This window comes from Salvelinus alpinus, chromosome 33 (genome assembly GCF_045679555.1).
Source record: "Salvelinus alpinus chromosome 33, SLU_Salpinus.1, whole genome shotgun sequence".
NCBI lineage: Eukaryota > Metazoa > Chordata > Actinopteri > Salmoniformes > Salmonidae > Salvelinus > Salvelinus alpinus.
Window position 1 is genome coordinate 29424963 of NC_092118.1, and position 288358 is coordinate 29713320.

At 42.1% G+C, this 288358-nt stretch overlaps 16 protein-coding genes, 1 long non-coding RNA gene and 1 pseudogene across 23 annotated transcripts in view; 3 read left to right on the forward strand and 15 right to left on the reverse strand.

The window, feature by feature from the left end:
- Positions 1-7209: 7209 nt before the first annotated feature.
- On the reverse strand, positions 7210-16640 carry mthfs (5,10-methenyltetrahydrofolate synthetase (5-formyltetrahydrofolate cyclo-ligase)). The gene is made up of 3 exons (XM_071380998.1): positions 16261-16640; positions 14687-14957; positions 7210-8963 (listed from the first exon to the last, which is right to left on the reverse strand). Exons 1-3 carry the CDS (start codon positions 16369-16371, stop codon positions 8737-8739), a joined length of 609 nt encoding a protein of 202 aa, XP_071237099.1. The 5' UTR covers positions 16372-16640; the 3' UTR covers positions 7210-8736.
- zfand6 (zinc finger, AN1-type domain 6) lies at positions 16586-37602 on the forward strand. 6 transcript variants are annotated; one of them, XM_071380993.1, is made up of 6 exons: positions 16586-16863; positions 28755-28912; positions 29790-29913; positions 31206-31309; positions 36403-36534; positions 36696-37602. In XM_071380993.1, exons 2-6 carry the CDS (start codon positions 28762-28764, stop codon positions 36842-36844), a joined length of 660 nt encoding a protein of 219 aa, XP_071237094.1. In that variant the 5' UTR covers positions 16586-16863; positions 28755-28761; the 3' UTR covers positions 36845-37602. The 6 variants fall into 6 exon arrangements, with proteins under 6 accessions (XP_071237094.1, XP_071237096.1, XP_071237093.1 ...); XM_071380995.1 differs by having other exon boundaries at positions 29790-29904; XM_071380992.1 differs by lacking the exon at positions 16586-16863 and adding an exon at positions 17598-17724 and having other exon boundaries at positions 29790-29904.
- A 464-nt stretch (positions 37603-38066) lies between these two features.
- On the forward strand, positions 38067-86594 carry fah (fumarylacetoacetate hydrolase (fumarylacetoacetase)). Its single transcript, XM_071380989.1, has 14 exons — positions 38067-38255; positions 38500-38610; positions 39599-39720; positions 40323-40372; positions 40874-40964; positions 44158-44255; positions 44409-44461; positions 44682-44781; positions 51585-51715; positions 76316-76391; positions 76886-76932; positions 82652-82753; positions 84546-84663; positions 85781-86594. The coding sequence occupies exons 1-14, from the start codon at positions 38091-38093 to the stop codon at positions 85849-85851; spliced, it is 1335 nt and encodes a 444-aa protein (XP_071237090.1). The 5' UTR covers positions 38067-38090; the 3' UTR covers positions 85852-86594.
- Positions 86595-89076: 2482 nt separating this feature from the next.
- LOC139562876 (uncharacterized) lies at positions 89077-92004 on the forward strand. The gene is made up of 2 exons (XR_011672457.1): positions 89077-89187; positions 91787-92004. It is a non-coding gene; the product is annotated as an uncharacterized lncRNA (long non-coding RNA).
- A 1503-nt stretch (positions 92005-93507) lies between these two features.
- Positions 93508-95680, reverse strand: LOC139562872 (major histocompatibility complex class I-related gene protein-like). The gene is made up of 2 exons (XM_071380990.1): positions 95493-95680; positions 93508-94662 (listed from the first exon to the last, which is right to left on the reverse strand). Exons 1-2 carry the CDS (start codon positions 95665-95667, stop codon positions 93641-93643), a joined length of 1197 nt encoding a protein of 398 aa, XP_071237091.1. The 5' UTR covers positions 95668-95680; the 3' UTR covers positions 93508-93640.
- Positions 95681-108616: 12936 nt separating this feature from the next.
- On the reverse strand, positions 108617-131240 carry LOC139563029 (major histocompatibility complex class I-related gene protein-like). 2 transcript variants are annotated; one of them, XR_011672476.1, is made up of 3 exons: positions 130667-131240; positions 127871-129301; positions 108617-108734 (listed from the first exon to the last, which is right to left on the reverse strand). XR_011672476.1 is itself a non-coding variant. In XM_071381272.1 (2 exons), exons 1-2 carry the CDS (start codon positions 130722-130724, stop codon positions 128280-128282), a joined length of 1080 nt encoding a protein of 359 aa, XP_071237373.1. In that variant the 5' UTR covers positions 130725-131240; the 3' UTR covers positions 127543-128279. The 2 variants fall into 2 exon arrangements, 1 of the variants encoding a protein (XP_071237373.1); XM_071381272.1 differs by lacking the exon at positions 108617-108734 and having other exon boundaries at positions 127543-129301.
- Positions 108741-110384, reverse strand: LOC139563030 (major histocompatibility complex class I-related gene protein-like). The gene is made up of 2 exons (XM_071381273.1): positions 110243-110384; positions 108741-110143 (listed from the first exon to the last, which is right to left on the reverse strand). The coding sequence occupies exons 1-2, from the start codon at positions 110295-110297 to the stop codon at positions 109158-109160; spliced, it is 1041 nt and encodes a 346-aa protein (XP_071237374.1). The 5' UTR covers positions 110298-110384; the 3' UTR covers positions 108741-109157.
- Positions 131241-150030: 18790 nt separating the features above from the next.
- LOC139562988 (major histocompatibility complex class I-related gene protein-like) lies at positions 150031-151743 on the reverse strand. The gene is made up of 2 exons (XM_071381211.1): positions 151600-151743; positions 150031-151498 (listed from the first exon to the last, which is right to left on the reverse strand). The coding sequence occupies exons 1-2, from the start codon at positions 151655-151657 to the stop codon at positions 150477-150479; spliced, it is 1080 nt and encodes a 359-aa protein (XP_071237312.1). The 5' UTR covers positions 151658-151743; the 3' UTR covers positions 150031-150476.
- Positions 151744-156507: 4764 nt separating this feature from the next.
- Positions 156508-158004, reverse strand: LOC139563180 (major histocompatibility complex class I-related gene protein-like). The gene is made up of 3 exons (XM_071381518.1): positions 157999-158004; positions 157452-157568; positions 156508-157387 (listed from the first exon to the last, which is right to left on the reverse strand). Exons 1-3 carry the CDS (start codon positions 158002-158004, stop codon positions 156797-156799), a joined length of 714 nt encoding a protein of 237 aa, XP_071237619.1. The 3' UTR covers positions 156508-156796.
- Positions 158005-166909: 8905 nt separating this feature from the next.
- On the reverse strand, positions 166910-170206 carry LOC139562989 (major histocompatibility complex class I-related gene protein-like). The gene is made up of 2 exons (XM_071381212.1): positions 169911-170206; positions 166910-169053 (listed from the first exon to the last, which is right to left on the reverse strand). The coding sequence occupies exons 1-2, from the start codon at positions 169966-169968 to the stop codon at positions 168032-168034; spliced, it is 1080 nt and encodes a 359-aa protein (XP_071237313.1). The 5' UTR covers positions 169969-170206; the 3' UTR covers positions 166910-168031.
- Positions 170207-194532: 24326 nt separating this feature from the next.
- On the reverse strand, positions 194533-196257 carry LOC139563131 (major histocompatibility complex class I-related gene protein-like). Its single transcript, XM_071381437.1, has 2 exons — positions 196102-196257; positions 194533-196000 (listed from the first exon to the last, which is right to left on the reverse strand). The coding sequence occupies exons 1-2, from the start codon at positions 196157-196159 to the stop codon at positions 194979-194981; spliced, it is 1080 nt and encodes a 359-aa protein (XP_071237538.1). The 5' UTR covers positions 196160-196257; the 3' UTR covers positions 194533-194978.
- Positions 196258-198347: 2090 nt separating this feature from the next.
- On the reverse strand, positions 198348-200147 carry LOC139563132 (major histocompatibility complex class I-related gene protein-like). The gene has a single exon (XM_071381438.1). It carries the CDS (start codon positions 199774-199776, stop codon positions 199192-199194), a length of 585 nt encoding a protein of 194 aa, XP_071237539.1. The 5' UTR covers positions 199777-200147; the 3' UTR covers positions 198348-199191.
- A 9568-nt stretch (positions 200148-209715) lies between these two features.
- On the reverse strand, positions 209716-212262 carry LOC139562877 (major histocompatibility complex class I-related gene protein-like). Its single transcript, XM_071380999.1, has 2 exons — positions 211925-212262; positions 209716-211828 (listed from the first exon to the last, which is right to left on the reverse strand). Exons 1-2 carry the CDS (start codon positions 211980-211982, stop codon positions 210807-210809), a joined length of 1080 nt encoding a protein of 359 aa, XP_071237100.1. The 5' UTR covers positions 211983-212262; the 3' UTR covers positions 209716-210806.
- Positions 212263-216344: 4082 nt separating this feature from the next.
- On the reverse strand, positions 216345-219053 carry LOC139563103 (major histocompatibility complex class I-related gene protein-like). Its single transcript, XM_071381385.1, has 2 exons — positions 217914-219053; positions 216345-217812 (listed from the first exon to the last, which is right to left on the reverse strand). The coding sequence occupies exons 1-2, from the start codon at positions 217969-217971 to the stop codon at positions 216791-216793; spliced, it is 1080 nt and encodes a 359-aa protein (XP_071237486.1). The 5' UTR covers positions 217972-219053; the 3' UTR covers positions 216345-216790.
- A 31846-nt stretch (positions 219054-250899) lies between these two features.
- Positions 250900-255903, reverse strand: LOC139563156 (major histocompatibility complex class I-related gene protein-like). The gene is made up of 2 exons (XM_071381477.1): positions 255758-255903; positions 250900-252550 (listed from the first exon to the last, which is right to left on the reverse strand). The coding sequence occupies exons 1-2, from the start codon at positions 255813-255815 to the stop codon at positions 251601-251603; spliced, it is 1008 nt and encodes a 335-aa protein (XP_071237578.1). The 5' UTR covers positions 255816-255903; the 3' UTR covers positions 250900-251600.
- Positions 255904-274014: 18111 nt separating this feature from the next.
- Positions 274015-275797, reverse strand: LOC139563200 (major histocompatibility complex class I-related gene protein-like; annotated as a pseudogene).
- Positions 275798-277830: 2033 nt separating this feature from the next.
- LOC139563204 (major histocompatibility complex class I-related gene protein-like) lies at positions 277831-279668 on the reverse strand. Its single transcript, XM_071381548.1, has one exon. The coding sequence runs from the start codon at positions 279257-279259 to the stop codon at positions 278675-278677; it is 585 nt and encodes a 194-aa protein (XP_071237649.1). The 5' UTR covers positions 279260-279668; the 3' UTR covers positions 277831-278674.
- Positions 279669-287554: 7886 nt separating this feature from the next.
- The window catches only part of LOC139563196 (major histocompatibility complex class I-related gene protein-like), a 2549-nt gene continuing 1745 nt past the window's right edge, over positions 287555-288358 (reverse strand). The window contains exon 2 of the mRNA XM_071381540.1: positions 287555-288358. This exon is cut by the window's right edge and continues 651 nt beyond it. Within this exon, the coding sequence (XP_071237641.1) occupies positions 287988-288358 (371 nt within the window). The 3' untranslated portion in view covers positions 287555-287987.

The window sequence follows — 288358 nt, forward strand, 5'->3', positions numbered from 1 at the left end:
GTTAAATGGGAGATAACTGTTAAATGGGAGATAGCTGCCCATGCTGTCACAGAAGACCTCATTTGCAAGGATAGAACATGTGCTATCTTTCCATATCTATGCTGAAGCCTGTGTTTAATGCTGCGTTCGTAACCATGTGGGAGGTGGGAATTTACCATTTGTGAAATCGTAAATACTAGTTGGATGCATTCACGTGCTTTGATATATTTGATTTGATTTGATATATTAGGATCCCCATTAGCCTACGCCAATGGTGACATCTAGCCTTACTGGGGTCCGACATATACCAAAAAAGACATTACAGACAAAATACTGTACAATTTACATACATTTTAAAACATTAACATTTAGTGTGTGTGTGTGTTTGCATCTATCAGTTCCACATACATGTCAGTACATACACACAACCAGTAGGTCACATGTCAGTACATACACACAACCAGTAGGTCACATGTCAGTACATACACACAACCAGTAGGTCACATGTCAGTACATACACATAACCAGTAGGTCACATGTCAGTACATACACACAACCAGTAGGTCACATGTCAGTACATACACACAACCAGTATGTCACATGTCAGTACTTACACACAACAAGTAGGTCACATGTCAGTACATACACACAACCAGTAGGTCACATGTCAGTACATACACACAACCAGTAGGTCACATGGGGGAGAGGCGTTGTGCTGTGAGGTGTTGCTTTCTTAGTTTTTTAAAACCAGGTTTGCTGTTCACTTGTACTATATAAGATGGGAGTTCCATGCACTCATGGCTCTGTATAATACTGTATGTTTACTTAAATTTGACTGGACCTGGGTGCTGTGAAAATACCCCTGGTGGCATGTCTGGTGGGGTAAATGTGTGTGTCCATGCTGTGTGTAAGTTGACTATGCAAACAATTTGGAATTTCCAACACATGGTTTCTTATAAAAACTAGAAGTGACGCCTCAACTCTTAGCCAAGAGAGACTGTCAAGCACAGTATGAAGAGCAAGACGAAGAGATGAAGAGCAAGACGTTCCGCTCTGTTCTGGGCCAGCTGCAGCTTAACTAGGTCTTTCTTTGCAGCACTTGACCATATGACTGGACAATAACCAAGATAAGATAAAACTAGAGCCTGCAGGAGTTGCTTTGTGGAGTGTGGTGTCAAAAAAGCAGAGCGTCTCTTTATTACGGACAGACCTCTCCCCATCTTTACAACCATTGAATCTATATGTTTTGACCATGACAGTTTACAATCTAAGGTGACACCAAGTAGTCTCCTCAACTTGTTCAACAGCCACACCATTCATTACCAGATTCAGCTGAGATCTAGAACTTAGGGAATGATTTGTACTAAATACAACGCTCTTAGTTTTGGAGATGTTCAAGACTACCTGGCCACCCATTCCAAAACAGTCTTTGTTAAGGGTTTCAGTGACTTCATTAGCTGTGGTAGCTGATGCATATGGTTGAATCATCAGCATACATGGACAAACATGCTTTGTTTAATGCCAGTGGCAGGTCATTGGTAAAAATAGAGAAGAGTAGAGGGCCTAGAGATCTGCCCTGCGGTACACCACACTTTACATGTTTGACATTCGAGAAGCTTCCATTAAAGAAAACCCTCTGAGTTAAATTAGATAGATAGCTCTGAATCCACAATATGGCAGAAGTTGAAAAGCCATAACACATACGTTTTCTCAACAACAGGTTATGGTCAATAATATCAAAGGCTGCACTGAAATATAACAGTACAGCTCCCATAATCTTCTTATAATCAATTTCTTTCAACCAATCATCATTTGTGTCAGTGCAGTACACGTTGAGTGCCCTTCTCTATAAGCATGCTGAAAGTCTGATGTTAATTTGTTTACAGAGAAATAGCATTGTATTTGGTCAAACACCATTTTTTCCAAAAGTTTGCTAAGATCTGGCAGCAAGCTGATAGGTCTGCTGTTAGAACCTGTAAAGGCCGATTTGCCACTCTTGGGTAGCGGAATGACTTTGGCGTCCCTCCAGGCCTGAGGACAAAGACTTTCCTCTAGGCTCAGATTAAAAATATGACAGATAGGAGTGGCTATAGAGTCAGCTACCATTCTCAGTAGCTTTCCATCTACATAAGTTGTCAAGGCCAGGAGGTTTGTCATTATTATTTGTGTATTTATTTAAGCTTTATTTAACTAGGCAAGTCAGTTAGAAACAAATTCTTATTTACAATGACAGCCTAGGAACAGTGGGTGGTTAACTGCCTTGTTCAGGGGCAGAACGACAGATTTTTACCTTGTCAGCTCGGGAATTTGATCTAGCAACCTTTTGGTTACTGGGCCAACACTCTAACCACTAGGCTACCTGCCGCCCCAGGTAATTTTACCACCTCTCCCACACTAACTTTACAAAATTCCAACTTGCAATGCTTTTCTTTCATTATTAGTTTTTTTTAATACATGATTACGATGGCTAACTGTTCGTTGTTGGCATTTCCTGCCTAAGTTTGCCCACTTTATCAATTAAGTAATCATTAAAATAATTGGCAACTTAAAATGGTTTTGTGATGAAGCCATCTGATTCGATGAAAGATGGAGTTGAATTTGTTTTTCTGCCCATAATTTTTTCCATCATTCTTTATATCAATGATCTTGGCATCATAGTACAGTTTCTTCTTCTTTTTGTTGAGTTTAATCACATCATTTCTCAATTTGAAAAGTCAGCCAGTCAGATGTGCAGCCAGACTTATTAGCCACTCCTTTTGCCCCATCTCTTTCAGCCATACAGGTTTTTAATTCCTTATGGAGCCTTAACAGTTCTAACAGTCCGTTTCTTAATAGGTTTATCAGTAAACTCATCAAGTGCAGCGTCTGGATGCTCCTCATTAATCACATCAGACCAACAAATATTTTTGAACATCATCCACATAAGAGTCACAGATAAATATTTTGTATGATCTCTTATACACTATTTTAGGCCCAGCTTTTGAAACTTAGGCTTACCTGGTTATAGCCACTATATTGTGATCACTGCATCCAATGGGTACGGATACAAAAATGTGATCAATACTTGTGGATTATCTTTTCTTGTAGTGTTTGTAAACACCCTGGTAGGTTGATTAATAACCTGAACCAGATTACAGGCACTGGTTACAGTGAGAAGCTTCCTCTTGAGCGGACAGCTTGATGAAAACCAGTCAATATTCAGGTCCCCGAGAAAGTAGACCTCTCTGTTTACATAAAATACACTATCAAGCATTTCACACATATTATTTAGATACTGACTGTCAGCACTTGGTGGCCTATAGCAACAATCCAAAAGAAAAGGCTTTAGATGTGCCAGGTGAACCTGCAACCACAACACTTCAATAACACTTGACATAAGATCTTCTCTAAGCATTACAGGGATATGGCTCTGAATATATACAGTCACACCTCCCCCATAAGCATTCCTGTCTCTTCTATAGATGTTATATCCTTGTATTGCTACTGCTGTATCATCAAATGAACTATCTAAGTGAGTCCCAGAAATGGCTAATATATGAATGTTATCTAATGTTAGTGTCACGTTTCTGACCTTATTTCCTTTATTTTCCTTTGTTTTGTCTTTAGTTAGTATAGTCAGAGTTGGGGTGGGCAGTCTATGTTCTGTGTTTCTATGTTTAGGTTTGTCATTTGGCCTGATATGGTTCTCAATCAGAGGCAGGTGTTTTTCATTGTCTCTGATTGGGAACCATATTTAGGTAGCCTGTTTTCACTGTTTGTTTGGGGGTGTTTGTTTCCTGTGTCAGTGTTTGTGCCACACGGGACTGTTTTCGGGTTAGGATTACTTTGTTATTTTGTATGTGTGTCATGTTCAGTTGATTATATTAAAACATGGACACTTACTACGCTGCGTCTTGGTCCGATCCCTGCTACACCTCCTCTTCAGACGAAGAGGAGGAAATCTGCCGTTACAGTTAGCAAGTTATTGATTTCATTAACCTTATTTCTAAGGCTACATATATTAATATGGGCTATTTTCATCCCTTTCCTGGGTAAATTCCCACTTCCCACTTGGTTACAAACGCAGCATAAGGCTCCAGCATAGATGCCATAAAGTAATTGCCTGGGGAATCACCCCAAAACAGAATCAAACATTAAAAATACTTTAGTAGGCCAATCTCTGTAAACTGAGAATCTAGTTCATGCATGTTTCTATTTCTAATCAAGCCTCATTTAGTTGATTATTCAACTGCAAGTAACTGTTGAAAACATCTCTGGTTTAATATCTACCATATCTTTTATTCAATCAATTTACCTAAGCAAATTGAGTTAGTGAACCATGATGAGTAACCTTGCCCGAGACCTGAAGACTTGTGTTGGCTCTCTGAGATAATCTCATCAGAACCAGTGTCATTCTGAAGATGGTTCATTAAAGAAATGAGACCTACAGGTGTGTGTGTGTGTGTGTTCACCTGGGGTGTGAAATCTAAACTCATGCTCATTTTCGGTGCAGTCCCCAGAGCATAAACACTCTTCCCGTTCTCATGAAATATTGAAGAGTCCTCATTCTTGTGGTTCATTGGGGAAGAGATCCACACACACACATGCACAGGGGAGAGAGAAAACACACACACACACACACACACATGGACAGGAGAGAGCGAAAACATACACACACACATGGACAGGAGAGAGAAAACACACAGACACACAGGCGATTTACAAACAGGTTAAACACAAGGAGACGGCCAAATGACTGTGGAAGAGAGCAGTGACGGAGCGGAAGTGTGTAAGGTTGCGTCCCAAATAGAACCCTATTCTCTATATAGTACGCTACTTTTAACCAGAGCCCTATGAGTCCCGGTCCAAAATAGTGCACTATAACGGGAATAGGGTGCTATTTGGAGCACAGCTAACACTTTATTTATGGATCTGCTTTTATTTAACATCTTTCCAGTTTGTTAGAACATGTATAAGGCCTGTTGTTCATGATTTATATATGATGACATTCAGACTTAAATGGTTTATACTGTTCATAAATATAACAGTATTTATGGGTAGGCTTACTTGTATTTATGAATAAAAATAGATCTATATGTCATTTGTTGTAATGATTTCCTGAGTTTTCTAGACTGTTGAGACGCACCCCAGGGGCCATATGAGACGCACCCCAGGGGCCGTACAGCACAGTATCAAGCGTCTCAACGTAGGAGTGCTGATCTAGGATCAAGTCCCCCCTGTCCATGTCTTTTTCTCATTGTGATCTAAAAGGCTAAACTGATCCTAAATCAGCACTCCTGCTCTGAGATGCTTGATGCTAGGCCCCTGATCATGCAGAAGGGCTGTGATATCAGAGCTACCTGCGTCATCGTAGCCAGAACGGTCACCTGGTGGCTGTGTCACCTGACACTGACATACCTATATGTGGTAGGCCGTAATTGTAAATAAGTATTTGTTCTTAATCGACTTGCCTAGTTAAATAAAAATGTATTTAAAAATGTGCCCGTCCCATCTAGCCGTGTTACCTCTCTGTAATGAGCAGTCATGCTGAGCACGAACACACACACGTCTCATTTCTTTAATAAACCATCGTCACACTGGTTCTGATGAAGCAGGCAGCTGTAGCTCTCTGGGAGATTGATCAAGCAGAGAAAGAGAGAGAAGGCAGTGGTAGGTGAAAAGGTCTGTGTGTGTGTGTAGCTGCTGTCCTACATATCTGCTCCTGATCCATGTCATTATAAAGCTGGCTGATACTGAGCGAAATGTACTGTGTGTGTTCTGTTCTGTGCAGCTGGAGAAAGACTTCCTTCCCGCTATGGTAATAAACCAACTGCTGAGCAGACAGACAAACAGACAGACAAACAGACAGCCACAGCCTTTGAAAGATGGGACTGTTTGGTAATCGGGGCTTTACAAACTGAAACCAATGTTAAACACACAGAGGAACCGAATAACGTTTATGTAAAACCACTTTAGTGATTTCAGCAGATGAACAAACTAAACCACCATGGATATTTAATGAGTGGGCAGGTCGTGGTGGAAGCACAGCCACAGTCTAAAATAATTAGATTGAGACAAGGTCTTTTGTCATCTCTCTTTTGCCCCCCTCACTCCTTTCAAATGTTTTAATGGTTCGCATTGAACAGAGGACCGTAGAGAGAAGCCAGGAAAGACTGGAGGAGATCGAGTCGGAGGATTGGATATGAACCCATGTCGACTCTGGTATACGTGTACCAGGGTCAGTGACACTATAATCACTGGATTGCACAGGTCACGTAATGTTTCAGGCAGGTGCCATTTTCTGTCTTGTTTAGATCGTGGATGGATAACTGTGGTTCTGAAGGTCTTGTTTAGATCATGGATGGATGACTGTGGTTCTGAAGGTCTTGTTTAGATCATGGATGGATGACTATGGTTCTGAAGGTCTTGTCTATATCATGGATGGATGACTGTGGTTCTGAAGGTCTTGTCTATATCATGGATGGATGACTGTGTTTCTGAAGGCCTTGTTTAGATCGTGGATGGATGACTGTGGTTCTGAAGGTCCTGTCTATATCATGGATGGATGACTGTGGTTCTGAAGGCCTTGTTTAGATCGTGGATGGATGACTGTGGTTCTGAAGGTCCTGTCTATATCATGGATGGATGACTGTGGTTCTGAAGGTCTTGTTTAGATCATGGACTATGGTTCTGAAGGTCTTGTTTAGATCATGGATGGATGACTATGGTTCTGAAGGTCTACTGTAGGTGTGTACAGCCTTTTCTTACAGCCCAGGAACAAAAGATCTAAAGATTCCTGATCTAAATAATCATGGTCTTCAGTAATAAAAGAAACGGAGGACCAGCAATGTATGTTCAAGTGTGGTGACACAAAAAGAGAGAAGATCTTAGTGTTTAACTCTTGGATCTATGGTGAGCCATAGAGCTTTCTGAGATTCATGCTGCGGCACTTAGACATGTCATGTCATTCAGTCTCAGTTTGAAACAGGCGTGACTTTGATAAGCAAAACATAAAAAGACTTTACCAGAAAAGTATGGATTAATTCCCAAGGGCATCACAGCAATTAGGCAAACAAGCGAGGCAGTCACTAGGCAGTTCATTAACATTCTGCCAGTCAGTCATTCTCAGCATGCTCTCAGTCTCCAGTAACAATACTGTTATTCCTTTGTTAAGACAATGGAGGGTTTTGGATCCCACTTCTGACACCAAACTATGCTAGCTAGCTTTGGTGAGCAATCAACAAGCGTGTGTTCATTCAGCCGTCTTTATTCCTAACCCAACTTCCTGTGTCCCCTGATGGCAGCATAATCATCTCATTATAGAAGACCAGGAAGTTAACAGTTTTTAAAAAATCTAATAACTGAAATCACAGGGATCTTGAAATGGAAACAAGGTAGAGTCATCTGGTAGAAGTGTCATCTGTAGAGAACAGTTTATTCCTCACCAATTCAGGTACATTCTAAGACAACTCCTTTGACCATTATGATTACTAGGGGTCTTTAGCAAGCACTTAAGAGGTCCCAAGTCCAAACTGAACCCCGGCGCCTTACTTAGGCCCTTGTTGATGCCCCCACTAGAAGATTTAAATGGATTGGATCAGTATTTAAACAAAGACCTTGGAGTAGGGGCTAATGATCCGTTTGGAATGGGGCCAGCAGGCTCAGCTCCACCACCGTCTTGGTGACTAGTTCACAGCTTCATGTCTTATGAGAATATCATCATACCAAACAATATCATCACAGCTAGCACAGAACAAGCCCTAAAGGTTCTCTTTTGGTTGTTTGAAATAACTTTCCCACAGTGTTTTGGGAACCAATATCTGTTAGCTGGGATCACATAATATGATATAATGTGCTGTATAATACAATTTCATCCACAGGTTGGTGGCACCTTCATTGGGGTGGACGGGCTTGTGGTAATGGCTGGAGCGGAGTCAGTGGAATGGTATGTAAACACATGGTTTGATGCCATTCCATTTGCTCCATTCCAGCCATTATTATGAGCCGTCCTCCCCTCAGCCTCCACTGATTTCATCATCATACCATTGTAGTCCAGTTGACTATTCCCATCACAGTTAAAGGAGAATTTTACTATTTCTAAATTAGATCTCTGTTTCTGGTGTAAATGGCATGTTCTAGAAGGGTCCAGACCGTGTTGTGTGAGATTTGTCTTGTTTTTCATACGTTTCTCCCAGCCATGATACACTTCCTCATTGCTTGTTGTGCAGTATCAGGGCACATAAAAGACATGAACAAAAGCTCCAAAAACACCCAAATATGTCCTTTTAGAAATGGACTGTCACTATAGTGATGTAGGTCTTAAGATGTTGTACATGTTAAATTGTGTCATTCCGAAATGTATCCACAACATTCTAATCCATTTTGGTCAACTTGCACTGTTTCCCCCCTGCAGCTGTGCAGGTTGAGCGCGCCCCTTTAGTACACGGACACAGCCCGCGCAGCACAGCTGCTAGAAGAAACGCCTCCAGACGCACAAAATGGAAGATAACGTTAGATAACAATTTAGTGTGTACAACATCTAAAGACCTACATCACTATAGTGACAGTCCGTTTCTAAAACAACATATTTGAGTGGGTTTTGTTCATGTCTTTTGCGTTGCCCGATTACTGCACAACGAGCAAGGAAGTGTATCACGGCTGGGGTAAGTTTCTCAAAAACAAGCCAAATCACAAAAAAATTGTCTGAACCCTTCTAGGACATTTCATTTACATCACAAATAGAGATCTACTTCAGAAATATGAAAATGTGCCTTTTAACTAGTCCAGGACATCATACAGGACCTCGTCTATCAGCACGTCGTTGTCGCCCACAGGTATGTCCTGACACAGCTGCTCCCTGAAGGCCAGAGCGATGGTGTACGGCTTCCCCTTGGGGTGCTTCATACAGCGGTCCAGGTATGTGTCGTAGAAGCCCTTCCCTCGGCCCAGCCGGTTCCCCTTCCTGTCAAATCCCAGGCCTGGCATCAAGATCAGGTCAAGACCTCCTGCATGGGAGGAAGACATGGAAATACATGAATGAGGAGGAGGCTTACTACAATACCTTATCAACTATTTATTTATCTTTCAGAGAGCTGATGCCAATGACCAGATGCCACCTCCCTTATGTGAGCACAATGTATACTTGTTATCTGGGTCAGAGGGTTTACAGCAGTGGTGATATAGGTCTATAGTTAGCCATCTCTATGCATGTTTAAAACAGGATGTCTGATCTTCAACCTGAATGACAATACATCTTGTTAAACAGTTGCCTTACCCCTGTATGGTGGTCAAAGTACAACACTATGAAAGGATTGGTTGGTTCAAGAACATGAAAGGAGTTTCTCAAAGCTATAAAACAACGCTGTTCATCCTTTTTAAAACAGATATACACTCCACCCTACAAAATAAATGTGGCTAAAAATGCTATTGCTGCAGTGAACTGCAGCCCTGCTTCAATAAATGCCAGAACTAAAACATGCATTGCCAGTTGTAGTCTCCAGCATGATCAATTCTTTATAAGTCCATCAGACCCAACAAGCTACAGATTCTCTGAGAGTCAAAAGATGGATGGTGTTCGCTGCAAGACTTCACAAGCCCTTGGATGAATATTTCACAACATCCTGGTGTAACCATAGCATCAAGTGCTCGCTGACAAGCCAAAGAAATAACAGATGAGATGATTCACAGAATGTTTCTTAGAACATCTGATATCAGTATGTATCAATCGTCTCAGGGTAGGAGTGCTGATCTAGAATCAGTTTTGCCTTTAAGATTAAAATGATCAAGATTACATGGAAAGGGTGGACCTGATCCTAGAACAGCACTTTTTGAATGAGGCACCAGGCTTCTGGTGATGATGTGAACCTCTCACTCCATTCTCCTCGGTGTAGCCTGAGACTCTAATATCAAAAGCTCTTCCTGTTGTCACGCAACCATGACATTCATGAATCATTTATGCAGATTAAGCAGGGACATTATGCATACCCGTTCCTCACAACAGCAGCAGGTTGGGGATGCCATACTGCTTCGGTCTCTTCTCCGGCCCTCCAGACTGCATGGTAACATCCATCTATTATTGCTGCATGTAGCCTACTGTTGTTCACATGACTCATCTGGCATCACATCATCTACTTTAAATGGCAGTAAGGATATAATGCTAACAATCGAACCCTGATAGTTATTGACACGCACGCTCACAAACACAATGTGTAAATAACACAGAGCCCAATCAAAGGTCTCTGTTTTTATCTACTCGTCTTTCGATTCCTAGCCAATAACAAAGATCTCAGATGAATGTTAAATCATTCACTTTCTGAAGGACATCTACTCCTGCTGTGCCAAAATGCCATTGCCCTCTCTCTCTCTCTCTCTCTCTGCTGTGTTCTCTCTCTCTCTCTCTCTCTCAGCTGTGTTCCCTCTCTTAGCTGCGTTCTCTCGCTCTCTCTGCCGCGTTCTCTCGCTCTCTCTCTCTGCCGCGTTCTCTCGCTCTCTCTCTCTGCCGTGTTCTCTCTCGCTCTCTGCCGTGTTCTCTCTCTCTCTCTGCCGTGTTCTCTCTCTCTCTCTCTGCCGTGTTCTCTCTCTCTCTCTGCCGTGTTCTCTCTCTCTCTCTGCCGTGTTCTCTCTCTCTCTGCCGTGTTCTCTCTCAGCTGTGTTCTCTCTCTCTGCCGCGTTCTCTCGCTCTCAGCTGTGTTCTCTCTCTCTGCCGCGTTCTCTCGCTCTCTCTCTCTGCCGTGTTCTCTCGCTCTCTCTCTCTGCCGTGTTCTCTCGCTCTCTCTCTCTGCCGTGTTCTCTCTCTCTCTCTGCCGTGTTCTCTCTCTCTCTCTGCCGTGTTCTCTCTCTCTCTCTGCCGTGTTCTCTCTCTCTCTCTGCCGTGTTCTCTCTCTCTCTCCACATGTAAGTAAGTATCTGAACAAGAGGAAAATGCTTTGAAGACAAGTTTCAGATGCTCAGCAGGATGGCAATCCTGGCAGGTAGCAATTTGTGTTGTGTTGTCCACACACACACACACACACACACACCACACCTCCAGACCTTTGCTTTCTATGCACCCCAGGACAAAGAGACATTCGTTATGAGGATGGATCTGCTGTTATGAAAAGAGGGGGAAATAATATGGTCTAAACCCTTCTGTCAGCTACTGGGAATATTCAAGGTACTTGGAATAAGGTGCTCTTCTTGTTGCTTTGTGAAAACCATGACGATAATCAAAGCAAATCTGGTGGCACGGCAAGACAGATTTTTTTTTTCATCTCTTCTCATGTATTTAAATTTGCTTTGCATTATGGTCTATCTGTAGTTTCCTTGACAACAGCCATGATAGGTTCATGAGAGGTATTCAAGGCTGCAGGACTGAGTCAGAGTCGAGAGAAATTCATCAAACCAGCTGTTCACGGTCAGAGGGAGCCCTAAACTGAAGACGTGATTGGTTGGTATAGAGACTATAGAAAGGCTACACCCCATGGAACTTTTTTCACATTTTCTTGTGTTTTTAAGTGGGATTGAAATAGATTTAACAGGTTTTTTTTTAAGTCAAGTTGAATAGAAAATATTTTTGTTTTTTACAAATGAATAAAAATGAAACAACTAAAATAATCATTGCAAAAGTATTCACCCTCTTTGTTTAGGCAAACCTAAATTAGTTACTTGGCTTCACAAATCAAATAAGGACTCCCTCTGTGTGAAATAACAGGGGTTGACATGATTTTTAATGACTACCCTTTCCTCTGTCCCCCATACATACAACATATGGAAGATCCCTCAGTCAAGTATTACATTTCTAGCACAGATTCAACTACAAAGACCAGGGAGCTTTATCGAAAGCCTCATAAAGGAGGGCAGTGATTGGTAGATGGGTAACAATAACAAATTAGACATTGAATATATCTTTAAGCTTGGTCAAGGTAATAATGATGCTGTGGATGATGTATTAAACCACCCAGACACATCAATGATGCAGTCATCCTTCTGAACTGAGCTGCAGGACAGGAAGGAAACTGCTTAAGGATGTCACCATGACGCCATTGGTGATTTTAAAACAGCTAGAGTTCAATGGCTGTGATGGGAGAAAACTGAGGATGGATCAACAACATTGTAGTGACTCCACAATAATGACCTAAATGACAGAGTGAAAAGAAGAATACAAATATACAGAATACATGCATATGTATGCAACAAGGCACTAAAGTAATACTGCAAAAAAAACAAGGAAAATAAATGCAAAGCCTTATAACAAATCCAACACAACACATCACTGAGTAACTGCCTCCTTATTTTCAAGCATGGTGGTAGCTGCATCATGGTATGGGTATGCTTGACATCGGCAAAGACTGGGGAGTTTTTCAGGATGAAAAGAAACGGGATGGAGCTATGCGCAGGTAAAATCCTAGAGGAAAACCTGCTTCAGTCTGCTTTACACCAGACACTGGGAGAGGAATTCACCTTTCAACAGGACAATAACCTACAACACAAAGCCAAATCTACTGGAGTTGCTTACCAAGAACACAGTGAATGTTCCTGTGGCCAAGTTACAGTTTTGACTTAAACTCTGCATGAAAATATATGGCAAGACGTGAAACATTTCTGTCTAGCCATGATCTCCAACACCTTGACAGATCTTGAAGAATTTTCAAAAGAATAATGGTCTAATATTGCACAATACAGGTGTGCAAAGCTCTTAGAGACTTACCCAAGAACACTGACTGCTGAAATCTCTGCCAAATGTGTTTCTGACATGTATTGACACAGAGGGGTGAATACTTATCTAATCAAGGTATATTAGGGTTTTATTTTCATTCATCTTTTTTTTTTTATTGACTTTTTTCTTCCACTTTGACATGAGTATTTTGTGAAGATCGTTGACAAAAAAGAAAAATTAAATCAATTTTTATCCCACTTTGGAACGCAACAAAATGTGAAAAAAGTTAAAGGGAGTGTAGACTTTCTATAGTCACCAACGCCAAAAGAAGTGAACCTGGTTACAAGTGAACCTGGTTACAAGTGAACCTGGTTACAAGTGAACCTGGTTACTTGAGCTGGCGAGTAGAGTGCATGAGGTGAGTTAGGGCGATATTTAGAATTGACACAGGTTATTGCCAGACAGGAGTGAATTCATACATATGCTATTAGCGCGCATACATATGCATATGCGGTCTCGCTCTGAAACCTTGAAGTAGTTGTTTCCCTTGCTCTGCTTTTGTGGAGCGATGGGTAACGATGGGGTGGCTGTTGTCGATGTGTGCAGAGAGTCCCTGGTTCGAGCCCAGGTAGGGGCGAGGAGAGGGACGGAAGCTATACTGTTACACAATGAAGGAGCGTGGTTATGACCAGTTTGGTTCCAGAAGTCATGATGACATTTGCACAGCTCAAATAGACTCAGAGACAACAAACACATTTCCTCCCCAGGCGTCGGTATTTCATATCCTATCTAATGATTAAAACTGTGACGGTCTGGATTAAAATAGTTGAGGTTGACAGTGCAAAAAATAAGTATTCACCATCCAAGAGATTACAATGCTAATAACCATTATCAATATGATCTTTCTTATTATACAGCAGCAGCAGAGTTGATTACAATTATGCAATTATGAATTATGCAACTTCACCAATGATTCACAGTGCTTATTTGGTGCTCAGGGTAGATGTTACCAGATCTAGGATCAGTTTATCCTCCCCCTACCCAATGATTAACCTTTAGGGGGTAAATGACCTTGGATCAGTGTTGGGGCAATTCCATCCATCCCCTTCCATAGTATTTCGATTAAGTGTCACATGACAGGTGTGTGGGCAGACGTAAGATTGTTATTGCAGGAGACGACCATTTTGATCAGTCTTGATGATGGTGCTATACCACCATCTTGTGGAGGAAACCAAAACAGGAACTTTGATCTGACACTAACATGGTGACATGGTTGGAGACTGTGAATGCATCCCAAATGGCACCCTTTCCCCTAAATAGTGCACTACTTCTGAACAGGACCCATAGGGGAACAAAGATTAACTGTGTATAAGGGAAGAAAGACGAACATTGCAAGGCCGTGCCAGGATTTAGGTAATTCAAACAAATAGGTAATAAGTGTGTTATGATACACACAGATGGTAATATACAACAGGCAAACTAAAGTACAATGTGTCAACACACACTGTGAGGATCGTACGGTCGGTCGGTCGGTCGGTCGGTCGTCCGTCTGTCTCTGTAAATGTTTTCAACCTTATCAGGTCCACACTGTCCTGACCACTGTCCTGACAAGTCACTGGAATGTCCTGACAAGGTAGGAAAACAGTCAGGACTTTTTTCATGTCCTGAATTTGTTAACATTTTATTTTACGCTTAAGGGTTAGGTTTAGGAGTTAGGTTTAGGTTAGGCATTTGGGTTTGAGTTAGGTTAAAGGTTATGGGTTAGGGAAAAGAGGATTTTGATTGGGAATACATTTTTACTCCCCAAAAAGTAAAAAATGAATCACGAAAACTAAGCTCTGTGCATGTGTGTGGCCCTATGTGCGTACTGAAAGAAGGTACCATCACGCTTACCTGACTCGGTAGGATATAAAGGATATTTGGTTGTTGTGTAAAACCAATATAGAGATCACAGAAAAATAGAATAGGTTCTCACACAAAGTGGACGGACTCCAATATCTTCTTCTTTGTGATTTTTTCAGTGTTTTTTTCTTTATTTTTTCTTGCAGCAGCAGGGCAAAAAGCTTGTGTGTGTGTGTGTAGACTAACACTAACCTGTCTCCAAGGCCTCCTCTCTGGTGTTGTCGTCGGCGGCAGGCTGTCTGATGTTCCAAGAAGTCAGAGGCAGTGACATCATATCCTCCATGCTGGTGAGCTTCACCATGTCCATGTGGTTACTGGTGCCCTGGGTCAAGTACTTGGGCATAAAGCAGGTCTTACCGTGCTTAAACAAGCCCTGAATTATCTCCTCTGTTCTCACCTCGTCGTGCATGCTGAGGAACACAGCGATGCGCTCACAGCTAGCATACTTGGGGTGCTTGAAGAGCTGGTTGAGAGGAGAGTATAAACGGGTTAGTGTAGGCATAGTTTTTCTATTTCCCTGTCATTTACGGAGCAAATTACATCAAATAATGCATGTAAATTAACCATTCAAAATGTCCTGTTAGGTTTTATGAAAGTAATTAGGTATGAGGTGTTAGACTGGTAATTATATGATTACAGCATTAAGGTACTGCCAGTTTAACACTCTAGGAGGTAACCAACTGGAGACATCTGACAAACAAATTGTTTGAGTTATTTGATTATTTTAAAAAGCAATATCGTCTATCTGTTAGTAAAAGACAAGTTACATATAATTGAAAGCATTCATGGCTAGGTGTCTTCTGCTTGCAGGTATTGACAATACTAAACACAAAAGTAGCTATAGAGAACAATAGTAATGGCATGTTTTTGGAGGCACCAACTCTACCCTGGTTCACACTAAATCAGGCTTTGGCTCCACAGGCTGTCTAGCCACACACCGGGTTACCAGGTGCTGATGGGGGGGATCCACCATAAGGGGGCACCATTGGTCGTTTTAGGACATTTTTAACCACAGGCACCAGGGAACCGTTGTACAAAGCCTGTGGGGAAATTAATGGCATTTTTGGGATAAACGCCAAAAATTAGGTATGTGGTATACACAGGCTTAGGAGATCTTAAATGTTTGTTCTTTGAGATCATCTCCATCAGCTAACATTACTTTGTGATTTTCAAAACAATTATCTGAAAAAGCACATAAAAGGCTTCATAATTCATAAAGGTCATGTTAACTGACTGATATTATCTCATAGAGCAAAACATACCAGATATCCTAATGCAACATTCAAATTAACTGGGAACTCGGAAATCTTAGACTTCTGAGTGAGAAAAAAAAACTAACTCTGACTGGATTGTTTTTTGAAAGGTCAACTGGGAATTCCAAGTCCAAAACTCTGGCATCTTTCTGAGCTCCGAATTTCCGAAATGAAGATCACTGACGTCGTGATTTGCCCTCTTTTTCCCAAGTTCCCATTTGTCTTGAAAGCACCATAAACCTGTGTTAATCTCAGATCTTATTTTCGACATTTATCCCAGAACCCCATTTTTTCACGCATTCAATTTCCCATTGAAATGGCTGAACGAAACAGATTTCCGGTTTTTAGGACTACAAACTGGTGAACTCTATTGGCCACGCGACGATGACGACAGGACACATGCATACACAAAATGAGCTTGTAGCGTTGTAAAAAAATAAAAATGCACTAGCACATTGTAAATGTGATACCCAGTTTTTTGTTACATGATTGTTTATATCTCACTGCAGTTACCTTTTGCGAAATGACTCGAGACTGGCGAAGTTTCTCTTGATCGTCCAACGCAGCTACTCGTTTCTTTATTTCTCTCCTCATAGCTTGTTTGGCTGCACGCAAGGCGGCCATGCTGGCTAATGTAAAACTCGTGTCCAAAGATAAAAATGTTGCAATGTGTGTGAGTTCAGGGAAGACAGCAAGTTAGGCTGGCCTTGAAATGAGCAAATTCTACATTTGGATTGGACTCAGCTAGCCACGTAATTGATTTGCCAATCAATCATTAAACAGACTGCAATAACATAATTATCATCTATATGGCTATCACACTACCCCACTGGCATTATTTGACAGCCCAGTGACGTGTGTCGGATTGTCTGTGACGTCACCACCAATTTTACAGTCGGAGTTGAAGTGAAAAAAGTAACAAATAGACAGTGTCTGGTTGGGGGTAGGGAAGAGGAGAGAAAAGACCGACCCAACAACACCGCGTAGAGTTAGCAAACCTACAATCGTGGTTGTTAGATATCGTTCGTTTTTCTTACCTAGCTAGTCTTTTCCGAAGTCCAAGAAAGTTATCGTGGGCTAGCTACTTAAGAGTAGAAACGTAACGTTAAACAGAAGGTAAGGCAACGTCAGTTTAAACAAGCTAGCTACTGATAGGTCTGGGTAGCCAGTAGATATCGCACTAACTTTTAATGATGCTTTGGATCTTTATTTAACTACAGCATCTAATGTTCTGGTACAGCTAAGTTATCTAACTAACGTTAGTGTGACTATATATACGATATACTATCCTGCCAGTGCTACTACGTTAGCTAGCTAGTTAACGTCGTTAGCTACTGTAACTGTATCATACAGTGTATGACCTAGGTCCTTGAAAACTAGGTTAGTGTCCACTTATCCAAGGACGGCTAGCCTGCACAAAACTTTAACACTTGATGTTAGCTAACGTTAGCTAGCTACCTTAAAAAAAACAATGTTACATGCCCTGTTTTTAAATTAGGATTTTAACTATAATAAGTCAGTGGAGACGAGATGTATAGGCAGTTAACTACATAATTATGTTGACGTCGGCAACTTCTTAGACGTACAGTAGATAACGTTTGCTTAACGTTACACTGATAAATGGCAGCTAATTAAGAGGTCGCTAACATTACATTTACGTTATGGCTGGTTACAATACTTTGTCAGTGACAATTTGTTATTATACTTGTTTTCTGTCACTATTGTATGGGGGGGGGTGTATACTTCACATACCCTGTCCAACCAGCTGTGTTTTTAAAAGGCTGTAAATGATTGACGTTTAATTTGTGCAAGACGATAAAATATATGGGCGTGGTTTACTAAACAAACAGCCAATGACCATGGATTATGTGTAGTCAGTTGAGTACGTTACGTTGTGGGATCATTCTGCGTATGATATCGGATGTACTATGCTGGTGTAGAGACGGAGAAAGAGAGGAGTAGGAGAGAGGGAAATTGGTACGTTTCTTGAGGTTGGTCCAATACAAAGTTACATGATTGTGATGGACACCCATTTCAGGTTTATTCTCAACCAACGTTATTTGTCTCTGCCTAAGTTGCCTGTTACAATGATGCACTTATCTGAACAATACTGGGCACTGTTGAGACAGGCAGTAAAACGATAATACAGGCTAGGCTGGGGATTTACAACAACCTTTTTCACACAGTTCCATGTGATTTGAACCGCAATTTACTACACTCACTGCAAGTTACTGTAAGAGCTCCTCACTAGGTTCATTGTTGCAAGTTTTCATTGTCTGATTATATGTTTGGATAATGTTGTGTAGTTGATGGCAGCATTTATTTTCCCAGTTTGATATTGTAGCTAATGTGCTTGGTTAGGACAATCAAATAGCTTTTATGATGGTAGAGTACAATGCCCTTCGCTTTGTTGCATCTCAGAACTTATATTGGACTATTTTGAGTCCCGATGGAGGAACCATACTTCCTCTGTTGCTGCTAGGTCCATCTACTACTAGAGACCTAGTGTTGCTGTATCTGTAGCAAGACAGCTGTTCAGTTAAATGATAGCTCACTAGCTAAATAAACAAAGCCAATGTCAAATCGTAATGTAGGCTAACACCTGTGATGTCATGTGGATGTAGGCTAGCCTATGGCAATGGGTTCCTGTGACTTGGATAGTGTTGGCCTATTCAAACAACACTAGTAGGCTATTACCCCAGGCTATAAGAACAGTTATTTAGTTATATTGGTTCCCACAAACCACATTATGCCATTTGAGATAAATGGAATCAGTTGACAATGACAAGTCCCTGACCGATACCCTCAGATGACATCCTTGGTAGTAGAGGAGAGTTCTTTCCACAGCCAAGGTGAAGGTATCGGCCTATCTGTGTGAGAGTCAGCATGTAGCCTATAGTCATGTGTGACTGTGTGTCAGTCTTTGTTGAACTGATTCACTGTGGTTGCACAACTAGGCCAATGACATAACACTGTCCTTAGCCTCTGCTGTGATGTGTGCAACAAGGCTTCAGCTGGAGTTCATAATAGAGGTCTACTGATTATGATTTTTCAACTCCGATACCGATTATTGGAGTACCAAAAACGCTGATACCGATTAATCGGCCGATTTATTTATTTGTAATAATGACAATTACAACAATACTGAATGAACACTTATTTTAACTTAATATAATACATCAAAATCAATTTAGCCTCAAATAAATATTGAAACATGTTCAATTTGGTTTAAATAATGCAAAAACAAAGTGTTGGAGAAGAAAGTAAAAGTGCAATATGTGCCATGTAAGAAAGCTAACGTTTATGTTCTTTGCTCAGAACATATGAAAGCTGGTGGGTCCTTTTAACATGAGTCTTCAATATTCCCAGGTAAGAAGTTTTAGGTTGTAGTTATTATAGGAATTATAGGACTATTTCTCTCTATACCATTTGTATTTCATTTACCTTTGACTATTGGATGTTATTATAGGCACTTTAGTATTGCCAGTGTAACAGTATAGCTTCCATTCCTCTCCTCGCTCCTACCTGGGCTCGAACCAGGAACACAACGACAACAGCTACCCTCGAAGCAGCGTTACCCATGCAGAGCAAGGGGAATAACTACTCCAAGTCTCAGCGGGGTGCGCGCTAATAGCGTTTCAAACGTCACTCGCTCTAACTAGCTAGCCATTTCACATCGGTTTCACCAGCCTAATCTCGGGAGTTGATAGGCTTGAAGCACAGCGAAGAGCTTCTGGCAAAACGCAGGAAAGTGCTGTTTGAATGAATGCTCACGAGCCTGCTGCTGCCTACCACCGCTCAGCCAGACTGCTCTATCAAATCATAAACTTAGTTATAACATAATAAAACACAGAAATACGAGCCTTAGGTCATTAATATGGTCGAATCCGGAAACTATCATCTCGAAAACAAGACGTTTATTCTTTCAGTGAAATACGGAACCGTTCCGTATTTTATCTAACGGGTGGCATCCATAAGTCTAAATATTCCTGTTACATTGCACAACCTTCAATGTTATGTCATAATTACGTAAAATTCTGGCAAATTAGGCGGCCCAAACTGTTGCATATACACTGACTGCGTGCAATGAACGCAAGAGAAGTGACACAATTTCACCTGGGTAATATTGCCTGCTAACCTGGATTTCTTTTAGCTAAATATGCAGGTTTAAAAAAATATATACTTCTGTGTATTGATTTTAAGAAAGGCATTGATGTTTATGGTTAGGTACACATTGGAGCAACGATACGCACCGCATCGATTATATGCAACACAGGACTCGCTAGATAAACTAGTAATATCATCAACCATGTGTAGTTAACTAGTGATTATGATTGATTGATTGTTTTTTATAAGATAAGTTTAATGCTAGCTAGCAACTTACCTTGGCTTCTACTGCATTCGCGTAACTGGCAGGCTCCTCGTGGAGTGCAATGTAATCAGGTGGTTAGAGCGTTGGACTAGATTGAATCCCCGAGCTGACATGGTAAAAATCTGTCGTTCTGCCCCTGAACGAGGCAGTTAACCCACCGTTCCTAGGCCATCATTGAAAATAAGAATGTGTTCTTAACTGACTTGCCTAGTTAAATAAAGGTGTTAAAAAAAACAAATAAACGGCCAAATCGGTGTCCAAAAATTACCGATTTCCGATTGTTATGAAAACTTGAAATCGGCCCTAATTAATCGGCCATTCCGATTAATCGGTCGACCTCTAGTTCATAAGTTTGTTTTCTAGATTTCAGCTAAACTGAATGTGTAGGTCTACACATGTTTTAGCATTTAGATGGGCCTTATGTCTCTTACCTGTTAGCTAAGATGTATAATTAGGGAAGATGTTCAGGCTAGTCTACATATTGGGTTCCTCACCATGTTCGTTAAAGACAAGTTACTGTATTTCGTAACAATGGCATGCCAGACAGTTTCAGCTCCAGGTAGGCCTAATGCTTGTTGTGTTCTCTGAATCATTCACCTCTCACCAGGGGTGAGTCCTATATGGCACCCTATTCTCTATATAGTGCACTACTTTTGACCAGGGCCCGTAGGCTATGTAGGGAAAACTATGGTGCCATTGTTTTGGACTGGAGCATCCCTCATTGGTCTGCTGTAAAGACAGTTCACATCGTTTCTATGTTCAACCTGAGAAAGTAGCTTGCTGTGTGTGAAGTCACCACTTCTTATCGCTTCCACGTAGCCTACTCGAGCTTGATCTGATTTCGGTCTATATGCATTGATGACGTGTGTGTGTGTGTGTGTGTGTGTGTGTGTGAGAGTTTCTCTCTCACGTGTGTGTGTTTGTGTGGGATTGTTATTATTGTAGATTTTAAATGGCAGATTACATAACATAATCTAGACTAGAGGAGGCCATCATGAAATCTTACTGTAATTAATCTGGAGATTGGCATCAAGGGGGCAGGGGTAGAGAAATGGGGCAATGATTGGTGTAAGGAAGGGGAGCGAGGAGGGACTTTAATTACAGTAATATTGAGAAGGACAGAATAGAATGGTGCTGATCTGCGGAACCTGAGATCGAAGCCTGTATTTATCAAGTGTCTCAAAGTAGGAGTGTTGATCTAGGATCAGTTTAGCATTTCAGATCATAATGAATCAAATTATTCTGGACAGGCAGGATCTGATCCTAGATCAGACACTTCATAAATATGGGCCCTGGATAAGTTGTATTAGTCGTGTATATACAGGATACACATGGTATACACCGTCCAACGGAATGCTTACTTAGGACCTCTGCATGTCTCTTCCATCAGTAGGCTATTTCAGATCAAAGGAGAAAAATAACACAGGCACGGCACAAATCCTGAACGTGGCACAGGACCTGAGCAAAAGGAGAGCCTATAGGCGGTCTATGGTTTCAGGCTGTAACAATAGAAAGAGCGTGAATCTCAGCTCACTGTTAGCATGATCTTCATTGAGTTAACCTGCTGTTGTATCGCTCGCTTTCTTTTCACCATGGTAATCTTGGTATTTCAGCCCCTCTGTGAGTGGTTGCTATCCACCCTGATTAAAGACAGTCCCTGAGATTACCACTGGATTATGCTCTCTCTCGCTCTCTCTCTCGGTCTCTCTCTCTGTCAAATCACTCTGTTTATGTAAAAGATAGAATTAGGATGGTGAAGTCAAATGATGTCTTCTCCGTACTACGACACTTTGGCGTCACACGTCCACGCTCTCTTAAACTTGTTATGCTTTCTGTATATTTTCCTATGCATTCTCAGGGTAGTGAAGCAGCCCTCCCTATCCTGTCTCCCATGGAGGAAATGGCAGTGTACTAAACCATACACCAGATGTCCAACCCAGCAGATGCACCATTACATCACTACTACCCAGATCAGTGTTACCATATCCAGGCTTAGTTTAGACTACGTCCCAAATGGCACCCTATTCCCTATATTTGGGCTCCCGAGTGGTGCAGCGGTCTAAGGCACTGCATCTCGGTGCTAGAGGCGTCACTACCGACACTGATTTGATTCCAGGCTGTATCACAACCGGCAGTGATTGGAAGTCCCATAGGGCGGCACACAACTGGTCCAGCGTTGCCCGGGTTTGGTCGGTGTAGGATATCATTGTAAATAAGAATTTGTTTTTAACTGACTTGCCTAGTTAAATACATAAAAATATAGTGCACTACTTTTGAGCAGGGCCTAATATAATGTCATTTGGGATGCATCCTTATGTAGCTTATGCCACATTAGCAGAGTTTTCATTTCTGTGGCTTCTTTGATGTTTTGACATAGTAGCCTAAGTGTTACAAAGAGTGTAGGCTATCAACTTGGCTATGGAGCAGTAGCCTGTATCGAATTAGGCCTAATGCTGTTCCCCGTACAGAAAATGAGGCCGCATAGAATGTATTAGTCCCAATTATGTAGCCCAGTGCAGGGATCATCAACTAGATTCAGCAGCAGGCAGATGGTCAGGGGCCAGAACATAATTACTGTAAACGTGCAAATTGACTGCAAGAAGCCCAAACCAATATCATTTGACTAAAATAGTCATTTCAAACCTTGATTACATTTGTGTATGATTACATATCTCTTTATTATGTGTGGAAATTCTTTGGAAAAGATCTCAAATTAATTTAGAGCTGATTTGCTGGTGTTTTAGTCTTTTATGTCCCTTTTCTTGCTCAGAAAACCTGGTGGGTGGGGGTGCAAATAAATTGAACTGCGGGCTGCCAGTTGGGGAACCCTGGCCTAGTGTATAACAAAAAAGGTGAGCTGTAAATCAACAGTTGTTAGCCTACGCCGAGGCTGTATTTGACCTGTAGTTAGTCTCTATGCTCTCTAGTCTCTGTCTCTAGGCTGTATTTGACCTGTAGTTAGTCTCTATGCTCTCTAGTCTCTCTGTCTCTAGGCTGTATTTGACCTGTAGTTAGTCTCTATGCTCTGTCTCGAGGCTGTATTTGACCTGTAGTTAGTCTCTCTGCTCTCTAGTCTTTATTTTATTATTTATTTTACCGTTATTTTACCAGGTAAGTTGACTGAGAACATGTTCTCATTTGCAGCAACGACCTGGGGAATAGTTACAGGGGAGAGGAGGGGGATGAATGAGCCAATTGTAAACTGGGGATTATTAGGTGACCGTGATGGTTGAGGGCCAGATTGGGAATTTAGCCAGGACACCGGGGTTAACACCCCTACTCTTACGATAAGTGCCATGGGATCTTTAATGACCTCAGAGAGTCAGGACACCCGTTTAACGTCCCATCCGAAAGACGGCACCCTACACAGAGCAGTGTCCCCAATCACTGCCCTGGGGCATTGGGATCTTTGTTTAGACCAGAGGAAAGAGTGCCTCCTACTGGCCCTCCAACACCACTTCCAGCAGCACCTGGTCTCCCATCCAGGGACTGACCAGGACCAACCCTGCTTAGCTTCAGAAGCAAGCCAGCAGTGGTATGGAGGGTGGTATAGGGTAGTCTCTCTGTCTCTAGGCTGTATTTGACCTGTAGTTAGTCTCTCTGCTCTCTAGGCTGTATTTGACCTGTAGTTAGTCTCTATGCTCTCTAGTCTCTGTCTTTAGGCTGTATTTGACCTGTAGTTAGTCTCTATGCTCTCTAGTCTCTCTGTCTCTAGGCTGTATTTGACCTGTAGTTAGTCTCTATGCTCTCTAGTCTCTCTGTCTCTAGGCTGTATTTGACCTGTAGTTAGTCTCTCTGCTCTCTAGTCTCTGTCTCTAGGCTGTATTTGACCTGTAGTTAGTCTCTGCTCTCTAGTCTCTCTGTCTCTAGGCTGTATTTGACCTGTAGTTAGTCTCTATGCTCTCTAGTCTCTGTCTCTAGGCTGTATTTGACCTGTAGTTAGTCTCTATGCTCTCTAGTCTCTGTCTCTAGGCTGTATTTGACCTGTAGTTAGTCTCTCTGTTCTCTAGTCTCTCTGCTCTCTAGGCTGTATTTGACCTGTAGTTAGTCTCTATGCTCTCTAGTCTCTCTGTCTCTAGGCTGTATTTGACCTGTAGTTAGTCTCTCTGCTCTCTAGTCTCTCTGTCTCTAGGCTGTATTTGACCTGTAGTTAGTCTCTATGCTCTCTAGGCTGTATTTGACCTGTAGTTAGTCTCTATGCTCTCTAGTCTCTGTCTCTAGGCTGTATTTGACCTGTAGTTAGTGTCTCTGCTCTCTAGTCTCTCTGTCTCTAGGCTGTATTTGACCTGTAGTTAGTCTCTATGCTCTCTAGTCTCTCTGTCTCTCGGCTGTATTTGACCTGTAGTTAGTGTCTCTGCTCTCTAGTCTCTCTGTCTCTAGGCTGTATTTGACCTGTAGTTAGTCTCTATGCTCTCTAGTCTCTGTCTCTAGGCTGTATTTGACCTGTAGTTAGTGTCTCTGCTCTCTAGTCTCTCTGTCTCTAGGCTGTATTTGACCTGTAGTTAGTCTCTATGCTCTCTAGTCTCTCTGTCTCTCGGCTGTATTTGACCTGTAGTTAGTGTCTCTGCTCTCTAGTCTCTCTGTCTCTAGGCTGTATTTGACCTGTAGTTAGTCTCTCTGCTCTCTAGGCTGTATTTGACCTGTAGTTAGTCTCTATGCTCTCTAGTCTCTCTGTCTCTAGGCTGTATTTGACCTGTAGTTAGTCTCTCTGCTCTCTAGTCTCTCTGTCTCTAGGCTGTATTTGACCTGTAGTTAGTCTCTCTGCTCTCTAGTCTCTCTGTCTCTAGGCTGTATTTGACCTGTAGTTAGTCTCTCTGCTCTCTGTCTCTAGGCTGTATTTGACCTGTAGTTAGTCTCTATGCTCTCTAGTCTCTCTGTCTCTAGGCTGTATTTGACCTGTAGTTAGTCTCTATGCTCTCTAGTCTCTCTGTCTCTAGGCTGTATTTGACCTGTAGTTAGTCTCTATGCTCTCTAGTCTCTCTGTCTCTAGGCTGTATTTGACCTGTAGTTAGTCTCTCTGTTCTCTAGTCTCTCTGTCTCTAGGCTGTATTTGACCTGTAGTTAGTCTCTATGCTCTCTAGTCTCTCTGTCTCTAGGCTGTATTTGACCTGTAGTTAGTCTCTCTGTTCTCTAGTCTCTCTGTCTCTAGGCTGTATTTGACCTGTAGTTAGTCTCTATGCTCTCTAGTCTCTCTGTCTCTAGGCTGTATTTGACCTGTAGTTAGTCTCTCTGCTCTCTGTCTCTAGGCTGTATTTGACCTGTAGTTAGTCTCTATGCTCTCTAGTCTCTCTGTCTCTAGGCTGTATTTGACCTGTAGTTAGTCTCTATGCTCTCTAGTCTCTCTGTCTCTAGGCTGTATTTGACCTGTAGTTAGTCTCTATGCTCTCTAGTCTCTCTGTCTCTAGGCTGTATTTGACCTGTAGTTAGTCTCTCTGTTCTCTAGTCTCTCTGTCTCTAGGCTGTATTTGACCTGTAGTTAGTCTCTATGCTCTCTAGTCTCTCTGTCTCTAGGCTGTATTTGACCTGTAGTTAGTCTCTCTGTTCTCTAGTCTCTCTGTCTCTAGGCTGTATTTGACCTGTAGTTAGTCTCTCTGTTCTCTAGTCTCTCTGTCTCTAGGCTGTATTTGACCTGTAGTTAGTCTCTCTGCTCTCTAGTCTCTCTGTCTCTAGGCTGTATTTGACCTGTAGTTAGTCTCTGCTCTCTAGTCTCTCTGTCTCTAGGCTGTATTTGACCTGTAGTTAGTCTCTCTGCTCTCTAGTCTCTGTCTCTAGGCTGTATTTGACCTGTAGTTAGTCTCTATGCTCTCTAGTCTCTCTGTCTCTTGGCTGTATTTGACCTGTAGTTAGTCTCTATGCTCTCTAGTCTCTCTGTCTCTAGGCTGTATTTGACCTGTAGTTAGTCTCTCTGTTCTCTAGTCTCTCTGTCTCTAGGCTGTATTTGACCTGTAGTTAGTCTCTATGCTCTCTAGTCTCTGTCTCTAGGCTGTATTTGACCTGTAGTTAGTCTCTATGCTCTCTAGTCTCTCTGTCTCTAGGCTGTATTTGACCTGTAGTTAGTCTCTGCTCTCTAGTCTCTGTCTCTAGGCTGTATTTGACCTGTAGTTAGTCTCTATGCTCTCTAGTCTCTCTGTCTCTAGGCTGTATTTGACCTGTAGTTAGTGTCTCTGCTCTCTAGTCTTAGTCTCTAGGTCACCCATATCCAGTTGTACTGGTGACATAAGCAGCCTCATTCCCTACCCCTCTTCTTACCCTCAGTCTGTGTCAGCCTGTCACTAGTTATACAGGAGAGAGTGTGAGGCTTAGGTTTCTCGTCTGATTTTTAATACAGCACATTTTAACTCTGCGCTTAGGCTATATGTTGTTTTGACTTACAAGGGCAGGCTGGCCCAGAGAAACAGAAGTGAGAGTTACACCATACACACTCAGCAGTCGGTCGGTCAGAGATTGGGCGTGACCAAAGACACAGATTAGTAGTAGCTACTTTTATCTTCCACTTTCAGCAATTAACCTACATACAGTGGGGAGAACAAGTATTTGATACACTGCCGATTTTGCAGGTTTTACTACTTACAAAGCATGTAGAGGTCTGTAATTTTTATCATAGGTACACTTCAACTGTGAGAGACGGAATCTAAAACAAAAATCCAGAAAATCACATTGTATGATTTTTAAGTAATTAATTTGCATTTTATTGCATGACATAAGTATTTGATCACCTACCAACCAGTAAGAATTCCGGCTCTCACAGACCTGTTAGTTTTTCTTTAAGAAGCCCTCCTGTTCTCCACTCATTACCTGTATTAACTGCACCTGTTTGAACTCGTTACCTGTATAAAAGACACCTGTCCACACACTCAATCAAACAGACTCCAACCTCTCCACAATGGCCAAGACCAGAGAGCTGTGTAAGGACATCAGGGATAAAATTGTAGACCTGCACAAGGCTGGGATGGGCTACAGGACAATAGGCAAGCAGCTTGGTGAGAAGGCAACAACTGTTGGCGCAATTATTAGAAAATGGAAGAAGTTCAAGATGACGGTCAATCACCCTCGGTCTGGGGCTCCATGCAAGATCTCACCTCGTGGGGCATCAATGATCATGAGGAAGGTGAGGGATTAGCCCAGAACTACACGGCAGGACCTGGTCAATGACCTGAAGAGAGCTGGGACCACAGTCTCAAAGTAAACCATTAGTAACACACTACGCCGTCATGGATTAAAATCCTGCAGTGCACGCAAGGTCCCCCTGCTCAAGCCAGCGCATGTCCAGGCCCGTCTGAAAATTGCCAATGACCATCTGGATGATCCAGAGGAGGAATGGGAGAAGGTCATGTGGTCTGATGAGACAAAAATAGAGCTTTTTGGTCTAAACTCCACTCGCCGTGTTTGGAGGAAGAAGAAGGATGAGTACAACCCCAAGAACACCATCCCAACCGTGAAGCCTGGACGTGGAAACATCATTCTTTGGGGATGCTTTTCTGCAAAGGGGACAGGACGACTGCACCGTATTGAGGGGAGGATGGATGGGGCCATGTATCGCGAGATCTTGGCCAACAACCTCCTTCCCTCAGTAAAAGCATTGAAGATGGGTCGTGGCTGGGTCTTCCAGCATGACAACAACCCGAAACACACAGCCAGGGCAACTAAGGAGTGGCTCCGTAAGAAGCATCTCAAGGTCCTGGAGTGGCCTAGCCAGTCTCCAGACCTGAACCCAATAGAAAATCTTTGGAGGGAGCTGAAAGTCCGTATTGCCCAGCGACAGCCCCGAAACCTGAAGGATCTGGAGAAGATCTGTATGGAGGAGTGGGCCAAAATCCCTGCTGCAGTGTGTGCAAACCTGGTCAAGAACTACAGGAAACGTATGATCTCTGTAATTGCAAACAAAGGCTTCTGTACCAAATATTAAGTTCTGCTTTTCGGATGTATCAAATACTTATGTCATGCAATAAAATGCAAATTAATTACTTAAAAATCATACAATGTGATTTTCTGGATTTTTGTTTAAGATTCCGCCTCTCACAGTTGAAGTGTACCTATGATAAAAATTACAGACCTCTACATGCTTTGTAAGTAGGAAAACCTGCAAAATCGGCAGTGTATCAAATACTTGTTCTCCCCACTGTAGCTCTCATATGTGTTAATATCAGATAGCCTAAGTACCAGGGATTATACATTTTCAGTGCTTAGGTCATTGTGTTGCCATAGAATGCTCAGGCATCGTGATGCAACAAACAACTTCTAGAACTTGTGAGTCCAAGTCTAGGGAATTGTGACCAACTTGTTTTGGTTTACACCACTTTCAACAGCCGGCTGTCTTCTAATCTCTAGCCAATCTTCCTTCCTTCCGGTCCTGTGTGTCTCAGTTGGTAAGAGTATGGCACTAGCAACACCACAGGTGTGTGTTCAATTACCACAAGGATCACAAACTTATTCTAAAAGTCACCTTGGATAAAAGTGTGTGCTAAGTGGTATAGCCTTTTGCAATAGCACACTGGGCATCTCTGCTCTCTTTTCAAGAAACTAGCCTTTGGCTTTCACCAATACCTAAGCATGTTTTAGACCTAGGCAGCAGCCAATACTGAAATGGCGTGATAGCCTTATTGACCTTTGAACTCTCCCCTCTTGACCTCCACAGGAGGGACATGGCCCAGGAGACCAACCAGAACCAAGGGCCGCTGCTCTGCACTACTGGCTGCGGTTTCTACAGCAACCCGCGAAACAATGGCATGTGTTCGATGTGCTACAAGGACTTCCTCCAGAGACAAAACAACAATGGACGAGTCAGTCCACCAGGTGAGTAGGAAAGAAATTCCACAGAGCTTTTTAGTATCTTATTGATGATCATTTAGTTAATCAATCAAAAAATACCTGTTAGACCAAAATATTGACACTGACCCTTTTGACTGAGTGAGCACAATTGCTGGTGTTTGGGACTTACTATTTCACAATGAAGTCAGTTTACAAAAAACGACTGAAGTTTGTTTGAAAGACTAATGATAGCGACAGTAACACCAGACAGTGACTAACTTTAGATAGTGTCTCGTTTGAGTGAGTGACATTTGCCACAGATTATCCATTATATTGAGCAGATAGATACCCAATTAAAAGAAATGTCTTAAAAATGGAAGGCAGTCGGGAGGAGGCAAGATCAAGTTGGCCCATTCTAGCCAATGAGAGGGCAGATGCCTGTATGAACAACAGGCACAACTCCAATATAATGTATTTTTTTCTCTAAGTTTCTGGGATGTCAGTACACTCGTAACAACCTAAGCATTATAAAATCTATATTCAATCAAATAAGCCATTACATTTTATGTTAATCAAATTCTACAAGGGGCGAAAGAAACGCACACCTATTTAGGAGAGGTGCTGGCTAGCGGAGTAGAACACTTGAAACATTTTAAAGGAGAGCCCACACTCTAGGAGGATCCAATAATTTAATAACCTAATATCCAACGTTTCGACAGACAAGCTGTCTTCATCAGGGTGAGATTCTATCAAATTCTACACTCATTGACCTACATACAAAAACTCCTTGCTTGGTGAGTGAAAATTAAAATAAAAACCACCTGCTGGAGAAGACAGATTTTGGGCCCAGTTGTCCCTCTCGCTTTGCCTCTTCCTCTCTGTTTTGGGACTGCTCTGATTGAAACGTGTGTTGTCATTGCAGTGTCGTCCTCGGCGGCGGTTAGCAGCCTGGGGGAGTCCCTCCTAGCCCAGTGCTCAGAGAGCAGTACTGTAGATGTGCCGTCAGCCACGACCCACACAGACACCAGGATGAACAGGTACAGTAGGTATAGAGCTGCTCTTCTCTGAAACACGCTATAAGCATGATCACACCACCATGTCTACAGTGTAGCTGCCAAGCCAGCCATGCAACATACAGTATAGGATACACAGGCCATGTGGAAATGAATGTAATAACGTACCCTATGTGAAACGTAGGTACACTAGATATACATAGCCCTTTCTATAAAGACATAATTATTACTGTACGTACGCAATGCCAAAAAAAGCACATCATGGCAATCCTGCATACTTGCACACCAGTTTATAATTGTGGGGCTGCACATGTCTGAGTATTTTTGCTACACAACTAAGTAGAATCATTTTGTGTCGCTATTTGTAGTTCTTGCATTGCTTACTACGTACGGTCAAGGCTAGTATTACGGTGGATTCCCAGGGTTTAATATTATTTTAAACCTGGATCATTTATTTCCTGTTACAAAATTCAAAGATGTTGTGTCATTTTAAATTAGTGTGTCAATCATTAAGTGGTTTCTCTGCGGAAGGGAAGGTTATTTTTGCACCATGGTCTTCCTGTACCCCATTGAAGTACAGTACAAGGAAGTCTATCCTCTATAGTTCTGTCTGAATAGTGTGATGTTATCTCCCTGGACACTTCTGTCTCTTCTATGAGACAGATTCCACTTGCCATGTCCGTTTCCCCCCCAGTGTGTACGTTAAAGACACGAGACCTTCTGTGGTTATCTAATGAGCTCTGTCTTTGTCTATCTGTACCATACCTAGCCCTGCCGAAATCTACAGGGACACTGTTTTCTCAAACTCACAGAAAATGATTTGAAATAAAAAAAAATCACTGTATAGAATTGAGTTCTGCTCATTTCTCTGCGGTCGTTTCGGTTTTATCAATTTAATACACTTTTTATTGCTTCAACATTGAAAGCTTGTAGCTCTATCTATAACCACAGAGAGACCCTATTATGAAGCCACAGTGGACAGCTGCCACTAACTAAGTCTTTCTGGATAAGAGTGTCTGCTAAATGACTCAAATGTGAATGCCAATCATTCTGACTGTCTGACAGTGAGGTGGGCTTTAGTGGTGAAATGCTTTGTAATATGATTGGCATAGTTGATGACAATGAGCCGCATGTCATTGGATGTTACAGTCAGTTTTCTTCCTTCAGTGCATTTTCAGAAAAATCCTGAATAGGATTAAATTGAAGTCTTCAAGTGTATCATTTTCATAATACTGTATATAGCTAGTCTAGTCTTCTAATCTAGACTACCAACTGATGGATCATGCTTTAGGCTAATTGAACACTTACATTTCCCCCCCCCCCAGGGTTGTATCTAGCCAGTCACTTTTAACGACGGCACCAGCTACTCATTCAGAAGAGGAGAGTACAGCCACGTCTGAAGAAGACCAGAAAACAGAAGAGATACAGGGTGTGTATTACCAGTGCATTTCACACAAACCTTTTCTCATAGGGATGAGTCAATCCTCATTTGAGATCTGCGCGTGTAACTCACATTTCTGTGCTAGATGTCATTGAATTGAATGCACAATTTACATAAAAGACTTGAGTTATGCAGGCGACTCAAGTTAGGATTCAGACAATAGTGCTGTTGCTTTGCTACCCTCTCATGTTCCTGTGAATAGCCTGAGGTCACACACACACACACACACACACACACACCAAATGCGGGCTCACTACCATGGGAACCCTTCACCTCATACCCTCTTGCAGTCAATCTCAGTCCGTGGGGTGGTTTTACACACACACACACATTGTTGTCCCATCTCTATTTGCTTAGAGATCGGTAGTAGAGAAAGCCCAAAGTTCAGCCTAGGGATTTCAGGAAGGATTTCAGACACAATCCTCTCCTGCTGGATTAGTTACACTGGTTCTCTAGTGTTTCTGTCTACCGTCTTCTAGAACAGTTATACTGGTTCTCTACTGTTTCTGTCTACCCTCTTCTAGAACAGTTACTGGTTCTCTAGTGTTTCTGTCTACCCTCTTCTAGAACAGTTACACTGGTTCTCTAGTGTTTCTCTCTACCGTCTTCTAGAACAGTTATACTGGTTCTCTAGTGTTTCTGTCTACCGTCTTCTAGAACAGTTACTGGTTCTCTAGTGTTTCTGTCTACCGTCTTCTAGAACAGTTACTGGTTCTCTAGTGTTTCTGTCTACCGTCTTCTAGAACAGTTACACTGGTTCTCTAGTGTTTCTGTCTACCGTCTTCTAGAACAGTTACACTGGCTCTGTAGTGTTTCTGTCTACCCTCTTCTAGAACAGTTCAAATCTAATTTTATTTGTCACATACACATGGTTCGCAGATGTTAATGCGAGTGTAGCGAAATGCTTGTGCTTCTAGTTCCGACAATGCAGTAATAACCAACGAGTAATCTAACAATTTCACAACAACTACCTTATACACACAAGTGTAAAGGAATGAATATGTACATAAAAAAAATATATGAATGAGTGATGGCCGAACGGCATAGGCAAGATGCAGTAGATGGTTTAGAGTACAGTATATACATATGAGATGAGTAATGTAGGGTATGTAAACATTTTATAAAGTGGCATTATTTAAAGTGGCAAGTGATACATTTATTACATACATTACCATTTCAGTTTGTCCGTGATGTGTACGCCAAGGAACTTAACTTTCTACCCTCACCACTACTGTCCCGTCGATGTGGATAGGGGGGTGCTCCCTCTGCTGTTTCCTGAAGTCCACGATCATCTCCTTTGTTTTGTTAACGTTGAGTGTGAGGTTATTTTCCTGACACCACACTTCGAGGGCCCTCACCTCCTCCCTGTAGGCCGTCTCGTCGTTGTTGGTAATCATGCCTACCACTGTAGTGTCATCTGCAAACTTGATGATTTGAGTTGGAGTCGTGCATGGCCACGCAGTCGTGGGTGAACAGGGAGTACAGAAGAGGGCTGAGAACACACCCTTGTGGGGCCCCAGTGTTGAGGATCAGCGGGGTGGAGATGTTGTTACCTACCCTCACCAGCTGGGGGCGGCCCGTCAGGAAGTCCAGGACCCAGTTGCACAGGGTGGGGGTCGAGACCCAGGGTCTCAAGCTTGATGACGAGTTTGGAGGGTACTATGGTGTTAAATGCTGAGCTGTAGTCGATGAACAGCATTCTCACATAGGTATTCCTCTTGTCCAGATGGGTTAGGGCAGTGTGATTGCGATTGCGTCGTCTGTGGACCTGTTGGGGCGGTAAGCAAATTGGAGTGGGTCTAGGGTGTCAGGTAGGGTGGAGGTGATATGATCCTTGACTAGTCTCTCAAAGCACTTCATGATGACGGAAGTTAGTGCTACGGGGCGGTAGTCATTTAGCTCAGTTACCTTAGTTTTCTTGGGAACAGGAACAATGATGGCCCTCTTGAAGCATGTGGGAACAGCAGACTGGGATAAGGATTGATTGAATATGTCCGTAAACACACCAGCCAGCTGGTCTGCGCATGCTCTGAGGACGCGGCTGGGTATGCCGTCTGGGCCTGCAGCCTTGCGAGGGTTGACACGTTTAAATGTTTTACTCACGTCGGCTGCAGTGAAGGAGAGCCTTCAGGTTTTGGTAGCGGGCCGTGGCACTGTAGTGTCCTCAAAGTGAGCAAAGAAGTTGTTTAGTCTGTCTGGGAGCAAGACATCCTTGTCCGTGACGGGGCTGGTTTTCCTTTTATGGTCCGTGATTGACTGTAGACCCTGACACATACCTCTCGTGTCTGAGCAGTTGAATTGTGACTCTACTTTGTCTCTATACTGACGCTTAGCTTGTTTGATTGCCTTGCGGAGGGAATAACTACACTGTTTGTATTCGGTCATGTTTCTGGTCGCCTTGCCCTGATTATAAGCAGTGGTTCGCGCTTTCAGTTTTTGCGCGAATGCTGCCATCAATCCACGGTTTCTGGTTTGGCAATGTTTTAATAGACGCTGTGGGTACGACATCACCGATGCACTTGCTAATAAACCTGCTCACCGACTCAGCGTATACATCAATGGTCGCCGCAATGCGGAACATATCCCAGTCCACGTGATCAAAGCAATCATGAAGCATGGATTCCGATTGGTCGGACCAGCGTTGAACAGACCTGAGTGCGGGAGCTTCCTGTTACACTGGTTCTCTAGTGTTTCTGTCTACCCTTTTCTAGTACAGTTATACTGGTTCTCTAGTGTTTCTGTCTACCCTCTTCTAGAACAGTTACACTGGTTCTCTTTTCAAGTATTCGTTTCGGTATTTCACTATGGGATACCAGCGTTTGTGATATATAGCACAGGGCAGTCTGTCGTCAGGATAAGCTTGTCTGGCAATACGGGAGTCAGTATATCCCATAGTGAAATACTGAAACTAATACTTGAAAGAGAACTATAGGTTACGACTGTAACCCCGGTACTCTGATAGTATGAGTGAGGTATTTCACCAGAACACCCTCCTTGCATGAGCGGGGAAGATGTGGCTTATTCTTGAATGACTCAGAGACGTTGCGTTGGGCTCTTTATAGGGTAGGAGGGACATCCTTTCCCGACGTCAAGCCAATCATGGCTGGCGTAGTGTAGTAAGGCTTCTGACGAATACACTGGGGGCGTATCCCATAGTGAAATACCTCATTCATACTATCAGAGAACCGGGGTTACAGTCGTAACCTATAGCTCTCTCGTGTTTCTGTCTTCTAGAACAGTTACAGTACATACACCCAATTCAACATGTGTTAAAGAGGAACAGTGTTAGAAGGGTAGAAAATACCCCAAAGTGTTAAGCTTTTAGTCTTGAATTACAAACCAGTCGCTAAAGTTTGTGTGTGTATGTCTGTGTGTATGTCTCTGTGTGTGTGTGCCTACGTGTGTGTCTCTGTGCCTACGTGTGTGTGTATGTCTGTGTGTGTGTCTGTGTGCAGAGCGATCACCATGTAGAGCAGCTGTAGAAAGTGAACAGCAGGAGCCCAGCACAGCAGGTAGCTCAGGGACTCGCCCTGATAGACAGGACAGTCAGCCAGTGAGAAGCCAGGATAGCCAGGACAGGAAGTCAGTCAGAAGGCCTGCCCCAGAGGACAGCTCTCGCAAGAGGAAGCTAGAGGAGCCAGATGGAGAGAAGAGTGAGTGAGGACAATTGCGACAAATGGCACCCTTTTCCCTATGTGTAGTGCACTATTTTTGACCATGTCCTATGGGGATCTGGTCTAAAGTAGTGCACTACTGTGTATATAGGGAATAGGGTGCCTTTTGGGACGCACACAGACAGAACAGACGGCTGTCAATGGTTGTTATAATGGCTTATAAGCTTTTAGAGAGTGGATTGAGTGAGTTCTAGTGAGCGGTGAGTCTGAGAACAGCTGCTAGCTGCTTCCCCTGTACCAAGGGTGGCCAAAACCTGGGTTATATGCATAAGTGCACACCGTAGCAAAATGTTTTGCAAAGGAAAACAAAAACAAGCGTTTCTTATTGGACAAGTTCAGGTACTCCCCGTTTCGGTACATTTCCTTCCGTTTGGTTTCTTCTTAATCCCAATGGCTACCTTTCCTTATCTCCTTTCCTCCACGACCACTGATCTTCCATGTCACGATGGGTGAAAGGGTATTGTAGAAACCCCATCCAGTACTATTCAAAGGTAATGAAGAAAGGATGCTCTTTGAGAGGACTGGGACACAGTCCCAATCTTCAGGCCCCTTCTAAAAATCATCCCTTCATATCCATATGGTCAAGACTGTACAATATGGGTTTTGTATAAACTTAAAAAGGACACGTGTATATAAAAATGTTTACTTTGTTAATAGGAGGAAAAAATATCAAGAAACGAACAATAAAGGAACTGGTTAGTACTTTAACACTTCATTCTTACAGTTGAATGCTTACTGCGTGAATACGTTTACCCAAAGGCAAGTACTGGCACCATGCAATAACCCAGTCACTTCTGTTGTGTTGTGACTTCTCTTCACCATTACAGGGAAAGGGCGCTGGCTTTGTGCCAGATAAGCTAAGCTTTTCTACCCATTATGTTCAAAAGTGAATCTAAACAAAGAAGAGCAAATGCGTTGTAAAAATGTCTGCATCATTTTTCGACTTGTTTATTTCCTACTGAAAATATGTTGTGGCAACAAGCATAGTAGGCTTCCGCTTCGATCACACTGACAGCGTCCTTGCACAAAATAGTATGCAACATCTGGATATGTATGCTCCGAATGTTCAACATTCACCTTCTGCTACCATTTCTGCCATGTCGTCTACGCAGACTGTTTGACACATCGATAAATCCAAGGTATGCACCACACCGAACGCACTGCAACTGCCTCTGCAACGCAATGCTGCAAGGCAAACGCAGCGTTTTCATTGGAAATGAATGTAATTCTGGTGTACCAAAATGCAATGACGCTGTCGGTGTGATGGAAGCGTTAGTCTGTAGCACAGTGAAATGTAGTGCCATCACCTGAAAAGCATGGGTATTGGGTATTCCTTTAAAGCTGCAGTAGTATTGCTGAGCTGAGAAGGCGAGACTGTAAAGTTGTTGTTCTGTGTGATCCATCCAGTGTCTGTATCGGTATCCGAGGACACGGACCAGGCCTCGGTAGACGGACAGGACAAACCCTCGGACTCAGATGAACCCAAAGCCACCAAGAAGAATCGCTGCTTCTCCTGCCGCAAGAAAGTCGGCCTCACGGGTAAGGTTCTGACACATTCTCCTGTTGGCTTAGTGCAGTGACTTAATAGTTCCCATTTTCTCTGTCTGTCTGTATGTACTTGCTATCCTGGAGATACATTTGGCGGTCAGCCATTTTCTTTCTTTTTTTTTACCTTCCAACTCTTCCGTCTGTGTACCCAGGCTTCGACTGCCGATGCGGCAACGTGTTCTGCAGCATGCACCGGTACTCAGATGTTCACAACTGCACTTTCAACTACAAGGCCGACGCAGCGGAGAAGATCAGGAAAGCGAACCCTGTCTGCGTCGGGGAGAAGATACAGAAGATCTGAAAACGGGTTTGCCGCGAATTGATGTCCACCCGGAAGGAAGCCTGCGGTTTTAGATGAACCATCGACCACCTTTTCATTTCTCCGTTTCCTCTTTTGATTTGAAGTTGTTTGTGAGCAACGCTCCATTCCCATCAGACCCTTTAAAATCATGCATGCCAGTTGCAACAAAAAAAATATTTGTAAATGTATTTTTACTTAACCTGTTTCCTTTTGTAGTTTTAATTATTTTATCCCTTAAATGTTGTGGTTTATGAAAAATCTGAAGATTTAAACAGTTACAATATTTAGAGTGATTAATTGGGCTTTAATTACTTTGTTGGGTACTACTGGAAAGGCTGTGCTTTTCTGGTGTTAAAAAAAAAAATACAAAAAACAAGCATGTTAAAAAGCATCAAGGATCTTTCCATTCCTCCTTTTGGACTGTATGTAGCCTGACAAAGATGACGGAACAGATTGTGTTTTACATTATCAGCGAGAGAGCAGAAACAAGGATTGCGCCGTTGCTCCCAGACCTTTTTGTATAATTGAGTCATTTTAAAGACTGTGTGTGATCTGTGTAAAAGAGTATGTTTTATGTTTATCATATGATTATGAATAGCCTGTTTGCATGTTTCCGGTTGTGCGTTTGAGGAGGATTATAAAGTTAATTTATGGGTGCACAGTATGACCTGAATCTATTGTTCTGTATTTATGTTAGTTTATTCACTGTCTTAACTTTGATCTGAATAAAGCTCTAACACATTTTTGAAAATTTGAAACGTTATGCATTTGGTACAATTTTCTCAGAAACCAAATTAAGGTCCAAAAAGTGGTTTTGGATGTTAATGAGTACTGTTATATAATGCCTTTACACAGGCAGCCCAATTCTGATATTTTTTTTATTACTCATTTGCATTTTGACCAGTCAGATCAGCTCTGAAAAATACGACAAAAGATTTTATGATTGATCAAAATACCAATTAGTGGGAAAAAGATCAGAATTGTGTTGCCTGTGTAAACGCAGCTTATTAACAGTCTACTTCATTGATATCACAAAATAACGTCACTCGCAACTTTTAACTTTTTTAATAGGGTAATATTTATCACATCCCAACCAATAAAGGGTAATCAGTTCTAGACCGCATCATTTTTGCTGAGTCATTTTCAAACCGTTTTGGGTTATTATTAACAGTTCTTGAAAAAGGGTGGATATAAGAGAGCGTTTTCTATTGGTCGTTGGTTCATTCTGTGGGAGGCGGTCTGTCCTATGGCTGCGGTCAACATCTGGAAGAAGTTACTCACGCTGTTGCTTACCTTGGAGAGTATACCGGAGTACAACTGCAATTTCAAAATGTCTTTTGTAAAAATTGACGAAAAGTCCGACTTCTCCTATCACAATTTACCTTATGGCGTGTTCTCGACACCGGATAATGTGAGTATGACGATAAATGTGTTGTACTTTTAGTTGGATCGGTTTTCCTACACCGTCTCCTGTGCCATAAAACTAGGGCATGTAAATTGATTTTCTTGGGATACAATGTTACAAACCACTGTGGAAACGTGAAGTTCTCTTGGATGAAACATTGTAGTTTACAAAGTAACGTTAGCTTCTCCAATATCGTTCCATTTTGGTATTTCATTTTACTGTTTTCACAAATGTCTCGTGTCACTCTCAGTCCAGGCACCGGATTGGGGTTGCTATTGGAGATCAGATTCTGGATTTGAGCGTTATAAAGTCACTCTTCAGAGGTCCTGTGCTCTCCAATCACCAGGATGTGTTTGACCAGGTAAGGCCATCAAAATGTGTAATGCTCCTCAATGTCTCGTATTGATGGTTGATATTTCTTATCGGCACTGATGGCAATATTATGCATTCACCTGGTAATGTAACATGGCACGTTTACTATGTATCTCCACTAGTTTACTTATAGCTACGTGTCTACCTTATGTAGCCAATAGTGCAGTATGCTAGGAGGGTAGGTCTATTCAATGGCCACGATGCCCTGCTTTTCTTCCTTGAGAAAATCCATACCCATGTCATAATCGAGTCAACAACTAGGATGTATGCTTCATATATTGTGGACTATACAGTGCATTAAATCTACAAGCAAGTAGTGTGAATTGGTTTGGAGTGTAACCTCTCGCCCTCTGCCTGTGAATGGGTCCCTAATACCACTATTGTCTGGAGGCCTTGTGTGCTGCTGCCTCCTCCCCTTCAGCTGGGTGCTGCTCTGACATAACACCATCGGTTAAAGCACAATGGTGAATTCCTACTGGGAATTGGCTTTTGCCTGTCCAGTTCTGTCACATTAGTGCTGATAGAGGAATGAGACAAGGAGAGAAAGGCTCATCATGCTGTTGAAATCACACGAGGCATCAACAGGAAATGAAAGAAGAAGAAGAATATTTTCTGTCATGATTTCACTCCTTGAATTCAATCTTAAATGCACAGGTTCCCCCAAGGATATTTTCACTCCTGGAACCCGGTTCCCCCCATTTCCACCCCTGGGGTTCGTCAATGAAGGGACCTGCTTGCATGAGTGAGAGCCGCCCCCAAACCAACGTCAAAACAAATTGGACTTGCATTCAACTTGCAAACCTGCCTGTTTCCTCTGGAAGCTTCTTCCTTTTAGGTTGTTTTTCCTTGCCACTGTGCTGTTACTTGCTCCTTGGGGGTCCAGGCTGGGTACTTGTTATGAGGGCTATATACAGTATCAAATAATACTTTAGATTTTTATGCGTTTCCTCCATCATATGTTCCAACCTCTCGACTAGCCGACCCTGAATGCGTTCATGGGTCTGGGGTACGAGGCATGGAGGGAGGCCAGGAGGAGTCTACAGCAGCTGCTGTCTGCCAACGAGACCACGCTCAGAGACGACGTCAGCCTCAGGAGCAGGTCAGCCTCCAGCACTTCTGGAGCACTTTTTTTACATTTATTTATTGGATTTTGCCGTATGTAAGAAGCACTTCTATATTCTATAGCACTTCTATATTCAATAACCCTTCTATAATTTATAGTACTTCTATATTCAATAACACTTTATATTCAATAACCCTTCTATAATTTATAGCACTTCTATATTCTATAACACTTCTATATTCAATAACATTTCTATAATTTATAGCACTTCTATATTCTATAACATTTCTATAATTTATAGCACTTCTATATTCAATAACACTTCTATAATTTATAGCACTTCTATATTCAATAACACTTCTATAATTTATATCACTTCTATATTCAATAACACTTCTATAATTTATAGCACTTCTATATTCAATAACACTTCTATAGCACTTCTATAACACTTCAACAGTTCGGCAAATTAGGATCATGTCAAATATATTGAATTAATGTATTAATTGTTTAGGATATGGTTTTTTGGCCGCAATCAAAATCATATTATTTTCTTGTATTCCCTTATCCTTTTATTTTCTATCATGGTTTGTAGCATGTTTACGTTTCTATAATGTCTGTGTGTTTATATGTCTCAGAGCGTTTTTCCATCAGAGTTCAGCCATGATGCATCTGCCTGCTGAGATAGGTGAGTTGTTCAACAGTAGGACAGGAGGGCAAGGAGAGGAAGCCACTTTAGACTATTGACATGCACCCCATATTTCACTCCTCCTGTCTCTTCACCGAACTTGATGTATCCTACAATTGTCCCTAAGCATAGATCTAGGATCAGATTACGGCTCTGCCATTGCTAACTTTAACTGTCAGGGGTATTAAAAAAAATCTGACCCTGTATCAGATGAGAGGGTCATCCAATGTGTTTGAGAAGGAAGCGAGGAGAGGGGACACGAGTCAAGACAATGCAATTGAGGTGTTTGTATGATGCTTGAACAAGAGGGGGCGCTGTTAACCAATATAAATGTACTAGTGATTGAGAGATTTGTTTGCCATCTAAATGTTGATATAAAAAAGGTTCTGAAGGCTGATCATTGGTTCACTGTACATATTTAACAGTGTCACTTAATTGCCCTCTTTCTCTCTCTCCATCACACACACAAACATGCATCTATATATAACCACACACACACAGGTGACTACACTGACTTCTACTCATCCAGGGACCATGCCACCAATGTTGGCATTATGTTCCGAGGGAAGGAGAATGCTCTGATGCCCAACTGGTATGATATAACAACCAACACTTCAACTGTGTCCCAAATGGCATCCTATTCCCTTTATAGTGCACAACATTTTCATTTTTTAACCTTTATTTAACTAGGCAAGTCAGTTAAGAACAAATTCTTATTTACAATGACGTCCAACCCCGGCCAAACCCTAATGACGCTGTGACAATTGTGCGCCGCCCTATGGGACTCCCAATCACGGCCGGTTGTGATATAGCCTGGAATCAAACCAGGGTCTGTAGTGATGCCTCTAGCACTGAGATGCAGTGCCTTAAACTGCTGCGCCACTCGGCCCAAATAGCTCTTGTCAAAAGTAGTAAACTACAAAGGGAATAGGGTTCCATTTGGGAAGCAGGCGTTTGTTCCACAACTACACTGAGTGGACAAAACATTAAGAACATCTGCTCTTTCCATGACATAGACTATCCAGGTGAAAGATATGATCCCTTATTGATGTCACTTGTTAAATCCACTTCAATCAGTGTAGATGAAGGGGAGGAGACCGGTTAAATAATAATTTAATCATTGAGACAATTGCAACATGGATAGTGTATGTGTGCCGTTCAGAGGGTGAATGGGCAAGACAAAAGATTGAAGTGCATTTGAACGGGTTATGGTTGTAGGTGCCAGGCGTACTGGTTTTTGTCGTGAACTGCAAGGCTGCTGGGTTTTTCACACTCAACAGTTTCCTGTGTGTGTCAAGACCACACAAAGGACATCCAGCCAACTTGACTAAACTGTGGGAAGCATTGGAGCCAACATTGGACAGCATCCCTGTGGAACACTTTTGACATCTTGTTGTCCATGGTCTGACAAATTGAGGGGGGTTGCAACTCAATAGTAGAAAGGTGTTCTTAATGTTTTGGTCACTCAGTGTATATCTTTGTTTTTCATTCCCCACTTACTAACTTACTAACTAACCATATTATTAGATAGACAGAGTAACTCACTAATTAACCATATTATTAGATGTAGACAGATTAACTAACTAACCATATTATTAGATGTAGACAGAGTAACTCACTAATTAACCATATTATTAGATGTAGACAGAGGAACTAACTAACCATATTATTAGATGTAGACAGATTAATCATATTGGTCAGATTCTCTGAAAACCATCCTCTCGGAGTCAAAATCCTCAGATAACAATGTAGCTTTTCTTGTTTGAGTTGTTTTTATCTCCTGGTTGTTATTTGGAGAGAGACACGGCGAGATAAAGAATGATAAATAAAAAGAGAGATATAAGAGGGAGAGGGAAAAATAAGAAAAGAGAAAGGATGAAATAAGAATAAAAAGTGAGAGAACAAGATGGAGAGGGAGAAAGAGAGAGAAACATGCTAAGGCCTGGTGCTGTACTGTGAGCTATGATGTGTGAGGGACACAATTAGTTCTCTCTAATTGACTGGAGCGCTCGGGCAGTTTCAGTGCTTTCACAAACTGCATCTTCCTTCCAGTCAGTCACTAGTCTGCAGTCCAACACTCCACCATCCAGTCAGTCACTAGTCTGCAGTCCAACACTCCACCATCCTTCCAGTCAGTCAGTCAGTAGTCTGCAGTCCAACACTGCACCATCCTTCCAGTCAGTCAGTCAGTCACTAGTCTGCAGTCCAACACTCCACCATCCTTCCAGTCAGTCACTAGTCTGCAGTCCAACACTCCACCATCCAGTCAGTCACTAGTCTGCAGTCCAACACTCCACCATCCTTCCAGTCAGTCAGTCAGTCAGTCAGTGAGTCTGCAGTCCAACACTGCACCATCCTTCCAGTCAGTCAGTCAGTCAGTCAGTAGTCTGCAGTCCAACACTGCACCATCCTTCCAGTCAGTCAGTCAGTGAGTCTGCAGTCCAACACTGCACCATCCTGTCAGTCAGTCAGTCAGTCAGTAGTCTGCAGTCCAACACTGCACCATCCTTCCAGTCAGTCAGTCAGTGAGTCTGCAGTCCAACACTGCACCATCCTTCCAGTCAGTCAGTCAGTCACTAGTCTGCAGTCCAACACTCCACCATCCTTCCAGTCAGTCACTAGTCTGCAGTCCAACACTCCACCATCCAGTCAGTCACTAGTCTGCAGTCCAACACTCCACCATCCTTCCAGTCAGTCAGTCAGTCAGTCAGTCAGTGTCTGCAGTCCAACACTGCACCATCCTTCCAGTCAGTCAGTCAGTCAGTCAGTAGTCTGCAGTCCAACACTGCACCATCCTTCCAGTCAGTCAGTCAGTGAGTCTGCAGTCCAACACTGCACCATCCTGTCAGTCAGTCAGTCAGTCAGTAGTCTGCAGTCCAACACTGCACCATCCTTCCAGTCAGTCAGTCAGTGAGTCTGCAGTCCAACACTGCACCATCCTGTCAGTCAGTCAGTAGTCTGCAGTCCAACACTGCACCATCCTTCCAGTCAGTCAGTCAGTGAGTCTGCAGTCCAACACTGCACCATCCTTCCAGTCAGTCAGTCAGTAAGTCTGCAGTCCAACACTGCACCATCCTTCCAGTCAGTCAGTCAGTGAGTCTGCAGTCCAACACTCCACCATCCTTCCAGTCAGTCAGTCAGTCAGTAAGTCTGCAGTCCAACACTGCACCATCCTTCAGACACCACAGCTGCTGTTCATATGGCTGTTGTCTTTGTCACGGTTGGGAACCTCTATGTAGAACCTCTCTTCTTTCTTTCTCTCTTTCCATTTTTCTTCATTTCTTACTCTCTCTTTCTCTCTGGATCTGTATTTCTGTATTTGTACAATGCTATAAACAAAAACGGGTTGATTAACTGAACGATTCCCTGACTGATTGACTAGCTGTTTGTTTGACTGACTGGCTGACTGGCGCATTGACTGACTGTTTATTTGACTGGCTGGCTAACTGACTGGCTGGCTGACTGACTAATTGCCTGTTTATTGGACTGGCTGGCTGGCTGAATAATTGATTGGTAGCCTCACGGTTAGTGTTGGGCCAGTAACCAAAAGGTTGCTGGTTCCAATCCCAGAGCTGATAAGGTGAAAAAAATTGTCGCTGTGCCCTTGAGCAAGGCACTTAACCCCAATGTCTCTAGGGGCGCTTGACAATGGTGACCACACTCCCTGTGGCTGTCTTAGGGGGAGTTGGGATATGCAAGGAACACTTGTGTGTGACAGGACAGATATAAACCCCCCCCCCCAAATGATTATTATGTTTGTTTGACTGACTGATTGTGTCCCTCAGGTTGAGGCTGCCCGTGGGGTATCATGGCAGGGCTTCTTCCATAGTGGTGTCTGGGACCCCCATACGCAGACCCTCTGGACAGATGAGACCCGACCAATGTAATGAAACACAATGCCTAGTCTGAAAATCAAAGCAGACTCTGAATTCAAAGAGAAACACACTCACACACACACAAAACCTCTCAGACCAGTGTCACTTTGTTTTTGTGTCCCTCACTAATGGTCTTCCTCTTCCATCGTGTTCTCTCTTAGCTAAGCCTCCTGTGTTTGGCCAGTCCAAGCAGCTGGACATTGAGCTGGAGATGGTCAGTATACACTTTATATAGCTACACTTTATTACAACCAAGGAGATTGTTCATATCAATGGCATCACAAAACAATGATCTGTCTCTCACTCTCTCTCTCTCTGCCTTTTATCTAATTTCTCTGTCTCTCTCTCGCTGGTTCTCTTTCTGTCTCTCTCTCTCTCGCTGGCTCTCTTTCTCTATGTCTCTCTCTCGCTGGCTCTCTCTCGTTCTCTCTCAGGCATTCTTTGTGGGTGGAGGTAATCGTCTTGGTGAGCCCATTCCCATAGAGAGAGCCCACCAACACATCTTTGGCATGGTTCTAATGAACGACTGGAGTGGTAAGGCCTAACACACACACACACTTATACACACACTCACTTGCAGACTCATGCACACGCACACACACACACACAGTCACTAACAACTACACACACTCAAGTCACGATGACACACACTTACTCACTTATTTCCACACACACAGCCCACCTCACTGGAAGACAGAAATTAATAAGCACCATACAGTATTTCTTCATTTTCAAATGAATGTGTCTATCGACTATAGCAGCCAATAGTAGAATCATTAGCCAAAAATTATACATCACTAAATGAAATATCCTAACGTCAATAACACTAATTGAAAAGCATCCACTTTCCATAATAACACTAACTTAAGTTCATTAATTTAGTTCTGCATTATACATGTTGATGTAAACATTTCATATTCAGTCACTGGGATCAGGGTAAGTTACTCAGGAAAACATGACAGGTTATTGATTATTGGTGAGGCAGAAGGATCTCAGGAGGAGTGGTTTCGACTGTAGCCTTTAGATTTCAAGATCGTCTTCTCTCTTTCTCACGATCTGTCTCTCTCTCTCTCTCTCTCTCTTTCTCCATGTTTTTTCCTCTTTCTGTCTCTTTCTCTCTTCTTCCTTTGTTCTCTCTCTTTAGGTTGAGCTCCCACTGTTTACTGTCTATCCTCCTCCTGGGTAAATGGAGATCGAACTGTTTGCCAAATATATTTTCCAAAATTGTATGTGTTTGTGAAGCCCATAACCACTATCATTTCGTAGTTAGCTCCCTAGCTAAGGCGTCATTACGTCCAAGGTTGTTAGCTCCACCATTGTTAGTCAACTAAGCGAGAACACTTTCTTGCCCGCACATGTTCTGATCTCAACGGTAGTAGGCGCGGGCGCATTGACGAGCCAGGAAACGCACAGTGTTGCGGTAGTTCAGTTCGCGTCGCTGCATGGATGGAACAGACATGGCAGAGAGAGCTGTTCCACTGATACCATCAGTTATGTTAGACTGTTAAAGTTTAGTAGGCCTATGCTAATTATTCAGTTGTTGATCTGTCCTCTTGATATAGCTGTATGTCACCAGTATAATGTTATAGTCAGGTCACCAATGACAACAAGGCATGTTTAATGAATGGCAGCTAGGAGTCAGACCTAACTGGAGGGATGAGGTCCGGGATGACAAGGCATGTTGAATGAATGGCAGCTAGGAGTCAGACCTAACTGGAAGGATGAGGTCAGGGATGACAACAAGGCATGTTGAATGAATGGCAGCTAGGAGTCAGACCTAACTGGAAGGATGAGGTCAGGGATGACAACAAGGCATGTTGAATGAATGGCAGCTAGTAGTCAGACCTAACTGGAAGGATGAGGTCAGGGATGACAACAAGGCATGTTGAATGAATGGCAGCTAGGAGTCAGACCTAACTGGAAGGATGAGGTCAGGGATGACAACAAGGCATGTTGAATGAATGGCAGCTAGGAGTCAGACCTAACTGGAAGGATGAGGTCAGGGGTGACAACAAGGCATGTTGAATGAATGGCAGCTAGTAGTCAGACCTAACTGGAAGGATGAGGTCAGGGATGACAACAAGGCATGTTGAATGAATGGCAGCTAGGAGTCAGACCTAACTGGAAGGATGAGGTCAGGGATGACAACAAGGCATGTTGAATGAATGGCAGCTAGGAGTCAGACCTAACTGGAAGGATGAGGTCAGGGATGACAACAAGGCATGTTGAATGAATGGCAGCTAGGAGTCAGACCTAACTGGAAGGATGAGGTCAGGGATGACAACAAGGCATGTTGAATGAATGGCAGCTAGGAGTCAGACCTAACTGGAAGGATAAGGTCAGGGATGACAACAAGGCATGTTGAATGAATGGCAGCTAGTAGTCAGACCTAACTGGAAGGATGAGGTCAGGGATGACAACAAGGCATGTTGAATGAATGGCAGCTAGGAGTCAGACCTAACTGGAAGGATGAGGTCAGGGATGACAACAAGGCATGTTGAATGAATGGCAGCTAGGAGTCAGACCTAACTGGAAGGATGAGGTCAGGGATGACAACAAGGCATGTTGAATGAATGGCAGCTAGGAGTCAGACCTAACTGGAAGGATGAGGTCAGGGATGACAACAAGGCATGTTGAATGAATGGCAGCTAGGAGTCAGACCTAACTGGAAGGATGAGGTCAGGGATGACAACAAGGCATGTTGAATGAATGGCAGCTACAAAATTTCAGCGTATTGACTAGGCTTGTGTCCCAAATGGCACCCTATTCCCTATATAGTGCACTACAAAAGGAGTGCACGGTAGGGAATCAGTGGCGTGAAGTACTTATGTAAAAATACTTTATAGTACTTAAGTTGATTTTTGGGGTATCTGTACATTACTTTACTATTTATATTTTTTTAAATGTGGACTTTTACTCTACTAGCTACATTCCTAAAGAAAATAATGTACTTTTTACTCCATACATTTTCCCAGACACCCAAAAGTACTCGGTACATTTTGAATGCTTAGCAGGACAGGAAAATGGTCTAATTCACACACTTATCAAGAGAACATCCCTGGTCATCCTTACTGCCTCTGATCTGGCAGACTCAATAAACACAAATGCTTTGTTTGTAAATGATGTCTGAGTGTTGGAGTGTGTCCCTGGCTATCTGTAAATGATGTCTGAGTGTTGGAGTGTGCCCCTGGCTATCTGTAAATGATGTCTGAGTGTTGGAGTGTTCCCCTGGCTATCTGTAAATGATGTCTGAGTGTTGGAGTGTGCCCCTGGCTATCTGTAAATGATGTCTGAGTGTTGGAGTGTTCCCCTGGCTATCTGTAAATGATGTCTGAGTGTTGGAGTGTTCCCCTGGCTATCTGTAAATGATGTCTGAGTGTTGGAGTGTTCCCCTGGCTATTTGTAAATGATGTCTGAGTGTTGGAGTGTGCCCCTGGCTATCTGTAAATGATGTCTGAGTGTTGGAGTACCCCTGGCTGTCTGTAAATGATGTCTGAGTGTTGGAGTGTGCCCCTGGCTATCTGTAAATGATGTCTGAGTGTTGGAGTGTGCCCCTGGCTATCTGTAAATGATGTCTGAGTGTTGGAGTGTGCCCCTGGCTATCTGTAAATGATGTCTGAGTGTTGGAGTGTGTCCCTGGCTATCTGTAAATGATGTCTGAGTGTTGGAGTGTGCCCCTGGCTATCTGTAAATGATGTCTGAGTGTTGGAGTGTTCCCCTGGCTATCTGTAAATGATGTCTGATTGTTGGAGTGTGCCCCTGGCTATCTGTAAATGATGTCTGAGTGTTGGAGTGTTCCCCTGGCTATCTGTAAATGATGTCTGAGTGTTGGAGTGTGCCCCTGGCTATCTGTAAATGATGTCAGTGTTGGAGTGTTCCCCTGGCTATCTGTAAATGATGTCTGAGTGTTGGAGTGTGCCCCTGGCTATCTGTAAATGATGTCATTGTTGGAGTGTGCCCCTGGCTATCTGTAAATGATGTCTGAGTGTTGGAGTGTGCCCCTGGCTATCTGTAAATGATGTCAGTGTTGGAGTGTTCCCCTGGCTATCTGTAAATGATGTCTGAGTGTTGGAGTGTTCCCCTGGCTATCTGTAAATGATGTCTGAGTGTTGGAGTGTTCCCCTGGCTATCTGTAAATGATGTCAGTGTTGGAGTGTTCCCCTGGCTATCTGTAAATGATGTCTGAGTGTTGGAGTGTTCCCCTGGCTATCTGTAAATGATGTCTGAGTGTTGGAGTGTTCCCCTGGCTATCTGTAAATGATGTCTGAGTGTTGGAGTGTTCCCCTGGCTATCTGTAAATGATGTCTGAGTGTTGGAGTGTGCCCCTGGCTATCTGTAAATGATGTCTGAGTGTTGGAGTGTTCCCCTGGCTATCTGTAAATGATGTCTGAGTGTTGGAGTGTGCCCCTGGCTATCTGTAAATGATGTCTGAGTGTTGGAGTGTGCCCCTGGCTATCTGTAAATGATGTCTGAGTGTTGGAGTGTGTCCCTGGCTATCTGTAAATGATGTCTGAGTGTTGGAGTGTGCCCCTGGCTATCTGTAAATGATGTCTGAGTGTTGGAGTGTGCCCCTGGCTATCTGTAAATGATGTCTGAGTGTTGGAGTGTGCCCCTGGCTATCTGTAAATCATGTCTGAGTGTTGGAGTGTGCCCCTGGCTATCTGTAAATGATGTCTTAGTGTTGGAGTGTTCCCCTGGCTATCTGTAAATGATGTCTGAGTGTTGGAGTGTGCCCCTGGCTATCTGTAAATGATGTCTGAGTGTTGGAGTGTTCCCCTGGCTATCTGTAAATGATGTCTGAGTGTTGGAGTGTTCCCCTGGCTATCTGTAAATGATGTCTTAGTGTTGGAGTGTGCCCCTGGCTATCTGTAAATGATGTCTTAGTGTTGGAGTGTTCCCCTGGCTATCTGTAAATGATGTCTGAGTGTTGGAGTGTGCCCCTGGCTATCTGTAAATGATGTCAGTGTTGGAGTGTGCCCCTGGCTATCTGTAAATGATGTCTGAGTGTTGGAGTGTGCCCCTGGCTATCTGTAAATGATGTCTGAGTGTTGGAGTGTGCCCCTGGCTATCTGTAAATGATGTCTGAGTGTTGGAGTGTGCCCCTGGCTATCTGTAAATGATGTCTGAGTGTTGGAGTGTTCCCCTGGCTATCTGTAAATGATGTCAGTGTTGGAGTGTGCCCCTGGCTATCTGTAAATGATGTCTGAGTGTTGGAGTGTTCCCCTGGCTATCTGTAAATGATGTCTGAGTGTTGGAGTGTGCCCCTGGCTATCTGTAAATGATGTCTGAGTGTTGGAGTGTGCCCCTGGCTATCTGTAAATGATGTCAGTGTTGGAGTGTGCCCCTGGCTATCTGTAAATGATGTCTGAGTGTTGGAGTGTTCCCCTGGCTATCTGTAAATGATGTCTGAGTGTTGGAGTGTTCCCCTGGCTATCTGTAAATGATGTCTGAGTGTTGGAGTGTGCCCCTGGCTATCTGTAAATGATGTCTGAGTGTTGGAGTGTTCCCCTGGCTATCTGTAAATGATGTCTGAGTGTTGGAGTGTGCCCCTGGCTATCTGTAAATGATGTCTGAGTGTTGGAGTGTTCCCCTGGCTATCTGTAAATGATGTCTGAGTGTTGGAGTGTGCCCCTGGCTATCTGTAAATGATGTCTGAGTGTTGGAGTGTTCCCCTGGCTATCTGTAAATGATGTCTGAGTGTTGGAGTGTGCCCCTGGCTATCTGTAAATGATGTCTGAGTGTTGGAGTGTTCCCCTGGCTATCTGTAAATGATGTCTGAGTGTTGGAGTGTTCCCCTGGCTATCTGTAAATGATGTCTGAGTGTTGGAGTGTTCCCCTGGCTATCTGTAAATGATGTCTGAGTGTTGGAGTGTTCCCCTGGCTATCTGTAAATGATGTCTGAGTGTTGGAGTGTGCCCCTGGCTATCTGTAAATGATGTCAGTGTTGGAGTGTGCCCCTGGCTATCTGTAAATGATGTCTGAGTGTTGGAGTGTGCCCCTGGCTATCTGTAAATGATGTCTGAGTGTTGGAGTGTGCCCCTGGCTATCTGTAAATGATGTCTGAGTGTTGGAGTGTGCCCCTGGCTATCTGTAAATGATGTCTGAGTGTTGGAGTGTGCCCCTGGCTATCCGTCAATTTAAAAAACAAGTGTGCCGTCTGGTTTGCTTAATATAAGGAATTTGAAATAATGTTTTACTTTCTTACTTAAGTATATTTAAAACTAAATACTTTTAGACTTTTACTCAAGTATTATATTTCTTGGTGACTTTTAGTTTTACTTGAGTAATTTTCTGTTGAGGTATCTTTACTTTTACTCAAGGATGACAATTGGGTACTTTTGCCACCACTGTAGGGAATAGTCTTCACCTTATTGTTTGTTTGCCAGAGCCCATGTTGACTCCAATGCTTCCCACAGTTGTGTCAAGTTGGCTGGATGTCCTTTGGGTGGTGGACCATTCTTGATACCCACAGGAAACTGTTAAGCGTGAAAAACCCAGCAGCGTTGATGTTTTTGACAAAAACACTTAAATGTTTTGACTTGCCCATTCACCCTCTGAATGGCACACATACACAATTCATTTCTCAATTGTCTCAAGGCTTAAAACTCCTTCTTTAACCTGTATCCTCCCCTTCATCTACACTGATTTAAGTGACATCGATAAGGGATCATATTTTTCACTTGGATTCAACTGGTTAGTATATGTCATGGAAAAGGCAGGTGTTCATAATATTTTGTACACTCAGTGTATGGAGCTCTAAGGGCTTTGGTCAAATATAGTGCCATTTGGGGTGCGTCCTCCACCCCTGCAGCTGCAGCTGACCAGTCATTTACAGCAAAGATACAGTGAGGCTGAATGACTGACTGATGTCATATCTTATCTGTCAGTTGTGAGAAGTCATTTCTCAGACAGATGTAAGGGAGTCTGAGCCAGGTTCCACCTGGGTTAATATGTAGAGGGGTACTGATAGTTGAAATGGATTTTCCTGCTGACTGCAGTACATGATCATTTATCACATCCCTCAACACAATATTTCATAGAATAGTTCCTGGTTTGTCAATAGTCAAAAAGACCAGTAGTTGAGTTGAACATCCCACAACTTCACCTACACAATACCAAGGTTTTGAAGCTAACACAGGTAGTGTTAGTACAGGTACTTTAGCTATGTTGGTCAACGATCATCCAATCAACATAGGATGGACTCATCACTGGGCAGGTTACATATTATTCTAACCTACCTGTGATCTGTGTGTCCACTGAGGAATATTCAGTAAATACCAGTTCAACATCTAATGGTAAAATAAAGGGAAGCACTCTTCTTCCTGTGTGTGTTCCAGCCAGGGATATCCAGGCGTGGGAGTACGTTCCTCTGGGTCCGTTTCTGGGGAAGAACTTTGGGACAACCATCTCACCCTGGGTGGTTCCTATGGAGGCCCTGCTGCCCTTCGCTGAGCCCAACACTGTCCAGGTGAGGAACACAAACAGTATAGTAGTGTTATATAGTATAGACCTGGTGGTCCTACTGCCCTATAGTATACTACGGGTGGTCTGGATGTATTTTATATTAAATAAATGGGTGGTCTGGATGTATTTTATATTACATAAATGGGTGGTCTGGATGTATTTTATATTACATAAATGGGTGGTCTGGGTGTATTTGACATGACATTATACTACAGGTGGTCTGGGTGTATTTGACATTACATTATACTACAGGTTGTCTGGATGTATTTGACATTACATTATACTACGGGTGGTCTGGATGTATTTGACATTACATTATACTACGGGTGGTCTGGATGTATTTGACATGACATTATACTACAGGTGGTCTGGGTGTATTTGACATGACATTATACTACAGGTGGTCTGGGTGTATTTGACATGACATTATACTACAGGTTGTCTGGGTGTATTTGACATTACATTATACTACAGGTTGTCTGGATGTATTTGACATTACATTATACTACAGGTTGTCTGGATGTATTTGACATTACATTATACTACAGGTGGTCTGGATGTATTTGACATGACATTATACTACGGGTGGTCTGGATGTATTTGACATTACATTATACTACAGGTGGTCTGGATGTATTTGACATTACATTATACTACAGGTGGTCTGGATGTATTTGACATTACATTATACTACAGGTGGTCTGGATGTATTTGACATGACATTATACTACGGGTGGTCTGGATTTATTTGACATTACATTATACTACAGGTGGTCTGGATGTATTTGACATTACATTATACTACAGGTTGTCTGGATGTATTTGACATTACATTATACTACAGGTGGTCTGGGTGTATTTGACATTACATTATACTACAGGTGGTCTGGGTGTATTTGACATGACATTATACTACAGGTGGTCTGGATGTATTTGACATTACATTATACTACAGGTGGTCTGGATGTATTTGACATTACATTATACTACAGGTTGTCTGGGTGTATTTGACATTACATTATACTATGGGTGGTCTGGATGTATTTGACATTACATTATACTACGGGTGGTCTGGGTGTATTTGACATTGCATTATACTACAGGTTGTCTGGGTGTATTTGACATGACATTATACTACGGGTGGTCTGGATGTATTTGACATTACATTATACTACAGGTTGTCTGGATGTAGTTGACATTACATTATACTACAGGTTGTCTGGGTGTATTTGACATTACATTATACTACAGGTGGTCTGGATGTATTTGACATTACATTATACTACGGGTGGTCTGGGTGTATTTGACATTACATTATACTACGGGTGGTCTGGGTGTATTTGACATTACATTATACTACAGGTTGTCTGGGTGTATTTGACATGACATTATACTACGGGTGGTCTGGGTGTATTTGACATTACATTATACTACGGGTGGTCTGGGTGTATTTGACATTACATTATACTACAGGTTGTCTGGATGTATTTGACATTACATTATACTACAGGTTGTCTGGATTTATTTGACATTACATTATACTACAGGTGGTCTGGGTGTATTTGACATTACATTATACTACAGGTTTTTCTGGGTGTATTTGACATTACATTATACTACGGGTGGTCTGGATTTATTTGACATTACATTATACTACAGGTGGTCTGGGTGTATTTGACATTACATTATACTACAGGTGGTCTGGGTGTATTTGACATTACATTATACTACAGGTTGTCTGGGTGTATTTGACATTACATTATACTACAGGTTGTCTGGGTGTATTTGACATTACATTATACTACAGGTGGTCTGGATGTATTTGACATTACATTATACTACAGGTGGTCTGGGTGTATTTGACATTACATTATACTACAGGTGGTCTGGATGTATTTGACATGACATTATACTACAGGTGGTCTGGGTGTATTTGACATGACATTATACTACAGGTGGTCTGGATGTAGTTGACATTACATTATACTACAGGTTGTCTGGGTGTATTTGACATTACATTATACTACAGGTGGTCTGGATGTATTTGACATTACATTATACTACGGGTGGTCTGGGTGTATTTGACATTACATTATACTACGGGTGGTCTGGGTGTATTTGACATTACATTATACTACAGGTTGTCTGGGTGTATTTGACATGACATTATACTACGGGTGGTCTGGGTGTATTTGACATTACATTATACTACGGGTGGTCTGGGTGTATTTGACATTACATTATACTACAGGTTGTCTGGATGTATTTGACATTACATTATACTACAGGTTGTCTGGATTTATTTGACATTACATTATACTACAGGTGGTCTGGGTGTATTTGACATTACATTATACTACAGGTTTTTCTGGGTGTATTTGACATTACATTATACTACGGGTGGTCTGGATTTATTTGACATTACATTATACTACAGGTGGTCTGGGTGTATTTGACATTACATTATACTACAGGTGGTCTGGGTGTATTTGACATTACATTATACTACAGGTTGTCTGGGTGTATTTGACATTACATTATACTACAGGTTGTCTGGGTGTATTTGACATTACATTATACTACAGGTGGTCTGGATGTATTTGACATTACATTATACTACAGGTGGTCTGGGTGTATTTGACATTACATTATACTACAGGTGGTCTGGATGTATTTGACATGACATTATACTACAGGTGGTCTGGGTGTATTTGACATGACATTATACTACAGGTGGTCTGGGTGTATTTGACATGACATTATACTACAGGTTGTCTGGGTGTATTTGACATTACATTATACTACAGGTTGTCTGGATGTATTTGACATTACATTATACTACAGGTGGTCTGGATGTATTTGACATGACATTATACTACGGGTGGTCTGGATTTATTTGACATTACATTATACTACAGGTTGTCTGGATGTATTTGACATTACATTATACTACAGGTTGTCTGGATGTATTTGACATTACATTATACTACAGGTGGTCTGGATGTATTTGACATTACATTATACTACAGGTGGTCTGGATGTATTTGACATGACATTATACTACGGGTGGTCTGGATTTATTTGACATTACATTATACTACAGGTTGTCTGGATGTATTTGACATTACATTATACTACAGGTGGTCTGGATGTATTTGACATTACATTATACTACAGGTGGTCTGGATGTATTTGACATGACATTATACTACGGGTGGTCTGGATTTATTTGACATTACATTATACTACAGGTGGTCTGGATGTATTTGACATTACATTATACTACAGGTTGTCTGGATGTATTTGACATTACATTATACTAAAGGTGGTCTGGGTGTATTTGACATTACATTATACTACAGGTGGTCTGGGTGTATTTGACATGACATTATACTACAGGTGGTCTGGATGTATTTGACATTACATTATACTACAGGTGGTCTGGATGTATTTGACATTACATTATACTACAGGTTGTCTGGGTGTATTTGACATTACATTATACTATGGGTGGTCTGGATGTATTTGACATTACATTATACTACGGGTGGTCTGGGTGTATTTGACATTACATTATACTACAGGTTGTCTGGGTGTATTTGACATGACATTATACTACGGGTGGTCTGGATGTATTTGACATTACATTATACTACAGGTTGTCTGGATGTAGTTGACATTACATTATACTACAGGTTGTCTGGGTGTATTTGACATTACATTATACTACAGGTGGTCTGGATGTATTTGACATTACATTATACTACGGGTGGTCTGGATGTATTTGACATTACATTATACTACAGGTGGTCTGGATGTATTTGACATTACATTATACTACAGGTTGTCTGGGTGTATTTGACATTACATTATACTATGGGTGGTCTGGATGTATTTGACATTACATTATACTACGGGTGGTCTGGGTGTATTTGACATTACATTATACTACAGGTTGTCTGGGTGTATTTGACATGACATTATACTACGGGTGGTCTGGATGTATTTGACATTACATTATACTACAGGTTGTCTGGATGTAGTTGACATTACATTATACTACAGGTTGTCTGGGTGTATTTGACATTACATTATACTACAGGTGGTCTGGATGTATTTGACATTACATTATACTACGGGTGGTCTGGGTGTATTTGACATTACATTATACTACGGGTGGTCTGGGTGTATTTGACATTACATTATACTACAGGTTGTCTGGGTGTATTTGACATGACATTATACTACGGGTGGTCTGGGTGTATTTGACATTACATTATACTACGGGTGGTCTGGGTGTATTTGACATTACATTATACTACAGGTTGTCTGGATGTATTTGACATTACATTATACTACAGGTTGTCTGGATTTATTTGACATTACATTATACTACAGGTGGTCTGGGTGTATTTGACATTACATTATACTACAGGTTTTTCTGGGTGTATTTGACATTACATTATACTACGGGTGGTCTGGATTTATTTGACATTACATTATACTACAGGTGGTCTGGGTGTATTTGACATTACATTATACTACAGGTTGTCTGGGTGTATTTGACATTACATTATACTACAGGTTGTCTGGATGTATTTGACATTACATTATACTACAGGTGGTCTGGATGTATTTGACATGACATTATACTACGGGTGGTCTGGATTTATTTGACATTACATTATACTACAGGTTGTCTGGATGTATTTGACATTACATTATACTACAGGTGGTCTGGATGTATTTGACATGACATTATACTACGGGTGGTCTGGATTTATTTGACATTACATCCAGACAACCCGTAGTATAATGTATTTGACATTACATTATACTACAGGTGGTCTGGATGTATTTGACATTACATTATACTACAGGTGGTCTGGATGTATTTGACATGACATTATACTACGGGTGGTCTGGATTTATTTGACATGACATTATACTACAGGTTGTCTGGATGTATTTGACATTACATTATACTACAGGTGGTCTGGATGTATTTGACATTACATTATACTACAGGTGGTCTGGATGTATTTGACATGACATTATACTACGGGTGGTCTGGATTTATTTGACATTACATTATACTACAGGTGGTCTGGATGTATTTGACATTACATTATACTACAGGTTGTCTGGATGTATTTGACATTACATTATACTACAGGTGGTCTGGGTGTATTTGACATTACATTATACTACAGGTGGTCTGGGTGTATTTGACATGACATTATACTACAGGTGGTCTGGATGTATTTGACATTACATTATACTACAGGTGGTCTGGATGTATTTGACATTACATTATACTACAGGTTGTCTGGGTGTATTTGACATTACATTATACTATGGGTGGTCTGGATGTATTTGACATTACATTATACTACGGGTGGTCTGGGTGTATTTGACATTACATTATACTACAGGTTGTCTGGGTGTATTTGACATGACATTATACTACGGGTGGTCTGGATGTATTTGACATTACATTATACTACAGGTTGTCTGGATGTAGTTGACATTACATTATACTACAGGTTGTCTGGGTGTATTTGACATTACATTATACTACAGGTGGTCTGGATGTATTTGACATTACATTATACTACGGGTGGTCTGGGTGTATTTGACATTACATTATACTACGGGTGGTCTGGGTGTATTTGACATTACATTATACTACAGGTTGTCTGGGTGTATTTGACATTACATTATACTACAGGTTGTCTGGGTGTATTTGACATGACATTATACTACGGGTGGTCTGGGTGTATTTGACATTACATTATACTACGGGTGGTCTGGGTGTATTTGACATTACATTATACTACAGGTTGTCTGGATGTATTTGACATTACATTATACTACAGGTTGTCTGGATTTATTTGACATTACATTATACTACAGGTGGTCTGGGTGTATTTGACATTACATTATACTACAGGTTTTTCTGGGTGTATTTGACATTACATTATACTACGGGTGGTCTGGATTTATTTGACATTACATTATACTACAGGTGGTCTGGGTGTATTTGACATTACATTATACTACAGGTGGTCTGGGTGTATTTGACATTACATTATACTACAGGTTGTCTGGGTGTATTTGACATTACATTATACTACAGGTTGTCTGGGTGTATTTGACATTACATTATACTACAGGTGGTCTGGATGTATTTGACATTACATTATACTACAGGTGGTCTGGGTGTATTTGACATTACATTATACTACGGGTTGTCTGGGTGTATTTGACATTACATTATACTACAGGTTGTCTGGGTGTATTTGACATTACATTATACTACAGGTTGTCTGGATGTATTTGACATTACATTATACTACGGGTGGTCTGGGTGTATTTGACATTACATTATACTACAGGTTGTCTGGGTGTATTTGACATGACATTATACTACGGGTGGTCTGGATGTATTTGACATTACATTATACTACAGGTTGTCTGGATGTAGTTGACATTACATTATACTACAGGTTGTCTGGGTGTATTTGACATTACATTATACTACAGGTGGTCTGGATGTATTTGACATTACATTATACTACGGGTGGTCTGGGTGTATTTGACATTACATTATACTACGGGTGGTCTGGGTGTATTTGACATTACATTATACTACAGGTTGTCTGGGTGTATTTGACATGACATTATACTACGGGTGGTCTGGGTGTATTTGACATTACATTATACTACGGGTGGTCTGGGTGTATTTGACATTACATTATACTACAGGTTGTCTGGATGTATTTGACATTACATTATACTACAGGTTGTCTGGATTTATTTGACATTACATTATACTACAGGTGGTCTGGGTGTATTTGACATTACATTATACTACAGGTTTTTCTGGGTGTATTTGACATTACATTATACTACGGGTGGTCTGGATTTATTTGACATTACATTATACTACAGGTGGTCTGGGTGTATTTGACATTACATTATACTACAGGTTGTCTGGGTGTATTTGACATTACATTATACTACAGGTTGTCTGGATGTATTTGACATTACATTATACTACAGGTGGTCTGGATGTATTTGACATGACATTATACTACGGGTGGTCTGGATTTATTTGACATTACATTATACTACAGGTTGTCTGGATGTATTTGACATTACATTATACTACAGGTGGTCTGGATGTATTTGACATGACATTATACTACGGGTGGTCTGGATTTATTTGACATTACATTATACTACAGGTGGTCTGGATGTATTTGACATTACATTATACTACAGGTTGTCTGGATGTATTTGACATTACATTATACTACAGGTGGTCTGGATGTATTTGACATGACATTATACTACGGGTGGTCTGGATTTATTTGACATTACATTATACTACGGGTTGTCTGGATGTATTTGACATTACATTATACTACAGGTGGTCTGGATGTATTTGACATTACATTATACTACAGGTGGTCTGGATGTATTTGACATGACATTATACTACGGGTGGTCTGGATTTATTTGACATTACATTATACTACAGGTTGTCTGGATGTATTTGACATTACATTATACTACAGGTGGTCTGGATGTATTTGACATGACATTATACTACAGGTGGTCTGGATGTATTTGACATGACATTATACTACGGGTGGTCTGGATTTATTTGACATTACATTATACTACAGGTGGTCTGGATGTATTTGACATTACATTATACTACAGGTTGTCTGGATGTATTTGACATTACATTATACTACAGGTGGTCTGGGTGTATTTGACATTACATTATACTACAGGTGGTCTGGGTGTATTTGACATGACATTATACTACAGGTGGTCTGGATGTATTTGACATTACATTATACTACAGGTGGTCTGGATGTATTTGACATTACATTATACTACAGGTTGTCTGGGTGTATTTGACATTACATTATACTATGGGTGGTCTGGATGTATTTGACATTACATTATACTACGGGTGGTCTGGGTGTATTTGACATTACATTATACTACAGGTTGTCTGGGTGTATTTGACATGACATTATACTACGGGTGGTCTGGATGTATTTGACATTACATTATACTACAGGTTGTCTGGATGTAGTTGACATTACATTATACTACAGGTTGTCTGGGTGTATTTGACATTACATTATACTACAGGTGGTCTGGATGTATTTGACATTACATTATACTACGGGTGGTCTGGGTGTATTTGACATTACATTATACTACGGGTGGTCTGGGTGTATTTGACATTACATTATACTACAGGTTGTCTGGGTGTATTTGACATGACATTATACTACGGGTGGTCTGGGTGTATTTGACATTACATTATACTACGGGTGGTCTGGGTGTATTTGACATTACATTATACTACAGGTTGTCTGGATGTATTTGACATTACATTATACTACAGGTTGTCTGGATTTATTTGACATTACATTATACTACAGGTGGTCTGGGTGTATTTGACATTACATTATACTACAGGTTTTTCTGGGTGTATTTGACATTACATTATACTACGGGTGGTCTGGATTTATTTGACATTACATTATACTACAGGTGGTCTGGGTGTATTTGACATTACATTATACTACAGGTGGTCTGGGTGTATTTGACATTACATTATACTACAGGTTGTCTGGGTGTATTTGACATTACATTATACTACAGGTTGTCTGGGTGTATTTGACATTACATTATACTACAGGTGGTCTGGATGTATTTGACATTACATTATACTACAGGTGGTCTGGGTGTATTTGACATTACATTATACTACGGGTTGTCTGGGTGTATTTGACATTACATTATACTACAGGTTGTCTGGGTGTATTTGACATTACATTATACTACAGGTTGTCTGGATGTATTTGACATTACATTATACTACAGGTTGTCTGGGTGTATTTGACATGACATTATACTACAGGTGGTCTGGGTGTATTTGACATGACATTATACTACAGGTTGTCTGGGTGTATTTGACATTACATTATACTACAGGTTGTCTGGATGTATTTGACATTACATTATACTACAGGTGGTCTGGATGTATTTGACATGACATTATACTACGGGTGGTCTGGATTTATTTGACATTACATTATACTACAGGTTGTCTGGATGTATTTGACATTACATTATACTACAGGTGGTCTGGATGTATTTGACATGACATTATACTACGGGTGGTCTGGATTTATTTGACATTACATTATACTACAGGTGGTCTGGATGTATTTGACATTACATTATACTACAGGTGGTCTGGATGTATTTGACATTACATTATACTACAGGTGGTCTGGATGTATTTGACATGACATTATACTACGGGTGGTCTGGATTTATTTGACATTACATTATACTACAGGTGGTCTGGATGTATTTGACATTACATTATACTACAGGTTGTCTGGATGTATTTGACATTACATTATACTACAGGTGGTCTGGGTGTATTTGACATTACATTATACTACAGGTGGTCTGGGTGTATTTGACATGACATTATACTACAGGTGGTCTGGATGTATTTGACATTACATTATACTACAGGTGGTCTGGATGTATTTGACATTACATTATACTACAGGTTGTCTGGGTGTATTTGACATTACATTATACTATGGGTGGTCTGGATGTATTTGACATTACATTATACTACGGGTGGTCTGGGTGTATTTGACATTACATTATACTACAGGTTGTCTGGGTGTATTTGACATGACATTATACTACGGGTGGTCTGGATGTATTTGACATTACATTATACTACAGGTTGTCTGGATGTAGTTGACATTACATTATACTACAGGTTGTCTGGGTGTATTTGACATTACATTATACTACAGGTGGTCTGGATGTATTTGACATTACATTATACTACAGGTGGTCTGGATGTATTTGACATTACATTATACTACAGGTGGTCTGGATGTATTTGACATTACATTATACTACAGGTGGTCTGGATGTATTTGACATGACATTATACTACGGGTGGTCTGGATTTATTTGACATTACATTATACTACAGGTGGTCTGGATGTATTTGACATTACATTATACTACAGGTTGTCTGGATGTATTTGACATTACATTATACTACAGGTGGTCTGGGTGTATTTGACATTACATTATACTACAGGTGGTCTGGGTGTATTTGACATGACATTATACTACAGGTGGTCTGGATGTATTTGACATTACATTATACTACAGGTGGTCTGGATGTATTTGACATTACATTATACTACAGGTTGTCTGGGTGTATTTGACATTACATTATACTACGGGTGGTCTGGATGTATTTGACATTACATTATACTACGGGTGGTCTGGGTGTATTTGACATTACATTATACTACAGGTTGTCTGGGTGTATTTGACATGACATTATACTACGGGTGGTCTGGATGTATTTGACATTACATTATACTACAGGTTGTCTGGATGTAGTTGACATTACATTATACTACAGGTTGTCTGGGTGTATTTGACATTACATTATACTACAGGTGGTCTGGATGTATTTGACATTACATTATACTACGGGTGGTCTGGATTTATTTGACATTACATTATACTACAGGTGGTCTGGGTGTATTTGACATGACATTATACTACAGGTTGTCTGGGTGTATTTGACATTACATTATACTACAGGTTGTCTGGATGTATTTGACATTACATTATACTACGGGTGGTCTGGATGTATTTGACATTACATTATACTACGGGTGGTCTGGGTGTATTTGACATTACATTATACTACAGGTTGTCTGGGTGTATTTGACATGACATTATACTACGGGTGGTCTGGATGTATTTGACATTACATTATACTACAGGTTGTCTGGATGTAGTTGACATTACATTATACTACAGGTGGTCTGGATGTATTTGACATTACATTATACTACAGGTGGTCTGGATGTATTTGACATTACATTATACTACAGGTGGTCTGGATGTATTTGACATGACATTATACTACGGGTGGTCTGGATTTATTTGACATTACATTATACTACAGGTGGTCTGGATGTATTTGACATTACATTATACTACAGGTTGTCTGGATGTATTTGACATTACATTATACTACAGGTGGTCTGGGTGTATTTGACATTACATTATACTACAGGTGGTCTGGGTGTATTTGACATGACATTATACTACAGGTGGTCTGGATGTATTTGACATTACATTATACTATGGGTGGTCTGGATGTATTTGACATTACATTATACTACGGGTGGTCTGGGTGTATTTGACATTACATTATACTACAGGTTGTCTGGGTGTATTTGACATGACATTATACTACGGGTGGTCTGGATGTATTTGACATTACATTATACTACAGGTTGTCTGGATGTAGTTGACATTACATTATACTACAGGTTGTCTGGGTGTATTTGACATTACATTATACTACAGGTGGTCTGGATGTATTTGACATTACATTATACTACAGGTGGTCTGGATGTATTTGACATTACATTATACTACAGGTGGTCTGGATGTATTTGACATTACATTATACTACAGGTGGTCTGGATGTATTTGACATGACATTATACTACGGGTGGTCTGGATGTATTTGACATTACATTATACTACAGGTGGTCTGGATGTATTTGACATTACATTATACTACAGGTTGTCTGGATGTATTTGACATTACATTATACTACAGGTGGTCTGGGTGTATTTGACATTACATTATACTACAGGTGGTCTGGGTGTATTTGACATGACATTATACTACAGGTGGTCTGGATGTATTTGACATTACATTATACTACAGGTGGTCTGGATGTATTTGACATTACATTATACTACAGGTTGTCTGGGTGTATTTGACATTACATTATACTACGGGTGGTCTGGATGTATTTGACATTACATTATACTACGGGTGGTCTGGGTGTATTTGACATTACATTATACTACAGGTTGTCTGGGTGTATTTGACATGACATTATACTACGGGTGGTCTGGATGTATTTGACATTACATTATACTACAGGTTGTCTGGATGTAGTTGACATTACATTATACTACAGGTTGTCTGGGTGTATTTGACATTACATTATACTACAGGTGGTCTGGGTGTATTTGACATGACATTATACTACAGGTTGTCTGGGTGTATTTGACATTACATTATACTACAGGTTGTCTGGATGTATTTGACATTACATTATACTACGGGTGGTCTGGATGTATTTGACATTACATTATACTACGGGTGGTCTGGGTGTATTTGACATTACATTATACTACAGGTTGTCTGGGTGTATTTGACATGACATTATACTACGGGTGGTCTGGATGTATTTGACATTACATTATACTACAGGTTGTCTGGATGTAGTTGACATTACATTATACTACAGGTTGTCTGGGTGTATTTGACATTACATTATACTACAGGTGGTCTGGATGTATTTGACATTACATTATACTACAGGTGGTCTGGGTGTATTTGACATGACATTATACTACAGGTTGTCTGGGTGTATTTGACATTACATTATACTACAGGTTGTCTGGATGTATTTGACATTACATTATACTATGGGTGGTCTGGATGTATTTGACATTACATTATACTACGGGTGGTCTGGGTGTATTTGACATTACATTATACTACAGGTTGTCTGGGTGTATTTGACATTACATTATACTACAGGTTGTCTGGGTGTATTTGACATTACATTATACTACAGGTGGTCTGGGTGTATTTGACATTACATTATACTACAGGTGGTCTGGGTGTATTTGACATTACATTATACTACAGGTGGTCTGGGTGTATTTGACATTACATTATACTACAGGTTGTCTGGGTGTATTTGACATTACATTATACTACAGGTTGTCTGGGTGTATTTGACATTACATTATACTACAGGTGGTCTGGATGTATTTGACATTACATTATACTACAGGTGGTCTGGGTGTATTTGACATTACATTATACTACGGGTTGTCTGGGTGTATTTGACATTACATTATACTACAGGTTGTCTGGGTGTATTTGACATTACATTATACTACAGGTTGTCTGGATGTATTTGACATTACATTATACTACAGGTTGTCTGGGTGTATTTGACATGACATTATACTACAGGTGGTCTGGGTGTATTTGACATTACATTATACTACAGGTGGTCTGGATGTATTTGACATTACATTATACTACAGGTTGTCTGGGTGTATTTGACATTACATTATACTACGGGTTGTCTGGGTGTATTTGACATTACATTATACTACAGGTTGTCTGGGTGTATTTGACATTACATTATACTACAGGTTGTCTGGATGTATTTGACATTACATTATACTACAGGTTGTCTGGGTGTATTTGACATGACATTATACTACAGGTGGTCTGGGTGTATTTGACATGACATTATACTACAGGTTGTCTGGGTGTATTTGACATTACATTATACTACAGGTTGTCTGGATGTATTTGACATTACATTATACTACAGGTTGTCTGGGTGTATTTGACATGACATTATACTACAGGTGGTCTGGGTGTATTTGACATTACATTATACTACGGGTGGTCTGGGTGTATTTGACATTACATTATACTACAGGTTGTCTGGGTGTATTTGACATGACATTATACTACGGGTGGTCTGGGTGTATTTGACATTACATTATACTACGGGTGGTCTGGGTGTATTTGACATTACATTATACTACAGGTTGTCTGGATGTATTTGACATTACATTATACTACAGGTTGTCTGGATTTATTTGACATTACATTATACTACAGGTGGTCTGGGTGTATTTGACATTACATTATACTACAGGTTTTTCTGGGTGTATTTGACATTACATTATACTACGGGTGGTCTGGATTTATTTGACATTACATTATACTACAGGTTGTCTGGATGTAGTTGACATTACATTATACTACAGGTTGTCTGGGTGTATTTGACATTACATTATACTACAGGTGGTCTGGATGTATTTGACATTACATTATACTACAGGTGGTCTGGATGTATTTGACATTACATTATACTACAGGTGGTCTGGATGTATTTGACATTACATTATACTACAGGTGGTCTGGATGTATTTGACATGACATTATACTACGGGTGGTCTGGATTTATTTGACATTACATTATACTACAGGTGGTCTGGATGTATTTGACATTACATTATACTACAGGTTGTCTGGATGTATTTGACATTACATTATACTACAGGTGGTCTGGGTGTATTTGACATTACATTATACTACAGGTGGTCTGGGTGTATTTGACATGACATTATACTACAGGTGGTCTGGATGTATTTGACATTACATTATACTACAGGTGGTCTGGATGTATTTGACATTACATTATACTACAGGTGGTCTGGGTGTATTTGACATGACATTATACTACAGGTTGTCTGGGTGTATTTGACATTACATTATACTACAGGTTGTCTGGATGTATTTGACATTACATTATACTACGGGTGGTCTGGATGTATTTGACATTACATTATACTACGGGTGGTCTGGGTGTATTTGACATTACATTATACTACAGGTTGTCTGGGTGTATTTGACATGACATTATACTACGGGTGGTCTGGATGTATTTGACATTACATTATACTACAGGTTGTCTGGATGTAGTTGACATTACATTATACTACAGGTTGTCTGGGTGTATTTGACATTACATTATACTACAGGTGGTCTGGATGTATTTGACATTACATTATACTACAGGTGGTCTGGGTGTATTTGACATGACATTATACTACAGGTTGTCTGGGTGTATTTGACATTACATTATACTACAGGTTGTCTGGATGTATTTGACATTACATTATACTATGGGTGGTCTGGATGTATTTGACATTACATTATACTACGGGTGGTCTGGGTGTATTTGACATTACATTATACTACAGGTTGTCTGGGTGTATTTGACATTACATTATACTACAGGTTGTCTGGGTGTATTTGACATTACATTATACTACAGGTGGTCTGGGTGTATTTGACATTACATTATACTACAGGTGGTCTGGGTGTATTTGACATTACATTATACTACAGGTGGTCTGGGTGTATTTGACATTACATTATACTACAGGTTGTCTGGGTGTATTTGACATTACATTATACTACAGGTTGTCTGGGTGTATTTGACATTACATTATACTACAGGTGGTCTGGATGTATTTGACATTACATTATACTACAGGTGGTCTGGGTGTATTTGACATTACATTATACTACGGGTTGTCTGGGTGTATTTGACATTACATTATACTACAGGTTGTCTGGGTGTATTTGACATTACATTATACTACAGGTTGTCTGGATGTATTTGACATTACATTATACTACAGGTTGTCTGGGTGTATTTGACATGACATTATACTACAGGTGGTCTGGGTGTATTTGACATTACATTATACTACAGGTGGTCTGGATGTATTTGACATTACATTATACTACAGGTTGTCTGGGTGTATTTGACATTACATTATACTACGGGTTGTCTGGGTGTATTTGACATTACATTATACTACAGGTTGTCTGGGTGTATTTGACATTACATTATACTACAGGTTGTCTGGATGTATTTGACATTACATTATACTACAGGTTGTCTGGGTGTATTTGACATGACATTATACTACAGGTGGTCTGGGTGTATTTGACATGACATTATACTACAGGTTGTCTGGGTGTATTTGACATTACATTATACTACAGGTTGTCTGGATGTATTTGACATTACATTATACTACAGGTTGTCTGGGTGTATTTGACATGACATTATACTACAGGTGGTCTGGGTGTATTTGACATTACATTATACTACGGGTGGTCTGGGTGTATTTGACATTACATTATACTACAGGTTGTCTGGGTGTATTTGACATGACATTATACTACGGGTGGTCTGGGTGTATTTGACATTACATTATACTACGGGTGGTCTGGGTGTATTTGACATTACATTATACTACAGGTTGTCTGGATGTATTTGACATTACATTATACTACAGGTTGTCTGGATTTATTTGACATTACATTATACTACAGGTGGTCTGGGTGTATTTGACATTACATTATACTACAGGTTTTTCTGGGTGTATTTGACATTACATTATACTACGGGTGGTCTGGATTTATTTGACATTACATTATACTACAGGTTGTCTGGATGTAGTTGACATTACATTATACTACAGGTTGTCTGGGTGTATTTGACATTACATTATACTACAGGTGGTCTGGATGTATTTGACATTACATTATACTACAGGTGGTCTGGATGTATTTGACATTACATTATACTACAGGTGGTCTGGATGTATTTGACATTACATTATACTACAGGTGGTCTGGATGTATTTGACATGACATTATACTACGGGTGGTCTGGATTTATTTGACATTACATTATACTACAGGTGGTCTGGATGTATTTGACATTACATTATACTACAGGTTGTCTGGATGTATTTGACATTACATTATACTACAGGTGGTCTGGGTGTATTTGACATTACATTATACTACAGGTGGTCTGGGTGTATTTGACATGACATTATACTACAGGTGGTCTGGATGTATTTGACATTACATTATACTACAGGTGGTCTGGATGTATTTGACATTACATTATACTACAGGTTGTCTGGGTGTATTTGACATTACATTATACTACGGGTGGTCTGGATGTATTTGACATTACATTATACTACGGGTGGTCTGGGTGTATTTGACATTACATTATACTACAGGTTGTCTGGGTGTATTTGACATGACATTATACTACGGGTGGTCTGGATGTATTTGACATTACATTATACTACAGGTTGTCTGGATGTAGTTGACATTACATTATACTACAGGTTGTCTGGGTGTATTTGACATTACATTATACTACAGGTGGTCTGGATGTATTTGACATTACATTATACTACGGGTGGTCTGGATTTATTTGACATTACATTATACTACAGGTGGTCTGGGTGTATTTGACATGACATTATACTACAGGTTGTCTGGGTGTATTTGACATTACATTATACTACAGGTTGTCTGGATGTATTTGACATTACATTATACTACGGGTGGTCTGGATGTATTTGACATTACATTATACTACGGGTGGTCTGGGTGTATTTGACATTACATTATACTACAGGTTGTCTGGGTGTATTTGACATGACATTATACTACGGGTGGTCTGGATGTATTTGACATTACATTATACTACAGGTTGTCTGGATGTAGTTGACATTACATTATACTACAGGTGGTCTGGATGTATTTGACATTACATTATACTACAGGTGGTCTGGATGTATTTGACATTACATTATACTACAGGTGGTCTGGATGTATTTGACATGACATTATACTACGGGTGGTCTGGATTTATTTGACATTACATTATACTACAGGTGGTCTGGATGTATTTGACATTACATTATACTACAGGTTGTCTGGATGTATTTGACATTACATTATACTACAGGTGGTCTGGGTGTATTTGACATTACATTATACTACAGGTGGTCTGGGTGTATTTGACATGACATTATACTACAGGTGGTCTGGATGTATTTGACATTACATTATACTATGGGTGGTCTGGATGTATTTGACATTACATTATACTACGGGTGGTCTGGGTGTATTTGACATTACATTATACTACAGGTTGTCTGGGTGTATTTGACATGACATTATACTACGGGTGGTCTGGATGTATTTGACATTACATTATACTACAGGTTGTCTGGATGTAGTTGACATTACATTATACTACAGGTTGTCTGGGTGTATTTGACATTACATTATACTACAGGTGGTCTGGATGTATTTGACATTACATTATACTACAGGTGGTCTGGATGTATTTGACATTACATTATACTACAGGTGGTCTGGATGTATTTGACATTACATTATACTACAGGTGGTCTGGATGTATTTGACATGACATTATACTACGGGTGGTCTGGATTTATTTGACATTACATTATACTACAGGTGGTCTGGATGTATTTGACATTACATTATACTACAGGTTGTCTGGATGTATTTGACATTACATTATACTACAGGTGGTCTGGGTGTATTTGACATTACATTATACTACAGGTGGTCTGGGTGTATTTGACATGACATTATACTACAGGTGGTCTGGATGTATTTGACATTACATTATACTACAGGTGGTCTGGATGTATTTGACATTACATTATACTACAGGTTGTCTGGGTGTATTTGACATTACATTATACTACGGGTGGTCTGGATGTATTTGACATTACATTATACTACGGGTGGTCTGGGTGTATTTGACATTACATTATACTACAGGTTGTCTGGGTGTATTTGACATGACATTATACTACGGGTGGTCTGGATGTATTTGACATTACATTATACTACAGGTTGTCTGGATGTAGTTGACATTACATTATACTACAGGTTGTCTGGGTGTATTTGACATTACATTATACTACAGGTGGTCTGGATGTATTTGACATTACATTATACTACGGGTGGTCTGGATTTATTTGACATTACATTATACTACAGGTGGTCTGGGTGTATTTGACATGACATTATACTACAGGTTGTCTGGGTGTATTTGACATTACATTATACTACAGGTTGTCTGGATGTATTTGACATTACATTATACTACGGGTGGTCTGGATGTATTTGACATTACATTATACTACGGGTGGTCTGGGTGTATTTGACATTACATTATACTACAGGTTGTCTGGGTGTATTTGACATGACATTATACTACGGGTGGTCTGGATGTATTTGACATTACATTATACTACAGGTTGTCTGGATGTAGTTGACATTACATTATACTACAGGTTGTCTGGGTGTATTTGACATTACATTATACTACAGGTGGTCTGGATGTATTTGACATTACATTATACTACAGGTGGTCTGGGTGTATTTGACATGACATTATACTACAGGTTGTCTGGGTGTATTTGACATTACATTATACTACAGGTTGTCTGGATGTATTTGACATTACATTATACTATGGGTGGTCTGGATGTATTTGACATTACATTATACTACGGGTGGTCTGGGTGTATTTGACATTACATTATACTACAGGTTGTCTGGGTGTATTTGACATTACATTATACTACAGGTTGTCTGGGTGTATTTGACATTACATTATACTACAGGTGGTCTGGGTGTATTTGACATTACATTATACTACAGGTGGTCTGGGTGTATTTGACATTACATTATACTACAGGTGGTCTGGGTGTATTTGACATTACATTATACTACAGGTTGTCTGGGTGTATTTGACATTACATTATACTACAGGTTGTCTGGGTGTATTTGACATTACATTATACTACAGGTGGTCTGGATGTATTTGACATTACATTATACTACAGGTGGTCTGGGTGTATTTGACATTACATTATACTACGGGTTGTCTGGGTGTATTTGACATTACATTATACTACAGGTTGTCTGGGTGTATTTGACATTACATTATACTACAGGTTGTCTGGATGTATTTGACATTACATTATACTACAGGTTGTCTGGGTGTATTTGACATGACATTATACTACAGGTGGTCTGGGTGTATTTGACATTACATTATACTACAGGTGGTCTGGATGTATTTGACATTACATTATACTACAGGTTGTCTGGGTGTATTTGACATTACATTATACTACGGGTTGTCTGGGTGTATTTGACATTACATTATACTACAGGTTGTCTGGGTGTATTTGACATTACATTATACTACAGGTTGTCTGGATGTATTTGACATTACATTATACTACAGGTTGTCTGGGTGTATTTGACATGACATTATACTACGGGTGGTCTGGGTGTATTTGACATGACATTATACTACAGGTTGTCTGGGTGTATTTGACATTACATTATACTACAGGTTGTCTGGATGTATTTGACATTACATTATACTACAGGTTGTCTGGGTGTATTTGACATGACATTATACTACGGGTGGTCTGGGTGTATTTGACATTACATTATACTACGGGTGGTCTGGGTGTATTTGACATTACATTATACTACAGGTTGTCTGGATGTATTTGACATTACATTATACTACAGGTTGTCTGGATTTATTTGACATTACATTATACTACAGGTGGTCTGGGTGTATTTGACATTACATTATACTACAGGTTTTTCTGGGTGTATTTGACATTACATTATACTACGGGTGGTCTGGATTTATTTGACATTACATTATACTACAGGTGGTCTGGGTGTATTTGACATTACATTATACTACAGGTGGTCTGGGTGTATTTGACATTACATTATACTACAGGTTGTCTGGGTGTATTTGACATTACATTATACTACAGGTTGTCTGGGTGTATTTGACATTACATTATACTACAGGTGGTCTGGATGTATTTGACATTACATTATACTACAGGTGGTCTGGGTGTATTTGACATTACATTATACTACGGGTTGTCTGGGTGTATTTGACATTACATTATACTACAGGTTGTCTGGGTGTATTTGACATTACATTATACTACAGGTTGTCTGGATGTATTTGACATTACATTATACTACAGGTTGTCTGGGTGTATTTGACATGACATTATACTACAGGTGGTCTGGGTGTATTTGACATGACATTATACTACAGGTTGTCTGGGTGTATTTGACATTACATTATACTACAGGTTGTCTGGATGTATTTGACATTACATTATACTACAGGTGGTCTGGATGTATTTGACATGACATTATACTACGGGTGGTCTGGATTTATTTGACATTACATTATACTACAGGTTGTCTGGATGTATTTGACATTACATTATACTACAGGTGGTCTGGATGTATTTGACATGACATTATACTACGGGTGGTCTGGATTTATTTGACATTACATTATACTACAGGTGGTCTGGATGTATTTGACATTACATTATACTACAGGTGGTCTGGATGTATTTGACATTACATTATACTACAGGTGGTCTGGATGTATTTGACATGACATTATACTACGGGTGGTCTGGATTTATTTGACATTACATTATACTACGGGTGGTCTGGATGTATTTGACATTACATTATACTACAGGTTGTCTGGATGTATTTGACATTACATTATACTACAGGTGGTCTGGATGTATTTGACATGACATTATACTACGGGTGGTCTGGATTTATTTGACATTACATTATACTACAGGTGGTCTGGATGTATTTGACATTACATTATACTACAGGTTGTCTGGATGTATTTGACATTACATTATACTACAGGTGGTCTGGGTGTATTTGACATTACATTATACTACAGGTGGTCTGGGTGTATTTGACATGACATTATACTACAGGTGGTCTGGATGTATTTGACATTACATTATACTACGGGTGGTCTGGATGTATTTGACATTACATTATACTACAGGTGGTCTGGGTGTATTTGACATTACATTATACTACGGGTGGTCTGGATGTATTTGACATTACATTATACTACGGGTGGTCTGGATGTATTTGACATTACATTATACTACGGGTGGTCTGGGTGTATTTGACATTACATTATACTACAGGTTGTCTGGGTGTATTTGACATGACATTATACTACGGGTGGTCTGGATGTATTTGACATTACATTATACTACAGGTTGTCTGGATGTAGTTGACATTACATTATACTACAGGTTGTCTGGGTGTATTTGACATTACATTATACTACAGGTGGTCTGGATGTATTTGACATTACATTATACTACGGGTGGTCTGGATTTATTTGACATTACATTATACTACAGGTGGTCTGGGTGTATTTGACATGACATTATACTACAGGTTGTCTGGGTGTATTTGACATTACATTATACTACAGGTTGTCTGGATGTATTTGACATTACATTATACTACGGGTGGTCTGGATGTATTTGACATTACATTATACTACGGGTGGTCTGGGTGTATTTGACATTACATTATACTACGGGTTGTCTGGGTGTATTTGACATGACATTATACTACGGGTGGTCTGGATGTATTTGACATTACATTATACTACAGGTTGTCTGGATGTAGTTGACATTACATTATACTACAGGTTGTCTGGGTGTATTTGACATTACATTATACTACAGGTGGTCTGGATGTATTTGACATTACATTATACTACAGGTGGTCTGGGTGTATTTGACATGACATTATACTACAGGTTGTCTGGGTGTATTTGACATTACATTATACTACAGGTGGTCTGGGTGTATTTGACATTACATTATACTACAGGTGGTCTGGGTGTATTTGACATTACATTATACTACAGGTTGTCTGGGTGTATTTGACATTACATTATACTACAGGTTGTCTGGGTGTATTTGACATTACATTATACTACAGGTGGTCTGGATGTATTTGACATTACATTATACTACAGGTGGTCTGGGTGTATTTGACATTACATTATACTACGGGTTGTCTGGGTGTATTTGACATTACATTATACTACAGGTTGTCTGGGTGTATTTGACATTACATTATACTACAGGTTGTCTGGATGTATTTGACATTACATTATACTACAGGTGGTCTGGGTGTATTTGACATGACATTATACTACAGGTGGTCTGGGTGTATTTGACATTACATTATACTACAGGTGGTCTGGATGTATTTGACATTACATTATACTACAGGTTGTCTGGGTGTATTTGACATTACATTATACTACGGGTTGTCTGGGTGTATTTGACATTACATTATACTACAGGTTGTCTGGGTGTATTTGACATTACATTATACTACAGGTTGTCTGGATGTATTTGACATTACATTATACTACAGGTTGTCTGGGTGTATTTGACATGACATTATACTACAGGTGGTCTGGGTGTATTTGACATGACATTATACTACAGGTTGTCTGGGTGTATTTGACATTACATTATACTACAGGTTGTCTGGATGTATTTGACATTACATTATACTACAGGTTGTCTGGGTGTATTTGACATGACATTATACTACAGGTGGTCTGGGTGTATTTGACATTACATTATACTACAGGTGGTCTGGATGTATTTGACATTACATTATACTACAGGTGGTCTGGGTGTATTTGACATTACATTATACTACGGGTTGTCTGGGTGTATTTGACATTACATTATACTACAGGTTGTCTGGATGTATTTGACATTACATTATACTACAGGTTGTCTGGGTGTATTTGACATGACATTATACTACAGGTTGTCTGGGTGTATTTGACATTACATTATACTACAGGTTGTCTGGATGTATTTGACATTACATTATACTACATGTTGTCTGGATGTATTTGGCATTACATTATACTACGGGTGGTCTGGATGTATTTGACATTACATTATACTACGGGTGGTCTGGATGTATTTATATTACATTATGGGTGGTCTGGATGCATTTGACATTACACTACGGGTGGTCTGGATGTATTTGACATTACATAAATGGGCGGTCTGCATGTATTTGACATGACATCATACTACTGGTGGTCTGGATTTATTTGACATTACATTATACTACAGGTGGTCTGGGTGTATTTGACATTACATTATACTACGGGTGGTCTGGGTTTATTTGACATTACATTATACTACGGGTGGTCTGGGTGTATTTGACATTACATTATACTACAGGTGGTCTGGGTGTATTTGACATTACATTATACTACGGGTGGTCTGGATTTATTTGACATTACATTATACTACGGGTGGTCTGGGTGTATTTGACATTACATTATACTACAGGTGGTCTGGGTGTATTTGACATTACATTATACTACGGGTTGTCTGGGTGTATTTGACATTACATTATACTACGGGTTGTCTGGGTGTATTTGACATTACATTATACTACAGGTGGTCTGGGTGTATTTGACATTACATTATACTACAGGTGGTCTGGGTGTATTTGGCATTACATTATACTACAGGTTGTCTGGATGTATTTGGCATTACATTATACTACGGGTGGTCTGGATGTATTTGACATTACATTATACAACGGGTGGTCTGGATGTATTTGACATTACATTATACTACGGGTGGTCTGGATGTATTTGACATTACATTATACTATGGGTGGTCTGGATGTATTTTACATTACACCTCGGGTGGTCTGGATGTATTTTACATTTCATTAACACTCTTACATTTTCACCATTCAGGTAAGCCTTTAGTAATGAGAGCCAGTATCCATACCGTGTTAGAAAAGGTGCCATCTAGAATCTAAAAGGGTTATTCCGCTGTCCCCATAGGGGAACCCTTTTGATGAACCTGTTTGGTTCCAGTTAGAACCCTTTTGGGCTCCATTTTCTACATGGAACCCAAAAGGGTTCAACCTGAAACCAAAAAGGTTCTACCTGGAACCAAAAAGGGTTCTCCTATGCGGACAGCCAAAGAACCCTTTTTTCTAAGAGTGTAGAGGCTCTTCATGCTTTTCTATTTCCACTTCCTGTTTCAGGATCCAAAGCCCCTCCCTTATCTATGCCATGACGATGCCTTCACCTTCAACATTAACTTATTTGTGTCAGTGAAAGGTATGTTGGGTTTTACACAGACACACACAACACACACGTACATGCACAGATACACAGTAAAAAGGAATTGTTGGTGAATGAGAGCCTTGGTAATTAAGCATACACACACAAGGGAGGTAATGATTTACCATTAAGAGCTTTGTATTCCTAACTACCAGGACTGTTCATTCTCTGTTCTGACTTTCTCTCTCTCTCCTGACTCGCTCTCTCCACTGACTATCTCTCCACTGACTCTGTCCTGAAAATCTCTCCTGACTCTCTGGCTTGACTATCTCTCCTGACTCTCCACAGACTCTGTCTTGACTCTCTCTCCTGTCTCCACTGACTCTCTGTCTTGACTATCTCTCCTGACACTCCACTGACTCTCTCTCCTGACTCTCCACTGACTGACTCTCTCCACTGCTCTTCCTATGTATTTTCTGAGGTATTATTGAGGGGGTATATCAGGTGTTGATATCCTGTCTCAATCAACTATTGTGGGGTGTTTTTTTCAGGAGAGGCAATGAAGGAAGCAGCCACTATATGCAAGTCCAACTTCAAGGTAAGCAGTTGGTGAAGTAGACTTTGGATAGCTTACTACAGTTGTATCAATGTGCAGAGTTGTGGACTCGAGTCACATGACTTGGACTCGACTTGATAGAAAATAAAATAACTTTAGGCTTGACTTCGACTTGGAGCCTCAAGACTTGGGACCCAAGTTTGACTTGAGACTGATGACTTGAAATGATTTGTCCAGGGTTTGTCACTCATTTTGTGGCACATGACTCTCCACGTAGCCAGAGACAGTAGCCACAGCATCGCACATAGCAACAAAACAAAAGTGCAATAGATTGGCTAGTGAAATGCACACATGGCCCTCTGATTGGACTAGAAAACGGTCAATTAATACAGGTCGGATGAGGTAGCGCAGTGTTTCTCGAAGCGTAGAAGGATTTGGGGGGTTGTGAGCAATGTTCCCTCAAATCTTTTCTGGCACTGAGATCATTTAAGTTCTGCTGAGCGCAAACTTGAATGTTGTGAAAATTCTGTGCAACTTCCAGTGCGTGTTTACTGTGAACACTGAGGCTGTATCTGCTTTAAGTTAGTTTTAACACTGGCCAAGTAGGCTACACTGGCTATTTGATCATAATGGAGGACTACCAGAGTGGAGAAAATGCATCCCATAACATTTTAACATTTAAGTAGCCGTTCTATCATTCAGCCTACAGTAACAGCCAATGTGTGGGGTTCATTGTAGTCCATAAAAAAAAAAATGCAGGTCTTGACATTAACCTGTTTATCCACTTGTCCTTCAGACAAGGAGGTGACTGAAAATGTTTTTGTGTTGTTTGATGCAAGAAACCACTTTACAAAATAAAATTCATTATTATTCCCATACCATTATTACAGAGAATCAGACAAATTATGCTACCCTATGACTATTGGTTACTTAGTTTATTTATTAAGCCTGTCTCAAAATACAACACTGCCCCTTTAAGACAACATTTTTTTTAAATCTGACTTGCTTTTCAAAGATATCTAGAAATGTACATGTTTTGTGTTCTTGTAGGAAGCAATCAATCATCTATTACTGATTACAAATGATCTATAACTGGGCTAATACCTCACTAAATAGCAAAGAATATGAACACGTGACTACATGAAGCTCTTGCTTTGATCTCAAAACAAGCACATCTACTCATGACCACAGCTGTAAACACAGTCCAAAATTAATGGCATTGATGCATATATGGCAATGGTCTATTTGCATACAGGCCTACTGCAGCTCTGATTGGTTATGCGGCCGGTCTGTGTAGAGTAGGGGCTGAGTCGTTGCAATAGAATCCTACTGCGATGCGTTCTGCCTACAACAACATCTCTAGCATGGTTGGTTTTGTTTCAGTATGTTGCATTGAAAGTGGCTAATATTGAGTTGATTCGATCACAATCGCCACAGTAAAGGGAAACGGTGATAGTGTTAACTAACAGAGAAAAGTCTAGAAAGTGGAATGAAGTTTAATCTCGTGTCTGATATTTCTTCTGTGAGCTGCACTGCATTTGCGGACTACTGCACACCCCCGAAAGTTTAGAGGGAATGTTTGTTGTGAGTATGAAACTGAATTTTTCAAACATATTTTAATTGGCTACATACACATACATTTTATATTTATACCTTTGCCTATTTGATCTGGATTCAGGCATAGGCCCACGGTATTACACCAAATTATGTCTGAAAACATCTCATCTGTGCTTCAGAACCACCAAGTTGCACGTCTTGACTGTTGACCAATGAACAGTGATCTGCATTAGGGCACAAAGGCTCATATCCAGATTATTCTTCAGAAAGCGCTTGTTTCATTTGCTCCGGTTTTGCCTGGTAAAAACAGAGTAAGCCTACATTTATATTATCCATATAAAAGTGAACCACATATCTACAGTTTAGCAATCTACTACGGACACATCTTTTCCAGAACAATAACGTTAGGCTACGTGGTGATTTCATTGATCATTTTCATATTTCAGATTGTTCTAGTATGGATGGTAACTGGCTATATGTCTGAAGATAACTGTAACATCGCACTGCCTTGAATATTATGGGATGAAGAAGTAGAACTAAAAGAAGTAGAACTCAAGTAAAACTAAATTCTGGTGAATTTGTGAGGTGTGAGGAAGAAAGGGTCTTCCCAGTTGGCAACGAGCTGCAGGCAGGCGGCCCTCCAGAGTGACAGGCAAGGTGCAGGCGGCCCTCCAGAGTGACAGGCAAGGTGCAGGCGGCCCTCCAGAGTGACAGGCAAGGTGCAGGCGGCCCTCCAGAGTGACAGGCAAGGTGCAGGCGGCCCTCCAGAGTGACAGGCAAGGTGCAGGCGGCCCTCCAGAGTGACAGGCAAGGTGCAGGCGGCCCTCCAGAGTGACAGGCAAGGTGCAGGCGGCCCTCCAGAGTGACAGGCAAGGTGCAGGCGGCCCTCCAGAGTGACAGGCAAGGTGCAGGCGGCCCTCCAGAGTGACAGGCAAGGTGCAGGCGGCCCTCCAGAGTGAGAGGCAAGGTGCAGGCGGCCCTCCAGAGTGACAGGCAAGGTGCAGGCGGCCCTCCAGAGTGACAGGCAAGGTGCAGGCGGCCCTCCAGAGTGACAGGCAAGGTGCAGACAGACCATGCTTTCCTGTTCCTGCAACCTCCGCTGCATACAGGCCTATTATCCCGGTTTCTCTAGACACCAGAGGAGTGAGAAGATATCCCTTGTTGATATTGGCTGCTGACATTAATGACTTTCATCTAAAAATGCAGGTGTAAAACGCAGTTTATTTCTGTGTCTTGCACTTTGAAAAATGAATGGCTGTTTATGGCTGTAATGGCAGGCAAGGTGCAGACAGCGTATGAGCGTGCGCGGTCGGGTGGGTCGCAAGCTTTGAACCGTATTAAAATACATTTTTACATGACAAAATAATGAAAAGGGCTGTCTGGTAGCCTCAATAAATAGACAAAATATTGTAGTTGAACAAGTCATTGCGTATATATATATATATATATATATATTTATTTTTATTTACTTGACTTGAAAAAACTTGACGACATGCACTTAGAATGCAGAGACAAACTTTTCTACTTCAGACTTGGTTGGGGCAATTCCATTTCAATTCCAGTCAATTCAGTAAGTACATAAAAATTGTACTAATTTTGAATGAGGAACATTTGGAATATGGTTGACTTTCTGAATTGGAATGCAGCTCTTATGGAATGCAGGACTGGCCCAGGTGGAATGCAGCTCTTATGGAATGCAGGACTGGCCCAGGTGTTTTGACGAGCTGTAAATGACATCACTGTCACTACTGCACTCTGAACTGCCTCTGACATGACAAATATTAACAACTTAACAAAATAGTGACCTATCCCTATAGATCATTTGTAATCAGCAATAGATGATTAATTGCTTCCTTCATTGAGATACATTAGTGTTTACTGCATTAAAGGGATAGGTCACTATTTTCTTAAGTTGTTAATAGTTGTCATGTCAGAGGCAGTTAAGAGTGCAGTAGTGACAGCATCTACGATGAGCCTTACATGTCTTTGCCAGAGCCACCACAGGCTAACAGTTAGCATTGACCATTGAGTTACAATGTTTCAACGCAGCATCCTCCAATGTAAATGCCCATGAAATGAAAGACTTAGCGTAGATACTGTCACACTACTGGTCTCTAGACCACGTCTAAGGTAAGATACACATTACAAAACATAACAATTATATTACGATCATATATTACTAAATATAATGATTTATGAAAATTGGGTGAACTACCCTTTTAACCAGAAGACAATAGGAATAAATCCTGTGTGATTTAAGTCTCATTAGTCCTCTCTCTCTCTAGCCTCCTAATGACAGCTGTCATATCTGCCGTTGTAGGCAAGTACTCAGTACTCACACAGACTATGGTTGTGTCCCAAATGGCACCCAAAACCCTACATAGTGCACTACTTTTGACCATCAGTGGAGCCCTATGGGACCTGCTCAACAGTAGTGAACTATGAAGAGAATAGGGGGCCATTTGGGATGTGACCAATATATTGGTGAGGTGAGTGAGTGGTGTCTATCAGCTTCTCTGATGAGAACGGTTAGTCTCTTAGTCTATCAGCTTCTCTGATGAGAACGGTTAGTCTCTTAGTCTATCAGCTTCTCTGATGAGAACGGTTAGTCTCTTAGTCTATCAGCTTCTCTGATGAGAACGGTTAGTCTCTTAGTCTATCAGCTTCTCTGATGAGAACGGTTAGTCTCTTAGTCTATCAGCTTCTCTGATGAGAACGGTTAGTCTCTTAGTCTATCAGCTTCTCTGATGAGAACGGTTAGTCTCTTAGTCTATCAGCTTCTCTGATGAGAACGGTTAGTCTCTTAGTCTATCAGCTTCTCTGATGAGAACGGTTAGTCTCTTAGTCCAATGGCTTTGACTGATGAGAACGGTTAGTCTCTTAGTCCAATGGCTTTGACTGATGAGAACGGTTAGTCTCTTAGTCCAATGGCTTTGACTGATGAGAACGGTTAGTCTCTTAGTCCAATGGCTTTGACTGTTGAGAACGGTTAGTCTCTTAGTCCAATGGCTTTGACTGATGAGAACGGTTAGTCTCTTTGTCTATCAGCTTCTCTGATGAGAACGGTTAGTCTCTTAGTCTATCAGCTTCTCTGATGAGAACGGTTAGTCTCTTAGTCTATCAGCTTCTCTGATGAGAACGGTTAGTCTCTTAGTCTATCAGCTTCTCTGATGAGAACGGTTAGTCTCTTAGTCTATCAGCTTCTCTGATGAGAACGGTTAGTCTCTTAGTCTATCAGCTTCTCTGATGAGAACGGTTAGTCTCTTAGTCTATCAGCTTCTCTGATGAGAACGGTTAGTCTCTTAGTCTATCAGCTTCTCTGATGAGAACGGTTAGTCTCTTAGTCTATCAGCTTCTCTGATGAGAACGGTTAGTCTCTTAGTCTATCAGCTTCTCTGATGAGAACGGTTAGTCTCTTAGTCTATCAGCTTCTCTGATGAGAACGGTTAGTCTCTTAGTCCAATGGCTTTGACTGATGAGAACGGTTAGTCTCTTAGTCCAATGGCTTTGACTGATGAGAACGGTTAGTCTCTTAGTCCAATGGCTTTGACTGATGAGAACGGTTAGTCTCTTAGTCCAATGGCTTTGACTGATGAGAACAGTTAGTCTCTTAGTCCAATGGCTTTGACTGATGAGAACGGTTAGTCTCTTAGTCCAATGGCTTTGACTGATGAGAACGGTTAGTCTCTTAGTCCAATGGCTTTGACTGATGAGAACGGTTAGTGTCTTAGTCCAATGGCTTTAACTGATGAGAACGGTTAGTCTCTTAGTCCAATGGCTTTGACTGATGAGGTACAGGATGTCTTTCTGACTGACTCACTGTCTCTTTTTTACCTGTCTTTCTGTGTGTTAAAGTTATGTTGGATACACATGGTTTACACCGTCCAATGAAATGCTTCCTTGCAGGTTCCTTCTCCACAATGCAACAACAATAACCAATAGTAAAAGATAAGAATACTAACATAAAGTAAATGGCTCAGTGGAATAGAGTAAACATTTTAACATCAGTATAATACAGGAAGGCACAATTTATAGTCCAATATTGACATGTGTTCTGGGCAAGGGTGGATTGGGGAGCAAGTGTTTAAATTGTGCAGCATTGTATACACAGTGTGTGTGTTGGTGTGTGTGTCTCTTTTTCACTAATTTCTCTCTTTCCCTCTCACTTCTCTCTCTCTCTCCATCTCTCTCTCTCCCTCTCCAGTATATGTACTGGACTATGAAGCAGCAGTTAGCCCATCACACAGTCAACGGCTGTAACGTCAGACCTGGAGACCTGCTGGCCTCAGGAACCATCAGTGGACCGGTGAGTGTGTGTGTGCATGCATATACACTACCGTTCAAAAGTTTGGGGTCACTTAGAAATGTCCTTGTTCTCCATGAAAGCATACATGGAATGAGTTGGCATTCTAGTTGTCAATTTGTTGAGGTAATCTGGAGAGATTTCACCCCATGCTTCCTGAAGCACCTCCCACAAATTGGATTGGCTTGATGGGCACTTCTTACCTACCATACAGTCAAGCTGCTCCCACAACAGCTCAATAGGTTTGAGATCCGGTGACTGTGCTGGCCACTCCATTATAGACAGAATACCAGCTGACTGCTTCTTCCCTAAATAGTTCTTGCATCGTTTGGAGCTGTGTTTTGGGTCATTGTCCTGTTGTAGGAGGAAATTGGCTCCAATGAAGCGCCGTCCACAGGGTATGGCATGGAGTTGCAAAATGGAGTGATAGCCTTCCTTCTTCAAGATCCCTTTTACCCTGTACAAATCTCCCACTTTACCACCACCAAAGCACCCCCAGACCATCACATTGCCTCCACCATGCTTCACAGATGGCGTCAAGCACTCCTCCAGCATCTTTTCATTTTTTCTGCATCTCATGAATGTTCCTCTTTGTGATCTGAACACCTCAAACTTAGATTTGTCTGTCCATTGTCTGTGTTGCCCATCTTAATATTTTATTTTTATTGGCCAGTCTGAGATATGGCTTTTTCTTTGCAACTCTGCCTAGAAGGCCAGCATCCCGGAGTCGCCTCTTCACTGTTGACATTGAGACTGGTGCTTTGTGGGTACTATTTAATGAAACTGCCAGTTGAGGCCTTGTGAGGCGTCTGTTTCTCAGCTAGACACTCTAATGTACTTGTCCTCTTGCTCAGTTGTGCACTGGGGCCTCCCACTCCTCTTTCTACTCTGGTTAGAGACAGTGCGCTGTTCTGTGAAGGGAGTAGTACACAGCGTTGTACGAGATCTTCAGTTTCTTGGTAATTTCTCGCATGGAATAATCTTCATTTCTCAGAACAAGAATAGACTGACGAGTTTCAGAAGAAACGTCTTTGTTTCTGGCCATTTTGAGCCTGTAATCGAACCCATAAATGCTGATGCTGCAGATACTCAACTAGCCTAAAGAAGGCCAGTTGTCAGCTGTGCTAACAATTGCAGAACGGTTTTCTAATGATCAATTACCTTCTAAAATGATAAACTTGGATTAGCTAACACAACGTGCCATTGGAACACAGGAGTGATGGTTGCTGATAATGGGCCTCTGTACACCTATGTTGATATTCCATAAAAAATCTGCCGTTTCCAGCTACAATAGTCATTTACAACATTAACCATGTCTACCATGTATTTCTGATCAATTTGATGTTATTTTAATGGACAAAAACATTTCTAAGTGACCCCAAACTATTGAACGGTAGTGTATGTGTTATTCTGTGTGTGTCTGAGCATTTTCTATCTGAATTAGTGATTACATGTGTTCACATTTTACTGTGTATGTTCTGATGAGTTGTTGTTGTTGATTCAGTATTGACTTTGTCTCTGTCTCTCTCTCCTGACTCACTCTCTCTCTCTGTGTGTGTCTCTCTCTCTCACTGTCTCTCTCTCTCTCTCTGTCTGCCTGTCTCTCTCTCTGTCTGTCTGCCTGTCTCTGTCTGCCTGTCTGTGTGTGTGTGTGTGTGTCTCTCTCTCTGTCTGCCTGTCTCTCTCTCTCTGTCTGCCTGTCTCTGTCTGCCTGTCTCTGTCTGTGTGTGTGTGTGTGTGTGTCTCTCTCTCTGTCTGTCTGTGTGTGTGTGTGTTTCTCTCTCTCTGTGTGTAGGATCCAGACAGTTTTGGTTCTATGTTGGAGTTGTCATGGAAGGGTTCTAAGACTGTGGACCTGGGAGGAGGAGAGACAAGAACCTTCCTAAAGGATGGAGACCAGGTCACTCTTACAGGTGAGTGGAACCCTATTATACACACTGTTAGACAGAACCTCTACAGAAACCATGATACAACCTTACTGAGCTCACTACAAACACTGTTACAGACAGAACCCTACAGATACCATGATACAACCTTACTGAGCTCACTACAAACACTGCTACAGACAGAACCTCTACCGAAACCATGATACAACCTTACTGAGCTCTCTACAAACACTGTTACAGACAGAACCTCTACAGGTACCATGATACAACCTTACTGAGCTCTCTACAAACACTGTTACAGACAGAACCACTACAGAAACCATGATACAACCTTACTGAGCTCTCTACAAACACTGTTACAGACAGAACCACTACAGATACCATGATACAACCTTACTGAGCTCTCTACAAACACTGTTACAGACAGAACCTCTACAGAAGTCAAGAGACAACTCTGTTGTTGTTTAGATGTACCTTTTGGTCATTTAGCAGACAGTCAGTGCATTCAACAATTGAACTGTATTGCTCAGTTGGTAGAGCATGGCACTTCTATTGCCAGGATTCAGGGTTTGATTCCCGGGACCACCCATATATATAATTTATGCACACATGACTGTAAGTGGCTTTGCAGAAGTGTCTGCTAAATGGCATTCATTATTATTATATTAACTTACGTTCGCTAGGTTAGACAACCACATCTCACTGTCATTGTGAGTAGAACACTCCTCAATAAAGCAGCTATAAGCTACATCAGTCCTAGTCAGGAAAGAGGAAGTGTTTGGGAAGGCATGTAGAGTATGGTGTTAGTTTTTCTTTCTTCTAATATTAGTATTTTAAATAAATACTCCAACTTGATTGAGCTTAGAAGTCTTAATGGAACCAATGGAATGTTCTCAGGAGTGCAAACCCCTCCTACCAGGAACTTCAACCCTATTTGAACCTCGGTCTGTCACCTGTGTGTTAGTGACCACAGCTTCTATTAGCCACAGGGTCACACACACACACACACACACACACACACACACACACACACACACACACACACACACACACACACACACACACACACACACACACACGTACGTTCCGACATTCCTGTTGGTCTGTGTTGTCCTTTAATTTATTTTCCCCTCTCTTTCTCTAGGTTACTGTGAGGGGAGTGGGTATAGGGTGGGTTTCGGACCGTGTGCGGGGACCATTCTACCAGCCCTGTAACCTTGACAATCATCCACCCTCAATGTCTCTTCCATCCTGGGGGGAGTAATGTTGTTACTGAAGTCCTTTAAAAATGGACAATCCGGGATTTTAAATACAACAAATCAGTCGGATGATGTACGTACCAATCCAGGATTGACCCTTTAAATTTTCATTTTAATTGAGGATTATTGTTTATCATTCTAAAGTATTGTTGCCAGAAGCAGTGTTATATTCCATAATGTTGTAACTATGTGGTTTGGGACCTGACATCTAAAAACTATAGATGTTTAAACCCTCCTGTGACTTTGTGTTTTGTCTTCATCCTATTGACTTACTGAGTGACATCTTTATGGTGCAAAATATTGTAGTTAAAATCTGTGCAAAAGTACCATAAAATGCATTATAATCTGGCAGTATAATTTAATTTGACACTTTTCTTGAACAATGTGCGTTATGAAAAGGTGATTATTTAACGAGAGTTTAATTAACTGAGCGATTCATAAATATTGTGGCCTTTTTTTTTTTGCACTTTGCTGAAGTGGCATATTAAAACAGATTATTTTGCACAGATTTGAATATTGTTGCACCATGAAAATATTGCCCACTGTCTAGTACCCCTTACCTCACGAGTCAGGCCTGGCGTTCTCTTTTAGGAAATATCTGTAATGAATATTATTTTACTATGTTGTTGGCATATCTAATCAATAAAGCTGTATTCATGTGTATTTTTAAAAATAAATATTTGGCTTGATTAGAATTAATTCAGCATCTCTCTCTCACCAGACAGTTTTAGCTATCCTTTTATAGGGTCGTTCCACCAAGTGTAACTTGGTCAACAGACTATAGTAAGTGCCTATGAAGTGCTAAATTAAGTAACAGGGTTAACTATTTATTCTTAAATCAGCCTTAAATCCCCTTGTGACATGGGGAATGGAAGCTTGTTTTGTTGACATGGTGGAATGGAAGCTTGTTTTGTTGACAGGGGAAATGGAAGCTTGTTTTGTTGACAGGGGGAATGGAAGCTTGTTTTGTTGACAGGGTGGAATGGAAGCTTGTTTTGTTGACAGGGGAAATGGAAGCTTGTTTTGTTGACAGGGGGAATGGAAGCTTGTTTTGTTGACAGGGTGGAATGGAAGCTTGTTTTGTTGACAGGGGAAATGGAAGCTTGTTTTGTTGACAGGGGGAATGGAAGCTTGTTTTGTTGACAGGGGGAATGGAAGCTCGTTTTGTTGACAGGAGGAATGGAAGCTTGTTTTGTTGACAGGGAATGGAAGCTTATTTTGTTAACAGGGGGAACGGAACCTTGTTTTGTTGACAGGGGGAACGGAAGCTTATTTTGTTAACAGGGGGAACGGAAGCTTATTTTGTTGACAGGGGGAACGGAACCATGTTTTGTTGACAGGGGGAACGGAACCTTGTTTTGTTGACAGGGGGAACGGAAGCTTGTTTTGTTGACAGGGGGAACGGAACCTTGTTTTGTTGACAGGGGGAACGGAAGCTTATTTTGTTAACAGGGGGAATGGAACCTTGTTTTGTTGACAGGGGGAACGGAAGCTTATTTTGTTAACAGGGGGAACGGAACCTTGTTTTGTTGACAGGGGGAACGGAACCTTGTTTTGTTGACAGGGGTAATGGAAGCTTGTTTTGTTGACAGGGGGAACGGAAGCTTGTTTTGTTGACAGGGGGAATGGAAGCTTGTTTTGTTAACAGGGGGAACGGAACCTTGTTTTGTTGACAGGGGGAACGGAACCTTGTTTTGTTGACAGGGGTAATGGAAGCTTGTTTTGTTGACAGGGGGAACGGAACCTTGTTTTGTTGACAGGGGGAACGGAAGCTTATTTTGTTAACAGGGGGAATGGAACCTTGTTTTGTTGACACGGGGAACGGAAGCTTATTTTGTTAACAGGGGGAACGGAACCTTGTTTTGTTGACAGGGGGAACGGAACCTTGTTTTGTTGACAGGGGTAATGGAAGCTTGTTTTGTTGACAGGGGGAACGGAACCTTGTTTTGTTGACAGGGGGAACGGAAGCTTATTTTGTTAACAGGGGGAACGGAACCTTGTTTTGTTGACAGGGGGAACGGAACCTTGTTTTGTTGACAGGGGGAATGGAAGCTTGTTTTGTTCCTTTGACTAGCTAGGGCTTTACAATGGTGATAAAAATTGGGAGACATTTTGGGGTTAAATGGGTTGAAATCGTCCTAGAAGTGACACGTCAAAATGCTGAATTGTAGCACTTTAGCAAGCCTTTATATTTAATTTTTGGGGGGATTTATTGAATTTTCCATGGCTGTTTACACAACCACCTGAAGAACCCAGTTCTGTTTTTCCCCCATATCCAATCTTTTTTTCTGACTGTCCACACTCAGTTTTACATGTGACCCATATCAGATTTGTGCATTCATGATGTAGCCTCTGTAGTAGCACACAGATGCAATGCTCATTTCCTGTCACTGTAACTTCAAATTTTGACCGTGGTTGTCATAGTAATGGCAGGTCATGAACAAACACTTCAGAGCAAAATAAAAACCAGATTTGAGCGTCAGACCGAGGTCACATGTAGAGCCGAATTGTATCAGGATTGAGATCCAAATAATTGTCAGAAGATAGAGGGGAGAGGAATCAGCTAACTTCCTACATTTCAACACATTTTGCCATGGTGCAGAGACATTTTACAGTTTTATAATGCTATTCTACACATTTTGCCATGGTGCAGAGACATTTTACAGTTTTATAATGCTATTCTACACATTTTGCCATGGTGCAGAGACATTTTACAGTTTTATAATGCTATTCTACACATTTTGCCATGGTGCAGAGACATTTTACAGTTTTATAATGCTATTCTACACATTTTGCCATGGTGCAGAGACATTTTGCAGTTTTATAATGCTATTCTACACATTTTGCCATGGTGCAGAGACATTTTGCAGTTTTATAATGCTATTCTACACATTTTGCCATGGTGCAGAGACATTTTGCAGTTTTATAATGCTATTCTACACATTTTGCCATGGTGCAGAGACATTTTACAGTTTTATAATGCTATTCTACACATTTTGTCATGGTGCAGAGACATTTTACAGTTTTATAATGCTATTCTACACATTTTGCCATGGTGCAGAGACATTTTGCAGTTTTATAATGCTATTCTACACATTTTGTCATGAGGCTAAAATAAAATGTTGCAGTTTTAAAGCTAATTTCCTGCAATTCTACATTTTTTGCTCTCACACGCTATCTAGGGGCCCCCGACCTCCACGTCTATCCGTCCCTGCTTGTGTGTGTGTCAGATATGGACATTTCTGGATATTTTGTGCCGCAGTGCATTTTCAGGAAGGATGTACGACACCAGGCAAGTTTCACAATGAACAATACTTGATTTGGAAAAGGGTAGGCAGCACTAATTCTGATTCATTGACAAATGGCATTTATTCTTTATTAGTCAGTCTCCACGACAAATACAATAAAAATTGTAAAAATAAAAATAAAATTGTTTAGAAGAAGCGGTGTGCATATTATTAAATCGAAAATGACTTTTCATGGCACCGACTACAATCCAACAGATTCATTCCCCACTAAAGCTGTTATATCAAAAAACGGTTTAATTGTTTATAATGCATACAACAGTCACCTTAGTTTAATAATCATGACAGTCTTAAACTGGAGTGAAATAGAGTGTCAGATTTCTCTCCCTTCCACAGGGATAAACAAGTTCCTGAGAGAAGTTACAGTATACTTGACATTAATTTAAACAATGTTGTAGTTAACATGAATAAATGCATTAATCAATTAGGCTACATTTTATTGTCTGTAATAAAGGTATTATTGTGCAGCTAGGATGAACATACAATACAACACGGAGACACTGTAAAGTCTTTCCAATAATAAACAGACCTCATAAACATGATCACATGATTCTCCTTCTGGTTAAGATACTGGATATCAGCTGATACAGAACAGATATAGAGTACATTCTGAAATTAATGAATAGTCATGATTAGAAATTACAGATTACATAACAGAATTAACTACCATATTACCTTCAATAATGCTCAGATTACTAAACCTGCATATAAAATATATAAATGCAGATCTGGACTAATAATGGCCAGGTATTTGTTATTGTCAACAGTCTCCACAAACTGATGTCTTTACAGTCCTTTGTTGAGGGGAAGGAAAGATTGACTGACCATAACAATCATTTGTTTATTTTGTGTCTGCCCTCATAGGTGCTCTGGCAGTCATATTTTCATTGTGAATTGAGCTGAATTGACAGAATTCTGAAGAAAGGTTCATTTCCTCTGACACTTTTGCATCAACGTTGACCAGTTCAGACTGGGAGGCAGTGCATCTCCACCTCCTTTTGACACAAATGAAAATGCTCAATAGAATAACAATCAGCATCATCACCAGTAGAACTGAGAGGGTGGATAGGTGAACTCTCTCTGCCCCAGACTCCCAACTGACATCCAGCTTGTTAGTGTTGCAACCGAGGACAGATGATTTTTACTTCCTACGCGCTTCAGCGGTCCTGTTCTGTGAGCTTGTGTGGCCTACCGCTTTGCGGCTGAGCCGTTGTTGCTCCTAAACGGCTCCACTTCACAATAACAGCACTTACATTTGACCGGGGCAGCTCTAGCAGGGCAGAAATTTTACGAACTGACTTGTTGTAAAGGTGGTAACCTATGACAGTGCCACATTGAAAGTCACTGAGCTCTTCAGTAAGGCCATTCTACTGAAAATGTTTGTCTATGGAGATTGCATGGCTGTGTGCTCGATTTTATACACCTGTCAGCAAGGGGTGTGGCTGAAATAGCTGAAACCACTAATTTGAAGGTGTGTCCACATACTTTTTGTATATAGTGTACATATCGGTCAGGGAAAAGTGACTAGGCAACAGGATAGATAATAAACAGTAGCATCAGTGTATGTCATGAGTCAAAAGAGTTAGTGAATAAAGGGTCAATGCAGATAGTCCAGGTAGCTATTTGGTTAACTATTTATTAGTCTTATGGCTTGAGGGTAGAAGCTGTTCAGGCTTGGTGCATCGGTGCCGCTTGCCGTGCGCTAGCAGAGAATCGTCTGACTTGAGTGGTTGCAGACTTTGACAATTTTTAGGGCCTCTGTCTGTCTTGATTGTCTAACCACAGTCATGTTGCATGTTGCGTGCATGGCAAAAGTCTGGTCAGATGACACTGTAAATTAGATACCAAAACTTTCAGTGAATTCCTTAGACCTGAGTGTGTGTGTCCGACTGTGACGTGCATGAGCCTAATTCAGCCCCTCTCCCTGTTTTCCTACCACCTGTCCAGCCGTCTTCACACACACACACACACACACACACACATATACACACACTCCTCCCCGTCTCCTCTCAGAATGTGTGCATGAATGTGAATTTTTAACCTTCTGAACACAATTTACAATCCAAACAAACTTCTATAAGAGGCTAAGTAAGATGTGAAGCACTTTGCCAAGAAAATGACTGACTGTTGCCTTTAAATCAACGAAACAGAAAAAGGAAGGGAAAGTCTTGGGGCCACTCTGGACTTGAATAGAATTGTGGAAAAGATCAGTTTCCCAGAAATACTTCTGGCCAAATATTAACCACCATTAGGTATTGTATCCACTCTGACTCAGTCGGGACATGCTTTGGAATGGAGACTTTGACCCTTTTAGTTTAGGTTGTTTGTGCTTTTCGATGGATTTTACAGTAGCCATCTTTTGTTTTAAATGGCAGGGTGACATTAAATGATCTATGAATTATTTTACCATAAGTTAAAACAGCAGTTGATATAAAAGCTCTTTGACTGCTTAAAAGTACAAGCAAATTGTCACACCGTGATCTGTTTCACCTGTCTTTGTGCTTATCTCTTCCCCCCACCAGGTGTCTCCCATCTCCACTCATTATCCTGTGTATTTATACCTGCGTTTTCTGTGTCTGTTTTCAGTTCGTCTTGTCCCGTCAAGTCCTACCAGCATGTTCCCGTGTTTCCTGTGCTCTAGTTTTTCTTAGTCTTCCCAGTTCTGACCTTTCTGCCTGTCCTGACCCTGATCCTGCCCGCTGTCCTGTACCTGCCTGACTCTGATTTGGATTATGAACCTTTGCCTGCCTTGACCTACCTTTTGCCTGCCTCTTGAACTATAATAAACTCTGAGACTCTATCCACCTCCTGTGTCTGCATCTGGGTCTTAGCCTGCGTCCTGATACAAATACAGTATATTGTACGTCTTGCTTTAGTCCCTATAACTTTACAACCCTAGACTTTTATAATAGACTTTTCAACAACTAAGTAGTGCCTTACTCTTGTAATTTATTCAGGATGTAGAGTGGTAGAAAACAGACAGTCTAGCATAGTTAGGGTTGCAAAATTCCAGTAACTATCACTGAATTCCCAGGTTTTCCTAGCTATTCTCTCCTGATTCCTGGATTACTGGAAAACCTGGGAATTTTGGGAAAGTTATCAGGATTTTTCAACCCCATGCAGAGCCAAGACAAGATAAAATAAACAATTTCAATGTCAGGGAAACTCTTCTCTGACTGCAGCAGAATCCTTGTTTATCATTCTAAAGTATTGTTGCTAGAAGCAGTGTTATATTCCATAATGTTGTAACTATGTGTTTTGGGACCTGACATCTAAAAACTATAGATGTTTAAACCCTCCTGTGACTTTGGGTTTTCATCCTATTGACTTACTGAGTGACATCTTTATGGTGCAAAATACTGTAGGTAAAATCTGTGCAAAAGTACTGTAAAATGCATTATAATCTGGCAGTATAATTTAATTTGACACTTTTCTTGTACAATGTGCGTTATTAAAAGGTGATTATTTAACTAGAGTTTGATAAACTGAGCGATGCAGAAATAGTGGCCTTTTATTTTGCACATTGCTGATGAAGTGTCAAACTAAACCACACTGTCTGATTATAATGAAATATATAGATGTTTTTGCAAAGATCTATAGTATCTGTCCAGTCATATGGTCCATCACATTAGATGTTATATAGTATCTGTCCAGTCATATGGTCCATCACATTAGATGTTATATAGTATCTGTCCAGTCATATGGTCCATCACATTAGATGTTCTCTAGTATCTGTCCAGTCATATGGTCCATCACATTAGATGTTCTCTAGTATCTATGTGACTTTGTCAAAGCAACAAAATAACTAGGGCTTTACAATGATGGTAAGAATTGTGAAACATTTTGGGATTAAGTGGGTTGAAATCTTTGTAGAAGTGACACATGGTTGATGGAGGGACATTTCAAAATGCTGAATTTTAACACTTTTCCATGGCTATGTTTACACAACCACCTGAATAATCCAATTCAGTTTTTTTACCCATATCTAATCTTGTTTTCTGACTGTTCACACTCAGTTTTACATGTGACCCATGTCAGATTTGCACATTCATGATGTAGCCTCTGTAGTAGCACACAGATGCAATGCTCATTTCCTGTCACTGTTCCTTCATATTTTGGGGTGGTTGTCATGGTAATGGCAGGTCATGTGCAAACACTTCAGAGCAAAACAAATCTGATTTGAGTGTCCAGACTGGGGTCATAACTTTGTACATTTCAACACATTTTGTCATGGTGCATTTTGTCAATGCTACTCTACACATTTTGTGATGAGGCTAAAATAAAAAGTTGCCGTTTTAAAGCTAATTTCCTGCAATTCTACACTTTTAGCTATCATCTATCATGCTATCTAGGGGCTGCCCGCATAGGTGCTCTGGCAGTCATATTTTCATTGTGAATTGAGCTGAATTAACAAAGGTACATCAGTGTCCCAAAAATGTATTAGGTCTCAGAATCTGAAGACAGGTTAATTTCCTCTGACACGTTTGCATCAACGTTGGCAAGTTTAGACTGGAAGGCAGTGTTACTCCTCCTCCTTTTGACACAAATGAAAATACCCAATAGAATAACAATCAGCAGCATCACCAGTAGAACTGAGAGGGTGGATAGGTGAACTCTCTCTGCCCCAGACTCCCAACTGACATCCAGCTTGTTGTCCAGACTGAGGTGAGAGGCAGTACAGGTGTAGTTGTGTCTCTTCTTTAGCTCCTCAGTACTGACCTCCAGACTCTTCCTCAGCTGGTAGGTCCCATCTCCACTAGGCAGCACCTGCCCCCCTGTCAGCTCCTGTTCTGTCACTGGCTGGCCGTCTCTCAGCAGGGTCAGGTTGATGTGGCGGGGGTAGAAACCAAACGCCAGGCAGCTCACCTGGAGCCCTACAGAAACCTCTTTCTTTATCAACCTGAGTCTGGGAGGAACTTTACGCATCACAACGTTCTTCTCTCTCTTCAGGAATTTCTTCAGTGTTCTGATGCAAATGGGAATGTAAACATTCTCCCAAAGTGTCCTTTCATATGCTTGCATTATGCCATCCCATCCTAGTAGTAGTATCCCAGCATCGTATGTAAAATGTGTCATGTTGTAATATAATGCATAATCTGCAGAAATGCCATTGGTAGTGTCCTTAGACATGACCAAGGCTGGTTCGCCATTGTCCAACATCTCACATCCAGCCAATTTTTGCTGAACTTGAACACCTTCCATGAGATTAAAGTGGTGCTTTAGTTTAAATAATCTGTCTATCATGCTCTGGTACATATCTACAAATACATGAGCTCCGTCCTGAGCTTCATCATCCTCGGTTTTGTCTGTGATGTGTTGTCCCCTGTAGATAAAGTTTTCCATGTTGGAGTCATAGTAAGCCACTTGAACATCATCCAACATCACCACAACCGTAAACTCAGGGAAAGGCGTCTCTCCGCTTATATATGTTGCAAGTGCCCACAGAGAATGTGATCCTGAACCTGGGAGAGGAGTGATATTATACACAATTATGGCCATTTTACATGTTATAACATAAAATATAAATATAGATTAGCCAAATTGTTTTACCTGAGCATAACCCACTAATCAGCCTAATCTGTTATTTTCGATTTTGTCATGATGGAGGACTGATTGGGCTCATTGCTTCTAGTTGAAGAAGAAAAACGAGATGGTCATATTCCATAAAGAAAATAAAAGCCCCATTCGTGGTCTTCTTAAATTAAACTAGTTTAAGACCGTATAGAAGAGAGGAACTCAAACTTTTATTCCATAGGCTGGGATCCGCACTACACAGCTGTGGCAAGAGCGCATTTTCACTGGCTGTCCACTGGGGCATATTCATTACGTCAATTCTGTTGCAAAAAAATACTTAAATGGAACGAAACGGGAGGGACCTACCTGAATTTGTCCAATAGAAATCTCGTTTTTCTCTGTTAGCTTCCGTTTGATTCTTAAACTGTAAACGGTTTCCGTAAAGAATACACCCTTGGTCGAAAAAACAATGATTGATAGTCGGCTTAAACTTCTTAAATTAAACCATTATTGGGTAAAAATGTACATATAGATTTGTGAACAGCCATCAACAACAACCGCACCGTTCGAAATCATGAAGTTGTGCAACTGACTAGATATGCCCTTTCCCTTCACAATCCGTAAGGCGCAAATAAATTAGAGCGCAGCAGTGTGATTCACATCATCAATGCGCCATGTAGCCTAGATATCAATAATACGTGGTATCAGTATAGCCCGTAGGCTACACTCAACCCTATACACAGTTGACATTTGACATTAAAGAAAGTAAAATCCTTACCTGCGTTGGCAATGGTGTAAAACGACAGAACAAGCAAAAAGACAGACAGTTTGCCCATGATTTTGATAGTGTAGCAAGAAGTGAGTCCGACAGACTTTGCCTTCCACTTAGTCAACTGTGTAGGAAGAAGTGAGTCTGTCAGACTTTCCCCTTCACTTAGCCAACTGCGTAACATATTTTTTGTATAGAGCGTGCATGCTTTGTAGCCAAATATATTTATAACTAATCCAAGATAGGTCACTTGTGTCTTCTTCTTCTACGGTATATTGGCGATCATAATTGAATGTGCATTCAGCCACATACTATATGGGATGGAAACAGGATTCCCCCAAAGACGAACAAAAAACGAACAAAAAATAAACTAAATCAAACAACTTTTCAGTTAAAATAAATAAATAAAACAGATATGATCCCTACACAGGCTCAAGGGGAACCTGGAAGGGTTCAACAAAATCCACCTTTTTAACAAACACGGTATCTTTTGTCTGGCAGCAAACATTTACTACAGACTGTATTGTATCCACTACCATATCTTCACTAGAATCTGGCAGTGAATCTCCACATAGGAGATTTGATTGACCGCTCTAACTTTTGCCACCTCAATCTCCTTCACCCTTACATGGCACTCCAGGAACTCGGGATCATGATCCCCACCAGAATTGAAATACCGTCGTCCTTCTACACACCGTTCTTCAGTATACTCCGTCCGTCTGTACACACTTGAATCATGGCCAAATCCTTTACAATTCTTACACTGCAGTGGTGTGAGTACGTATCTTACTAAGCAAGCTTCACATGCATAGGTTTTTGCTCTTTTTCTAAAAACAACAGAACCGACAGACTTTCCTATTTTTCTCCATTCACCCAGCAGGTCAGACGCCGGGCACCAACCATATCAGGCATTCTCTTCAGGTATTTAACCTGAAAATCAATCGTCACACTCTGTCACCACCGATAAATCCACTATAATTGAGAATATCAATAAGCATTTTTCTATGGCTGGCCATGCTTTCCACCTGGCCACGCTTACCCCGGTCAACAGCACTGCACCCCCCACAGCAACTCGCCCAAGCCTCCCCATTTCTCCTTCTCCCAAATCTAGTCAGCTGATGTTCTGAAAGAGCTGCAAAATCTGGACCCCCACAAATCAGCCCGGCTAGACAATCTGGACCCTCTCTTTCTAAAATTATCTGCCGAAATTGTTGCAATCCCTATTACTAGCCTGTTCAACCTCTCTTTCGTGTCGTCTGAGATTCCCAAAGATTGGAAAGCTGCCGCGGTCATCCCCCTCTTCAAAGGGGGGGACACTCTTGACACAAACTGCTACAGACCTATATCTATCCTACCCTGCCTTTCTAAGGTCTTCGAAAGCCAAGGTAACAAACAGATCACCGACCATTTCGAATCCCACCGTACCTTCTCCACTATGCAATCTGGTTTCAGAGCTGGTCCTGGGTGCACCTCAGCCACGCTCAAGGTTCTAAACGATATCTTAACCGCCATTGATAAGAAACAATACTGTGCAGCCGTATTCATTGACCTGGCCAAGGCTTTCGACTCTGTCAATCACAACATCCTCATCGGCAGACTCAACAGCCTTGGTTTCTCAAATGATTGCCTCGCCTGGTTCACCAACTACTTCTCCGACAGAGTTCAGTGTGTCAAATCTGAGGGCCTGTTGTCCGGGCCTCTGGCAGTCTCTATGGGGGTGCCACAGGGTTCAATTCTTGGGCCGATTCTCTTCTCTGTATATATCAATGATGTCGCTCTTGCTGCTGGTGAGTCTCTGATCCACCTCTACGCAGACGACACCATTCTGTATACTTCTGGCCCTTCTTTGGACACTGTGTTAACAACCCTCCAAACGAGCTTCAATGCCATACAACTCTCCTTCCGTGGCCTCCAACTGCTCTTAAATACAAGTAAAACTAAATGCATGCTCTTCAACCGATCGCTGCCTGCACCTGCCTGCCCGTCCAGCATCACTACTCTGGACGGTTCTGACTTAGAATATGTGGACAACATGTGGACAACTACAAATACCTAATACCTGTCTGGTTAGACTGTAAACTCTCCTTCCAGACTCACATAAAACATCTGTCACGCTCGTCTTCCTCCTCATCTGAGGAGGAGAAGTTTGAAGGATCGGAGGACCAATATGCAGCGTGGTAAGTGTTCATCTTGAATTTAATAAACACAGAGAACACTTGACGAAACTATAAAAAACAATAAACGACGAACGTGAAGCTAATCAATAATAGTGCTGACACAAAAACACTAACACATAGACAATCACCCACAACCCACAATGACAAAACAGGCTACCTAAATATGGTTCCCAATCAGAGACAACGACTAACACCTGCCTCTGATTGAGAACCATATCAGGCCAAACACAGAAACAGAAAAACTAGACATACAACATAGAATGCCCACTCAGATCACACCCTGACCAAAACATACAAAGCAAACTATGGTCAGGGCGTGACAACATCTCCAATCCAAAGTTAAATCTAGAATTGGCTTCCTATTTCGCAAACAAAGCATCCTTCACTCATGCTGCCAAACATACCCTCGTAAAACTGACCATCTTACCAATCCTCGACTTTGGCGATGTCATTTACAAAATAGCCTCCAACACTCTACTCAGCAAATTGGATGCAGTCTATCACAGTGCCATCCGTTTTGTCACCAAAGCCCCATATACTACCCACGACTGTGACCAGTATGCTCTCGTTGGCTGGCCCTCGCTTCATACTCGTCGCCAAACCCACTGGCTCCAGGTCATCTACAAGACTCTGCTAGGTAAAGTATCTCCTTATCTCTGCTCGCTGGTCAACATAGTTGCACCCACCCATAGCACGCGTTCCAGCAGGTATATCTCACTTGTCACCCACAAAGCCAATTCCTCCTTTGGCCGCCTCTCCTTCCAGTTCTCTGCTGCCAATGACTGGAACGAACTACAAAAATCTCTGAAACTGGAAACACTTATCTCCCTCACTAGCTTTAAGCACCAGCTGTCAGAGCAGCTCACAGATCACTGCACCTGTACATAGCCCATCTATAAATAGCCCAAACAACTACCTTTTCCCCTACTGTATTTATTTATTTTGCTCCTTTGCACCCCAGTATTTCTACTTTGCACACTCATCTACTGTCAAATCTACCATTCCATTGCTATATTGTATTTACTTCGCCACCATGGCCTATTTATTGCCTTTACCTCCCTTATCTCTCCTCATTTGCTCACATTGTATATAGACTTACTTTTCTACTGTATTATTGACTGTATGTTTGTTTTACGCCATGTGTAACTCTGTGTTGTTGTATGTGTCAAACTGCTTTGCTTTATCTTGGCCAGGTCGCAGTTGTAAATGAGAACTTGTTCTCAACTTGCCTACCTGGTTAAATAAAGGTGGGGGGGGAAAAAAAAAAAAACTTGAGATGACTCCTTTGACAGGTGGTCTACTACTAGGTTCAAAACACAAAACTTCTGTTGTCTGGATTCTTTTGAGGCCCACTGCAATCTTCCTCTGCTTATCAGAAATACAATTAATCAAAATAAGACCACTCCTGGTCACTCTGACAGACTCCACATTTCCAAGTGCATGCTTCACCATTTTTGACACCTCTAACGGGTTTCCCACATATGCATCCTTGCTCAATAAACGCATCCCAACAAGAAGCGATTCATTATCATTTACACGTATCCTCCACTCCAGTTTTTTGTTCCAGTTTTCGATACTACTATAGTCCGTTCAGAACATTAGTCTTCACCAAATGTACTCGACGCGCTGCTTAATTCAAACTCAGCATCCACTTCCGCCATCTTTCCTCCTCTGATCATTCATCTGTGTCATTTACAGTGGGAGCAAATTAAGCATACTTGGCAGAACAAGCAAGGACGTGGGCAAAGCCAAGCACTAGCTAGCGAGATTCTATTGGCATATTGTAGCATGTGTTTGCATATTTCCGTGATGGAACACCTCCTCCGTGAAGTGTGCATGCACTCCTAAACAACACAATTTTCTGAAACTTTGGCAAAGCGTCAAGTCAATAAAACTTAGTGCACTGTCGGCCCAGTTTCACCTAGTTCCATCCTGTCTCACTACCTACGACTGTCTTCTTCTTTTTCATGTAACCCTTCACAGGTCGGAATTGCACATTTTGGTCACAAAAAAAAATATATATATATAGGGAAAAGGTGAATGGGAAAATCTTAAATTGCACCACGATCTAACCCTGCACCTTTCCCCAAAAACCTACCAGCCCATCCCACTACTTTGGCCCTAAACGATCCTACACCAGGCCATCGGCCGGATATGATGTAACCTCTCTCAACTTCCTGTAGATCTTCTGCACTGATGTCTCTCACACCCAAATACTTCTCTGCTGCTGCAACTACCACATATATCTGCTGTGACTTCCGCTCCATCATTACAGTGCAGATGATCCCTATGGCTATAAACGCAAGAAATCCAACCTTACTGAAAGTCATCCTCTCTGGATCTCTCTCTTCAGACCTACTCACAGGGAGTCACCCAGTCAACTCACTCACCCTTGGTCTATCCCCTGCTCTCTTCACTGCCTCAGCATAGGACATGTACTGCCTCACTCGAATTCAGGCAATCTCAACCTGTCTCTCTCTCTCACAGGGCACTTCAGGTCCCCAGCTGCATGGCACCCCCACAGTTGACATACAGCGCTTTCTCTTTCGCAACTGTACACTCCCTCTGACTATGGCCTCCTGGACATTTCTCACAGCGTGGCGATCTCCCTTCTACACACTGTTGCAACAAGTATGAATCCTTGACACCTAAAACATCAAAGTGGATTTTAAACATAGGTCCTCACAGAATAGCAAATATAATCTAACCTGACCGTATAAAGGTAAAAACACTGTGTCAAAGCTCAATCCCAATTCTCAAAACTTTCTCACTGAATCAACCATTCCCAGTGTGTCCTTTACCCAGCTTGACACAACGTGTGGCTCGGCCAAAAAGCAGGAATCCACTCTTTCCAAAAACATCACTCCTACCGGTCCAAAATCATCTCTGGTAGAATTCTCAGGACAAATGTTGGAAGTCTCCAATACACCTGTCGCCACAGGTAGGCCCACTTGATCCTGTGGTGGCTCAAGGAGAGCATGAAGACCAATAAGTCATATTTGTTGGTGTGTATTAGGAAGACGAAGGTATGTAATCAAGAGGCAGGAGATGAATCTCTGATCTTAACGGTACCATTCTTTCCCTTTCTTGTCATTGCACCTCCTTCCGGTCTCTGACCCACAGCTGGACTTGCTCTCACTACCATATTTGGTGCTGAGAAAACTTTCTTATTTTTCTTCTATAGTATTATGGCGGTCTGCAAACAAACGTTAGAAGTGCATCTTCTTCTTCTTTGAGGTTTTATGGCAGCCTACAACCTACTGGTCTATTGCCGACACCTACTGTACGGGGTGGGGAAACAAAAATGTTTCATTGCGGGAAAGGTAGGGAAAAACCCAGACATCATACAAAAATATAAAAAAACATCCCACTTCAGTCACAATTCAAATCACATCCCTACACAGGCTCAGAGGCCTGTGAGGATGGAGCATTCATTAACAGGACTCCTTGTCTCTGCTGTAAAGTCCCTGAGTCTTAAAAAACTTTCAGCTGCACACAACGATGCCTATTTTCTCAGATTTCCTCTCTGTTGGTGCTGTGCAGTTGATAACCAATGCAATAAACACTACCATGTCCACCTTCTTTACATGCAACATGTCAAGATCCCTCTGTTGACAAGGAATATTCTCTGGTGTCTCTACTCCTACTACCATTACTTCATCAACTCTCCTTTCTTCCACTCCACACCACCTCAGGACAGGAGACATGCTGGACAGCCCTTATTCTCACCACCTCAGGATAGGAGACATGCTGGACAGCCCTTATTCTCACCACCTCAGGACAGGAGACATGCTGGACAGCCCTTATTCTCACCACCTCAGGATAGGAGACATGCTGGACAGCCCTTATTCTCACCACCTCAGGACAGGAGACATGCTGGACAGCCCTTATTCTCACCACCTCAGGACAGGAGACATGCTGGACAGCCCTTATTCTCACCACCTCAGGACAGGAGACATGCTGGACAGCCCTCATTCTCACCACCTCAGGACAGGAGACATGCTGGACAGCCCTTATTCTTACCACCTCAGGACAGGAGACATGCTGGACAGCCCTTATCCTCACCACCTCAGGACAGGAGACATGCTGCACAGCCCTTATTCTCACCACCTCAGGACAGGAGACATGCTGCACAGCCCTTATTCTCACCACCTCAGGACAGGAGACATGCTGCACAGCCCTTATTCTCACCACCTCAGGACAGGAGACATGCTGGACAGCCCTTATTCTCACCACCTCAGGACAGGAGACATGCTGCACAGCCCTTATTATCACCACCTCAGGACAGGAGACATGCTGGACAGCCCTTATTCTCACCACCTCAGGACAGGAGACATGCTGGACAGCCCTTATTCTCACCACCTCAGGACAGGAGACATGCTGGACAGCCCTTATTCTCACCACCTCAGGACAGGAGACATGCTGGACAGCCCTCATTCTTGCCACCTCCGTCTCCTTCATCCTATCAGGACACTTCAGGCACATGTTCACCACCACAATTGCAGCATTTAGGCTCAGCTGGCATACGATACTCCTGCCGTCTACATACACTTGACACATGGTTAAATCATTTGCATTTATCACACTGCACAGGTTTAGGTATGAAGGCTCTCACACGGTATATTGTAAAACCCAAATACACCAGAGAAGGGAGAGACTCTTCTCCTTAAATACTTCCATTCATTTTTTCAACTGGTACCGGGGAACCTACAGACAAATCGTGTGAGGCCTGTGGGCGTCCTCGAGCCAAACAACAGACATGTACGTATTAGTGTGTCGTCCAAACGGTTCGGACGCTACAGACAGAAGTTGGCAGATCGGCTGTACCGACTTCAGATGAGGGGGGCAAACCTCATGGCTTTGTTTTTGCTCTGACATGCACTGTCAACTGAGGGACCTTATAGAGACAGGTGTGTGCCTTTCCAAATCATCTCTAATCAATTGAATTTACCACAGGTGGACTCCACTCAAGTTATAGAAACATCTCAAGGATGATCAATGGAAACAGGATGCACCTGAGCTCAATTTTGAGTCTCATAGCAAAGGGTCTGAATACTTATGTAAATAAGGCATTTCTGTTTTTTGTTTTTTTATCCAGTTGCACAAATGTCTAAACCTGTTTTTGCTTTGTCATTATCGAGTATTGTGTGTAGATTAATGAGGATTTATTTAATCCATTTAGAATAAGGCTGTAATGTAACATAATGTGGAAAAGGTGAACGGGTCTGAATATTTTCCGAATGCACTGTACATATTAATCAGTGGAGGCTCCTCAGAGGAGGACCATCCTCCTCAGTGAATTTCATGAAAATAAACATGTTAAAAACATTTAAAAAGTTACTAAATATAATCACGTCACCAAATAATTGGTTAAAATACACTATTTTGCAATGAAGGTCTAGCGTAGTTTCAATAGCACTCTGTAGGGTAGCGCCATGGTGTAGCCAGAGGACAGCTAGCTTCCGTCCTCCTCTGGGTACATTGACTTCAATGCAAAACCTTGGAGGCTCATGCTTCTCACCCCTTCCATAAACTTACACATTGATTATGACAGCTTCCGGAGGACGTCCTCCAACCTATCAGAGCTCCTGCAGCATGAACTGACATGTTGTCCACCCAATCAAAGGATCAGAGAATGAATCTAGTACTGAAAGCAAAAGCTACAGCTAGCTAGCACTGCAGTGCATAAAATGTGGTGAGTAGTTGACTCAAAGAGAGAGCTAGACAATAGTTTAACAATTTTGAAAAAATGAATTTCTTACAAAATGAAGGAGAAGCAAGAGCGATAGAGAGATTGTATTTTTTTCACTTTCAGTTTCACTTAGTTAGCAAATGCGTCTAACTAGTTTAGTCTACTGAAATACCCTGGTCAAACAGAGGGATGCTATGTTAGCTAGCTGGCTATGTCTATTGAACACAACACTGGAAATCTTCCAAGACAAGGTAAGCTTTTGGTTTTACTAATTTATTGCCACCGGGCCTGTGGTGTAAGTGCTAAACTGCTTACTGACTGTACACTGTAACATTAATGCATGATTGTAGCGGTTTACTAACATGTTAGTTCTATTAGCTATGTTGACTATGACGTTACTTTAGCTAATATGGTGACAACGATGTAGGCTGTGTAGTGGTTATGATATGGTTTGGCTTGGAAAAGTTTTTGCGCCTGGTCACATACAGCTGATTCATTGTGCATTAAAGTCCACAAGCGAAGGGAAAAGGTGAGAGGAGGAGAGCGCATAGATGCGAGAAGGACTACAACGTGGCTGCTATGAAAGGGAACTGTGTTTACGCGTGATCAGAGGTCTATTCATTCCGTTGATTATGTTGAAAAACGTTTCTTAAACGGAAGCGAACAGAACAAAACGGATAAACATAAATGAATTTGTTCAATAGAAACTTTTGTTTGCTACTGTTGGACTGTTGGACTAGTGATTACTCCCTCTATCAGCTAGATGCAGGCAAGAGTGTGCAAGGCACAGTCTGTCTATGTGTCACTGTCTGTCACCTCATTTTTCTCTCGACCTTTGTCCCCACAGTTGTACATTTCATTCAAAGGTCGAGAGAAAAATTAGGTTGTAGCAACCTCATGATGGGTATAGGGAATATTTGAGTATCATGTAGTAGCCTAAACCTTTCACTTTTATATTGAACTGGGTGAATGGAATATGAATAACAGTCATCCAATATAATGTAATAGAAACAAGGCCATGCTCATGAAAAAAAATGGTCCTCCCACATCGTAAACGGCACTGATATTAATATTAATATTTGTTGTAATTTGATTTTTCAGGGGGTGCTGCAGCACCCATACTTCCTGCAGCTATGGAGACACTAAAGCCATCCCCAAAATATACTGACCTCATACACATTATCACATGATTCTCCTTCTGGTTAAGATAGGGGCTATCAGCTAATAGAGCACAGATATAGCGTACATTGTGAAATGAATTAATAGTCATGATTAGAAATTATAGAATGCATAACACATATAACTACCAGATTACCTTTGTTAATGCACAGCATGCCAAACCAGCATGTAAAATAAACTTAGCAAAAAAAGAAACGTCCCTTTTTCAGGACCCTGTCTTTCAAAGATAATTCGTAAAAATCCAAATAACTTCCCAGATCTTCATTGTAAAGGGTTTAAACACTGTTTCCCATGCTTGTTCAATGAACCATAAACAATTAATGAACATGCACCTGTGGAACGGTCGTTAAGACACTAACAGCTTACAGACAGTAGGCAATTAAGGTCACAGTTATGAAAACTTAGGACGCTAAAGAGGCCTTTCTACTGACTCTGAAAAACACCAAAAGAAAGATGCCCAGGGTCCCTGCTCATCTGCGTGAACGTGCCTTAGGCATGCTGCAAGGAGGCATGAGGACTGCAGATATGGCCAGGGCAATAATTGCAATGTCCGTACTGTGAGACGCCGAGAGAGGCTGGACTGGAGGCTTGTAGGCCTGTTGTAAGGCAGGTCCTCACCAAACATCACCGGCAACAGCGTTGCCTATGGGCACAATCCCACCGTCGCTGGACCGGACAGGACTGGCAGAAAGTGCTTTTCACTGACGAGTCGTAGTTTTGTCTCACCAGGGGTGATGGTCGGATTCGCGTTTATCGTTGAAGGAATGAACGTTACACCGAGGCCTGTACTCTGGAGCGGGATTGATTTGGAGGTGGAGGGTCCGTCATGGTCTGGGGCCGTGTGTCACAGCATCACCGGACTGAGCTTGTTGTCATTGCAGGCAATCTCAATGCTGTGGAGACAGGGAAGACATCCTCCTCCCTCATGTGGTACCCTTCCTGCAGGCTCATCCTGACATGACCCTCCAGCATGACAACGCCACCAGCCATACTGCTCGTTCTGTGCGTGATATCCTGCAAGACAGGAATGTCAGTGTTCTGCCATGGCCAGCGAAGAGCCCGGATCTCAATCCCATTGAGCACGTCTGGGACCTGTTGGATCGGAGGGTGAGGGCTAGGGCCATTCCCCCCAGAAACGTCCGGGAACTTGCAGTTGCCTTGGTGGAAGAGTGGGGTAACATCGCACAGCAAGAACTGGCAAATCTGGTGCAGCCCATGAGGAGGAGATGCACTGCAGTACTTAATGCAGCTGGTGGCCACACCAGATACTGACTGTTACTTTTGATTTTGACCACCCCTTTGTTCAGGGACATATTATTCAATTTCTGTTAGTCACATGTCTGTGGAACTTGTTCAGTTTATGTTTCAGTTGTTGAATCTTATGTTCATACAAAAATGTACACATGTTAAGTTTGCTGAAAATAAACGTAGTTGACAGTGAGAGGACGTTTATTTTTTTGCTGAATTTAAATAAATGCAGATTTGGACGAATGCCCAGATATTTATAATTGTTAACCTGTCTAGCCCCAGCGTTCCGCTAGCGGAACTCCTCCCACATTCCACTGAAAAGGCAGAGCGCGAAATTCAAAAAATATTTTTGAGAAATATTTAACTTTCACACATTAACAAGTCCAATATAGCAAATGAAAGATAAACATCTTGTGAATCCAGTCAACATGTCCTATTTTTAAAATGTTTTACAGCGAAAACACCACGTATATTTATGTTAGCTCACCACCAAATACAAAAAAGCACAGACATTTCTTTCACAGCACAGGTAGCATGCACAAAACCAACCTAACTAACCAAGAACCAACCAAACTAACCAAGAAACAACTTCATCAGATGACAGTCTTATAACATGTTACACAATAAATCTATGTTTTGTTCGAAAAATGTGCATATTTGAGCTATAAATCAGTTTTACATTGCAGCTACCATCACAGCTACTGTCAAAAATAGCACCGAAGCAGCCAGAGTAATTATAGAGACCAACGTGGAATACCTAAATACTCATCATAAAACATTTCTGAAAAATGCATGGTGTACAGCAAATGAAAGACAAGCATCTTGTGAATCCAGCCAATATTTCAGATTTTTAAGTGTTTTACAGCGAAAACACAATATAGCATTATATTAGCTTACCACAATAGCCAGAAACACAAGCCATTTACCAGCAGCAAAAGTTAGCGATCGTAACAAACCAGCAAAAGATATATAATTTTTGACTAACCTTGATAAGCTTCATCAGATGACAGTCCTATAACATCAGGTTATACATACACTTATGTTTTGTTCGAAAATGTGCATATTTAGAGCTGAAATCAGTGGTTATACATTGTGCTAACGTAGCATCTTTTTCCCAGAATGTGCGGATATTTTTCTAAAACTCACCTATTCTGACCAAATAACTATTCATAAACATGACAAAAAAATACATGTTGTATAGGAAATTATAGATACACTAGTTCTTAATGCAATCGCCGTGTTAGAATTCTAAAAATAACTTCATTACGACATCCAGCTTACGTTATAGCGAGAACGTGCCCAAAATCTGGGCGCTACCTAATAGTACACATGTTCGACAGATATATGAAATAGCATCATAAAATGGGTCCTACTTTTGATGATCTTCCATCAGAATGTTGTACAAGGGGTCCTTTGTCGGGAACAATCGTTGTCTGGTTTTAAAATGGCCTTTTTCCCTCGCGAATTAGCAAGCAAAACTAGCCAAGTGGCGCTAAGCTGTCCATCTTCACCAAACGCAAAGAACGCAACACGTCTAACGTCCCGAAAAAATTTCAATAATCGAATAAAACTATATTGAAAAAACATACTTTACGATGATATCTTCACATTTATCAAATAAAATCAAAGCCGGAGATATAAGACGTCTATAACGATTGCTTTTCAGAAGCCAATACTGGTGACCTTTATGCGCTTCCTGAACAAACGAATTCTGGGGTCATGTCATTCCAAGCTGTCTCTTTTGACCATAGAAAGAGATTGAGACCCCATTTCACCTCTCACAGCCTATTGACATCTAGTGGAAGGCGTATGAAGTGCATGTATAGTCACAAATCTCAAGCAAAATGATAGGGAGGCCCTGGAACACAGCCTCGATTTGAGATTTTTCACTTTCTGACAGGAAGTATGCTGCAAAATAAGTTCTGTTTTACTCACAGATATAATTCAAACGGTTTTAGAAACTTGAGAGTGTTTTCTATCCAATAGTAATAATAATATGCATATTGTACTAGCAAGAATAGAGTACGAGGCCGTTTAAATTGGGCACGATTTTCCCCCAAAGTGTAAATAGCGCCCTCTATCCTCAACAGGTTTTAACAGTCTCCACAACCTGAACCTTTATAGTAATTTGTTGAGGGGCAGGGAAATCGACCGACAATAACAAAATCTTTTGCACATTTTGTGTCAGCAATACAGATGTAGGATCTTCATTTGATCATCCTGTTTCAGGGGAAGGTTTGAGGTTAAAAAGTATTCTGAAAGTTGTATTTTCCACTTTGAAATTTCAGACTTCCTTGACAAAAACTATATCAACCCCTTCAAAAGTAATCCACATAATAATTATAATTTGCTGTTGCTGCAGGATTGTTTTCCTGCTGTAGCAAACTGGCTCAAATTAAGAGCCTTCATCTGTAATACTGCAATAATAATAATAATAGTGTGGGCAGTCATTTTATAGGTCTCAGAATCTGAAGACTTGTTAATTTCTTCTGACACTTTTGCATCAAAGTTGGCAAGTTGTGACAATGTTTACGAGGCGGTGCATCTCCACCTCCTTTTGACGCAAATGAAAATGCCCAATAGAATAACAATCAGCAGCATCACCAGTAGAACTGAGAGGGTGGATAGGTGAACTGTAACCTCTCCCTAACATAAAACTGTTTAATTGTTTATGATGCATACACCATTCACTTTAGATTAATCCTCATGCCAGTCTTAAACTGGAGTGAAATAGAGGGTCAGATTTCCCTTCCACAGTGATAAAAAGTTCCTGAGAGAAGTTAAGGTATATAATTAACATGAATTAATGTCATAGTTAACATGAATCAATGCAGTAATAAATTAGTCAACATTTTATTGTCTGTAATAAAGGTATTATTGTGCAGTAAGGGTGAACATACACTACATACAATACAACACAGAGACACTGTAAAGTCTTTCCAATAATAAACAGACCTCATACACATGATTCTCCTTCTGGTTGAGATACTGGCTATCAGCTAATACAGAACTGACATAGAGTACATTGTGAAATTAATGAATAGTCATGATTAGAAATGAGAAATTACATAACAAAATGAACTACCATATTACCTTCAATAATGCTCAGATTACTAAACCTGCATATAAAATATATAAATGCAGATCTGGACTAATAATGGCCAGGTATTTGTTATTGTCAACAGTCTCCACAAACTGATGTCTTTACAGTCCTTTGTTGAGGGGAAGGGAAGATCGACCGACAATAACAGAATAATTCACACTTGCCCTCATAGGTGCTCTGGCAGTCATATTTTGATTGTGAATTGAGCTGAACTGACAAAGCAGTGTCCCAACATTTTATTAGGTCTCAGAAACTGAAGAAAGGTTAATTTCCTCTCACGCTTTTGCATCAATGTTGACAAGTTTCAGCTGGGAGGCAGTGTTACTCCACCTCCTTTTGACGCAAATGAAAATGCCCAATAGAATAACAATCAGCAGCATCACCAGTAGAACTGAGAGGGTGGATAGGTGAACTCTCTCTGCCCCAGACTCCCAACTGACATCCAGCTTGTTGTCCAGACTGAGGTGAGAGGCAGTACAGGTGTAGTTGTGTCTCTTCTTTAGCTCCTCAGTACTGACCTCCAGACTCTTCCTCAGTTGGTAGGTCCCATCTCCACTAGGCAGCACCTCCTGCCTTGTCAGCTCCTGTTCTCCCACTGGCTGGCCGTCTCTCAGCAGGGTCAGGTTGATGTGGCGGGGGTAGAAACCAAACGCCAGGCAGCTCACCTGGAGCCCTCCAGAAACCTCTTTCTTTATCAACCTGAGTCTGGGAGGAACTTTACGCATTACAACGTTCTTCTCTCTCTTCAGGATTCTCTTCAGGTTTTTGATGCAAATGGGAAGTAAAACGTTCTCAAATAGTGCTTTTTCATATGCTTGCCTTATCCCATAATATCCTAGAAGTAGTGTCCCAGAATCGTATGTAAAATGTGTCATGCTGTTATATATCGCATGATCTACAAAAATGCCATTAAAAGTCTCCTTAAACATGATCATGGCTGGTTCACCATGGTCCAACATCTCACATCCAGACATTCTTTGCTGAACTTGAACACCTTCCGTGAGATTCAAGTGGTGCTTTAGGTGAAAGGATCTCTCTTTCATGCTCTGGTATATAATTCCAAATACATAAGCTCCGTCCTCAGCTAGGTCATCATGTATTTTGTCTGAGGTGTTATGACCCCTGTAGATAAAGTGTTTCATGTTGGAGTCATAGTAAGCCACTTGAACGTCATCCAACATCACCACAACCGTAAACTCAGGGAAAGGCGTCTCTCCGTTGATATATGTTGCAAGTGCCCACAGAGAATGTGATCCTGAACCTGGGAGAGGAGTTATATTATACAGTTATGGACATTTGACATTTTATAACATAACAAACCATTAAATGAGTTTGATAGTAAGTAAGTAGTCAAATCTACCTGCGTTGACAATGGTGTAAAACAAAATAAAAAACAAGACAGACAGTTTGCCCATGACTATGAGTGTTCACTATTTTCCAATAGCCTCGCGTAGCAGGTTTCTAGCTCTCAAGTGAGTCTGACAGACTTTTCCTTTCGTTTAGCAAAAAAAGCTAAGGTACTTTAAAGTTGTTGAACGAGTCAAACAAGTACAGGTCAAACAAGTGGAGGTGGGAATTCAAACCGATATGCACTGAGAATGGAATGAGGAAGAGACTGCTTTATCTTTAAAACACTGAGGATGTTCTGTGTTCAGTAATGTGAGGTTCTAGAATCAGTATCACATATATTCGTCAAGTACATTTGCACATACCCAGAATATACCTTACTGAGAAGGTGCTGACAGCAATAGACAATATACAAGCAGAATACAGACATAAGTTCACAGACATAATTCAGAATATTGTCGTGGAAATATGTCTGATTTATTGTGAGTGGTCTATTTTCATTTGGTTTTAGTGTGTTTTTCACTAGTTAAAGAAAATATATCTTAAAGGGGCACACACATGGAATTTTCTGAAGTTTTATTTTCTGAGTTTTAATTGATCACGTTAATTATTTTGATTTGAAATCTACTGAAGAAACTTACTGTAACCTGGAATGCGAAATGTATGAAATGTTTGACTATTTTTAAATAATTTGTCTAATAGAGAAAGAAACACTTATTTGAAGGGTTTGAATGACCTCTGACCTCTGTCTTGACTTTCTAGTGTGGTTTGATCACCCTCAATGGAAAACTGAGAGATGGTTGGATGATGATTTAATGGTCATATGTAATACTGATTTGAAGGTCATTTGTAATACTGATAATTAGAGAGAAGTTTATAATTAATAGTTATATGTGTGTGTTATGGTTTTCTTCCTGGGATGAAGGAGAGGACCAAAACGCAACGCGGCTAGTGTTCAACATAATTTAATAAAGAATGTGTGAACACTACAAACAACAAAACAATAAATGTGAAAACTGAAAACAGTCCTATCTGGTGCAGAACACAAAGACAGAAGACAACCACCCACAATCCCCAACACAAAACAAGCCACCTATATATGATTCTCAATCAGGGACAACGATTGACAGCTGCCTCTGATTGAGAACCATATTAGGCTGAACACAGAACCAGACAAACTAGACACACAACATAGAATGCCCACCCAGCTCACGTCCTGACCAACACTAAACAAGCAACACACATTACATTTACATTTACATTTAAGTCATTTAGCAGACGCTCTTATCCAGAGCGACTTACAAATTGGTGCATTCACCTTATGATATCCAGTGGAACAACCACTTTACAATAGTGCATCTAACTCTTTTAAGGGGGGGGGGGGTTAGAAGGATTACTTTATCCTATCCTAGGTATTCCTTAAAGAGGTGGGGTTTCAGGTGTCTCCGGAAGGTGGTGATTGACTCCGCTGACCTGGCGTCGTGAGGGAGTTTGTTCCACCATTGGGGTGCCAGAGCAGCGAACAGTTTTGACTGGGCTGAGCGGGAACTGTACTTCCTCAGAGGTAGGGAGGCGAGCAGGCCAGAGGTGGATGAACGCAGTGCCCTTGTTTGGGTGTAGGGCCTGATCAGAGCCTGAAGGTACGGGGGTGCCGTTCCCCTCACAGCTCCGTAGGCAAGCACCATGGTCTTGTAGCGGATGCGAGCTTCAACTGGAAGCCAGTGGAGAGAGCGGAGGAGCGGGGTGACGTGAGAGAACTTGGGAAAGTTGAACACCAGACGGGCTGCGGCGTTCTGGATGAGTTGTAGGGGTTTAATGGCACAGGCAGGGAGCCCAGCCAACAACACATAAGAACTATGGTCAGGACGTGACAGTGTGATTCGGACCACGAGAATGATAGACCTATCTCTAGTCTATTTTTACTATGAAGTTATGGGTAAATAAAAAAAATTATGCAGTTATTAAGGGTAGTAATTCTAATTTGATTTGCAGGGTTGTTGTTTTTTCACGTGTCAAAATAGGGGAATGACCACTCTTTTGAGGTCATGGATTGAAGTTTACACACCTTGAGTGATATGTAGGAATGTATCGAATAATGTATAAAGGAGTGTTTTGTTGTTTGTTCTGTTTTGTTTCGATATACACTGCTCAAAAAAATAAAGGGAACACTTAAACAACACAATGTAACTCCAAGTCAATCACACTTCTGTGAAATCAAACTGTCTACTTAGGAAGCAACACTGATTGACAATAAATTTCACATGCTGTTGTGCAAATGGAATAGACAAAAGGTGGAAATTATAGGCAATTAGCAAGACACCCCCAATAAAGGAGTGGTACTGCAGGTGGTGACCACAGACCACTTCTCAGTTCCTATGCTTCCTGGCTGATGTTTTGGTCACTTTTGAATGCTGGCGGTTCTTTCACTCTAGTGGTAGCATGAGACGTAGTCTACAACCAACCTACAATTTCCACCTTTTGTCTATTCCATTAAGGTAAGGGGAGTATAAGCCAATTTGGAGAAAAAAATCAACAGAATGTGGTTATTTTCTTTGACATTTGTTTTATAAATTTGTATTAAGAATATTGGTAGTAGTAATAATTTGTCATACAGTAAATAATTTGTTTGGATTTCTTGAATTGGAAATGCCTAAACTAAATTGTTGTTCTGATCTGTCCTTTTTTGAGATTATGGAAAGGTGACTACAGATGGTATCTAGATGCATGGAAGGGATAATTTGACCAAACGGTGTGGACCTCAAACCCCCTCTAACCGGCTGAAGAAATGGCTTTCACTACGGCCCTGTCCTGCACCACTTCTATCGAGAGACCTGAGTCCGAGCCAGCAACCTGTACCACGTGGAGTGAGCATGAAGAGAGATCCATTCCAAAACACATCTTATGTTGCTGGTATACTGATTGACAAATGGACAAGGCATAATAGGAGTTGTGGTGGTGCTCAGGTGAGACATTGAAGTTAGGACATTATCAAGGGCCATCCACTTTGAGCTGTGAAGCTATCTGAAGAAGAAAATGAAAAAATACCAGAAGATTAAATGCTGGGAAAGGGAGGGAGTTGGTCAACTGTGCCCGTAATTGATATAGACTTGTCTAAAATTGTTTCTTTTGGGCTATCAAGTTGATTGAAGAGGTCTACACACTGCTAAATGTATAGTAATGTAGGCTAAGAATGCATTGAGATACTGATCTGTAATTATAATTGTGAAGAGAAGGTTAATGCTAGAATTATAGGATGGATATATTGTATGTTAATATGAATGTACATTCTACCAGTGTTGATGTGTGTTAAGTTGAGGGTTTTAATTTTGAGTGATGGAACCAATGTGAATCACTGAGCAATGTCATTCAACATTTTGGTTGGATAATTAAGTGGGTTTTGATTATGATTTGGAAACTGAAGGATTTTTAAAACTGACTGATTGATTTGAGTAAGTTGTTAGTATTTTAGTTATTAATTATCTACAGATGGTGCTATAGAGATGAAAATGGCTATTTCTACCATGCTGACCAATCTTAGTTTAATATCGATGAATTTTTGCAATAATGAGACTAGTCAGCCCAACACTCTTGAGTTCTTTATATAGCTGACACTAAGAATGCTTAGTCATGGCTGGTTCCACCCCTCCCATATAGATTGGGGAGCACCATAAGGCATCCTGGGTTCATCCTGTGGTCATCCAAACCTGCTGCCATTTCAACCTGACCCCGGCTTAGTTTCCCAGATGTCAGGATGATTAGAACAATAAGCGATTGTTCTAAACTCTTCCAGGCTATCTCGGTTACACACACCACATCTTGTCTATGGAATGCCGGCTTTAGGTTTTTATCACCAAGTCATTGTCAGCTCAAGCTATCTCTAGCAAAAACCCATTTCCTTGACCATACGCCCAGACTAGCTGCAGGAAGCTAGAGGGGAAACCATCCCTTTACAGAAACACAGCATTTAATAGAACAGAAATGTCTTACTTTTAGTTAAGTATTTAATCGTTAAATATTCATATCAAACAAATCAAGTAATTGTGTCATTTTTGTATCACAATATTCAATATTGGAACAGTAAAGATAAAACACTGGAATATAGGCTGATTACAGTGGGAATATACATTTTACAGAGGGGATCTATATAAGCAGATGGAGGGTTGTTGCCGTGGAAAATATATACAGTACATACATATAGTGTTGTGTTAAGGTGTGCATAGTGCAAATGCAGTATAGTGCAGATCAGTATTTGAGGTCATTGATGACAAGGTGCAGTAATCGGCCCAATGCAAAGTCACTTATCCCTATGAGCCCGATGCTCAGTGGAGTATTGAATGTTGTCACTTTAAAGTGGCATTCTAGTCTACTTTTCACCTCATTTAACACCTGATTCACTTAACACAAGGTACATCTCAATAGGAGGTCAAGTCATGACAAACCACAAGTAGGGGGTGGGGCTTTCCTCTTTTGTTCTCTAATGCTCCTTTATTGTTCCTCAAGCAAGGGGGAGCCTGATGACATCACAACTTCCTATCAGTCCAACTCCTTGAAGTTTGCAGATGTGTCAAAAAAACACTATTTTGCTAAGTATTTTTTTTACCCTTAGTGTGTGTACTTTAGTGTATTTATACTTGGATATCACTTTTGAACTCTAAAATCATTGGAGGATGTCTTTCAGAATGTACTGTATCTTGTGCAGTGTGTGCACAGATGTGTGAGGTTTGTAAACTCAGTAAAAAAAGAAACGTCCTCTCACTGTCAACTGGGTTTATTTTCAGCAAACTTAACATGTGTAAATATTTGTATGAACATAACAATATTCAACAACTGAGACATAAACTGAACAAGTTCCACAGACATGTGACTAACAGAAATGGAATAATGTGTCCCTGAACAAAGGGGGGGTCAAAATCAAAAGTAACAGTCAGTATCTGGGGTGGCCATCAGCTGCATTAAGTACTGCAGTGCATCTCCTCCTCATTGACTGCACCAGATTTTCCAGTTCTTGCTGTGAGATGTTACTCCACTCTTCCACCAAGACACCTGCAAGTTTCCAGACATTTCTGGGGGAATGGCCCTAGCCCTCACCCTCCGATCCAACAGGTCCCAGACGTGCTCAATGGGATTGAGATCCGGGCTCTTCGCTGGCTATGGCAGAACACAGACATTCCTGTCTTGCAGGAAATCACGCACAGAACGAGCAGTATGGCTGGTGGCGTTGTCATGCTGGAGGGTCATGTCAGGATAAGTTTGCAGGATGGGTACCACATGAGGAGATGGATGCCTTCCCTGTAACACACAGCGTTGAGATTGCCTGCAATGACAACAAGCTCAGTCCGATGATGCTGTGACACCGCCCCAGACCATGACGGACCCTCCACCTCCAAATCAATCCCACTCCAGAGTACAGGCCTCGGTGTAACGCTCATTCCTTCGACGATAAATGTGAATCCGACCATCACCTGTAGCGCTGTCTTAGGTGTCTCCCAGTACGACATTGCAATTTATTGCCCTGGCCACATCTGCAGTCCTCATGCCTCCTTCCAGCATGCCTAAGGCACGTTCACGCAGATGAGCAGGGATCCTGGGCATCTTTCTTTTGGTGTTTTTCAGAGTCAGTAGAAAGGCCTCCTTAGTGTCCTAAGTTCATAACTGTGACCTTAATTGCCTACTGTCTGTAAGCTGTTAGTGTCTTATCCACCGTTCCACAGGTGCATGTTCATTAATTGTTTATGGTACATTGAACAAGCATGGGAAACAGTGTTTAAACCCTTTACAATGAAGATCTGTGAAGTTATTTGGATTTTTATGAATTATCCTTGAAAGACAGGGTCCTGAAAAAGGGACGTTTCTTTTTTTGCTCTGTTTATGAGTTGCTAACATGTGGATCTGATGTAAAGACGCACAGTTTAATTGAACAAACAGTCAAATTTACAGTAGGCGACGAAGATGGACAAATTTAGCTTACTGCCACCATCTCCAACCGTTCCTACCGGTCCCTGGAGATCCAACTGTACCTTGCCACAGCACTGTGAACCACTGCACATTGAAGCATATGATAAAACATAAACTCAGCTGGCCCCTCCCCGGATTTGGTGTTAAACGCTCTACAACAAAGCTTTTTTAGTGATCAGTTGAACAATTCTCATTCTTAACAATGGGCTAAAATAAAAGGTAATTTGTGTGTTTGTCAGCAAGAACACTACTGTTATTCCCCACAATTACAATATTTTATTATTCCACTTCTCAATGTTCTCAGTGTGGTCACAGATTTGATATATGATATGCCTACATGTGTCTTTGAAAATGAATTCTATGAGGCTATGTATTTCTGCAGCCATTCACGGCCAGTTTTGAATAAGTCCTACAAATAAGCTATCACGACTCAGGATAAGAAACAGATGTAGACATGTTAGAATAACAGACATTTATTTATCAAACAGGGCAGGCAAACGACAGGTCAAGGGCAGGCAGAGGTCGGAAAATGGGAGTACGAAAAATACGCTGGTAGGCTTGACGAGACAAGACGAATTTGCAACAAACAAACAGAACACAGGTATAATTGCACAGGGGATAATGCGGAAGATGTGCGACACCTGGAGGGGTGTGGAGATCAGCACAAAGACAGGTGAAACAGATTAGGGTGTGACAGTACCCCCCTTCTAGGGACGCCACCTGGCGTCCTACCTGGGCGCATACCTGGTTGATGGCGGCGGTGGAACTCCGAAATGAGGGCTGGGTCCAGGATGACCCTAGTGGGGACCCAGCACCTCCTCCGTGCCACAACCCTCCCAGTCAACCAGATACTGGAATCCCCTGCCCTGCGGCCGAACCTTCAGGAGGTGCATCACCGTGTACGCCGGTTGGCCGTTCATGAGACGGGGGAAAGGGGCGGGCCTGGAAACAGGAGACAAAGGACTGTGAGACATCCTAGCTCTGCCTAGTTGCATCGGCTCGGGAAGAGACAAATCAGCAGACTTCGGAGACTCTCGGGGGAACTCGGGTAGCCTCGGATTCTCTCGGAAACGTAGACGCCGGGATGCCTCGGAGGCGAGGTGGAATCCTTGGGAGGGCGAGGGAGACCGGATTCGGACCTCCTCTCCTTCCTACATTCCTGTAGCTGCCCATCGATCCGGATGGTCAAGGCGATGAGCGAGTTGAGATCCGTCTGACATTTTAGTACTGTGAACATGCTAGTCAGAGATGGTAGGGGGACTCACAATTCATAAACACATATTTTGTCTATGTAGAGTAAGATGATGGCAAGGGGGATACTGCTGGTCTCTGCAGTGGCAATTGTGTCACATTGCTTGAACGCAACTGAGATGGTTCCCCAAAATTACAAAATACAAAATGTTTGTGTCCTTACCTTGAAAGCAGTCAATGGACAAGGAGACTGCAATCTCTGATTTGGTTACCCACTGCCATCAGCCATTAATATTAGTTTTATATGTGCAGAGCATCTCCCATTTGCCTGTCTCACCATCTAATGTAATTCCTCTCAATATAGTGTCAAACTACCTAAAAAGTATGTTAAAAAAATATTAGCATACTTTAAATTTCATTCCCCCAAAATCTAAAAGTAGTGAATTTTGAGTGTTAATTTAATGTTCAAAACATTATGAATACACCTGACCTGTGTTTTTTTCTCCATCCTGGTCATAGGCCTAAACAATATTAAAATACATAGAATAGCAGGAAATTCGCTTTAAAACAGTACAATTTTCCTGGGGGAGGACCCCCAGACCCCGTCTATGTAAAATCTCACTCCAAGCTTAAATCTTTACAGAGCTGGCTTGGACTGCCAATAGCTTGGACTGCCAATAGAAACTTGTTATCCACCGGCTGTAGAGTGTAGAAACGTGTTGTCCCTCAGCACCAAGACAATGGACTAGAATCGCCTGTTTGCGCGTGTCTGCAGCTCTGTACAGATTTAAGGTGTTAATAGTAATTTCACAGGCTTTTTTTACCTCACCTGCAAATTCTTTGTAAACTATGTTTTACTTTTTCACTGTCTGCATCTCACCTGTTATAATTTGTGCAAACAAATACAACTAATTAGAATCTATAGAGCAGCTTGAAGTGATACAGTGTACTGTGTTCTCATCCCACCTCTGTTCTCTCTCCATCTGCCTTCTCTGTCACTTTCTCCTCCTTGGCTCAACTGAAAAGTAGCAAGGTAGAGTTGCAACATGCCATTAGTTCCTTTTGTTCATTAGCGACCACCATCAACCATGAGTTGATTTCAGGGTGGGGTTTGATGTGGGAAGAGTGAGACAAATTATGTTGCCAATTAGCTTCATCCGGCTGGTGTGCCACCTGACTGGATAGGCTGTCTCCAGGGCTAGTTAAGGACCGTCAATAAATTACACAATCTAAATGAGACAATATTTTCATGTTGCATACCTTTTAGTTCTCTCATTAACTGCTTTCAATATTTGTATATGCATTTCTACAATTTATAGTTGGTTTGAGGTTAAGTAATTGAAATTTGCAGCTATTGTAATTTTAACATATTGTCCCATGTACTTGTGTGCTGCCAGCTGTGGGCAGGATTGAAATAAACCTAACCTTCATTTATGTTGTGATGCAGTCACGAGCACAAGTCTCACAAAACACAGTTTTGGACGAGACTTTATGACCAAAATTATCCAATTTAAACTTTGTATACAATTTTGACAGTAGAATAAATGTTTCTGACGCACATCGATGCCACATAGACTGCTTTCTAAATGAGAAGTTGTTTTTTATGGACAGATGCTCTTTAAAGTTACTGTATACTGTCACTACCGGGGCAACTCAACTGTAAAAAAATATCTAGTCTCCGCTGAGACCAAAAAAACTTCCCTGTAGAATAGATTAAGTTATGAGATTTTGTCAGTTCAACCAGCTAATGTGAGATTTTTAGATTACATTAAAAGAATTAAGCAATTTTACATTTAACCTTTATTTAACTAGGCAAGTCAGTTAAGAACAAATTCTTATTTACTTTGACGGCCTACACCGGCCATTTTAGAACACATAACATAAGAGCCTATGTATTTTCAATGTTTTGTTTACCTACAATCTAACCACAAAGCTGGCCATCTTTCCCCGTCTCTTTCTGGCTGCCCTCCCCCTTCCCTTCTAAGTTCAAGATCATGTTTGTTTATTTGTCATAAACACATGGTATACATGAAATAGAAAGTGCAATGAAATTATTATTTGCAGGTTAACCTTTCAACAATGCAACAACAATAGAACAAGTAAGTAGCTAAATGAATAAAAATAGTAATCAAAATAAAAGCTCAATTAAATAATTTCACCCTTTAAAGCTGCAATATGTGACTTTTTGGGCGACCCGACTAAATTCACATAGAAATATGAGTTATAGATATGTCATTATCGTTGAAAGCAAGTCTAAGAAGCGGTATATATGTTCTATGTGCGCTATTTCTATGCTTTCCGTTCTTAACTTTAGTTTTTGCGTCTTTGACTTTCGGTTTTGTACACCAGCTTCAAATAGCTGAAAATACTATAATTTTGTTTATTGAACAGATATTTCACAGCTGTTTAGGTAGTACAATGATTCTCTACACTAGATATACCTTGTATTGCACCTTTAATAAAGGGGAGTTTAAAAAAAAATAGTTACGTAGCCTATATGGAAAAAACAGACATGAGTCAAGCACGTTTACCTGTAGAATGGAATAGGTTATAAGTCCTCTACGATTCATTTAATTTAGTCAGTTCTACCATCTCTACATTGAACAGGGTTAAATATACTGTTGTAGTAAAGTTCAGCTTCAGTCCACAGGAGAGCACTGTGTCACTGTCAGAAGATGTGCTTCAGTCAAAAAAACATTCTCATCTCTTCTGGGTCTCAGCTAGCTAACCAGCCAGTAGCTACCAAAGTGGCTTGCCAGCCAAGCTTGCTACAGCAACGAAACCCATCAAATACACTTGCTGGAAACAAATAATTTTCCTAATATTATTACTTATAGCAGCAAGACAGAAGCATGCAGCCCATGTGAAGACTTTCCAGAACTCATTTCAAAAGACTCCTTATTTTTTATTGTCAGGTTTTGAATTCAAAGCACTACATGATGTATCTTTAAATATCAGGGGTTTACGAGACATAACTAAAAGAAAATCACTTATTCATTTTTCTTTGTAAACATTCAAATGCATATTTCATTCGTCTCAAAGAGACTCACTCCTGCGATTCAGATTCTAGTTATTAGAAATCACAATGGGGAAATACTGTTTATTATAGTCACGGGTCTAACCCCTCAGCTGGGACTATTGGTATTGCTTCATAAGTTAAGAGGTGATATTTCAGAGTCTTGTGTGTCCAAAGATGGTCTCCAAACTAGATCATGGTTGTTTTATTATTTGCGATGTGTACGGGTACAATTCTCACACCTCAAATAAGACTTTATTTTTTGGATCTTGCTGATAAGCTTACTTTAATACAAACGTAAACGTATACACCTGGTGTAATAGGTGAAATCCAGAATGGATTTGTTTCTCATTTCTCCACCATCTTTTACATCATGTACAAGAAGTAAGTTATTAACATGCTCCTTTGACTGATCACAAAATTAATGAAGTTAGAATGTTATGAAAAATCCAGTGGCATTCGAGAATACTGGAAACTTAATTCACTCCTAAATGACCCAGTCTTTAACAAAGTAAGAAGGTGGAGGGAAAAAGTTCAAAGGAAGATCTATCACCATTACACACAGTAAGGAACTAAAGAAGCAAACATGTCTGAAAGGAGATGAGCTTATGAATAAGATGAATGTTCTTTTAGAAATGGATACCCTTTCAGCAAAGGAAGAAACAGATTTGAATACATCTAGAATAGAACTATGTCAAATGTACATTGATTTAATTATAGGGACTTCATTAGATCTAGAGAACAATGGGTTGAGGAGGGAGAGAAAAACACAAGCTATTTATTTGCTCTTGAAAAAAGGAACTATGAGAGAAAATCTCTTTTTGCCTTAAATATTGACAATACCTTGTGTAATGACCCTAAAATCATCTCTAACTGGGTATTCTTTCTATGAAAATCTGTATGAATCTAGTTTTAATGGACTTTAATGTGAACATTTTATGAAACATGTCCATGTTCATGGTCCAATGATTTCTGATGAGTTCAGGTCCATATGTGAAGATGAGTTTTCTACAGTAGAGATTAGAGATGCTCTTAAATATATGAAGAAGGGAAAAGCACCTGGAACAATCGATCTTTCTGTGAAATTTTATTTACACTTTTGGGAACGTTTAGAGGAACCAGTATTTAACATGTTCCAAGAATGCCTAGCTAATGGTGAGATTACTACTACTACCATGAAACAAGGGGTTATCTCCTTAATACCAAAACCTGACAAATATCCCCTTTTCATAGATAACAGGAGACCTATTACAATAATAATTACAGATTTTGAATTGATAATTTTAGCATATGCTAATAAACTTAAAATGGGCCTTAACCACCTTTATAAATGAAAACCAAACTGGTTTCATGAAGGGTCGCCACATCAGCTGTAAAATTAGTTTTAGACTTGATTGATTACGCTGATTCAGTTCACTCCGAGGATATTATTTTATTCCTCGATATTTGTAAATCATTTGCTACAATGGAACACAAGTTCCTAATACATTGTTTTACACTTTTGGTTTCGGGACTAGCTTTGACTCTGTTATCAATATGTTTTATAAAGATATTAATAGTTCTATTATGATTAATCGTAACACATCGAAAATATATAGTAGTAGTGTATGCCAGGGTTGCCCTATTTCAGCTTTCGTATTGCTTTTAGTTGTTGAATTACTATATATTAGCATTTTAAATAACCCTGAATTAAAAGGTATTTCAATATTTGGAAAAGGTGTATATATACAGTTGAAGTCGGAAGTTTACATACACCTCAGCCAAATACATTTAAACTCAGTTTTTCACAATTCCTGAAATTAAATCCTAGTAAACATCCCCTGTCTTAGGTCAGTTAGGATCACCACTTTATTTTAAGAATGTGAAATGTCAGAATAATAGTAGAGAGAATTATTTATTTCAGCTTTTATTTCTTTCATCACATTCCCAGTGGGTCAGAAGTTTACATACACTCAATTAGTATTTGGTAGCATTGCCTTTAAATTGTTTAACTTGGGTCAAAGGTTTCGGGTAGCCTTCCACAAGCTTCACACAATAAGTTGGGTGAATTATTGCCCATTCCTCCTGACAGAGCTGGTGTAACTGAGTCAGGTTTGTAGGCCTCCTTGTTCGCACATGCTTTTTCAGTTCTGCCCACAAATGTTCTATATCATTGAGGTCAGGGCTTTGTGATGGCCACTCCAATACCTTGACTTTGTTGTCCTTAAGCCATTTTACCACAAATTTGGAAGTGTGCTTGGGGTCATTGTCCATTTGGAAGACCCATTTGTGACGAAGCTTTAACTTCCTGACTGATGTCTTGAGATGTTGCTTCAATATATCCACATCATTTTCCTCCCTCATGATGCCATCTATTTTGTGAAGTGCACCAGTCCCTCCTGCAGCAAAGCCCCCCCCCACAACATGATGCTGCCACCCCGTGCTTCATGGTTGGGATGGTGTTCTTCGCCTTGCAATCCTCCCGCTTTTTCCTCCAAACATAACGATGGTCATTATGGCCAATGAGTTCTATTTTTGTTTCATCAGACCAGAGGACATTTCTCCAAAAAGTACGATCTTTGTCCCCATGTGCAGTTGCAAACCGTAGTCTGGCTTTTTTAATGGCGGTTTTGGAGTAGTGGCTTCTTCCTTGCTGAGCGGCCTCTCAGGTTATGTCGATATAGGACTCGTTTTACTGTGGATATAGATACTTTTGTACCTGTTTCCTCCATCTTCACAAGGTCCTTTGCTGTTGTTCTGGGATTGATTTGCACTTTTCGCACCAAAGTACGTTCATCTCTAGGAGACAGAACGCGTCTCCTTCCTGAGCGGTATGACAGCTGCGTGTTTATACTTGCGTACTATTGTTTGTACAGATGAACGTGGTACCTTCAGGTGTTTGGAAATTGCTCCCAAGGATGAACCAGACTTGTGGAGGTCTACAATTTGTTTTCTGAGGTCTTGGCTGACTTCTTTTGATTTTCCCATGATGTCAAGCAAGGAGGCACTGAGTTTGAAGGTAGGCCTTGAAATACATCCACAGGTACACCTCCAATTGATTCAAATGATGTCAATTAGCCTATCAGAAGTTTCTAAAGCCATGACATAATTTTCTGGAATTTTCCAAGCTGTTTAAAGGCACAGTCAACTTAGTGTATGTAAACTTCTGACCCACTGGAATTGTGATACAGTGAATTCTAAGTGAAATAATCTGTCTGTAAACAATTGTTGGAAGTCCTGTTAGATGTCCTAACCGACTTGCCAAAACTATAGTTTGTTAACAAGAAATTTGTGGAGTGGTTGAAAAACGAGTTTTAATGACTCCAACCTAAGTATGTAAACTTAGCAGATGATACAACTCTGTTTCTAAAAGACAAGGAACAAAGATGCTATTACACTTAATATTATCAAATCATTCTCTTCCGCTTCTGGTCTGGAACTATTGTCCCTGTGTATCTCAAATGACCATTCTATTGAGACTATTCCAGTGATAGATCATGTGAAATATTTACGGGTGCACATGGAGAAAAACCATATTGTCTGTCAACATCTCAATTTAAATCCATCTTTATTAACTGGCTCCAGTGTGACCTCTCTATTATTGGAAGGGTTGTATTGTCCAAAGCAGAGGGTCTGTCACGTTATCTACCCTGCTCTATCCCTATCTGTAGCTGATCCAACCATCTGACAATTAATCTTGATGTTTGTAAAGTCGTCTCAAATAAAACTGTGAAGGACCTCGGAGTTACTCTGGACCCTGATCTCTCTTTTGACGAACATATCAAGACTGTTTCAAGGACAGATTTTTTCCATCCACGTAACATTGCAAAAATGAGAAGCTTTCTGTCCAAAAATGATGCAGAAAAATTAATCCATGCTTTTGTCACTTCTAGATTAGATTACTGCAATGCTATAATTTCCGGCTACCCGGATAAAGCACTAAATAAACTTCAGTTAGTGCTAAACACGGCTGCTAGAATCTTGACTAGAACCAGAAAATGTGATCATATTACTCCAGTGCTAGCCTCTGGGTTCCTGTTAAGGCAAGGGCTGATTTCAAGGTTTTACTGCTAACCTACAAAGCATTACATACACTCTACAACCACTGTAATTATTATTATTTGACCCTGCTGGTCATCTATGAACATTTGAACATCTTGGCCATGTTCTGTTATAATCTCCACCCGGCACAGCCAGAAGAGACCACCCCTCATAGCCTGGTTCCTCTCTAGGTTTCTTCCTAGGTTCCGGCCTTTCTAGGGAGTTTTTCCCAGCCACCGTGCTTCTACACATGCATTGCTTGCTGTTTGGGGTTTTAGGCTGGGTTTCTGTACAGCACATTGTGACATCAGCTGATGTAAGAAGGGCTTTATAAATAAATTTGATTGATTGAATTTGATAATAGGTTATCTAAATTCCTAGACTTAGAGGACATATGCCTTTTATGTGATAAAGAAGGGGAACTATTATGCACATTTTTTATGAGTGTGACTCTGTGAAGTTATTTTAGATGTGTTCAGTAATGTGGGGTTCTAGCTCAGTTGAGTATTGAATGCTGTTGCTTTAAGAATTTATCACGTGTGCAGAATGTGTGCAGAATGTGTGCATGGATGTGAGGTCCTACTAATCACTTCAAACAACCACAAACGGGTACCTTAAACAACTACTCACAACCACAAACAACCACAAACAGATACCCAAACCACCTTAAACAACCACAAACAACCCCAAAAAACCACAAACAATAGTGATGGTCATCAAAATTGTTAAAAGGTTTTAAAAACAATTCTAATAAATGCAATAGTTGGACAATGGATGAAGATGCTCCAAACTTACTTTTTAAAATCCATCAGGTATTGACTGAATTATACAGATGTAGGATCTTAGTTTGAGCCAGTTTGCTACAGCAGGAAAATAATCCTATAGCAATAGGAGATGGCAATTATTGTGTGGATTATATTTAAAGGACATTTTTTGTATGGGGTTGATATTTTTTGTTAGGGCAAATCAAGTCTGACATTTTAAAGTGGGAATTACACACTTCAGAAGCCTTTTTAAACCTCAAATACGAGTTTGCACTTCCTTTTGTGCAGAAAAATTCTCAATGACAAAAGAGAGATCAAAGTAAGATCTGTAGCACGTAACACATTTTACTGGCACAGACAAATAATTATTGGAGTTCAGGGATTTTGGTGGGAATTCAGCTATATATATTTATTTTATATTTTTTGTTAAAATAAAGAAAATATTTGAATTATTTGCATAAATACACTGTGGAACAGGGCTGCAAAACAACCCCAAACAAACCTAAACATCGAAAAGCATCCAGCTGAAGATGATGTGCGCTGAGGTCACCTGGTCTGCGAACCTCAAAGTTCATGCGCTTGTGTTTCAGATGGTGTTTTTTGTGTCTCAGTTGGTATGTGCGCATGCAGTGCTCTAACACCCTGGACCAGAGCTATAATCTGTCACTAGCTCTGTTCCAGGGCATAGATAGTAGCTTGCTCTGGTCCACATTAACTCTGGTCTAGCTTTTGGCCGTACTAACTAGCTCTGGTCCAGGGCTTAGCTAGTAGCTAGTTTGGTTGTTTGAGGTGCCTGTTTGGGGTTGTTTGTGGTTGGTTTTGTGGTTGTTTGCGGAGATCAGTAGGACCCCTGGACGTGTGAGGGTAACACAAGTTTGTATGAGTTGCTAACATGGGGTTCTGAAGTAAAGACTCAGTTTATTGCACAACAAGCCTCAGTGTGTCTGTAACAGGGTGGAATGAGGAAGAGAGGGCGCTTTTGCTTTGGTTTCAGTCTGGAAATGACTTCAACCAGTTTAATCTGGAAACTCCAGTCTGTTCAAGGGACTGCCCAGATTATTTATTCTGTAACATGTTTACTGCCCTTGGATTTAGCTTGGTGTCTTGATTGTCTCAACACAGTCATTTAGCATGTTGTGCGCGCAGCCAAAGACCAGTTAGATGACACTATAAATCATATATCAAAAACTTTCAGTGAAAACTGTGTGCGTGTATGTATGTATGTGCGTGCGTGCATTTGCGTGTGTCTCCCTGCATGCGTGCATACATCAGTCCCTGCTTGTGTGTGTGACTGTGCCACTGTGTCCCCTAGAGAATACCATATTTGGATTTTCCTTCCCTACACTAGTCACTGTAGCCTAATCAATGGTGTCGTCTGGGTAGTGGCTGGTAGAATAGCAGATCCACTGTTTCATTACACTCAGAAGGACAGAACTGCTGAGGCAGGATCTGGTTAGAAATGCCAGATAATCAAGAAGACTTGATTAATTAATATAATATATGATGGGGAGATATACAGTGACAGAGCAGCCCTGTGGTGTGTGTGTGTGTGTGTGTGTGTGTGTTTTCCCGAAAACAAATACAGTATTTGTGTTGTATTAATCTCTGTTCTCAAGCAGCACTACACTGAATTGTTTCAGATTGACAAATGACATTTACTCTTTATGAGGCATCAGTCTCCAAGACAAATACAATTCTGCCTTTTTTCTTCCTTTAGGATATTTAATGGTAAAACACTGGAGTGTGCAGAACTGGGGAACTTAATTGACTAAAGCCAGTGATTATAACTGCATCCCAAATGGCACCCTATTGTCTATATAGGGCACTACTTTTGACCAGGGTCCCTAGTGCACTATGTAGGGAATAGGGTGCTATTTGGAACACAGCCTACAAGCACCTGCCCTTTACATCGGTAATGAAATGTAGGTAAGTTATGTTTATGGCTTTTACATGGAAAAATGCACCAAGCAGGTTTAAGAAATCTAATGTTGCCAGGGGTTGTAGGATTTAGCTCAGAGGGCTAACACAGTATCGTGGTGTGCAGGAGACCTAGGTTCTAACCTAGCTGGTCTCATTAGGAAGAAGGTAACATGGAAGGATACTTATTTAAAATGTGGAATGGAGACATTGGCTTTGCAGCCTTTTGACATACCATTCAGTGTTCAATACAAAATAATAGTTAATTAAACTAGACCTTATATTCAAAAGCTATGTTTTATGTTGCTGTCCAGCCTTGAAGTGGAAATGTAGGCCTGAATATTTGACTGGGGAAAGGTACCACTAAAAAAGCAGTGTGCATATTGTAAAATAGAAAAGGACTTTTCATGGCACTGAACAAGATCAAACAGATTCATTTTCTACTAAAGGTGTTTTATCATAAAACGGTTTAATTGTTTATAATGCATACAACATTCACCTTAGTTTAATACTCATGACAGTCTTAAACTGGAGTGAAATAGAGTCAGATTTCTCTCCCTTCCACAGGGATAAACAAGTTCCTGAGAGAAGTTATAGTATACTTGACATTGCTTTATTACATTAATTAATGTTGTAGTTAACATGAATCAATGCATTAATTGATTAGGCTACATGTTATTGTCTGTAATAAAGGTATTACTGTACAGCCTGGGGGTAACATACACTACATACAATACAACACAGAGACACTGTAAAGACATTCCAATAATAAACAGACCTCATACACATGATCACATGATTCTCCTTCTGGTTAAGATACTGGATATCAGCTAATACAGCACAGATATAGAGTACATTCTGAAATTAATGAATAGTCATGATTAGAAATGACACATTACATAACACACATAACTACCTGATTACCATTGTTAATGCTCAGGATGCCAAACTAGCATACAAACTATATGAATGCAGATCTGGACTAATAATGGCCAGATATTTGTTATTGTCAACTGTCTCCACAACCTGAACCTTTATAGTAATTTGTTGAGGGGGAGGGAAGATTGACCGACAATAACAGAACCTTTTCCACATTTTGTGTCTACCCTCATAGATGGTCTGGCAGTCATCTTTTCATTGTGAATTGAGCTGAATTGACAAAGCTGCATCCGTGTCCCAACATTTTATTAGGTCTCAGAGTCTGAAGAAAAGTTCATTTCCTCTGACACATTTGCATCAACGTTGGCAAGTTTCAGCTGGGAGGCAGTGTTACTCCTCCTCCTTTTGACACAAATGAAAATGCCCAATAGAATAACAATCAGCAGCATCACCAGTAGAACTGAGAGGGTGGATAGGTGAACTTTCTCTGCCCCAGACTCCCAACTGACATCCAGCTTGTTGTCCAGACTGAGGTGAGAGGCAGTACAGGTGTAGTTGTGTCTCTTCTTTAGCTCCTCAGTACTGACCTCCAGACTCTTCCTCAGCTGGTAGGTCCCATCTCCACTAGGCAGCACCTGCCCCCCTGTCAGCTCCTGTTCTGCCACTGGCTGGCAGTCTCTCAGCAGGGTCAGGTTGATGTGGCGGGGGTAGAAACCAAACGCCAGGCAGCTCACCTGAAACCCTCCAGAAACCTCTTTCTTTATCAACCTGAGTCTGGGAGGAACTTTACGCATCACAATGTTCTTCTCTCTTTTCAGGAATGACTTCAGTGTTTTGATGCACATGGGAAGTAAAACATTCTCAATAATGATTTTGTTCTGTGCTTGCCTTATTCCATTCCATCCTTGAAGTAGTTTACCAGCATCGTATATAAAATGTGTCATGTTGTAATATATCGCATAATCTGCAAAAATTCCATTAAAATTGTCCATTGTCATGATCATGGCTGGTTCACCATTGTCTAACATCTCACAGCCAGAAATTCTTTGCTGAACTTGAACACCTCTTGTGAGATTAAAGTGGTGTTTTAGCTGAAAGGATCTCTCTTTAATGTGGTGGTTCATATGTTCAAATACATAAGCTCCGTCCTTAACTTCCTCATCCTCAGTTTTGACTTTTCTATGTTGTCCCCTGTAGACAGACTGTTTATCGTTGGAGTCATAGTAACCCACTTGAACGTCATCCAACATCAACACAACCGTAAACTCAGGGAAAGGCGTCTCTCCGATGATGTATGTTGCAAGTACCCACAGAGAATGTGATCCTGAACCTGGGAGAGTAGTGATAATATACACAATTATGGACATTTGACATTGTATAACATAAAATGGAAATATAGATTAGCCAAATTGTTTTACTTGAGCATAACCCACTAATAAGCATAATCTGTTATTTTTGATTTTGTTGTGTGTAGAACTGACTGGGCTTATTGCTTCAAGTTGAGAAAGAAAAACGAGATGGTAATTATCCATGAAGAAAATAAAAGCCCCACTCTGGTCTTTGTAAATTAAACTAGTTTATGACGTATGGAGCACAATACCACAGGGGAGTTTAGAAGGGAGGAACTCAAACTTTCATTCCATAGGGTGGGATCCGCACTACGCAGCTGTTGCAAGAGCGCATTTTCACTGGCTGTCCACTGGGGCATATTCATTACGTCGATTCTGTTGCAAAAAGTGTCTTAAATGGAACGAAACGGGAGGGGCCTACCTGAATTGTGCAAAAGAAACTCTCGTTTTTCTCTCTTAGCTTCCGTTAAGTTCTTAAACAGTAATAGGTTTCCGTAATGAATACACCCCTGGTCGCAAAACAATGATTTATTGGCAGCTTACACGTTTTAAATTAAACCATTATTGGGTTAAAATATACACATAGATTTGTGAACAGGCATCCACAACAACCGCACCATTCTTACCCAGCTAGCAATGAGGAATCGGCCCAGAAGCGGCCCTCTTCCGGGAGACCAGAACTGATTGAATCGGACCGGAATCGGGTGTCGGACTCGACCCGGAGTAAAAATGAATGACTGTCCACAATCGGCCCGTTTCCATCTACCGGAATTCAGCCAACTTTGCCGGTGTATAATGAATAATGTTGTATATTTACAGGTTACTCATAAGTGGATGGTATTGTTAAGATGCACTTGTAATTGTACTTTTAGGATGATATCAACATTCTGAATTCAACAGTTACAGCGGTGCAGTACTGCACCGGTTACACTAGCCATCAGCAATATTGCCGAAGGCTGACCAGACTCGGGCCACATGATTTCGGCTGAGTCTAACTCTCAGCCGGAATCGGCCCAGATCCACTGTGCTAGCTGGGGAATCAGAGGTGCGGTAGTTGTGGATGGCTGTTCACAAATCGGAATGTGGAAGACACATTTCAGTTGAATGATTTCAGTTGTGCAACTGACTAGATATGTCCTTTCCCTTCACAATCCGTAAGGCACAAATAAATTAGAGAGCAGCAGTGTGATTCACATCATCAATGCGCCATGTAGCCTAGATATCAATAATACGTGATATCAGTGTAACCTTTTGGCTACACCCAACCCTGTACACAGGTATGGGCATTTGACATTTTCTGACATAATAAATCATTAAATGGGTTAGAGAGAAAGTTAAACCCTTACCTGCGTTGACAATGGTGTAAAACGACAGAACAAACAGAAAGACAGACAGTTTGCCCATGATTTAGATAGTGGAGCAAAAAGTGAGTATGAAAGACTTTCTCTTCCACTTAGCCAACTGCGTAGCAAGAAGTGAGTTTGTCAGACTTTCTCTTCCACTTAGCCAACTGCGTAGCAAGAAGTGAGTTTCTCTTTCACTTAGCCAACTGCGTAGCATATTTTTTGTATAGAGCTTGCATGCTTGGAGTCAGTGGCGGTTCTAGCTTGTATGGCTCCCTGGGCGACACACCACCCAAAAATAAATAACAAATACAAACAAATAGTATATAAATACAAAAATAAAAGAGAATCAAATTATTGCACTACTACCCTATTGCTAACAAAAAACACACAAATAAAACTAAATTGCACAAATCCTATATCACACAAATAGAATAACACACTTATAAAGAAGAGAACCTGATTATTGCACTTCAAACAAGAAACACACAAACTAAATAGCACAACTTATTGCATTACTAATTGCATTAGTACTGTACAAAGTTAGAGGTGCGCTATTTGATAGATCCCCCCGCTCTCCCTACCTCGGGCTTCCAGTGGGGAGACCTGAGGTCAACCTACCCCCGCCCCATCTCGTACTTCTGAGTAGCTCACAAACTAGAATCAGGACGCCCACTCCAAGGTTAGTAGACCCACAGTCCCACATAGGCACATGATATCATTGATGTGACGTGCAAATGAGCGATAGAAAACAGATCGCGCAAATGTCACCATTCTGAATTATTATTTTTTTTTGTGCGGGCGCCCCATGCCGCCCCTGGCAAGATGCCCATGTCGCCTACACCTAAATCCGCCACTGCTTGTAGTCAAAGATATTTATAACTAACCAGAGATAATTCATTTGTGTCTTCTATGGTATTTTGGCGATCACAATTGAATGTGCATTCCACAACCTACTATATGGGATGGAAACAGGATTCCCCCCAAAAACTGAACTAACAAAAAACTACCAAAATATATACTAAATCAAACAACTTTTCCATTAAAATAAATTAAACAGATCTGATCCCTAAAAGGGGACCGGGGAGGGCGGGTCTTCCGGTGCCAGTACCCCTTGCAAATCTACAGATGTCAAATCCTTGAGTCCCAAAAACTTTTTTGCCGCAGCCACAATAATGTTGAGTTTCTTCGACTTCTTTGAGACTTGTGCTGTACAGTTTAGAACTGTAGCAATGAACGCAACAAAATCCACTTTTCTAACACACAGGATATCTTTTGTCTGCAGCAAACATTTACTACAGGCTGTATTTTAATCGTCTCCGTGTAACCGGTGCAGTACTGCACCGCTGTAACTCTGCTTTGTGTGTGGTTGATTGAGACTATAGACGTGGACTTTGGAGATCAGGTTGTTTTAATTAAGCAGAATTCAATCTCTGCATCCTGCATCTGCATCCAAAAGAAAATACAACATTTGTAGAGCAGATATGTTCTGCGAATCGTCGCCTCTTTCTACAACAGATGCGCAATACAAGGGACTGGGATCATTCAAGGAGCTAGCCATCGTTCACACATACAATAAATAGCCTGCTAATACCTTAGCTAGATATTAACCACATGTTGAATTCAGAATGTTGATATCATCCTAAAAAGTACAATTACAAGTGCATCTTAACAATACCATCCAGTTATGAGTAACCTCTAAATACACAACATTATTCATGAACAATATATTGTGTGTATGATTTTGTGCTTTAAAGAATCAAACTTTTCTGAAGACGACAGAAAAAGTGTGGCTACCTCTCATAGTGCATCAAAATGATTTGAGCACGGGCACGCAGGGCAAAACGTAAGTACACACTCCCTACTCCCAGGATGCAGGCATGCATAATAACAAATCAACATGCCATATTAATATATGAACCTGGTGAAATTCTCACAGTACTTAACAACTGTTACATCCGCATAGGAGATTGGATTGACCGCTCTAACTTTTGCCACCTCAATCTCCTTCACCCTTACATGGCACTCCAGGAACTCGGGATCATAACTCCTACCACAATAGCAACACCGTCATCCTTCTACACACTGTTCTTATGTATACTCTGTTCGTCTACACACACTTGAAACACGGCCAAATCCTTTACAATTCTTACACTGCAGTGGTTTGGGGACGAAAGCTCTAACGGAGTATCTTACATAATCAAGCTTCACATACATAGGTATTTGCTCTTTATCAAAAAACAACAGTTCAGACTTTCCTATTTTTCTCCATTCACCCAGCGGGTCAGACGCCGGGCACCAACCACATCAGGAATTCTCTTCAGGTATTCAACCTGAACATCCGTCGTCACCCCTGAGATAACTCCTTTGACGGGTGCTCTTCTACTAAGTTCAAAACACAAAACTTCTGTTGTCTGAATTCTTTTGAGGCCCACTGCAATCTTTCTCTGCTCATCAGAAATACAATTAATCAGAATAAGACCACTCCTGGTCACTCTGACGGACTCCACTTTTCCAAGTGCATACTACAACCATTTTTGACACCTCAAACAGTTTTCCCACATATGCATCCTTGCTCAATAAACGCATCCCAACAAGAAGCGATTCATTATCATTTACACACGTATCCTCCACTCCAGTTTAAGACCGTTTCCTTTTTGTTCCAGTTTTCGATAGTACCGTAGTCCATTCAGAACATTCGTCTTCACCAAATGTACTCAACGTGCTGCTTAATTCAATCTCAGCATCCACTTCTGCCATCTTTTGTCTTCTGATCGTTCATCTGTGTCGTTTACAGTGGGAGCAAATGAAGCATACTGGGCAGAACAAGCAAGGAGGTGGGCAAAGCCAAGCACGAGCTAGCGAGATCCTATTGGCACGTTAAAGCATGTGTTTGCATATTTCCGTGAGAGAACGACTCCTCCGTGAAGTGTGCATGTACACAAACTCCATTCGACCTTGCACTCCTACACAACACAATTTTCTGAAACTTTGTCAAAGCGTCAAGTCTATAAAACTTAGTGCAGTGTGTTTGTAACATTCTAGTTTGGGAACAGAAACATTTCTTGACATCAGATGTTTTATTGATGAGAAGATTTGCAGAATGTTGGCCCAGTTTCACCTAGTTCCATCCTCTCTCGCTACCTGCGACTGTCTTCTTTTTCATGTAACTTTATGGCAGATAAGACGCTGTGTTGCGTATTGCTGCCTTTCAGGGGTCGGAGTGCAGTTTGCACATTTGGTCACAAAAAATCAATAAAAGGTGAATGGGAAAATCTTAAATTGCCCCACCATCTAACCCTGCACCTTTACCCTATCCCCAAAAAACCACCACCCCATCCCACTACTTTGGCCCTAAACAATCCTACACTAGGCCATCGGCCTGACATGATGTAACCCCTTCTCTAAACTTCCTGTAGATCTTCTGCACTGATGTCTCTCACACCCAAATACTTAACGTATCTGCTGCTGCTGCAACTACCACATATATCTGCTGTCACTTCCGCTCCATCCTTATAGTGCAGATGATCACTATGGCTATAAACGCAAGAAATCCAACCTTACTGAAACTCATCCTCTGGATCTCGCCCTTCAAACCTACTCACTAGGAGTCTCCCAGTCCACTCACCCCTGGGGCGGCAGGTAGCCTAGTGGTTAGAGCGTTGGACTAGTAACCGAAAGGTTGCAAGATCGGATCCCCGAACTGACAAGGTAAAAATCTGTCATTCTGCCCCTGAACAAGGCAGAATCCACTGTTCCTAGGCTGTCCCACTCAAAGGAGGCAATCTCAACCTCTCTCACAGGGAACTTCGAACCCCCAGCTGCATGCCACACCCACAGTTGACACACAGTGCTTTTTCTATCGCAACTGTACACTCCATCTGACTTTGCCCTCCTGCACAATTCTCACATTGTGGGCTCTCCCTGCTTCACACTCCTGCCACATGTATGAATCCTTGACACCGTAAAAAAAATTGAAGCTGATTTTGAACATTTGCCGTCACAGAATAGCAAATATAACCTAACCCGACCTTATCAGGTAAGAACTGTCGATGCTCAACAAGGGTATTCTTAGTCTCACCATTAACACCACTTCGTCACAAACATTAGAAACTTAGCGCTACCCCTGCTTTAAGGCCACCCTGCTCTGAAGAGCAGAGCACGCCACAGGTTGACCCCGAGCTGCTTTTCTCGAAGCTCCAAGTTGGATCTTAACAATCCAACTTCTCAAAATTTTCACTGAATCAACCATTCCCAGTGTGTCCTTTACCCAGCTTGACACAACGTGTGGCTCGGCCAAAAAGCAGGAATCCACTCTTTCCAAAAATCTCACTCCTACCAGTCCAAAATCATCTATGGTAGAATTCTCAGGACAAACGTTGGAAGTCTCTACTACACTTGTCGCTGCAGGTAGGCCCACTTGATCCTGGGTTGGCTCAAACTCAGAGCTCTCACCACTGCTGTCTGACTCCATTTTGAGTTCTCAAGAGAGCATGAAAACCTATAAGTCATTATTTGTTTGTGTGCATTCAGGAGACGAAGGTGTGCAATCTTCTTCTTCTATAGTATTATGGCGATACGCAAACAAATGTGAGATATGCATCTTCTTCTTCTTTGAGGTGTTATGGCAGACTACAACCTACTGGTCTATTGCCGACACCTACTGTACGGGGTGGTAAAACAAACATGTTCCATTGTGGGAAAAGGGGGGCCCAAACATAAAAAATTCAAAATAACATCCCACTCCTTCAGTCACAATTCAAATCACATCCCTACAATCCCTCTGTTGACAAGTAATATTCTCTAGTGTCTCTACTCCTACTACCATTACTTCATCAACTCTCCTTTCTTCCACTCCTCACCACCTCAGGACAGGAGACATGCTGGACAGCCCTTATTCTCACCACCTCAGGACAGGAGACATGCTGGACAGCCCTTATTCTCACCACCTCAGGACAGGAGACATGCTGGACAGCCCTTATTCTCACCACCTCAGGACAGGAGACATGCTGGACAGCCCTTACTCTCACCACCTCAGGACAGGAGACATGCTGGACAGCAATTATTCTCACCACCTCAGGACAGGAGACATGCTGGACAGCCCTTATTCTCACCACCTCAGGACAGGAGACATGCTGAACAGCCCTTATTATCACCACCTCAGGATAGGAGACATGCTGGACAGCAATTATTCTCACCACCTCAGGACAGGTGACATGCTGGACAGCCCTTATTCTCACCACCTCAGGACAGGAGACATGCTGGACAGCCCTTATTCTCACCACCTCAGGACAGGAGACATGCTGAACAGCCCTTATTCTCACCACCTCAGGACAGGAGACATGCTGGACAGCCCTTATTCTCACCACCTCAGGACAGGAGACATGCTGAACAGCCCTTATTCTCACCACCTCAGGACAGGAGACATGCTGAACAGCCCTTATTCTCACCACCTCAGGACAGGAGACATGCTGAACAGCCCTTATTCTCACCACCTCAGGACAGGAGACATGCTGGACAGCCCTTATTCTCACCACCTCAGGACAGGAGACATGCTGAACAGCCCTTATTCTCACCACCTCAGGACAGGAGACATGCTGAACAGCCCTTATTCTCACCACCTCAGGATAGGAGACATGCTGGACAGCCCTTATTCTCACCACCTCAGGACAGGAGACATGCTGAACAGCCCTTATTCTCACCACCTCAGGATAGGAGACATGCTGGACAGCCCTTATTCTCACCACCTCAGGACAGGAGACATGCTGGACAGCCCTTATTCTCACCACCTCAGGACAGGAGACATGCTGGACAGCCCTCATTCTCACCACCTCAGGATAGGAGACATGCTGGACAGCCCTCATTCTCACCACCTCAGGATAGGAGACATGCTGGACAGCCCTCATTCTTGCCACCTCCGTCTCCTTCATCCTATCAGGACACTTCAGGCACATGTTCACCACCACAATTGCAGCATTTAGGCTCAGCTGGCATACAATACTCCTGCCGTCTACATACACTTGACACATGGCCAAATAATTTACATTTATCACACTGCACAGGTTGGGCATGAAGATGCCTCTTGTGTAAAATCCGTCAATCAACATTTATCTTCTTCATTTCCAGTGCACTAGTGAGAAATTAGGACATGCGTTATTGCTAGCACACTTCAATTATTAAACACACAGCACTCGTCAATAAGTTGGCACAGCAAACGTATTTCAAAACATGTGAATACAACAAACATGAGAGGAAAAAAGGAATCACTTCATCACCAGGTGACGTGTCCTACAGACTACCATGTTTGGAATTTCCTTCCATAAACCGGTCACTGTAGCCTTCTGCAACAGTGTTAATCAATGGTGTCGTCTGGGCAGTGGCTGGTAGAATAGGAGATCCACTGTTTCATTACACTCAGAAGGACAGAACTGCTGAGGCAGGATCTGGTTAGAAATGCCAGATAATTAAGAAGACTTGTGTCATTACAGCTTTTCTTTTTATCGCTTTGGTACTATTTTCACTTATATGTGGTACATTTTCACAACTCTTAGTGCAAAACTACAAACTGGTCACACATGTAACACCGCCAGTCTTTCATTCATTGTGCATTCCTGTGGATTGTAAACATCTCTCACCACACAACCATTTATTCAAAATATATGTTTAGTGTGCAATGTAATGAGAACATTGGGTTAATCACCAAAACACAACATAGTGATATTTTCAATGTAGCTGTTTTAACTACCAGTTAATCCAATAGCAACCATGTAAAATACAGTACGTGTGTCGTAGCTGAATCAGAATTAGTTAGGTAACATAGATAAATAAGATGTTTTATTTACTTTATACTTGTCATTAGAATGTCTTCTTTTGGACTATACTGTTGGCAGTTGCATTTTCCTTTCTTCTCTAGGGAAAAGTCCATTGGGGCCCAGAGAGGGGAGAGGTCATGCTTGTCTTTTACATATCTGGTAATATGCAGAATATCAAAAAGGGAGAAGTCAGGTTTGAACATTGTCTTTCATATGTGAATGTATCTGTGAAACCATGTGAAGGGCTCCACAATGTCTGTACTCCAGTCATACCCTCCTTTTCCCATTGGGGGGAGTTTTTTTTTTTAAAGAAAGAGGTGAGCGAACCACACACACTTGAAGTCGAGTTTTTAGAAAAGCCTCTGTTACGTGGGCTCTGAGTGTATTCCTTTGAAAGAGAGGGTACCTTGGAGGTGTAAACAGGGCCGAGTCAGAGGAGAGTAATCTGAAAGTTTGCGGACTCAAAGAATACTCTGCTATTGGTCGGTTGCGGGCGACTAGAGCCGTCCCGACACTGAATTGATCACAGTGGGGATTGGTGCGGTCTGTGGGGGTGAGGGGCCAGGGTGACTTTGTGTTCTGTGTGAAACATGGTACTTGGTGAAGCCCTATTGGAATAAGGACCTCGTTCTGAAAGTGTCTGTGTGACTGTCTAAGTGACCCTCAGAAGTGGTGAATTCCAATTATTTTAAATGTGCTAGCCAGGTATGCCCTGGGTTACTCTGTGTGAGTATTTTGTTATGGGATCACTAGGTAATATTTGTAGGAGCGTTCTGTGTGACCGGGGTAGGTTGACTCTATGTGGGTAACCTTTTAATTATGTTCTGATGTTCTGTGTGAACATCTGACCAGTTCTGTGTGAACATCTGACCAATCCTGTGTGGGGGATCCTTAAAGTTCTGTGTGAGTACCTAAGATTTATTACGTTTTATATGGATTCTGTGAATATTTGAAAATATGATAAATTGTATGTGTGTATAATCGATTACTAGAGAATTGATAAAGTAATGCTGAGAATATAATTAGATACAATTTAAACCATCCATTCGTAGACGTACGTAGGTTTTGAGTGGGTATCTTTAATGGATAATTTGATAAAGATGAGGTTTTAAGCACTATTAAACTAGTCTACAAAATCGGGGAAATTGAGCTCTAGAAACTGATCAGAGTGTGTCTGATTAGGTTGGGTTATCTTACCCTAACGATGGAACTATAAAACGCTTATTGGATTATCTCCGTCTGGGTACAACATTTGAAGTAAAACTGCCCTTAAGGTCTGAAAATGTTTTATGACTTGTGTGTGGTTTGTAAACTCTCATCATTTAGTAATACAGGAAATTACCACGACACGTGTTTCAAATCGCCCTTAGAAGTGCTGAAAGTAATGCTACAGTACTGTAATACAGAACAGTAGATTACAGTACTGTAAATACAGAACAGTAGATTACAGTACTGTAAATACAGAACAGTAGATTACCGTACTGTAAATACAGAACAGTAGATTACAGTACTGTAAATACAGAACAGTAGATTACACAGTTTTCACATTAGGCAATGCACTTAAATTACCCAACAAAATTGACAGAAAATCTATAATACCCATATCTATCTAATGTGTAATCAGAGGTGTGATCAATGAAGACATCCTGTACATTCATTCATGCACATTTAGATTTTTTTAATTGTTCCGATATAATTGCAACAGAGGTGTACTGTCTGTAATCAAATGTAAGAAATGTAATTAAACAAATTAAATGAGAATGAAAATCAAACAACATTTAGCAGGCATTAATTTGCATCAAGCCTGTCTGGCTAATTGGTTCATACATTCTCATCCACATCACAGTGAATGTGCTCCTTGTTCATGCACCGTGGGAAAAACCTTTCGGCATGGCGAATCCAAGCTTGACAATGTTCTGCATTGATGTCATCGCATGCCTCGTCCATGGCCAGAAGGAGGGTGGCACACTCATGCGGATGGTGATCGTACACCTTCCACCTCCATGCTGAATAAATTCCTTAGTAGGGTTGAGGAAAGGAGAGTATGGGGGCAGGTATAGGGTCACGAATCGGCGATGGGCCCAAAACCATGCCTGAACCACCTCTGCATGGTGGAACCTGACATTGTCCCACAGAATGACATAAGTGACCCCTTCACCTTGACAGGCCTGCTCAAATTCATTGAGAAACACAATGAGGTGTGCAGCGTTGTAGGATCCTAGTAATGGCCGACGTCCTCCACACCATCTTCAGTGATAGCTGCGCATATGGAGATGTTTCCCACACGTTGTCCAGGCACTTGGACGGTCGCCTGATGGCCGATGAGGTTCCGCCTACGGCGCCGAGTTTAGGCCAGGTTGAAGCCCGCTTCACCAACAAAGATATACTTGTGATGGTTCACAGCAGCATCAAGCACCATCACCCTCTAAAACATTATTTTGGTTTGTTATTTTTACAGTATAGTTCCAATATGATATTGTGAAGTAGCATGTACATCAAATAGTAACAGTAATACAGTATATAGTGCTGTACCTGAACATACTCAGCCTGCAGTTGTTTCACCCGGTCGTTGTTTCTCTTAAAAGGCACCAGGTAAATATGTTTCATAGATACCTGGTGCCTCTTCAAAAGGCAGGTGATTGTTGGTAGGCTGATGGATGCTACATTGGCCAAGGTGTCATCGTTCTCCTCAATGGCCTGCTTTATTTCAGACAGCCGTATGTCATCATTCCTGGCCCTCGCCATTTCCACCACTCCCCACTCCTGCTGCTTGGTCAGCACATGGCCACCACCATGGGATCCTCTGTCAATTCTGAGGGTAGAACAGAGTATACTGTCAATAGATCATACTGTAACATTTACATGCATTACAATATGTAATTTACTGTAAATGTAATGGTAATGTTTTGTGCATATTCTGCAGACTTACTGGTTTTCTTGGCGAAATGTTCTCATAATCAAATTGACATTTCACCAAGAAACTCGAGCTCAGGTGCATCCTGTTTCCATTGATCATCCTTGAGATGTTTCTACAACTTGATTGGTGGTAAATTCAATTGATTGGACATGATTTGGAAAGGCACACATCTGTCTATATAAAGTCCAACAGTTGACAGTGCATGTCAGAGCAAAAACCAAGCCATGAAATAGAAGGAATTGTCCGTAGAGCTCCGAGACAGGATTGTGTTGAGGCACAGACCTGGGTAAGAGTACCAAAATAATTCTCCAGCATTGAAAGTCCCCAAGAACAGAGCGGCCTCCATCATTCTTAAATGAAAGAAGTTTGGAACCACCAAGACTCTTCCCAGAGCTGGCCACCCGGCCAAGCTGAGCAATCGGGGGAGAAGGGCCCTGGTCAGGGAGATGACCAAGAACCCAGTGGTCACTGTGATAGAGATCCAGAGTTCCTTTGTGGAGATGGGAGAACCTTCCAGAAAGACAACCATCTCTGCAGCACTCCACCAATCAGGCCTTTATGGTAGATGGCCAGAAGCCACTCCTCAGTAAAAGGCACATGATAGCCCGCTTGGAGTTTTCCAAAGGCACCTAAAGACTCTCAGACCATGACAAACAAGATTCTCTGGTCTGGTGAAATCAAGATTGAACTCTTTGGCCTGAATGCCAAGCATCATGTCTGGAGGAAACCTGGCACCATCCCTACGGTGAAGCATGGTGGTGGCAGCATCATGCTGTGGGGATGTTTTTCAGTGGCAGTGACTGGGAGATCAAAGGAAAGATGAACAGAGCAAAGTACATAGAGGTTCTTGATAAAAGCCTGCTCCAGAGCGCTCAGGACCTCAGACTGGGCCAATGGTTCACCTTCCAACAGGACAACGACCCTAAGCACACTGCCAAGACAACGCAGGAGTGGCTTCAGGACAAGTCTCTGAATGTCCTTGAGTGGCCCAGTCAGAGCCCAGACTTGAGCCTGATCGAACATCTCTGGAGAGACCTGAAAATAGCTGTGCAGCGACGCTCCCCATCCAACCTGACAGAGCTTGAGAAGATCTGCAGAGAAGAATGGGAGAAACTCCCCAAATACAGGTGTGCCAAGCTTGTAGCGTCATACCCAAGAACACTCAAGGCTGTAATCGCTACCAAAAGTGCTTCAACAAAGTACTCAGTCAAGGGTATGAATAATTATGTAAATGCAGTATATCCATTTTTTATTTGTTATACATTTCTAAAGACCTATTTTAGCTTTGTCCTTATGGGGTATTGTGTGTAGATCGATAACGTAAAAAAACAATTGAATCAATTTTAGAATAAGGCTGTAACAAAATATGGAAAAAGTCAACGGGTCTGAATACTTTCCGAATGCACAGTAATTTGGTTAAAATGACACTACCCCCAAGTGAGCAAAAGTTAATATTATTGTCTTTCGGGTTTCAAAACTACAGTTCTGTTTGAATGTGTCTATTCCAATTGTTGGGAGTGGAAAACGGCTTGGATACAAGAACACAAGTTATTTTAGCCTCTTCCACAGGCTTTCATACCGAAGGTGAGGGAAAGCCTGGTACATAAAATATAAAATTACTTTTCATGGCACTGACTACAATTTAACAGGTTAATTCTCTACTAAAGACGTTCTATAATAAAACTGTTTAATTGTTTAAAATGCATACAACATTCACATTCGTTTAATACTCATGCCAGTATTAACTGGAGTGAAATAGTGTCCAATTTCTCTCCCTTCCACAGTGATAAACAAGTTCCTGAGAGAAGTTACAGTATATAATTAACATTCATTAATTACATAGTTAACATGAATACATGCATTAATCGATTAGTCTACATTTTATTGTCTGTAATAAAGGTATATTTTCACATGCGCTACAGAAAGGTAAATCGGCCCACTAATACAGAGTTTCACTCTGTCCTGGGGCCGCCCCTGGGTGTACGTTTTGGTTTTTATCCCAACACTACACGGCTGAATCAAATAACCAACTCATCATCAAGCTATGACTGTTTGAATAAGCTGTGTAGTGCTAGGGCAAAAATCTAAACATGCATCAGTCATATGGTCCATCACATTAGATGTTCTCTAGTATCTGTCCAGTCATATGGTTCATCACATTAGATGTTATATAGTATCTATCCAGTCATATGGTCCATCACATTAGATGTTATATAGTATCTATCCAGTCATATGGTCCATCACATTAGATGTTATATAGTATCTGTCGAGTCATATGGTCCATCACATTAGATGTTATATAGTATTTGTCCAGTCATATGGTCCATCACATTAGATGTTCTCTAGTATCTGTCCAGTCATATGGTCCATCACATTAGATGTTATATAGTATCTATCCAGTCATATGGTCCATCACATTAGATGTTATATAGTATCTGTCCAGTCATATGGTCCATCACATTAGATGTTATATAGTATCTGTCGAGTCATATGGTCCATCACATTAGATGTTATATAGTATCTGTCGAGTCAAATGGTCCATCACATTAGATGTTATATAGTATCTGTCGAGTCATATGGTCCATCACATTAGATGTTATATAGTATCTGTCCAGTCATATGGTCCATCACATTAGATGTTCTCTAGTATCTGTCCAGTCATATGGTCCATCACATTAGATGTTCTATAGTATCTGTCCAGTAATATGGTCCATAACATTAGATGTTAGGGCTCCGGGCAGCCGAGCGGAAATGGAGGAAAACTCGCCTCCCTGCGGACCTGGCATCCTTTCACTCCCTCCTCTCTACATTTTCCTCTTCTGTCTCTGCTGCTAAAGCCACTTTCTACCACTCTAAATTCCAAGCATCTGCCTCTAACCCTAGGAAGCTCTTTGCCACCTTCTCCTCCCTCCTGAATCCTCCTCCCCCTCCCCCCCCCTCCTCCCTCTCTGCAGATGACTTCGTCAACCACTTTGAAAAGAAGGTCGACGACATCCGATCCTCGTTTGCTAAGTCAAACGACACCGCTGGTTCTGCTCACACTGCCCTACCCTGTGCTCTGACCTCTTTCTCCCCTCTCTCTCCAGATGAAATCTCGCGTCTTGTGACGGCCGGCCGCCCAACAACCTGCCCGCTTGACCCTATCCCCTCCTCTCTTCTCCAGACCATTTCCGGAGACCTTCTCCCTTACCTCACCTCGCTCATCAACTCATCCCTGACCGCTGGCTACGTCCCTTCCGTCTTCAAGAGAGCGAGAGTTGCACCCCTTCTGAAAAAACCTACACTCGATCCCTCCGATGTCAACAACTACAGACCAGTATCCCTTCTTTCTTTTCTCTCCAAAACTCTTGAACGTGCCGTCCTTGGCCAGCTCTCCCGCTATCTCTCTCAGAATGACCTTCTTGATCCAAATCAGTCAGGTTTCAAGACTAGTCATTCAACTGAGACTGCTCTTCTCTGTATCACGGAGGCGCTCCGCACTGCTAAAGCTAACTCTCTCTCCTCTGCTCTCATCCTTCTAGACCTATCGGCTGCCTTCGATACTGTGAACCATCAGATCCTCCTCTCCACCCTCTCCGAGTTGGGCATCTCCGGCGCGGCCCACGCTTGGATTGCGTCCTACCTGACAGGTCGCTCCTACCAGGTGGCGTGGCGAGAATCTGTCTCATCACCACGTGCTCTCACCACTGGTGTCCCCCAGGGCTCTGTTCTAGGCCCTCTCCTATTCTCGCTATACACCAAGTCACTTGGCTCTGTCATAACCTCACATGGTCTCTCCTATCATTGCTATGCAGACGACACACAACTAATCTTCTCCTTTCCCCCTTCTGATGACCAGGTGGCGAATCGCATCTCTGCATGTCTGGCAGACATATCAGTGTGGATGACGGATCACCACCTCAAGCTGAACCTCGGCAAGACGGAGCTGCTCTTCCTCCCGGGGAAGGACTGCCCGTTCCATGATCTCGCCATCACGGTTGACAACTCCATTGTGTCCTCCTCCCAGAGCGCTAAGAACCTTGGTGTGATCCTGGACAACACCCTGTCGTTCTCAACTAACATCAAGGCGGTGGCCCGTTCCTGTAGGTTCATGCTCTACAACATCCGCAGAGTACGACCCTGCCTCACACAGGAAGCGGCGCAGGTCCTAATCCAGGCACTTGTCATCTCCCGTCTGGATTACTGCAACTCGCTGTTGGCTGGGCTCCCTGCCTGTGCCATTAAACAACCTACAACTCATCCAGAACGCCGCAGCCCGTCTGGTGTTCAACCTTCCCAAGTTCTCTCACGTCACCCCGCTCCTCCGCTCTCTCCACTGGCTTCCAGTTGAAGCTCGCATCCGCTACAAGACCATGGTGCTTGCCTACGGAGCTGTGAGGGGAACGGCACCTCAGTACCTCCAGGCTCTGATCAGGCCCTACACCCAAACAAGGGCACTGCGTTCATCCACCTCTGGCCTGCTCGCCTCCCTACCACTGAGGAAGTACAGTTCCCGCTCAGCCCAGTCAAAACTGTTCGCTGCTCTGGCCCCCCAATGGTGGAACAAACTCCCTCACGACGCCAGGACAGCGGAGTCAATCACCACCTTCCGGAGACACCTGAAACCCCACCTCTTTAAGGAATACCTAGGATAGGATAAAGTAATCCTTCTCACCCCCCCCCCCCCCCCTTAAAAGATTTAGATGCACTATTGTAAAGTGGCTGTTCCACTGGATGTCATAAGGTGAATGCACCAATTTGTAAGTCGCTCTGGATAAGAGCGTCTGCTAAATGACTTAAATGTAAATGTAAATGTAAATGTTATATAGTATCTGTCCAGTCAAATGGTCCATCACATTAGATGTTATATAGTATCTGTCCAGTCATATGGTCCATCACATTAGATGTTATATAGTATCTGTCCAGTCATATGGTCCATCACATTAGATGTTATATAGTATCTGTCCAGTCATATGGTCCATCACATTAGATGTTATATAGTATCTGTCCAGTCATATGGTCCATCACATTAGATGTTATATAGTATCTGTCCAGTCATATGGTCCATCACATTAGATGTTATATAGTATCTATCCAGTCATATGGTCCATCACATTAGATGTTATATAGTATCTGTAACGGTAGTCATATTCCTCCTCCTCGGACGAGGAAAGGCGAGAAGGATCGGACCAATACGCGAAGTGGTTAGTGCTCATGATGATTTAATAAAACGAAACTGAACACTGAAAATACAAAAACAAATAAACGAAGAGCAGAAAACCGATACAGTACCATGTGGTGAAAAAACACAAACACGGAAACAAACACCCACAAAACACACGTGAAACCCCGGCTGCCTTAGTATGATTCTCAATCAGGGACAACGATTGACAGCTGCCTCTGATTGAGAATCATACCAGGCCGAACACAAAATCCCAACATAGAAAATCACACATAGACAAACCCACCCAACTCACGCCCTGACCAACTAAATAAATACAAGACAAAGGAAAACAGGTCAGGAACGTGACAGTATCTGTCGAGTCATATGGTCCATCACATTAGATTAGTTGAAGCTCGCATCCGCTACAAGACCATGGTGCTTGCCTACGGAGCTGTGAGGGGAACGGCACCTCCGTACCTTCAGGCTCTGATCAGGCCCTACACCCAAACAAGGGCACTGCGTTCATCCACCTCTGGCCTGCTCGCCTCCCTACCTCTGAGGAAGTACAGTTCCCGCTCAGCCCAGTCAAAACTGTTCGCTGCTCTGGCACCCCAATGGTGGAACAAACTCCCTCACGACGCCAGGTCAGCGGAGTCAATCACCACCTTCCGGAGACACCTGAAACCCCACCTCTTTAAGGAATACCTAGGATAGGATAAAGTAATCCTTCTAACCCCCCCCCCCCCCCTTAAAAGAGTTAGATGCACTATTGTAAAGTGGTTGTTCCACTGGATATCATAAGGTGAATGCACCAATTTGTAAGTCGCTCTGGATAAGAGCGTCTGCTAAATGACTTAAATGTAAATGTAAATATAGTATCTATCCAGTCATATGGTCCATCACATTAGATGTTCTCTAGTATCTGTCCAGTCATATGGTCCATCACATTAGATGTTATATAGTATCTGTCGAGTCATATGGTCCATCACATTAGATGTTATATAGTATCTATCCAGTCATATGGTCCATCACATTAGATGTTATATAGTATCTGTCCAGTCATATGGTCCATCACATTAGATGTTATATAGTATCTGTCGAGTCATATGGTCCATCACATTAGATGTTATATAGTATCTGTCCAGTCATATGGTCCATCACATTAGATGTTATATAGTATCTGTCGAGTCAAATGGTCCATCACATTAGATGTTATATAGTATCTATCCAGTCATATGGTCCATCACATTAGATGTTATATAGTAGATGTCGAGTCAAATAGTCCATCACATTAGATGTTATATAGTATCTATCCAGTCATATGGTCCATCACATTAGATGTTTTATAGTATCTGTCGAGTCATATGGTCCATCACATTAGATGTTATATAGTATCTATCCAGTCATATGGTCCATCACATTAGATGTTATATAGTATCTGTCCAGTCATATGGTCCATCACATTAGATGTTATATAGTATCTATCCAGTCATATGGTCCATCACATTAGATGTTATATAGTATCTGTAACGGTAGTCATATTCCTCCTCCTCGGACGAGGAAAGGCGAGAAGGATCGGACCAATACGCGAAGTGGTTAGTGCTCATGATGATTTAATAAAACGAAACTGAACACTGAAAATACAAAAACAAATAAACGAAGAGCAGAAAACCGATACAGTACCATGTGGTGAAAAAACACAAACACGGAAACAAACACCCACAAAACACACGTGAAACCCCGGCTGCCTTAGTATGATTCTCAATCAGGGACAACGATTGACAGCTGCCTCTGATTGAGAATCATACCAGGCCGAACACAAAATTCCAACATAGAAAATCACACATAGACAAACCCACCCAACTCACGCCCTGACCAACTAAATAAATACAAGACAAAGGAAAACAGGTCAGGAACGTGACAGTATCTGTCGAGTCATATGGTCCATCACATTAGATTAGTTGAAGCTCGCATCCGCTACAAGACCATGGTGCTTGCCTACGGAGCTGTGAGGGGAACGGCACCTCCGTACCTTCAGGCTCTGATCAGGCCCTACACCCAAACAAGGGCACTGCGTTCATCCAACTCTGGCCTGCTCGCCTCCCTACCTCTGAGGAAGTACAGTTCCCGCTCAGCCCAGTCAAAACTGTTCGCTGCTCTGGCACCCCAATGGTGGAACAAACTCCCTCACGACGCCAGGTCAGCGGAGTCAATCACCACCTTCCGGAGACACCTGAAACCCCACCTCTTTAAGGAATACCTAGGATAGGATAAAGTAATCCTTCTAACCCCCCCCCCCCCCCTTAAAAGAGTTAGATGCACTATTGTAAAGTGGTTGTTCCACTGGATATCATAAGGTGAATGCACCAATTTGTAAGTCGCTCTGGATAAGAGCGTCTGCTAAATGACTTAAATGTAAATGTAAATATAGTATCTATCCAGTCATATGGTCCATCACATTAGATGTTCTCTAGTATCTGTCGAGTCATATGGTCCATCACATTAGATGTTATATAGTATCTGTCCAGTCATATGGTCCATCACATTAGATGTTATATAGTATCTGTCGAGTCAAATGGTCCATCACATTAGATGTTATATAGTATCTATCCAGTCATATGGTCCATCACATTAGATGTTATATAGTATCTGTCGAGTCAAATGGTCCATCACATTAGATGTTATATAGTATCTATCCAGTCATATGGTCCATCACATTAGATGTTATATAGTATCTGTCGAGTCATATGGTCCATCACATTAGATGTTATATAGTATCTATCCAGTCATATGGTCCATCACATTAGATGTTATATAGTATCTGTCCAGTCATATGGTCCATCACATTAGATGTTATATAGTATCTGTCGAGTCAAATGGTCCATCACATTAGATGTTATATAGTATCTATCCAGTCATATGGTCCATCACATTAGATGTTCTCTAGTATCTGTCCAGTCATATGGTCCATCACATTAGATGTTATATAGTATCTGTCCAGTCATATGGTCCATCACATTAGATGTTATATAGTATCTGTCCAGTCATATGGTCCATCACATTAGATGTTCTCTAGTATCTATTTGACTTTGTCAAAGCAATAAAATAACTTCAGTCTTTACAATGATGGTAAAAATTGGGAGACATTTTGGGAATAAGTGGGTTGAAAACATCCTATAAGTGGCACATGGTTGATGTCAAAATGCTGAATTGTAGCACTTTAGCAAGCCTTTATTTATATACAAAATCTGATTTATTGAACTCTCCATGGCTATGTTTACACTACCACCTGAAGAACCCAGTTCTGTTTTTCCCTCATATCCAATATTTTTTCTGACTGTTCACACTCTGTTTTACATGTGACCCATGTCAGAATTGCATGTTTATGATGTAGCCTCTGTAGTAGCACACAGATGCAATGCTCATTTCCTGTCATTGTTCCTTAACATCCTTAACATTCAAATCTGATTTGAGATTCCAGACTGAGGTCACATGTGGAGCCGAATTGTATCAGGATTGAGATCCAAATAATTGTCAGGATATACAGGGGGTGAGGAATCAGCTAACTTCCTAAATTTCAACACATTTTACCATGGTGCAGAAAGAAAAGTTTGCAGTTTTATAATTCTATTCTACACATTTTGTCATGAGGCTAAAAGAACATTTTGCAATTTTAACGCTAATTACATACACTTTTTGCGATCACATGCTTTCCGAGGGCCCCCCGACCTCCAAGTCTGTCCGTCCCTGCTTGTGTGTTTGACTGTGTGCCTGTGTGTGTCAGATATGGATATCTTTGGTTATTTTGTGCCTCAGTGCAATTTCAGGAAGTATGAACGACAACCAGGCAAGTTTCACAATGAACAATACTTGATTTGGAAAAGGGTAGAAGCACTAACTCTGACTTATTTCAGATTGACAAATGGCATTTACTCTTTATGAGGCATCAGTCTTCAAGACAAAGACAATTAAGCTTTTTTTCTACCTTTAGGATTTTTTATGGTAAAACATTGGAGTCTGCAGACCGGGGAAACTTAATTGACTAAAGCCAGTAAATATGGCTACGCCCCAAATGGCACCATATTCCCTACATAATGCACTACTTTTAACCAGGGCCCATAATGCACTATATAGGGTTTAGGGTGCCATTTGGATCACAGACTTGCAGATGTTAATTTTATATCTAAAATTGCAGCAAGACAGCAAGTTTAGGAATGCTGTCAGGGGTTGTAGGATTTAGCTCAGAGGGCTAACACAGTATCGTGGTGTGCAGGAGACCTAGGTTCTAACCTAGCTGGTCTCATTAGGAAGAAGGTAACATGGAAGGATACTTATTTCAAAATGTGGAATGGAGACATTGGCTTTGCAGCCTTTTGTTATACCATTCAGTGGTCATCATAAAATAATAGTTAAACTAGATCTTATAATCAAAAAAAAAATTATATGTTGTGGCCCAAACTTGAGGTGGAAATGTAGGCATGAATCAATCCATTAATCGATTAGGCTACATTTTATTGTCTGTAATAAATGTATTATTGTGCAGTAATGATGAACATACACTACATACAATACAAAACAGAGACACTGTAAAGTCATTCCAATAATAAACAGACCTCACACACATGACCACATGATTCTCCTTCTGGTTAAGATACTGGATATCAGCTAATACAGCACAGATATAGAGTACATTCTGAAATTAATGAATAGTCATGATTAGAAATTACAGATCTGCACTTATAATGCCCAGATATTTGTTATTGTCAACAGTCTCCCCAAACTGATCCTTTACAGTCCGTTGTTGAGAGGAAGAGAAGATTGACTGACAATAACAGAATCATTCGTACATTTTGTGTCTACTCTGATAGTTGCTCTGGCAGTCATATTTTCTTTGTGAATTGAGCTGATTTGACAAAGTTGCATCAGTGTCCCAAAAATGTATTAGGTCTCAGAATCTGAAGAAAGGTTTATTTCCTCTGATACGTTTGCATCAACGTTGGCAAGTTTCAGCTGGGAGGCAGTGTTACTCCTCCTCCTTTTGACACAAATGAAAATGCCCAATAGAATAACAATCAGCAGCATCACCAGTAGAACTGAGAGGGTGGATAGGTGAACTCTCTCTGCCCCAGACTCCCAACTGACATCCAGCTTGTTGTCCAGACTGAGGTGAGAGGCAGTACAGGTGTAGTTGTGTCTCTTCTTTAGCTCCTCAGTACTGACCTCCAGACTCTTCCTCAGCTGGTAGTTCCCATCTCCACTAGGCAGCACCTCCCCCCCTGTCAGCTCCTGTTCTGTCACTGGCTGGCCGTCTCTCAGCAGGGTCAGGTTGATGTGGCGGGGGTAGAAACCAAACGCCAGGCAGCTCACCTGAAACCCTCCAGAAACCTCTTTATTTATCAACCTGAGTCTGGGAGGAACTTTACGCATCACAACGTTCTTCTCTCTCTTCAGGATTGTCTTCAGTGTTCTGATGCAAAGGGGAAGTAAAACATTCTCATAAAGAAATTTTTCCTGTGCTTGCCTCATCCCACCCCATCCTTGAAGTAGTTTACCAGCATCATATGTAAAATGTGTCATGTTGTAATATATTGCATGATCTACAAAAACTGCATTGACAATATTCTTTGTCACGATCAGGGCTGGTTCACCATTGTCCAACATCTCACAGCCAGCCATTCTTTGCTGAACTTGAACACCTTCCGTGAGATTCAAGTGGTGCTTTAGGTGAAAGTATCTCTCTTTCATGTGGTGGTACATAACTCCAAATACAAAACCTCCGTTCTTAGCTTCGTCATCATGTATTTTGTCTGAGGTGTTATGACCCCTGTAGATGAAGTGTTTCATGTTGGAGTCATAGTAAGTCACTTGAATGTCATCCAACATCACCACAACCGTAAACTCAGGAAAAGGCGTCTCTCCGCTTATATATGTTGCAAGTGCCCACAGAGAATGTGATCCTGAACCTGGGAGAGGAGTTATATTATAATGAGTTATGAACATTTTATATTTTATAACATAAAACAATCATTAATTGAGGTAAGAGAAAGTAAATAGTCCATATTACCTGCGTTGACAATGGTGCAAAAGGAAAGAACAAACAAAAAGACAGACAGTTTGTCCATGATTTAGAAAATGTAGCCTCGCGTAGCAAGTTTCTAAGCTCTCAAGTGTGTCTGACAGACTTCCCCTTTCTTTTAGCTATGAAAAACAATATGCTACACAGTTGGTTATGTAGCCTTTTGGGAGACAATACCAAGAAATGTGAGTTATAGATGTGTCATTCTCATTGAAAGCAAGTCTGAGAAGCGGTATATCTGTGCTATTTCTGCTATTTCTATGCTTCCTTTTATTAAAGAGCGACTGCCCCTGAAAAATAACTTCTCGTTTAGAAAATGTCCGGTGTCGCATCGATATGAGACAGAAACATTTATTCTTGTCACACCCTGGCCTTAGTATTCTTTGTTTTCTTTATTATTTTAGTTAGGTCAGGGTGTGACATGGGGAATGTTTGGGTTTTATCGGTTTTGGGTGGTTATATGGTAAAGGGGGTGTTGGGTGTAGTGTATGGGTTTGTGTTGAGTGTATGTGTCTAGCTGTGTCTATGTTGGTGTAGTTGTCTAGGAGAGTCTATGGTTGCCTGAATGGGTTCCCAATTAGAGACAGCTGATTTCTGTTGTCTCTGATTGGGAGCCATATTTAGGGTAGCCATAGGCTTTCGTTTGATGTGGGTAATTGTCTATGTCTGAACGTTTGTAGCCTGTATGTGCACTACGTTTATTAGCTTCACGGTTGGTCGTTTGTTTGTTTTGTTAGTTTTGTAAGAGTGTTTTGTTTTCGGTTCTCCTTCTTCTAAATAAAAAAGAAGATGGCTTATTTTCCTACTGCTGCGTTTTGGTCCGTCAATCCTCCACACGATCGTGACAGAATTACCCACCAATACAGGACCAAGCGGCATGTAAAGCGGCAACAGGACCCACCTACACAGGATTCTTGGACATGGGAGGAGATACTGGATGGTAAGGGGCCGTGGGCACAACCGGGAGAATATCGCCTTCCTCGTGAAGAGCTGGAGGCAGCTAAAGCCGAGAGGAGGCGATATGAGGAGGCAGCACGGAGACAAGGCTGGAAGCCCGTGAGTACAACCCAAAAATTTCTTGGGGGGGGCCTTAAAGGGAGTGTGGCGAAGTCAGGTAGGAAACCTGCGCCTACTCCCTGTACTTACCGTGGAGAGCGAGAGTACGGGCAGACACCGTGTTACGCAGTAGAGCGCACGGTGTCTCCTGTACGCGTGCATAGCCCGGTTCGGTACATTCCAGCTCCACGTATCGGCCGGGCTAGACTGAGCGTTGAGCCTTATGTCATGAAGCCGGCCCAACGCATCTGGTCACCAGTGCGTCTCCCCGGGCCGGCGTACATGGCACCAGCCTTACGCATGGTGTCCCCGGTTCGCCTACATAGGCCGGTGCGGGTTATTCCACCTCCCCGCACTGGTCAGGCGACGGGGAGCATACAACCAGGTAAGGTTGGGCAGGCTCGGCGCTCAAGGGAGCCAGTACGCATGCACGGTCCGGTATTTCCGGCGCCACCTCCCCGCCCCTACCCAGTACCACCAGTGCCTCCTCCACGCACTAGCCCTATGGTGCGTGTCTCCAGCCCTTTACCACCAGTGCCTAAACCACGCAACAAGCCTCCTGTGTGTCCCCAGAGTCCTGTGCGTCCTGTTGCTGCTCCCCGCACTAGCCCTGAGATGCGTGTCCCCAGTCCGGTACCACCAGTTCCGGCACCACGCACTAGGCCTAATGTGCGCTCCCAGGGTCCAGTATGTCCTGTTCCTTCTCCCCGCACTAGCCCTGAGATGCGTGTCCCCAGCCCGGTACCACCAGTTCCGGCACCACGCACCAGGCCTACAGTGCGCCTCAGCCGGCAAGAGTCTGCCGTCTGCACAGCGATGCCTGAACTGCCCGTCTGCCAAGCGCCATCTGAGACATCCGTCTACCCAGCGCCATCTGAGCCATCCGTCTACCCAGCGCCATCTGAGCCATCCGTCTACCCAGCGCCATCTGAGCCATCCGTCTACCCAGCGCCATCTGAGCCATCCGTCTGCCCCGAGCCATTAGAGCCGCCCGTCTGTCCCGAGCCGTCAGAGCCGTTCGTCAGTCAGGAGCCGCTAGAGCCATTCGTCAGACAGGATCTGCCAGAGCCGCCAACCAGACAGGATCTGCCAGAGCCGCCAACCAGACAGGATCTGCCAGAGCCGCCAACCAGACAGGATCTGCCAGAGCCGCCAACCAGACAGGATCTGCCAGAGCCGCCAGCCAGCCATGAGCAGCCAGATCCGTCAGCCAGCCATGAGCAGCCAGATCCGTCAGCCAGCTATGAGCAGCCAGATCCGTCAGCCAGCTATGAGCAGCCAGATCCGTCAGCCAGCTATGAGCAGCCAGATCCGTCAGCCAGCCATGAGCAGCCAGATCCGTCAGCCAGCCATGAGCAGCCAGATCCGTCAGCCAGCCATGAGCAGCCAGATCCGTCAGCCAGCCATGAGCAGCCAGATCCGTCAGCCAGCCATGAGCAGCCAGATCCGTCAGCCAGCCATGAGCAGCCAGATCCGTCAGCCAGCCGTGAGCAGCCAGATCCGTCAGCCAGCCGTGAGCAGCCAGATCCGTCAGCCAGCCGTGAGCAGCCAGATCCGTCAGCCAGCCATGAGCAGCCAGATCCGTCAGCCAGCCATGGGCCGTCCCTCAGTCCGGAGCTGCCGTCCCTCAGTCCGGAGCTGCAGTCCCTCAGTCCGGAGCTGCAGTCCCTCAGTCCGGAGCTGCCGTTCCTCAGTCCGGAGCTGCCGTTCCTCAGTCCGGAGCTGCCCCTTATCCTGGTGCTCTCCCTTATCCTGGTGCTGCCCCTTACCCTGGTACTGCCCCTTAGTCCGGAGCTGGCCATTAGTCCGGAGCTGGCCATTAGTCCGGAGCTGCCCCTTAGTCCGGAGCTGCCCCTTAGTCCGGAACTGCCCCTTAATTCAGTGGGGTTAATGTGGAGGGGGGTCATTTGGAGGAAGCTAAGGAGGCGGTTAGTGACTGTGGTGGGGTGGGGACCACGACCAGTGCCGGAGCCGCCACCGTGGAAGGAAGCCCACCCAGACCCTCCCCTAGACTGTGTGCTGGTGCGCCCGGAGTTCGCACCTTAAGGGGGGGGTTATGTCACACCCTGGCCTTAGTATTCTTTGTTTTCTTTATTATTTTAGTTAGGTCAGGGTGTGACATGGGGAATGTTTGGGTTTTATCGGTTTTGGGTGGTTATATGGTAAAGGGGGTGTTGGGTGTAGTGTATGGGTTTGTGTTGAGTGTATGTGTCTAGCTGTGTCTATGTTGGTGTAGTTGTCTAGGAGAGTCTATGGTTGCCTGAATGGGTTCCCAATTAGAGACAGCTGATTTCTGTTGTCTCTGATTGGGAGCCATATTTAGGGTAGCCATAGGCTTTCGTTTGATGTGGGTAATTGTCTATGTCTGAACGTTTGTAGCCTGTATGTGCACTACGTTTATTAGCTTCACGGTCGGTCGTTTGTTTGTTTTGTTAGTTTTGTAAGAGTGTTTTGTTTTCGGTTCTCCTTCTTCTAAATAAAAAAGAAGATGGCTTATTTTCCTACTGCTGCGTTTTGGTCCGTCAATCCTCCACACGATCGTGACAATTCTAGTGTCAACATTGACGACAAAGTGTAAATAGGATAACTTTGGTCATAAAGGCAGTCTCATCCAAAACAGAAATTTGCCAGATTATAGGTAAAAGTGTATGTCACTGGAATTACTAAAGCCAATGATAATGGATGCATCCCAAATGGCACCCTATTGTCTATATAGTGCACTACTTTTGACCAGGGCCCATAGTGAACCATTTAGGGAATAGGGTGCCATTTGGAACGTATCCTCTGAGCACCTGCCCTTTACGTAATTAATAGAACGCAGGTTGGATATAGATGTTTATGGCTTTTACATGGAAAAATGCACAAAGCAGGTTTAAGAAATCTAATGTTGCCAGTGGTTCTAGGATTTAGCTCAGAGGTCTACACAGTATTGTGGTGTGCAGGAGACCTAGGTTGTAACCTATCTGGTTTCATTAGGAAACAGGTAACATGGAAGGATACTTATTTTAAAATGTGGAATGGAGACTTTGGCTTTGCAGCCTTTTGATGTATCATTCAGTGTTCAATACAAAATAACAGTTAATTAAACTATACCTTATATTCAAAAGCTATGTTTTATGTTGCTGTCCAGCCTTGAAGTGGAAATGTAGACCTGAATATTTGACTGGGTAAAAGTAGCACTAAAAAAATTATGTTTAGAACGAGCGGTGTGCATACTGTAAAATAGAAAAGGACTTTCATGGCACTGACTACAATCGAACAAATTCATTCCCCAATAAAGGCTTCCTATCATAAAACTGTTTAATTGTTTAATGCATACACCATTCACCTTAGTTTAATACTCATGACAGTCTTAAACTGGAGTGAAATAGAGTGTCAGATTTCTCTCCCTTCCACAGGGATAAACAAGTTCCTGAGAGAAGTTATGGTATACTTGACATTGCTTTATTACATTAATTAATGTTGTAGTTAACATGAATCAATGCAGTAATAAATTCAGCTACATTTTATTGTCTGTAATAAAGGTATTACTGTACAGCCTGGGGGTAACATACATTACATACAATACAACACAGAGACACTGTAAAGACATTCCAATAATAAACAGACCTCATACACATGATCACATGATTCTCCTTCTGGGTAAGATACTGGATATCAGCTAATACAGAACAGATATAGAGTACATTCTGAAATGAATGAATAGTCATGATTAGAAATGACAGATTACATAACCGAAATAACTACCAGATTACAATTGTTAATGCTCAGGATGCCAAACCAGCCTATAAAATGTATAAATGCAGATCTAGACTAAATGCCCAGATGTTGGTTATTGTCAACAGTCTCCCCAAACTGATCCTTTACAGTACTTTGTTGAGGGGAAGGAAAGATTGACTGACCATAACAGAATCTTTCCAACATTTTGTGTCTGTTTCCCTGTTGCAGGAAATGTAAAACTTGTAGGATTTTTCCTGTTGCTGCAGTGTTATTTTCCTGCTGTCGCGTAATGGCTCAAATTAAGATCCTACATCTGTAATACTGCAATAATAATAAAAATGATAGTGTGGGCAGTCCTATTTTCATTGTGAATTTAGCTGAATTGACAAAGTTGTGTCCCAACATTTTATTAGGTCTCAGAATCTGAAGACAGGATAATTTCCTCTGACAATTTTGCATCAACGTTGGCAAGTTTCATCTGGGAGAAAGTGCATCTCCACCTCCTTTTGACACAAATGAAAATGCCCAATAGAATAACAATCAGCAGCATCACCAGTAGAACTGAGAGGGTGGATAGGTGAACTCTCTCTGCCCCAGACTCCCAACTGACATCCAGCTTGTTGTCCAGACTGAGGTGAGAGGCAGTACAGGTGTAGTTGTGTCTCTTCTTTAGCACCTCAGTACTGACCTCCAGACTCTTCCTCAGTTGGTAGTTCCCATCTCCACTAGGCAGCACCTGCCCCCCTGTCAGCTCCTGTTCTGCCACTGGCTGGCCATCTCTCAGCAGGGTCAGGTTGATGTGGCGGGGGTAGAAACCAAACGCCAGGCAGCTCACCTGGAGCCCTCCAGAAATCTCTTTATTTATCAACCTGAGTCTGCGAGGAACTTTACGCATCACAATGTTCTTCTCTCTCTTCAGGAATGTCTTCATTGTTTTGATGCAAATAGGAAGACAAACATTCTCAACAACTTTTCTTTCATATTCTTGCATCATCCCATCCTAGTAGTAGTTTCCCAGAATCGTATATAAAATGTGTCATGTTGTAATACATTGTATAATCCACAAAAACGGCATTGAAAGTGTCCTTATGCAAGAACAGGGCCGGTTCACCATTGTCCAACATCTCACAGCCAACCATCCTTTGCTGAACTTGAACACCTTCCGTGAGATTAAAGCTGTGCTTTAGGTCAAATTATCTCTGTTTATGCCGTGGTACAAAGTTCCAAATACATAAACTATGTCCTGAGCTTTCTCATCAAGTACAGTGACTTCCTATTTTGTTGCCTTACAACCTGGAATTAAAATAGATTTTTGGGGCGTTTGTATCATTTGATTTACACAACATGCCTACCACTTTGAAGACGCAAAATATTTTTTCTTGTGAAACAAACAAGAAATAAGACAAAAACAACTGAAAACTTGAGCGTGCATAACAATTCACCCCCCCAAAGTCAATACTTTGTAGAGCCACCTTTTGCAGCAATTACAGCTGCAAGTCTCTTGTGGTATGTCTCTACAAGCTTGGCACATCTAGCCACTGGGATTTTTGCCCATTCTTCAAGGCAAAACTGCTCCAGCTCCTTCAAGTTGGATGGTTTCCGCTGGTGTACAGCCATCTTTAAGTCATACCACAGATTCTCAATGGGATTGAAGTATGGGTTATGACTGGGCCATTCCAAGACATTTGAATGTTTCCCCTTAAACCACTCGAGTGTTGCTTTAGCAGTATGCTTAGGGTCATTGCCCTGCTGGAAGGTGGGCCTTCAATTCTGACAAGTTTCCCAGTCCCTGCCGATGAAAAGCATCCACACATCATGATGCTGCCACCACCATGCTTCACTGTGGGGATGATGTTCTCGGGGTGATGGGAGGAGTTGGGTTTGTGCCAGACATAGCGTTTTCCATGTTGGTCTAAAAGCTCTGTTTTAGTCTCATCTGACCAGAGTGCCTTCTTCCATATGTTTGGGGAGTCTCCCACGTGCCTTTTGGCGAACACAAAACATGTTTGCTTATTTTTTTTCTTTAAGCAATGGCTTTTTCTGGCCCCTCTTCCGTAAAGCCCAGGTCTGTGGAGTGTATGGCTTAAAGTGGTCCTATGGACAGATACTCCAATCTCCGCTGTGGAGCTTTCCAGCTCCTTCAGGGTTATATTTGGTCTCTTTGTTGCATCTCCGATTAATGCCCTCCTTGCCTGGTCCGTGAGTTTTGGTGGGCGGCTCTTTCTTGGCAGGTTTGTTGTGGTGCCATATTCTTTCCATTTTTTAATAATGGAATAAATGGTGCTGCGTGGGATGTTTAAAGTTTCTGATATTTTTTTATAACCCAACCCTGATCTGTCCTTCTCCACAACCTTATCCCTGACCTGTTTGGAGAGCTCCTTGGTCTTCATGGTGCCACTTGTGTCACGACTTCTGCCGAAGTCGGTCCCCCTTCTTGTTCGGGCGGCGTTCGGCGGTTCACGTCACCGGCCTTCTAGCCATCGCCGATCCACTTTTCATTTTCATTATATGTCCATTACATGAAATCCAAATAGAAATCAATTTAAATGACAGGTTGTAATGCAACAAAATAGGAAAACTGCCAAGGGGGGATGAATACTTTTGCAAGGCACTGTATTCTGTCTGGGGTGTTATGTCCCTTGTAGATAAATTGCTTATCATTGGAGTCATAGTAAGCCACTTGAATGTCATCTATCATCACCACAACCGTAAACGCAGGGAAAGGTGTCTCTCAGATGATGTATGTTATAAGTGTCCAGAGAGAATGTGATCCTAAACCTGGGAGAGGAGTGATATTATGCACAGTTATGGACATTTTACATTTTATAACATAACAAGAAGACAGACAGTTTCCCCATGATTTTGAGTGTTCACTATTTTCCAATAGCCTTGCGTAGCAGGTTTCTAGCTCTCAAGTGAATCTCAGACTTTTCCTTTTGCTTATCAATAAAAGGTAAGGTACTTTAAAGTTGTTGAACAAGTCAAACCAGTGGAGTTGGGAATTCAAACCGATAAGCACTGAGACTGGAATGAGGAAGAGACTGGAATGAGGAAGACTGCTTTAGCTTTAAAACACAGTTTCCAGTGCGTACTGGGATATCAGCCGGTTCTGGCACTGTGGCATCAGAGCCAGATCGAGGCTCCTGCGGTGGACGAATGGTTTAAGTGCTTGGAGGAGACCTGGGACGCCGCTCATGTGCACCTGCAACGGGCCATGAGGTGTCAGAAGGCGAGCGCCGATCGCCACCACAGTGAGGCCCCGGTGTTCGCACCGGGGGACCGGGTCTGGATCTCGACCCGAAACCTGCCCCTCCACCTGCCATGCCGGAAGCTGGGTCCGTGGTTTGTGGGACCATTCAATGTCCTGAGGAGACTGAAAGAGGTTTGCTACAGGTTACAGCTTCCCCCAGATTACCGTATTAACCCCTCGTTCCATGTGTCTCTCCTCAGGCCGGTGGTGGCTGGTCCACTCCAGGAGTTGTAGGTGCGGGAGGTACCTCCGCCCCCTCTGGACATCGAGGGGGCCCTGGCATATGCTGTTCGAGCCATACTGGACTCGAGGGGTCGGGCGAGGGGCCTTCAGTACCTCATGGAGTGGGAGGGGTCCGGTCCGGAGGAGAGATGCTGGGTGCCGGTGGAGGACGTTTTGGACCCTTCGTTGCTGCGCGATTTCCACCGTCTCCATCCGGATCGCCCTGCGCCTCGTCCTCCGGGTCGCCCCCGAGGTTGGTGTCGACACACTGCTGGAGCCGCGCGTTGGGGGGGCTACTGTCACGACTTCCACTGAAGTCGGTCCCTCTCCTTGTTCGGGCGGCGTTCGGCGGTCGACGTCACCGGCCTTCTAGCCATCGCCGATCCACTTTTCATTTTCCATTTGTTTTGTCTTTGTTTTACACACCTGGTTTCAATTCCCCAATTACATGTTCATTATTTAACCCTCTGTTTTCCCCATGGTTTTTGTGTGTGTTTGTTTTATGTATTTCGGTCCTTTTGTGTGGGCTTGGTATTACTACATATATTTGGCAATTTTGAGTCAAGTTACTTTCATTACTCATCTCTGCTGTCCTGCGCCTGACTCCTCTGCACCAGCTACACCCAGACCTTTACATCGCCACATCAGCTGTAACATTAGTTCTAGATTGATTACTCTGATTCAGTTGACTCCGAGGCTATTATTTTGTTCCTCCACTGTTGTAAATCATTTGCTATAATAGAACACAAGTTCCTAATACATTGTTGTACACTTTTGGTTTCGGGACTAGCTTTGACTCTGTTATCAATATGTTTTATAAAGATTTTAATAGTTATATTATGATTAATCATAACACATCTAAAATATTTAATATTCACCGTAGTGTACGCTAGGGTTGCCCTATTTCAGCTTTCCTATTGCTTTTAGTCGTATAATTACTCTATATTAGCATTTTAAATAACCCTGAATTAAAAGCTATTTCAATATTTGGAGAAAAAAATAATATATATATATATCTCAGTTAGCAGACTCATTATCAAGTCATTCTCTTCTGCTTCTGGTCTGGACCTTAACTTAAATAAATGCCCCTGTGTATCTCAAATTACCAATCTATTGAGACTATTCCAGTGAAAGATAATGTGAAATATGAACGGGTGCACATGGAGAAAAACCATATTGTCTGTCAACATCTCAATTTCTCTCAGAGATGAAAGAAAACTAAATCCATCTGTAATAACTGGCTCCAGTGTGACCTCTCTATTATTGGAAGGGTTGTATTGTCCAAAGCAGAGGGTCTGTCACGTTATCTACCCTGCTCTATCCCTATCTGTAGCTGATCCAACCAGCAAGGATATCAACAAGACTTTCCTAGACTTCATATGGAAAAATAAACCCAAACTTAAGAAATCTGTAATGTCAAACCAAAGAGCTGATGCTGGGCTTGAAGTACTAGATTTATTAATATCAACAATATCTTTTAAAGTAAACTGGATAAAAAATATGTATGCTTAGCTCTGAGTCTATATGGTACTTCAATCCTTGTCATATTTTTAAGACATTTTTTAAATATTTTTTTTAAAGAAATTTCCCCAACAAGCCCTTTTAGCCTGGAAACTATGTCCACAACTTCTCCCCACACAAAATACTTCTGTGGAACAACAAAGATATTGTTGTTAAAAACAAGTCTTTATTCTTCCCTAACTGGTTTGATATAAATATTATATTTGTGCTTGATTTATTTGATTAAGAAGGGAATATACTCTCTTATAGAAAGTTCCTAGAAACATATAACTTACCAATATATTATAAAGAATTGTATTCTATATGCAAAGCAATACCTTCAAGACTTACTCAATTAATGACATTTCATTTGTGTTTTGGAGAGCATGTCAAGATACTGTAGATGCACAACTTATGTTAGAAGGCTGCCCCCTGCTGGATAAGAAATGTAATAATACATTCTTAAGGGAACTTTATCAGTCCAAGAACAAGATCTCTATGAAGGAATTTCTTCTGGAACGCACATATTACTGAAATTGAATGGAAGAAATGGTTGCTCCCTCACAAATTTTGTATATGAAATAAAGTAAAAGAAATTCACTTTAAAATCTTTCACAAAATATACCCTTGTAATAACTTGTCTAAATTCATGGACTTAGAGGACATATGCCTTTTTTTGTGATAAAGAAGGGGAAACGAATATTTAAAAACATGATGAATGTGACTGAAGTTATTTGTGTTCTGTAATGTGGGGTTCTAGTTCAGTTGAGTGCTGAATGTTGTTGCTTAACGAATGTGTCACATGCAGTGTAGGGCAAATCAAGTCTGACATTTTAAAGTGGGATTTAGAAGCCTTTTTAAACCTCAAATACGAGCTTACACTTCCTGTTCTCAGTGACAAAAGAGGGATCAAATTAAGATCTGTCGCACGTAACACATTTTACTGGCACGGACAAATAATTATTGGAGTTCAGGGATTTTGGTGAGAATTCAGTTATATATATTTATGTTGTATTTTTTGTTAAAATAAAGAAAATATTTGAATTACTTGCATGAATACATTGTGGAACAGGGCTGCAAAACAATCACAAACATCCCCAAACAACCCCAAACAGGATTCCTAAACAACCCCAAACAAGCTCCTTCCATACAGCTCCTTCCATAAAGAGAGAAAAATTATTGAAAAATAAATAATAACACAAGGAATAAATACACAATGAGTAACGATAACTTGGCTATATACACAGGGTACAAATACCGAGTCGATGTGCAGGGAACAAGGTCATTTAGGTAGATACTGTATGTACACTACATGACTAAAATTATGTGGACACCTGCTCGTCAAAAATATAATTCCAAAATCATGGGCATTAATATGGAAGGCTATAACAGCCTCCACTCTTCTGGGAAGGAATCCACTAGATGTTGGAACATTGCTGCGGGGTCTTGCTTCCATTCAGCCACAAGAGCATTAGTGAGGTCGGGCACTGATGTTTGGCTATTAGGCCCGGCTCGCAGTCGGCATTCCAATTTATCCAAAAGGTGTTCGACGGAGTTGAGGTCAGGGCTCTGTGCAGGCCAGTCAAGTTCTTCCACACCAATCTCGACAAACCATTCCTGTATGGACCTCACTTTGTGCACCGGGGCATTGTCATTCTGAAACAGGAAGGGGCTTCCCCAAACGGTTGCCACAAAGTTTGAAGCACAGAATCGTCTAGAATGTCATTGTATGCTGTAGAGTTAAGATTTCTCTTCCAGTGAACTAAGGGGCCTAGCCCGAACCATGAAAAACAGCCCCAGATCATTATTCCTCCTCCACCAAACGTTACAGTTGGCACTATGCATTGGGGTAGGTAGCGTTCTCCTGCCATCCGCCAAACCCAGATTCGTCCATCGGACTGCCAGATGGTGAAGTGTGATTCATCACTCCAGAGAACGCATTTCCACTGCTCCAATGGCAGAGCGTTTTACACCACACTAGCCAACGCTTGGTTTTTGCGCATTGTGATCTTGGGCTTGTGTGCGGCTGCTCGGCCATGGATACTCATTTCATGAAGCTCCTGACGAACAGATGTTGAGCTGATGTTTCTTCCAGAGGCAGTTTGGAACTCGGTAGTGAGTGTTGCAACCGAGGATAGATGATTTTTCCTCGCTACACACATCAGCACTCGGTGGTCCCGATCTGTGAGCTTGTGGGGCCTACCACTTTGCAGCTGAAACGTTGTTGCTCCGAGATGGTTCCACTTCACAATAACAGCACCAGCTCTAGCAGGGCATACATTTTATGAACTGACTTGTTGTAAAGGTGGCAACCTATGACAGTGCCACATTGAAAGTCACTGAGCTCTTCAGTAAGGCCATTCTACTGCAAATGTTTGTCTATGGAGATTGCATGGCGGTGTGTTCAATTGTATACACCTGTCAGCAATGGGTGTGGCTGAAATACCTGAAACCACTAATTTGAAGGTGTCCACATACTTTTTGTATATAGTGTACATATCAGTCAGGGTAAAGTGACTATGTGTATGTCATCAGTCAAAAGAGTTAGTGCATAAAGGGTCAATGCAGATAGTCCAGGTAGCTATTTGGTTAACTATTTAGCAGTCTTATGGCTTGAGGGTAGAAGCTGTTTAGGGTCCTGTTGGTTCCAGACTTGGTGCATCGGTATTGCTTGCCGTGCAGTAGCAGAGAGAACAGTCTATGACTTGAGTGGCTGCAGTCTTTGACCATTTTTATGGCCTCTGTCTGTCTTGATTGTCTAACCACAGTCATATTGCATGTTGCACGCATGGCCAAAGTTCAGTCGGATGACACTGTAAATTAAATACAAAAACTTTCAGTGAATTCCTTACACGTGGGTGTGTGTGTGTGTGTGTGAATGTGTGTCTGCGACATACATGTGTGCTAGAGTGTCTGTGTGCATGAGCCTGCTAATTCTGCCCCTCTGTTTTCCTACCGCCTGTCCAGCTGTCTTCATACACACACACACACACACAAACACACTCCTCCCTCCACGTCTCCTCTCAAGAGTGTGTGTGCAGGAATGTGAATTTTTAATGCCACCTTCTGACCACAATTTACAATCCAAACAAACTTGTATAAGAGGCGAAGTAAGATGTGGAGAAAGAAATGACGGACTGTTGCCTTTAAATCAATGAAACAGAAAAAGGAAGGGAAAGTTTTGGGACCCCTCTTGACTTGAAAAGATCAGTTTCCAATACAGCTGGTCAAATATTAACCACCACTAGGTATTGTGCTTTGAAATGGGGACTTTGAACCAGTTAGTTTAGGTTGTTTGTGCTTTTGGATGTATATTACAGTAGCCATCTTTTGTTTTAAAATGGCAGGGTGACAATAAATGACGTATGAATTAATTTGCCATAAAAAGTTTTAAATCAGTAGCTGCTCATATAAAAGTTATTTGACTATTTAATAGTACAAACATGCATAGTTCTTGCTTATGTGTAGTTCCTATAACTGTTCAACCCTAGACTTTTATAATATAATTCTGAAAGACTAACTAAGTAGTGACTTATTCTTGTATTTTCTTCAGGATGTGGAGTGGTAGAAAACAGACATTCTAGCAGAGTTAGGGTTGCAAAATTCCACTAACTATCACAGAGTTCCCAGGGTTTCCTAACTATTCTCTCCTTCCGGAAATCTTCCAACCTGGATTACTGGAAAACTTTCCCAAAGTTATCAGGATGTTTCAACCCTGAGCAGAGCCAAGACAAGAAAATATAAACCATTTCAATGCCAGGGAAACGCTTTTCTGACTGCAGCAGAAGCCTAGTTTTTCATTCCAAAGTATTGTTGCCAGAAGCAGTATATTCCATAATGTTGTCACTATGTGGTTTGGGACCTGACATCTAAAAACTATAGATGTTTAAACCCTCCTGTGTCTTTGTTTTGTTTTCATCCTTTTGACTTACTGAGTGACATCTTTATGGTGCAACATACAGTAGTTAAAATCTGTGCAAAAGTACTGTAAAATGCATTATAATCTGGAAGCATAATTTAATTTGACACTTTTATTGAACAGTGTGCATTATGAAAAGGTGATTATTTAACTAGAGTTTAATAAACTGAGCGATGCAGAAAAAGAGGGTCCTTTGTCTTTGGTGTCGGTCTGGAAATGACTCTGAACACCTTCATCTGGAAGTCCAGTCCGGTCAAAGGGCTGCGCAGATTATATGATGTGTAAATCATGAACATATTTACTGTCTTGATTGCCTCTCATGTTGCTTGTTCCGAGCAAAACCAGTCTGATGACCTGAACGTGTGTGTGTGTGCATATGTAAGTAGAAAAAAATATGTTGACTCACCCTACTTGTGAGAAAAGTCAATGCCATCCTCCTCTCTTTCATGTTGTCGAAACGGTCTATGACTCTGTCATACAACACATTCTTTTAGTTTTTGTTGTCCTAGACTACCTGGTTAAAATGCTTGCTCGTTAGCCTAGCTTCCTTTCATGGGCAACGATTAGCCAGCTAGTTAACATTAGCCTACTACATCTAGCTACATATTGAACTTCCATCCTCTCAGGCCAGAGGCACAATGTATGAATTTATGGTTAGATCAGAATCGCTGTTACAATCATTGGCCGGTACGGAGAATTAAGTAGAAACCACAACTCCAAATCCCTATTTCCATCCATGGCAAATTTAGGAAAGGGATTATTTAAGCTAGCTAGGTAACCACTGGAGAATAAAAACACAACAAACACAAAGAAATGTAAGTTGTTTTCTGTCAAATGCCATTTATCTTGATGTGATGGGTGGCAGGGTAGCCTAGTGGTTAGAGCGTTGGGCTAGTAACCAAAAGGTTGCAAGTTCAAATCCCCGAGCTGACAAGGTACAAATCTGTTGTTCTGCACCTGAACAAGGCAGTTAACCTAGGCCGTCATTGAATATAAGATTTTGTTTTTAACTTACTTGCCTAGTTAAATAAAGGTTAAAAAAACACTTTTTTTGTTTAGTGCACCAGGACCATTCATAGTTGAGCTCAAACAGCACTAACTCTGACACATTTCAAATGGCATTTAGTCTTTATTAGCCATTAGTCGCCATGAAAAATGTAATTCTGAATTTTTCTTCTTTTAAGGTTTTTAATGGGATGTGGAAGGACCACCAGCGGACAGGCTGTGCCCACTGATAGTAGCCCAGCCCGGCATGTGAGTAGAGGGGATCAGAGGCAGTTAAGCACACCTGGCGGCACAAATCACCTATTCTTTTCCTCCTACATAAGATACGGGAGAACCAGTAGTGGGGAGAGTTCGGTGGAAAAGGGAAGTGTTGATTCTTCAAACGGATGACTTACCTGACAAACAGAAGAAAGGAACGGACTACCTCTTGGGAATGCAAACACTGATTCTCACCACCACCAGAAATGAGCTCTCCACGAATGTATGGTTAAGACACACACGTGATTTATGTTATAGTTACTCACCTTGTTTTCCTTATTCCTGTAAGGAAGATTTGTGTTATCCTTTGAGATCATCCTTGGTTGTGTGGGCATGTGGGAGAAGAAAAGAGAACAAAAGTCTCGAGGTATATTTCAAAAACTTTCTTCCGACTCGTTTATTCCACCTTTCCCGCTTTAGAGCAACAGACAAAATACTTGGTCCACTCACAGGGAAAACACTGGAGTGCAGACCTGGGAACTTCATTGACTAATGCCAGTGATTATTCCTATGTCCTATATAGTACACTACTTTTGACCAGAGCTCATAGTGCACTTTGTAAAGGCTTCCTATCATAAAACTGTTTAATTGTTTATAATGCATACACCATTCACCTTAGTTTAATACTCATGACAGTCTTAAACTGGAGTGAAATAGAGTGTCAGATTTCTCTTCCTTTCACAGGGATAAACTAGTTCCTGAGAGAAGTTATGGTATACTTGACATTGTTTAAATTAATGTCGTAGTTAACATGAATCAATCCATTAATCGACTAGGCTACATTTTACTGTCTGTAATAAATGTATTATTGTGCAGTAATGATGAATATACACTACATACAATACAGAGACACTGTAAAGTCATTCCAATAATAAACAGACCTCACACACATGATCACATGATTCTCCTTCTGGTTAAGATACTGGATTTCAGCTAATACAGCACAGACATAATTGTGAAATTAATAAAAATAGTCATAATTAGAAATGACAGATTACATAAATAACTACCATATTACCTTTGTTAATGCTCAGGTTAACAAACCAGCATATAAACTATATGAATCTAGATCTGTAATAATAGCCAGATATTTGTTATTGTCAACTGTCTCCACAAACTGATCCTTTATAGTAATTTGTTGAGTACGGAAATCAACCGGCAATAGCATAATCATTTGCAAATGTTGTGTGTACAGATGTAGGATCTTAATTGAATCACACTGTTGCAAGTGATGGTTTGATGTTTAAAAGTCTTCTGAAAGTTGTAATTTCTATTTTGAAATGTCAGACTTACCTTACAAAAATGTAGTAACACCTAGAAAACTAATCCACATAATAATTTATGTGTTATTTTCCTGCTGTAGCAAACTGTCTCAAATTAAGATCCTACATCTGTAATACAGCAATAATAATAATAATTATAATAGTGTGGGCAGTCATATTTTCATTGTGAATTGAGTTGAATTGACAAAGTTGTGTCCCAACATTTTATTAGGTCTCAGAATCTGAAGAAAGGTTTATTTCCTCTGATACGTTTGCATCAACATTGGCAAGTTTCGTCTGGGAGGCAGTGTTACTCCTCCTCCTTTTGACACAAATGAAAATGCCCAATAGAATAACAATCATCAGCAGCACCAGTAGAACTGAGAGGGTGGATAGGTGAACTCTCTCTGCCCCAGACTCCCAACTGACATCCAGCTTGTTGTCCAGACTGAGGTGAGAGGCAGTACAGGTGTAGTTGTGTCTCTTCTTTAGCTCCTCAGTACTGACCTTCAGACTCTTCCTCAGTTGGTAGTTCCCATCTCCACTAGGCAGAACCTCCCCCCCTGTCAGCTCCTGTTCTGCCACTGGCTGGCCGTCTCTCAGCAGGGTCAGGTTGATGTGGCGGGGGTAGAAACCAAACGCCAGGCAGCTCACCTGGAACCCTCCAGAAACCTCTTTCTTTATCAACCTGAGTCTGGGAGGAACTTTACCCATCACAATGTTCTTCTCTCTCTTCAGGAATCTCTTCAGTGATTTGATGCACATGGGAAGGTAAACATTCTCCAAAACTGTTCTTTGGTATGCTTGCGCCATCTCATCCCATCCTTGTAGCATTTTACCAGCATCGTATGTTATATGTGTAATGTTGTAATATATCGCGTAATCTTTAAAAATGCCATTGAAAATGTTCTTAAACATGAACAAGGCCGGTTCACCATTGTCCACCATCTCACAGCCAGTCCATCTTTGCTGGACTTGAACACCATCCGTGAGATTAAAGTTATGCTTTAGTTCAAATGATCTCTCTTTCATCCCCTGGTACATAATTCCAAATAAATAATCTCCATCCTGAGCTTCCTCATCCTCAGTTTTGTCTTTGATATGTTGTCCCCTGTAGACAGGCTGTTTATCATTGGAGTCATAGTAAGCCACCTGAATGTCATCCAACATCACCACAACCGTAAACTCAGGGAAAGGCGTCTCTCCGGTGATGTATGTTGCAAGAACCCACAGAGAATGTGATCCTGAACCTGGGAGAGTAGTGATAATATACACAATTATGGACATTTGATAAGATAAAATGTTAACATAGATTAGCCAAATTGTTTTACCTGAGCATAACCCACTAATTAGCCTAATCTGTTATTTTGATTGTGTGCTTTTTTTCTTCGAGTTGAAAACGAAAAACGAGATGGTCATTTTCCACGAAGAAAAAAAAAAACCACTCGTGGTCTTCTTAAATGGAACTAGTTTATGACCGTGTGGAGCACAATACCACAGGGGGGTTTAGTAGGGAGGAACTCCATAGGCTGGGATCCGCACTACGCAGCTGTTGCAAGAGCGCAATTTCTTTCACTGGCTGTCCACGGGGGCATATTCATTACGTCGATTATGTTGCAAAAAGTATCTTAAACGGAACGAAACGGGAGGGACCTACCTGCATTTGTCCAATAGAAACTATTGTGTTTCTCTGTTAGCTTCCGTTTGGTTCTTAAACGGTATCCGTAATAAATACCCCCCTGGTCGCAAAAACAATGATTGATAGGCATCTCAAACTTCTTCAATTAAACCATTATTGGGTTAAACTATACATATAGATTTGTGAACAGCCATCCACAACAACCGTGCGGAAGACACATTTCAGCTGAATGCATTCAGTTGTGTAACTAACTAGACATGCCCTTTTCCTTCACAATCCGTAAGGCGCAAATAAATTAGAGAGCAGCAGTGTGACTCACATCATCAATGCGCCATGTAGCCTAGATATCAATAATAAGTTATATCAGTATAGCCCATAGGCTATACCCAACACTGTAAACAGTTATGGACATTTGACATTTTATGACATAATAAATCATGACATGACGTAGAGAAAATAAATCCTTACCTGCGTTGACAATGGGGTAAAATGAAAGAACAAACACAATGACAGACAGTTTTTCCATGATTTTGATAGTGTAGCAAGAAGTGAGTCTGACCGACTTTCCCTTCAATTTAGCCAACTGCGTAGCAAGAAGTGAGTCTGACCGACTTTACCTTCAATTTAGCCAACTGCGTAGCAAGAAGTGAGTCTCTCAGACTTTCTCTTTCACTTAACCAACTGCACAGCAAGAAGTGAGTCTGACAGACTTTTGCAGCGTTTCAAACTTAAAGCAGACAGCCCTCTGCCCTAAACCCTCAGCCCTTGAATGACGTTATTATCGTCACATCCGAGTGTACCTTAAATGTCCCTTGCCCAAGCGAGGTAGTATGGAACGCCGTTTGGGTCTTTGCGTGTCAAAAAAGATACATGTCAAATAACACTATTTGACGTGTCAAATAAGCTTGTTGACCAATCAGGTATATGACTGCACGTCACATAATTTAACACGTTCATACATTTTTACGTAGTTATTACCATTGATTACACTATCACTCGTATTTTATTTTTATTTTTTATTAACAACAAATCAATACAGGAAGTACATGTGGGAACACAAGTATATATGAATAATATACAAAGGACAATTGGGCTAGGGGGTACAATATCACATTACACAAGGGCCTTAATAATAGAAGAAGAAAAAATTGCTTCGGTTAGAGGAGATGGAGGTGACTGAAATGAAAACATATGCTTAAAGTACTTTACTTACTCTTTCAAAATATTGGTGGTGAATCGTAGGTGACTGGATTATTTGTAACAAGTTTCAGTAAATTATTTTTGGTAGCATTTCTATGTTGAAGATTTAAAAAAGAATTTGGTGCATTTTTCCCTATTTTCCATCCAGCTTTATTATTACACTTGATCTTTGTTGAATAAGTTCCTCCATTTCTTTTAGTTTTTTCTCTAACTGATTCTGTGCCTCTATGGGTCAGTTTTTATTGCTATCTATCTGTTCTGTTAGACCTTCCATTTGCTTTGTTAGTATGGACTCCTTTGACCTAAATGTATTTCGCTTTAGAGATGAGTACTGAATTGCATGACCTCTAAAGGCACATTTAAAAGTGTCCCATACAATGGTTTGTGCTGTACCTATGTTATGGCGAAAAAATTCAGTTATACATTTCTCTGTCCTAGTGTCACGTCCTGACCATAGTGCTTATGTGTTTTGCTTGTTTTAGTGTTGGTCAGGACGTGAGCTGGGTGGGCATTCTATGTTGTGTGTCGAGTTTGTCTGTTTCTGTGTTCAGCCTAATATGGTTCTCAATCAGAGGCAGCTGTCAATCGTTGTCCCTGATTGAGAATCATATATAGGTGGCTTGTTTTGTGTTGGGGATTGTGGGTGGTTGTTTCCTGTGTCAGTGTTTGTGCCACACGGGACTGTGACGGTTAGTACGTTTGTTGTTTGGTATTTTGTCTTGTTTTCGTGTATATTAAATCATGGAAACTTACCACGCTGCACATTGGTCCTCCGATCCTTCTCGCCTCTCCTCGTCCGAAGAGGAGGAAGAGCTAGACTGCCGTTACAGAACCACCCACCAAACTCGGACCAAGCAGCGTGGGTACGGGCAGCAGCAGCAGCAGCGGCCCACTACACAGGACTCCTGGACATGGGAGGAAATTCTGGAGGGAAAAGGACACTGGGCTCACATTGGAGAATATCGCCGCTCTCGTGAAGAGATGGAGGCAGCTAAAGCCCAGGAGCGGTGGTATGAGGAGGCAGCACGGAAGCGTGGCTGGAAGCCCGAGAAGAAATCCCAAAAATGTCTTGGGGGGGGGGGGGGGGCTAAAGGGTAGTGTGGCGAAGTCAGGTAGGAGACCTGCGCCCACTTCCCATGCTTACCGTGGAGAGCGGGAGTACGGGCAGACACCGTGTTATGCGGAAGAGCGCACGGTGTCTCCTGTACGTGTGCTTAGCCCGGTGCGGTACATTCCAGCTCCACGTATCGGCCGGGTTAGTGAGCATTGAGCCAGGTGCCATGAAGCTGGCTCAACGCGTCTGGTCTCCAGTGCGTCTCCTCGGGCCGGCATACATGGCACCAGCCTCACGCATGGTGTCCCTGGTTCGCCAACACAGCCCAGTGCGGGTTATTCCACCTCCCCGCACTGGTCGGGCTACGGGGAGCATTCAACCAGGTAAGGTTGGGCAGGCTCGGTGCTCAAGGGAGCCAGTACGCCTGCACGGTCCGGTATATCCGGCGCCACCTTCCCGCCCACATTTACATTACATTTAAGTCATTTAGCAGACGCTCTTATCCAGAGCGACTTACAAATTGGTGCATTCACCTTATGATATCCAGTGGAACAACCACTTTACAATAGTGCATCTAACTCTTTAAAGGGGGGGGAGGGGGTTAGAAGGATTACTTTATCCTATCCTAGGTATTCCTTAAAGAGGTGGGGTTTCAGGTGTCTCCGGAAGGTGGTGATTGACTCCGCTGACCTGGCGTCGTGAGGGAGTTTGTTCCACCATTGGGGTGCCAGAGCAGCGAACAGTTTTGACTGGGCTGAGCGGGAACTGTACTTCCTCAGAGGTAGGGAGGCGAGCAGGCCAGAGGTGGATGAACGCAGTGCCCTTGTTTGGGTGTAGGGCCTGATCAGAGCCTGAAGGTACGGAGGTGCCGTTCCCCTCACAGCTCCGTAGGCAAGCACCATGGTCTTGTAGCGGATGCGAGCTTCAACTGGAAGCCAGTGGAGAGAGCGGAGGAGCGGGGTGACGTGAGAGAACTTGGGAAGGTTGAACACCAGACGGGCTGCGGCGTTCTGGATGAGTTGTAGGGGTTTAATGGCACAGGCAGGGAGCCCAGCCAACAGCGAGTTGCAGTAATCCAGACGGGAGATGACAAGTGCCTGGATAAGGACCTGCGCCGCTTCCTGTGTGAGGCAGGGTCGTACTCTGCGAATGTTGTAGAGCATGAACCTACAGGAACGGGTCACCGCCTTGATGTTATTTGAGAACGACAGGGTGTTGTCCAGGATCACGCCAAGGTTCTTAGCACTCTGGGAGGAGGACACAATGGAGTTGTCAACCGTGATGGCGAGATCATGGAACGGGCAGTCCTTCCCCGGGAGGAAGAGCAGCTCCGTCTTGCCGAGGTTCAGCTTGAGGTGGTGATCCGTCATCCACACTGATATGTCTGCCAGACATGCAGAGATGCGATTCGCCACCTGGTTATCAGAAGGGGGAAAGGAGAAGATTAATTGTGTGTCGTCTGCATAGCAATGATAGGAGAGACCATGTGAGGATATGACAGAGCCAAGTGACTTGGTGTATAGCGAGAATAGGAGAGGGCCTAGAACAGAGCCCTGGGGGACACGAGTGGTGAGAGCACGTGGTGCGGAGACAGATTCTCGCCACGCCACCTGGTAGGAGCGACCTAGCCCAGTACCACCAGTGCCTACACCACGCACCACGCACCAGGCTTCCAGTGCGTCTCCAGAGCCCTGTTCCTCCTCCACGCACTCTCCCTGTGGTGCGTGTCTCCAGCCCAGTACCTACAGTTCCGGCACCACGCACCAAGCCTCCTGTGCGTCTCCAGAGCCCTGTACGCACTGTTCCTTCTCCCCGCACTCGCCCTGAGGTGCGTTCCCTCAGCCCGGTACCACCAGTGCCGGTACCACGCACCAGGCCTATAGTGCGCCTCGAGAGTCCAGTGTACCCTGTTCCTGCTCCCTGCACTAGCTTTGAGGTGCGTGTCTCCAGTCCGGTACCACCAGTTCCGGCACCACGCACCAGGCCTACTGTGCGCCTCAGCAGGTCAGAGTCGGCCGTCTGCCCAACGCCGCCTGCACTGCTCGTCTGCCCAGCGCCGTCTGAGCTGCCTGCCTGCCCAGCGCCGTCTGAGCTGCCTGCCTGCCCAGCGCCGTCTGAGCTGTCTGCCTGCCCAGCGCCGTCTGAGCCGCCTGTCTGCCCAACGCCGCCTGCACTGCTCGTCTGCCCAGCGCTGCCTGAGCCATCCGTCTGCCCAGCGCCGTCTGAGCCATCCGTCTGCCCAGCGCCGTCTGAGCCATCCGTCTGCCCAGTGCCGTCTGAGCCATCCGTCTGCCCAGCGCCGTCTGAGCCATCCGTCTGCCCAGCGCCGTCTGAGCCATCCGTCTGCCCAACGCCGTCAGAGCCGCCCGTCTGCCCAGCGCCGTCAGAGCCGCCCGTCTGTCCCGAGCCGTCAGAGCCGCCCGTCTGTCCCGAGCCGTCAGAGCTGCCCGTCTGTCCCGAGCCGTTAGAGCCGCCCGTCTGTCCCGAGCCGTTAGAGCCGCCCGTCTGTCCCGAGCCGTTAGAGCCGTCCGTCAGTCAGGAGCCGCCAGAGCCGCCAGCCAGTCAGGAGCCGCCAGAGCCGCCAGCCAGTCAGGAGCCGCCAGAGCCGCCAGCCAGTCAGGAGCCGCCAGAGCCGCCAGCCAGTCAGGAGCCGCCAGAGCCGCCAGCCAGTCAGGAGCCGCCCGAGCCGCCAGCCAGTCAGGAGCTGCCCTTCAGTCATGAGCTGCCTTCCAGTCATGAGATGCCTTCCAGTCATGAGCTGCCTTCCAATCATGAGCTGCCTTCCAGTCATGAGCTGCCCTCCAGTCATGAGCTGCCCTCGAGTCATGAGCTGACCTCCAGTCATGAGCTGACCTCCAGTCATGAGCTGCCCTCCAGTCATGAGCTGCCACTCAGTCCGGAGCTGCCACTCAGTCCGGAGCTGCCACACAGTCCGGAGCTGCCACTCAGTCCGGAGCTGCCACTCAGTCCGGAGCTACCTCTCTGTCCTGAGCTACCTCTCTGTCCTGAGCTACCTCTCTGTCCTGAGCTACCTCTCTGTCCTGAGCTACCTCTCTGTCCTGAGCTACCTCTCTGTCCTGAGCTACCTCCTCTATCTAGGGGGGACCTTTGTGAAGGTTCCTAAACCAGGGTCGGGGGCGAGGGTCGCCACTCAAAGGACGCTAAGGAGGGGGACAAAGACAATGGTGGAGTGGTGTCCTCGTCCTGCGCCGGACAGATGCCCACCCAGACCCTCCCCTTGAGTTTTAGGGGTGCGTTCGGAGTCCGCACCTCAGGAGGGGGGTACTGTCACGTCCTGACAATAGTGCTTATGTGTTTTGCTTGTTTTAGTGTTGGTCAGGACGTGAGCTGGGTGGGCATTCTATGTTGTGTGTCTAGTTTGTCTGTTTCTGTGTTCAGCCTAATATGGTTCTCAATCAGAGGCAGCTGTCAATCGTTGTCCCTGATTGAGAATCATATATAGGTGGCTTGTTTTGTGTTGGGGATTGTGGGTGGTTGTTTCCTGTGTCAGTGTTTGTGCCACACAGGACTGTGACGGTTAGTACGTTTGTTATTTTGTATTTTGTCTTGTTTTCGTGTATATTAAATCATGGAAACTTACCACGCTGCACATTGGTCCTCCGATCCTTCTCGCCTCTCCTCGTCCGAGGAGGAGGAAGAGCTAGACTGCCGTTACACCTAGTTACAAAAAAAGTTATCATCCAATAGGCCAATACATTTCCAATATCCTCGCCCACATGGAAATTCAGTAAAAATAATGTAATATACCTGCTTTCACTGGTCACCCCCAAAGCCAATTCCCCCTTTGGCCGCCTTTCCTTCCAGTTCTCTGCTGCCAATGACTGGAATGAACTGCAAAAATTGCTGAAGCTGGAGACTCTTATCTCCCTCTCTAACTTCAAGCACCAACTGTCAGAGCAGCTCACAGATCATTGCACCTGTACATAGCCCATCTGTAAATAGCCCATCCAACTACCTCATCCCCATACTGTATTTATTTATTTATTTTGCTCCTTAGCACCCCAGTATTTCTACTTGCACATTTATATTCTGCACATCTATCACTCCAGCGTTTAATTGCTTTATTGTAATTACCTCGCCATTATGGCCTATTTTATTGCCTTACCTCCCTTATCTTACCTCATTTGCGCACACTGTATATATACTTTTTTCTTATTGACTGTATGTTTGTTTATTTCATGTGTAACTCTGTGTTGTTGTATGTGTCAAACTGCTTTGCTTTATCTTGGCCAGGTCGCAGTTGTAAATGAGAACTTGTTCTCAACTAGCCTACCTGGTTAAATAAATAAAGGTGAATAAAAAAAAATTAAATACAAATTATCTGATGGTCCGACCGCATTCTATCAACACTTTTTTCACTTTTGGTGCCAACGAGAATGACAAGATGTCAAGACGACTAGCTTGATTGAGCCTCTGCCATGTATATCTGTCACGATCGTCAAAGGGAGAGAGAGAGGACCAAGGCGCAGCGTGTGAAAAATACATCTTCTCTTTATTTAGAAGAAGAAAAACTAAACAAAACAACAAATAGACGAACGTGAAGCTATAAATGACTAAGTGCAAAAAACATGCAACATAGACACAGACATAGACAACTACCCACAAAAGCCTACTGCCTATGGCTGCCTTAAATATGGCTCCCAATCAGAGACAATGAATGACAGCTGTCTCTGATTGAGAACCAATCCAGGCAGCCATAGACATAACTAGACAACTATACTCTACTCTGCCCCATACACATACAACACCCCATAGACTAGACAAAACACACAAAAACAACCCACCCCAACTCACGCCCTGACCAACTAAATAAATAAAAGAAAAAGGAACAACAGGTCAGGAACGTGACATAACCCCCCCCTTAAGGTGCGAACTCCGGGCGCACCAGCATAAAGTCTAGGGGAGGGTCTGGGTGGGCGTCTGTCCACGGTGGCGGCTCTGGCGCTGGTCGTGGTCCCCACCCCACCATAGTCACTACCCGCTTTCGTAGCCTCCTCCAAATGGCCACCCTCCAAATTAACCCCACTGGATTAAGGGGCAGCACCGGACTAAGTGGCAGCACCGGACTAAGGGGCAGCACCGGACTAAGGGGCAGCACCGGACTAAGGGGCAGCACTGGACTAAGGGGCAGCACCGGGATAAGGGGCAGTACCAGGATAAGGGGCAGCACCAGGATAAGGGGCAGCTCCGGACTGAGGGACGGCAGCTCCGGACTGAGGGACGGCAGCTCCGGACTGAGGGACGGCAGCTCCGGACTGAGGGACGGCAGCTCCGGACTGAGGGACAACACCGGGCTGGCTGGCGGATCCTGGCTGGCTGGCTCTGGCGGATCCTGGCTGGCTGGCTCTGGCGGATCCTGGCTGGCTGGCTCTGGCGGATCCTGGCTGGCTGGCTCTGGCGGATCCTGGCTGGATGACGGCTCTGGCGGATCCTGGCTGGATGACGGCTCTGGCGGATTCTGGCTGGATGACGGCTCTGGCGGATCCTGGCTGGATGACGGCTCTGGCGGATCCTGGCTGGATGACGGCTCTAGCTGGTCATGGCTAGATGACGGCTCTGGCTGGTCATGGCTGGATGACGGCTCTGGCTGGTCATGGCTCGCTGACGGCTCTGGCTGGTCATGGCTCGCTGACGGCTCTGGCTGGTCATGGCTCGCTGACGGCTCTGGCTGGTCATGGCTCGCTGACGGCTCTGGCTGGTCATGGCTCGCTGACGGCTCTGGCTGGTCATGGCTCGCTGACGGCTCTGGCTGGTCCTGTCTGGCGGACGGCTCTGACGGCTCGGGACAGACGGGCAGCTCTGACGGCTCGGTACAAACGGGCAGCTCTGACGGCTCGGGACAGACGGGCAGCTCTGACGGCTCGGGACAGACGGGCAGCTCGGGACAGACAGGCAGCTCTGACGGTGCTTGGCAGACGGGCAGCTCTGACGGTGCTTGGCAGACGGGCAGCTCTGACGGTGCTTGGCAGACGGGCAGCTCAGACGGTGCTTGGCAGACGGGCAGCTCAGACGGTGCTTGGCAGACGGGCAGCTCTGACGGTGCTTGGCAGACGGGCAGCTCTGACGGTGCTTGGCAGACGGGCAGCTCTGACGGTGCTTGGCAGACGGGCAGCTCTGACGGTGCTTGGCAGATGGGCAGCTCTGACGGTGCTTGGCAGACGGGCAGCTCTGACGGTGCTTGGCAGACGGGCAGCTCTACCGGTGCTTGGCAGACGGGCAGCTCTGACGGTGCTTGGCAGATGGGCAGCTCTGGCCGGCTGAGGCGCACTGTATGCCTGGTGCGTGGTGCCGGCACTGGTGGTACCGGGCTGAAGACACGCATCTCAGGGCTAGTGCGGGGAGAAGGAACAGGGCATACTGGACTCTCAAGGCGTACTATAGGCCTGGTGCGTGGTACCGGTACTGGTGGTACCGGGCTGAGAACACGCACCTCAGGATGAGTGCAAGAAGCAGGAACAGGACACACCGGGTTGTGAAGGTTTACTGGAGACCTGGTGTGTATAGCCGGCATCAAATCTTCCGGAACTTTAACACAAGTTTCAGGCTGAGTACGAGGAACTGACACAGGTGGCATCGGACAGCTAACACGCTCCTCAGGGCGAATGCCGTGCATACTCTGCCAAACCAACAGCTCTCTCTCTTCACTCTCCTCCAATTTCGTCAACAACTCCTCGAATGTCTCATAATCTCCCCTCCGTTCACTCTCCTCCAATCTGTCCAATAACTCCTCGACAATCTCAGACTCACCCCTCAACTTCGCCGACTGCTCCAAGTGCCCCCACCCAAGAAATTTCTGGGGCTGCCTCTCGGGCTTCCAGCCGCGCTGCCGTGCTGCCTCCTCATACCGGCGCCTCTCTGCTTTCGCTGCCTCCAGCTCAGCTTTGGGGCGGCGATATTCTCCCGGTTGTGCCCAGGGTCCTCCGCTGTCCAGAATTTCTTCCCAATTCCTGTAATCCTGCGATCGCTGTTGTTTGACACGCTGCTTGGTCCTTGTTTGGTGGGTAATTCTGTCACGATCGTCAAAGGGAGAGAGAGAGGACCAAGGCGCAGCGTGTGAAAAATACATCTTCTCTTTATTTAGAAGAAGAAAAACTAAACAAAACAACAAATAGACGAACGTGAAGCTATAAATGACTAAGTGCAAAAAACATGCAACATAGACACAGACATAGACAACTACCCACAAAAGCCTACTGCCTATGGCTGCCTTAAATATGGCTCCCAATCAGAGACAATGAATGACAGCTGTCTCTGATTGAGAACCAATCCAGGCAGCCATAGACATAACTAGACAACTATACTCTACTCTGCCCCATACACATACAACACCCCATAGACTAGACAAAACACACAAAAACAACCCACCCCAACTCACGCCCTGACCAACTAAATAAATAAAAGAAAAAGGAGCAACAGGTCAGGAACGTGACAATATCTCACTAGGCCAGGATATTTAAGCCTCCAAATATCCACTAGTTCCAATATATCCATGACATTCATGATTTCCTTAAGAGCATGAGGGTGATAGTTTGTAGTGTGATTTCCTTTACGGTCCATTGAGGTATTTAAAACAGTATTATAATCTCCCATCAAAGTAATAGAGTCTTGTATTGCTTGCAGGCTTAATCATTTATTATATATATTTTCAAAGAAGTGCGGATCATCATTATTTGGTCTTTTAAGGTTAATGAGCCATATCTGTTTATGGTCCAATTACATATTTAAAATAATCCATCTACCTTGCGGATCTGTTTGGACAATTTGCACATTCAGATCAAAATTACTGTTAATTAATATCATCATCAGAGATGTATTTATCTTGGGTGATTTTAATATAAATTGGAAGGATCATAATAATTCAAATAGAACTAAATTAATGAGATATGCCGAGAGCTGTGGTTTGAAACAAATGGTTAATGATACTACTAGATCATCAACTAAGTTGGGTCACCGTTCAGACACATGCATTGATCTGATCTTCTGTAATATACCATTGCAATGCTTGAAAGCCAGATCAATCACAGTAGGCTGGACAGACCATAATATTGTGACCATAACCATGAACACCAAGGTTCCAAAAGAATCCCTGTGGTCAAGAGAAATTTTAAAACATTTAATCATGAGCTATTTCAAAATGATTTGGCTGCTGTACCCTGGGAGCTGATTTAACTAGAGGATGATTTAAATCACGCTACAGAATGTTTTATTGATTTGCTCACTGAGGTAATGGACCATCATGCCCCAGTAAGAAAGAGTAGAGTTGGTGCCCGTCCATCTCCATGGACTGATGATGAACTGGGTGAGGCTTTTTCTCAAAGAAATATGGCAAAAGTTTTCACAGCCAAATCTAAACTAGAAATTGATGAACAGAATTATAGAACACTACGTAATTATGCAGTTTAATTCAATCGTAAGAAAAAAAACATTTCACGAAAATGTTTTTATTGATTCTAAAAATGATTCTAAAAAGGTATGAAATACAGTTAAGGGCTTTTTTGGTACATCTATCTCATCATGTCCATCTATTGTGGAGGTTGGCGGGAGAACAATAACAAAACCAGCTGACATTGCCAATAATTTTGCTGATTTTTTAATAAAATTAATTTACTGAGCAATAATGTAAACACCCATTCTTCCAAACAAGCTATTGTACAATGGATTGATGATCACAAAACCTGTTCTTTTAGTCTACAAATGGTGTCAGTAGAGGAGGTGTTAAACCTATTGAAGTCATTACCTGATGGTAAATCTACAGGTTATGGTCTTATGGACAATTTTTACTTCGCTATGCTGCTCCCCAGATTGCAGTTCCACTGAGATACATATTTAATTGGTCACTGGAAAAGTGGGTGTTTGCAAGTGTATGGAAGCATGCTAAACTGTGTCCTATACCGAAAGACAGCAAAGAAGCCATTACTCCTGCCAATAGTCATCAAATTAGTGTACTCCCTTCACTCAGTAAGATATTGGAGGGTATTGTGAGGAGACAAATATGGGAGTACATGGAAAAGAATGATCTGATTACAGTCAATCAACATGCTTACCGCAAAAATCATTCCACTACCACAGTATTGGTTGAAATGACTGACCAGTGGCTCAATGCTATGGATAATGGCCTGTTTGTGGGTGTACCATTTTTAGATTTTAGTGCAGCATTTGATAGTGGATCATGAAATCATTTTGACTGAATTATTATAAACTCTCCCTTTTTCAGGACCCTGTCTTTCAAAGATAATTCATAAAAATCCAAATAACTTCACAGATCTTCATTGTAAAGGGTTTAAACACTGTTTCCCATGCTTGTTCAATGAACCATGAACAATTTATAAACATGCACCTGTGGAATGGTTGTTAAAAGACACTAACAGCTTACAGACGGTAGGCAATTAAGGTCACAGTTATGAAAACTTAGGACACTAAAGAGGCCTTTCTACTGACTCTGAAAACATCAAAAGAAAGATGCCCAGGGTCCCTGCTCATCTGCCTGAATGTGCCTTAGGCATGCTGCAAGCAGGCATGAGGACTGCAGATGTGGCCAGGGTAAGAAATTGCAATGTCCGTACTGTAAGACGCCTAAGACAGCGCTACAGGGAGACAGGACGGACAGCTGATCGTCCTCGCAGTGGCAGACCACGTGTAACAACATCTGCACAGGAGCGGTACGTCTGAACATCACACCTGCGGGACAGGTACAGGATGGCAACAACAACTGCCCGAGTTAATCCAGGAACGCACAATCCCTCCATCAGTGCTCAGACTGTCCGCAATAGGCTGAGAGAGGCTGGACTGAGGGCTTGTAGGCCTGCTGTAAGGCAGGTCTTCACCAGACATCACCGGCACAACGTCGCCTATGGGCACAAACCCACCATCGCTGGACCAGACAGTACTGGCAAAAAGGGCTCTGCAGTACTTAATGCAGCTGGTGGCCACACCAGATACTGACTGTTACTTTTGATTTTGACACCCCCTTTGTTCAGGGACACATTATTCAATTTCTGTTAGTCACATGTCTGTGGAACTTGTTCAGTTTATGTCTCAGTTGTTGTATCTTATGTTCATACAAATATTTACACATTAAGGTTGCTGAAAATAAACGCAGTTGACAGTGAGAGGACGTTTCTTTTTTTTTGCTGAGTTTTTGGTTTTAAGGAGGTAGCATTGAATTTTGTACAGTCATATCTAACTGATAAGAAACAGTCCACCTACATCAGTGGTTAATTTTCTTCCCCTCATGCTATAAACTGTGGAATACAACAGGGCAGCTGCCTTGGGCCACTTCACTTAATATATACCAATGACCTTCCTTATGCCTTATCCGAAACTCAAGCTACTATATTTGCAGATGATACCACAATTTATACAGCAAGACAATCGGTACAACAAGCTCTACAAGTAGATTTGGAAACTATCAGGGAGTGGGTTTGCCAGAACAAACTTGTTTAACCTCTTGGCGCTAGGGGTCTTTTTTTTTTTTTTTTTTTTTAAACGTTCCCAAGGTAATCGGACATTTTCTCTGGCCCAGATCGTAGAATATGCATATAATTTACAGATTAGGATAGAAAACACTCCAAAGTTTCCAAAATTGTCAAAATATTGTCTGTGAGTATAACAAAACGTATTCTGCAGACGATTTTTTAAAGTGTGTTTCCTGGACCGTCCTTCTTCCATTTAAAGGGGTATCAACCAGATTCATTTTCCAATGGCTTCCTCAGGCTGTGACCAGGCTTTAGACATAGTTTCAGGCTTTTATTTTGAAAAATGAGCGAGATGTTTCATAAGTAGTCAGGTGTCCTCTGAATGTTTCCTGCGCGCGAGAGAGGGGCTCCCCATTTTCCTTTTCTCTCTTAAAGAATAGGTTATGGTCCGGTTGAAATATTATCGATTATGTTTGTTGAAAACAACCTGAGGATTGATTATAAAAAACATTTGACATGTTTCTACGACCATTACAGATAGCTTTTGGAATTTGTCGAACGGAACACGGCTTTGGTTTTCTCAACATAATGCGCAACCCAAATGGCGTTTTTTTGTGATAAAAGTAATATTTATCGAACAGAAATAACATTTGTTGTGTAACTGGGAGTCTCGTGAGTGGAAACATCCGAAGATTATCAAAGGTAAGCAATTAATTTTATTAATATAATATAGAAATAGAAATAGGCCAAATAACATTTAGATTTAGAGCAATAAAGAAATTGAATAATTTATTGAATAATGTCTGTTTGTAACAGTGTGTTATATGTGAAAATGTGATCGTATTATAAGTTGTATTTTAATGTGTAAGGACTCTCGGAGGATAGTCCGAATGTCAAAATGAGGACTAAAAGAGATCCTAATAAAATCCAAATCAAATCACCCCTTTTGAGTTTCCCTGCCCATGGGAGAGGTATATTTCACCCCCTCCCCCAGTCCATTTGCCACTCACCTTCATCTAAAATTGTTGAATGAGTTTCCTGTAAACAATAGATATTATATTCCTTCTCTTTGAGCCAAGTAAATATTGTTATTTTTTTCTTATTATCTGCTAAGCCATTACACTTATAACTAGCTATACTTATTTCACCATTTACCATAATGAGATACAAGTTTCAAATCTATTCATCATAATATATGTTTACCATTAAAAAGTACCATAGTGACTGAGTGTCTATATAGCAATACCATGATATTTGCAATGCTACTAAGTCACCCTCCAATTGTTCTCCACTACTCCACCCGCCAAAGCCCCTCCCAAGTTGGGTTGTCATCCCAGCAGACCACCCCCAGATCCCTATGCCCCCCGAAAGGCTAGGACCCATCCTTTGAAAAGAGCACACAGTGCCACCCACAGAACAGAAGCAGATCAACCGCTAAAATGCTCTCACCTCAATTTGCTATATACACTGCTCAAAAAAATAAAGGGAACACTTAAACAACACAATGTAACTCCAAGTCAATCACACTTCTGTGAAATCAAACTGTCCACTTAGGAAGCAACACTGATTGACAATAAATTTCACATGCTGTTGTGCAAATGGAATAGACAACAGGTGGAAATTATAGGCAATTAGGAAGACACCCCCAATAAAGGAGTGGTTCTGCAGGTGGTGACCACAGACCACTTCTCAGTTCCTATGCTTCCTGGCTGATGTTTTGGTCACTTTTGAATGCTGGCGGTGCTTTCACTCTAGTGGTAGCATGAGACGGAGTCTACAACCCACACAAGTGGCTCAGGTAGTGCAGCACATCCGGGATGGCACATCAATGCGAGCTGTGGCAAGAAGGTTTGCTGTGTCTGTCAGCGTAGTGTCCAGAGCATGGAGGCGCTACCAGGAGACAGGCCAGTACATCAGGAGACGTGGAGGAGGCCGTAGGAGGGCAACAACCCAGCAGCAGGACCGCTACCTCCGCCTTTGTGCAAGGAGGAGCAGGAGGAGCACTGCCAGAGCCCTGCAAAATGACCTCCAGCAGGCCACAAATGTGCATGTTTCTGCTCAAACGGTCAGAAACAGACTCCATGAGGGTGGTATGAGGGCCCGACGTCCACAGGTGGGGGTTGTGCTTACAGCCCAACACCGTGCAGGACGTTTGTCATTTTCCAGAGAACACCAAGATTGGCAAATTCGCCACTGGCGCCCTGTGCTCTTCACAGATGAAAGCAGGTTCACACTGAGCACATGTGACAGACGTGACAGAGTCTGGAGACGCCGTGGAGAACGTTCTGCTGCCTGCAACATCCTCCAGCATGACCGGTTTGGCGGTGGGTCAGTCATGGTGTGGGGTGGCATTTCTTTGGGGGGCCGCACAGCCCTCCATGTGCTTGCCAGAGGTAGCCTGACTGCCATTAGGTACCGAGATGAGATCCTCAGACCCCTTGTGAGACCATATGCTGGTGCGGTTGGCCCTGGGTTCCTCCTAATGCAAGACAATGCTAGACCTCATGTGGCTGGAGTGTGTCAGCAGTTCCTGCAAGAGGAAGGCATTGATGCTATGGACTGGCCCGCCCGTTCCCCAGACCTGAATCCAATTGAGCACATCTGGGACATCATGTCTCGCTTCATCCACCAACGCCACGTTGCACCAGACTGTCCAGGAGTTGGCGGATGCTTTAGTCCAGGTCTGGGAGGAGAGCCCTCAGGAGACCGTCCGCCACCTCATCAGGAGCATGCCCAGGCGTTGTAGGGAGGTCATACAGGCACGTGGAGGCCACACACGCTACTGAGCCTCATTTTGACTTGTTTTAAGGACATTACATCAAAGTTGGATCAGCCTGTAGTGTGGTTTTCCACTTTAATTTTGAGTGTGACTCCAAATCCAGACCTCCATGGGTTGATAAATTTGATTTCCATTGATCATTTTTGTGTGATTTTGTTGTCAGCACATTCAACTATGTAAAGAAAAAAGTATTTAATAAGAATATTTCATTCATTCAGATCTAGGATGTGTTATTTTAGTGTTTCCTTTATTTTTTTGAGCAGTGTATATATTGCTATTAAAAAATATATATATATTCAAATATCCTACGTATTTTAATTTCCATCATTTACAATTAATATGCGTAATAATGTCTGCAGTTTGTTGCAGCCTCGTGTCTGCTGGCTGATTGTAAAGGGATTGTTACCTGTAACCAGGATTGCCATTGCATTACATAACATTTTGGTCAAGCAATTATTATTTTAGCAAACAATTATTGTGATTCCTCCTATATTGTCCCTAACATCCTTACCCGCTTGCAACAGATGTGGGATACACACACACACACACACACACACACACACACACACACACACACACACACACACACACACACACACACACACACACACACACACACACACACACACACACACACACACACACACACACACACTCAACTCCATTCCCCCACAAACAACCATAAGCTCAAATGTACAACGGTTGTTACATCCCAAACTGCACTGTTGGTTAAGGGCTTGTAAGTAAGAATTTCACAGTAAGGTCTGGATGTTACCTACTCAGAACTTACCCATTTAAATTACAGTATTGTCTATATGTTCAGACCAGGAGGGAGCTGCGTCCAATGTGATGCTAAGTAGTTTGTTCTTTTTAACTTGTTATACAGTTCATCAACACATTTAATTGGGGGGCCTCCAGTAACCATTCAGTGCCTTCAGACCCATTGACTTTTTCCAAATTTTGTTACGTTTAAGCCTTATTTTACAATGGATAAAAACACACAGTACCCCAAAATGACAAAGCGAAATTAGGTTTTTAGACATTTTAGCAAATTCATAAAAAAGAAAAACATAAATACCTTCTTTATAGAAGTATTCAGACCCTTCGCTATGAGACTCGAAATTGAGCTCAGGTGCATCCTGTTTCTATTGATCATCCTTGAGATGTTTCTACAACTTGATTGGAGTCCACCTGGTAAATTCAATTGATTGGACATGATTTGGAAAGGCACATACCTCTCTATATAAGGTCCCACAGTTGACAGACAGAAGCCACTCCTCAGTAAAAGGCACATGACAGCTCGCTTGGAGTTTGCCAAAAGGCACCTAAAGACTCTCAGACCATGAGAAACAAGATTATCTGGTCTGATGAAACCAAGATTGAACACTTTGGCCTGACTGCCAAGCGTCATATCTGGAGGAAACCTGGCACCATCCCTACGGTGAAGCATGGTGGTGGCAGCATCATGCTGTGGGGATGATGACACCTACACCACCCGATGTCACAGGAAGGCCATAAAGATCATCAAGGACAACAACCACCTGAGCCACTGCCTGTTCACCCCGCTATCATCCAGAAGGCGAGGTCAGTACAGGTGCATCAAAGCAGGGACCGAGAGACTGAAAAACAGCTTCTATCTCAAGGCCATCAGACTGTTAAACAGCCACCACTAACATTGAGTGGCTGCTGCCAACATACTGACTCAACTCCAGCCCACTTTAATAATGGAAATTGATGGAAATTGATCAAAAATGTATCACTAGCCACTTTAAACAATGCCACTTAATATAATGTATATGTATATACTGTACTCTATATCATCTACTACATCTTGCCATCTTTATGTAATACATGTATCACTAGCCACTTTAAACTATGCCACTTTTATGTTTACATACCCTACATTCCTCATTTCATATGTATATACTGTACTTGATACCATCTACTGCATCTTGCCTATGCCGTTCTGTACCATCACTCATTCATATATCTTTATGTACATATTCTTTATCCCTTTACACTTGTGTGTATAAGGTAGTAGTTGTGGAATTGATAGGTTAGATTACTCGTTGGTTATTAGTGCATTGTCGGAACTAGAAGCACAAGCATTTCGCTACACTCGCATTAACATCTGCTAACCATGTGTATGTGACAAATAAAATTTGATTTGATTTGATTTTTCAGCGGCAGGAACTGGGAGACTGGTCAGGATTGAGGCAAAGATGAACAGAGCAAAGTACAGAGAGATCCTTGATGAAAACCTGCTGCAGAGCACTCAGGACCTCAGACTGGGGCGAAGGTTCACCTTCAACAGGACAACAACCCTAAGCACGCAGTCAAGACAACGCAGGAGTGGCTTCGGGACAAGTCTCTGAATGTCCTTGAGTGGCCCAGCCAGAGCCTGGACTTGAACCCGATCAAACATCTCTGGAGAGACCTGAAAATTAGTGATGCAGCAATGCTCCCCATCCAACCTGACAGAGCTTGAAAGGATCTGCAGAGAAGAATGGGAGAAACTCCCCAAATACAGGTGTGTAATACAAGCTTGTAGCGCCATACCCAAGAAGACTCGAGGCTGTAATCACTGCCCAAGGTGCTTCAACAAAGTACTGAGGAAAGGGTCTGAACCTTTTTTTGCTTTGTCATTATGGGCTATTGTGTTTAGATTGATTTAAACAAATTAAATGAATGAAAATAAAACATGCTGTTTAGCGTCTTGAGAGTCTTGAGCATTTGGCCATAAATTCTCATCACAGTGAATGTCCTCATTACTCATACACCGTGGGGGAAACCTTTTGGCATGCCGAATCCAAGCTTGACATTGCTCTGCATTGATGTCGCAGAATGCCTCATCCATGGTCAAAAGGAGGGTGGCAAACTGATGGGGATGGTGATCTTACAGCTTCCACCTCCATGCTGAAAAATTACTCAATAGGGTTGAGGAAAGGAGAGTATGGGGGCAGGTATAGGGTCATGAATCAGGGATGGGCCCGAAACCATGCCTGAACCACCTCTGCATGGTGGAACCTGACATTGTCCCACAGAATGACATAGGTGACCCCTTCACCTTGACAGGCCTGCTCAAATTCATTGAGAAACACAATGAGGTGTGCAGCGTTGTAGGATCCTAGTAATGGCCGACGTCCTCCACACCATCTTCAGTGATAGCTGCGCATATGGAGATGTTTCCCACACGTTGTCCAGGCACTTGGACGGTCGCCTGATGGCCGATGAGGTTCCGCCTACGGCGCTGAGTTTAGGCCAGGTTGAAGCCCGCTTCATCAACAAAGATATACTTGTGATGGTTCACAGCAGCATCAAGCACCATCACCCTCTAAAACATTATTTTGGTTTGTTATTTTTACAGTATAGTTCCAATATGATATTGTGAAGTAGCATGTACATCAAATAGTAACAGTAATACAGTATATAGTGCTGTACCTGAACATACTCAGCCTGCAGTTGTTTCACCCGGTCGTTGTTTCTCTTAAAAGGCACCAGGTAAATATGTTTCATAGATACCTGGTGCCTCTTCAAAAGGCAGGTGATTGTTGGTAGGCTGATGGATGCTACATTGGCCAAGGTGTCATCGTTCTCCTCAATGGCCTGCTTTATTTCAGACAGCCGTATGTCATCATTCCTGGCCCTCGCCATTTCCACCACTCCCCACTCCTGCTGCTTGGTCAGCACATGGCCACCACCATGGGATCCTCTGTCAATTCTGAGGGTAGAACAGAGTATACTGTCAATAGATCATACTGTAACATTTACATGCATTACAATATGTAATTTACTGTAAATGTAATGGTAATGTTTTGTGCATATTCTGCAGACTTACTGGTTTTCTTGGCGAAATGTTCTCATAATCAAATTGACATTTCACCAAGAAACTCGAGCTCAGGTGCATCCTGTTTCCATTGATCATCCTTGAGATGTTTCTACAACTTGATTGGTGGTAAATTCAATTGATTGGACATGATTTGGAAAGGCACACATCTGTCTATATAAAGTCCAACAGTTGACAGTGCATGTCAGAGCAAAAACCAAGCCATGAAATAGAAGGAATTGTCCGTAGAGCTCCGAGACAGGATTGTGTTGAGGCACAGACCTGGGTAAGAGTACCAAAATAATTATCCAGCATTGAAAGTCCCCAAGAACAGAGCGGCCTCCATCATTCTTAAATGAAAGAAGTTTGGAACCACCAAGACTCTTCCCAGAGCTGGCCACCCGGCCAAGCTGAGCAATCGGGGGAGAAGGGCCCTGGTCAGGGAGATGACCAAGAACCCAGTGGTCACTGTGATAGAGATCCAGAGTTCCTTTGTGGAGATGGGAGAACCTTCCAGAAAGACAACCATCTCTGCAGCACTCCACCAATCAGGCCTTTATGGTAGATGGCCAGAAGCCACTCCTCAGTAAAAGGCACATGATAGCCCGCTTGGAGTTTTCCAAAGGCACCTAAAGACTCTCAGACCATGACAAACAAGATTCTCTGGTCTGGTGAAATCAAGATTGAACTCTTTGGCCTGAATGCCAAGCATCATGTCTGGAGGAAACCTGGCACCATCCCTACGGTGAAGCATGGTGGTGGCAGCATCATGCTGTGGGGATGTTTTTCAGTGGCAGTGACTGGGAGATCAAAGGAAAGATGAACAGAGCAAAGTACATAGAGGTTCTTGATAAAAGCCTGCTCCAGAGCGCTCAGGACCTCAGACTGGGCCAATGGTTCACCTTCCAACAGGACAACGACCCTAAGCACACTGCCAAGACAACGCAGGAGTGGCTTCAGGACAAGTCTCTGAATGTCCTTGAGTGGCCCAGTCAGAGCCCAGACTTGAGCCTGATCGAACATCTCTGGAGAGACCTGAAAATAGCTGTGCAGCGACGCTCCCCATCCAACCTGACAGAGCTTGAGAAGATCTGCAGAGAAGAATGGGAGAAACTCCCCAAATACAGGTGTGCCAAGCTTGTAGCGTCATACCCAAGAACACTCAAGGCTGTAATCGCTACCAAAAGTGCTTCAACAAAGTACTCAGTCAAGAGTATGAATAATTATGTAAATGCAGTATGTCAATTTTTTATTTGTTATACATTTCTAAAGACCTGTTTTAGCTTTGTCCTTATGGGGTATTGTGTGTAGATCGATAACGTAAAAAAACTATTGAATCAATTTTAGAATAGGGCTGTAACAAAATATGGAAAAAGTCAACGGGTCTGAATACTTTCCGAATGCACAGTAATTTGGTTAAAATGACACTACCCCCAAGTGAGCAAAAGTTAATATTATTGGCTTTCGGGTTTCAAAACTACAGTTCTGTTTGAATGTGTCTATTCCAATTGTTGGGAGTGGAAAACGGCTTGGATACAAGAACACAAGTTATTTTAGCCTCTTCCACAGGCTTTCATACCGAAGGTGAGGGAAAGCCTGGTACATAAAATATAAAATTACTTTTCATGGCACTGACTACAATTTAACAGGTTAATTCTCTACTAAAGACGTTCTATAATAAAACTGTTTAATTGTTTAAAATGCATACAACATTCACATTCGTTTAATACTCATGCCAGTATTAACTGGAGTGAAATAGTGTCCAATTTCTCTCCCTTCCACAGTGATAAACAAGTTCCTGAGAGAAGTTACAGTATATAATTAACATTAATTAATTACATAGTTAACATGAATACATGCATTAATCGATTAGTCTACATTTTATTGTCTGTAATAAAGGTATATTTTCACATGCGCTACAGAAAGGTAAATCGGCCCACTAATACAGAGTTTCACTCTGTCCTGGGGCCGCCCCTGGGTGTACGTTTTGGTTTTTATCCCAACACTACACGGCTGAATCAAATAACCAACTCATCATCAAGCTATGACTGTTTGAATAAGCTGTGTAGTGCTAGGGCAAAAATCTAAACATGCATCAGTCATATGGTCCATCACATTAGATGTTCTCTAGTATCTGTCCAGTCATATGGTTCATCACATTAGATGTTATATAGTATCTATCCAGTCATATGGTCCATCACATTAGATGTTATATAGTATCTATCCAGTCATATGGTCCATCACATTAGATGTTATATAGTATCTGTCGAGTCATATGGTCCATCACATTAGATGTTATATAGTATTTGTCCAGTCATATGGTCCATCACATTAGATGTTCTCTAGTATCTGTCCAGTCATATGGTCCATCACATTAGATGTTATATAGTATCTATCCAGTCATATGGTCCATCACATTAGATGTTATATAGTATCTGTCGAGTCATATGGTCCATCACATTAGATGTTATATAGTATCTGTCCAGTCATATGGTCCATCACATTAGATGTTCTCTAGTATCTGTCCAGTCATATGGTCCATCACATTAGATGTTCTATAGTATCTGTCCAGTAATATGGTCCATAACATTAGATGTTATATAGTATCTGTCCAGTCATATGGTCCATCACATTAGATGTTATATAGTATCTGTCCAGTCATATGGTCCATCACATTAGATGTTATATAGTATCTGTCCAGTCATATGGTCCATCACATTAGATGTTATATAGTATCTGTCCAGTCATATGGTCCATCACATTAGATGTTATATAGTATCTGTCCAGTCATATGGTCCATCACATTAGATGTTATATAGTATCTGTCCAGTCATATGGTCCATCACATTAGATGTTATATAGTATCTATCCAGTCATATGGTCCATCACATTAGATGTTATATAGTATCTGTAACGGTTGTCATATTCCTCCTCCTCGGACGAGGAAAGGCGAGAAGGATCGGACCAATACGCGAAGTGGTTAGTGCTCATGATGATTTAATAAAATGAAACTGAACACTGAAAATACAAAAACAAATAAACGAAGAGCAGAAAACCGATACAGTACCATGTGGTGAAAAAACACAAACACGGAAACAAACACCCACAAAACACACGTGAAACCCCGGCTGCCTTAGTATGATTCTCAATCAGGGACAACGATTGACAGCTGCCTCTGATTGAGAATCATACCAGGCCGAACACAAAATCCCAACATAGAAAATCACACATAGACAAACCCACCCAACTCACGCCCTGACCAACTAAATAAATACAAGACAAAGGAAAACAGGTCAGGAACGTGACAGTATCTGTCGAGTCATATGGTCCATCACATTAGATTAGTTGAAGCTCGCATCCGCTACAAGACCATGGTGCTTGCCTACGGAGCTGTGAGGGGAACGGCACCTCCGTACCTTCAGGCTCTGATCAGGCCCTACACCCAAACAAGGGCACTGCGTTCATCCACCTCTGGCCTGCTCGCCTCCCTACCTCTGAGGAAGTACAGTTCCCGCTCAGCCCAGTCAAAACTGTTCGCTGCTCTGGCACCCCAATGGTGGAACAAACTCCCTCACGACGCCAGGTCAGCGGAGTCAATCACCACCTTCCGGAGACACCTGAAACCCCACCTCTTTAAGGAATACCTAGGATAGGATAAAGTAATCCTTCTAACCCCCCCCCCCCCCCCCTTAAAAGAGTTAGATGCACTATTGTAAAGCGGTTGTTCCACTGGATATCATAAGGTGAATGCACCAATTTGTAGGTCGCTCTGGATAAGAGCGTCTGCTAAATGACTTAAATGTAAATGTAAATATAGTATCTATCCAGTCATATGGTCCATCACATTAGATGTTCTCTAGTATCTGTCCAGTCATATGGTCCATCACATTAGATGTTATATAGTATCTGTCGAGTCATATGGTCCATCACATTAGATGTTATATAGTATTTATCCAGTCATATGGTCCATCACATTAGATGTTATATAGTATCTGTCCAGTCATATGGTCCATCACATTAGATGTTATATAGTATCTGTCCAGTCATATGGTCCATCACATTAGATGTTATATAGTATCTATCCAGTCATATGGTCCATCACATTAGATGTTATATAGTATCTGTCCAGTCATATGGTCCATCACATTAGATGTTATATAGTATCTGTCGAGTCATATGGTCCATCACATTAGATGTTATATAGTATCTATCCAGTCATATGGTCCATCACATTAGATGTTCTCTAGTATCTGTCCAGTCATATGGTCCATCACATTAGATGTTATATAGTATCTGTCCAGTCATATGGTCCATCACATTAGATGTTATATAGTATCTGTCCAGTCATATGGTCCATCACATTAGATGTTCTCTAGTATCTATTTGACTTTGTCAAAGCAATAAAATAACTTCAGTCTTTACAATGATGGTAAAAATTGGGAGACATTTTGGGAATAAGTGGGTTGAAAACATCCTATAAGTGGCACATGGTTGATGTCAAAATGCTGAATTGTAGCACTTTAGCAAGCCTTTATTTATATACAAAATCTGATTTATTGAACTCTCCATGGCTATGTTTACACTACCACCTGAAGAACCCAGTTCTGTTTTTCCCTCATATCCAATATTTTTTCTGACTGTTCACACTCTGTTTTACATGTGACCCATGTCAGAATTGCATGTTTATGATGTAGCCTCTGTAGTAGCACACAGATGCGATGCTCATTTCCTGTCACTGTTCCTTAACATCCTTAACATTCAAATCTGATTTGAGATTCCAGACTGAGGTCACATGTGGAGCCGAATTGTATCAGGATTGAGATCCAAATAATTGTCAGGATATACAGGGGGTGAGGAATCAGCTAACTTCCTAAATTTCAACACATTTTGCCATGGTGCAGAAAGAAAAGTTTGCAGTTTTATAATTATATTCTACACATTTTGTCATGAGGCTAAAAGAACATTTTGCAATTTTAACGCTAATTTCATACACTTTTTGCGATCACATGCTTTCCGAGGGCCCCCCGACCTCCAAGTCTGTCCGTCCCTGCTTGTGTGTTTGACTGTGTGCCTGTGTGTGTCAGATATGGATATCTTTGGTTATTTTGTGCCTCAGTGCAATTTCAGGAAGTATGAACGACAACCAGGCAAGTTTCACAATGAACAATACTTGATTTGGAAAAGGGTAGAAGCACTAACTCTGACTTATTTCAGATTGACAAATGGCATTTACTCTTTATGAGGCATCAGTCTTCAAGACAAATACAATTAAGCTTTTTTTCTACCTTTAGGATTTTTTATGGTAAAACATTGGAGTCTGCAGACCGGGGAAACTTAATTGACTAAAGCCAGTAAATATGGCTACGCCCCAAATGGCACCCTATTCCCTACATAATGCACTACTTTTAACCAGGGCCCATAATGCACTATATAGGGTTTAGGGTGCCATTTGGATCACAGACTTGCAGATGTTAATTTTATATCTAAAATTGCAGCAAGACAGCAAGTTTAGGAATGCTGTCAGGGGTTGTAGGATTTAGCTCAGAGGACTAACACAGTATCGTGGTGTGCAGGAGACCAAGGTTCTAACCTAGCTGGTCTCATTAGGAAGAAGGTAACATGGAAGGATACTTATTTCAAAATGTGGAATGGAGACATTGGCTTTGCAGCCTTTTGTTATACCATTCAGTGGTCATCATAAAATAATAGTTAAACTAGATCTTATAATAAAAAAAAATAATCTATGTTGTGGTCCAAACTTGAAGTGGAAATGTAGGCATGAATCAATCCATTAATCGATTAGGCTACATTTTATTGTCTGTAATAAATGTATTATTGTGCAGTAATGATGAACATACACTACATACAATACAAAACAGAGACACTGTAAAGTCTTTCCAATAATAAACAAACCTCACACACATGACCACATGATTCTCCTTCTGGTTAAGATACTGGATATCAGCTAATACAGCACAGATATAGAGTACATTCTGAAATTAATGAATAGTCATGATTAGAAATTACAGATCTGCACTTATAATGCCCAGATATTTGTTATTGTCAACAGTCTCCCCAAACTGATCCTTTACAGTCTGTTGTTGAGAGGAAGAGAAGATTGACTGACAATAACAGAATCATTCGTACATTTTGTGTCTACTCTGATAGTTGCTCTGGCAGTCATATTTTCATTGTGAATTGAGCTGATTTGACAAAGTTGCATCAGTGTCCCAAAAATGTATTAGGTCTCAGAATCTGAAGAAAGGTTTATTTCCTCTGATACGTTTGCATCAACGTTGGCAAGTTTCAGCTGGGAGGCAGTGTTACTCCTCCTCCTTTTGACACAAATGAAAATGCCCAATAGAATAACAATCAGCAGCATCACCAGTAGAACTGAGAGGGTGGATAGGTGAACTCTCTCTGCCCCAGACTCCCAACTGACATCCAGCTTGTTGTCCAGACTGAGGTGAGAGGCAGTACAGGTGTAGTTGTGTCTCTTCTTTAGCTCCTCAGTACTGACCTCCAGACTCTTCCTCAGTTGGTAGGTCCCATCTCCACTAGGCAGCACCTCCCCCCCTGTCAGCTCCTGTTCTGTCACTGGCTGGCCGTCTTTCAGCAGGGTCAGGTTGATGTGGCGGGGGTAGAAACCAAACGCCAGGCAGCTCACCTGGAGCCCTCCAGAAAGCTCTTTATTTATCAACCTGAGTCTGGGAGGAACTTTACGCATCACAACGTTCTTCTCTCTCTTCAGGATTGTCTTCAGTGTTCTGATGCAAAGGGGAAGTAAAACATTCTCATAAAGAAATTTTTCCTGTGCTTGCCTCATCCCACCCCATCCTTGAAGTAGTTTACCAGCATCATATGTAAAATGTGTCATGTTGTAATATATTGCATGATCTACAAAAACTGCATTGACAATATTCTTTGTCACGATCAGGGCTGGTTCACCATTGTCCAACATCTCACAGCCAGCCATTCTTTGCTGAACTTGAACACCTTCCGTGAGATTCAAGTGGTGCTTTAGGTGAAAGTATCTCTCTTTCATGTGGTGGTACATAACTCCAAATACAAAACCTCCGTTCTTAGCTTCGTCATCATGTATTTTGTCTGAGGTGTTATGACCCCTGTAGATGAAGTGTTTCATGTTGGAGTCATAGTAAGTCACTTGAATGTCATCCAACATCACCACAACCGTAAACTCAGGGAAAGGCGTCTCTCCACTTATATATGTTGCAAGTGCCCACAGAGAATGTGATCCTGAACCTGGGAGAGGAGTTATATTATAATGAGTTATGAACATTTTATATTTTATAACATAAAACAATCATTAATTGAGGTAAGAGAAAGTAAATAGTCCATATTACCTGCGTTGACAATGGTGCAAAAGGAAAGAACAAACAAAAAGACAGACAGTTTGTCCATGATTTAGAAAATGTAGCCTCGCGTAGCAAGTTTCTAAGCTCTCAAGTGTGTCTGACAGACTTCCCCTTTCTTTTAGCTATGAAAAACAATATGCTACACAGTTGGGTATGTAGCTTTTTGGGAGACAATACCAAGAAATGTGAGTTATAGATGTGTCATTCTCATTGAAAGCAAGTCTGAGAAGCGGTATATCTGTGCTATTTCTGCTATTTCTATGCTTCCTTTTATTAAAGAGCGACTGCCCCTGAAAAATAACTTCTCGTTTAGAAAATGTCCGGTTTCGCATCGATATGAGACAGAAACATTTACTCTAGTGTCAACATTGACGACAAAGTGTAAATAGAATAACTTTGGTCATAAAGGCAGTCTCGTCCAAAACAGAAATTTGCGAGATTATAGGTAAAAGTGTATGTCACTGGAATTACTAAAGCCAATGATAATGGATGCATCCCAAATGGCACCCTATTGTCTATATAGTGCACTACTTTTGACCAGGGCCCATAGTGAACCATGTAGGGAATAGGGTGCCATTTGGAACGTATCCTCTGAGCACCTGCCCTTTACGTAATTAATAGAACGTAGGTTTGATATAGATGTTTATGGCTTTTACATGGAAAAATGCCCAAAGCAGGTTTAAGAAATCTGATGTTGCCAGTGGTTCTAGGATTTAGCTCAGAGGTCTACACAGTATCGTGGTGTGCAGGAGACCTAGGTTGTAACCTATCTGGTTTCATTAGGAAACAGGTAACATGGAAGGATACTTATTTTAAAATGTGGAATGGAGACTTTGGCTTTGCAGCCTTTTGATGTATCATTCAGTGTTCAATACAAAATAACAGTTAATTAAACTAGACCTTATATTCAAAAGCTATGTTTTATGTTGCTGTCCAGCCTTGAAGTGGAAATGTAGACCTGAATATTTGACTGGGTAAAAGTAGCACTAAAAAAATTATGTTTAGAACGAGCGGTGTGCATACTGTAAAATAGAAAATGACTTTCATGGCACTGAGAATCATAAAACACGGGACGAGATGTTAAAAACTGTCCATTGTGCCAATAGATGGTATGCACTCACATGAGATTTGCCGTGATGTTGACAGAGTGGCATGGGAGGTTTATTTCTTAGACTGGGTTAAGATGTCAATTTTGGGACACATCCTCAGTAGTGTGCCTTCGAATCAGTGGGTGTTTCGGCCTTTAATTACTAAACACCCTCATCAAAGGTGGCCAGCTAAAGGGTGATCAAGCCTTAGCTTGTGTCCCATGCCCAATTAAGATTTCCCACGGGACTATGCAAGGCAGAGGCGTCCTCTTCCCTGAGCCAGCCCTACAGCTGACCGCATACCTCATATGCCCTCCTCAAGTTGGAGGGATCTGAATTGGGTTCTCAGGTGGGGGTGGGGGGGTCATGAAATTATAGCCCAGCAAGGGTCCTTCCGTTTGATCCAGATCCACTGGCTGCCTCTTTCAGCTGCTTGAGAAACTGCTCTGACGGTCTGCCGCAGAGCCTGTCCATGGATTCCAAGTTCTTTCAGCAACCTGATGGTGGAAGAAGCCACGAATCCTCTGCATCCCACTTCAACTGGCCAGACTTTTGCATTCCAGCCACGCTGAGTTGCGTCTGCTGCCAACTCTGTGTAACGCAGTTTCTTACGCTCGTAGGCCTCTTCAACAGAGTTTTCCCACGGGACTGTGAGCTCTATGATGTACACAGCCTTTCGTGAAGGGGACCAGAGTACCATGTCTGGCCTAAGGTTGGTAGAAGCAATCTCAGGTGGAAAAATGAGTTGCTGGCCAATATCGACAAGCATCTTCCAGTCCCGGGCCATGCCTAGGTGTCCAGTTTCTGGCTTTGTAGGAGGATGCTTGGGCCTTTTCTGTCCCTCCCGGATGAATGTTGTTGTTTTGACGGGATTGCTTGTTTTTGGAGGTAATGAATTGGTTGCACTCCTCTTGGTCTCAAGTGCTGCAGCCAGGCTCTTGAGGACCTGATTGTGCCTCCAGGTGTAGCGGCCTTGTGAGAGGCTGGTCTTGCAACCTGTCATTATATGCCTGAGAGTCGCTGGAGCTGGGCAGAGGGGGCAGGTCGGGTCCTCGCCATACCATTGATGTAGGTTTTTTGGTGATGGAAGCACATAAGTAATGTATGACTACAATCGAACAAATTCATTCCCCAATAAAGGCTTCCTATCATAAAACTGTTTAATTGTTTATAATGCATACACCATTCACCTTAGTTTAATACTCATGACAGTCTTAAACTGGAGTGAAATAGAGTGTCAGATTTCTCTCCCTTCCACAGGGATAAACAAGTTCCTGAGAGAAGTTATGGTATACTTGACATTGCTTTATTACATTAATTAATGTTGTAGTTAACATGAATCAATGCAGTAATAAATTCAGCTACATTTTATTGTCTGTAATAAAGGTATTACTGTACAGCCTGGGGGTAACATACATTACATACAATACAACACAGAGACACTGTAAAGACATTCCAATAATAAACAGACCTCATACACATGATCACATGATTCTCCTTCTGGGTAAGATACTGGATATCAGCTAATACAGAACAGATATAGAGTACATTCTGAAATTAATGAATAGTCATGATTAGAAATGACAGATTACATAACCGAAATAACTACCAGATTACAATTGTTAATGCTCAGGATGCCAAACCAGCCTATAAAATGTATAAATGCAGATCTAGACTAATGCCCAGATGTTGGTTATTGTCAACAGTCTCCCCAAACTGATCCTTTACAGTACTTTGTTGAGGGGAAGGAAAGATTGACTGACCATAACAGAATCTTTCCAACATTTTGTGTCTGTTTCCCTGTTGCAGGAAATGTAAAGCTTGTAGGATTTTTCCTGTTGCTGCAGTGTTATTTTCCTGCTGTCGCGTAATGGCTCAAATTAAGATCCTACATCTGTAATACTGCAATAATAATAAAAATGATAGTGTGGGCAGTCCTATTTTCATTGTGAATTTAGCTGAATTGACAAAGTTGTGTCCCAACATTTTATTAGGTCTCAGAATCTGAAGACAGGATCATTTCCTCTGACAATTTTGCATCAACGTTGGCAAGTTTCATCTGGGAGAAAGTGCATCTCCACCTCCTTTTGACACAAATGAAAATGCCCAATAGAATAACAATCAGCAGCATCACCAGTAGAACTGAGAGGGTGGATAGGTGAACTCTCTCTGCCCCAGACTCCCAACTGACATCCAGCTTGTTGTCCAGACTGAGGTGAGAGGCAGTACAGGTGTAGATGTGTCTCTTCTTTAGCACCTCAGTACTGACCTCCAGACTCTTCCTCAGTTGGTAGTTCCCATCTCCACTAGGCAGCACCTGCCCCCCTGTCAGCTCCTGTTCTGCCACTGGCTGGCCATCTCTCAGCAGGGTCAGGTTGATGTGGCGGGGGTAGAAACCAAACGCCAGGCAGCTCACCTGGAGCCCTCCAGAAACCTCTTTCTTTATCAACCTGAGTCTGGGAGGAACTTTACACATCACAATGTTCTTCTCTCTCTTCAGGAATGTCTTCATTGTTTTGATGCAAATAGGAAGACAAACATTCTCAACAACTTTTCTTTCATATTCTTGCATCATCCCATCCTAGTAGTAGTTTCCCAGAATCGTATATAATATGTGTCATGTTGTAATACATTGTATAATCCACAAAAACGGCATTGAAAGTGTCCTTATGCAAGAACAGGGCCGGTTCACCATTGTCCAACATCTCACAGCCAACCATTCTTTGCTGAACTTGAACACCTTCCGTGAGATTAAAGCTGTGCTTTAGGTCAAATTATCTCTGTTTATGCCGTGGTACAAAGTTCAAAATACATAAACTATGTCCTGAGCTTCCTCATCAAGTACAGTGACTTCCTATTTTGTTGCCTTACAACCTGGAATTAAAATAGATTTTTGGGGGGTTTGTATCATTTGATTTACACAACATGCCTACCACTTTGAAGACGCAAAATATTTTTTCTTGTGAAACAAACAAGAAATAAGACAAAAACAACTGAAAACTTGAGCGTGCATAACAATTCACCCCCCCAAAGTCAATACTTTGTAGAGCCACCTTTTGCAGCAATTACAGCTGCAAGTCTCTTGTGGTATGTCTCTACAAGCTTGGCACATCTAGCCACTGGGATTTTTGCCCATTCTTCTAGGCAAAACTGCTCCAGCTCCTTCAAGTTGGATGGATTCCGCTGGTGTACAGCAATCTTTAAGTCATACCACAGATTCTCAATGGGATTGAGGTATGGGTTATGACTGGGCCATTCCAAGACATTTGAATGTTTCCCCTTAAACCACTCGAGTGTTGCTTTAGCAGTATGCTTAGGGTCATTGCCCTGCTGGAAGGTGAACCTCCGTCCCAGTCTCAAATCTCTGGAAGACTGAAACAGGTATCCCTCAAGAATATCCCTGTATTTAGCAGCATCCATCATTCCTTCAATTCTGACAAGTTTCCCAGTCCCTGCCGATGAAAAGCATCCACACAGCATGATGCTGCCACCACCATGCTTCACTGTGGGGATGGTGTTCTCGGGGTGATGGGAGGAGTTGGGTTTGCGCCAGACATAGCGTTTTCCTTGTTGGTCAAAAAGCTCTGTTTTAGTCTCATCTGACCAGAGTGCCTTCTTCCATATGTTTGGGGAGTCTCCCACGTGCCTTTTGGCGAACACAAAACATGTTTGCTTATTTTTTTTCTTTAAGCAATGGCTTTTTCTGGCCCCTCTTCCGTAAAGCCCAGGTCTGTGGAGTGTATGGCTTAAAGTGGTCCTATGGACAGATACTCCAATCTCCGCTGTGGAGCTTTCCAGCTCCTTCAGGGTTATATTTGGTCTCTTTGTTGCCTCTCCGATTAATGCCCTCCTTGCCTGGTCCGTGAGTTTTGGTGGGCGGCTCTTTCTTGGCAGGTTTGTTGTGGTGCCATATTCTTTCCATTTTTTAATAATGGAATAAATGGTGCTGCGTGGGATGTTTAAAGTTTCTGATATTTTTTTATAACCCAACCCTGATCTGTCCTTCTCCACAACCTTATCCCTGACCTGTTTGGAGAGCTCCTTGGTCTTCATGGTGCCGCTTGTGTCACGACTTCTGCCGAAGTCGGTCCCTCTCCTTGTTCGGGCGGCGTTCGGCGGTTCACGTCACCGGCCTTCTAGCCATCGCCGATCCACTTTTCATTTTCATTATATGTCCATTACATGAAATCCAAATAGAAATACATTTAAATGACAGGTTGTAATGCAACAAAATAGGAAAACTGCCAAGGGGGGATGAATACTTTTGCAAGGCACTGTATTCTGTCTGGGGTGTTATGTCCCTTGTAGATAAATTGCTTATCATTGGAGTCATAGTAAGCCACTTGAATGTCATCTATCATCACCACAACCGTAAACGCAGGGAAAGGTGTCTCTCCGATGATGTATGTTATAAGTGTCCAGAGAGAATGTGATCCTAAACCTGGGAGAGGAGTGATATTATGCACAGTTATGGACATTTTACATTTTATAACATAACAAGAAGACAGACAGTTTCCCCATGATTTTGAGTGTTCACTATTTTCCAATAGCCTTGCGTAGCAGGTTTCTAGCTCTCAAGTGAATCTCAGACTTTTCCTTTTGCTTATCAATAAAAGGTAAGGTACTTTAAAGTTGTTGAACAAGTCAAACCAGTGGAGTTGGGAATTCAAACCGATAAGCACTGAGACTGGAATGAGGAAGAGACTGGAATGAGGAAGACTGCTTTAGCTTTAAAACACAGTTTCCAGTGCGTACTGGGGTATCAGCCGGTTCTGGCACTGTGGCATCAGAGCCAGATTGAGGCTCCTGCAGTGGACGAATGGTTTAAGTGCTTGGAGGAGACCTGGGACGCCGCTCATGTGCACCTGCAACGGGCCATGAGGTGTCAGAAGGCGAGCGCCGATCGCCACCGCAGTGAGGCCCTGGTGTTCGCACCGGGGGACCGGGTCTGGATCTCGACCCGAAACCTGCCCCTCCACCTGCCATGCCGGAAGCTGGGTCCGTGGTTTGTGGGACCATTCAATGTCCTGAGGAGACTGAAAGAGGTTTGCTACAGGTTACAGCTTCCCCCAGATTACCGTATTAACCCCTCGTTCCATGTGTCTCTCCTCAGGCCGGTGGTGGCTGGTCCACTCCAGGAGTCGTAGGTGCGGGAGGTACCTCCACCCCCTCTGGACATCGAGGGGGACCTGGCATATGCTGTTCGAGCCATACTGGACTCGAGGGGTCGGGCGAGGGGCCTTCAGTACCTCATGGAGTGGGAGGGGTCCGGTCCGGAGGAGAGATGCTGGGTGCCGGTGGAGGACGTTTTGGACCCTTCGTTGCTGCGCGATTTCCACCGTCTCCATCCGGATCGCCCTGCGCCTCGTCCTCCGGGTCGCCCCCGAGGTCGGTGTCGACACACTGCTGGAGCCGCGCGTTGGGGGGGGGGGGGTACTGTCACGACTTCCACTGAAGTCGGTCCCTCTCCTTGTTCGGGCGGCGTTCGGCGGTCGACGTCACCGGCCTTCTAGCCATCGCCGATCCACTTTTCATTTTCCATTTGTTTTGTCTTTGTTTTACACACCTGGTTTCAATTCCCCAATTACATGTTCATTATTTAACCCTCTGTTTTCCCCATGGTTTTTGTGCGTGTTTGTTTTATGTATTTCGGTCCTTTTGTGTGGGCTTGGTATTACTACATGTATTTGGTAATTTTGAGTCAAGTTACTTTCATTACTCATCTCTGCTGTCCTGCGCCTGACTCCTCTGCACCAGCTACACCCAGACCTTTACATCGCCACATCAGCTGTAACATTAGTTCTAGATTGATTACTCTGATTCAGTTGACTCCGAGGCTATTATTTTGTTCCTCCACTGTTGTAAATCATTTGCTATAATAGAACACAAGTTCCTAATACATTGTTGTACACTTTTGGTTTCGGGACTAGCTTTGACTCTGTTATCAATATGTTTTATAAAGATTTTAATAGTTATATTATGATTAATGACACATCTAAAATATTTAATATTCACCGTAGTGTACGGTAGGGTTGCCCTATTTCAGCTTTCCTATTGCTTTTAGTTGTATACTCTATATTAGCTTTTAATTCAGGGTTATTTAAAATGCTATTTCAATATTTGGAGAAAAAAAAAATATATATATCTCAGTTAGCAGACTCATTATCAGACTCATTATCAAGTCATTCTCTTCTGCTTCTGGTCTGGACCTTAACTTAAATAAATGCCCCTGTGTATCTCAAATTACCATTCTATTGAGACTATTCCAGTGAAAGATAATGTGAAATATGAACGGGTGCACATGGAGAAAAAACATATTGTCTGTCAACATCTCAATTTCTCTCAGAGATGAAAGAAAACTAAATCCATCTGTAATAACTGGCTCCAGTGTGACCTCTCTATTATTGGAAGGGTTGTATTGTCCAAAGCAGAGGGTCTGTCACGTTGTCTACCCTGCTCTATCCCTATCTGTAGCTGATCCAACCAGCAAGGATATCAACAAGACTTTCCTAGACTTCATATGGAAAAATAAACCCAAACTTAAGAAATCTGTAATGTCAAACCAAAGAGCTGATGCTGGGCTTGAAGTACTAGATTTATTAATATCAACAATATCTTTTAAAGTAAACTGGATAAAAAATATGTATGCTTAGCTCTGAATCTATATGGTACTTCAATCATTGTCATATTTTTAAGAAATTGGGTTGGTGCAACTATTCTCCAGCAAAATTACCCATCAAACTGTCAAACTGTCCCCAACAAGCCATTTTAGCCTGGAAACTATGTCCACAACTTCTCCCCACACAAAACACTTCTGTGGAACAACAAAGATATTGTTGTTAAAAACAAGTCTTTATTCTTCCCTAACTGGTTTGATATAAATACACTGCTCAAAAAAATAAAGGGAACACTTAAACAACACAATGTAACTCCAAGTCGATCACATTTCTGTGAAATCAAACTGTCCACTTCGGAAGCAACACTGATTGACAATAAATTTCACATGCTGTTGTGCAAATGGAATAGACAAAAGGTGGAAATTATAGGCAATTAGCAAGACACCCCCAAAAAAGGAGTGATTCTGCAGGTGGTGACCACAGACCACTTCTCAGTTCCTATGCTTCCTGGCTGATGTTTTGGTCACTTTTGAATGCTGGCGGTGCTCTCACTCTAGTGGTAGCATGAGACGGAGTCTACAACCCACACAAGTGGCTCAGGTAGTGCAGTTCATCCAGGATGGCACATCAATGCGAGCTGTGGCAAAAAGGTTTGCTGTGTCTGTCAGCGTAGTGTCCAGAGCATGGAGGCGCTACCAGGAGACAGGCCAGTACATCAGGAGACGTGGAGGAGGCCGTAGGAGGGCAACAACCCAGCAGCAGGACCGCTACCTCCGCCTTTGTGCAAGGAGGTGCACTGCCAGAGCCCTGCAAAATGACCTCCAGCAGGCCACAAATGTGCATGTGTCAGCATATGGTCTCACAAGGGGTCTGAGGATCTTATCTCGGTACCTAATGGCAGTCAGGCTACCTCTGGCGAGCACATGGAGGGCTGTGCGGCCCCACAAAGAAATGCCACCCCACACCATGACTGACCCATCGCCAAACCGGTCATGCTGGAGGATGTTGCAGGCAGCAGAACGTTCTCCACGGCGTCTCCAGACTCTGTCACATCTGTCACATGTGCTCATGTGCTCAGTGTGAACCTGCTTTCATCTGTGAAGAGCACAGGGCGCCAGTGGCGAATTTGCCAATCTTGGTGTTCTCTGGCAAATGCCAAACGTCCTGCACGGTGTTGGGCTGTAAGCACAACCCCCACCTGTGGACGTCGGGCCCTCATACCACCCTCATGGAGTCTGTTTCTGACCGTTTGAGCAAACACATGCACATTTGTGGCCTGCTGGAGGTCATTTTGCAGGGCGCTGGCAGTGCACCTCCTTGCACAAAGGCGGAGGTAGCGGTCCTGCTGCTGGGTTGTTGCCCTCCTACGGCCTCCTCCACGTCTCCTGATGTACTGGCCTGTCTCCTGGTAGCGCCTCCATGCTCTGGACACTACGCTGACAGACACAGCAAACCTTTTTGCCACAGCTCGCATTGATGTGCCATCCTGGATGAACTGCACTACCTGAGTCACTTGTGTGGGTTGTAGACTCCGTCTCATGCTACCACTAGAGTGAAAGCACCGCCAGCATTCAAAAGTGACCAAAACATCAGCCAGGAAGCATAGGAACTGAGAAGTGGTCTGTGGTCACCACCTGCAGAATCACTCCTTTTTTGGGGGTGTCTTGCTAATTGCCTATAATTTCCACCTTTTGTCTATCCATTTGCACAACAGCATGTGAAATTTATTGTCAATCAGTGTTGCTTCCTAAGTGGACAGTTTGATTTCACAGAAGTGTGATTGACTTGGAGTTACATTGTGTTGTTTAAGTGTTCCCTTTATTTTTTTGAGCAGTGTAGTATATTTGTGCTTGATTTATTTGATAAAGAAGGGAATATACTCTCTTATAGAAAGTTCTTATAAACATATAACTTACCAATACATTATAAAGATTTGTATTCTATATGCAAAGCAATACCTTCAAGACTTACTCAATTAATGACATTTCATTTGTGTTTTGGAGAGCATGTCTAGATACTGTAGATGCACAATTTATGTTAGAAGGCTGCCCCCTGCTGGATAAGAAATGTAATAATACATTCTTAAGGGAACTTTATCAGTCCAAGAACAAGATCTCTCTGAAGGAATTTCTTCTGGAACGCACATATTACTGAAATTGAATGGAAGAAATGGTTGCTCCCTCATAAATTTTGTATATGAAATAAAGTAAAAGAAATTCACTTTAAAATCTTTCACAAAATATACCCTTGTAATAACTTGTCTAAATTCATGGACTTAGAGGACCATATGCCTTTTTTTGTGATAAAGAAGGAGAAACTAATACACTGCTCAAAAAAATAAAGGGAACACTTAAACAACACAATGTAACTCCAAGTCAATCACACTTCTATGAAATCAAACTGTCCACTTAGGAAGCAACACTGATTGACAATAAATTTCACATGCTGTTGTGCAAATGGAATAGACAAAAGGTGGAAATTATAGGCAATTAGCAAGACACCATGCACATTTGTGGCCTGCTGGAGGTCATTTTGCAGGGCTCTGGCAGTGCACCTCCTGGCACAAAGGCGGAGGTAACGGTCCTGCTGCTGGGTTGTTGCCCTCCTACGGCCTCCTCCGCGTCTCCTGATGTACTGGCCTGTCTCCTGGTAGCGCCTCCATGCTCTGGACACTACGCTGACAGACACAGCAAACCTTTTTGCCACAGCTCGCATTGATGTGCCATCCTGGATGAACTGCACTACCTGAGCCACTTGTGTGGGTTGTAGACTCCGTCTCATGCTACCACTAGAGTGAGAGCACCGCCAGCATTCAAAAGTGACCAAAACATCAGCCAGGAAGCATAGGAATGAGAAGTTGTCTGTGGTCACCACCTGTAGAATCACTCCTTTTTTGGGGGTGTCTTGCTAATTGCCTATCATTTCCACCTTTTGTCTATTCCATTTGCACAACAGCATGTGAAATTTATTGTCAATCAGTGTTGCTTCCTAATTGGACAGTTTGATTTCACAGAAGTGTTATTGACTTGGAGTTACATTGTGTTGTTTAAGTGTTCCCTTTATTTTTTTGAGCAGTGTATTTAAAAACATAATGAATGTGACTGAAGTTATTTGTGTTCAGTAATGTGGGGTTCTAGTTCAGTTGAGTGCTGAATGATGTTGCTTAACGAATGTGTCACATGCAGTGTAGGGCAAATCAAGTCTGACATTTCAAAGTGGGATTTACAAACTTTAGAAGCCTTTTTAAACCTCAAATATGAGCTTGCACTTCCTGTTCTCAGTGACAAAAGAGGGATCGAATTAAGATCTGTAGCACGTAATACATTTTACTGGCACGGACAAATAATGATTGGAGTTCGGGGATTTTGGTGGGAATTCAGTTATAAATTTATTTTGTATTTTTTGTTAAAATAAAGAAAATATTTGAATTATTTGCATGAATACATTGTGGAACAGGGCTGCAAAACAATCACAAACATCCCCAAACAACCCCAAACAGGATCCCTAAACAACTCCAAACAACCCCAAACAACCCCAAACAGGATCCCTAAACAACTCCAAACAACCCCAAACAACTCCAAACAACCCCAAACAACCTAAAACAACCCCAAACAGGATCCCTAAACAACCCCAAACAACCCCAAACAACCCCAAACAACTCCAAACAACCCCAAACAACTCCAAACAACCCCAAACAGGATCCCTAAACAACCCCAAACAACCCCAAACAACCACAAACAACCCCAAACAACCTAAAACAACCCCAAACAGGATCCCTAAACAACCCCAAACAACCCCAAACAGGATCCCTAAACAACCCCAAACAACTCCAAACAACCCCAAACAGGATCCCTAAACAACCCCAAACAACCCCAAACAACCACAAACAACCCCAAACAACCTAAAACAACCCCAAACAGGATCCCTAAACAACCCCAAACAACCCCAAACAGGATCCCTAAACAACTCCAAACAACCCCAAACAACCCCAAACAACCAGAAACATGTACCCCAAAACCCCAAACAATGACAACACGGTACACCAAACAACCACAAACATGTACCCCAAACAACCCCAAACAATGACAACACGGTACACCAAACAACCAGAAACATGTACCCCAAACAACCCCAAACATCGAAAAGCATCCAGCTGAAGATGATGTGCGCTGAGGTCACCTGGTCTGTGAACCTCAAAGTGCATGCGCTTGCGTTTCAGATGGTATTTTTAATGTCTCAGTTGGTATGTGCGCATGCAGTGCTCTAACACCCTGGACCAGAGCTATAATCTGTCACTAGCTCTGTTCCAGGGCATAGATAGTAGCTAGCTAGCTAGCTCTGGTCCAGGGCATAGATAGTAGCTAGCTAGCTCTGGTCCACACCAGCTCTGGTATAGCTCTGGTCCACACTAAGTAGCTCTGGTCCAGGGTGTAGCTAACGGCTAGCTAGCCCTGGTCCATATTAACTCTGGCCTAGCTTTGGCCGTACTAACTAGCTCTGGTCCAGGGCTTAGCTAGTAGCTAGTTTGGTTGTTTGAGATACATGTTTGGGGATGTTTGTGGTTCTTTGGGGTACCTGTTTATGGTTGATTGGGGTTGGTTGGTTGGAGTGGGTTGGTTGGAGTTGGTTGGTTGGGGTTGGTTGGGATTGGTTGGAGTTGGTTGGTTGGGGTTGGTTGGAGTTGGTTGGGATTGGTTGGAGTTGGTTGGAGTTGGTTGGTTGGGGTTGGTTGGAGTTGGTTGGTTGGGGTTGGTTGGAGTTGGTTGGTTGGCGTTGGTTGGAGTTTGGGGAGATCAGTACGACCCCTGGATGTGTGAGGATCACACAAGTTTGTGTGAGTTAATATGGGGATCTAAAGTATAGACATTCAGTTTAATTGCACATCAAGCTTCAGTGTGTCTGTAACAGGCTGGAATGAGGAAGAGTGTCAGTCTGGAAATGACTTCACCCAGCTTCATCTGGAAACTCTAGTCTGTTCAAGGGGCTGCCCAGATTATATATTCTGTAACATGTTTACTGCCCCTGGATTTAGCTTGGTGTCTTGATTGTCTAAACACAGTCATTTCGCATGTTGTGCGCGCAGCCAAAGATGAGTTAGATGACATTATAAATGCTTGTGTGCATACATCAGTCTCTGCTTGTGTGTGTGACTGTGCCAGTGTGTCCCCTAGAGACTACCATATTTGGAGTTTCCTTCCCTACACTAGTCTCTGTAGCCTTCTGCAACAGTGTAAATCAATGATGTCGTCTGGGCAGTGGCTGGTAGAATAGGAGATCCACTGTTTCATTACACTCAGAATGACAGAACTGCCGAGGCAGGATCTGGTTAGAAATGCCAGATAATTAAGAAGATTTGATTCATTATTATGAATTGGGTGGTTCGAGCCCTGAATGCTGATTGGCTGACAGCCATGGTATATCAGACCATATACCACGTGTATGACAAAACATTTATTTTTACTGCTCTAATTACGTTGGTAAGCAGTTTATAATACGGCTAAGGGCTGTATCCAGGCACTCCTCGTTGCGTCGCAATTAAGAGCAGTCCATAGCCGTGGTATATTGGTTATATACCACACACCGTCGGGCCTTATTGCTTAATTATAATCTAGCAGTATAATTTCATTTGACACTTTTCTTGAACAATGTGCTTTATACAAAGATGATTATTTAACTAGAGTTTAATAAACTGAGTGATGCATAATTAATCCACAGTGCATGATAATATAAATATAACATATAATATAGCATGGGGTGATATAAAATGACAGAGCAGCCCTGTGTGTGTGTGTGTGTGTGTGTGTGTGTGTGTGTGTGTGTGTGTGTGTGTGTGTGTGTGTGTGTGTGTGTGTGTGTGTGTGTGTGTGTGTGTGTGTGTGTGTGTGTGTGTGTGTGTGTGTGTGTGTGTGTGTGTGTGTGTGTTTTCTGAAAGCAAATACAGTATTTGTGTTGTATTAATCTCTGTTCTCAAGCAGCACTACTCTGAATTGTTTCAGATTGACAAATGACATTTACTCTTTATGAGGCATCAGTCTCCAAGACAAATACAATTCTGCATTTTTTCTTCCTTTAGGATTTTTAATGGTAAAACACTGGAGTGTGCAGAACTGGGGAACTTAATTGACTAAAGCCAGTGATTATAGCTGTATCCCAAATGGCACTCTATTGTCTATATAGGGCACTACTTTTGACCAGGGCCCCTAGTGCACTATGTAGGGAATAGGGTGCTATTTGGAACAAGGTCTATGAGCACCTGCCCATTACATCGGTAATGAAATGTAGGTAAGTTATGTTTATGGCTTTTACATGGACAAATGCGCCAAGCAGGTTTAGGAAATCTAATGTTGCCAGTGGTTCTAGGATTCAGCTCAAAGGTCTACACAGTGTCGTGGTGTGCAGGAGACCTAGGTTCTAACCTATCTGGTCTCATTAGGAAGCAGGTAACATGGAAGGATACTTATTTAAAATGTGGAATGGAGACATTGGCTTTGCAGCCTTTTGTTATACCATTCAGTGTTCATCATAAAATAATAGTTAAACTAGATCTTATAATCAAACACATTTTTTTCTATGTTGTGGTCCAGCCTTGAAGTGGAAATATAAGCCTGAATATTTGACTGGGGAAAAGTAACACTAAAGGACTTTTTCATGGCGTTGACTACAGATATAAAGTGCATTGTGAAATGAATGAATAGTCATGATTAAAAATGACAGATTACATAACAGAAATAATTAAAATATTATCTTTGTTAATGAACAGGATGCCAAACCAGCCTATAAAATATATAAATGCAGATCTGTACTAATAATACCCAGATATTTGTTATTTTATCCTTTACAGTCCTTTAATGAGGGGAAGGGAAGATCAACCGACCATAACAGTATCATTCACACATTTTGTGTCTGGCCTCATAGATGGTCTCGCAGTCATATTTTCATTGTGAATTGAGCTGAATTGACAAAGTTGCATCAGTGTCCCAACATTTCATTAGGTCTCAGAATCTGAAGAAAGGTTTATTTCCTCTGATACGTTTGCATCAACGTTGACAAGTTCAGACTGGGAGGCAGTGTTACTCCACCTCCTTTTGACACAAATGAAAATGCCCAATAGAATAACAATCAGCAGCATCACCAGTAGAACTGAGAGGGTGGATAGGTGAACTCTCTCTGCCCCAGACTCCCAACTGACATCCAGCTTGTTGTCCAGACTGAGGTGAGAGGCAGTACAGGTGTAGTTGTGTCTCTTCTTTAGCTCCTCAGTACTGACCTCCAGACTCTTCCTCAGTTGATAGTTCCCATCTCCACTAGGCAGCACCTCCCCCCCTGTCAGCTCCTGTTCTCCCACTGGCTGGCCGTCTCTCAGCAGGGTCAGGTTGATGTGGCGGGGGTAGAAACCAAACGCCAGGCAGCTCACCTGGAGCCCTCCAGAAACCTCTTTCTTTATCAACCTGAGTCTGGGAGGCACTTTACGCATCACAACGTTCTTCTCTCTCTTCAGGATTGTCTTCAGTGTTCTGATGCAAATGGGAAGGTGAACATTCTCAAATAGTACTCTTTCAAATGCTTGCCTCATCCCATCCCATCCTGGTAGTAATTTCCCAGCATCATATGTAAAATGTGTCATGTTGTAATATACCATTTGATCTGTATAGATGGCATTGAAAGTGTCCTTTACCATGAACATGACTGGTTCCCCATTGTCCAAAATCTCACAGCCAGACATTCTTTGCTGAACTTGAACACCTTCTGTGAGGTTGAAGTGGTGCTTTAGGTTAAATGATCTGTCTTTCATGTTGTTGTACATCATTCCAAGTATATAAGCTCCGTCCTGAGCTTCGTTATCATGTATTTTGTTAGGGGTGTTATTTACCCTGTAGATGAAGCGGTTTATGTTGGAGTCATAGTAAGCCACTTGAACATCATCCAACATCACCACAACCGTAAACTCAGGGAAAGGCGTCTCTCCACTTATATATGTTGCAAGAACCCATAGAGAATGTGATCCTGAACCTGGGAGAGGAGTGATATTATACACAGATATGGATATTTCTATAACATAACAAATCATTAAATGAGTTATGAGAGAAAGTAGATCATCCATCTTACCTGAGTTGACAATGGTGTAAAACGAATGAACAAACAAAAGGACAGACAGTTTGCCCATGATTTTGAAATGTTCACTACTTTTCCAGTAGCCTCACGTAGCAGGTTTCTAGCTCTGAAGCGTCTGACAGACTTTTCTTTTCACTTGTCTAAACAAGGTAAGGTACTTTAATGTTGTTGAACGAATCAAACAAGTGAAGGTGGAAATTTAAGACCAAATGAAGCTGAGGGTGGAATGAGGAAGAGAGGGTGAATCATGTTGCATGTTGCACACACAGCCAAACACCAATCAGATGACACTGTAAATGAATTACAAAAAATCCTTGGACCTGAATGTGTGCGTGTGTGTATGTGTATGTTCATGATCTGTCTGTTTGTGTTTGATTCAAATGTGTGCTAGAGTGTGCAGCATGTGTGTGGCTTGTGTCCACTTGTGTGTGTGTTTGTGCGCACGCGCATTAGCCTGCTAATTCTGCCCCTCTCTCTATTTTGCCTGTCCTGCTCTCCTCATACACAAACATACACACACACCCACTCCTCCCTCCCCGTCTCCTCTCAGTGTGTGTTCAGGAATGGAAATGTTTTATGTTACCTTCTGAACACTTTCCAATCCAGACAAACTTCTATAAGAGCCTAAGTAAGATGTGAAGCACTTTGCCAAGAAAATGACTGACTATTGCCTTTAAATCAATGAAACAGGAAAAGGAAGGGAAAGTTTTGGGGCCACTCTGGACTTGAGTAGACTTGTGGAAAAGATCAGTTTCCAATACAGCTGGTCAAATATTAACCACCATTAGGTATTGAGCTTTGAAATGGGGACTTTGAACCAGTTAGTTTAGGTCGTTAGTGCTTTTGGATGGATATTACAGTAGCCATCTTTAGTTTTAAAATGGCAGGGTGACAATAAATGATGTATGAATTATATTTTCATACACATTATAAAAACAGCAGCTGTTCATATAAAAGCACAACCAAATACAGTATATTGTAGGTATTGCGTATGTTTTGTTCCTATAACTTTCCAACCCTAGACTTTTATAATAGAATTCTGAAAGACTAACTAAGTAGTGACTTACTCTTGTATTTTCTTCAGGATGTGGAGTGGTAGAAAACAGACAGTCTATCAGAGTTAGGGTTGCAAAATTCCACTAACTATCACGGAATTCCCAGGTTTTCCAAGGTATTCCCTCCTGATTCTGGAAAACTTCCAACCTGGATTACTGGAAAACCTGGGAACTTTGGGAAAGTTATCAGGATGTTTCAACCCTAAGCAGAGCCAAGACAAGATAATAAAAACCGTTTCAATGTCAGGGAAATTCTTCTCTGACTGCAGCAGAAGCCTTGTTTATCATTCTAAAGCATTGTTGCCAGAAGCAGTGTTGTATTCCATACTGTTCCATAACTATGTGGTTTGGGACCTGACATCTAAAAAAATATAAATGTTTAAACCCTCCTGTGACTGTGTTTTGTTTTCATCCTATTGACTTACTGAGTGACATCTTTATGGTGCAAAATACTGTAGGTAAAATCTGTGCAAAAGTACCATAAAATGCATTACAATCTGAAAGTATAATTTAATTTGACACATTTCTTGAACAATGTGCGTTATAAAAAGGTGATTATTTAACTAGAGTTTAATAAACTGAGCGATGCATAAATAGTTACCTTTTTATTTTGCACACTGCTGATGATGTGTCACACTAAAACACGTGGCCTGATTATAATGAAATATATAGATGTTTTTTCATCGATCTCTTGTATCTGTCCAGTCATATGGTCCATCACATTAGATGTTCTCTAGTATCTGTCCAGTCATATGGTCCATCACATTAGATGTTATATAGTATCTGTCCAGTCAAATGGTCCATCACATTAGATGTTATATAGTATCTGTCCAGTCATATGGTCCATCACATTAGATGTTATATAGTATCTGTCCAGTCATATGGTCCATCACATTAGATGTTATATAGTATCTGTCCAGTCATATGGTCCATCACATTAGATGTTATATAGTATCTGTCCAGTCATATGGTCCATCACATTAGATGTTCTCTAGTATCTGTCCAGTCATATGGTCCATCACATTAGATGTTATATAGTATCTGTCCAGTCATATGGTCCATCACATTAGATGTTCTCTAGTATCTGTCCAGTCATATGGTCCATCACATTAGATGTTCTCTAGTATCTGTCCAGTCATATGGTCCATCACATTAGATGTTATATAGTATCTGTCCAGTCATATGGTCCATCACATTAGATGTTATATAGTATCTGTCCAGTCGTATGGTCCATCACATTAGATGTTATATAGTATCTGTCCAGTCGTATGGTCCATCACATTAGATGTTATATAGTATCTATCCAGTCATATGGTCCATCACATTAGATGTTCTCTAGTATCTGTCCAGTCATATGGTCCATCACATTAGATGTTCTCTAGTATCTGTCCAGTCATATGGTCCATCACATTAGATGTTATATAGTATCTGTCCAGTCATATGGTCCATCACATTAGATGTTATATAGTATCTGTCCAGTCATATGGTCCATCACATTAGATGTTATATAGTATCTGTCCAGTCATATGGTCCATCACATTAGATGTTATATAGTATCTGTCCAGTCATATGGTCCATCACATTAGATGTTATATAGTATCTGTCCAGTCATATGGTCCATCACATTAGATGTTATATAGTATCTATCCAGTCATATGGTCCATCACATTAGATGTTATATAGTATCTATCCAGTCATATGGTCCATCACATTAGATGTTATATAGTATCTGTCCAGTCATATGGTCCATCACATTAGATGTTATATAGTATCTGTCCAGTCATATGGTCCATCACATTAGATGTTATATAGTATCTATCCAGTCATATGGTCCATCACATTAGATGTTATATAGTATCTGTCCAGTCATATGGTCCATCACATTAGATGTTCTCTAGTATCTATTTGACTTTGTCAAAGCAATAAAATAACTTCAGTCTTTACAATGATGGTAAAAATTGGGAGACATTTTGGGAATAAGTGGGTTGAAAACATCCTATAAGTGGCACATGGTTGATGTCAAAATGCTGAATTGTAGCACTTTAGCAAGCCTTTATTTATATACAAAATCTGATTTATTGAACTTTCCATGGCTATGTTTACACTACCACCTGAAGAACCCAGTTCTGTTTTTCCCTCATATCCAATATTTTTTCTGACTGTTCACACTCTGTTTTACATGTGACCCATGTCAGAATTGCATGTTTATGATGTAGCCTCTGTAGTAGCACACAGATGCAATGCTCATTTCCTGTCATTGTTCCTTAACATCCTTAACATTCAAATCTGATTTGAGATTCCAGACTGAGGTCACATGTGGAGCCGAATTGTATCAGGATTGAGATCCAAATAATTGTCAGGATATACAGGGGGTGAGGAATCAGCTAACTTTCTAAATTTCAACACATTTTGCCATGGTGCAGAAAGAAAAGTTTGCAGTTTTATAATTCTATTCTACACATTTTGTCATGAGGCTAAAAGAACATTTTGCAATTTTAACGCTAATTTCATACACTTTTTGCGATCACATGCTTTCCGAGGGCCCCCCGACCTCCAAGTCTGTCCGTCCCTGCTTGTGTGTGTGACTGTGTGCCTGTGTGTGTCAGATATGGATATCTTTGGTTATTTTGTGCCTCAGTGCAATTTCAGGAAGTATGAATGACAACCAGGCAAGTTTCACAATGAACAATACTTGATTTGGAAAAGGGTAGAAGCACTAACTCTGACTCATTTCAGATTGACAAATGGCATTTACTCTTTATGAGGCATCAGTCTCCAAGACAAATACAATTAAGCTTTTTTTCTACCTTTAGGATTTTTAATGGTAAAACATTGGAGTCTGCAAACCGGGGAAAGTTAATTGACTAAAGCCAGTAAATATGGCTACGCCCCAAATGGCACTCTATTTCCTACATAATGCACTACTTTTAACCAGGGCCCATAATGCACTATATAGGATTTAGGGTGCCATTTGGATCACAAACTTTGTGCACATGCCCTTTATGTCAGTAATGAAATGTAGATAAGATGCAGATGTTTCTTTTATATCTACAATTGCAGCAAGACAGCAAGTTTAGGAATGCTGTCAGGGGTTGTAGGATTTAGCTCAGAGGACTAACACAGTACCGTGGTGTGCAGGAGACCAAGGTTCTAACCTATCTGGTCTCATTAGGAAGAAGGTAACATGGAAGGATACTTATTTTAAATGTGGAATGGAGACATTGGCTTTGCAGCCTTTTGTTATACCATTCAGTGGTCATCATAAAATAATAGTTAAACTAGATCTTATAATCAAACATTTTTTTCTATGTTGTGGTCCAAACTTGAAGTGGAAATGTAGGCATGAATCAATCCATTAATCGATTAGGCTACATTTTATTGTCTGTAATAAATGTATTATTGTGCAGTAATGATGAACATACACTACATACAATACAAAACAGAGACACTGTAAAGTCATTCCAATAATAAACAGACCTCATACACATGACCACATGATTCTCCTTCTGGTTAAGATACTGGATATCAGCTAATACAGCACAGATATAGAGTACATTCTGAAATTAATGAATAGTCATGATTAGAAATTACAGATCTGGACTTATAATGGCCAGATATTTGTTATTGTCAACAGTCTCCCCAAACTGATCCTTTACAGTCCGTTGTTGAGAGGAAGAGAAGATTGACTGACAATAACAGAATCATTCGTACATTTTGTGTCTACTCTGATAGTTGCTCTGGCAGTCATATTTTCATTGTGAATTGAGCTGATTTGACAAAGTTGCATCAGTGTCCCAAAAATGTATTAGGTCTCAGAATCTGAAGAAAGGTTTATTTCCTCTGATATGTTTGCATCAACATTGGCAAGTTTCAGCTGGGAGGCAGTGTTACTCCTCCTCCTTTTGACACAAATGAAAATGCCCAATAGAATAACAATCAGCAGCATCACCAGTAGAACTGAGAGGGTGGATAGGTGAACTCTCTCTGCCCCAGACTCCCAACTGACATCCAGCTTGTTGTCCAGACTGAGGTGAGAGGCAGTACAGGTGTAGCTGTGTCTCTTCTTTAGCTCCTCAGTACTGACCTCCAGACTCTTCCTCAGCTGGTAGGTCCCATCTCCACTAGGCAACACCTCCCCCCCTGTCAGCTCCTGTTCTGTCACTGGCTGGCCGTCTCTCAGCAGGGTCAGGTTGATGTGGCGGGGGTAGAAACCAAACGCCAGGCAGCTCACCTGGAGCCCTCCAGAAACCTCTTTATTTATCAACCTGAGTCTGGGAGGAACTTTACGCATCACAACGTTCTTCTCTCTTTTCAGGAGTGTCTTCAGTGTTTTGATGCAAATGGGAAGCCAAGCATTCTCAAATAGTGCTCTTTCATATGCTTGCTTTATCCCATCCCATCCTCGAAGTAGTTTACCAGCATCATATGTAAAATGTGTCATATTGTAATATATTGAACGATCTACTAAAACTGCACTGAAAGTGTTCTTTACCATGAACATGACCGGTTCACCATTGTCCAACATCTCACAGCCAGACATTCTTTGCTGAATTTGAACACCTCCTGTGAGATTCAAGTGGTGTTTTATCTGGAAGTATCTCTCTTTCATGCTCTGGTACATAATTTCAAATACATAAGCTCCGTTCTCAGCTTCGTTATCAGGTATTTTGTCTGTTGGGTTTTGTCCCCTGTAGACAGACTGTTTATTGTTGGAGTCATAGTAAGCCACTTGAATGTCATCCAACATCACCACAACCGTAAACTCAGGAAAAGGCGTCTCTCCGCTTATATATGTTGCAAGTGCCCACAGGGAATGTGAGCCTGAACCTGGGAGAGCAGTTATATTATAATGAGTTATGAATATTTTATATTTTATAACATAAAACAATCATTAATTGAGGTAAGAGAAAGTAAATAGTCCATCTTACCTGCGTTGACAATGGTGCAAAATGAAAGAACAAACAAAAAGACAGACAGTTCGTCCATGATTTAGAAAATGTAGCCTCGTGTAGCAGGTTTCTAAGCTCTCAAGTGTGTCTGACAGACTTCCCCTTTCAATTAGCAATGAAACAAAATAACTATTTAGCTTTTTGCGCGATGACCAAATTCACGTAGAAATTTGAGTTATATATGTCATTATCATTGAAAACAAGTCGGAGCAGCTGTAGATCTGTTCTATATCTGCTATTTCTATGCTTCCTGTTATTAAAGAGTGACTGCCTCTGAAAAGTAACTTCTCCTTTAGAAAATGGTCTGTGCTTCCAAACACCATACCCGGCAAAAATGCGGGTATTTCTGAAAAATGGCCCGGTTACATACGAGCATGCAGACGAGGCGGCTGAGGACCTGAAGTCAAGGGGCTTCCCAGTGGAGTATACCGCCAGGAGAAAGGCGACATCACCAGCAGAAAGACTCGAGCAGGCTCTCCCATGGATCGTTGTCAACAAGCAAGATCATGGAGAAAGAGGGAAACCACCTCGGCGAGAGGACGTTCACATCCGAGAGAGACTCAGGCATTTCCAACGGGAAGATGAAAGACACTGAATCGGATTTAACATAATTAATAATTACCGCAGCTGTTAAGACTTTGGGTTGTTACGGTTGACATTGCAATAGATAAAATATCTCCCCTATTTTCCCCCAATGCTGAACAAGGGTGAGTACCCAAAAGCATGTGTTCTTTATGAACACATTAAGTAGCGTCACGTTAATAACATATATATTAGCTAAGGATTAATGACACATTGACAACGGGGCGACAGAAGGGCATATCAAGGGGAGGATTCATGATATGCACGCATGACCGATATAGTTTTCACTTGTAATTAACCGATGTGTATAAGCGACGAAATAGGCGCCCTTATTATTTTCGCTTCCACCAGGTCTTGTTTGTGACTACGTCACGCATTTTCATATCTGAGCGAGGGGCCCATCCTGCGGACAGGCTCATCCCCTCAAACCCCAGAGGCAAGAGACAGTCCTCTGACATGGGAGTCCAAATACCAAAGTACTTTCCCACTTTGGTTTACTTTATTATCGTTCTTGAATTTTCGTTCATTTTTAGGTTCATGATAAGCAGGCAGATATGGTGCACAGTTTTTTTAATTTATATCGATGCATCATCGGGAATTTAAGGTCATAAGTCTCAATGTAAACGGACTGGGGAGTGCCATCAAGAGAAGTAAGGTAATAGCAAAGATGAAACGGGAGAGAGTTGACATACTATTCTGTCAGGAAACTCACTTATCCACACCTGAACACGAGAAACTCAAGAAAATGGGATATAGGAACACTTTTTTTTCTTCTTACAAAATGGGTAGAAGGGGAGTTGCAATCTTGATCCCAAATTCAGTTAATTTTGAGTTTATGTCAGAAATAAAAGACAAGGAGGGTAGATTTATACTTGTTAAATGTAAACTGGATAACAAGGAAGTTACATTATTTAATGTATACGCACCCCCAGGGAGTGACATGGTCTTCTATAGGAAGGTATTTGATTTAATTGCCACAGAAACCACTGGCACTCTTATCTGTGGAGGGGATTTTAACACAATTCTAAACTCAAAATTGGACAGCACAAATCAAAATAGGAAAATGAGCCTAGTTGCCAAAAAGATCAATAGGATACTGCAGGATCTAGGACTGCTCGATGTATGGCGTGACACCCACAAGACCGATAAGGAATATACTTTTTACTCAGCCCGCCACACTGAATACTCCAGGATAGACTACTTTTTTATGTACAGTGCAGACAGACACAGGCTTAAGGATTGTAGGATCGGGCAGAGCGACTTATCAGATCATAATGGAGTTTACCTCACTCTACACCTTGATAGCAAACCAAGAAATACTACATGGAGACTTAATACAAGCATGCTGAATGATCCAGCATTCAAGGAATCAATAAAGACAGAATTGAACATCTATCTGGAGAATAATGATAATGGGGAAGTATCTCCTGCTATATTGTGGGATGCAGCTAAGGCGGTTATTAGAGGAAAAATCATAGCCACATCGTCTCTCAAGAAAAAGATTAAAGCACAGAAACTGCTGAAATTACAGGAAACCCTAAGAAACTTAGAACGATCTCATAGTCAATACAAAGACCCTCTTATATTACGAGAGATTCAAAAGGTAAAACAGGAAATTGACCAGATTTATAGAGAAGAAGTAGAGAAAAAGCTTAGGTTCCTGAAACAACGATATTATGAAGCAGGCTCAAAGGCAACCAAATTACTAGCATGGAGACTCAGGAAACAACAAGCACAGAATACCATTTTTAAAATAAAAGACCCCAAAACAAAAAAGATCACATGCAAATTAGATGAAATACAGAATGCATTTGAATCATATTACACAAATCTGTACAAGCAACCAGAGAAGGCAGATGCACAGACAATAGAGCACTTTTTGAACTCACTTGATCTCCCCTCAATTGGGACAGAGCAAAATGATAGACTAACTTTAGAAATATCCACCGAAGAAATTAATAAAGCAATATCTCAACAAAAAGTAAACAAGTCTCCAGGCACTGATGGCTTCCCTTCAGAATGGTTCAAGACCTTCAGAGAACAACTAACACCTCTACTTAAGGCCTGTTTTAACTGGACTCTGAGGGAGGGTGGTCTCCCACCGTCATGGAGAGAGGCCATCATATCTGTAATCCCAAAAGAGGGTAAAGATAAGAAAGAATGCAGTTCATATAGACCTATCGCAATTCTTAACACAGATTATAAACTATATGCATCAATAATAGCCAAAAGAATGGAGAACATAATCCCAGAATTGATTGACGGAGATCAAACTGGTTTCATACAAAATAGACAGACACAGGACAATATAAGGAGAACACTACATGTCATGGACCACATTACTCAGAATAAGACAAGTGCAATATTAATCAGTCTAGATGCAGAAAAAGCATTTGATTCAGTGGGATGGGATTACCTATTCCAAGTTATGGAAAGATTTGGTTTCAACAAAGAAGTGATACAGTGCATCAAAACACTGTATTCATGTCCGACCGCTAGAATAAAGATAAATGGACATTTGACACGAACGATAAAATTAGAGCGAGGGGCAAGACAAGGTTGTAATCTTTCACCCACGCTCTTCTCCTTGTACCTCGAACCGTTAGCACAGGCAATAAGACAGGACCCAACCTTAGAGGGAATAACAATAAGAGACAGTGAACATAAGATATGCATGTATGCGGATGACGTTCTGTTATTCCTTAAAGACCCAGGCTCAAGCGTACCTAGATTGATGGATGTTCTACAAACATTTGGAACATATTCAGGGTATGTGCTTAACGTACACAAGACCCAAGCCCTAGTATATAATTATACCCCACAGGAAGAGCTGAAGAATAGGTATAACTTCACCTGGACCTCTTCATCCATTAAATATCTTGGAGTATACCTACCAAAAGATACACCCAAACTTTATTGCATGAATTACGATCACATCAACAAGAAAATATATGATGACCTAGACAGGTGGAACTCACTTCCCTTAGATCTTAGTAGTAGAATTGAAACAATCAAAATGAACATCCTGCCGAGGTTATTGTATTTGTTCCAATCACTGCCCATAGAAATCCCACCTAAACAGTTTAGGGAATGGGATAAACGGATATCAAGGTTTATCTGGAACAGTAAGAGACCAAGAACTAGATATACAACATTACAATTACCAAAAAACTGTGGGGGGATGGCCTTACCAAACCTAAAAGATTATTATGTGTCAGCCCAATTGAGACCCCTGGTTTGTTGGTGCAATTCAGAATACGAATCCAAATGGAAAGACATCGAGACTACTTTGACAGGGATACCGATACAGTCAGTTTTGGGAAATAAGGACATGGTAAAAGAAATATACAATAGACAAAATCAGTGGATTAATTTCTCTCTGAAGACATGGTTTAGGGTTGTTAAGCAAAATAATTTAGACAGAGAGATCAAACTGCTGAGATGGCCCGCATACGACCCCAGCTTCATCCCTGCAACTCAGGACAGCAGATTTAAACAATGGACGCAGAAAGGCATCACATCATACAGTACAATTATAAGGAATGGGAACCTAGATAACTTCCAGGACTTAAGTAAAAAACATGGCTTGGATAAACAAGATTCTTACAGATACCTACAAGTCCGACATTACTTCTTAAGGGAGATAAAAGTGACTGACCCTCGAGCACCTCCAAAATTAATCCAAGTATTCACTAACGCATACAACTTGGGGAGTAACAAAAAAACGATTTCAAACCTCTACTTGGGTATTCAATCCTCAAAGAAACATTCTACAGACTATATTAAAAAGAAATGGGAGGAGGAACTTAACATTGAAATAACTGATGAAACATGGTTGAACATATTAGAGACTCAACAAAGCTCCACCAACTCAAGGTCATGGAGAGAATTCTGTTGGAAGAATGTTATACGTTTCTTCATAACACCTAAACTGAAATCAAAACAGACTGGCTCACCACACCCTTGTTGGAGAGAATGCGGTCTATTGAGGGCGGACCACTCTCATATCTTTTGGTCCTGCCCCGCAATCGAAACTTACTGGGGAGAAATAAGATCTAACATTGGAAAAATAATGGGATTTGACATAGAACAAACATTCATTTCTTTGTACTTGGGTGAAATACCAGATAACTTACACAATAGAGAAAAGTACCTCTTGAAGGTCCTACTGGCAGCCAGCAAAAAGGCTATCACTAGGAAATGGCTACAAAAAGACCCTCCCACAGTGACACAATGGATAGACATTGTAGAAGAAATACACCACATGGAGCGTATGACCTTTACTTTAAGAACTCAACAGGAGAGAGGTCAGGAATACTGGGAGAAATGGGTTTCATACTTGGAAAAGGTCTAATTCAAAGATGCTAATGTAACTGATATGATGATGAAGGTATGAAGTGCACTGTAACTGCCAGATCATTTTTGTTCTTTTATTTTACTTTGTTTGTACTTTCTTTGTGTTCCTACAATAAAAACAAAGTATAAAAAAATAAAAATAAAAATGGCCTGTGTGGCATCAATATGAGTCAGAAACATTTATTCTAGCGTCAAAATTGACTACTAAATGTAAATCGGATATGCCAAATGATAGGACAAAAGTATATGTCAAGGGAATTTCTAAAGCCAATGATAATGAATGCATCCCAAATGGCACCCTATTGTGTATATATAGTGCACTACTTTTGACCAGGGCCCATAGTGAACCATAGGGAATAGGGTGCCATTTGGAACGTATCCTCTGAGCACCTGCCCTTTACGTAATTAATAGAACGTAGGTTAGATATACCGGTAGATGTTTATGGCTTTTACATGGAAAAATGCACAAAGCAGGTTTAGGGAATTTAATATGGCCAGTGATCCTAGGCTTTAGCTCAGAGGGCTAACCTAGTTGGTTTCATTAGGAAGCAGGTAACATGGAAGGATGCTTATTTAAAATGTGGAATGGAGACATTGGCTTTGCAGCCAATGCGAGAGCTGCATGTAGCCACATGTGCACATTTTGTTTATACCCATTGCTAGTTAGTGAGTTATTAGCCCAGTTATTGATCATTTGTAGTCAGCAATAGAAGAGTGATTGTGTCCTACAAGACAACAAAACATCTTTGAAAAGCGAGTCAAGTAAAGAGCTTTTTTTGTCTTAAAGGGGCAGTGTTGTATTTTGAGATAGCTTATTCAAGCCTACGTAGGCAATAGGCAGAGGGTAGCATAATTTGTCTGATTCTCTGTAATAATGGTATGAGTATAATAATGCATTTTATTTCGTAAAGTGGTTTCTTGCATCAAACAACACAACAACATTTTCAGTCACCTCCTTGTCTGAAGGACAAGTGGATACACAGGTTAATGTCAAGCCCCTGCATGTTTTTTTTCTCTAAAGACTCATGGAATGTAGGCCTACATTGAACACCACACATTGGTTTCTACTGTCTACTGTATTTTTCTGAACAGACTTTTCAGTATAGAATGAATGTAAGCAATGCATGATGGTTAATGGTGTTTTATTCGGTTGTAGTTCCATGTATTTCTTAAAAAATAAATGTGTAAACCATTTTTATTGAACAGAATGTAACTGAAAATACAATGGCAGCCTTGCCATTGTCCATCAATAACAAAACATATTTTTTTCGTATAACATTTGGGGAAACGTATGCAGTCATTGTAGTCTTACATTTTTTTGGCCAACCAAAATTACCAAAACGTTAACCCGTAATAAGGCTAGGGTGGCTGAGTGTAAATACATGGCTCTGAGTGTAAGCACCTTTTCACTAGAAACGTTCTTGTGTTCAAATTACCGTCAGTGCGAAATAGCTAGAAAGCTTTCGTATTTCCACTTGGCTGCACCTACGGTTACGATAACGATAAATCAAGTGCAATACCTGCGTCGACCTGTGTCGAGCAGCAAAACACCGGAAAGCTTCTAGCCTACCGGAAAGTTACAAGAAGAACAAGAATAGTTACCTCATCCGGTCATGTGACACTCTGGATGCCCCCTAAAAGCAATTTCAACCGTTTTGAAAAATGACGCCTGGTAACCCCAAAAAAATACCAGGTGCATGAAAAGTTTGGACTTAGAATATTTTTTGAAAACCTCCATAAATCACTCAGGCCATTGACTCGAGAAGAAAAAACATAAAATATTTTCCAGAAGAAAAAACAGAATATTTTTTGAAAACCTCCATAAATCACTCAGGCCAGCACCCATTGATTTGGGGCGGTAGTATAGCGCTCCCAGAGCGGGTATGGAAGTCTGGATCCCCCCTAAAAGCATTTAAGGCTCTGTGTGTCTTTAAGCACCATACTTTTTCACTCCATCCTTGCTGTGTGTGTGTTTTTGTGTGTGTGTGTGTGTGTGTGTGTGTGTGTGTGTGTGTGTGTGTGTGTGTGTGTGTGTGTGTGTGTGTGTGTGTGTGTGTGTGTGTGTGTGTGTGTGTGTGTGTGTGTGTGTGTGTGTGTGTGTGTGTGTGTGTGAGAGAGCTTTTCTTTGACATCTGTTTAGCGAAATTACTGATTTACAGTTCATGAGGGTTGACCGATTCACACATTTAAAGTTTTGGAAAGATCTGACTTTTTTAAACCTTCGAAACAGCACCTATGACCCCATTTTAAGGCACTTCCCGTTGGCACAGGAAGCTATACGTAAATACATATCCTGATCGGGGTATGCTTTTACAGAATTAAGTTTTAAGTCTATACGTTAAGAACTGACTGATTTACACAGGGTTGAATGCACTACATATCACAAACTGCTGGTTGGGTATGGCAAAACACTTTTAGGGTGATTTTATCACTTCCGGTTGCTCCAGGAAGCTTAGAATCAACACAGGTAGACCTCATAGTGGCTTGATGGATTGTCATTGAAGACAGGTTCATAAGACATTCATAACCCACATAGGCTTCAGGTTGAATTTAGGGGTGCAGGCAATGTGTTCCTATGGGGTGAGATGTCATTGTAAACTGTTTGATGTAAACACCTTCTTTTAACTGTTAAGGGTTAATGCCACACGGTCAAGGTTAGGCTTGCACAGAGACCTTAGGAACGTTCCTGAGGTCAAATTGTGCTTCTAAACCTTAACAGTTCTCTCTCTGTCTCCCAAAAGCAAAAGACTTGAAATGTAGGTCAAGGGTCATCTTCTTGTCACTGTCGCTGCGCTCAGACCGAGCAAGCTACGGTCAAGCGGGGCATCTCGTTGAACTCGGCACGGCCTGGAGACTATGGTGATGTCATTTTTAGTGGTGATTTCAGAATGCTATTTTGGTGGTTTTTCACTGTTGAAACATATTGCAAATGCACAAAAGTCAACTAGCAAGTCAGTGTCCATCAGCCAATTAGATATTTTCAGACACCAAACTGATACCATCTGACTCCAAACTCACTTTTTCCAACTCGTTTAGAAGCCAACTATCACATATTTCAGAGCAGGCCCAAAATTCACAGCGCCTTCCATTTAAACCATAATAAAACAAATAATACGTAGTTATGTTCTAGCTGCGGGTCCAGTTTTCACATTATGTTTAGCCCTATGTGAGGCGACCTCGAATCCCAAGTTTCGGCTCGATAGGTCATTCGGTGCCCGAGCAAAACCTTAATTGGTGCTGAAATTCCACTTTTTTCCATGCCTTGCTACGGGGTCCTTGAATGAGCTATCGGACAGAAATGTCGGGGTCCGTCTCTATGGGCCGAGCCGGTTTCAATGCACCTAGTCTTGCAGCTCTGGGACTTTTCTAAATGTCACCATTTTGTAATGCTCAAAATGAATTGACGTCAATGCAAATGCACGAGGCTTTTTATCGGTCCGAGAACCTTCTAGAGCCACATAACTCACCGTGCTTAATCGACCTGAGCTCTAGAACAGGTTTGTAAAGTTTCAGAACTCTAGGTCTGACGGTTCTTTAAAAGTTCGAACAAAAGTAACTATTGCAGGCACTGTCTGCCTCTAAGCCCCTCAGTGTGTCACTCCATCCTTTCTGTGTGGGTGTGTACATTTTTCCTTGAAATCTGATGGGATGAATGACTGATGTACAGTTCATGAGGGTTGCCTATTCACATATATTAAGTTTTGGAAAGATTTTACTTTTTTAACCCTTCGAAACAGCCCTTTTGACACCAATTATGGCACTTCCGGTTGGCACAGGAAGCTGAAAGTAAACACATATCCTCATTGGAGTGGGCTTTTACAGAATCCTGAGTTTTAAGTCTATACGTTAAGAACTCACTGATTTACATAGGGTTGAATGCACTATTTCTCTCAAACTGCAGGTTGGGTATGGCAAACACTTTTAGGGTGATTTAACCACTTCCGGTTGCTCCAGGAAGCTTAGAATCGACACAGGTAGACCTCATAGTGGCCTGATGGATTGTCATCGAAGACAGGTTCATAAGGCATTATTAACCCACATAGGCTTCAGGTTGAATTTAGGGGAGCAGGCGATGTATTCCTATGGGGAGACATGTCATTGTAAACTGTTTGATGTAAACACCTTCTTTTAACTATTAAGGGTTAATGCCACACGGTCAATGTTAGGCTTGCACAGATCGGGAGGACCTTAGGAACGTTCCTGAGGTCAAATTGTGCTTCTAACCTTAACGGTTCTCTCTCTGTCTCCCAAAAGCAAAAAAATATGAAATTGAGGTCAAAGGGTCATTTGGGTCCTTCTTCTTGTCCCTGTCGCTGCACTCAGACCGAGCTAGCTACGGTCAAGCGGGGCATCTCGTTGAACTCGGCACGGCCTGGAGATAATGGCAATGCCATTGCAGGCTTTGTGTGTCTTTAAGCACCGTACTTTTTCACTCCATTCTTTTATCCCCTTTTCTTCGTGGTATCCAATCGCTAGTAATTACTATCTTGTCTCATCGCTACAACTCCCGTATGGGCTCAGGAGAGACGAAGGTCGAAAGCCACGCGTCCTCCGAAGCACAACCCAACCAAGCCGCACTGCTTCTTAACACAGCGCGCCTCCAACCCGGAAGCCAGCCGCACCAATGTGTCGGAGGAAACACCGTGCACATGGCCCCCTTGGCTAGCGCGCACTGCCCCCGGCCCGCCACAGGAGTCACTGGAGCGCGATGAGACAAGGATATCCCTACCGGCCAAACCCTCCCTAACCCGGACGACGCTAGGCCAACGGACCTCCCGGTCGCGGCCGGCTGCGGCAGAGCCTGGGCGCGAACCCAGAGACTCTGGTGGCGCAGCTAGCACTGCGATGCAGTGCCCTAGACCACTGCGCCACCCGGGAGGCAGATCTGACCTTTTTAACCCTTCGAAACTGACCCTATGGCACCATTTGAAGGTACTTCCGGTTGACATAGGAAGCTGAAAGTGAACACATATCCTCCTTGGGGTAGGCTCTTATATAATATTGAGTTTTAAGTCTTTATGTTAAGAACTGACTTATTTACAGAGGGTTAAATGAGTGTGTGTTATTTCATAAAATCACATAAAATCACAGAATTCTGGCAGAGCTTCGAGACCCACTTAAAAAATGTTTGTCTGAACACACTGCAACTGGATCTGTAACTTTTTTTTTTTTACTCCTTTTTGTGAACATGACCAATTTGTCAATGTACGATTTCTCTTAAATTACGATAGATAAATGGCTGGTTCTTTTTTTCCTGACACCGTATGCTTATGTACTTTGACGTGAAGCGGTCAAATTAGCACCCTACTTTGCGTTTTTGACCTTTAATCCCAGAAAAATGGCCATAACTCAAAAAGCGTTGAGGCCTCGACGCCATCTTGTTCGGGGCCAACTGTCCATTACGTCTTCGAAATATTTTCCATTTAGGAGAAAAGGCCACATGCATTTGCAATGTGCTTGTGCATTTGCAATATTATTTATTTTCCCTCTGGTGGGAATTTCCGAGAGTGCGGAAAAATGACCAAAATTTGTTCTTTTTATAAAACGGAAACCGAACGTCCGAGAGATTTCGTTTGATGACTTCCTGAAAGATCTCTCCCCCGCGCACGGCCCGACGCCGTCCGCGAATTTTAGAAACGTTGCAGGACATCTAGTAAGGGACCGTACATTTGCAATGTGGCGTTTCTCACTAACCATATGGCGAGTGCTAAAATGTTCCCTTAAGGTATGGAAAGGCCTTGGAAAGGCCATAAGTGTAAGCCAACATAATTCATTATTTTACATTAACATGTAATACATGCATTATGAAGAAAATGGTGTAATTTAGGCTCCACGAAATATGAAATGGGTTATGAAGAAAATCGTGTATGGTTGCCTACATGACAAAAAGGCGTTCTGATTACAAGTGCACCAGTATCCAAAGTATTAGGCGAAATCAAGCACAGAAAACAGCATTGGCATTAATAAAACAATATTTCCCACGAATTAAGTCGCACGTAAATGTGCGTCTTTTCTCAAAAATTCTGTTCAGCAAGTCTAAAACAGTACATATAGGCATACAACGACACATTTTAAAACATGGTTAAACAAAGACAACATTTCTGTATATTCATGACGTTGAATTAGCCATTAAGAAGAACAAAAATGCAATACAAATTATCGCGTCTACATGGTTGTTGCAACGGCTTGTGTGTCGCCTACTGGTTAAATTCGTGTCTTTTCGCACGAATTAAGTAGCACAGAAATTAGTGTATTTTCAAACGAATTGAACCACCCCAAAAATGCACAAAAACGCACGAAATCTGCTGAAATACATTTTGTACATATATGCGCGAATTGAATGTGAGACTGTGTTGCAGGTTGATGTGGCGGGGGTAGAAACCAAATGGCAGGCAGCTCACCTGGAGCCCTCCAGAAACCTCTTTCTTTATCAACCTGAGTCTGGGAGGCACTTTACGCATCACAACGTTCTTCTCTCTTTTCAGGAGTCTCTTCAGTGATTTTATACAAATAGAAAGACAAACATTCTCAACAACTGTTCTTTCATATGTTTGCATCATCCCATCCCATCCCTGGTAGTACAGTGCCCTCCACTAATATTGGCACCCTTGGTGAATATGAGCAAGTGTCACGATCGTTATAAGGAGTGGACCAAGGCGCAGCGTGGTTTGGGTTTATCATAATTTATTTAAATGTGAACCAGCAACAAAACAATAAAGAGAACCAAACAAACGAACATACAGCCTTGTAGGGCTCATAAGGCAACACTACAAAAAAACAAGATCCCACAACCAACAAGTGGGATAAAGGCTGCCTAAGTATGATCCCCAATCAGAGACAACGATAGACAGCTGCCTCTGATTGGGAACCATACCCGGCCAACAAAGAAATAGAAAACATAGAATATACATAGAAATAATAAACTAGAACACCCCCCAGTCACGCCCTGACCTACTCTACCATAGAAAATAAAGGCTTTCTATGGTCAGAATGTGACAGCAAGACGGGCTGTGAAAAAAAGGTCTTTGCTGTTTATCCTCTTGGTCTTTGAAGTAAAATGATTGAAAAGAATAAATGTGAAATAAATATTTTTCTTAGAAAAATGTGGCACCTCTAGAAATGATGAGTAAAATCTAACTGAAATATATTCCCATTCATATTTTACATTTTTAAGTTCACCTGAGTGTTTAGGAACACTTAAGTGGTAAGCCATGACTTCCTGTTTCATTGAGGTATAAATATGAGGTGACACACAGGCCCAGTTCCCATAGTCATCCATCACTATGGGAAAGACCCGAGAATACAGTAATGATGTGCGACAAAAGGTTGTTGGGCTGCACAAATCAGGAAATGGCTATAAGAAAAAGGCTCAAAGGTTGAAAATGCTCATTTCCACTATCAGGGCAATAATTAAGAAGTTTAAAGCAACTGGAGATGTTAACAATCAGCCTGGAAAAGGATGTGTGTCTATATTGACCCCAAGCACATTGAGGAGGATGGTTTGAGAGGCCAAAAAATCTCCAAGGATCACAGCTGGAGAATTGCAGACGTTAGTTGGGTCTTGGGGTCAGAAAGTCTCCAAAACTACGATCAGACACCACCTACGTAACCACAAGTTGTTTCGGAGGGTTGCCATAAAAAAGCCTTTGCTGTCATCAAACAACAAACTCAAGCGCCTACAGTTTGCCAAACGTTACTGGAACTTTCAATGGGACCAGGTTCTATGGTCAGATGAGACCAAAATAGAGCTTTTTGGAAACAAATGCCAGAGGTGGGTTTGGCGTAGACAGAAAGATAGCCATGCAGAAAGTACCTCGTCCCCACTGTGAAGTATGGTGGTGGATCTTTGATGTTGTGGGGCTGTTTTTCTTCCAAAGGCCCTGGACAACTTGTTAGGATACATGGTATCATGGACTCCATCAAGTACCAGCAGATATTAAATCTAAACCGGACTGCCTCTGCTAGGTAGCTTAAACTGGGCTGTGGTTGGATCATCCAGCAGGACAGTGATCCAAAGCACACCTCAAAATCAACACAAAAATGGTTCACTGACCAGAGTCAAGGTTTTGCCATGGCCATCCCAGTCCCCTGACCTAAACCCTATAGAAAACCTGTGGGATGAGCTGAAGAGGAGAGTCCACAAGCATGGAACGCAGAATCTGAAGGATCTGGCCATGTGTTCTCCAACCTCATTACACATTATAGGAGAAGACTCGGAGCTGTTATTGTCACGCCCTGATCTGTTTCATCTGTCCTTGTGCTTGTTTCCACCCCCTCCAGGTGTCGCCCATCTTCCCCACTTATCCCCTGGGTACTTATACCTGTGTTTTCTGTGTGTCTGTTGCCAGTTCGTCTTGTTTGACAAGCCTACCCGCATTTTGTGTCTCATCTCCTGCTTTTCTAGTCTCTTTTTCTCGTCCTCCTGGTTTTTGACCCTTGCCTGTCCTTACCCTGTACCCGCCCATCTGACCACCCTGTCTGTCCCTGACCCGGAGTCTGCCTGCCATCCTGTGCCTTTGCTCCACCTCTGGATTACCGACCTCTGCCTGACCTGACCCTGAGCCTGCCTGCCGTACTGTACCTTGGCCCCACTACTCTGGCTTATCGACCCCTGCCTGCCTTGACCTGTCGTTTGCCTGCCCCTGTTGGTACAATAAACATTGTTACTTCTACAGTCTGCACTTGGGTCTTAACTTGATTCCTGATAGTTATCTTGGCAAAGGGAGGTTGCACAAAGTACTGAATGAAGGGGTTCCAATAATTGTGGCACACATTATATTTGAGAAAAATTGTTTTATAATAAGAAAAATATATATATTTTAATTATTTTACTTGAATTAAAGGTAATATTTTTGTGAATATTTTGAATGAAAGACCAAGAGGATAAATAATAAATATATTTTTTTCACAGCCCGTTTTGCTCATATTTACCAAGGGTGCCAATATTAGTGGAGGGCACTGTATACTGTCACTACCTGGGCAACTCAATCGTAAAGAAAAATTCAAGTGTCCGTGTAACAGCGCAACACAACTCCAAACATGACAGTTAAGATGCTACATAGCCCATAGGCTATATGAGAATGAAGAGACATGAGACAAAAAAATGTACCTGTAGAATGGATTAAGCTATACGACTTCATCAGTTCTTCCAGCTAATGTGAGATTTTTAGATTACATAACATTTGAGGACATACAACTTAGGTATTTGTATTTTCAATGTTTTGTTCACCTACAATCTAACCACAAAGCTGGCCATCTTTTCCCCTCTCTTTCTGACTGCCCTCCCCCTTCCTTTATGCATGGCATAGGAACACAGTGCAATGAAATGCTTACTTGCAGGTTAACCTTACAAATGTGAGTTATAGATCTGTCATTCTCATTGAAAGAAAGTCTAAGAAGCGGTAGATCTGTTCTATGTGCACTATTTCTATGCCTCCCGTTCTTCACTTTAATTTTTGCGGGTTTGTTAACTAGCTGAAAATACTATATTGTTGGTTCTTGAACAGATATTTCACAGCAAGTTAGGTGGTACAATGATTGTCTACACTATACATACCTTGTATTGCATGTTTAATAATGGGCAGTTAAAAATAAATAATTACATAGCCTATGTGAAAAAAACAGACATGAGCCAAGCATGTTTACCTGTAGAATGGAATAGGTTATACGTTGTCTATGATTCTTTCATTTAGTCAGTTCTACCATCTCAACATTGCTAATTTTAAACAGGGTTAAATATACTGTTGTAGTAAAGTTCAACTTCAGTCCACACGGGGGCACTGTGTCACTGTCAGAAAATGTGCTTCAGTCAAAAAAACATTAATCTCTTCGGCCTCAGCTAGCTAGCCAGCCAGTAGCTACCGAAGTGGGTGTCCCGCCAAACTAGCTACAGAAACGAAAACCATCAAATACACTCGCTGTAAACAAATACTTTTCCTAATATCATTCGCTTGCCCATTCACTAAATATACTGTTAAATAACTTTGACTGATACCCAATAGTTTAGGATGCTGAACACTAATGCTAGCTTATTATCAATAGCCAATCCTTATGCTAAGGGAGATTATTTTGGGGGGGATAAGTCCTCAATGAAACTGACGTTAGGCTTAATGTGTATAATTATACATCAAGTAGCCTAATGTATATGCCATTGTAGGCTACCATTTGATACAATAAATATGTTGATATTATGATATCACTGGAGTCATTGCAAATCAATTTGTGCCCCTTGTGTAGACTACCTGGGCTGGCTAACTAATTTAATAAATAGCCTATGACTTCAGTTTCTTGTTGTACATTTGTGTTATTATGAACGCATTAGATTGACAGTAACAGTAGTCAGATTAGGCTACAGGTAAAACAAATTCTAAAAAAATAAACACTGGCTGTTATTAATTAACAAGCATATTCAGTTCATATACATATTATTAATATTTAATTCAGTGATTGAAATGATGATCCCATCATCAGTAGCCTTTTCCAGCAGGCTATTGGGAAACACAAGAACTTCTTATTGTGAAATCGCCTTGCTATTCATGAATAAATTACTCTGCTAATTTGAACTAATCAAGCTGCTAACTCGTTCAGTTTACATCTTGCCTGCATCGTGTCTAGGCTACTGTAGACTATCTGAAATTAGATATAGGTCTATCAACGGTTTGTAGTCTTAACATCTGGCACATAATAACAGCACAATTGCCAGAAAATAGCCTATTTTTTTTATATTTATCCAAGTGTTTCTTGCTCAGAGAATTCGAGATCCTCTGTCAAACTTTCATCACTCTAACTCTCCAGTCAGATGTATCTATAGTTATACACATGCGCAAAGGGGATTTATTTGCAATTTATAAACCTAATTCGGTCCCTGAATGCTGATTGGCTGAAAGTCGTGGTATACAGTTGAAATCGGAAGTTTACATGAACCTTTGCCAAATACATTTAAACTCAGTTCTTCACAATTCCTGACATTTAATCCTAGTAAAACATTCCCTGTCTTAGGTCAGTTAGGATCACCACTTTATTTTAAGAATTGTGAAATGTCAGAATATTAGTAGAGAGAATTATTTCTTTCAGCATTTATTTCTTTCATCACATTCCCACTGCGTCAGAAGTTTAAATACACTCAATTAGTACTTGGTAGCATTGCCTTTAAATTGTTTAACTTGGGTCAAACATTTCTGGTAGCCTTCCACAAGCTTCCCACAATAAGTTGGGTGACGTGGACAACTACAAATACCTAGGTGTCTGGCTAGACTGTAAACTCTACTTCCAGACTCATATCAAACATCTCCAATCCAAAATCAAATTTAGAATCGGCTTTCTATTTCGCAACAAAGCCTCCTTCACTCACGCCGCCAAACTTACCCTAGTAAAACTGACTATCCTACCGATCCTCGACTTCGGCGATGTCATCTACAAAATAGCTTCCAATACTCTACTCAGCAAATTCGATGTAGTCTATCACAGTGCCATCCGTTTTGTTACCAAAGCGCCTTATACCACCCACCACTGCGACCTATATGCTCTAGTCGGCTGGCCCTCGCTACATATTCGTTGCCAGACCCACTGGCTCCAGGTCATCTATAAGTCTATGCTAGGTAAAGCTCCACCTTATCTCAGCTCACTGGTCACGATAACAACAACACCCACCCGTAGCACGCACTTCAGCAGGTATATCTCACTGGTCATCCAAAAGCCAACACCTCCTTTGGCCGCCTTTCCTTCCAGTTCTCTGCTGCCAGTGACTGGAACGAATTGCAAAAAATCGCTGAAGCTGGAGACTTACATTTCCCTCAATAACTTTAAACATCAGCTATCTGAGCAGCTAACCGATCGCTGCAGCTGTATATAGTCCATCTGTAAATAGCCCACCCAATCTCCCTACCTCATCCCCCATAATGTTTTTATTTACTTTTCTGCTCTTTTGCACACCAGTATCCCTACTTACAGACCATCATCTGCTCATCATCATCTGCTCATCTTTCACTCCAGTGTTAATCTGGTAAATTGTAATTACTTTGCTACTATGGCCTATTTATTGCCATTCCTCCTCATGCCATTTGCACACACTGTATATAGACTTTCTTTTTTTTGTATTGTGTTATTGACTGTACGCTTGTTTATTCCATGTGTAACTCTGTGTTGTTGTTTCTGTCGCACTGCTTTGCTTTATCTTGGCCAGGTCGCAGTTGTAAATGAGAACTGGTTCTCAACTAGCTTACCTGGTAAAATAAAGGTGAAATATATATTTTTTTTTAAATAAAACTAACTTCAAGCACCAGCTGTCAGAACAGCTCACAGATCATTGCACCTGTACATAGCCCATCTGTAAATAGCCCATCCAACTACCTCATCCAACTACCTCCCCGTACTGTATTTATTTATTTATTTTGCTCATTTGCACCCCAGTATCTCTATTTGCACAGTCATCCTCTGCACATCTATCACTCCAGTGTTTAATTGCTATATCTTTATTACCTCGCCGCCATGGCCTATTTTATTGCCTTACCCCCTTATCTTACCTCATTTGCACACACTGTATATATACTTTTTTTTCTACTGAATTATTGACTGTATGTTTGTTTATTCCATGCGTAACTCTGTGTTGTTGTATGTGTCGAACTGCTTTGCATTTATCTTGGCCAGGTCGCAGTTGTAAATGAGAACTTGTTTTCAACCAGCCTACCTGGTTAAATAAAGGTTAAATAAAAAAATGTATCTGATGGTCCGACCGCATTCTATCAACACATTTTTCACTTTTGGTGCCAACGAGAATGACATAAGAAAGATGACAAGACGACTAGCTTGATTGAGCCTCTGCCATGTATATCTCAATAGGTCAGGATATTTAAGCCTCCAAAAATCCACTAGTTCCAATATATCCATGGCATTCAAGATTTCCTTAAGAGCATGAGGGTGATAGTTTGTAGTGTGATTTCCTTTACGGTCCATTGAGGTATTTAAAACAGTATTATAATCTCCCACCATAATAATAGAGTCTTGTATCGCTTGCAGGGTTAATAATTTATTATATATATTTTCAAATAAGTGTGGATCATCATTATTTGGTCCGTGAAGGTTAATGAGCCATATCTGTTTATGGTCCAATTACATATTTAAAATCATCCATCTACCTTGCGGATCTGTTTGGACAATTTGCACATTCAGATCAAAATTACTGTTAATTAATATCATCATCAGAGATGTATTTATCTTGGGTGATTTTAATAAAAATTGGAAGGATCATATTCAAATATAACTAAATTAGTGAGATATGCAGAGAGCTGTGGTTTGAAACAAATGGTTAATGATACTACTAGATCATCAATTAAGTTGGGTCATCGTTCAGACACATGCATTGATCTGATTTTCTGTAATATACCATTGCAATGCTTGAAAGCCAGATCAATGACAGTGGGCTGGACAGACCATAATATTGTGACCATAACCATGAACACCAAGGTTCCAAAAGAAACACTGTGGTCAAGAGAAATTTTAAAACATTTAATCATGAGCTATTTCTAAATGATTTGGCTGCTGTACCCTGGGAGCTGATTTATCTAGAGGATGATTTAAATCACGCTACAGAATGTTTTATTGATTTGCTCACTGAGGTAATGGACCATCATGCCCCTATAAGAAAGAGTGCAGTTGGGACTCGTCCATCTCCATGGACTGATGATGAACTGGGTGAGGCTGGCAAAAGTTTTCACAGCTAAATCTAAACTAAAAATTGATGAACAGAAATATAGAACACTATGTAATTATGCAGTTTAATTAAATTGTAAGAAAAAAACATTTCACAAAAATGTTTTTATTGATTGTAAAAATGATTCTAAAAAGGTATGGAATGCAGTTAAGGGCTTATTTGGTACATATATCTCATCTTGCTGTCGTGTCTTTGCTATCGTTAAATTTAAGATTTATAGTTTTTATCATAGATTCCTGTAATTAGGGATTACGCGATCACTTGAGTAATAACGTAATTAATTAACTATGAATTCGAGGGCACGAGGGAAAGTTATTAGATTACAAAGTTATAATTTCCCAATATAACCTTTCAGATATTTTCATATCTGATCAATGGTCTTCTAATTAATGATTTATTTACTCTACCTTACGTCAGTCTCATTCCAAACGTCGTAAATCGTTGATTATCTGCATCAATTGTCATCAATTGTCTTAAATCATTTATTTATTACTAACTAATTAATTCACAGAAATGCATAAACAAACAAACAAACTTAAAATAGTTACATGAAATGATAGGAGAAAATATGCCCTAGTGGGCTAAACCGGCATGGCGGCTGTTAGACAAAGGGAAAGTTGCGTTCGACTAAGAATTCACTACAGAGTCCATAATTATAACAATTGACATGCTAATCCTTACACATGAACGCTCACTCATTCGGGAACAATTGCAATCAATATATATATAGTTACGTTCAGTGTGTGTGTCGTCTTGGCCGTTGGAGAGAAGTTCGTTTTGGTTGGAGTGAAGTTCTGTCTCGGTTGTGGATTGTTCAGAGTGTCATTCGTTATAGAATTGATGTTTCGGCGGTTGTCTTTCTTCGCGTTCAATGATACCGAATTCCTAGCTGCAGACTAGTAGTCACTATCAAAACTTGTTATTATTGGTATAAGAGTTTTAACCACGTGGTATAGAAAGTAATTCTACTCAACCTTCGTTCTCCTCCTTGGAGGGTAAACATGGTCTAAGAGGTAATTTCTTAAGAGTTGGCTTTTATTCAGATAGCAGAGAGGGGCGGTCCCCTGGTCTCTGACCCATACTGGGCTCAGGGCGGTCCTTGGATTTAGTTCAAATCAAAAAGGTATTTGTATTTTTCTTAATTAAACAGTCCAAAATCATATTACATAATTATACAAACAGTATCATACTCACTCATTCATTTTATACAACAAACAGATGTAAACCTCATATCTGAGGTTATTATATAAACAGCGGTATGGTAATGTGGTCCCACAGTCTCTCCTGAGTTTCTCACATGGGGACAAATGGACATGTTAATAGCTGGACTCTTCCACCGATCTTTATACTTTTGCAGGAACATGAAATATGTTCGTACCTCAAGTTCTGTGAGGTGGAAAAGAATTCCTTTGTCCTGAAAGTTTACCCTCTGTCTATAATACTGTTGGCCATGAGGAGATTCTCAGGAATTTACGACATCTCTCTGTGATCACCGCATGGGTTGTGGTAGGAAAGGGAGAGGCAGGGAGAGGGGGATGGGGTTTGCATACCCAAGCAGGCGACGTCATGACACTGCCCATCTAGTGTGAAGGTTGGCGGGAGAACAATAACAAAACCAGCTGATATTGCCAATCATTTTGCAGATTTTTTAATAAAATTAATTTACTGAGCAATAATGTAAACACCCATTCTTCCAAACAAGCTATTGTCCAAATGATTGATGATCACAAAACCTGCTCTTTTAGTCTACAAATGGTGTCAGCAAAGGAGGTGTTAAACCTATTGAAGTCATTACCCTATGGTAAATCTACAGGTTATGATCTTATGGACAATTTTTTACTTCGCTATGCTGCTCCCCAGATTGCAGCTCCACTGAAATACTTAATTGGTCACTGGAAAAGGGAATGTATGCAAATGTAAGGAAGCATGCTAAACTATGTCCTATTCCGAAAGACAGCAAAGAACCAATTACTCCTGCCAATAGAACAATTAGTTTACTCCCTTCACTCAGTACAATATTGGAGGGTATTGTGAGTAGACAAATATGGGAGTAAGTGGAAAAGAATGATCTGATTACAGCCAATCAACATGCTTACCGCAAAAATCATTCCACTACCACTGCACTGGTTGACATGACAGACCAGTGGCTCAATTCTATGGATAATGGCATGTTTGTGGGTGTACCATTTTTAGATTTTAGTGCAGCATTTGATAGTGGATCATGAAATAATTTTGACAAACTTATTATAAACTCATTAAAAAAAGAAATGTCCCTTTTCCAGGACCTTGTCTTTCAAAGATAATTCATAAAAATCCAAATAACTTCACAGATCTTCATTGTAAAGGGTTTAAACACTGTTTCCCATGCTTGTTCAATGAACCATAAACAATTAATGAACATGCACCTGTGGAACGATTGTTAAGACACTAACAGCTTACAGACGGTAGGCAATTAAGGTCACAGTTATGAAAACTTAGGACACTATAGAGGCCTTTCTAATGACTCTGAAAAACACCAAAAGAATGATGCCCAGGGTCCCTGCTCATCTGCGTGAACGTGCCTTAGGCATGCTGCAAGGAGGCATGAGGACTGCAGATGTGGCCAGGGCAATAAATTGAAATGTCCGTACTGTGAGACGCCTAAGACAGCGCTACAGGGAGACAGGACGAACAGCTGATCGTCCTCGCAGTGGCAGACCACGTGAAACAACACCTGCACAGGATCGGTACATCCGAACATCACATCTGTGGGACAGGTACAGAATGGCAACAACAACTGCCTGAGTTACACCAGGAACGCACAATCCCTCCATCAGTGCTCAGACTGTCCGCAATAGGCTGAGAGAGGCTGGACTGAGGGCTTGTAGGCCTGTTGTAAGGCAGGTGCTCACCAGACATAGCCGGCAACAACGTCGCCTATGGGCAAAAACCCACCATCGCTGGACCAGACAAGACTGGCAAAAAGTGCTCTTCACTGACGAGTCGCGGTTTTGTCTCACCAGGGGTGATGGACGGATTCGCGTTTATCGTCGACGGAATGAGCGTTACACCGAGGCCTGTATTCTGGAGCGGGATCGATTTGGAGGTGGAGGGTCCATCATGGTCTGGGGCGGTGTGTCACGGCATCATCGGACTGAGCTTGTTGTCATTGCAGGAAATCTCAACGCTGTGCGTTACAGGGAAGACATCCTCCTCCCTCATGTGGTACCCTTCCCGCAGGCTCATCCTGACATGACCCTCCAGCATGACAATGCCACCAGCCATACTGCTCGTTCTGTGCATGATTTTCTGGAAGACAGTAATGTCTGTGTTCTGCCATGGCCAGCGAAGAACCTGGATCTCAATCACATTGAGCACATCTGGGACCTGTTGGATCGGAGGGTGAGGGCTAGGGCAATTCCCCCCAGAAATGTCCGGGAACTTGCAGGTGCCTTGGTGGAAGAGTGGGGTAACATCTCACAGCAAGAACTGGCAAATCTGGTGCAGTCCATGAGGAGGAGATGCACTGCAGTACGTAATGCAGCTGGTGGCCACACCAGATACTGACTGTTACATTTGATTTTGACCCTCACTTTGTTCACATGTCTGTGAAACTTGTTCAGTTTATGTCTCAGTTGTTGAATCTTGTTATGTTCATGCAAATATTTACACGTTAAGTTTGCTGAAAATAAACGCAGTTGACAGTGAGAGGACGTTTCTTTTTTTGCTAGGTTTATGGTTTTAAGGAGGTAGCATTGAATTGGGTACAGTCATATCTAACAAACAAACAGTCCACCTATATCAATGGTTCATTTTCTTCCCCTCATGCTTTAACCTGTTTGGGATAGGGGGCAGCATTTTCACGTTCGGATGAAAAGCGTGCCCAGAGTAAACTTCCTGCTACTCTGGCCCAGAAGCTAATATATGCATATTATTAGTAGTATTGTATAGAAAACACTCTGAAGTTTCAAAAACTGTTTGAATGATGTCTGTGAGTATAACAGAACTCATATGACAGGCAAAAACCTGAGAAATATCCAACCAGGAAGTGGGAAATCTGAGGTTTGTAGTTTTTCAACTCATTGCCTATCGAATATACAATGTCTATGGGGTCATATTGCACTTCCTAAGGCTTCCACTAGATGTCAACCGTCTTTAGAACCTTGTTTGAGGCTTCTACTGTGAATTGGGGGCGAATGAGAGCTGAATCAACCAGAGGCCTGCCAGAGTGCCGTGAGCTGATCATGCGCGCACACGTGAGAGCAACCTGCGTTCCATTGCAATTCTAAAGACAAAGGAATTCTCCGGTTGGAACATTATTGAAGATTTATGTTAAGAACATCCTAAAGATTGATTCTATACATCGTTTGACATGTTTCTACGAACTGTAATATAACTTTTTTAACTTTTCGTCTGAACTTTCGCCTGGACTTGCCAGCGCCTCGTGAGTTTGGATTGTGAACTGAACGCGCTAACAACAGGAGGTATTTGGACATAAATGATGGACTTTATCGAACAAATCAAACATTTATTGTGGAACTGGGATTCCTGGGAGTGCATTCTGATGAAGATCATCAAAGGTAAGTGAATATTTATAACGCTATTTCTGACTTCTGTTGACTCTACAACATGGCGGGTATCTGCATGGCTTGTTTTTGTCTGAGCGCCGTACTCAGATTATTGCATGGTTTGCTTTTTCCGTAAAGCTTTTTTGAAATCTGACACAGCGGTTGCATTAAGGAGAAGTATATCTATAATTCTGTGCATAATACTTGTATCTTTTATCAAAGTTTATTATGAGTATTTCTGTAAATTGATGTAGCTCTCTGAAAATTCGCTGGATGTTTTCGAGGCACAACATTACTGACCATAAAGCGCCAATGTAACCTGAGATTTTTGGATATAAATATGAACTTTATCGAACAAAACATACATGTATTGTGTAACATGAAGTCCTATGAGTGTCATCTGATGAAGATCATCAAAGGTTAGTGATTAATTTTATCTCTATTTCTGCTTTTTGTGACTCCTCTCTTAGGCTGGAAAATGGCTGTGTGTGTTTTTGTGACTAGGCTCTGACCTAACATAATCATATGGTGTGCTTTCGCTGTAAAGTATTTTTGAAATTGGACATGATGGTAGATTAACAAGAAGTTTATCTTTAAAATGGTGTATTGCACTTGGGAATGTATGAAAGTTACATATTTCAAAAAAATATTTTTGAATTTCGCGCGCTGCCTTTTCAGCAGAATGTTGTCGAGGGGTTCTGCTAGCCATAAGAATTAAACTGTGGAAAACAGCAGGGCAGCTGCCCTGGGCCACTTCACTTAATATATACCAATGACCTTCCTTACGCCTTATCGAAACTCAAGCTACTATATTTGCAGATGATACCACAATTTATACAGCAAGACAATCGGTTCAACAGGTACAACAAGTGCTACAAGTAGATTTGGAAACTATCAATGAGTGGGTTTGCCAGAACAAACTTGTTTTAAACACCAAGAAAACCAAAGTTATGTTGGTCTGTTCCAGCAGGAAAAGGCCAACTAATAACGGAGCTGTGAGTCGGGAAGCAGATGCAGGTGAAACGTTTGATTAAACAAAACCAGTAATGAGCCATATACATAAGGCTACACGTCGGTACAAAAGAACAATACCAACTGGTGAGAAAACATAAGGGACTGACATATAAAGAGGAGGAAATGATGAAGGTAATGAAGTCCAGGTATGAATCATAATGATTAACAGGTGCACGTAATGATGAGTGCCAGGAATGCGTAATGATGAATCCCAGGACCGGTGGTTAGTATTCTGTTGACCTCATATGCCAGAGGGGAGGAGCAAGAGAAGATGTGACACCAACACAGCATGGTATACATTTAAGTATGGGGGGAGTACAAATTGAGGAAGTGGCAGAAACCAAACTACTAGGAGTGCAGCTACGCAACTGCTTATCATGGTCATTTCAAATAACTAATCTATGTAAAGAAAATATTAAAACTGCATGCATGATCAGAAGGATAGCTAAATATGTACTGGGAAAGATTATTAAGCAAATAACCCAAGCATTAATTGAGAGTCAGGTGAACTGGAAAATGCATCAGCAGGTGAAATTAGGAGGCTGCAGATTGAACAGAACAAGGATTGTTTTAAGGTGGAGATATGGTTCTTCTGTTGTTGACATGCGCAATGCTCTTTGTTGGTCATCAATCAACAAGATAATTGAAAAAAACATACTTATTTTATTTCATAATATACACCATTTAAAACAGCCAAACTCTATTCACAACACTATTCAGTTGGTAAGAGACAGGCATTTAGTAAATACTAGGAATAGATTGTCCACCATCTACAGTATGTGAAAAGAGAAATAGGCAAAATAACATTTCGATTTAGAGCACTAAAGAAATTGAATAATGTATTGAATAATGTCTGTTTGTAACAGTGTGTTATATGTGAAAATGTGTTCGTATTATAAATTATATTTTAATGTTTAAGGACTCTCGGAGGATAGTCCGAATGTCAAAATGAGGACTAAAAGAGATCCTAATAAAATCAAAATCAAATCACCCCTTTTGAGTTTCCTTGCCCATGGGAGAGGTATATTTCACCCCCTCCCCCAGTCCATTTGCCACTCACCTTCCTCTAAAATGGTTGAATGAGTTTCCTGTAAACAATAGATATTATATTCCTTCTCTTTGAGACAAGTAAATATTGTTCTTCTTTTCTTATCTGCCATTACACTTATAACTAGCTATACGTATTTCACCATTTACCATAATGAGATACAAGTTTCAAATGTTTCATCATAATATATGTTTGTAAATTTACCATTAAAAAGTACCATAGTGATTGAGTGTCTATATAGCAACACCATGATATTTGCACTGCTACTAAGTAACCCTCCAATTGTTCTCCACTACCCGCCAAAGCCCCTCCCACTACCCGCCAAAGCCCCTCCCGCCAAAGCCCCACACACACACACACACACACACACACACACACACACACACACACACACACACACACACACACACACACACACACACACACACTCAACCCCTTTCCCCCACAATCAACCATAAGCTCAGATGCTCAACGGTTGTTACATCCCAAAGGTTGTTACAACCAACAAACTGCATTGTTGGTTAAGGGCTTGTAAGTAAGAATTTCACGGTAACGTCTGGATGTTACCTACTCAGAACTTACCCATTTAAATTACAGTATTGTCTATATGTTCAGACCAGGAGGGAGCTGCGTCCAATGTGATCCTAAGTAGTTTGTTCTTTTTAACTTATTATACAGTTCATCAACACATTTAATTGGGGGGTCTCCAGCAAGCATTCAGTGCCCTCAGACCCCTTGACTTTTTCCAAATGTTGTTACTTTTAAGCCTTATTTTAAAATGGATAAAAACACACAGTACCCCAAAATGACAAAGCGAAATGAGGTTTTTAGACATTTTAGCAAATTCATAAAAATAAAAAAATCATAAATACCTTATTTATATAAGTATTCAGACCCTTCGCTATGAGACTCGAAATTGAGCTCAGGTGCATCCTGTTTCTATTGATCATCCTTGAGATGTTTCTACAACTTAATTGGAGTCCACCTGGCAAATTCAATTGATTGGACATGATTTGGAAAGGCACATACCTCTCTATATAAGGTCCCACAGTTGACAATGCTTGTCAGAGCAAAAACCAAGCCATGAGGTCAAAGGAATTGTCCACAGAGCTCCAAGAGGTCCCCAAGAACACAGTGTCCTCCATCATTCTTAAATGGAAGAAGTTTGGAGCCACCAAGACTCTTCCTAGAGTTGGCACGCCCAGCCAAACTTCTCAGGAGAGAAGACAGAGCTCTAGAGTTCCTCTGTGGAGATGGGAGAACCTTCCAGAAGGACAATCATCTATGCAGCACTCCACCAATCAAGGCTTTATGGTACAGTGGCCAGACGGATGCCACTCCTCAGTAAAAGGCACATGACAGTCCGCTTGGAGTTTGTCAAAAATCCCTATGGTGAAGCATTGTGGTGGCAGGATAATGCTGTGTGTGGGGGGGGGGGGGGGGGGGGGGGGGGTTCAGTGGCAGGGACTGGGAGACTAGTCAGGATTGAGGCAAAGATGAACAGAGCAAAGTACAGAGAGATCCTTGATGAAAACCTGCTGCAGAGCACTCAGGACCTCAGACTGGGGCGAAGGTTCACCTTCAACAGGACAACAACCCTAAGCACGCAGTCAAGACAATGCAGGAGTGGCTTCGGGACAAGTCTCTGAATGTCCTTGAGTGGCCCAGCCAGAGCCTGGACTTGAACCCGATCAAACATCTCTGGAGAGAACTGAAAATTAGTGATGCAGCAATGCTCCCCATCCAACCTGACAGAGCTTGAGAGGATCTGCAGAGAAGAATGGGAGAAACTCCCCAAATACAGGTGTGCCAAGCTTGTAGCGTCATACCCAAGAAGACTCGAGGCTGTAATCACTGCCCAAGGTGCTTCAACAAAGTACTGAGGAAAGGGTCTGAACCTTTTTTTGCTTTGTCATTATGGGATATTGTGTTTAGATTGATTTAAACAAATTAAATGAATGAAAATAAAACATGCTGTTTAGCGTGCATTAATTTGCATCATGCCTGTCTTGAGCATTTGGCCATAAATTCTCATCACAGTGAATGTCCTCATTATTCATACACCGTGGGGAAAACCTTTTGGCATGCCGAATCCAAGCTTGACATTGCTCTGCATTGATGTCGCAGAATGCCTCATCCATGGTCAAAAGGAGGGTGGCAAACTGATGGGGATGGTGATCTTACAGCTTCCACCTCCATGCTGAAAAATTACTCAATAGGGTTGAGGAAAGGAGAGTATGGGGGCAGGTATAGGGTCATGAATCAGGGATGGGCCCAAAACCATGCCTGAACCACCTCTGCATGGTGTAACCTGACATTGTCCCACAGAATGACATAGGTGACCCCTTCACCTTGACAGGCCTGCTCAATTTAATTGAGAAACACAATGAGGTGTGCAGCGTTGTAGGATCCTAGTAATGGCCGACGTCCTACCACACCATCTTCAGAGATAGCTGCACATATGGAGATGTTTCCCACACGTTGTCCAGGCACTTGGACGGTCGCCTGATGGCCGATGAGGTTCCGCCCACAGCGCTGAGTTTAGGCCAGGTTGAAGCCCGCTTCACCAACAAAGATATACTTGTGATGGTTCACAGCATCATCAAGCACCATCACCCTCTAAAAATATGTTTTGGTTAGTTATTTTTACAGTATAGTTCCAATATGATATTGTGAAGTAGTACAGTTATGGCCAAAAGTTTTGAGAATGACACAAATATTAATTTTCACAAAGTTTGCTGCTTCAGTGTCTTTAGATATTTTTGTCAGATGTTACTATGGAATACTGAAGTATAATTATAAGCATTTCATAAGTGTCAAATGCTTTTATTGACAAATACATGAAGTTGAGTCAATATTTGCAGTGTTGACCCTTCTTTTTCAAGACCTCTGCAATCCGCCCTGGCATGCTGTCAATTAACTTCTGGGCCACATCCTGACTGATGGCAGCCCATTCTTGCATAATCAGTGCTTGGGGTTTGTCAGAATTTGTGGGTTTTTGTTTGTCCACCCGCCTCTTGAGGATTGACCACAAGTTCTCAATGGGATTAAGGTCTGGGGAGTTTCCTGGCGATGGACCCAAAATATCAATGTTTTGTTCCCCGAGCCACTTAGTAATCACTTTTGCCTTATGGCAAGGTGCTCCATCATGCTGGAAAAGGCATTGTTCGTCACCAAACTGTTCCTGGATGGTTGGGAAAAGTTGCTCTTGGAGAATGTGTTGGTACCATTCTTTATTCATGGCTGTGTTCTTAGGCAAAATTGTGAGTGAGCCCACTCCCTTGGCTGAGAAGCAACCCCACACATGAATGGTCTCAGGATGCTTTACTGTTGGCATGACACAGGACTGATGGTAGCGCTCACCCTGTCTTCTCCGGACAAGCTTTTTTCCGGATGCCCCAAACAATCGGAAAGGGGATTCATCAGAGAAAATTACTTTACCCCAGTCCTCAGCAGTCCAATCCCTGTACCTTTTGCAGAATATCAGTCTGTCCCTGATGTTTTTCCTGGAGAGAAGTGGCTTCTTTGCTGCCCTTCTTGACACCAAGCCATCCTCCAAAAGTCTTCGCCTCACTGTGCGTGCAGATGCACTCACACCTCCCTGCTGCCATTCCTGAGCAAGGTCTGTACTGGTGGTGCCCCGATCCCGCAGCTGAATCAACTTTAGGAGATGGTCTTGGCGCTTGCTGGACTTTCTTGGGCACCCTGAAGCCTTCTTCACAACAATTGAACCGCTCTCCTTGAAGTTCTTGATGATCCGATAAATGGTTGATTTAGGTGCAATCTTACTGGCAGCAATATCCTTGCTTGTGAAGCCCTTTTTGTGCAAAGCAATGATGACGGCACGTGTTTCCTTGCAGGTAACCATGTTTGACAGAGGAAGAACAATGATTCCAAGTACCACCCTTCTTTTGAAGCTTCCAGTCTGTTATTCAAACTCAATCAGCATGACAGAGTGATCTCCAGCCTTGTCCTCGTCAACACTCACACCTGTGTTAACGAGAGAATCACTGATATGATGTCAGCTGGTCCTTTTGTGGCAGGGCTGAAATGCAGTGGAAATGTTTTTGGGGGATTCAGTTCATTTGCATGGCAAAGAGGGACGTTGCAATTAATTGCAATTCATCTGATCACTCTTCATAATATTCTGGAGTATATGCAAATTGCCATCATACAAACTGAGGCAGCAGACTTTGTGAAAATGTATATTTGTGTCATTCTCAAAACTTTTGGCCACGACTGTATGTACATCAAATAGTAACAGTAATGCAGTATATAGTGCTGTACCTGAACATATTCAGCCTGCAGTTGTTTCACCCGGTCGTTGTTTAACTCAAAAGGCACCAGGTAAATGTGTTTCATAGAAACCTGGTGCCTCTTCAAAAGGTGGCAACTGTTGGTAGGCTGATGAATGCCACATTGGCCAAGGTGTCATCGTTCTCCTCAGTGGATTGATCTGCTTTATTTCGGAAAGCCGTATGTCATTCCTGTCCCGCACCATTTCCACCACTGCCCACTTCTGCTGGTCAGTCAGCACACGGCCACAGCCACCACCATTGGTTCCTCTTTCAATTATTATTCATTTATTTTTTACCCCTTTTTCTCCCCATATTTGTGATATCCAATTGGTAGTTACAGTCTTGTCCCATCGCTGCAACTCGGACTCGGGAGAGGCAAAGGTCGAGAGCCATGCGTCCTCTGAAACACGACCCAGCCAAGCCGAACTGCTTCTTGACACACTGCTCGCTTAACCCAGAAGCCAGCCGCACCAATGTGTCGGAGGAAACACCGTACAACATGCATGCACCCGGCACGCCACAGGAGTCACTACAGCCCGATGGGACAAGAACATCCGGCTGCGACACAGCCCGGGATCGAACACGGATCTGTAGTGATGCCTCAAGCACTGCAGTGCCTCAGACCGCTGCACTATTCGGGAGGCCCCCCTTTGTCAATTTTGAGGGTAGAACAGAGTATACTGTCAATAGATCATACTGTAAGAATACTATAATATGTTTTGTGAATTTCCATGCATTACAATATGTAATTTACTGTAAATGTAACGGTAAAGCATAATGTATATCCTGCACACTTACCGGTTTTCTTGTCAAAATGCTCTCATGATCAAATTGACAGTTGATATTTTCAGACTGGGGTGAACTAATCTGTCAGCCTCTGCCATGGTAAGGCCTCTGTTTACCATATGGTCAACAACGATGGCCCGGACTTCATTAGACAACAGTTCTCTGCCATCTTCCACCATCTCTCTGATGTCCACCTCTATGACGGGGCCCAGGCCCTGGCACTGACTACAATCAAACTGATTAATCCCCTACTAACCTTGGCTTCCAGGCCTCGTTCACGTTGTTCTCCAGAGCCTTGGGAAGTTCATATTGGAATAGTAGGTAGGAGTGGAACGCTGATTGACCGTGTCTGCTGGCTGATTGTAAATGTGCTGACCAACTGGCAAGTGTCTTCACTGACATTTTCAACCTGTCCCTGACTGAGTCCGCAATACCAACATGTTTCAATCACACCACCATAGTCCCTGTGCAGAAGAACACTAAAGTAACCGGCCTAAATGACTGCCGACCCGTAGCACTCACGTCTGTAGCCATGAAGTGCTGGTCATGGCTCACATCAACACCATTATCCCAGAAACCATAGACCCACTCCAATTTGCATACCGCCCCAACAGATCAACAAATGATGCAATCTCTATTGCACTCAACACTGCCATTTCCCACCTGGACAATAGGAACACCTATGTGAGAATGCTATTCATTGACTACAGCTCAGCGTTCAACACCATAGTGCCCTCAAAGCTCATCATTAAGCTAATGACCCTGGGACTAAACACCTCCCTCTGCAACTGGATCCTGGACTTCCTGACGGGCCGCCCTCACGTGTTAAGGGTAGGTAACAACACATCCGCCACGCTGATCCTCAACACGGTTGCCCCTCAGGGATGCGTGCTTAGTCCCCTCCTGTACTCCTTGCTCACTCATGACTGCATGGCCAGGCACGACTTCAACACCATCACTAAGTTTGCCGATGACACAACAGTGGTAGGCCTGATCAACAACAACGATGAGACAGCCTATAGGGAGGAGGTCAGAGACCTGGCCGCATGGTGGCAGGATAACAACCTCTCCCTCAATGTGATCAAGATGATTGTTGACTACAGGAAAAGTAGGACCGAGCACACCCCCATTCTCATCAATGGGGCTGTAGTGGAGCAACTTCAAGTTCCTTGGTGTCCACATCACCAACAAAATATAATGGTCCAAACACATCAAGACAGTCATGAAGAGGGCACTACAAAGCCTATTCCCCCTCAGGAGACTGAAAAGATTTGCCATTGGTCCTCAGATCCTCAAAAAGTTAGAGAGCTGCACCATCGAGGCATTCTAACTGGTTGCATCACTGCCTGGTATGGCCACTGCTCGGCCTCCGACCGCAAGGCACTGCAGAGGGTAGTGCGTACGGCCCAGTACATCACTGGTGCCAAGCTTCCTGCCGTCCAGGACCTCTATACCAGGCGGTGTCAGAGGAAGGTCCTAAAAATTGTCAGACTCTAGCCACCCTAGTCATAGACTGTTCTCTCTGGTACCACACGGCAAGCGGTATCGGAGCACCAAGTCTAGGTCCAAAAGGCTTCTTAACAGCTTCTACCCCCAAGCCATAAGACCCCTGAACAGCTAATCAAATGGCTACCCAGATTAGCACCCCCCCCCCCCCCCCCCCCGTTTTACGCTGCTGCTACTCTTTGTTTATTATCTATGCATAGTCACTGTAACTCTACCTACATGTACATACATATTACCTCAATTACCTCAACTAACCGGTGCCCCCGCACATTGACTCTGTACTGGTACCCCCTGTATACTGTATACTGTTATTTTACTGCTACTCTTTAATTATTTTTTACTTTTATTTTTTAATGAACACAAATTTTTCTTAAAACTGCACTTATCAGGTTATGGGCTTGTAAGTAAGCATTTCACTGTAAGGTTTACAGCTGTTGTATTCCGCAAATGTGGCAAATAAAATTTGTTCTGATCTGATCAAATATGAACTGATTTGATTGGCTGTGAGCAGATGTCGGTTTTTCAAAAACAACCACCCCTTCCATCCATGTGTAGTAGGTCACATTATCTAGAGTAAGCTAATATATGGTTGAAGCATTGCTAGCATACTATATATTACATTTTCTATTGATATTTCTGAAAGTTATTTTATTTTTTATATAATACCCCCAATTGAGCAAATGTGAAAATAATTGCCTTTCGGTTTTGAAACCCCACCTCTGTTTGAATGTGTCTATTTCAATTGTTGGGAGGGGAAAACGGCTCGGATACAAGAACACAAGTTATTTTAGCCTCTTCCACAGGCTTTCATACCGAAGGTGAGGTGAACATGAAATATAACATCACTTTTCAGGCCACTGACTAGAATGGAGCAGATTCATTCCCCACTAAAGGCTTCCTATCATAAAACTGTTTAATTGTTTATGATTCATACAATATTGACCTTAGTTTAATACTTATGACAGACTGAAACTGGAGAGAAATAGAGTTTAGGATTTCTCTCCCTTCCACCGGGATAAACAAGTTCCTGAGAGATGTTATGGTATTTAATTAACATGAATTAATGACAGTTAATATGAATGTATGCATTCATCGATTAGGCTACATTTTATTATCTGTAATATAGCTTTTATTTTGCAGGCAGGATGAACATACACTTGATACAATACAAAACAGAGACACAGTGCTGTGATATTTTTTCGCACACGCTACAGAAAGCTTTATCAGTCCGCTAATGCAGAGTTTCCCAAACTCTGTCCTGGGCCCCTGTGCTAATATAGGACTAGTAAAGGCCCAATGCACTACTTTTGTGAAAAAATGTCTAAATAAAAAAATATTTGTTTATATAATTGTATTTTATTTTTCAGGGGGTGGTGCAGCACCCTCAGCACCCCTACTTCCTGTGGTTATGGAGACACTGTAAAGCCATTCCAATAATAAACAGACCTCATGCACATGATCACATGATTCTCCTTCTGGTTAAGATACCGGCTATCAGCTAATACAGCACAGATATAGAGTGCATTCTGAAATTAATGAATAGTTATGATTTGAAATTACAGACTGCAAAACATATATAACTCCAGATTACATTTGCTGCAGTGTTCTTTTTCTGTTGTAGCAAACTGGTTCAAATTAAGATCCTACATCTGTAATACTGCAATAATAATAATAGTGTGGGGAGTCATCTTTTCATTGTGAATTGAGCTGAATCGACAAAGTTACATCAGTGTCCCAGCATTTTATTAGGTCTCAGAATCTGAAGACAGGTTCATTTTTTTCTGACACTTTTGCATCAACGTTGGCAAGTTGTGACAATGTCTACGAGAAGCTGCATCTCCTCCTTTTGACGCAAATGAAAATGCTCAATAGAATAACAATCAGCATCATCACCAGTAGAACTGAGAGGGTGGATAGGTGAACTCTCTCTGCCCCAGACTCCCAACTGACATCCAGCTTGTTGTCCAGACTGAGGTGAGAGGCAGTACAGGTGTAGTTGTGTCTCTTCTTTAGCTCCTCAGTACTGACCTCCAGACTCTTCCTCAGCTGGTAGGTCCCATCTCCACTAGGCAGCACCTCCCCCCCTGTCAGCTCCTGTTCTGCCACTGGCTGGCCGTCTCTCAGCAGGGTCAGGTTGATGTGGCGGGGGTAGAAACCAAATGCCAGGCAGCTCACCTGGAGCCCTCCAGAAACCTCTTTCTTTATCAACCTGAGTCTGGGAGGAACTTTACGCATCACAACATTCTTCTCTCTTTTCAGGAATGACTTCAGTGTTTTGATGCACATGGGAAGTAAAACATTCTCAAAAATTATTTTTTCCTGTGCTAGCCTTATTCCATTCCATCCTTGAAGTAGTTTACCAGCATCGTATGTGAAATGTGTCATGTTGTAATATATCACATAATCTGCAAAAATTCCATTAAAATTGTCCATTGACATGATCAGGGCTGGTTCACCATTGTCTAACATCTCACAGCCAGCCATTCTTTGCTGAACTTGAACACCTCCTGTGAGATTCAAGTGGTGTTTTAGCTGAAAGGCTCTCTCTTTCATGTGGTGGTTCATATGTTCAAATACATAAGCTCCGTCCTTAACTTCCTCATCCTCAGTTTTGACTTTTCTATGTTGTCCCCTGTAGACAGACTGTTTATCGTTGGTGTCATAGTAACCCACTTGAACGTCATCCAACATCACCACAACCATAAACTCAGGGAAAGGCGTCTCTCCGGTGATGTATGTTGCAAGTACCCACAGAGAATGTGATCCTGAACCTGGGAGAGGAGTGATAATATACACAATTATGGACATTTGACATTGTATAACATAAAATGGAAATATAGATTAGCCAAATTGTTTTACTTGAGCATAACCCACTAATAAGCATAATCTGTTATTTTTGATTTTGTTGTGTGTAGAACTGACTGGGCTTATTGCTTCAAGTTGAGAAAGAAAAACGAGATGGTAATTATCCATGAAGAAGATAAAAGCCCCACTCTGGTCTTCTTAAATTAAACTAGTTTATGACGTATGGAGCACAATACCACAGGGGAGTTTAGAAGGGAGCAACTCAAACTTTCATTCCATAGGCTGGGATCCGCACTACGCAGCTGTTGCAAGAGCGCATTTTCACTGGCTGTCCACTGGGGCATATTCATTACGTCGATTCTGTTGCAAAAAGTGTCTTAAATGGAATGAAACGGGAGGGACCTACCTGAATTGTGCAAAAGAAACTCTCGTTTTTCTCTCTTAGCTTCCGTTAAGTTCTTAAACGGTAAAAGGTTTCCGTAATGAATACACCCCTGGTCGCAAAACAATGATTTATTGGCAGCTTACACTTTTTAAATTAAACCATTATTGGGTTAAAATATACACACAGATTTGTGAACAGGCATCCACAACAACCGCACCATTCTTACCCAGCTAGCAATGAGGAATCGGCCCAGAAGCGGCCCTCTTCCGGGAGACCAGAACTGATTGAATCGGACCGGAATCGGGTGTCGGACTCGGCCCGGAGTAAAAATGAATGACTGCCCATAATCGTCCCGTTTCCGTCTACCGGAATTCAGCCAACTTTGCAGGTGTAACAGGGTTATATTGGTGATTCCCCTTGCCACTTTATTGTTAAGCCAATGGGTTTTTGGTTTTAGTTTTGTCTTGCCTTCACCTACTCAACATGACATCTTATTGGCTGGTTTGCGTAGCTTGCTTACGAGGGAGGATGTTTCAGTTAGAATTGTCCCAGTGAACAAGCACCAAACCAGCGGTAAGTTGTTGGTTGCAAAGCACTGTACGTCAAAAGTGATTTTTATACTCCCAAGTGATGATTTAAATGTACAATTTATATCAATTTGTTTGTAAATGTTATTCGAACATCACACAGAAGATGCAGCCTTTTTTGGTGAATATTTGTTGTGCATTTTGTTGTAGAGAATTCCCGCTAATACTAGCTAGCAACTTACTGTGTCTGGTGGGGGGGTTCGTATATTTTGTACAGTGCGTGAGTGCAGAGTTGGATGGTGAGCCGTGCATTGCATGACGTGCAATTTTGTGCTGTTCCTATCAGGTACATTGTTAAAGATATTATATTGTATATTGTAATTGTATTATTTTGGTAACTACATGCCCCAGTGAACAAGCACCAAACCAGCGTGCGTGAGTGCAGAGTTGGATGGTGAGCCGTGCATTGCATGACGTGCAATTTTGTGCTGTTCCTATCAGAATAAAGCTCCATGACTGGTGCTACAAGTTGGAGTTCGTGTTGATGATTGACTGTACACAACGCAAGAAGAGTACTGTTACACCGGCATCTTACCAGAATCCCCCCAGAAGCGGCCCGATGCAAATTTAATTAAAGGTATACAAAATTACCCGATTTAGTCATTTTAAATATGACTATTATACATTTTCTACACACAAATTATACCCACCCACTGAAAAACTATTTGTGTCGGAGGAAACACCATACATCTGGTGACCGTGTCAGCGTGCGCCTATCCCGCCACAGGAGTCACTACAGCGCGATGGGACAAGGCCGACTTCCCGACAAGCCAAACCCACCCCTATGAAGAAAATATGGAAAAAATAACTAAATAATGAATTGTTAATTATATAAAGCAGCCCGTGTAATCATCTGCCAGAGAGTATCCCCAATCAGCCGGAGCCCAAAGTAATACATTTTGGCCAGATAACTCACTGGAATCGGCCCGAGCGCCAAGAGGATACATTTGGGCCAGATAACTCACACCGAAATCGGAAGCTCAATCCCTGCATCCTAGTGTAACAGTTGTTTAAAGTACTGTGAGAATTTCACCAGGTTCATATATTAATATGGCATGTTGATTTGTTATTATGCATGCCTGCATCCTGGGAGTAGGGGAGTGTGTACTTACGTTTTGCCCTGCGTGCTCGTGCTCAAATCATTTTGATGCACTTTAAGAGGTAGGCACGCTTTTTCTGTCGTCTTCAGAAAAGTTTGATTCTTTAAAGCACAAAATCATACACACAATATATTGTTCATGAATAATGTTGTATATTTAGAGGTTACTCATAAGTGGATGGTATTGTTAAGATGCACTTGTAATTGTACTTTTTAGGATGATATCAACATTCTGAATTCAACATGTGGTTAATATCTAGCTAAGGTATTAGCAGGCTATTGTATGTGTTAACGATTGCTAGCTCCTCGAATGATCCCAGTCCCTTGTATTGCGCATCTGTTGTAGAAAGAGGCGACGATTCGCAGAACATATCTGCTCTACAAATGCTTTATTTTCTTTTGGATGCAGGTATGTGGTTTTATCTATGTAACATATGTTATGTATAATAAGGAGAGGCTGTACTAATTTTTGTATTCGAAAATCATTTTGATGCACTATGAGAGAAAGAGGCGACGATTCGCATTACATATGTGCTCTACAAATGTTGTATTTTCTTTTGGATGCAGATGCAGAGAGTGAATTCTGCTTAATTAAAACAACCTGATCTCCAAAGTCCACGTTTATAGTCTCAATCAACCACACACAAAGCAGAGTTACAGCGGTGCAGTACTGCACCGGTTACACTAGCCATCAGCAATATTGCCGAAGGCTGCCCAGACTCGGGCCACATGATTTCGGCAGAGTCTGACTCTCAGCCGGAATCGGCCCAGATCCACTGTGCTAGCTGGGGAATCAGAGATGTGCGGTAGTTGTGGATGGCTGTTCACAAATCGGAATGTGGAAGACACATTTCAGTTGAATGCATTCAGTTGTGCAACTGACTAGATATGTCCTTTCCCTTCACAATCCGTAAGGCACAAATAAATTAGAGAGCAACAGTGTGATTCACATCATCAATGCGCCATGTGGCCTAGATATCAATAATACGTGATATCAGTGTAGCCTGTTGGCTACACCCAACCCTGTACACAGGTATGGACATTTGACATTTTCTGACATAATAAATCATTAAATGGGTTAGAGAGAAAGTTAAACCCTTACCTGCGTTGACAATGGTGTAAAACGACAGAACAAACAGACAGACAGACAGTTTGCCCATGATTTAGATAGTGGAGCAAAAAGTGAGTATGAAAGACTTTCTCTTCCACTTAGCCAACTGCGTAGCAAGAAGTGAGTTTGTCAGACTTTCTCTTTCACTTAGCCAACTGCTTAGCATCATTTTTGTATAGAGCTTGCATCCTTGGAGTCAGTGGCGGTTCTAGCTTGTATGGCTCCCTGGGCGACACACCACCCAAAAATAAATAACAGACAAATACAAACAAATTGTAGTATATAAATACAAAAATAAAAGAGAATCAAATTATTGCACTACTACCCTATTGCTAACAAAAAACACACAAATAAAACTCAATTGCACAAATCCTATATCACACAAATACACAAATAGAATAACACACTTATAAAGAAGAGAACCTGATTATTACACTATTGCACTACAAACAAGAAACACACAAACTAAATAGCACAACTAATTGCATTACTAATTGCATTAGTACCGCTCCCCCTACCTTGGGCTTCCAGTGGGGAGACCTGAGGTCAACCTACCCCCTCCCCATCTCCTACTTCTGAGTAGCTCACAAACTAGAATCAGGGCGCCCACTCCGAGGTTAGTAGACCCACAGTCCCACATAGGGACATGATATCATTGATGTGACGTGCAAATGAGCGATAGAAAACAGATCGCGCAAATGTCACCATTCTGAATTATTTAATTTTTTATGTGCGGGCGCCCCATGTCGCCCCTGGCAAGATGCCCATGTCGCCTACACCTAAATCCGCCACTGCTTGTAGTCAAAGATATCTATAACTAACCAGAGATAATTAATTTGTGTCTTTTTCTTCTATGGTATTTTGGCGATCACAATTGAATGTGCATTCCGCAACCTACTGTATGGGATGGAAATAGGATTCCCCCAAAAAACTGAACTAACAAAAAACTACCAAAATATATACTAAATCAAACAACATTTCCATTAAAATAAATAAATAAAACAGATCTGATCCCTACACAGGCTAAAAGGGGACCGGGGAGGGCGGGTCTTCCGGTGCCAGTACCCCTTGCAAATCTACAGATGTCAAATCCTTGAGTCCCAAAAACTTTTTTGCCGCAACCACAATAATGTTGAGTTTCTTCGACTTCTTTGAGACTTGTGCTGTACAGTTTAGAACTGTAGTAATGGATGCAACAAAATCCACTTTTTTAACACGCAGGGTATCTTTTGTCTACAGCAAACATTTACTACAGGCTGTATTTTAATCGTCTCCGTGTAACCGGTGCAGTACTGCACCGCTGTAACTCTGCTTTGTGTGTGGTTGATTGAGACTATAAACGTGGACTTTGGAGATCAGGTTGTTTTAATTAAGCAGAATTCACTCTCTGCATCCTGCATCTGCATCCAAAACAAAATACAACATTTGTTGAGCACATATGTTCTGCGAATCGTCGCCTCTTTCTCTCATAGTGCATCAAAATGATTTTTGAATACAAAAATTAGTACAGCCTCTCCTTATTATACATAACATATTTTACATAGATAAAACCACATACCTGCATCCAAAAGAAAATAAAGCATTTGTAGAGCAGATATGTTCTGCGAATCGTCGCCTCTTTCTACAACAGATGCGCAATACAAGGGACTGGGATCATTCGAGGAGCTAGCCATCGTTCACACATACAATAGCCTGCTAATACCTTAGCTAGATATTAACCACATGTTGAATTCAGAATGTTGATATCATCCTAAAAAGTACAATTACAAGTGCATTTTAACAATACCATCCACTTATGAGTAACCTCTAACTATACAACATTATTCATGAACAATATATTGTGTATATGATTTTGTGCTTTAAAGAATCAAACTTTTCTGAAGACGACAGAAAAAGCGTGCCTACCTCTCATAGTGCATCTAAATGATTTGAGCACGAGCACGCAGGGCAAAACATAAGTACACACTCCCCTACTCCCAGGATACACGCAGGGCAAAACATAAGTACACACTCCCCTACTCCCGGGATGCAGGCATGCATAATAACATATCAGCATGCCATATTAATATATGAACCTGGTGAAATTCACACAGTACTTTAACAACTGTTACATCCGCATAGGAGATTCGATTGACCGCTCTAACTTTTGCCACCTCAATCTCCTTCACCCTTACATGGCACTCCAGGAACTCGGGATCATGATTCCTACCACAATAGCAACACCGTCATCCTTCTACACACTGTTCTTATGTATACTCTGTTCGTCTACACACACTTGAAACACAGCCAAATCCTTTACAATTCTTACACTGCAGTGGTTTGGGAACGAAAGCTCTTACGGTGTATCTTACATAATCAAGCTTCACATGGGTAGGTATTTGCTCTTTATCAAAAAAGAACAGTTCAGACTTTCCTCTTTTTCTCCATTCACCCAGCGGGTCAGACGCCGGGCACCAACCACATCAGGAATTATCTTCAGGTATTCAACCTGAACATCCGTCGTCACCCCTGAGATGACTCCTTTGACGGGTGCTCTTCTACTAGGTTCAAAACACAAAACTTCTGTTGTCTGGATTCTTTTGAGGCCCACTGCAATCTTCCTCTGCTCATCAGAAATACAATTAATCAAAATAGACCACACCTGGTCACTCTGACAGACCCCACATTTCCAAGCGCATACTTCACCATTTTTGACACCTCTAACGGGTTTCCCACATATGCATCCTTGCTCAATAAACGCATCCCAACAAGAAGCGATTCATTATCATTTACACACACATCCTCCACTACAATTTTAGACTATTTTCTTTTTGCTTCAGTTTTCAATACTACTGTTGTCCATTCAGAACATTCCTCTTCACCAAATTTACTCCACACACTGCCAAAATCATACTCTACATCCACTTCCGCCATCTTTCCTCCTCTGATCGTTCATCTGTGTTGTTTACAGTGGGAGCAAATGGAGCATACTGGGTAGAACAAGCAGAAGAAGCAAAGCCAAGCACGAGCTAGCGAGATCCTATTGGCACGTTGTAGCATGTGTTTGCATATTTCCGTAAGGGAATGCCTCCTCCGTGAAGTGCGCATGTGCACAAGCTCAATTCGACCTTGCACTCCTAAACAACACAATTTTCTGAAACTTTGTCAAAGCGTCAAGTCTATAACGTTTAATGCACTGTGTTTGTAACATATTCTAGTTTTGGGAACATAAAAATGTATTGAGATCAGATGTTTTATCGATGAGGAAATGTGCAGAATGTCAGCCCAGTTTCACCTAGTTCCATCCTCTCTCACTACCTGCAACTTTCTTCTTTTTCATGTAACTTTCTGTCAGGCTAGACACTGTGTTGCATATTGCTGCCTTTCACAAGTTTTGGTGTGGATTGCACATTTTGGTCACAAAAAATAAATAAAAATACAAGGGAAAGGGAAATGGGAAAATATTGAATTGCACCACCATCTAACCTGCATCTATACAGTGTCCCCAAAAACCCACCACCCCATCCCACTACTTTGGTCCTAAACGATCCTACACCAGGCCGTCAGCCTGACATGATGTAACCCCTTCTTGCAAAACTTCCTGTAGTTCTGTCACACCCAAATACTTCTCTGCTGCTGCAACTACCACATCTATCTGCTGTGACTTCCGCTCCATCATTACAGTGCAGATGATCACTATGGCTATAAACACAAATCCAACCTTACTGAAAGTCATCCTCTCTGGATCTCTCTCTTCAGGCCTATACTCACAGGGAGTCTCCCAGTCAACTCACTCACCCTTGGTCTATCATCTGCTCTCCTCACTGCCTCAGCATAGGACACGTTCTGTCCCACTCAAACTCTGGCAATCTCAACCTGTCTCTCTCTCACTTCAGGTCCTCAGCTGCATGAGCAGCACAGTTGACACACAGCGCTTTCTCTTTCGCAACTGTACACTCCCTCTGACTATGGCCTCCTGGACATTTCTCACAGCGTGGGGATCTCCCTTCTACACACTGCTGCAACACGTATGAATCCTTGACACCTAAAACATCAGTGGATTTTAAACATAGGCCCTCACTGAATAGCAAATATAACCTAACCTGACCTTATAAGGTAAAAACTCTGTGTCAAAGCTCAGTCCCACTTCTCAAAACTTTCACTGAATCGACAATTCCCAGTTTGTCCTTTACCCAGCGTGACACAACGTGTGGGTCGGCCAAAAATCATCTCTGGTAGAATTCTCAGGACAAACGTTGCAAGTCTCCAATACACCTGTCGCCGCAGGTAGGCCCACTTGATCCTGTGCTGGCTCAAGGAGAGCATGAAGACAAGTCATATTTGTTGGTGTATATTAGGAAGACGAAGGTATGTAATCAAGAGGCAGGAGATGAATCTCTGATCTTAACGGTACCATTCTTTCCCTTTCTTGTCATTGCACCTCCTTCCGGTCTCCGACCCACAGCTGGACTTGCTCTCACTACCATATTTGGTGCTGAGAACTTTCTTCTTCTATAGTATTATGGCGGTCTGCAAACAAACGTTAGAAGTGCATCTTCTTCTTCTTTGAGGTTTTATGGCAGACTACAACCTACTGGTCTATTGCTGACACCTACTGTACGGGGTGGGGAAACAAAAATGTTTCATTGTGGGAAAGTTAGGGGAAAACCCAGACATCATACAAAATTAAATTAAAATAAAAAACATCCCACTCCTTCAGTCACAATTCAAATCATCCCTACACAGGCTCAGGGGCCTGTGAGGACGGAGCATTCATTAACAGGATTCCTTGTAATGTCTCTGCTGTAAAATCCATGAGTCCCAAAAAACTTTCAGCCACACACAACGATGCCTATTTTCTCAGATTCCCTCTCTGTTGGTGCTGTGCAGTTGATAACCAATGCAATAAACACTACTATGTCCACCTTCTTTACATGCAACATGTCAGGATCCCTCTGTTGACAAGTAATATTCTCTGGTGTCTCTTCTCCTACTACCATTGCTTCTTCAACTTCACTCCTTTCTTCCACTTCTCACCACCTCAGGACAGGAGACATGCTGGACAGCCCTTATTCTCACCACCTCAGGACAGGAGACATGCTGGACAGCCCTTATTCTCACCACCTCAGGACAGGAGACATGCTGGACAGCCCTTATTCTCACCACCTCAGGATAGGAGACATGCTGGAAAGCCCTCATTCTCACCACCTCAGGACAGGAGACATGCTGGACAGCCCTCATTCTCACCACCTCCGTCTCCTTCATCCTATCAGAACACTTCAGGAATTCTGGCACATGTTCACCACCACAATTGCAGCATTTAGGCTCAGCTGGCATACGATACTCCTGCCGTCTACATACACTTGACACATGGCCAAATCATTTACATTTATCACACTGCACAGGTTGGGCATGAAGATGCCTCTTGTGTAAAATCCGTCAATCAACATTTATCTTCTTCATTTCCAGTGCACTTGTGAGAAATTAGGACATGCGTTATTGCTAGCACACTTCAATTATTAAACACACAGCACAGAGATCCACTGTTTCATTACACTCAGAAGGACAGAACTGCTGAGGCAGGATCTGGTTAGAAATGCCAGATAATTAAGAAGACTTGTGTCATTACAGCTTTTCTTTTTATCACTTTGGTACTATTTTCACTTATATGTGGTATATTTTCACAACTCTTAGTGCAAAACTACAAACTGGTCACACATGTAACACCGCCAGTCTTTCATTCATTGTGCATTCCTGTGGATTGTAAACATTTCTCACCACACAACCATTTATTCAAAATATATGTTTAGTGTGAAATGTAATGGGAACATTGGTTTAATCACCAAAACATAGCATAGTGATATTTTCAATGTAGCTGTTTTAACTACGAGTTAATCCAATAGCAAACCATGTAAGATACAGTACGTGTTTCAAATCGCCCTTAGAAGTGCTGAAAGTAATATGCTACAGTACTGTAAATACAGTACAGTAGATTACACAGTTTTCACATTAGGCAATGCACTTACATTACCCAACAAAATTGACAGAAAATCTATAATACCCATATCTATCTAATGTGTAATCAGAGAAGACATCCTGTACATTCATTCATGCACATTTAGATTGTTTTAATTATTCCGATATAATTGCAACAGAGGTGTACTGTCTGTAATCAAATGTAAGAAATGTAATTAAACAAATTAAATGAGAATGAAAATCAAACAACATTTAGCAGGCATTAATTTGCATCAAGCCTGTCTGTCTAATTGGTTCATACATTCTCATCCACATCACAGTGAATGTGCTCCTTGTTCATGCACCGTGGGAAAAACCTTTCGGCATGGCGAATCCAAGCTTGACAATGTTCTGCATTGATGTCATCGCATGCCTCGTCCATGGCCAGAAGGAGGGTGGCACACTCATGCGGATGGTGATCGTGCACCTTCCACCTCCATGCTGAATAAATTCCTTAGTAGGGTTGAGGAAAGGAGAGTATGGGGGCAGGTATAGGGTCACGAATCGGCGATGGGCCCGAAACCATGCCTGAACCACCTCTGCATGGTGGAACCTGACATTATCCCACAGAATGACATAAGTGACCCCTTCACCTTGACAGGCCTGCTCAAATTCATTGAGAAACACAATGAGGTGTGCAGCGTTGTAGGATCCTAGTAATGGCCGACGTCCTACCACACCATCTTCAGTGATAGCTGCGCATATGGAGATGTTTCCCACACGTTGTCCAGGCACTTGGACGGTCGCCTGATGGCCGATGAGGTTCCGCCCACAGCGCTGAGTTTAGGCCAGGTTGAAGCCCGCTTCACCAACAAAGATATACTTGTGATGGTTCACAGCAGCATCAAGCACCATCACCCTCTAAAACATTATTTTGGTTTGTTATTTTTACAGTATAGTTCCAATATGATATTGTGAAGTAGCATGTACATCAAATAGTAACAGTAATACAGTATATAGTGCTGTACCTGAACATACTCAGCCTGCAGTTGTTTCACCCGGTCGTTGTTTCTCTTAAAAGGCACCAGGTAAATATGTTTCATAGATACCTGGTGCCTCTTCAAAAGGCAGGTGATTGTTGGTAGGCTGATGGATGCTACATTGGCCAAGGTGTCATCGTTCTCCTCAATGGCCTGCTTTATTTCAGACAGCCGTATGTCATCATTCCTGGCCCTCGCCATTTCCACCACTCCCCACTCCTGCTGCTTGGTCAGCACATGGCCACCACCATGGGATCCTCTGTCAATTCTGAGGGTAGAACAGAGTATACTGTCAATAGATCATACTGTAACATTTACATGCATTACAATATGTAATTTACTGTAAATGTAATGGTAATGTTTTGTGCATATTCTGCAGACTTACTGGTTTTCTTGGCGAAATGTTCTCATAATCAAATTGACATTTCACCAAGAAACTCGAGCTCAGGTGCATCCTGTTTCCATTGATCATCCTTGAGATGTTTCTACAACTTGATTGGTGGTAAATTCAATTGATTGGACATGATTTGAAAAGGCACACATCTGTCTATATAAAGTCCAACAGTTGACAGTGCATGTCAGAGCAAAAACCAAGCCATGAAATAGAAGGAATTGTCCGTAGAGCTCCGAGACAGGATTGTGTTGAGGCACAGACCTGGGTAAGAGTACCAAAATAATTATCCAGCATTGAAAGTCCCCAAGAACAGAGCGGCCTCCATCATTCTTAAATGAAAGAGGTTTGGAACCACCAAGACTCTTCCCAGAGCTGGCCACCCGGCCAAGCTGAGCAATCGGGGGAGAAGGGCCCTGGTCAGGGAGATGACCAAGAACCCAGTGGTCACTGTGATAGAGATCCAGAGTTCCTTTGTGGAGATGGGAGAACCTTCCAGAAAGACAACCATCTCTGCAGCACTCCACCAATCAGGCCTTTATGGTAGATGGTCAGAAGCCACTCCTCAGTAAAAGGCACATGATAGCCCGCTTGGAGTTTTCCAAAGGCACCTAAAGACTCTCAGACCATGACAAACAAGATTCTCTGGTCTGGTGAAATCAAGATTGAACTCTTTGGCCTGAATGCCAAGCATCATGTCTGGAGGAAACCTGGCACCATCCCTACGGTGAAGCATGGTGGTGGCAGCATCATGCTGTGGGGATGTTTTTCAGTGGCAGTGACTGGGAGATCAAAGGAAAGATGAACAGAGTAAAGTACATAGAGGTTCTTGATAAAAGCCTGCTCCAGAGCGCTCAGGACCTCAGACTGGGCCAATGGTTCACCTTCCAACAGGACAACGACCCTAAGCACACTGCCAAGACAACGCAGGAGTGGCTTCAGGACAAGTCTCTGAATGTCCTTGAGTGGCCCAGTCAGAGCCCAGATTTGAGCCTGATCGAACATCTCTGGAGAGACCTGAAAATAGCTGTGCAGCGACGCTCCCCATCCAACCTGACAGAGCTTGAGAAGATCTGCAGAGAAGAATGGGAGAAACTCCCCAAATACAGGTGTGCCAAGCTTGTAGCGTCATACCCAAGAACACTCAAGGCTGTAATCGCTACCAAAAGTGCTTCAACAAAGTACTCAGTCAAGGGTATGAATAATTATGTAAATGCAGTATATCCATTTTTTATTTGTTATACATTTCTAAAGACCTGTTTTAGCTTTGTCCTTATGGGGTATTGTGTGTAGATCGATAACGTAAAAAAACTATTGAATCAATTTTAGAATAAGGCTGTAACAAAATATGGAAAAAGTCAACGGGTCTGAATACTTTCCGAATGCACAGTAATTTGGTTAAAATGACACTACCCCCAAGTGAGCAAAAGTTAATATTATTGGCTTTCGGGTTTCATAACTACAGTTCTGTTTGAATGTGTCTATTCCAATTGTTGGGAGTGGAAAACGGCTTGGATACAAGAACAAAAGTTATTTTAGCCTCTTCCACAGGCTTTCATACCGAAGGTGAGGGAAAGCCTGGTACATAAAATATAAAATTACTTTTCATGGCACTGACTACAATTTAACAGGGTAATTCTCTACTAAAGACGTTCTATAATAAAACTGTTTAATTGTTTAAAATGCATACAACATTCACATTAGTTTAATACTCATGCCAGTATTAACTGGAGTGAAATAGTGTCCAATTTCTCTCCCTTCCACAGTGATAAACAAGTTCCTGAGAGAAGTTACAGTATATAATTAACATTAATTAATTACATAGTTAACATGAATACATGCATTAATCGATTAGTCTACATTTTATTGTCTGTAATAAAGGTATATTTTCACATGCGCTACAGAAATGTAAATCGGCCCACTAATACAGAGTTTCACTCTGTCCTGGGGCCGCCCCTGGGTGTACGTTTTGGTTTTTATCCCAACACTACACGGCTGAATCAAATAACCAACTCATCATCAAGCTATGACTGTTTGAATAAGCTGTGTAGTGCTAGGGCAAAAATCTAAACATGCATCAGTCATATGGTCCATCACATTAGATGTTCTCTAGTATCTGTCCAGTCATATGGTTAATCACATTAGATGTTATATAGTATCTATCCAGTCATATGGTCCATCACATTAGATGTTATATAGTATCTGTCCAGTCATATGGTCCATCACATTAGATGTTATATAGTATTTGTCCAGTCATATGGTCCATCACATTAGATGTTCTCTAGTATCTGTCCAGTCATATGGTCCATCACATTAGATGTTATATAGTATCTGTCCAGTCATATGGTCCATCACATTAGATGTTATATAGTATCTGTCGAGTCATATGGTCCATCACATTAGATGTTATATAGTATCTGTCCAGTAATATGGTCCATAACATTAGATGTTATATAGTATCTGTCACGATCGTGTGGAGGAGAGACGGACCAAAACGCAGCATGTGGAAAATAAGCCATCTTCTTTTATTTTTACTACGAAGATGAACATGAAACGAAACACTATTACAAACTATACAAAAACAACAAACGACCGTGAAGCTATAAACGTAGTGCACACACACACACACAAGCTACAAACGTTCAACATAGACAATTCCCCACAACCAGCTAAAGCCTATGGTTGCCTTAAATATGGCTCCCAATCAGAGACAACAATAACCAGCTGTCTCTAATTGAGACCCAATTCAGGCAACCATAGACTTTCCTAGATACCTACACTCAACCATAGACACAGCTAGACTACTATACTAAACATAAACCCAACTACTCTAATAAACCCCCTAAACCTTACAACCACCCTAGACACTACAAAAACCACATACATTCCCCATGTCACACCCTGACCTAACCAAAATAATTAAGAAAACAAAGAATACTAAGGCCAGGGCGTGACATAACCCCCCCCTTAAGGTGCGAACTCCGGGCGCACCAGCACAAAGTCTAGGGGAGGGTCTGGGTGGGCGTCCGTCCACGGCGGCGGCTCCGGCACTGGTCGTGGTCCCCACCCCACCATAGTCACTACCCGCTTTCGTAGCCTCCTCCAAATGGCCACCCTCCACATTAACCCCACTGGATTAAGGGGCAGCACCGGACTAAGGGGCAGCACCGGACTAAGGGGCAGCACCGGACTAAGGGGCAGCACCGGACTAAGGGGCAGCACCAGGATAAGGGGCAGCACCAGGATAAGGGGCAGCACCAGGATAAGGGGCAGCTCCGGACTGAGGGACGGCAGCTCCAGACTGAGGGACGGATCCTGGCTGGACGGCTCTGGCGGATCCTGGCTGGACGGCTCATGGCTGGCTGACGGATCTGGCTGCTCATGACTGGCTGACGGATCTGGCTGCTCATGGCTGGCTGACGGATCTGGCTGCTCATGGCTGGCTGACGGATCTGGCTGCTCATGGCTGGCTGACGGATCTGGCTGCTCATGGCTGGCTGACGGATCTGGCTGCTCATGGCTGGCTGACGGATCTGGCTGCTCATGGCTGGCTGACGGAGCTGGCTGCTCATGGCTGGCTGACGGAGCTGGCTGCTCATGGCTGGCTGACGGATCTGGCTGCTCATGGCTGGCTGACGGATCTGGCTGCTCATGGCTGGCTGACGGATCTGGCTGCTCATGGCTGGCTGGCGGCTCTGGACGCTCATGGCTGGCTGGCGGCTCTGGCAGATCCTGTCTGGTTGGCGGCTCTGGCAGATCCTGTCTGGTTGGCGGCTCTGGCAGATCCTGTCTGGTTGGCGGCTCTGGCTGGTCATGGCTCGCTGACGGCTCTGGCTGGTCATGGCTCGCTGACGGCTCTGGCTGGTCATGGCTCGCTGACGGCTCTGGCTGGTCATGGCTCGCTGACGGCTCTGGCTGGTCATGGCTCGCTGACGGCTCTGGCTGGTCATGGCTGGCGGAAGGCTCTGGCTGGTCATGGCTGGCGGAAGGCTCTGGCTGATCCGTTCTGGCGGAAGGCTCTGGCTGATCCGTTCTGGCGGAAGGCTCTGGCTGATCCGTTCTGGCGGAAGGCTCTGGCTGATCCGGTCTGGCGGAAGGCTCTGGCTGATCCGGTCTGGCGGAAGGCTCTGGCTGATCCGGTCTGGCGGAAGGCTCTGGCTGATCCGGTCTGGCGGAAGGCTCTACGGCTCCTGTCTGGCGGAAGGCTCTAGCGGCTCCTGTCTGGCGGAAGGCTCTAGCGGCTCCTGTCTGGCGGACGGCTCTGTAGGCTCATGGCAGACGGGCGGCTTTGCAGGCTCATGGCAGACGGGCGGCTTTGAAGGCTCGATACAGACGGGCAGTTCATGCGGCGCTTGGCAGACGGACAGTTCAGACGGCGTTGGGCAGACGGGCAGTTCAGGCGCCGTTGGGCAGACGGGCAGTTCAGGCGCCGCTTGGCAGACGGGCAGTTCAGGCGCCGCTTGGCAGACGGGCAGTTTAGGCGCCGCTTGGCAGACGGGCAGTTCAGGCGCCGCTTGGCAGACGGGCAGTTCAGGCGCCGTTGGGCAGACGGGCAGTTCAGGCGCCGTTGGGCAGACGGCAGACTCTGGCCGGCTGAGACGCACTGTAGGCCTGGTGCGTGGTGCCGGAACTGGAGGTACCGGGCTAAGGACACGCACCTTCAGGCTAGTGCGGGGAACAACAACAGGGCACACTGGACTCTCAAGGCGTACTATAGGCCTGATGTGTGGTACCGGCACTGGTGGTACCGGGCTGAGGGCACGCACAACAGGGCGAGTACGGGGAGAAGGAACAGTGCGTACAGGGCTCTGGAGACACACATGAGGCTTGGTGCGTGGTACCGGAACTGGTGGTACCGGACTGGAGACACGCACCTCAAGGCTAGTGCGGGGGGCAGGGACAGGGCACACTGAGTTCTCAAGGCGCACTATAGGACTGGTGCGTGGTACCGGAACTGGTGGTACCGGGCTGAGGGCACGCACCTCAGGACGAGTGCGGGGAGAAGGATCAGTGCGTACAGGGCTCTGGAGACGCACAGGAGGCTTGGTGCGTGGTGCCGGGACTGGAGGCACTGGGCTGGAGACACGCACCACAGGGAGAGTGCGTGGAGGAGGAACAGGGCTCTGGAGACGCACTGGAAGCCTGGTGCGTGGTGTCAGCACTGGTGGTACTGGGCTGGGAATACACACCACAGGGCTAGTGCGAGGAGCAGTAACAGGACGCACAGGACTCTGGAGACGCACAGGAGGCTTTGTGCGTGCTGTAGGCACTGTCTTAACCAGACGGCTAGCACGCTCCTCAGGACGAGTATGGAGAGTTGTTCCCGGTGACATTAACTCACCAACACGTTCATTCGGACGAATGCCGTGCCTCATGCACCAAACCAGTACATCCCTCATAACTCTCTCCTCCAATTTCTCCATTAACTCCTTTACTGTCTCTGCGTCACTCACCTCCAAATCCGCCCTCACCGGCTCCTTACGGTAAGCAGGAGGAGTTGGCTCACGTCTCCCGACTGACCCAACTAAACTACCCGAGAGCCCCCCCCCCAAGAAATTTTTGGGTTTGACTTACGGGCTTCCAGCCTTGTTTCCTTGCTGCCTCCTCATATCTCCGCCTCTCTGCTTTCGCTGCCTCCAGCTCAGCTTTGGGGCGGTTATATTCTCCTGGTACTTCGCGGTCCAGAATTTCCTCCCAATTCCAATAGTCCTGTGTAGGTGGGTCCTGTTGTTGTTGCACACGCTGCTTGATCCGATGTTGGTGGGGAATTCTGTCACGATCGTGTGGAGGAGAGACGGACCAAAACGCAGCATGTGGAAAATAAGCCATCTTCTTTTATTTTTACTACGAAGATGAACATGAAACGAAACACTATTACAAACTATACAAAACATAAACCCAACTACTCTAATAACCCCCCTAAACCTTACAACCACCCTAGACACTACAAAAACCACATACATTCCCCATGTCACACCCTGACCTAACCAAAATAATTAAGAAAACAAAGAATACTAAGGCCAGGGCGTGACAGTATCTGTCCAGTCAAATGGTCCATCACATTAGATGTTATATAGTATCTGTCCAGTCATATGGTCCATCACATTAGATGTTATATAGTATCTGTCCAGTCATATGGTCCATCACATTAGATGTTATATAGTACCTGTCCAGTCATATGGTCCATCACATTAGATGTTATACAGTATCTGTCCAGTCGTGTGGTCCATCACATTAGATGTTCTCTAGTATCTGTCCAGTCATATGGTCCATCACATTAGATGTTATATAGTATCTGTCCAGTCATATGGTCCATCACATTAGATGTTATATAGTATCTGTCCAGTCATATGGTCCATCACATTAGATGTTATATAGTATCTGTCCAGTCATATCCCCCTCTTCAAAGGGGGAGACACCCTGGACCCAAACTGTTACAGACCTATATCCATCCTGCCCTGCCTATCTAAGGTCTTCGAAAGCCAAGTCAACAAACAGATCACTGACCATCTCGAATCCCACCGTACCTTCTCCGCTGTGCAATCCGGTTTCCGAGCCGGTCACGGGTGCACCTCAGCCACGCTCAAGGTACTAAACGATATCATAACCGCCATCGATAAAAGACATTACTGTGCAGCCGTCTTCATCGACCTGGCCAAGGCTTTCGACTCTGTCAATCACCATATTCTTATCGGCAGACTCAGTAGCCTCGGTTTTTCTAATGACTGCCTTGCCTGGTTCACCAACTACTTTGCAGACAGAGTTCAGTGTGTCAAATCGGAGGGCATGTTGTCCGGTCCTCTGGCAGTCTCTATGGGGGTACCACAGGGTTCAATTCTCGGGCCGACTCTTTTCTCTGTATACATCAATGATGTTGCTCTTGCTGCGGGCGATTCCCTGATCCACCTCTACGCAGACGACACCATTCTATATACTTCCGGCCCTTCCTTGGACACTGTGCTATCTAACCTCCAAACGAGCTTCAATGCCATACAACACTCCTTCCGTGGCCTCCAACTGCTCTTAAACGCTAGTAAAACCAAATGCATGCTTTTCAACCGTTCGCTGCCTGCACCCGCACGCCAGACTAGCATCACCACCCTGGACGGTTCTGACCTAGAATATGTGGACATCTATAAGTACCTAGGTGTCTGGCTAGACTGCAAACTCTCCTTCCAGACTCATATCAAACATCTCCAATCCAAAATCAAATCAAGAATCGGCTTTCTATTCCGCAACAAAGCCTCCTTCACTCACGCCGCCAAACTTACCCTAGTAAAACTGACTATCCTACCGATCCTCGACTTCGGCGATGTCATCTACAAAATAGCTTCCAATACTCTACTCAGCAAACTGGATGCAGTTTATCACAGTGCCATTCGTTTTGTTACTAAAGCACCTTATACAACCCACCACTGCGACCTGTATGCCCTAGTCGGCTGGCCCTCGCTACATGTTCGTCGTCAGACCCACTGGCTCCAGGTCATCTACAAGGCTATGCTAGGTAAAGTGCCGCCTTATCTCAGTTCACTGGTCACGATGGCTACACCCACCCGCAGCACGCGCTCCAGCAGGTGTATCTCACTGATCATCCCTAAAGCCAAAACCTCATTTGGACGCCTTTCCTTCCAGTTCTCTGCTGCCTGCGACTGGAACGAATTGCAAAAATCTCTGAAGTTGGAGACTTTTATCTCCCTCAACAACTTTAAAAATCTGCTATCCGAGCAGCTAACTGATCGCTGCAGCTGTACATAGTCCATCTGTAAACTACCCACCCAATTTACCTACCTCACCCCCATACTGCTTTTATTTATTTACTTTTCTGCTCTTTTGCACACCAGTATCTCTTCTTGCACATGATCATCTGATGATTTATCACTCCAGTGTTAATCTGCTAAATTGTAATTATTCGATTTATTGCCTACCTCATGCCGTTTGCACACATTGTATATAGATTCTCATTTTTTTTCTACCATGTTATTGACTTGTTTATTGTTTACTCCATGTGTAACTCTGTGTTGTCTGTTCACACTGCTATGCTTTATCTTGGCCAGGTCGCAGTTGCAAATGAGAACTTGTTCTCAACTAGCCTACCTGGTTAAATAAAGGTGAAATAAAAAAAATAAAAAAAATATGGTCCATCACATTAGATGTTATATAGTATCTGTCCAGTCATATGGTCCATCACATTAGATGTTATTTAGTATCTATCCAGTCATATGGTCCATCACATTAGATGTTATATAGTATCTGTCCAGTCATATGGTCCATCACATTATATGTTATATAGTATCTATCCAGTCATATGGTCCATCACATTAGATGTTATATAGTATCTGTAACGGTAGTCATATTCCTCTTCCTCGGACGAGGAAAGGCGAGAAGGATCGGACCAATACGCGGAGTGGTTAGTGCTCATGATGATTTAATAAAACGAAACTGAACACTGAAAATACAAAAACAAATAAACGAAGAGCAGAAAACCGATACAGTACCATGTGGTGAAAAAACACAAACACGGAAACAAACACCCACAAAACACACGTGAAACCCCGGCTGCCTTAGTATGATTCTCAATCAGGGACAACGATTGACAGCTGCCTCTGATTGAGAATCATACCAGGCCGAACACAAAATCCCAACATAGAAAATCACACATAGACAAACCCACCCAACTCACGCCCTGACCAACTAAATAAATACAAGACAAAGGAAAACAGGTCAGGAACGTGACAGTATCTGTCGAGTCATATGGTCCATCACATTAGATTAGTTGAAGCTCGCATCCGCTACAAGACCATGGTGCTTGCCTACGGAGCTGTGAGGGGAACGGCACCTCCGTACCTTCAGGCTCTGATCAGGCCCTACACCCAAACAAGGGCACTGCGTTCATCCACCTCTGGCCTGCTCGCCTCCCTACCTCTGAGGAAGTACAGTTCCCGCTCAGCCCAGTCAAAACTGTTCGCTGCTCTGGCACCCCAATGGTGGAACAAACTCCCTCACGACGCCAGGTCAGCGGAGTCAATCACCACCTTCCGGAGACACCTGAAACCCCACCTCTTTAAGGAATACCTAGGGTAGGAGAAAGTAATCCTTCTAACCCCCCCCCCCCCCCCCCTTAAAAGAGTTAGATGCACTATTGTAAAGTGGTTGTTCCACTGGATATCATAAGGTGAATGCACCAATTTGTAAGTCGCTCTGGATAAGAGCGTCTGCTAAATGACTTAAATGTAAATGTAAATATAGTATCTATCCAGTCATATGGTCCATCACATTAGATGTTCTCTAGTATCTGTCCAGTCATATGGTCCATCACATTAGATGTTATATAGTATCTATCCAGTCATATGGTCCATCACATTAGATGTTCTCTAGTATCTGTCCAGTCATATGGTCCATCACATTAGATGTTATATAGTATCTGTCCAGTCATATGGTCCATCACATTAGATGTTCTCTAGTATCTATTTGACTTTGTCAAAGCAATAAAATAACTTCAGTCTTTACAATGATGGTAAAAATTGGGAGACATTTTGGGAATAAGTGGGTTGAAAACATCCTATAAGTGGCACATGGTTGATGTCAAAATGCTGAATTGTAGCACTTTAGCAAGCCTTTATTTATATACAAAATCTGATTTATTGAACTCTCCATGGCTATGTTTACACTACCACCTGAAGAACCCAGTTCTGTTTTTCCCTCATATCCAATATTTTTTCTGACTGTTCACACTCTGTTTTACATGTGACCCATGTCAGAATTGCATGTTTATGATGTAGCCTCTGTAGTAGCACACAGATGCGATGCTCATTTCCTGTCATTGTTCCTTAACATCCTTAACATTCAAATCTGATTTGAGATTCCAGACTGAGGTCACATGTGGAGCCGAATTGTATCAGGATTGAGATCCAAATAATTGTCAGGATATACAGGGGGTGAGGAATCAGCTAACTTCCTAAATTTCAACACATTTTGCCATGGTGCAGAAAGAAAAGTTTGCAGTTTTATAATTCTATTTTACACATTTTGTCATGAGGCTAAAAGAACATTTTGCAATTTTAACGCTAATTTCATACACTTTTTGCGATCACATGCTTTCCGAGGGCCCCCCGACCTCCAAGTCTGTCCGTCCCTGCTTGTGTGTGTGACTGTGTGCCCGTGTGTGTGTCAGATATGGATATCTTTGGTTATTTTGTGCCTCAGTGCAATTTCAGGAAGTATGAACGACAACCAGGCAAGTTTCACAATGAACAATACTTGATTTGGAAAAGGGTAGAAGCACTAACTCTGACTTATTTCAGATTGACAAATGGCATTTACTCTTTATGAGGCATCAGTCTTCAAGACAAATACAATTAAGCTTTTTTTCTACCTTTAGGATTTTTTATGGTAAAACATTGGAGTCTGCAGACCGGGGAAACTTAATTGACTAAAGCCAGTAAATATGGCTACGCCCCAAATGGCACCCTATTCCCTACATAATGCACTACTTTTAACCAGGGCCCATAATGCACTATATAGGGTTTAGGGTGCCATTTGGATCACAGACTTGCAGATGTTAATTTTATATCTAAAATTGCAGCAAGACAGCAAGTTTAGGAATGCTGTCAGGGGTTGTAGGATTTAGCTCAGAGGACTAACACAGTATCGTGGTGTGCAGGAGACCAAGGTTCTAACCTAGCTGGTCTCATTAGGAAGAAGGTAACATGGAAGGATACTTATTTCAAAATGTGGAATGGAGACATTGGCTTTGCAGCCTTTTGTTATACCATTCAGTGGTCATCATAAAATAATAGTTAAACTAGATCTTATAATAAATAAAAAATAATCTATGTTGTGGTCCAAACTTGAAGTGGAAATGTAGGCATGAATCAATCCATTAATCGATTAGGCTACATTTTATTGTCTGTAATAAATGTATTATTGTGCAGTAATGATGAACATACACTACATACAATACAAAACAGAGACACTGTAAAGTCTTTCCAATAATAAACAAACCTCACACACATGACCACATGATTCTCCTTCTGGTTAAGATACTGGATATCAGCTAATACAGCACAGATATAGAGTACATTCTGAAATTAATGAATAGTCATGATTAGAAATTACAGATCTGCACTTATAATGCCCAGATATTTGTTATTGTCAACAGTCTCCCCAAACTGATCCTTTACAGTCTGTTGTTGAGAGGAAGAGAAGATTGACTGACAATAACAGAATCATTCGTACATTTTGTGTCTACTCTGATAGTTGCTCTGGCAGTCATATTTTCATTGTGAATTGAGCTGATTTGACAAAGTTGCATCAGTGTCCCAAAAATGTATTAGGTCTCAGAATCTGAAGAAAGGTTTATTTCCTCTGATACGTTTGCATCAACGTTGGCAAGTTTCAGCTGGGAGGCAGTGTTACTCCTCCTCCTTTTGACACAAATGAAAATGCCCAATAGAATAACAATCAGCAGCATCACCAGTAGAACTGAGAGGGTGGATAGGTGAACTCTCTCTGCCCCAGACTCCCAACTCTCACCTCAGTCTGTTGTCCAGACTGAGGTGAGAGGCAGTACAGGTGTAGTTGTGTCTCTTCTTTAGCTCCTCAGTACTGACCTCCAGACTCTTCCTCAGTTGGTAGGTCCCATCTCCACTAGGCAGCACCTCCCCCCCTGTCAGCTCCTGTTCTGTCACTGGCTGGCCGTCTTTCAGCAGGGTCAGGTTGATGTGGCGGGGGTAGAAACCAAACGCCAGGCAGCTCACCTGGAGCACTCCAGAAAGCTCTTTATTTATCAACCTGAGTCTGGGAGGAACTTTACGCATCACAACGTTCTTCTCTCTCTTCAGGATTGTCTTCAGTGTTCTGATGCAAAGGGGAAGTAAAACATTCTCATAAAGAAATTTTTCCTGTGCTTGCCTCATCCCACCCCATCCTTGAAGTAGTTTACCAGCATCATATGTAAAATGTGTCATGTTGTAATATATTGCATGATCTACAAAAACTGCATTGACAATATTCTTTGTCACGATCAGGGCTGGTTCACCATTGTCCAACATCTCACAGCCAGCCATTCTTTGCTGAACTTGAACACCTTCCGTGAGATTCAAGTGGTGCTTTAGGTGAAAGTATCTCTCTTTCATGTGGTGGTACATAACTCCAAATACAAAACCTCCGTTCTTAGCTTCGTCATCATGTATTTTGTCTGAGGTGTTATGACCCCTGTAGATGAAGTGTTTCATGTTGGAGTCATAGTAAGTCACTTGAATGTCATCCAACATCACCACAACCGTAAACTCAGGGAAAGGCGTCTCTCCACTTATATATGTTGCAAGTGCCCACAGAGAATGTGATCCTGAACCTGGGAGAGGAGTTATATTATAATGAGTTATGAACATTTTATATTTTATAACATAAAACAATCATTAATTGAGGTAAGAGAAAGTAAATAGTCCATATTACCTGCGTTGACAATGGTGCAAAAGGAAAGAACAAACAAAAAGACAGACAGTTTGTCCATGATTTAGAAAATGTAGCCTCGCGTAGCAAGTTTCTAAGCTCTCAAGTGTGTCTGACAGACTTCCCCTTTCTTTTAGCTATGAAAAACAATATGCTACACAGTTGGGTATGTAGCTTTTTGGGAGACAATACCAAGAAATGTGAGTTATAGATGTGTCATTCTCATTGAAAGCAAGTCTGAGAAGCGGTATATCTGTGCTATTTCTGCTATTTCTATGCTTCCTTTTATTAAAGAGCGACTGCCCCTGAAAAATAACTTCTCGTTTAGAAAATGTCCGGTTTCGCATCGATATGAGACAGAAACATTTACTCTAGTGTCAACATTGACGACAAAGTGTAAATAGAATAACTTTGGTCATAAAGGCAGTCTCGTCCAAAACAGAAATTTGCGAGATTATAGGTAAAAGTGTATGACACTGGAATTACTAAAGCCAATGATAATGGATGCATCCCAAATGGCACCCTATTGTCTATATAGTGCACTACTTTTGACCAGGGCCCATAGTGAACCATGTAGGGAATAGGGTGCCATTTGGAACGTATCCTCTGAGCACCTGCCCTTTACGTAATTAATAGAACGTAGGTTTGATATAGATGTTTATGGCTTTTACATGGAAAAATGCCCAAAGCAGGTTTAAGAAATCTGATGTTGCCAGTGGTTCTAGGATTTAGCTCAGAGGTCTACACAGTATCGTGGTGTGCAGGAGACCTAGGTTGTAACCTATCTGGTTTCATTAGGAAACAGGTAACATGGAAGGATACTTATTTTAAAATGTGGAATGGAGACTTTGGCTTTGCAGCCTTTTGATGTATCATTCAGTGTTCAATACAAAATAACAGTTAATTAAACTAGACCTTATATTCAAAAGCTATGTTTTATGTTGCTGTCCAGCCTTGAAGTGGAAATGTAGACCTGAATATTTGACTGGGTAAAAGTAGCACTAAAAAAATTATGTTTAGAACGAGCGGTGTGCATACTGTAAAATAGAAAATGACTTTCATGGCACTGAGAATCATAAAACACGGGACGAGATGTTAAAAACTGTCCATTGTGCCAATAGATGGTATGCACTCACATGAGATTTGCCGTGATGTTGACAGAGTGGCATGGGAGGTTTATTTCTTAGACTGGGTTAAGATGTCAATTTTGGGACACATCCTCAGTAGTGTGCCTTCGAATCAGTGGGTGTTTCGGCCTTTAATTACTAAACACCCTCATCAAAGGTGGCCAGCTAAAGGGTGATCAAGCCTTAGCTTGTGTCCCATGCCCAATTAAGATTTCCCACGGGACTATGCAAGGCAGAGGCGTCCTCTTCCCTGAGCCAGCCCTACAGCTGACCGCATACCTCATATGCCCTCCTCAAGTTGGAGGGATCTGAATTGGGTTCTCAGGTGGGGGTGGGGGGGTCATGAAATTATAGCCCAGCAAGGGTCCTTCCGTTTGATCCAGATCCACTGGCTGCCTCTTTCAGCTGCTTGAGAAACTGCTCTGACGGTCTGCCGCAGAGCCTGTCCATGGATTCCAAGTTCTTTCAGCAACCTGATGGTGGAAGAAGCCACGAATCCTCTGCATCCCACTTCAACTGGCCAGACTTTTGCATTCCAGCCACGCTGAGTTGCGTCTGCTGCCAACTCTGTGTAACGCAGTTTCTTACGCTCGTAGGCCTCTTCAACAGAGTTTTCCCACGGGACTGTGAGCTCTATGATGTACACAGCCTTTCGTGAAGGGGACCAGAGTACCATGTCTGGCCTAAGGTTGGTAGAAGCAATCTCAGGTGGAAAAATGAGTTGCTGGCCAATATCGACAAGCATCTTCCAGTCCCGGGCCATGCCTAGGTGTCCAGTTTCTGGCTTTGTAGGAGGATGCTTGGGCCTTTTCTGTCCCTCCCGGATGAATGTTGTTGTTTTGACGGGATTGCTTGTTTTTGGAGGTAATGAATTGGTTGCACTCCTCTTGGTCTCAAGTGCTGCAGCCAGGCTCTTGAGGACCTGATTGTGCCTCCAGGTGTAGCGGCCTTGTGAGAGGCTGGTCTTGCAACCTGTCATTATATGCCTGAGAGTCGCTGGAGCTGGGCAGAGGGGGCAGGTCGGGTCCTCGCCATACCATTGATGTAGGTTTTTTGGTGATGGAAGCACATAAGTAATGTATGACTACAATCGAACAAATTCATTCCCCAATAAAGGCTTCCTATCATAAAACTGTTTAATTGTTTATAATGCATACACCATTCACCTTAGTTTAATACTCATGACAGTCTTAAACTGGAGTGAAATAGAGTGTCAGATTTCTCTCCCTTCCACAGGGATAAACAAGTTCCTGAGAGAAGTTATGGTATACTTGACATTGCTTTATTACATTAATTAATGTTGTAGTTAACATGAATCAATGCAGTAATAAATTCAGCTACATTTTATTGTCTGTAATAAAGGTATTACTGTACAGCCTGGGGGTAACATACATTACATACAATACAACACAGAGACACTGTAAAGACATTCCAATAATAAACAGACCTCATACACATGATCACATGATTCTCCTTCTGGGTAAGATACTGGATATCAGCTAATACAGAACAGATATAGAGTACATTCTGAAATTAATGAATAGTCATGATTAGAAATGACAGATTACATAACCGAAATAACTACCAGATTACAATTGTTAATGCTCAGGATGCCAAACCAGCCTATAAAATGTATAAATGCAGATCTAGACTAATGCCCAGATGTTGGTTATTGTCAACAGTCTCCCCAAACTGATCCTTTACAGTACTTTGTTGAGGGGAAGGAAAGATTGACTGACCATAACAGAATCTTTCCAACATTTTGTGTCTGTTTCCCTGTTGCAGGAAATGTAAAGCTTGTAGGATTTTTCCTGTTGCTGCAGTGTTATTTTCCTGCTGTCGCGTAATGGCTCAAATTAAGATCCTACATCTGTAATACTGCAATAATAATAAAAATGATAGTGTGGGCAGTCCTATTTTCATTGTGAATTTAGCTGAATTGACAAAGTTGTGTCCCAACATTTTATTAGGTCTCAGAATCTGAAGACAGGATCATTTCCTCTGACAATTTTGCATCAACGTTGGCAAGTTTCATCTGGGAGAAAGTGCATCTCCACCTCCTTTTGACACAAATGAAAATGCCCAATAGAATAACAATCAGCAGCATCACCAGTAGAACTGAGAGGGTGGATAGGTGAACTCTCTCTGCCCCAGACTCCCAACTGACATCCAGCTTGTTGTCCAGACTGAGGTGAGAGGCAGTACAGGTGTAGATGTGTCTCTTCTTTAGCACCTCAGTACTGACCTCCAGACTCTTCCTCAGTTGGTAGTTCCCATCTCCACTAGGCAGCACCTGCCCCCCTGTCAGCTCCTGTTCTGCCACTGGCTGGCCATCTCTCAGCAGGGTCAGGTTGATGTGGCGGGGGTAGAAACCAAACGCCAGGCAGCTCACCTGGAGCCCTCCAGAAACCTCTTTCTTTATCAACCTGAGTCTGGGAGGAACTTTACACATCACAATGTTCTTCTCTCTCTTCAGGAATGTCTTCATTGTTTTGATGCAAATAGGAAGACAAACATTCTCAACAACTTTTCTTTCATATTCTTGCATCATCCCATCCTAGTAGTAGTTTCCCAGAATCGTATATAATATGTGTCATGTTGTAATACATTGTATAATCCACAAAAATGGCATTGAAAGTGTCCTTATGCAAGAACAGGGCCGGTTCACCATTGTCCAACATCTCACAGCCAACCATTCTTTGCTGAACTTGAACACCTTCCGTGAGATTAAAGCTGTGCTTTAGGTCAAATTATCTCTGTTTATGCCGTGGTACAAAGTTCCAAATACATAAACTATGTCCTGAGCTTCCTCATCAAGTACAGTGACTTCCTATTTTGTTGCCTTACAACCTGGAATTAAAATAGATTTTTGGGGGGTTTGTATCATTTGATTTACACAACATGCCTACCACTTTGAAGACGCAAAATATTTTTTCTTGTGAAACAAACAAGAAATAAGACAAAAACAACTGAAAACTTGAGCGTGCATAACAATTCACCCCCCCAAAGTCAATACTTTGTAGAGCCACCTTTTGCAGCAATTACAGCTGCAAGTCTCTTGTGGTATGTCTCTACAAGCTTGGCACATCTAGCCACTGGGATTTTTGCCCATTCTTCTAGGCAAAACTGCTCCAGCTCCTTCAAGTTGGATGGGTTCCGCTGGTGTACAGCAATCTTTAAGTCATACCACAGATTCTCAATGGGATTGAGGTATGGGTTATGACTGGGCCATTCCAAGACATTTGAATGTTTCCCCTTAAACCACTCGAGTGTTGCTTTAGCAGTATGCTTAGGGTCATTGCCCTGCTGGAAGGTGAACCTCCGTCCCAGTCTCAAATCTCTGGAAGACTGAAACAGGTATCCCTCAAGAATATCCCTGTATTTAGCAGCATCCATCATTCCTTCAATTCTGACAAGTTTCCCAGTCCCTGCCGATGAAAAGCATCCACACAGCATGATGCTGCCACCACCATGCTTCACTGTGGGGATGGTGTTCTCGGGGTGATGGGAGGAGTTGGGTTTGCGCCAGACATAGCGTTTTCCTTGTTGGTCAAAAAGCTCTGTTTTAGTCTCATCTGACCAGAGTGCCTTCTTCCATATGTTTGGGGAGTCTCCCACGTGCCTTTTGGCGAACACAAAACATGTTTGCTTATTTTTTTTCTTTAAGCAATGGCTTTTTCTGGCCCCTCTTCCGTAAAGCCCAGGTCTGTGGAGTGTATGGCTTAAAGTGGTCCTATGGACAGATACTCCAATCTCCGCTGTGGAGCTTTCCAGCTCCTTCAGGGTTATATTTGGTCTCTTTGTTGCCTCTCCGATTAATGCCCTCCTTGCCTGGTCCGTGAGTTTTGGTGGGCGGCTCTTTCTTGGCAGGTTTGTTGTGGTGCCATATTCTTTCCATTTTTTAATAATGGAATAAATGGTGCTGCGTGGGATGTTTAAAGTTTCTGATATTTTTTTATAACCCAACCCTGATCTGTCCTTCTCCACAACCTTATCCCTGACCTGTTTGGAGAGCTCCTTGGTCTTCATGGTGCCGCTTGTGTCACGACTTCTACCGAAGTCGGTCCCTCTCCTTGTTCGGGCGGCGTTCGGCGGTTCACGTCACCGGCCTTCTAGCCATCGCCGATCCACTTTTCATTTTCATTATATGTCCATTACATGAAATCCAAATAGAAATACATTTAAATGACAGGTTGTAATGCAACAAAATAGGAAAACTGCCAAGGGGGGATGAATACTTTTGCAAGGCACTGTATTCTGTCTGGGGTGTTATGTCCCTTGTAGATAAATTGCTTATCATTGGAGTCATAGTAAGCCACTTGAATGTCATCTATCATCACCACAACCGTAAACGCAGGGAAAGGTGTCTCTCCGATGATGTATGTTATAAGTGTCCAGAGAGAATGTGATCCTAAACCTGGGAGAGGAGTGATATTATGCACAGTTATGGACATTTTACATTTTATAACATAACAAGAAGACAGACAGTTTCCCCATGATTTTGAGTGTTCACTATTTTCCAATAGCCTTGCGTAGCAGGTTTCTAGCTCTCAAGTGAATCTCAGACTTTTCCTTTTGCTTATCAATAAAAGGTAAGGTACTTTAAAGTTGTTGAACAAGTCAAACCAGTGGAGTTGGGAATTCAAACCGATAAGCACTGAGACTGGAATGAGGAAGAGACTGGAATGAGGAAGACTGCTTTAGCTTTAAAACACAGTTTCCAGTGCGTACTGGGGTATCAGCCGGTTCTGGCACTGTGGCATCAGAGCCAGATTGAGGCTCCTGCAGTGGACGAATGGTTTAAGTGCTTGGAGGAGACCTGGGACGCCGCTCATGTGCACCTGCAACGGGCCATGAGGTGTCAGAAGGCGAGCGCCGATCGCCACCGCAGTGAGGCCGGGTCTGGATCTCGACCCGAAACCTGCCCCTCCCCCTGCCATGCCGGAAGCTGGGTCCGTGGTTTGTGGGACCATTCAATGTCCTGAGGAGACTGAAAGAGGTTTGCTACAGGTTACAGCTTCCCCCAGATTACCGTATTAACCCCTCGTTCCATGTCGTAGGTGCGGGAGGTACCTCCGCCCCCTCTGGACATCGAGGGGGCCCTGGCATATGCTGTTCGAGCCATACTGGACTCGAGGGGTCGGGCGAGGGGCCTTCAGTACCTCATGGAGTGGGAGGGGTCCGGTCCGGAGGAGAGATGCTGGGTGCCGGTGGAGGACGTTTTGGACCCTTCGCCCTGCGCCTCGTCCTCTGGGTCGCCCCCGAGGTCGGTGTCGACACACTGCTGGAGCCGTGCGTTGGGGGGGGGGGGTACTGTCACGACTTCCACTGAAGTCGGTCCCTCTCCTTGTTCGGGCGGCGTTCGGCGGTCGACGTCACCGGCCTTCTAGCCATCGCCGATCCACTTTTCATTTTCCATTTGTTTTGTCTTTGTTTTACACACCTGGTTTCAATTCCCCAATTACATGTTCATTATTTAACCCTCTGTTTTCCCCATGGTTTTTGTGTGTGTTTGTTTTATGTATTTCGGTCCTTTTGTGTGGGCTTGGTATTACTACATGTATTTGGCAATTTTGAGTCAAGTTACTTTCATTACTCATCTCTGCTGTCCTGCGCCTGACTCCTCTGCACCAGCTACACCCAGACCTTTACATCGCCACATCAGCTGTAACATTAGTTCTAGATTGATTACTCTGATTCAGTTGACTCCGAGGCTATTATTTTGTTCCTCCACTGTTGTAAATCATTTGCTATAATAGAACACAAGTTCCTAATACATTGTTGTACACTTTTGGTTTCGGGACTTGCTTTGACTCTGTTATCAATATGTTTTATAAAGATTTTAATAGTTATATTATGATTAATCATAACACATCTAAAATATTTAATATTCACCGTAGTGTACGCTAGGGTTGCCCTATTTCAGCTTTCCTATTGCTTTTAGTCGTATAATTACTCTATATTAGCATTTTAAATAACCCTGAATTAAAAGCTATTTCAATATTTGGAGAAAAAAATATATATATATCTCAGTTAGCAGACTCATTATCAGACTCATTATCAAGTCATTCTCTTCTGCTTCTGGTCTGGACCTTAACTTAAATAAATGCCCCTGTGTATCTCAAACTACCAATCTATTGAGACTATTCCAGTGAAAGATAATGTGAAATATGAACGGGTGCACATGGAGAAAAACCATATTGTCTGTCAACATCTCAATTTCTCTCAGAGATTAAAGAAAACTAAATCCATCTGTAATAACTGGCTCCAGTGTGACCTCTCTATTATTGGAAGGGTTGTATTGTCCAAAGCAGAGGGTCTGTCACATTGTCTACCCTGCTCTATCCCTATCTGTAGCTGATCCAACCAGCAAGGATATCAACAAGACTTTCCTAGACTTCATATGGAAAAATAAACCCAAACTTAAGAAATCTGTAATGTCAAACCAAAGAGCTGATGCTGGGCTTGAAGTACTAGATTTATTAATATCAACAATATCTTTTAAAGTAAACTGGATAAAAAATATGTATGCTTAGCTCTGAATCTACATGGCACTTCATTCCTTATCATATTTTTAAGAAATTGGGTTGGTGCAACTATTCTCCAGCAAAATTACCCATCAAACTGTCAACATTTCCCCAACAAGCCCTTTTAGTTACGTCCACAACTTCTCCCCACACAAAACACTTCTGTGGAACAACAAAGATAATGTTGTTAAAAACAAGTCTTTATTCTTCCCTGACTGGTTTGATATAAATATTATATTTGTGCTTGATTTATTTGATTAAGAAGGGAATATACTCTCTTATAGAAAGTTCTTATAAACATATAACTTACCAATACATTATAAAGATTTGTATTCTATATGCAAAGCAATACCTTCAAGACTTAGTCAATTAATGACATTTCATTTGTGTTTTGGAGAGCATGTCAAGATACTGTAGATGCACAACTTATGTTAGAATGCTGCCCCCTGTTGGATAAGAAATGTAATAATACATTCTTAAGGGAACTTTATCAGTCCAAGAACAAGATCTCTCTGAAGGAATTTCTTCTGGAACGCACATATTACTGAAATTGAATGGAAGAAATGGTTGCTCCCTCACAAATTTTGTATATGAAATAAAGTAAAAGAAATTCACTTTAAAATCTTTCACAAAATATACCCTTGTAATAACTTGTCTAAATTCATGGACTTAGAGGACCATATGCCTTTTTTTGTGATAAAGAAGGAGAAACTAATATTTAAAAAGTTATTTTGGGTGTGTTCAGTAATGTGGGGTTCTAGTTCAGTTGAGTATTGAATGTTGTTGTTTAACGAATGTGTCACATGCAGTGTAGGGCAAATCAAGTCTGACATTTCAAAGTGGGATTTACAAACTTTAGAAGCCTTTTTAAACCTCAAATACGAGCTTGCACTTCCTGTTCTCAGTGACAAAAGAGCGATCGAATTAAGATCTGTAGCACGTAATACATTTTACTGGCACGGACAAATAATGATTGGAGTTCAGGGATTTTGGTGGGAATTCAGTTATATGTTTCTTTTGTATTTTTTGTTAAAATAAAGAAAATATTTGAATTATTTGCATGAATACATTGTGGAACAGGGCTGCAAAACAATCACAAACATCCCCAAACAACCCCAAACAGGATCCCTAAACAACTCCAAATAACTCCAAACAACTCCAAACAACCCCAAACAAGATCCCTAAACAACTCCAAACAACTCCAAACAACCACAAACAACCACAAACAACCACAAACAACCTCAAACAACCCCAAACAGCATCCCCAAACAACTCCAAACAGCATCCCCAAACAACCCCAAACAACCCCAAACAACCCCAAACAGCATCCCCAAACAACTCCAAACAACCTCAAACAACCTCAAACAACCCCAAACAGCATCCCCAAACAACTCCAAACAACCCCAAACAACCTCAAACAACTCCAAACAGCCTCCCCAAACAACTCCAAACAACCCCAAACAACCTCAAACAACCCCAAACAGCATCCCCAAACAACTCCAAACAACCCCAAACAGCCTCCCCAAACAACTCCAAACAACCCCAAACAACCTCAAACAACCCCAAACAGCCTCCCCAAACAACTCCAAACAACCCCAAACAGCCTCCCCAAACAACTCCAAACAACCTCAAACAACCCCAAACAGCCTCCCCAAACAACTCCAAACAACCCCAAACAACTCCAAACAACCCCAAACAGCCTCCCCAAACAACTCCAAACAACCCCAAACAGCCTCCCCAAACAACTCCAAACAACCCCAAACAGCCTCCCCAAACAACTCCAAACAACCAGAAACATGTACCCCAAACAACCCCAAACAGCCTCCCCAAACAACTCCAAACAACCAGAAACATGTACCCCAAACAACCCCAAACAATGACAACAAGGTACACCAAACAACTCCAAACAACCACAAACATGTACCCCAAACAACCCCAAACAATGACAACACGGTACACCAAACAACCAGAAACAACCAGAAATATGTACCACAAACAACCCCAAACATCGAAAAGCATCCAGCTGAAGATGATGTGCGCTGAGGTCACCTGGTCTGCGAACCTCAAAGTTCATGCGCTTGTGTTTCAGATGGTGTTTTTTGTGTCTCAGTTGGTATGTGCGCATGCAGTGCTCTAACACCCTGGACCAGAGCTATAATCTGTCACTAGCTCTGTTCCAGGGCATAGATAGTAGCTAGCTAGCTCTGGTCCACACTAAGTAGCTCTGGTCCAGGGTGTAGCTAATGGCTAGCTAGCCCTGGTCCATATTAACTCTGGCCTAGCTTTGGCCGTACTAACTAGCTCTGATCCAGGGCTTAGCTAGTAGCTAGTTTGGTTGTTTGAGATACATGTTTGGGGATGTTTGTGGTTCTTTGGGGTACCTGTTTATGGTTGATTGGGGTTGGTTGGTTGGAGTGGGTTGGTTGGAGTTGGTTGGTTGGGGTTGGTTGGGATTGGTTGGAGTTGGTTGGAGTTGGTTGGTTGGCGTTGGTTGGAGTTGGTTGGTTGGTTGGGGTTGGTTGGAGTTGGTTGGTTGGGGTTGGTTGGAGTTTGGGGAGATCAGTACGACCCCTGGATGTGTGAGGATCACACAAGTTTGTGTGAGTTAATATGGGGATCTAAAGTAAAGACATTCAGTTTAATTGCACATCAAGCTTCAGTGTGTCTGTAACAGGGTGGAATGAGGAAGTGTCAGTCTGGAAATGACTTCACCCAGCTTCATCTGGAAACTCTAGTCTGTTCAAGGGGCTGCCCAGATGATTTATTCTGTAACACGTTTACTGCCCCTGGATTTAGCTTGGTGTCTTGATTGTCTAAACACAGTCATTTTGCATGTTGTGCGCGCAGCCAAAGATGAGTTAGATGACATTATAAATGCTTGTGTGAATACATCAGTCTCTGCTTGTGTGTGTGACTGTGCCAGTGTGTCCCCTAGAGACTACCATATTTGGAGTTTCCTTCCCTACACTAGTCTCCGTAGCCTTCTGCAACAGTGTAAATCAATGATGTCGTCTGGGCAGTGGCTGGTAGAATAGGAGATCCACTGTTTTGTTACACTCAGAATGACAGAACTGCCGAGGCAGGATCTGGTTAGAAATGCCAGATAATTAAGAAGACTTGATTCATTATTATGAATTGGGTGGTTCGAGCCCTGAATGCTGATTGGCTGACAGCCATGGTATATCAGACCGTATACCACGTGTATGACAAAACATTTATTTTTACTGCTCTAATTACGTTGGTAAGCAGTTTATAATACGGCTAAGGGCTGTATCCAGGCTGTATCCAGGCACTCCTCGTTGCGTCGCAACTAAGAGCAGTCCATAGCCGTGGTATATTGGTTATATACCACACACCCTCGGGCCTTATTGCTTAATTATAATCTGGCAGTATAATTTCATTTGACACTTTTCTTGAGCAATGTGCTTTATACAAAGGTGATTATTTAACTAGAGTTTAATAAACTGAGTAATGCATAATTAATCCACAGTGCCCGATAATATAAATATAACATATAATATAGCATGGGGCGATATAAAATGACAGAGCAGCCCTGTGTGTGTGTGTGTGTGTGTGTGTGTGTGTGTGTGTGTGTGTGTGTGTGTGTGTGTGTGTGTGTGTGTGTGTGTGTGTGTGTGTGTGTGTGTGTGTGTGTGTGTGTGTGTGTTTTCTGAAAGCAAATACAGTATTTGTGTTGTATTAATCTCTGTTCTCAAGCAGCACTACACTGAATTGTTTCAGATTGACAAATGACATTTACTCTTTATGAGGCATCAGTCTCCAAGACAAATACAAATCTGCATTTCTTCTTCCTTTAGGATTTTTAATGGTAAAACACTGGAGTGTGCAGAACTGGGGAACTTGATTGACTAAAGCCAGTGATTATAACTGTATCCCAAATGGCACCCTATTGTCTATATAGGGCACTACTTTTGACCAGGGCCCCTAGTGCACTATGTAGGGAATAGGGTGCTATTTGGAACACAGTCTACTGTATGAGCACCTGCCCATTACAACGGTAATGAAATGTAGGTAAGTTATGTTTATGGCTGTTACATGGACAAATGCACCAAGCAGGTTTAGGAAATCTAATGTTGCCAGTGGTTCTAGGATTTAGCTCAGAGGTCTACACAGTGTCGTGGTGTGCAGGAGACCTAGGTTCTAACCTATCTCATTAGGAAGCAGGTAACATGGAAGGATACTTATTTCAAAATGTGGAATGGAGACGTGGCTTTTCAGTCTTTTGATGTATCATTCAGTGGTCATCATAAAATAATAGTTGAACTAGATCTTATAATCAAACACATTTTTTTCTATGTTGTGGTCCAGCCTTGAAGTGGAAATATAAGCCTGAATATTTGACTGGGGAAAAGTAACACTAAAGGACTTTTTCATGGCGTTGACTACAGATATAAAGTGCATTGTGAAATGAATGAATAGTCATGATTAAAAATGACAGATTACATAACAGAAATAATTAAAATATTATCTTTGTTAATGAGCAGGATGCCAAACCAGCCTATAAAATATATAAATGCAGATCTGTACTAATAATACCCAGATATTTGTTCTTGTCAACAGTCTCCCCAAATTGATCCTTTACAGTCCTTTAATGAGGGGAAGGGAAGATCAACCGACCATAACAGAATCATTCACACATTTTGTGTCTGCCCTTATAGATGGTCTCGCAGTCATATTTTCATTGTGAATTGAGCTGAATTGACAAAGTTGCATCAGTGTCCCAACATTTCATTAGGTCTCAGAATCTGAAGAAAGGTTTATTTCCTCTGACACGTTTGCATCAACGTTGGTAAGTTTAGACTGGGAGGCAGTGCATCTCCACCTCCTTTTGACGCAAATGAAAATGCCCAATAGAATAACAATCGGCAGCATCACCAGTAGAACTGAGAGGGTGGACAGGTGAACTCTCTCTGCCCCAGACTCCCAACTGACATCCAGCTTGTTGTCCAGACTGAGGTGAGAGGCAGTACAGGTGTAGTTGTGTCTCTTCTTTAGCTCCTCAGTACTGACCTCCAGACTCTTCCTCAGTTGGTAGGTCCCATCTCCACTAGGCAGCACCTCCCCCCCTGTCAGCTCCTGTTCTGCCACTGGCTGGCTGTCTC

Bases quoted from the DNA above. Each gene is read 5' to 3' on its own strand.
- LOC139563131 (XM_071381437.1), bottom strand. From the start codon at position 196,159: ATGGACAAACTGTCTGTCTTTTTGTTTGTTCTTTCCTTTTGCACCATT. The intron at 196,001-196,101 runs GTAATATGGACT...CTCCTCTCCCAG, and splicing joins TTGCACCATTGTCAACGCAG to GTTCAGGATCACATTCTCTG.
- fah (XM_071380989.1), top strand. From the start codon at position 38,091: ATGGCTGCGGTCAACATCTGGAAGAAGTTACTCACGCTGTTGCTTACC. The intron at 40,373-40,873 runs GTGAGTTGTTCA...ACACACACACAG, and splicing joins GCATCTGCCTGCTGAGATAG to GTGACTACACTGACTTCTAC. The intron at 82,754-84,545 runs GTGAGTGTGTGT...CTCTGTGTGTAG, and splicing joins CAGGAACCATCAGTGGACCG to GATCCAGACAGTTTTGGTTC.
- LOC139563132 (XM_071381438.1), bottom strand. From the start codon at position 199,776: ATGATGCAAGAATATGAAAGAAAAGTTGTTGAGAATGTTTGTCTTCCT.
- mthfs (XM_071380998.1), bottom strand. From the start codon at position 16,371: ATGGCCGCCTTGCGTGCAGCCAAACAAGCTATGAGGAGAGAAATAAAG. The intron at 14,958-16,260 runs GTAACTGCAGTG...CCTCTCAACCAG, and splicing joins CTCGAGTCATTTCGCAAAAG to CTCTTCAAGCACCCCAAGTA. The intron at 8,964-14,686 runs GTTAGTGTTAGT...CCTCCCATGCAG, and splicing joins AGAGGAGGCCTTGGAGACAG to GAGGTCTTGACCTGATCTTG.
- LOC139562989 (XM_071381212.1), bottom strand. From the start codon at position 169,968: ATGGAAAAACTGTCTGTCATTGTGTTTGTTCTTTCATTTTACCCCATT. The intron at 169,054-169,910 runs GTAAGGATTTAT...CTACTCTCCCAG, and splicing joins TTACCCCATTGTCAACGCAG to GTTCAGGATCACATTCTCTG.
- LOC139563180 (XM_071381518.1), bottom strand. The intron at 157,388-157,451 runs GTGGATTATACA...AACTACTACTAG, and splicing joins ACACTTTCAATGCCGTTTTT to GATGGGATGATGCAAGAATA.
- LOC139563029 (XM_071381272.1), bottom strand. From the start codon at position 130,724: ATGGGCAAACTGTCTGTCTTTCTGTTTGTTCTGTCGTTTTACACCATT. The intron at 129,302-130,666 runs GTAAGGGTTTAA...CTACTCTCCCAG, and splicing joins TTACACCATTGTCAACGCAG to GTTCAGGATCACATTCTCTG.
- LOC139562988 (XM_071381211.1), bottom strand. From the start codon at position 151,657: ATGGACAAACTGTCTGTCTTTTTGTTTGTTCTTTCCTTTTGCACCATT. The intron at 151,499-151,599 runs GTAATATGGACT...CTCCTCTCCCAG, and splicing joins TTGCACCATTGTCAACGCAG to GTTCAGGATCACATTCTCTG.
- LOC139563204 (XM_071381548.1), bottom strand. From the start codon at position 279,259: ATGATGCAAGAATATGAAAGAAAAGTTGTTGAGAATGTTTGTCTTCCT.
- LOC139562872 (XM_071380990.1), bottom strand. From the start codon at position 95,667: ATGTTACGCAGTTGGCTAAGTGAAGGGGAAAGTCTGACAGACTCACTT. The intron at 94,663-95,492 runs GTAAGGATTTTA...CTCCTCTCCCAG, and splicing joins TTACACCATTGCCAACGCAG to GTTCAGGATCACATTCTCTG.
- LOC139563103 (XM_071381385.1), bottom strand. From the start codon at position 217,971: ATGGACGAACTGTCTGTCTTTTTGTTTGTTCTTTCATTTTGCACCATT. The intron at 217,813-217,913 runs GTAAGATGGACT...CTGCTCTCCCAG, and splicing joins TTGCACCATTGTCAACGCAG to GTTCAGGCTCACATTCCCTG.
- LOC139563030 (XM_071381273.1), bottom strand. From the start codon at position 110,297: ATGGGCAAACTGTCTGTCTTGTTTTTTATTTTGTTTTACACCATTGTC. The intron at 110,144-110,242 runs GTAGATTTGACT...CTCCTCTCCCAG, and splicing joins TTACACCATTGTCAACGCAG to GTTCAGGATCACATTCTCTG.
- LOC139562877 (XM_071380999.1), bottom strand. From the start codon at position 211,982: ATGGGCAAACTGTCTGTCCTTTTGTTTGTTCATTCGTTTTACACCATT. The intron at 211,829-211,924 runs GTAAGATGGATG...CTCCTCTCCCAG, and splicing joins TTACACCATTGTCAACTCAG to GTTCAGGATCACATTCTCTA.
- LOC139563156 (XM_071381477.1), bottom strand. From the start codon at position 255,815: ATGGGCAAACTGTCTGTCTGTCTGTTTGTTCTGTCGTTTTACACCATT. The intron at 252,551-255,757 runs GTAAGGGTTTAA...CTCCTCTCCCAG, and splicing joins TTACACCATTGTCAACGCAG to GTTCAGGATCACATTCTCTG.
- zfand6 (XM_071380991.1), top strand. From the start codon at position 17,669: ATGTACTATGCTGGTGTAGAGACGGAGAAAGAGAGGAGTAGGAGAGAG. The intron at 29,914-31,205 runs GTATAGAGCTGC...CCCCCCCCCCAG, and splicing joins AGGATGAACAGGTACAGTAG to GGTTGTATCTAGCCAGTCAC. The intron at 31,310-36,402 runs GTGTGTATTACC...TGATCCATCCAG, and splicing joins GAAAACAGAAGAGATACAGG to TGTCTGTATCGGTATCCGAG.